Here is a 288,358-nt window from a genome sequence, read left to right as displayed (position 1 = left end):
CCTATTAGATTTTTTAAAGGTATTTGGTTGTCAAAAAAGAAAGCTTTGATGGCGTTACAAATGGATTGAGCATCACATTTTTCCACATCAATAAGAGCTACAAACTGGTCCTTAATACTGCCAGAAATGTTGTGAAAGTAACGTGCCACCAACACTAGGGCTTTTTTGTTGGCAACGTCTGTGGTTTCATCAACAATTAAAGAAAATTTGGTCTCTCGTAGTGCACTCACTATCCGCAGCTTTGCCTTTTTAGCAAGTTCCTTCGAGATGTCAGTTGCCTTGGTCCGACCACACTTTACGCCCTTCGCAATTTTTGAATCGGGGCAACAGATCCGCAGCAAATCCGGCAAGTAGTCCATCAGCAAAAAAGAAAGGTTGTGCATTACCAAAAACATAACAAGTGCGTACGTTCCTTTGTAAATGTGTCGATTTTCAGTTGGCTTTCCTTTTATTTTTATTGCGTAAAACTATACCACAGGGAATAAATTTCTTGAAGTTAAAACAAACCTGCATGTAGGTGAATAAATTAGCTATATTGCATTTGAGAACACAAATCTATATGATTTCTTTACTTACTTGTCCATTTCGCACAATTTATATTCGCACACTTTGAGACACAACAATCACCGCCAAATTTAAAAGCACGTGTGAAAGTTGTCATACCAATATACTTGTTTAGAGCTACCATACCATAACACCATGCGAGACACCCCAAAAAGATTCCCGATAGCCAAGGAACAATCGTAGGTTTGCTGGCTCGCAGCATTGCTGACGAAAGTCCATCGAGACCGGGCGACCTCACCTTCGCAAAGGAGGAGGATAGCCTAAATTATTTTATTGTCTGTAATTAGACCTGCAGGGAGTCTCAAAACTGGGAGACTAGGAAAGAGCTGTCAGTCACTGTTCTCCATATGTTCTCTGAGAGCACTTCGTCAAGAGTTTCAGCACTGCTCTCCGCACTCCATCGCCCGATTTGAGCAGACTAGGGCTAGATTTGTTGTCCAGGTCTGAGTAAAAGGTTCTCCTTTTAGATGAGCGGATCATCTTCTTGTAGGACTTCAGGAGAGACCTGTACTCGCCCCAGACATACACCTTGTCCGCCTTCTTAGCAAGTTGAAACATGTTAGTAAGCTCATCACGGAGCGATGAGAGATCTGGGTTCCACAATGGTGGCTTCGATCTTCTCGTCGGTCTTGACAGCCTACAGGATTGGCGAAACGCGGAATGTAGCCCTTCTGAGAGGACATTAACTGTTGTTTCTAGGTGGACCAAGAGACTTGGAAACGAGACTGGAGAATTTTACCCAATTCGTGTTACGGGAATTTCTGAATGGCTCAGCCGTATATACCCTGTTTAATGGAATGGTAATCTGGATGTAATCAAAGAAGGAGGGTCTATCCAGGACTCTCCACTCCTCTACATTAGTACACTCAGTCGCAATGGTTAAGTCCAGCACGGTACCTACATAGGTAGATTTCTCACCTCTGTTGGCTAGTCTCAGCTTATATTTGGACGTTGACGTACTAACGGCAGTACCATCAAGTGGCCCAGCGATACCAAGCACGGGCTTGTTGACGCGCGGACAAAACAAAATAAATTTGTGAACAGCATGCATTAAACGAAAACCGCGAATAAATATTAAAAGACGCTGGACAGCTAATTAAATTAGATTAAAAATATGTTAGAATATATGTATAATAAGATAAATAACAATTAAATAAGCTAATAATAAGGTTTTAAGCAAAGGAATAGATTTACTAGAGCAAACTACGTTATTGAGATTATTATAGTTCACAAACAGAATACGGAAGGGATTATGGCAAGCAAAGTTAGTAGATCTACGGGAAATGAGAAGAGGAAGAAAATTCCTAGTGATCCTGACAGGAACTGCAAAACTAATTTGACTTAACAGCTCCAAAGAGTCTATTTTACCATTAATTAGTCTCTGTATCAAAACAGCACCTTGTATAGTTCTACGGTCAGAAAGAGAAGGAAGGTTTAGTAATAAAAGTCTACTGCGATACGGTGGTAATCTAATATTAGGATTCCAATTTAAACTACGAATAGCAAATAATAAGAATTGTTTCTGCACCGATTCAATCCTATCTTGATAAACCCTATACTGGGGATTCCAGACAAGAGATCCGTACTCAAGGATAGGACGAACCAGTGAGACGTACAAAGTCTTAGTGATGTAGGGATCATTGAACTCTTTCGACCAGCGTTTTATAAGTCCCAGAACACCCATGGCCCTATTTACAGCAGACAGAATATGTTTATCAAATTTTAGTTTTGCATCAAGCAGAACCCCTAAGTCATTCACACCTTCAATTCGCTCAAGAGGAGTATCATATAACATATAGTTATTTAACTGGGAAGAACCCCTACAAAAGGTCATAAACTTACACTTATTGCAGTTGAGATGTAACATATTTACTCTGCACCAAGATTCTAGACGATTAAGGTCACATTGTAACAGTGAGCTCGCAAGACTATCATTAAATGTCAGGCAAAGCTTAACGTCATCGGCGTACATAAGTACACGCGAATGCTCAATAACAGAAGGAAGATTTTTTATAAACAAAGTGAACAATAGAGGACCCAAATGACTGCCCTGGGGCACACCAGAAGTGACTTGGACAGTTTTAGATACAAAACCATTATAATAAACATTCTAATTTCTGTTAGAAAGGTATGAGGATATCCACTCAATTAGGCTATGAGGAAACCCTAAAACATTGAACACTAAGACGTGATGATTAATAGAGTCAAAAGCCGTACTAAAATCGGTGTAAATGACATCCGTTTGCATTTTTTTCTCGAATCCTTTAATTACAATAGAAGAGAACTCCAATAAGTTAGTAGAAGTGGATCTAGACTTCACAAACCCATGTTGGTAAGGTGAAATTATAGATTTACACAGATGTTGCAGTTGAGAAGTTATAATTTTTTCAAATGCTTTCGGAATCGCAGACAATTTAGATATACCGCGATAATTTTGAACTTTAGATTTGCTTCCTATTTTTAGGATAGGTATAATGAATGATTTTTTCCAGATTTTAGGAAAAAAAACATGAGGTAACGGATAATTCAAACAATTTAAAAAGCTACTACCAGCACAATACCTTAGCACACAACTAGGTACTTCATCCGGACCTGCCGAAAAAACAGGTTTTATAGCCAATAATTCCGTTAATATAGAGCTTTCAGTAATTAAAGGACCAAAAATACAATTAGATGAATTTAACTGATAAGGATAAGAAAAATAATTTTGAGAACTTGGGACAGAATATGTCGTTTGGAAAAAGTCCGCAAATAAATCGGCAACATCATGACCATTAGATACTGTCATATTCTCCAAAGACATAAATGCTGGTGGTGACGCAGATCTACGCTTCGAGTTAACGAAGTCGTTAAATCGCTTTGGATCACGCTGAAATTCTGCACCTACTCAAACAATTATTATAACACTCATTTTTATGAGTGCGAAAAGCAGTTTGAGCAACAGAATAGCGGAGAAAATCAAAAGAAGAACCAGTTCCCTTGAATTTTTTGTAAAGTCTCGACTTACGATTTTTTAAATTCGATAATTTCTGAGTAAACCATAAGGGTTTATCAGACAAATGTAGAATACTTGATGGAACGCAAGCTCAAATAGCGAGTTCAAAGTAGAATAAAAAAATTCAACCGCTATATCCAAGTTCGTAGACAAAGAAAGTTGGGACCAGTCAGTTTGAGATATAAGCAGAGCAAGTTTCTCAAAATCGGTTTTTCGAAAACAACGAAAAAGCTCACCACAACGTACACTCGATTCTGATGCAATAAATGGGAGCTCCAACTTAATTTCCAAAGTGGGATGGTAAGGGTCTTCAGGGGAAGATATAGGAGATATTCTCGATAGAGAACATGAATCTGGGTCTGTTTAAACCTGTTTAAACAATTTGGAATACCATTAATTTGAGACAATGATACCCCGAAGAGACTATCAATAAAAACATGGGATACAGAGGGGGAAAGTCCATTTAGATTCTTGGCGAAATGCCAGCAATATCGCGTTCACAGTCCCTACAGTGTTCACAAGTCCATCTCAATCCTGACTTGGCCGAAATCAAATCAACAATACGGCCGTTAAAGCCAGCACATTTTTCATGTGCAACGTTGTCGCATAACCAGCAACAAACAAAACCCATTTTGGCACCAGCCGGCACCCGGCATTTTTTGTTATAGCCTAATAAAGTATATATATTCTTGATCAGCACTGATAGCCATGTCCGTCTGTCTGTCTGTCCGTCTGTCCGTCTGTCCGTCTGTCCGTCCGTCCGTAACATATTGCTAAGAACAATGATAATTAAATCAATCAAGAAGTAAAAAATTCGAAAAATAAACAAAATAGGTAAGTTAATTGCAATCTGTACTTACAAAGAGCACAAAAACACAGAGAGTAAGCACAGGTCGAGCGAGACGCAAGATAAACGATAGCCAACTACAACACCAAGAGAGGGAGAGTTACTATTCTAAACTGCGTTGAGAGCACGATATTGAGAGCACAAAGCACAAGCACAGAGACTAAAGCGCGGGTTGAGCGAAACGCAAGATAGACGATAGCCAACAACAATACCAAGAGAGGGAGAGTTAACTATTGTAACAGTGTTGAGCGCAAAGAATAGCAAGTGAAAAAGAAGAGCGCGAATGTAAACAAAAATACAAAAACAAAGTGCAGCGGCAACGAAAACAGAATTGTTTTGCTAACAAAGCAAAGCAAAGTTTCACCACACAATTTGTTATATTTTCAGAAAAATTATAATAATATAATAAATACAAGAAAGCACACAGCGATTTAATGATATGTAGTTAAACATAAGTGAGAGAATTAAATTAATGTTATATGAATTGTAAATAAATATGAAATTCAATGAAAAATCACAAAGTTTAAGAGGGAAGAAAAAAATACGTCCGACTGCGACTGCGAGAGCGAGCGAATAGGATAAAATCAAGAACTGACTCACTCTTTTTCGTTTATGTGTGGACTTCCCCAAACGCTACTGTGGGCGTTGGCGTCCGTTCCGAGTATTAATTGTTTGTTGGAGGAGCAGACCATGTCCACCAATCTCCGCAGCTCTTCAGGTGGAGCCGGTACGTCGTGGGCCATGTAGCAGAATGCTAGCAGCATAACATACATATGCTTAAATTTGTATCTTTATTTGTGTTTTTGTTTTTTTTTTTATGTTTGTATTTCAAGAAGACTACGACGCCCCAGTGGCAGGGGCACATGGACAACCAGGAAACTAAATTTCAGCCAAGTGTATCTCCACTACGAATCTTGTAGTTTTATATTTTATTTACATTTTAGTGAAACATATTCAACACGGATAAATCTTATGTTATCTGCGCATTACATGAGGCTGGTACATTCGCGTCTATCACCACACACAACTAGGACGATTTAGAAACAATGAACATTAACAACCATTAGTCGACTTAGTTACATTCGTTTGTTAAACCCACTGAATTTTAAGGTTTCTAATATCTTCAACTATTTTGACCCACTATGTGATGTAGGAAATGACCATTTGGCTGGCTCTCTCTTAGGGTATCAAGTGCATTTCTGAGTATTGCAAATATACACATCAGAATGCAGTGTGCGTAAGATGCAATTTCGGATATTATCTTTGATGTCAAGTGGTCTATAAATGACCACTTATTTGGTGCTATATTTACAGGGATGGCAGTTCTCGATCTACTTACCAATGTCGGGACGTATAAATTGTAATTAGGCGACTTCAGCCCAGCGACCCTGTTGCCCGACGCTATCTACGGTTCTTGGACCAAAACTCTTCCTCCAGAGCGAGGAGTAGCTCCGCCGAAGTTGTTTTAGACTTATGGAGGTTGAGTTGCAGCACACTCTTTAGAGGATTGTAAACTCGCGGGGGGTCCGTCTGCAGATCCTCCCCCACCTCCTCTGTCTCGTCAGTCAGGCTGACATGCAGGGTGGCGTCGGTCATGCTCTCAAGACCAAGATCCGCCTCAACCTCACCTGACCAATATGTGTGTGAGTCCTTGTCTTTAGGATGGCGTTTTTTGAGGCGAAGCTACATGCTCCCTAAGACCCAAGCCATTTTTCCGTTCCGCCTATAAAGCAGATCCTCGGCGTCCTTATTGATCTGAATGATCACGTGCTGCCCACTACTGGGTAAAGGTTCATCAACCTTCAGCACGAACCAATCACTCGTCGGAATGGCCGAGTTCTGCTTCCTAAGCAGTTGAAGCGCTCGCTTGGTTCCCTCCCACAAGCCGTCCAGTTTGGGGACGGTCGCCTTCAACCAAATCAACGTTAGGTCGTCCTTGCATATTAGGATTTTGACGCCATTCATCCAGCCTGTGCCTTCAAAAGTAGGCATTGGGCTGTCTGGGGCACTCTCCATCCTAGCAAACAGTGCGTCGACCAGCTTGCTATGGGACAACCGATACCGCTCTGCAGACATTTTCCCGTTAGGGTCCCCTCTGTCAATGAGAGCAGCGGCTAGATGCCGCCTGGCGGATTCCGCAACCGTTGCTCTCTGTCTATGTCTGTTACTGTCTATGTTGTTGTTGGTGGAGCCAGGTGCTCGCAGGCTCTTGCTCACTGGAGCCCCTTGCTTGGGACTCTCAGCAGAGCGTTGGCGCTTGCTTGCCGTCGAATCCACCTTCGAGTTGGCAAAACCGGTCTGCACCTTATTATACCCGCTACCCATAGGGTAGAAGGGTATTATAACTTTGTGCCGGCAGGAAATGTATGTAACTGGTAGAAGGAGGCATCTCCGACCCTATAAGCCGAGACGATCTAGCCATGTCCGTCTGTCCGTCTGTGTGTCTATCGGTATGAACACCTAGATCTCAGAGACTACAAGAGATAGAGCTATAATTTTTTTCGACAGCATTTGTTATGTTTGCACGCAGATCAAGTTTGTTTCAAATTTTGCCACGCCCCATTCCGCCCCCGCAAATCAAAAAAATCGAACAAGCGTAATTTTAAAGATAGAGTTACGAATTTTGGTATATAGAAAATTGTCGAAGTTATTAAAGAAATACTTTTGTATTATCAAAAACGCCTACTTACTAGGGGTCTTAGTTGCTTTGGCTGACAATCTGGTATATTGAGCCGTCTATAGTATACTTTGAATGTGGTACTATATCGATATACCACATATACCATTTGGTATATTTTTAGTATTATTGCAGCGTTTTTGGTATATTTTGAGAATAATACCGCAAAATATATTTCTTTTATTCAAAATGGGCAGCGGGTATCTCACGCAGAGAGGATCTCTCTCCGTGCCCGCCGGTGGTAGCAGTCACGCTTTCCACTGACGTTTCGGCTGACATCCCAGCCCGAGTTGGTTTTTTAAAATGCTCCATCCGAGACATTTGGCTAATTTTGTTCTTGGGAGCCCCCCATACCGTTTTCAGTCTGACCGCCAGACACCTCGTACCATGGATTCTGCTTCTTATCTACAGACATGCTCGATTTATGTATCTAATAGAGAGAAAACATTTTTCTACCTGTCTTACCAAATAAGCAATCAAATCTAGCTGCGTTTGTGTATTGACATAATGAGTCGCGAGAATTTTGTTTGTGAACTGACGCTTACTTCTTTAACTTAAATAATTAATGAAAAACTTTTTTTTTAGTTTAGTATGCGAAGCACCACATGAGGATTTGACTCTCTCTCTTGGGTATCAAATGCATTTTTTATTTTTTGAAGTTACGAACAGTGCTGCCAGAATTGCCGGAGTAAAAGTTGCTAGATTTGAGAAAAAAAGTTGCTAAAAATTATTAAAAAACTTGCAAAAAAAATTGTTAAATCTTTTAAATGTTAGTTTTCATATATTGTATACATTTTTAATTGATTTAGGAATAAAATATTGAAATTAAAATAAACAGAATTTCGAATGTTCTTTTGTTAACACCTATTACAAAAATATGCGTGTACTTTTTATCTTAGTAAGTACTCATAAAGAAGTACATATGTATGTATGTATTTATGGCAACATTTTTCATGCTTATGTAGTCCATACCTGTTTTATACATATATAAACTTAATATTTAATTTATTTTATTTTTATTCAAAATATTTAAATTCCAAACTAACCTTATAAATGTTGATCATATACATTTGGCATCTTTATTGAATTTCAAAAAATAATAATAAAAAAACACCTGACACAGTGAACTTTCGAAATGCAGTTAACTTTTCAAGTCAGTGAACTCAAGTAGCTCACATAGTATAATCGAAGCATTAAGTTAAATACAAGTACCGATTTTATTGTGAACATTCGCATGGGAAGAGTTTTATGTTGTGCTAAGTGTTATACTGAATAATAAACTTAGGAATCTCTAATACACTAATACTATCACACATTCTGTCATTACATTAACCAATACAATATAACTTTAGCTTTAACTCTGGGAACACTGTAAATACCAAGCACTTATACATATTTTAATAAAGATCAGTTCTTAAGCACACATCATGAAAAGCACATGCTAACGCTCTCACTTATACACAACATATTGGCAACGAGGAGAAAATTCAAAGAAAACAAGTAAGAAAGCTACAGTCGAGTGTACTCGATGATGATGATTTTTGCCCCTCAATAAAATATAATTTCATGTTTTCTCTCATTGGGATGTAGCCTGCAACACTGCTGCTGATATGCCTTGCGCACAATTCCCTTCAATTCTGTGATTCCCCGAATTTCTCTCCAACATATATGTATGTATGTATGTATATATTATAATATCCTTCTACTCTATGGGTGGCGGCTATAAAAATGCTTGATAAATGCTAGTCTACAAACAATTTGTCTGATCGGTCACGTAGCAGCTGCCCACACTTTTACTCGCACTGTATTTTCTTCTGAGTTCTTTGCAATTGTGAGTCTAGCATATGAGTTGACGACTGGATAAAGCCTATGCTGTGATTATTGTTTAAAATTGTTAAAATTCGAATCAATAAATATTGATTTTGATTTGACTGAGCCAAGTCCCAAACTGACCGAGATATGATGCGGTCTTCGGTGACTCTCCAATCGAGGAGTTGCAATACACTTGTATTCAAAATGGTCTATTGCAAAATGAACACTAAAACCATGCTAAATGCTATTTAAAAGGCACAGACTTAACTTTGACCGTAGTAACCATGACAAAGTAAATATACTTTTTATCTTTTCATATTAGTAGTTGAATGAACGACATATTCACATTTTGGTAATAACACTTTCTTTAAGTGTAACCATGTATATAAACATACACCGCAGGTGAAGCTTTGGGAAAGCTGATTACTAATATAAATGTAAAATAATAATTATTAAAAAAATTATTTTATTGGATGTGTTGCAGAAAATGTTCCAGTAAGCAACGGGAAACTTCATAGAGACAATTAAATGTACATGCATATGTACATATGTACGTTTGTCTATGCGTGATGAAAAATAACTTGCAAATTTTATTTTAAGTTTACAGATTCGAGACATCTGAAGTTTTCTTAATTCTTATCTTACTCTCTGAAAAGAAATCCAAAGTATACAAACTCGTCTGATGCAGCGAATCAAGAATGTTGATACCTTTATAAGCTGGTTATGCATCTGCCTGCCTTTTATTTAAATTAAATTGTATATAAAATTATAACTATTGAATGGGACATTGTTGGGACTTGTCTAGATTATAACTATATTTTTTTCTGACAACTTTTCCAGAGCACATGAGCAGAGTTCTATTCTAGTTCTATCATCATAAACGATAAATCATCAATTCCCCTCTGGCTATACAAAAGCTTATTTTTTAAGTTTTACACCAATAAAAATGCGGCAAAAAAGAATACATGAGATAAACAAAAACCCGTTTTTTTTTTACCATGAGCAAACTGGGTGTAAAAATCGAGAAGAGGGGAAACTAAAGGGACGGCAAGCAAAGCGAATGTAATAAAGAAAACCAAGACCATCATATTTTTATTGCAAATGCAAATGCAAAAGGAACCTGGGACAACCCAACCCAACGTCATGCCCAATTCATTTGAAGCCCTTCTTGTCACATCTCTAACCATTGTCACTGGGGTAGCGTAAAGAAGTCTAAATATAGTCAATCACAGCAGGACGAATACCAAATGCCCTCAAAAATTGTGCAACGAATGTTATTGGCACAATTTCCAAAGTATTCATTTTCTCTATTATTAATACTTATAAATTAATAATAATTAATTAATAATTATATTATTTTTTGATCCCTTTAACACATAATTATTATTATTGTGAATATGACACATTGAAGAGTATCTATCCAAGCATCAATTTTTTATATTACACTTAGTAAGTGGTAATGTTGGGTGGCTGATAAAATGATTTGCGTACAAATTGGTTTGTTCGAAATTCAATTGAGATGTGGGAATACTCAGCGCCCTTTTGTTAACCAGGTTAACACGAAAAACAGTCCTGTGGAAAATATAAAGAAGCATCAGCGCCAGAGCCGGAAAAGCATTGAGGGGACTCGATTTACGTTTTCTAACTTTGAAATTTGACTGATTACGATTTGTGTTGAAGAAAATTCAAGATAATTATAATGCTTAGGCAGAAGTATTCACTATTACCATAAACATGTAAGTACTATATTTAGACTCAACCGATTACTTCAGGTGTTCTACAAAAATCAGAGCCAATAGCTGAGTTATTTTGAGCTTAGGTATGATTTACAAGTATTATAATATATCCTAATTAGAGAATTGTAATGAATTGGTTTTAATTCATAGCTTCAGGGAAATCATACAATTCGATATTTTCTGTTATCATGCAAAGCCGTTTTCTTAGCTATGCAATCTCACTGATTTTTAATTTAAATTATTTGCACGTTGTCATGGTAACGGACAGCACCATCAAGTGTCCTAACGACACCAAGCAACGGTTTGTTAAGGCAAGGACCCAAGATGTAGTACTTCCCGCTCATCCAACCCTACTAAAATAAACCAAATAAATATACCGAAAATAAATTTTAATATACATTAAAAGCTGTATTTAGTATATTATTAAATTTATAATTCCTGTTTAGTTTTTCAATCCATTCAAACCAATAGGTTAAAAGGATGGTTTATCTTTGTTCCTACGGGAAATCTGTATAACAGGCAGAAGGAGGTATCTCTGACCCCAAATAAAGTGTATATATTCTTGATCAACACAAAAAAAAGACAATATACCCATGGCCGTCTGTCCATAATTTTTAGGATGATACTTTTTATTACTAACGTACTAAAGTTAGTAGAATCAATTGACCCCGCGATTCACGCACAAGCTGGTTAACTCACGGACAATCGAAATAAATTTTTGAAACAGGACGCATTAATCGGAAACCACAAACAATTAAAAATAAAGTAGTAAAAAAAAACCTAAAAAAAAGTGTAAAATGGAAGAAACCAAATATACATACATATGTATAATATACATAAATAAGTAAATATCTAAATGGTACTGCAATATTACAGTTTTAACTTGAAGAATAGATTTACTAATGCCAACCCAAAAGACTATCCTGTTGCACATTAGCTATAAAAATTAAATTAGATTTAAAAAAAACAAGTAAGAAAGTTACAGTCGAGTGTGCTCGACTGTGAGATACCCGCTACCCATTTTTAATAAAGGCAAAATATTGCGGTATTATTTTCAAAATATACCGAAAATAATAATAATAAACCAAATGGTATGTTTGGTATATCGATATAGTACACCATTCAAAATATACCATAGATGGAACAATGTACCAGATTGTCGGCCAAAGCAACTAAGAGCCCTAGTAAGTAGGCGTTTTTGCCCATACAAAAGTATTTCTTTAATAACTTCCACAATTTTTATCTGGTCGCAACCAAATTTTCATAACTACTATAGTAATTATTGTATATACCGAATTTCGCAACTCTAGCTTTAAAATTATGCTTGTTATTCGATTTTTTTATTTGCGGGGGCGGAAGTGGGCGTGGCAAAAATTTGAAACAAACTTGATCTGCGTGCAAATATACAGCTGCAAATTTTGGTGTATACAATCATAAGTAAAGTATTTATGATTTCTGAAAATTTGATTGCGATCAAAATTGTGGAAGGTATTAAAGAAATACTTTTGTATAGGCAACACCGCCAACTTACTAGGGGTGCTTTGGTCGACAATCTGGTATATTGTGCCGTCTATGGTATATTTGGAATGTGGTACTATATCGATATAACAAATATACCGTTTGCTATATTTTTAGTATAAACATAACAAATGCTGTCGAAATATAGCTCCATCTCTTATAGTTTCTGAGATCCAGTGTTTCATACGGACAGACACACAGATGGACATGGCTAGATCGTCTCGGCTGTTGATGCTGATTAAGAATATATATACTTTATAGGGTCGGAGATGCCTCCTTCTACCTGTTACATACATTTCCTGCCAGCACAAAGTTATAATACCCTTCTACCCTATCGAATAACAAGCGTAATTTTAAAGCTATAGTTTTGGTATATATACAGTAGAATCCGGTTATAACGACGCCGCTTATAGCGTCCGTCCGGTTTTTGAGACGAAAATTCGATGACTTGGTGTGTCCCCATTCAAATTAAATTGATTAAAACATTAATTAGTTGCATTTTAAAAACCTATGGCAACCATAAAATAAACAAAATTTTTTTTTTCAACTTTTGGTTTGTAGGTGCTCCGGATATAACGACGGTCCCTTGAAAGTCGCTATAACCGGATTCTACTGTAATAATAACTATAGTAGTTATGACTCCTGAGAATTTGGTTGCGATCAGATAAAAATTGTCGAAGTTATATTATTAAAGAAATAATGTTGTATGGGCAAAAACGCCTACTTACTAGGTGTCTTAGTTGCTTTGGCTGACAATCTGGTATATTGTGCCGTCTATGGAATATTTTGAATGCGATACTGGCGGAGGTGGGCGTGGCAAAAATTTGAAACAAACTTGATCTGCGTGCAAACATAACAAATGCTGTCGAAAAAAAATTATAGCTCTATCTCTTATAGTCTCTGAGATCCAGTGTTTCATACGGACAGACACACAGACGGACATGGCCAGATCGTCTCGGCTGTTGACGCTGATCAAGAATATATATACTTTATAGGGTCGGAGATGCCTCGTTCTACCTGTTACATACATTTCCTGCCGGCACAAAGTTATAATCCCCTTCTACCCTATGGGTAGCGGGTATAATTAAATATAAAATATTTATTTAGTCTAAGGCCAACTAAAATTTATCAAACCCAATAAGGACTATTGAAAATATACAAACTTTTTGATTTTAGAGAATTGAAAAACAATTCAACTAAGTGTAGAACTTAAGCCTATTATTTGGAGCAGGAAAAATCTTGTCCGTCAAACTTTAATGATTTCGCAGTGGCGCATAACAAGTAAACCAAGGAACACCATTGAGTACAAGCACTAAGAATAGCATATCAGCGGTTCCAAGCCAAATATAATAGCTTGCACATATATGAAGCCGGCAGATTTGTGTACTTTCACTGGTTAGATGAGAGTAGAAGGGAGCGGGAAGGACTTGTGAAAAAGTTCTGGACGACTCTAGTAAAACTTCACACGCTCAGTGGACCTCGGTGAAACAGAATTTGAACTTTTAATTTGTTTCAAAGTAAATTTCAGACAAAACTTTAAGTCATATTAGAAGTTGGCCGTTTGCTTTGTGTTGGATTGCATTTCGTCTGTGCGCGACATATTATACACATGTGACTTGATGGAGCGTAAATGGGAGTAGCCGTGAAATAGACACACACACAAGCTTTATAATTTTGATAACAATTTTCCTGCATAGTTTTCCATTGCCACAAATGAAAGCAGTCCATGAAGCGTTAGTTGATGGTGTCTAGCCATGTCACTGCCTCAATCACATGACACGGCCGGAAAAGTTTTAATTAAATTTATGTACAAAAAAGTAAAATTTTGGTTGCTTTTACTGCGAAAAGTCAAGCAATCGTTTTTCAATTTATACGATATCTATATGTTCAACTGTTACAATTATTTGTAGTATTCGTCTTTATTAATACATTAGAAGCTGCAATGGCTTTTTAAACGTGAATATTCAATTGGATATTGTACCTTATAGTAGTGAAGCTATCACTCGCAATAATTTTTTAAGACTATTAATGAGCCTACCTAGTATTAGTATGTTTTTTATTATTTTTGTAGACTATTATTTTGGTATATTTTGAAAATAATACGGCAATATTTTGATTTTATTCAAAATAGGTAATGTAAAGGGTTGTTACTGTGCACGCATCGATATAGTACCGCATTCAAAATATACCATAGACGGCACAATATACCAGATTGTCAGCCAAAGCAACTCAGACCCCTAGTAAGTAGGCGTTTTTGCCCACACAAAAAAATTTCTTTAATAACTTCGACAATTTTTATCGGATCGCAACCAAATTTTCAGGAATCATAACTACTATAGTTATTACTGTATATAAAAAATTCGTAACTCTAGCTTCAAAATTACGCTTGTTATTCGATTTTATTGATTTGCAGGGGCGGAAGGGGGCGTGGCGAAAATTTGAAAGAAACTTGATCTGCGTGCAAACATAACAAATGCTTTCAAAAAAAATTATAGCTCTATCTCTTATAGTCTCTGAGATCTAGGTGTTCATACAGACAGACAGACAGACGGACAGACGGACATGGCTAGATCGTCTAGGCTGTTGACGCTGATCAAGAATATATATACTTTATAGGGTCGGAGATGCCTTCTTCTACCCGTCACATACATTTCCTGACGGCACAAAGTTATAATACCCGTCTACCCTATGGGTAGCGGGTATAAAAGCACAAATATTTTTATTTTCGATAGCATTTGTTATGTTTGCACGCAGATCAAGTTTGTTTCAAATTTTTGCCACGCCCACTTCCGCCCCCGCAAATCAATAAATCGAATAACAAGCGTAATTTTAAAGCTATAGTTTTGGTATATATACAGTAGAATCCGGTTATAACGACGCCGCTTATAGCGTCCGTCCTTGAGACGAAAATTCGATGACTTGGTGTGTCCCCATTCAAATTAAATTGATTAAAACATTAATTAGTTGCATTTTTTTTTTTCAACTTTTGGTTTGTAGGTGCTCCGGATACGGTCCCTTGAAAGTCGCTATAACTACTGTAATAATAACTATAGTAGTTATGATTCCTGAGAATTTGGTTGCGATCAGATAAAAATTGTCGAAGTTATTACAAAAACGCCTACTTGCTAGGTGTCTTAGTACAATCTGGTATATTGTGCCGTCTGGAATATTTTGAATGCGATACTGGCGGAGGTGGGCGTGGCATTTGAAAACTTGATCTGCGTGCAAACATAACAAATGCTGTCGAAAAAAAATTATAGCTCTATCTCTTATAGTCTCTGAGATCCAGTGTTTCATATGGACAGACACACAGACGGACATGGCCAGATCGTCGGCTGTTGACGCTGATCAAGAATATATATACTTTATAGGGTCGGAGATGCCTCGTTCTACCTGTTACATACATTTCCTGCCCCTTCTACCCTATGGGTAGCGGGTATAATTAAATATAAAATATTTATTTAGTCTAAGGCCAACTAAAATTTATCAAACCCAATAAAGACTATTGAAAATATACAAACTTTTTGATTTTAGAGAATTGAAAAACAATTCAACTAAGTGTAGAACTTAAGCTTGTTATGTTTGCACGCAGATCAAGTTTGTTTCAAATTTTTGCCACGCCCACTTCCGCCCCCGCAAATCAAAAAAATCGAATAACAAGTGTAATTTTAAAGCTAGAGCTACGAATTTTGGTATATACAATAACTACTGTAGTAGTTATGATTCCTGAAAATTTGGTTGCGATCAGATAAAAATTGTCGAAGTTATTAAGGAAATACTTTTGTATGGGAAAAACGCCTACTTACTAATGGTCTGAGTTGCTTTGGCCGACAATCTGGCACATTGTGCCGTTTATGGTATATTTTGAATGGTGTACTATATCGATATACCAAATATACCATTTGGTATATTTTTAGTATTTTTTTTTTAGTATTTTCGGTATATTTTGAAAATGATAGCGCAATATTTTGCCTTTATTAAAAATGGGTAGCGGGTATCTCACAGTCGAGCACACTCGACTGTAACTTTCTTACTTGTTTTTGCCATTCTTGAAACAAGAGTTTTTTTTTCTGTGTAGACAAACAGTCTTTCCAATTTCACGCAATCTACTCGTATGTATAAGGGTGTTCGATGCCATATTTAACCAAAATACGAATGCCTGTAAACGTAAAACATACATAACAGCTTTAACCCAAACAACTCTCGTTCTATCTTGTTCTTGTGGTAGGTTTTTTATGATATCCCATCGCAGATTGTAACTAAGGAAAGAGCTTGAGGCGCAACAAATTATAATGTACATAATGTTGATGCGTTTCAGACACAGACGCACATAACTACAGACTTATATATACCTAGATAACTGTAGTGTGCTGTAGCCATAGGCAATATGATGTTGTACCGTTGACCATGTCGTATACTTGATACTTAATAGCAAACTTTGCATAATATTCTTTTCGTTACTTTCGTTTGTGTTATCACTGGCAATTTAGCATCAGCATCGGGCAGAAGCAGCAGCAGCGAAAAAATGCAAAACGGCAAACGAACTGTAATCTGATTGCATTTGGCACCAGCACAAAGACACAGTATCGTGTGACAGAGAAAAAGAGGGGGTAAAATCTGTGTTGTGGGTGTCATGACCGGGAGTTTGCCAAAGGCTTTTTGCTTAATCAAACGTCGTTCTTTGTGTCAGCATGAAGTCAGTGAAACGCTTTATACCCTCTTGCTGTCAATGATGTGTTCCTTCTATCTACCAGCTAATATTCAATTACTTTTCACCTGACTATATTCTTTTCTTAGTGCGAAAAACAGTCTGTCTATCAAAATTGAAGGAATGACTGCTTCGCCAAGATTAAATATGATATTACAAATGAACTCAGCAGATTTAAATTGTAAGTATACAATATGTCGTATATAGTTAATTCTAATTCTAATTCTCAAAACTCAATTCTGTTTCCCGCTTTCTTGCAATCCCAAAAAAGTTCGTCTAAAAGTAAATCAAAATAAAATCGTTTGTTTTATTTTTTATATACCCTTCGTGTAACGCGAACATTGAACTAATTCCATTCAGATTTATTTAATTTAGTATGTAAATAAAATGTAAAATAAAATATATTTTGAATTTCGCAATTAAAAATAAATGATAATGTTCGCCCCATATGATGTGTGTATGTAGTCTATTAGGTAAGTAGTGGACGTCTATTCTGTGAATCTGTTCTTCCTTTTATCCGACGATTATTTGTGCGGACAATGCTTGAATAATATTTTGTATATTGACAATATTTTAACACTTTAGCCAAACAATAGAACCGTATTATAACTTCGCGCCTGCAGGAAATAAATGTAAGTGGCCCTAGGTGGCATCTCCGAAGCATAAATTATATATATTATTTATCAGCGGCAATAGCCATGTCCGTCTGCCTAATTGTTGGTAGGTAAACTTTTAATTGTTGCTCACAGATCAAGCTTGTTTTAGATTTATTCCCCGTCCGCAAATCGTAAAAGTAAAATAGCAATCGTAATTTTAAAGCTACAGTTTTTTAATTTTAAATAAAAAACAAGAAAGCTACAGTTGAGTGTGCTCGACTGTGAAATACCCGCTACCCATTTTGAATAAAAGCAAAATATTACGGTAATAAAATCAAAATATTAAAAATAAATATGCATGTATTTTCGATTGGGATTTGAACTCGAGCACCACCGACCGGATGGTTAGAAAAAAAGTGTGTACTTCGAGCGGGTTCGAACCCGGGCACCACAACTACCACAACAATAATATGCTTGCACTCTACCAATAGAGCTATCGCAGTGCCTCTTGCATACAGATACAAATATAGAGGTGAGCATGTATATACGTAAACGCATACATACAACTCATACATAGAAGGATCGCAACCAAATTTTCAGCAATCATAAATACAAATTTTGGTATATACAATGATAACTAGTATATACCAAAATTTTTTCTAGCTTTACAATTACGCTTGTTATTCGATTTTTTTGATTTGCGGGGCGGAAGTGGGCGTGGCAAAAATTTGAAACAAATTTGATCTGCGTGCAAACATAACAAATGCTGTCGAAATTATAGCTCTATCTCTTATAGTCTCTGAGATCTAGGTGTTCATACGGACAGACGGACATGGCTAGATCGTCTCGGCTGTTGACGCTGATGAAGAATATATATACTTTATAGGGTCGGAGATGCCTCCTTCTACCTGTTACATACATTTCCTGCCGGCACAAAGTTATAATACCCTTCTACCCTATGGGTAGCGGGTATAACAATCGTGTTATCGATCCAGTAGAAGGGCATTATAACTTTGTTCCTACATGAAATGTATATAACAAGCAGAAAAACCCATCTCCGTCCACATAAGTAGCGTATGTATTCTTGATCAGCGCACAATGAGCAATGTAGCGGAATAAAAGTCCAAATAAAATTATTCAATATTTGGTAAAATTTTGTTTTATTCCATTCACTAATCATACAATACTTAGATGCGTCATTTCATACAACCAAAATGTATGTTTAAAAACAGTATTATTGCGACCCCAGACGAGACGAGCGCTGCGATTCGAAGACCAGAGCCTCTTTTAATTAAATAAAAAAAAAAGAATATGTGTTGGGGCAAATTTAAAAAAGCAGCTGTTTATCCGAAGTTGAAGAACAAGAAATTAAGAAGAAATTGTAAAATGTTGTAAGCCGGCTTACAACAAAATTGAAAACTGGCATTTACAACAAAACATTTTTTGAAAAAAAAAAAAAATCAGAAATGGCTTGATATGCCACTGATATTACATAATGTAACGTCATCTATTGATATTGGCAGAGCAAGGAAGAATTTTGATCTGTGCCCGAAAGCCCAAGTCAAAATGTCGCTACCTTAGTTCAGGAATCGACTTGTGTTGTTGGTAGCAACAAGTAGCAGTTTGTACAAATCCGGAATACCCACTGCTTCAAAAATAGTGTGTACCTGTAAGGCTTTAAAGAGCGGAAATTATCGTCAAAGATTTAATGATTGTGAAATGAGTATGGTCGATCATCACCTATTTTCTGTCTGTCTTGTTCCTTTGCAAGTGCAGCTTGGAGTTAAAATTTTGTGGAAGAACGAGAGACCTTCATCAACTCGATATTGTCGGTCCATTAAGCTAATTTGCCAAAAGGAATCGTCTGAATTAATTCTTTCTGAGACTAAAAAATATAAATAGTCAAATATTAGCAATTGAACCAACAATAACCGATTCATAAAAAAATGTTCCATAAATGTAACATGACCATTTTGGAGGGAAAAACATTTAGTGTCCTGGCAGAAGCAGACTTTGTCGAGCATTAATAAAAAATATGAATGGTTTAGATTTGGTGAAAAGTTACGAGTTGATGCTAATTTTATCGACTTTCAATTAAATATTCAAACAATGGGAATACTGCGAGACGGTTTTTCAAAGAACCAGAATTAGTATAAAGAATTTCTGGAGTCAGCAAAGAGCTTATATATAAGTTCAATGTAATTCTTCGCGTACTGGCCAGTGGACATAAAATCGATTCGGAGACATTTCGCTCATATGCTATGAAAACGGCCGAAATGTTTGTTGAATTATACCCATGGTATTACATGCTCGCGTCCATTCACAAAATATTAATTCATGGTGCAGACGTCATAAACCATGTAGGGGTGCCTATTGGATTAATGCCTGAAGAGGCTCTTGAACCCAGGAATAAAGATTTTAGAAGAATACGACTGAACTACTCTACGAAAGCCAAAAGAGTTAATACGATGCAAGATGTTATGAATGGGTTATTTATTTATTCATCAGATCCATTAATAACTTCCTTATCTAAGCCATCACAGTTATTCAAAAAGTCAATTTAGATGAGGATGTTATCAAGCTGCTCGCTTTTCATAACAATACACTTAATATATATTTTTTTAATTTTTTAAATTATTTGTATTATTTTCGTATAATTTTTTATTGAATTTAAATTGTTAAAAATATATTTTTTGAAAGACTATAAAGTTATAATATTTTGTAACCGCTAACCATAGGGTAGAAGGGTATTATAACTTTGTGCTGGCAGGAAATGTATGTAAAAGGTAGAAGGAGGCATCTCTAAAGTATATATATATTCTTGATCAGCGTTAACAGCCGAGACGATCTAGCCATGTCCGTATGAACACCTAGATCTCAGAGACTATAAGAGATAGAGCTATAATTTTTTTTCGACAGCATTTGTTATTTTTGCACGCAGATCAAGTTTGTTTCAAATTTTTGCCACGTGTTGGAATACCCCTATTCCTATTCAGAAATACCATCTTAGTATATATACTTTTAAGGCTTATTGAATACGTTGCCTTCGGTCACACTGACCGATCTTCTTCCCGTTTGTTGTTCAAACGTCAAGGAGACAAGTTGTGTGGTGCTGGTGTTGCGGTACAATAAAAAGAAACTTAAAACATAAATTCCTTTGTGTAATTATTAGAACTATAAATCAAATATTACAACACCACGCGAATGAATGTGGTACTATATCGATACACCAAATATACTATTTGGTATATTTTTTTAGTATTTTTGCAGTATATTCGGTATATTTTGAAAAATACCGCAATATTTTGCTTTTATTCAAAATGGGTAGCGGGTATCTCACAGTCGAGCACACTCGACTGTAGCTTTCTCACTTGTTTTTTTTTTATAATGATTAACATATCAAAAACTGTTGAACTTAGATGTAAAAGTTTGTTATAAAATAAATGTTATTAACATAAGTCAAACAAATTGTATTCTAAAAAAGTTAATTTAACCCTGCAAAGATGATTTATGCTTTCCCTGAAGGAAATATAAATGCCTTTTGTCTTTTTTGCAAATAAAGATTTGAAACTTACATTAAAAAAAACAGTGGAACGGCAATCAGTTGTTTCACACAAGAAAAAGGGGATGCCACCTTTTAATCGATTTCATTCCGGAGAATTCAACAACTTTTTGTTTTACAATTTTAGCACCTAAGTAATTAAATTAAACAAATTTATTTTTAAAAACCTATTTTACAAATTTAATGCCATCCGTTTGTTACTGACTGTTTATCCTCCCTGGGGCCGCGCCGGCTGGCTCATCGGTACTCAGGTGGAGTTCCATCCCTGGCCCGCAGTCCGCACAATCGATAACTCCACCGATACAAAACAGCTGCTTTACGACAGAAGAAACGCATCACTGATAGAAAAATAAAACAGCTGCCGCGCAATTGAAAATTGCGCTAAACAAAAGGAAATACGAAAACAACTATAAATACACTCACTGATCCATTTTTCTGTATTTGAATAGGGCCCATTTGGACCCCGGCGTACCCATCCTGCCTGAGATGGCCACATCGGCGCCATCTCCCTTGCGTTGGCCACTACAACAGTGGCTGCTCCTCATCCGGCGTAGCGCTGTGGAATTCCCCCTCCCCTCTATGCTGAGAAGACTCACACAACCATGTTCAACGTATTACATATATATTCTTTAAGAAATTTCCTTAAATACTAATTAATTAATTTATTTTTTTATTTACAGATATTTATAGATAACAGACAAAGTACCAAATAACGAAGTAGGAACGGAGCGAAACAAGAAATAGCCACAACGGCGTAAAGGACAAATTCTATGCGTCGCGCATTCAGGAGATTGGTATGTTTTCATTTATCAATTTACATACGCATGTGCGTATGCTTTTATATAAGTATATTTATTTAAGTCGCTTATGTTAAACATCTACCTTGACCTGCCTAAGAGCTCTTGGGATTGGTTAAGGGGTGATATGGGGAGGTGATATAATGCATACATGTATGTGTAAATTCATAAAGGTAAATACATATATATATACCGTCGCGAATAATTTGGCGTTAGTTATGTATGTATTGTAATGTGTTTTGTCGTCCCTACTCTGTCATTTATTTACAAGAAAATAAATTTGAATTTACTTTAATTTGGAATTATAATTTTTGTCTTATTTTTTTCAATACTTCAATACGATTTGTGGATTTCTAATGTTGTGTAGTGTACATTATATTTATATATAATCTTCTTTTATTTTAAATTGTGATCCTCTGATTCTTCTTGCCGAAAGAGAGTACGCCAAAAATATTTAGTCGGCGGACAGGCCGGGCCTGGTGACACCGCAGCACGACTCACTCAGACAGGCTTCTCCTCCTGGCGCAGCATTTGCGGCGTCTTCTCGCCCACTATCCCACGGCGTCGATGCTGCTCCCGTCGTTAAAGCGCCGTGTGTCGTCTCGCGGCGACGGTTGTCCGCACTTATCCAGGACCAGGATTTTCGTGGTTGTTGTTGCTGCTGTTGCTCTTGTTGTTGCAGTTGATGTTACTGTTGTTGCTTTTTCACCGCCCACACACACTCGATTTCTTTCTTGTAACTTGTTTCGTTGCTTTACTGCTTCAACCATTAAACGAACGTATGTAAAGCAGGCAAACACACACCAACTCTTCGAACAGCCGTTTTCTATTTCTTTGGTGGACCGACTCCAACCTTGATCAAAATTCCACTCCGTGTCACAACTCCGAAAAGAAAAGACAGTCAAGATCGTCCAGCACGATCTTCCGGCCGACCGTCTCCAACCTCGATCGCAAAGCGACTCCTCGACTCAGCTAAATCCATATTTGTATTCCTTTTGCAAATAAGATCCGATTTGATGTAAAGAAAGGCACAAATTTTTTGTATACCGTAGCACGGCTGATAAGCTTACATTTATTGCAATTAAGATTTAACAAATATACTCATATATATCCACTAAGATTCAAGAAGATTAAAAAGTGAGCCCGCATGAACGTCAAGCAAAGCTTAACATCATCAGCACACAAAAGTAGACAGAAGGAAGATTATTTATAAACATATTGAACAATAGAGGACCCAAGTGACTACTCTAGGGCACACCAGAAGTAACTTGAACAGTTTTAGATACAAAGTCATTATAATAAACATACTGCATTCTATTCGAAAGATATGAGGAGATCCATTGAATCAAGTTATGATTAAGTTTATGCAGTAGGAGATTCTCAGAATTAAAATTCTCGAATTCTTTAATTATAATCGATGAGAAATCCAATAAATTAGTGAATGTGGACCTAGATTTCATAAAACCATACCGGTGGCCTGAAATTATAGATTTATATAGATGTTGCAGTTGAGAAATTATGATGTTTTCAAATGCTTTCGGAATCGAAGACAACTTAAAAATTTTGGATTTATTCCCTTACTTAAGGAAAAGAGATTTTTGAAAAAGAGAATAAATTAACGGACAATTTAAAAATTGGACTACATATGCTACCAGCATAATACCTTAGCACACAACTAGGCACTCCATCTGGACCTGCAAAAATAGAGCTTTCTCTAATTAAAAGACAAAAAATATCACTAGATGTTTATCTGATAAGTTTAAATTAATTATTTTAAAAACATGATGCTGAGAAAGTCGTCTGAAAAAAAGTCAGCATATAAATCTGCAATTTCCTTTCCTTTAAGAAAAAAATCACCTTTTGAATTCACTTTTTTTGTACTTTACGCTTAGTAGAAGTGTTACATATGGAGTTCCAAAAAAGGCACTAAAAGTGGGAAGGGCACAATATTCTAACTTTGTCTATCGATAGCATTTTGATATGTGGACCACACTGTTAGCTGGTTTCTGCCGTCACATCTGCCATCAACAACCTCCCCCTTGAGTTGCAAACGGTTTTATTGTCCACATGGACCGGACAGAACCCAACCCAATGTGGAATTCTGGGCCATTGGCAAACCGTTGGTGCTCGGCAGGATGCCAGGTTGAATGATGTGAGGATACACATCAGTGCCGAGCAACTTTGACACAATCGATAGCTGGAACCAGAGTTCATCGGCAAGCGTAATGCTGCGGAACCGTTCTAAGCTCTCGCTATCGACAAGTCGGAGAGGGGTGCGGCGGCAAAGTAGGGGATCCACTTGCAGCAGCACCTTTCGACGGATGTCACGAGTGAATGATCACCGTGCATACGCCCTCCGTACCAACGCGGGTGACGGATAGCCGATAGGCTGTTGCCAAAGTTGCGCTGATATGGCTGGTCGCAGTGCGCGGGTCGATCAGCGTTCGCATTTCGAAAGTATTGCACTTGGTGTCGATTAGGATGTTGGCTGTCGGCAGTATGCTCACAGCCTTATCCTGAAGCAGGGTTGTGAAGGACGTTGAAAACACCCCTTCAGTAAGGCCTGTCGATGGTGGGTAGGCGAGCGGGAGCGTAATCGTGCCAGAGTCAGGGCCCGAGTCGGTTCCGGCTGTTCGATGAGGCTTCGCTGACAATGACAAACAAAACAATGATTATTGTTGTAACCTCTTTGTAATTACCAATGGCACGTGGATGTTAGTAGGACAACACAGGACGTCGTATAACGACGAAATAGTAAATTATACGCCCGTCAGTCCTTCTGACGGAGAGGGATCAGGCTTGCGGTCTTCCATTGGGAGTAGGATCAGCTTAGCGACAGGTCTGCGGATTGGGTGGAAGGTTGTCTTCCTTCACAACGACCATATCACCGTTTATGCCGATCCTTTAGGTACTCATCCCTCCAACGGAAACAGAATCGTGGGTGGAGAGCCTTCAGTCGCTGCTGGGATGGAGGTGGCCGGTTGGTTGATTTCCGGTTCCAGCTTTGAACTTGGAGAGTAGAGTCGATAACTCTCGAATGTATATTAACACTCTTTACGTCGGCTTCCCATAACCCTCCCATATGTGGTCGCCCGGTGGGTTGAAGTGCCAGGATAAACTTTGGTGTCCATGTTTCCCGATGAGGCACTCTCTGGTCGCTTCCATGAAGTCGGTGGACATCACCTTGTCGGCTCCAACAAAGGTCTTGCCGTTGTCCGAGTGCATCTGCTGTGGGCACACGCGCCGTGCTACAAAACGGGAAAATGCAAGAATTTCTCCGTCGTGAGATCTGATGACGCAGACGTAACCCTTGGTGATGAGGCAGGCTCGGCCGGTGTAGTTCTTGTCTTCGAATGGTTCAGGGAAGTCAACTCCCGTGTGCGTAAAGGGTCTCAAGTAGGATGCCCTTTCCGTTGTCAGGTCCTCCAACTTATTGTATATCACACAAAGCTTCCAGGAACTGATTTGATTTAATTTCTTTTAGCATCGGAATCCAAAATCTGGAGTGGATGAGACGCATGACTATTTGGTTACATGTAAAAATTTTGAAATTAATCTGTCAAGCTGAATGTCTACTTGGATGGCAACTCTCGTCGAAAACGCAGAGGCAGTTGTCGGCACATTTGGCCGAGAGCCGCTCAGGATGACTGACTGAAGGATATCGGCGCCGATTAAAATGTCAATCAGTGCACTCGCCGTGCCGAGAAGTATGTTCATTGCGTAAATGGCAAAGTAATTTTGCACATTTGCTGCCGATTAGTTCGGAGTGAAGTGTATATTGGTAGGTGTGGTTGAAGTGGAAGAAGAAGTACCATTATGGGCACTATCGCCCGATAAAGCAATTGTGTGCACTGGTACACTAGTTGGTGACCTTTTGCGAAACAGTTCAAACAGAGGCTTTTCTGTTTGATGTAGGTCATCCGATTATTGACCGATATTTGGAGAAATCGCGGATAGACCCGGACATGGTCAGGTTTCTCCTTCGAGCATAAGTCGCACGACTTGCCCTTCTGAGTGACCCGGGCCTCGAAAGAGTTAACTCTCTTCGAACTTTGCTGTGGACGAGATGACATAGGGATTGAGTTCTGTGAGCTAGAAGTCGGTTTCACGTCCTGAATCGCTTCGAGTGCTCTTCCATAACACTTGTTGAGGAAAGTGCTCAAGTCCTGCTATGCGGGAATTTTGGACTTGTCTACCAAAGATTGTTCCCACAGCGAGAGTGTGAGTTTGGAGCGCTTGGACAAGCATAGAAAAATTAGGATGTGAACAGACTGGATACGAAAATATCAGGGTGCTCAAGAGCGGTTAAGCACCGCTTAATAGTGCTCTGCAGCTCCTTGATCGTCTGCTTCTTTGAATTAATGTGGAAGAGTTTCTCAACAGGCTTCAGCCTCGGGTTGTTGACATAGAGAGCAGTGAAAAGATCACGGAAGATCGGCCAACGCAAGTAATCCCATGGAAAACTTCAGTGTGAACTGGAGGGTGCCGGCAGCCAACGGAATACACAGGAGGCGCGAATGCGTCACTTCTAACTAACTCCAAAACTTGGGTAATTTGCCCCTTCGCCGCTCGTATACTGAATAACAGTGGTCGTACTTGGCCTTCATGGCCTCTATGCCTTTACTGTCGCCGTCTCGTTGCGGTGCATCAGCGCACGCGGCATATGCGTCCTCGACATTGTTGCAGAGAACTAGCAACCAGCCACGACGGATCTCGTACGTTTATACGTTGTCGTCCTCGACTGCAGGTCCTCTAACCCGACTCTCAAATTGAACTCATCTGTCAGAGCCGGTGACTTAACTGTTGAGTGCCATAATGGTTTCTGGTTAGTTTCGCTTGGTTGCCTGACTATGTATAGTAGTTGGAGGTTTCGGAACGTCGTTGTGGCGCGTGGCAAGTCATCTCGACAACGAAGGATTTTTAGCTACGGACGATTCCCTTTAATACGGAGTTCAGCTGAAGGAGTTCTCTTTTTCTTGTCGTATTTGGACCCAGAAAGAGCGGACGACAGACGACGATCTGGATCGGTTGGGAGCTCTAGTGAGAGCTTGGAGTCTTTATCACCCTTTTGGCTTTCGGACATGATATGCTTCGGTAATCACTTCATAGTCTTTTTGTGCCAGAGACTCACAGCAAATCAAGTAGCCGATAAGCAAAGCACAAATAAAAGTGTAAATTCACCTATGCCACAGGATAGTGAACAAGGCCTCCAGAAAGCAGACGTTAATATAAATTAATAAAACGTTAAGTTTGTTATTTAAAAAAAAGCGATTGCTTTATTCAGCTACAAAAATAGAACTAACTTATAACAATTCTAAGTCTTAAAATTAATGCTCGCTGACGCTACCGCTGCTGCCGTCGCTGCTGACGAACCCGCGTTGGCGCTGGTTGCGCAAGTGTCCCACGATGGATATTATGCTGACACAGGGCATGTGGCACTCGCTGCTGCTTGCGATCCCGCGTTGCGCAAGTGTCCCACGATCGATGTTATGCTGACCCAGAGCATGTGGCGGATGTTCTGCAGACTTGGTAGAGCTTGCAGAATTAGCTGGGTGCATTTCAGGTGTCGATGCACTTAGCCACCTTCTGATGTGTCAACATTGTTGTTAAGTCCTCCCCCTTTAAGCGCGGACGTCCTCGGACGCAATGTAGAAGCGTTTTCGCGTTCCATTGCTTGGAGTTTCGACTTTCTGTGCTTCTGTGGCCTTCTGTAATTCTGGGGCGGATTTCAGCTTCCATACCCATATGGCCATTATGGTGAATGTTATCACTAAGATACCAAAAAGTCCGAAACTGATGGAGTTTGCCTTGAAGCTCTCAGTTCTTAGCGTATCCAGTTTCCGAGTGTTATTGATGTTGATTTTTTCAGCATTTGTAGCGAAAGAACCTCTTCTGTTAACATCTTTTCGGCCATTAATTGCAAAAGTGGGGGGGTTGCTTCTGCGTATTTTGCTTCTATTGACTCGTACTTGTCTTCGTTGATGTAGACTGTAGAGTTTTGGAACTGTATTAGATAAGTTCCTTCTAGCTCCATTTCTTCTTTGTCGATTTTAGTGTTGCCGTTAAAGCTGTTGAGAAGGATGGTGCCGGTCACTATCTCCCGATGACTTGGGATGTGTTGATTGTTAATGGCTTTGCAGTGTGGTTTTCTGTTCTGAAGTAGCGGTGCTATGCAGGAGTCGTTACTAAGATTAATAACATTATTTTTATTACAAATTGTCTTATCGCTAAATGTTTCACATTCTTGTATTATAGCGTAAATAGTTTTGTTACAAATTATTATGTTTTCGTATTTTATGTCATTTATTACATTGTTTTGCTTAACTGCTTTAATTATCATAGAGTTACATGGTCGTGTTCCTACTTGGGGATTAGAAGTTGAAGTTTGTATTTTAAAATTGATACACAATTTTCTATAGTGTTTTAATATTGCGTTTGTTACGCGACTCATTTCGTTTATTCCTGCGGTTAATTTTTTATTGATTATTACCTGTCTATTGTTGTTTTCTAATTGTTCACTTAATTTTGCTATTAGAGTTTCATAATCACTTCTGTCCGGTGTACCGGCCAGCCATTTCCATGCTGTTCCTAAAGCATCGATGGATCTAATCTTTCGTTTGCTCGGTCTTAACCTACGTAACTCATTTTTAAATATATTTAATTCGTATTCTAAGTATGGATATAATTGGTGTGAATAGCTAACGTTCTTTAATGACTCTTCTAGTTTTGAGGTCATTTCTTCGTATTCTTTTATGTCAAAAACATGGATTATTTTAAATGTGCTTTCCTGGATTGCGGCGATTCCTGTTTTTATCGGGATTAGCTGTGAGTGTGAGTAATCTAATACGGTTGCCAATCCGTAGCATAATGGAAAAAAAACCTGTGGACAAAATTACGTTTTTATATTATTTTGATGGACAATTCTTCCTGATTGAGTTTCTACTGTTGTATTGTTGTCTTTTGCTACAATTTTTTTTCGATATCTAGGGGTTATCTTGGACCCTAGTCTTTTGTCAATTTTAAAGAAAATTGTTTCGCCTTTTTTGGTGACCTTTTGCGAAACAGTTCAAACAGAGGCTTTTCTGTTTGATGTAGGTCATCCGATTATTGACCGATATTTGGAGAAATCGCGGATAGACCCGGACATGGTCAGGTTTCTCCTTCGAGCATAAGTCGCACGACTTGCCCTTCTGAGTGACCCGGGCCTCGAAAGAGTTAACTCTCTTCGAACTTTGCTGTGGACGAGATGACATAGGGATTGAGTTCTGTGAGCTAGAAGTCGGTTTCACGTCCTGAATCGCTTCGAGTGCTCTTCGATAACACTTGTTGAGGAAAGTGCTCAAGTCCTGCTATGCGGGAATTTTGGACTTGTCTACCAAAGATTGTTCCCACAGCGAGAGTGTGAGTTTGGAGCGCTTGGACAAGCATAGAAAAATTAGGATGTGAACAGACTGGATACGAAAATATCAGGGTGCTCAAGAGCGGTTAAGCACCGCTTAATAGTGCTCTGCAGCTCCTTGATCGTCTGCTTCTTTGAATTAATGTGGAAGAGTTTCTCAACAGGCTTCAGCCTCGGGTTGTTGACATAGAGAGCAGTGAAAAGATCACGGAAGATCGGCCAACGCAAGTAATCCCCATGGAAAACTTCAGTGTGAACTGGAGGGTGCCGGCAGCCAACGGAGTACACAGGAGGCGCGAATGCGTCACTTCTAACTAACTCCAAAACTTGGGTAATTTGCCCCTTCGCCGCTCGTATACTGAATAACAGTGGTCGTACTTGGCCTTCATGGCCTCTATGCCTTTACTGTCGCCGTCTCGTTGCGGTGCATCAGCGCACGCGGCATATGCGTCCTCGACATTGTTGCAGAGAACTAGCAACCAGCCACGACGGATCTCGTACGTTTGTACGTTGTCGTCCTCGACTGCAGGTCCTCTAACCCGACTCTCAAATTGAACTCATCTGTCAGAGCCGGTGACTTAACTGTTGAGTGCCATAATGGTTTCTGGTTAGTTTCGCTTGGTTGCCTGACTATGTATAGTAGTTGGAGGTTTCGGAACGTCGTTGTGGCGCGTGGCAAGTCATCTCGACAACGAAGGATTTTTAGCTACGGACGATTCCCTTTAATACGGAGTTCAGCTGAAGGAGTTCTCTTTTTCTTGTCGTATTTGGACCCAGAAAGAGCGGACGACAGACGACGATCTGGATCGGTTGGGAGCTCTAGTGAGAGCTTGGAGTCTTTATCACCCTTTTGGCTTTCGGACATGATATGCTTCGGTAATCACTTCATAGTCTTTTTGTGCCAGAGACTCACAGCAAATCAAGTAGCCGATAAGCAAAGCACAAACAAAAGTGTAAATTCACCTATGCCACAGGATAGTGAACAAGGCCTCCAGAAAGCAGACGTTAATATAAATTAATAAAACGTTAAGTTTGTTATTTAAAAAAAAGCGATTGCTTTATTCAGCTACAAAAATAGAACTAACTTATAACAATTCTAAGTCTTAAAATTAATGCTCGCTGACGCTACCGCTGCTGCCGTCGCTGCTGACGAACCCGCGTTGGCGCTGGTTGCGCAAGTGTCCCACGATGGATATTATGCTGACACAGGGCATGTGGCACTCGCTGCTGCTTGCGATCCCGCGTTGCGCAAGTGTCCCACGATCGATGTTATGCTGACCCAGAGCATGTGGCGGATGTTCTGCAGACTTGGTAGAGCTTGCAGAATTAGCTGGGTGCATTTCAGGTGTCGATGCACTTAGCCACCTTCTGATGTGTCAACATTGTTGTTAAGTCCTCCCCTTTAAGCGCGGACGTCCTCGGACGCAATGTAGAAGCGTTTTCGCGTTCCATTGCTTGGAGTTTCGACTTTCTGTGCTTCTGTGGCCTTCTGTAATTCTGGGGCGGATTTCAGCTTCCATACCCATATGGCCATTATGGTGAATGTTATCACTAAGATACCAAAAAGTCCGAAACTGATGGAGTTTGCCTTGAAGCTCTCAGTTCTTAGCGTATCCAGTTTCCGAGTGTTATTGATGTTGATTTTTTCAGCATTTGTAGCGAAAGAACCTCTTCTGTTAACATCTTTTCGGCCATTAATTGCAAAAGTGGGGGGGTTGCTTCTGCGTATTTTGCTTCTATTGACTCGTACTTGTCTTCGTTGATGTAGACTGTAGAGTTTTGGAACTGTATTAGATAAGTTCCTTCTAGCTCCATTTCTTCTTTGTCGATTTTAGTGTTGCCGTTAAAGCTGTTGAGAAGGATGGTGCCGGTCACTATCTCCTGATGACTTGGGATGTGTTGATTGTTAATGGCTTTGCAGTGTGGTTTTCTGTTCTGAAGTAGCGGTGCTATGCAGGAGTCGTTACTAAGATTAATAACATTATTTTTATTACAAATTGTCTTATCGCTAAATGTTTCACATTCTTGTATTATAGCGTAAATAGTTTTGTTACAAATTATTATGTTTTCGTATTTTATGTCATTTATTACATTGTTTTGCTTAACTGCTTTAATTATCATAGAGTTACATGGTCGTGTTCCTACTTGGGGATTAGAAGTTGAAGTTTGTATTTTAAAATTGATACACAATTTTCTATAGTGTTTTAATATTGCGTTTGTTACGCGACTCATTTCGTTTATTCCTGCGGTTAATTTTTTATTGATTATTACCTGTCTATTGTTGTTTTCTAATTGTTCACTTAATTTTGCTATTAGAGTTTCATAATCACTTCTGTCCGGTGTACCGGCCAGCCATTTCCATGCTGTTCCTAAAGCATCGATGGATCTAATCTTTCGTTTGCTCGGTCTTAACCTACGTAACTCATTTTTAAATATATTTAATTCGTATTCTAAGTATGGATATAATTGGTGTGAATAGCTAACGTTCTTTAATGACTCTTCTAGTTTTGAGGTCATTTCTTCGTATTCTTTTATGTCAAAAACATGGATTATTTTAAATGTGCTTTCCTGGATTGCGGCGATTCCTGTTTTTATCGGGATTAGCTGTGAGTGTGAGTAATCTAATACGGTTGCCAATCCGTAGCATAATGGAAAAAAAACCTGTGGACAAAATTACGTTTTTATATTATTTTGATGGACAATTCTTCCTGATTGAGTTTCTACTGTTGTATTGTTGTCTTTTGCTACAATTTTTTTTCGATATCTAGGGGTTATCTTGGACCCTAGTCTTTTGTCAATTTTAAAGAAAATTGTTTCGCCTTTTTCATATTTTCTTATAGGGATTCTTTTCTGATTGTGATAGGAGATATCTTCTTCCTGTTTTTTGCTGATGTTATTACTAATCTGATTTCTTAAGCGTTCGAGTTCTATAGGGTTTGAATTAAATTGATTGCCAAAAAATATTTCTATAGGTTTCTTTTTAGTAGTTGAGTGGATTGAGTGGTTGTATTCTTTTACCGTTTTAAAGATCAAGTCCTCAAAAGTGGCTGTAGACTCGTCTCGCTTAAGACACCTCAAGATTTCGGTCATTGTTGAATGAAATCTTTCTATTTGACCGTTGCTTGTGGAAGCATACGGTGGGGTTGTGAAGACTTCTACTTTAAGTTGTTCCTTTAATAAGAACTTGATTGATGCTGCGTTTACAGCTTTTTCGTTGTCCATGACGACTAACTTTGGCATGCCAAATGCCATCATTACCTCCCGTAGGGGCGTTTTTAGATCTTCAGCAGCTCTTGATTTTACTATTTTAATCTGAGCATATTTTGAAAATTTATCTATGACAGTAGGTACTAAAGTTTTCTGTGTAGTGTATAAATCTATATGAATAATTTTTCCAGGGTATGTAGGTATTGGAGTTGGTTGGACTTCCCCATGTTGAGGATGCCTATCATACTTAGAAAGTTTTCAAGTTTCGCATTGCTTGGCAATAGCCATTACTTCTTTGTTAAACCAGGGAAAAAAATTTTCTGAGAATTTGGATTTTGTTTTCAGTTGGGTTTCCATGAGCTCGAACATGCTCTTTGACGATGATCTCATTCTGGGCAGATTCTAAAGAAATATCCTATACTTGTTTGTGGTTTGTGTGTATCTTACTTTATAACTACTGAAATGAAAGGGGTAAATATTTTGAATTTTTCCCATTATTCTTTCAGAAGTAAGCAAACCGTTTACAATCTTTGTGTCAAGTCTCTCTTTTAAGATTTTTATCAGGTCTTCTTCAGAGTACTCTCTTTTCTTTACTGTATGCCGATGATACTGTGGAAATGGTAATTCAAATTCATAAGATTCCTTATCTAAAGTCAGTGATAATAATTGGTTTTTGAATACGTCAATTGGAATGTTTGCGCAAGGTATAAGATTGTACCATGAACTCTCGTCGCTATGAATTGTGGCTGTGGTGCTATTTATCTGAGCACCTGGAGGATTTCTAGATAGGGCATCTGCCTCTACGTTAGAGGTTCCTAGTTTGTATCTGAGTTCGTGATTGTACTCTTCGGGGTAGCTTTTCCACCTTTTGAGTTTACCATTATGATTCTTGTTGCTTAATGCAAAAGTTAATGGTTGTTGATCAGTGAAGATTATAACTTTAGAAGTACCGTAAAGGTACATGCGTAGACTTTGGAGAGCCCATACTATGGCCAACATTTCTTTTTCATTCGTGGCATAGTTCTCTTCAGTGCTTGTTAGTGTACGCGAAATAAAAGTGATCGGTCTGCCCTTCTGCTCTAGTACTGCGCCTATTGCGTCATTTGAAGCATCTGTTGTGAGCTGAAATTCTTTCGTGAAATCTGGGTATGCAAGAATTACATCTTGCGAAACTAAAGTATTCTTAATTTTTTCGAATGCGTTTTTACAATTCTGGTCGAAGACTATGTTTACTTTATGAGAGATATTTTTTGAAGAACGACCATTAACTCCTCTGAGTAGGGTTGTGAGTGGCTTTGCTAATTTGGCATAGTCGCGAATAAAACGTCTGTAATAACTTGATAGCCCTAGAAAGGATCTCAAATCCTTTAAGGTCTTTGGTACCGGAAAATTATTAATAGCCTTGACTTTTTCTTTGTTTGTTTTTACCCTGTTATTAGCAATAGTAAAGCCGAGGAAATCAACTTCGTTTCTGAAAAATTCACACTTATCGATTTGTACTTTCATATTTGCTTTGGCTAAAGTGGAGAATACTTTATCGAGATCTTGGGTGAGTTCATCTTCAGATTTGCTAAAACTTAATATATCATCGATATAGACATAGCATCTCGTTGCGATATGTTCTCGTAAGATGTCATCGAGAGCTCTTTAAAAAATAGATGGGGAGTTCTTTAAGCCAAACGGCAGTCTGGTGAATTTGAACTTTCCACCGTTTACTGAAAACGCTGTCTTCTCTATATCCTTCGCATTAAGCGGGATCTGGTGAAACCGCTTTTCAGATCGAGCACTGTAAAATATTTATTTCTACCCAATTGGGCAATGATTTTGCCAATCTCTGGAATTGGGTATCGATCCGATATTGTTATAGCATTGAGTTTTCTATAATCTATAACAAGTCTATATTTCTTTTCACCAGATGAACCTGCTTTTTTTGGTACTATCCATATTGGGGCATTATAAGGTGACTGTGAAGGTCTTATTATGCCATCATCGAGCAACTGATTGATTTGTTTCTCGACTTCTGGTCTTAGAGAGGCTGGGTATGGATAATGTCTGCTATGCAGCTCATAGATAAGGTAGATCTGTATTTGTTCTGATTTGTCCTTGTACCGGGGTGGTGTACGTTAATTTTTCGTCGGGTTCTGAAAATAATTCAATATGTTTTTTTACTATTTGATAGAGTATGTCATTTTGACATACTGTCATGTGTTCTGTTCGGATTTTAATGTGATTTACTGTCTGGGTTGGCAATTGCTTTATCTTTACTTTATAGTTACCTTTTATAACAAGAATATCATTCTTTACGTCGATCACCGAATCCAGTTTTTTTAGTGTATCATTACCCAAGATAAGAGTGGGTAATAAGAAGAATTTAATTGGGTGATCAGAACAATTGAATAAACTGAGGTGAGTGTGGTGGGTAATATTAGTTTGCTTTCCAACAGAATTTGCAAAAAATGGCTTTTCGTTAAGTTTCGGATTCTGAATTAAATTTGACTGAATATAGTTTTGGTTGAAACCGGTGTCAATTAAAAATTTTAAAATTTCCCCGTCCCTCCCACAATTGAAGTAAGGCAACGAAGAACTATTGAGTCTAAAAAATGGATATCGGAAGTATCGACTGTCTCTAAAACGTGGCCCTCATTGGTCTGATCGTCTTCTTCATTTGAATTAATTGATCCATTCTGTTCCCAAGCTTCGTAGTAATCTTGTTCGGATTGTTGTGCTTCTTCAGAATAAGGAGACGGATACTCTTTATACGCTAATTGTTCGGCTTCTTCTGTGGATACATGGAATTGCCTTGAGAGGCTGGTTTGCTTGTGAAAGCGGCGGTGGTCTTTTTCCCGCAAAGTTATTACGATTCATGGCTGGCAAAAATTCTTCTGCTGAACCCTCCCCGAGGGTGCTGGCTGGGTAGGATCTGTAGTACCTCATTGTCAACGGGTAGCAGATCTCTACTATACGTCGATATTTCAGGAACTGCAGATCCTAGCTGAGGACTCTGTTCCTTATTTTTCGGGCATCTGTCTGAAGATAAGTAGCAGAATCCATGGTACGAGGTGTCTGGCGGTCAGACTGAAAACGCTATGGGGGGCTCCCAAGAACAAAATTAGCCGAAAATGGTCTCAGAATGGACTCTTTAAACAATTCAACCCGGGCTGGGATGTCAGCCCAAACGTCGGTGGAACGCGTGACTGCTACCACCGGCGGGCACGGGGGGGAGAGATCCTCTCTGCGTATCGCCAGCGGTCACACCTCTGAGGCGGCGGGAGCAGGCCGTTTCAGTTGTAACAACACTGCCACCAAAAATTCAAGGTTGGTGCGCGCGGATGCTGTGGTCTTAACCGACACGGACCAAAAGAGCGCTGCGCCAACTTCTACGGTGGAGGGGGAACGTCTTCCTCTTCAGTCACCCCTGCCTATCGCCAGCACCTCCAAGGTTGCGCAGCGGGGCACGGGGGGCTGAAGGAGAAGGCCAAAAATAAGGCGGCGACCCGTATTCACGCAAGGCTTAGTGGCGTAGCTAACCTGCCCGTCAAGGATAAGGAGAGGCTTGCCTGGGCCAACACGTGGATGCGGGAAAACCAACTTAGCCCCCTTCCAAAAGACACTGCCAACAACAAGGTGGAGTCCATGGCAAGCAACCGCCAACGGTCCGCTGAGAGTCCCAAGCAAGGGGCCCCAGTGAGCAAGAGGCTGCGAGCACCTGGCTCCACCAACACGGACTCGAACAATATAAGACAGAGAGCAACGGTTGCTGAAACTGCCAGGCGGCATCTCGCCGTTGCTCTCATAGACAGAGGGGACCCTAACGGGAAAATGTGTGCAGAGCGATGGCGGTTGACCCATAGTAAGCTGGTCGACGCACTGTTTGTCAGGATGGACAATGTCCCAGACAGCCCAATGCCTACATTCGAAGGCACTGGCTGGATGAATGGTGTCAAGATCCTGACATGCAAGGACGACCCAACGTTGCAGTGGCTGCAAGCGACCGTACCCAAACTGGACGGACTGTGGGAGGGGGCCAAGCTGGACGTGGTGAACAGGAATAATATTCCGTCCATGCCGAAGGCGAAAGTCCTTTTCCCAATAGTTGTTCAGGGAGAGCGGGCGCTTCAGCTGCTTAAAAAGCAGAACCCGGCCATACCGACGAGTGATTGGTCCGTGCTGAAGGTTGATGAACCTTTACCCAGTGGTGGGCAGCACGTGATCATTCAGATCAACAAGGAGGCCGAGGATCTGCTATACAAGCGCAATGGGAAGATGGCGTGGGGCTTAGGGAGCGTGTACCTTCGCCTCAAAAAACGTCATCCCATCGACCAGGACACACACACGCTGAGGTCAAGGGAGGTTGAGGCAGATCTCGGTCTTGAGAGCGTCACCGACGCCACCCAGCACCTCAGCTTGACTGATAAGACGGAGGAGGTGGGGGAGGAACTGTCCATGCAGACGGGCCCCCCGCGAGTTTGCTAACCTCTAATGAGTGTGCTGCAACTCAACCTGCATAAATCCAAAACGGCTTCGGCGGAGCTACTCCTTGCCCTGGAGGAAGTGTCCGCCTACACGGCTTTGGTCCAAGAACCGTGGATAGCGTCGGGCAACACGGTGGCTGGGCTGAAGTCGCCTAACTATGATTTGTACGTTGTAAAGAATGGGCTAAGAGCTCATCTACTACCTAATTATAGCAATGACGATCTTACCGTGGTGTTGCTGGAGAGCCATGAAGGATGTTTGCTGCTGGCATCCTGCTATATGGCCCACGACAAGCCGGCTCCACCTGACGAGCTGCGGAGGCTGGTGGACATGGTCTGCTCCTCCAATAAGCATATTATAATCGGAACGGACGCCAACGCCCACCATAGCGTCTGGGGAAGTCCCGACATCAACGACAGGGGTGAGTCAGTTCTTGATTTTATCCTTAACCATAAGCTTAGACTAGCCAACAGAGGTGAGGTATCTACCTATGTAGGTCCCACCTCTAGTAATGTGCTGGACTTAACGATTACGACTGAATGTACCAATGTAGAAGAGTGGAGGGTCCTGGATAGACCCTCCTTCTCGGATCACAAGTACATTTAATTCACCATTCCTTTTAACAGGGTACCTGCGGCTCAGCCCTTCAGAAATCCCCGTAACACGAACTGGCGAAATTCTCTAGCCTTATTTCCAAGTCTCTTGGTCCGCCGGGTAACATCAACTCGGTACAGGACCTAGAAACTACTGTCAATGTCCTCTCAGCAGGACTACTTTCCGCGTTTCGCAAATCCTGTAGGCTCTCAAGACCGACGAGAAGATCGAAGCCAGCCTGGTGGAACCCAGATCTCTCATCGCTACGTGGGGAGCTTACTAGCATGTTTCAACTTGCTAAGAAGGCGGATAACGAATATGTCTGGGACGAGTATAGGTCTCTCCTGAAGATGAAGATGATCCGATCATCCAAAAGGTCTTCATGGAGAACCTTTTGCTCGGACCTGGATAATATCAAAGACACCTCCAGACTGAGGAAGCTGCTGTCCAAGCAGGCTTCCAGTCCTAGTCTGCTCAAGTCGGGCGATGGAGTGTGGACGGAGAGCAGTGCTGAAATTCTTGAAGCACTGCTCTCAACTCATTTCCCGGGATGTATTGGAATGGAGAACAATGACTGGCAGCTCTTTCCTAGTCTCCCAGTTATGAGACCCCCTGCCGGTCTAATTACAGATAACAAAATAATTTGGGCTATCGACTCCTTTGCGAAGGTCAGGTCGCCCGGTCTCGATGGACTTTCGCCAGCAATGCTGCAAGCCAGCAAGCTCACGATTGTTCCGTGGCTATCGGGTATCTATTCAGCGTGCCTCGCATGGGGTCATATCCCCACTCTTTGGAGGACCTCGAAAGTCATTTTCCTGCCCAAGGCGGGCAAATGCAGTCATGTGGTCCCAAATGACTTCCGGCCTATCAGCCTAACCTCTTTCCTGCTAAAAACATTGGAAAAGCTACTTGATTTGCACATCAGAAAAAACTCAATGCATCTGTTGTCCTCAAATCAGCATGCGTACACAAAGGGCAAGTCCATTGAGACTGCTCTATGCTCTAGTAGCCTCCATCGAAAAAGCAGACCACTATAAAGAATATGCCTTGGGTGCATTTCTTGACATTTCAGGCGCCTTCAATAACGTCACCACTGACGCTATTATGAAGGGCCTTACCTCAGTTAACACGGCACTAGCAATCCACAGGTGGGTTAACCGCCTTCTTTGTGACAGGCGGGTGGTGGCTACGTGGGGCGATGCGGCCATTACAAAGGTAGTGCGAGGTGCCACTCCCCAGGGTGGGGTTCTCTCGCCTCTCCTTTGGAATTTGGTCGTAAATAGCCTACTTTTAAAATTTACTAGACGGGCCCCCAAGTTAATTGCCTATGCTGACGACATAAGCATTTTGATAACTGGGAAATGCCCAACCACCCTTAGTTCCGTAATAGAACTTACTTTGCGGGAAGTTAAAGCATGGGCCGAATCAGCCGGGCTCAGCATTAACGCGGACAAAACGGACCTTATCCTCTTCACGAAGAGGTATAAGGTACCTGCGTGGTCCCCCCCCAAAAATAGGCTGCACTTTGTTAAAGCCGAGCCTAGCAGTAAAATACCTAGGTGTGGTCCTGGACAGCAATCTGTCATGGAAGCTCAATGTGTTAGAAATGGTGAAGAAGGAGCCTTGTACATGGCGAAAAAATGCTTAGTTGCACTTGGGGCCTCTCTCCTAATCTAATGCGGTGGATCTCAGTTGTTCGCCCTATCCTCACCTACGGTGTTCTAGTGTGGTGGCAGGCCACGGAAAAAAGGACGTACCTATCCATCATGGAAAGGCCACAGCGTCAAGCGCTACTGTGTACCACAGGCGCTCTCAGGTCGACGCCAACTAAAGCCCTCGAGGTAATAGCTGGTGTCGAACCATTAAACCTATACGCGCAATCCATAGCCGCAAAATCGTCCCTACGGATTGCCGCAACTGGCAATCTGGGTCTGCTAGGCTATGGTCACAGCGCCATTGGTAGGGAGATTAGTGGAGACTTGGACTATACTATCCCCCTTACCAGTACTGACCATATTAAAACAATATTCTTGGAACCGGAGTGCTGGCGGGAAGGGTTATGCCCTCAACCTCTTCACCGACGGGTCGAAGATGGATGATGGTGTCGGAGCGGCCGTATACTGCCCAGACCCGGTCTCCAAACAATCCTATAAACTCCCAGACCATTGCAGCATCTTCCAGGCGGAAGTTTTTGCCATTGGCAAGGCTGCCGAATTGGCTCGGGGTTTACAGCGTAATCACACCTCTATTAACATCTTTGTTGACAGCCAGGCTGCAATAAGATCAATGCACTCTGATGTGGTCAAGTCCAAAGTTGTCCTGGACAGCAGAAGAGCAATAGAGTCGCTGAACGCATCTGCGGTCGTGCGTATCTATTGGATCCCAAGCCACCAGGGCATCGATAGCAACGAGATCGCAGACACTCTCGCCAAAGAGGGAGTGGGGCTCGATGTCGGTAACATGTGCAATGTTCCGATATCCCTGCGAACTCTAGGCAGCGAAATTGAGGCGCGCTCTAGACTTCAGTGGGACGCGAGCTGGCGTAATGCCAACTCGTGCAAAACTGCAAGGGTGATGTGTGCCTCCACTAACAAAAACTTAACCAAATTCGTCATGCAGCTTTCAAGGAAAGACTGCAGGCTAATGCTAGGCATTTTAACTGGCCACTGTCTGTCAGCTGTCCATGCTGTAGAGCTGGGCATCACGAACAGTGATCAGTGCAGGAAATGCAACGAACCCGGGGTTAAGGAAACACTTGAGCATCTTCTCTGTTAATGCCCAGCGTTATCCCGACTCCGGTTGAAATACCTTAATTCACCGTGCCACAACGATCTTTGGGACGTTTCACGGCTACCTCCTAGGATGCTGCTGGCTTTTGCCAAAAAGGCATCCATACTGCGCGATTTCTGAGACGTATGTAGATAAGCTACCGGTACAGCTACGGACCTCCACTGGTCTATACTTTGCCCCGTACAGGGGCAGCCGGTCCTACCTAAACCTATTACGATTCATATAATTTATGCGATTCGACCTAATGGATGGATCTACGTCCATTGGTACTGGCTTAGGCTCTGGCTTTGGTCCAGTTGGACGAGGAGGTGGAATCGTATTGGTGACTTGAAGCGGGCGTTGTGTCTGGTAAGGCCCTTGTCCCATTTGTGGTTGTTGCCTATATGTCTGATATAAATGTGGTGGAGTAGGGTTACTTATGGTGGGTTTACCACTTGGATGGTAATAAAGTCTAGGATCAAAGATCTTCCAATTGTTTTGATTGTTATTGGATATTTTGTGGCTAGTTGGTAAAGATTGTCTCGGTGGTAGACTTGGTGGTGTTTGTCTAGATCTAGGTGCGTACATATTTCTATGCTCTTGGTTTTCGAGTAAAGTACAGAGATGTAAAGCATGGCTTAAATCTTTTGGTTCCCTAATACCAAGATGTCTTGGTAAATCTCCATTGAGACCTCTCACAAAGATGTCTAGAGCTTTTCCGCGATACACACTTGTTAATGCTCTTATTGCTTCCGGAGATTCCTCCGTTGCTCCGATCTGGTTTAAGATCAGTGACAAATTGCGATAAATTGGCTGGTAAAATTCGTGTATGGTCAAATATCCCTGCTTCAATGAGGACATCTGATACTCAAGAGTCTTCAAGTCTCTTTTGCCTGCATAATGTGCTGTAAGGCACTTCGAAATTGCCTTCCATTTTAGTGGGGTATTATAGGATTCAAGGACAGTTTCGGCTTCGCCAACTACCTTGGTTCGGATGGCCAGAGTAAGATCTGTGTGAAATTTCTTGCCCCTCGAACATGCCTATTATTTGATCAACATTCTTTTTGAACGTTGCTCTTTCTCCTGAAAACTCTTTGATTAGTTTACAAACGTCTGGGACTTTGTCTTGGTCATGACCTGCTACAGGACTCACATAAGGTATGTCACTAAAGTGATCATGGCCATGAGTTGTTGACTCTGATGGGAGTGATTCTTTGATCAGTGCGAGTATAACTTCTCTTAATTCTGGACTAACTACCGGAGTGCTGGTTCCTGATCGGGAACTACCGGCTAAATCGAGGTTATTCATGGCTGTTGTTAAAGAATCAGGCATTATCTATTGAATAAGGTTTCTCAATTCGGACTAAACACTGGTTGTCGGGAGCAGCAGACAGCGCATGTTAATGCAATGCTGTGACAGCGTCAGCCAGCAGCGCTGCATCTGCTGGCAGCGCTGTATGCTCTCTGTTAGCGACCGCTTGCTGTTCGATCGGCTAATTGTTTGTTACTCTTGTTTGACTCTTTAATTGTAAATTGCTTGTAATCGTGTCGGTGGCGAAGCTTGGTACCTACTCAAGTCACAGCCAAACAAATCTAAAGTGGTGGTTACATATACGAACATATGTGCCATTTAATAAACAATTGAACTTGAAATTCGAGTGTTTTATTTATTAACAATTGACGTGCAAATAAAGCTACTAAAAAAGCTTAGTGGCTCAACATTTGGAGGTCCCAGCGAGATACATATTCTCGCTTAGTGTTGAGAATGCAATTGATTTTGCATAAATAATTGTTGAAAATAACTAAACATAAATAAAAATAATAACAACAATTAGTGAAACATTTAAAGTGCAAAGTGCTCGAGAGTGCGAAGAAATATATATATACATATGTGCATATATATATACATATATTTAACAAGCGGAGCATTTCTATTCTTGCATTCGCACCCTCTCCGCTCTCCGTCGCTTGTCTCTGCTCTCCGCTACTCCGCTGTCGCAGCTGCGTGCATTGCCCTTTAATCTTGCTGCTCTCTCTTATGCTCTCGGGTTGTGTGATTTAAATCAGCTAATCAACTGATTAATTTTGAACTGCTGCTGTGCGTAAGCAACTCGCGCGCGTTTGTGATCGCGGTTTTGACGCGTTTTCCGTGCTGCGCTTCACTTTGAGCTACTTAAGCAAACCGCGCGCGTTTGTAATCGCGGTTTGACGCGTTTTTCTTGCTGCGCTGCACAGTAAATTTGACATACAAAGTGAGCAATTGCCAGTTAGCAAAGTGCGGTTAACTGCTGACAATGGAAAACTCGATAAACGAGCAAGCGACTACTGTCGAAAATCGCGCGCGGTTTTTCAAGCGGAAGGTTTTATCGCTTTATGATAGCCTTGTGAGACTCGATGCGTCACTTTCTGAAGTTAAGCTAGCTGCGTTTAATTCATCTGAATTAGCAGTACGGTTGGAGCTATTAGAACGTGCTCAAGCTTCATTTGACTTAGCTCAGAATGCGCTAGAGGAGATCGACTATAATGAGATCGGTAGTGAAACGCGGGACAATTTCGATGAGCGTTTTCTTGAAGTGAAATCGCGTGTTCGAGCGCAATTTGACAGTCGTGAACGCCAATTGATTCGGTCGTCCACATTGCGGCGTGATGAGACAATCGATCCTTCGGCTAATGGCCTCAGTGCCCGCGCTAACAGACGTCGTCTTCCCGAGCTCAAACTTCCCACGTTCGGTGGAGGCTACACGGAATACGCGAGTTTTTGGTCAATGTTCGAGTCTGTCATTGACAAGGATAATGAACTGGATGATGTTGAGAAGTTCCAGCATCTATTATCGTGTTTAACTGGTCCAGCGTTGGATGCAGTTAGATCGTTGGAGATATCAATTATCGTGTGGCTCTGGACATTTTGGATAATCGGTTTAACAACAACCGACTTGTGTTCCAGTCGCACATTAAGGATCTTTTGGGTACCAAGAAGGTGGAGACAGGAGCATCCGTGGCCACTAAACTTCGTGAGTTTAGCGATAAGGTAAATGTTCACATGGCGGCATTAAGGACTCTGGGCCGTCCAGAGGATATTGCAAATAGCATTATTATTTACGTGCTGCTGCAAAAGCTGGATGTGGAAACCCAGGCTGCGTGGGAGGATAGCAGGGCATTGGACAATCCTGCCGCCGATAAAGTGCCGACTGCTACTGAGTTTTTCACGTTTCTGGACGAAAGATGTCGGAAGCTGGAAAGTCTACAGTACGCTATGGTCATTCACTCAGCAGGCTCACAGTTGGGAAGGAACTTTAGCCATAACGGCAGCAGGAAGGCGTTTGTGGCCCAAGCTAGCTCCAGCAGAGCAAATGTTTGTGTGTTTTGTGACGCGCCTGGTCACGGCATATATTCCTGCCCCATCTTCGCAAATTTGTCTCCCTTCTTGAGGCCGAAAGAAGTGAAGAAGCTCGCTCTCTGCTTTAACTGTCTAAAGAAAGGACACCAAACTCGATCCTGCACATCTGGCGCTTGCCGTAACTGTGGTGAACGGCATCATTCGTTGTTGCATTTCGAGACGTCGCAACGAGTCTCGTCAGCTGATTCGTCTGCCGCTTTGCAGCCTCAAGCTTCTACGTCTCTTGCTGCCCAATCTCGTTGTTCTGATGCTGCACTCTTGGGTACTGTTGGTGTTTTGCTTAAGAGTCGTGCTGGGTCGTTCATTCATTGTCGTGCTCTGTTGGATTCTGGTTCGCAAATCCACATGATGACGTCCCATTTAGCCCAACAGTTGCAATTAAAACGGACGCGATCAGATGCTATGGTTTCTGGCCTTGGGGACACCGACGTTTCTGTTGAAGGATGCACAGTCAATGTTTGTATGCGTTCTTGCAACTCCGACTATTCGGTCAGTCTTCAAGCTGTTGTGACGTCAACAATTACTAACAGCCATCCGAATTTTGACATTGACATCGACGGTTGGGCGATTCCATCTAACATTCCGTTAGCTGATCCAGCCTTCAATCGTCCGCAGCGCGTGGACCTGCTGATTGGTGCAAGTCTATTATACGGCTTGTTATGTGACGGACAGATTGACCTTGGAGATGGATTGCCTATCCTTCAAAAGACCCGCCTTGGTTGGATCGTTGCTGGTGGTGGAGATAGCAGACAGCATTGATGGCAGCGGAAAAGATTTCTGATGATAGTGACGAACAGCAGCAATGCCAACGGATGGGACTCGCCAGTGTTGTGCAGTGCATGTCCAAGCAGATGGACAAGTTGAGCTGTCAGGAGAAGTCACAGACAACGCTCGCCGAGACAAATGCCGTGCTGCAGCAGATGCAGCGCAGTTACGAAGAGCTGCAACAGCAGTTGCACGACAGGGATGTGGAATGGACGCAGCGTCAGCAGGAGTTGGAGCATCATTTGCGTCACAAGCAGGATCAGCTGAATGCCGCCGAGCAGCAAGTGCTGCAGCTGCAGACACGCATTCGCGATCAGGAAGCGCTGGAGCGGATAAAGGAGCTAGGCAAGGAGCTGCAATCGCTGCGCACCAGCACCGAGATGAAGGAGCGTGATCTGCGCGATCGTCTGGCGTTGTTCCAGGATGAGGTCAGCGCGATGCGCACTTCGTCACAGCGTCGCAGTCCCAGCAACCACGGCAATAGCAATGGCAACCACAGCAACAGTCTCAACGATAGCAGCGGTGAGCTGTGCCGTCTGACCAACGATATGGAGAGTTTGCGCTGTGTGCTGAAGCTGAAACAGGCCGAGATCCCGACGCTGTCCAAGCAGAACGCAGAGCTGCAGCGTGAGAACGACGAGCAACGCAGTTTGAGCAATCGTGTCACTCTGTTGCACCATCTGTATCGCTCTGTTAATCGCTTCGTTCTCAATTACGATGAGCTTCGCCCGTTGATTTGCCAAATAGCGGCAATACTTAATAATCGTTCGTTGCTATCAGTTTCAGAGAATCCTGACGATTTTGATGCGCTAACTTCCGCTCATCTACTGTTTGGTGGTCCTTCAACCGTGATTCTTGAGCCCGACCTAACTATGCTGGACTACAATCGGTTGGATGGTTGGCAGCGTGTCACTCAGCTGCAGCAGGTCTTTTGGACTAGATGGCGGGAGGAGTATCTGACTCTTCTCCAGAAAAGATCCAAGTGGCGCACTCCTGATCGTCGTCTCCAAGTCAACGACTTGGTCTTGGTGAAGGACGAAAATTTGCCTCCTCTTCGGTGGCCGCTAGCCCGTGTCATGGCGCTCATCCCTGGCAAGGACGACGAGTGTCGAGTTGCCGAGTTAAAGACGACGTGTGGCAGCACCCGGAGAACCATAAACAAACTCTGTCCACTGCCCCTGAAAGATGATGTTGAAAGATAGGCTTTCAACGGCGGGAGTATGTCGGGAGCAGCAGACAGCGCATGTTAATGCAATGCTGTGACAGCGTCTGCCAGCAGCGCTGCATCTGCTGGCAGCGCTGTATGCTCTCTGTTAGCGACCGCTTGCTGTTCGATCGGCTAATTGTTTGTTACTCTTGTTTGACTCTTTAATTGTAAATTGCTTGTAATCGTGTCGGTGGCGAAGCTTGGTACCTACTCAAGTCACAGCCAAACAAATCTAAAGTGGTGGTTACATATACGAACATATGTGCCATTTAATAAACAATTGAACTTAAAATTCGCGTGTTTTATTTATTAACAATTGACGTGCAAATAAAGCTACTAAAAAAGCTTAGTGGCTCAACATTTGGAGGCCTCCAGTAGCAAAGGACAACAAGTGGTCATAAAAGGCATCGAACCAGATGTTAACACTACTGAAGTAGAACATGCACTAAAAGATAAAGGTTTCAACGTAAAAACCGTTATAAATATCCGCAATAGAAACAAGCAACCGCAACCTCTCTTCAAAGTGGAACTCGTCCCTGACTCCAAGGACCTCAAGAAAAACGAAGTACATCCCATCTACAAACTTCAGTTCTTACTGCACCGCAGAATTACAGTCGCCGCACAAACGTAATGGCCCGGTCCAGTGCGCAAATTGCCAAGAATACGGACACACTAAATCTTACTGCACACTCCGCTCTGTATGCGTAGCTTGCGGAGGACTGCATACATCTGCTGAATGTAAAGCACAAAAGGACCCAACCACTAAAAAATGTAGTATCTGTGGAGGAAACCACACCGCAAACTACAGAGGCTGTCCAGTATACAAGGAGCTAAAAAGTCGTATCAACCATAAAGTCTTAACAACGCGATCCCACAACGCACCATTAATACCCTCCAAACTCACGCCTGAAGTTTTCTTTTCGTCAGCAGCCAGGTCATCACTCGGTAGTTCCAACGTAACAAAAAACGTAAGCTTTGCAAGCGTTATAAAATCGAATCAGGCGAGCCCTGCTTGCAATGACCAATCACCACCTACAGTCCCTTACCAACCCGTAGAGCACAAAGAACATAAAATGGAAACGATAATACTCAGACTGCAACAAAGCATGGAGGAATTCATTGCTTTTATGCGAACAACCATGGAAAGTCTGATGACAAATCAAAATATTTTGATTCAGATGCTCCAAAACACACTATCAAAATAATCAATGGCTCCCCTACGCATTGCACTGTGGAATGCCAACGGCGTTCCACGGCACAAAATTGAGTTAGCACAATTCATGAATGATAATGAAATCGACGTAATGCTACTAGCAGAAACCCACCTTACCAACAAATACAATTTCCAAATCCGAGGGTATTTGTTCTACAGTACAAATCATCCTGATGGAAAGGCCTATGGAGGCACTGGAATACTGATTAAAAACCGCATTAAACACCATTTCCACAATGCGTTTGCAACTAGCTATCTGCAAGCCACATCTATCATTATACAGTTGGATTGTCACAATATAACACTAGCCGCGGTATACTGTCCTCCTCGCTTTACGATATCCGAAGCCCAATTTATTGATTACCTCAACTCGCTAGGCAACTACTTTATAGCAGCAGGAGACTATAACGCTAAGCACACGCACTGGGGATCTCGCCTCGTGTCCCCCAGAAGGAAGACAGCTCTATCAAGCAATTATAAAACCTAGCAACAAGCTTGACTGCGTTTCCCCCGGTTCACCAACTCACTGGCCTAGTGATCCAAGAAAATTGCCAGACTTGATTGACTTCGCAGTTACAAAAAACATCCCACGTAATCTGATTAGCGCCTGCTCTCTACCGGATCTATCATCAGACCACTCGCCTGTACTCTTTGGCCTAAACCAACAGCCAGTTAGTAATGACAACCCCGTCATGCTAACCTCTAACAGCACAAACTGGCTCAAATTCAAAAAATACATAAGTTCACACATTGAACTTACACCACGGCTAACCGACGAAGATGACATCAACAGAACCGTAAACAATATCGAGACAGTTTTGGCTTCAGCGGCTCGAATCGCAACACCACGTAGGCAAAATATAACACATAACACCAAGCACACGAATGCAGAAATAGAGCAGTTAGTTCTGGCAAAGCGTCGCTCCCGGCGCGAATGGCAATTATCTCGATCGCCATCTGCAAAACAACAGTTAAAAGAAGCTTCACGTCGACTCACCCAGGCTCTACGACAAGAAGAAGACAGATCCATACGGCGCTATATAGAGCAACTATCTCCAACCAGCTCAAAATTTCCACTTTGGAAAGCTCACTCAACACTGAGCGCACCAACAGTAACGGTTACGCCAATACGGACCCCTGCAGGTTGCTGGGCCCGAAGCGACAAAGACCGAGCCGACACATTCGCTGCCCACCTTCAAAATGTTTTCCAGCCAAATCCAGTAAGAAACCTGCCTAATATACGTTTACAAACAGAAGTAGACTTTCCTATTGCCGAACCAATTGTATTCCGAGTATGTGAAGTCATAAAAATTATAAAACAGCAGCTACAACCACGAAAATCTCCGGGCTGCGATCTAATAACTCCAAAAATGCTTATTGAACTCCCACTGTGCTGTTGGTACTATATGCCAACTCTTCAACACGATGACAAGAATCAACTGCTTCCCGAATAGGTGAAAAAAGTCAATCATCATAATGATACCAAAGCCAGGAAAAGACCACACAATCACCTCCTCATACAGACCAATAAGCCTACTTTAGTGTCTATCAAAACTCTTTGAGAAATGCCATCTAACTCGTATCATACCATACTTAAGAAGACACAATATTATCCCAGCACATCAATTCGGTTTTCGCGAAAAACATGGAACTATCGAACAGGTGAACCGCATAACATCAGAAATTCGAACAGCATTCGAGAATAGGGAGTACTGCACTGCGGTATTTTTGGACGTCTCTCAAGCATTCGACAGAGTATGGTTTGACGGCCTAATGCACAAAATCAAAATAATGCTCCCTAATAGCACACATAAACTCTTGAAGTCATATCTTTACAACAGGATATTTGTAGTGAGATGCAATACCGACATGTCAGCTGAACATTATATCGAAGCTGGTGTTCCTCAAGGCAGCGTTCTCGGGCCGACTTTATACCTACTCTACACTTCTGATATCCCTACGAGTAGACAACTGACTATGTCTACGTTTGCCGACGACACCGCGATTCTTAGCCGATCTAAATCTCCACAACAAGCTTCAGCGCAACTTGCGACCCATCTGGACGCTGTAGAGAAATGGCTCTCAGACTGGCGTATAAAAGTAAATGAGCTAAAATGTAAACACGTAACTTTTACCTTAAATAGACGAAATTGCCCCAACCTTACACTTAACAACACCGTGCTTCCTCAATCAGATGAAGTAATGCATCTTGGCGTACATCTCGACAGACGGCTAACCTGGCGCACGCACATTGAAGCTAAACGAACTGTAGTATTTTTAAAATTTAAACACATTTTGTTAGTCTCGTAAGAGAAGATTCAAAATATAAAACAAACAGTAAAATAAAAAAAAATGCCCATGACTTTAAAATATAGTTACGATACAAAAGTCTTTTGGAATTATTTTTATGAGTAATTCCCCTAATACAATAAGCATTTTTGGTATTTTTTCCGAATGCTGCTGCGAGTGCTTAGCGACTTAAATTAGTGATAGATATTGACAAGTATTAAAATTCTTAAAAATAATTGAGACAATGTTTGAAAATTGTGAGATGATTATTTCAAAAGGAAATGAGGAAATTAATATTTCAGTACATATTTTTATGGAAACCAAATAAAAACCTTTCTATATAAAGAAGTGTAGGGTTAAATATAATTTGGAATGTATGAGGTTTTTATTTAATTTCTGTTTCTGGTAAAAAGACGCACAAGTGGGGCTAGTTTGGAACTATATTTTATTTTTGGCTTTACGTTGGAGATAATCTATAAATCATTTGGTCTTGTCTTTGGATTAACTTCTGATATTGTTTTGCATTTAATTTCAAACATTTCTGTTAATAAAATATTAAAGTAGTCTTTTATAGCTTGATCTCATGTTGCTGGTATGATAATTAATATGATACGCTAATTAAATAATTATATTGCCAAATCATACACCACTTTTAAGAAAAAAACGTGGCTAAAATGCATCGTCCGCTTTTGTAGAAAGGTATAATAGAAACATGAGTGGTGTTGATTTATCAGATATGTTACATAAATTATACAAAATTCATTAAATTTTTACTTTCCAAATTCATTGATTGGTCTGTTAGAGCGAAGCTCACTATCTTCTTCAAAAGGTATAGAATCACCGAAAATGTCACTACCTTGTCATTACTAAATTGGTTACTGGGTTCACTGAGTTCCAAAGGTGGTGTACTGCAGGATTTCTTCGTAAGGACCAAGGGACTTAGAGTATAAAAAATCAAAATAAACGTTACTTGGGGCTCCTATTAATTATTTATTTCGTTAACTGCTTGGACTGTTGGTTGTAGATACATGCAGATACATCGACGAATACATACAAACGAAAGCATAGCTAGCAGGCGTTTTTAAAAACTTCCACAATTTTTATCTGATCGCAACCAAATTTTCACGAATGACAATTACTATAGTTGTTAGTGTATATACCAAAATTCTGCTCTACCTTCAAAATGGCTTGTTATTCGATTTATTTTGATTTGCAGGGGCGGGAGTGGGCTTGCCAAAATTTGAAACAATCTTAATCTGCGTGCAAACATAACGAATGCTGTCGAAAAAATTATAGCTCTATCTCTTATAGTCTCTGAGATCCAGTCTTTCATACGGACAAACGGACATGGCTAGAGTGTCTCGGCTGTTGACGCTTATCAAGAATATAGGGTCAGAGATGCCTTCTTCTACCTGTTACATATATTTCCTGCCGGCACAAAGTTATAATACCCTTCTATTCTATGGATAGTGGGTATAAAAAAACAAGTGCTGTCGAAAATTAATTTATAGCTGTATTTTTAATAGTCTCATACTTTATATACGGACAGGCTGTCAGTCAAACGGAGATGGGTTTATCATCTGTGCTCTTCACATTGATCAAGAGAGATATTGCAGATCTACTCTTTGAGTAATACCAATTGGGCAAAAGAAAGTGAAAAAAACCAATAGGTGAGCCATATACATTCAAATTTTTGTACATCGTTGACTAAAGATTTTGTAAAATTTAATAATTCCTTAGTAAACCATTAAGGTTTAGCAAATCTAAGTGGAACAAGAACTGCATGGGAGTTTAAGGCAAAATACAAATCTTCATCTGATATATACTATACATATTTCAACACTAAAATAATTACGACCAAAAACAACAATTATTAGACTCCGAAACCTTAGATGGGTATCTTCAGAAGAGGAAAATGGAGACGTTCTCGATGGGTCAATAGCAAAAAACAGATCAGGTGGTCTTCCCAGACAATTTGGTGTATCATTAATCTGGGACAATGATACACACGAAACACATATAAAAACATTAATTAGCGAGGGACGCAATCCAATATTAAAATAACCACGGTTAGCAGATCACGATCAAAATTCTTACTTTTTATTATAGAAAACAAAGCTGGAGGAATATACGAAAAGAAGATAAAACAAGTAAGAAAGTTACAGTCGAGTGTGCTCGACTGTGAGATACCCGCTACCCATTTTTAATAAAAGCAAAATATTGCGGTATTACTTTCAAAATATCCCGAAAATACTAAAAAAAAAAAAAACTAAAAATATACCAAATGGAATGTTTGGTATATCGATACAGTACACCATTCAAAATATACCATAGACGGCACAATGTACCGGATTGTCGGTCAAAGCAACTAAGAGCCCTAGTAAGGCGTTTTTGCCCATACAAAAGTATTTCTTTAATAACTTCCACAATTTTTATCTGATCGCAACCAAATTTTCAGGAATCATAACTACTACTATATACGCAAATGAGGATGACCAAGAAGATATTGAAAAATCTTTTAAACACAAATTAACATAATAAATTGTTTTTATTTTTACATTTCTTCGCTTTTTTGATACATTTGTTTTTTGCTTTTTATTGAATTTATTTTCTCATTTTTTTAAGCTTTTTTCTCCATCAAAAACGGCTTTTTTTGCTGGTCAAAAGTTGGCAGCAGTGTTGCCCGGTTTTGAGCACCCGTATAAGCTAGATTTTAGAAAAAAAAGTTAGAATAAGCCAAGTATAAAAAAATAATATAATGCAGAAAAGTAAGCTACATCTAAATGAGAGAAAACATGAAACCTTAATATATTTTTATGTGGGTGGCAAAAATCTTTGGGGCTATATTTATGATTAGGTCTTTAAATTTCCATAAGAAATCATAGTTTTTTATATGTGTGAACAAAAATCTTATTAAATGTCTTATTACTGCCCATTGCTAACATGTGCTTCTTCGATGCGGCGAAAAATTTGTTTATACATACATACATATGTTTATATCTTTTTTGGCATTTTAACAAACGCTTTATTTCACAACTTCAAGCAATTCGTGGTAACACTTCAGCCAACTTATCGATCTTCGATGACACTATTAATTAGAAATAAAATTACGTTCATATGAAATGCAGATAACAATCGGCAAAAAAAGAACAAGTTCCGATATTTGTATGGATATTTTTCTTACAAAACAAACCGTTCATGTCGCAAATATATTTAAAACTAGATGAATTTTAAAATAAGCTATATTTCAAGCTATAAGATAGATGCAAATTTTACAACCTTTTCCATTTATTTTACAGGCACTTCACTTCGCAATTCGTATCTGTATCGGTAAGCTCGCAGATCACTTAGTTCAGCTGTAATAGTGGTCTTACAATAGTTGCAATAAACCCTCTGTAGGTCTGTGTCATCCTTATGAATCCACGCCTTGAACTCATCACTTTTAAGCCAGACATCGCGGCATTTGTTTATATTCTTTCGGCATTTCACAACTTGCTAAGATTTTACGAGCACTTTTTATTAGAGATCGAAGCACTAAGCGAGTGATGACATTAGCATATATCGAGATACACCACCACATTTCGTAAAGCTGCCACTTTTTCATATATTGTACTTAAGTGTTAACGAATCAAAAAAAAATTCGGGAAAAAGACAACTGAATTTCTAAAACAGCCAGAATTTCCGCTTGTCACAATTCAAGCAATTCACACATTTTCCCCGTGTTAGCCTTAAAAAAAAGCCCGTTTTGACGGGAAAAAATCCAAATGGGCAGCACTGCCCTAGAGCCTCTTCGGCTCATTTCAAAATTCGATGTTCGAACCATGATACAATCATGATACAATAACACAAGGTAGTTCCGTCGCGCGCTTATTCGATCGGTTTCAGTCTGTTAAGGTTCAGTGCGCTACAGCTGGAATACTATCGATGGTCGCGCTTCGATGTTTTCAAAGCAAAAATTCGATAATATCGATAGTATAGACATATTTACTTCATTTTTTCCCATACATAGGTTTTTTGTTTTTTAAGCTATATACATAATAAAAAAGAGAAAAAAAGGTCAAAATTATTCTATCTTATCATTAACATAAATTATAAGGTAACTTCAACAGAGATCACAAAAAATTCAGGTCATTTTTGATATAAAATTAAAAAACAACAAAATTATTGTATCCAGGAAATTTTCTGCAAAAATAACAAAATGTCCACATTATTAGCTCTCTTATTAGCTCTACGATTATTTATAACGAGTCCAGCCTTGCTGAACATACGTTCCGACTCAGTCGAGGTTGCGGCACTAATTTTTTTAAATTAGATTCATTATGCTGAAATAAAAGAAATGTTATTTATGTTTTTCCTTATGTTTAGAGAAAACTGGAACACTTATTCTAGGGGATCTACATTTTCTTCACAGTGCTTTAAATTAAAGTACTGTCTGAGATCGATAATCGCATCTGCTCTTTTCGAGGTTGGTAATTCACTAATATTTTTTTGAAGAAATGTGAATAGGGTTTGGCGGTTTTGAGAAGGTGGTGGTGGCTCTGCTGCATGGGGTAGCAGCTACAACCACGAAAATCTCCGGGCTGCGATCTAATAACTCCAAAAATGCTTATTGAACTCCCACTGTGCTGTTGGTACTATGTGCCAACTCTTCAACGCGATGACAAGAATCGGCTGCTTCCCGAATAGGTGGAAAAAGTCAATCATCTTAATGATACCAAAGCCAGGAAAAGACCACACGATCACCTCCTCATACAGACCAATAAGCCTACTTCGTGTCTATCAAAACTCTTTGAGAAATGCCATCTAACTCGTATCATACCATACTTAAGAAGACACAATATTATCCCAGCACATCAATTCGGTTTTCGCGAAAAACATGGAACTATCGAACAGGTGAACCGCATAACATCAGAAATTCGAACAGCATTCGAGAATAGGGAGTACTGCACTGCGGTATTTTTGGACGTCTCTCAAGCATTCGACAGAGTATGGTTTGACGGCCTAATGCACAAAATCAAAATAATGCTCCCTAATAGCACACATAAACTCTTGAAGTCATATCTTTACAACAGGATATTTGTAGTGAGATGCAATACCGACATGTCAGCTGAACATTATATCGAAGCTGGTGTTCCTCAAGGCAGCGTTCTCGGGCCGACTTTATACCTACTCTACACTTCTGATATCCCTACGAGTAGACAACTGACTATGTCTACGTTTGCCGACGACACCGCGATTCTTAGCCGATCTAAATCTCCACAACAAGCTTCAGCGCAACTTGCGACCCATCTGGACGCTGTAGAGAAATGGCTCTCAGACTGGCGTATAAAAGTAAATGAGCTAAAATGTAAACACGTAACTTTTACCTTAAATAGACGAAATTGCCCCAACCTTACACTTAACAACACCGTGCTTCCTCAATCAGATGAAGTAATGCATCTTGGCGTACATCTCGACAGACGGCTAACCTGGCGCACGCACATTGAAGCTAAACGAACTCACCTAAGGCTGAAGGCAAGCAGTCTGCATTGGCTTATAAACTCCCGCTCACCCCTTAGTCTGGATTACCAGGTCCTACTCTACAACTCCGTTTTGAAACCAATCTGGACTTATGGCTCTCAGTTGTGGGGGAGCGCCAGCAACAGCAACGTAGAAATCGTGCAGAGAGCCCAAGCAAAGATCCTGAGAACTATCACCGGGGCACCGTGGTACGTTCGGAGTGAAAACATTCAGCGAGACTTGAATATACTTCCCGTCCGAGATGAAATAGCACAACACATGGAAAACTACTACATCAAGCTGTCGAACCATCCAAATCACCTCGCTAGAGCACTAACATTAGTATGCAGCCGTTCCCGCTTTCGTCGTAACGACCGTCCCATCCAGCGACAATTACTAGGACCGCCTACCACAAATACAGTTTAAGAAACTGTTAGAATACTGTAGTATTTTTAAAATTTAAACACATTTTGTTAGTCTCGTAAGAGAAGATTCAAAATATAAAACAAACAGTAAAATAAAAAAAAATGCCCATGACTTTAAAATATAGTTACGATACAAAAGTCTTTTGGAATTATTTTTATGAGTAATTCCCCTAATACAATAAGCATTTTTGGTATTTTTTCCGAATGCTGCTGCGAGTGCTTAGCGACTTAAATTAGTGATAGATATTGACAAGTATTACAATTCTTAAAAATAAGTGAGACAATGTTAAAAGTATAAAGTTGTGTTTGAAAATTGTGAGATGATTATTTCAAAAGGAAATGAGGAAATTAATATTTCAGTACATATTTTTATGGAAACCAAATAAAAACCTTTCTATATAAAGAAGTGTAGGGTTAAATATAATTTGGAATGTATGAGGTTTTTATTTAATTTCTGTTTCTGGTAAAAAGACGCACAAGTGGGGCTTGAGAAGGCGTTTGGAACTATATTTTATTTTTGGCTTTACGTTGGAGATAATCTATAAATCATTTGGTCTTGTCTTTGGATTAACTTCTGATATTGTTTTGCATTTAATTTCAAACATTTCTGTAAATAAAATATTAAAGTAATCTTTTATAGCTTGATCTCATGTTGCTGGTATGATAATTAATATGATACGCTAATTAAATAATTATATTGCCAAATCATACACCACTTTTCTTTAATAACTTCCACAATTTTTATCTGATCGCAACCAAATTTTCAGGAATCATAACTACTACTATATACGCAAATGAAGATGACCAAGAAGATATTGAAAAATCTTTTAAACACAAATTAACATAATAAATTGTTTTTATTTTTACATTTCTTCGCTTTTTTGATACATTTGTTTTTAGCTTTTTATTGAATTTATTTTCTCATTTTTTTAAGCTTTTTTCTCCATCAAAAACGGCTTTTTTTTGCTGGTCAAAAGTTGGCAGCAGTGTTGCCCGGTTTTGAGCACCCGTATAAGCTAGATTTTAGAAAAAAAAGTTAGAATAAGCCAAGTATAAAAATATAATATAATGCAGAAAAGTAAGCTACATCTAAATGAGAGAAAACATGAAACCTTAATATATTTTTATGTGGGTGGCATCTTTGGGGCTATATTTATGATTAGGTCTTTAAATTTCCATAAGAAAAAAACACAATGTGATGGATTTATCATAGTTTTTTGTATGTGTGAACAAAAATCTTATTAAATGTCTTATTACTGCCCATTGCTAACATGTGCTTCTTCGATGCGGCGAAAAATTTGTTTATACATACATACATATGTTTATATCTTTTTTGGCATTTTAACAAACGCTTTATTTCACAACTTCAAGCAATTCGTGGTAACACTTCAGCCAACTTATCGATCTTCGATGACACTATTAATTAGAAATAAAATTACGTTCATATGAAATGCAGATAACAATCGGCAAAAAAAGAACAAGTTCCGATATTTGTATGGATATTTTTCTTACAAAACAAACCGTTCATGTCGCAAATATATTTAAAACTAGATGAATTTTAAAATAAGCTATATTTCAAGCTATAAGATAGATGCAAATTTTACAACCTTTTCCATTTATTTTACAGGCACTTCACTTCGCAATTCGTATCTGTATCGGTAAGCTCGCAGATCACTTAGTTCAGCTGTAATAGTGGTCTTACAATAGTTGCAATAAACCCTCTGTAGGTCTGTGTCATCCTTATGAATCCACGCCTTGAACTCATCACTTTTAAGCCAGACATCGCGGCATTTGTTTATATTCTATCGGCATTTCACAACTTGCTAAGATTTTACGAGCACTTTTTATTAGAGATCGAAGCACTAAGCGAGTGATGACATTAGCATATATCGAGATACACCACCACATTTCGTAAAGCTGCCACTTTTTCATATATTGTACTTAAGTGTTAACGAATCAAAAAAAAATTCGGGAAAAAGACAACTGAATTTTTAAAACAGCCAGAATTTCCGCTTGTCACAATTCAAGCAATTCACACATTTTCCCCGTGTTAGCCTTAAAAAAAAGCCCGTTTTGACGGGAAAAAATCCAAATGGGCAGCACTGCCCTAGAGCCTCTTCGGCTCATTTCAAAATTCGATGTTCGAACCATGATACAATCATGATACAATAACACAAGGTAGTTCCGTCGCGCGCTTATTCGATCGGTTTCAGTCTGTTAAGGTTCAGTGCGCTACAGCTGGAATACTATCGATGGTCGCGCTTCGATGTTTTCAAAGCAAAAATTCGATAGTATCGATAGTATAGACATATTTACTTCATTTTTTCCCATACATAGGTTTTTTGTTTTTTAAGCTATATACATAATAAAAAAGAGAAAAAAAGGTCAAAATTATTCTATCTTATCATTAACATAAATTAAGGTAACTTCAACAGAGATCACAAAAAATTCAGGTCATTTTTGATATAAAATTAAAAAACAACAAAATTATTGTATCCAGGAAATTTTCTGCAAAAATAACAAAATGTCCAGGTTTTCGCGAAAAACATGGAACTATCGAACAGGTGAACCGCATAACATCAGAAATTCGAACAGCATTCGAGAATAGGGAGTACTGCACTGCGGTATTTTTGGACGTCTCTCAAGCATTCGACAGAGTATGGTTTGACGGCCTAATGCACAAAATCAAAATAATGCTCCCTAATAGCACACATAAACTCTTGAAGTCATATCTTTACAACAGGATATTTGTAGTGAGATGCAATACCGACATGTCAGCTGAACATTATATCGAAGCTGGTGTTCCTCAAGGCAGCGTTCTCGGGCCGACTTTATACCTACTCTACACTTCTGATATCCCTACGAGTAGACAACTGACTATGTCTACGTTTGCCGACGACACCGCGATTCTTAGCCGATCTAAATCTCCACAACAAGCTTCAGCGCAACTTGCGACCCATCTGGACGCTGTAGAGAAATGGCTCTCAGACTGGCGTATAAAAGTAAATGAGCTAAAATGTAAACACGTAACTTTTACCTTAAATAGACGAAATTGCCCCAACCTTACACTTAACAACACCGTGCTTCCTCAATCAGATGAAGTAATGCATCTTGGCGTACATCTCGACAGACGGCTAACCTGGCGCACGCACATTGAAGCTAAACGAACTCACCTAAGGCTGAAGGCAAACAGTCTGCATTGGCTTATAAACTCCCGCTCACCCCTTAGTCTGGATTACCAGGTCCTACTCTACAACTCCGTTTTGAAACCAATCTGGACTTATGGCTCTCAGTTGTGGGGGAGCGCCAGCAACAGCAACGTAGAAATCGTGCAGAGAGCCCAAGCAAAGATCCTGAGAACTATCACCGGGGCACCGTGGTACGTTCGGAGTGAAAACATTCAGCGAGACTTGAATATACTTCCCGTCCGAGATGAAATAGCACAACACATGGAAAACTACTACATCAAGCTGTCGAACCATCCAAATCACCTCGCTAGAGCACTAACATTAGTATGCAGCCGTTCCCGCTTTCGTCGTAACGACCGTCCCATCCAGCGACAATTACTAGGACCGCCTACCACAAATACAGTTTAAGAAACTGTTAGAATACTGTAGTATTTTTAAAATTTAAACACATTTTGTTAGTCTCGTAAGAGAAGATTCAAAATATAAAACAAACAGTAAAATAAAAAAAAATGCCCATGACTTTAAAATATAGTTACGATACAAAAGTCTTTTGGAATTATTTTTATGAGTAATTCCCCTAATACAATAAGCATTTTTGGTATTTTTTCCGAATGCTGCTGCGAGTGCTTAGCGACTTAAATTAGTGATAGATATTGACAAGTATTACAATTCTTAAAAATAAGTGAGACAATGTTAAAAGTATAAAGTTGTGTTTGAAAATTGTGAGATGATTATTTCAAAAGGAAATGAGGAAATTAATATTTCAGTACATATTTTTATGGAAACCAAATAAAAACCTTTCTATATAAAGAAGTGTAGGGTTAAATATAATTTGGAATGTATGAGGTTTTTATTTAATTTCTGTTTCTGGTAAAAAGACGCACAAGTGGGGCTTGAGAAGGTGTTTGGAACTATATTTTATTTTTGGCTTTACGTTGGAGATAATCTATAAATCATTTGGTCTTGTCTTTGGATTAACTTCTGATATTGTTTTGCATTTAATTTCAAACATTTCTGTAAATAAAATATTAAAGTAATCTTTTATAGCTTGATCTCATGTTGCTGGTATGATAATTAATATGATACGCTAATTAAATAATTATATTGCCAAATCATACACCACTTTTCTTTAATAACTTCCACAATTTTTATCTGATCGCAACCAAATTTTCAGGAATCATAACTACTACTATATACGCAAATGAGGATGACCAAGAAGATATTGAAAAATCTTTTAAACACAAATTAACATAATAAATTGTTTTTATTTTTACATTTCTTCGCTTTTTTGATACATTTGTTTTTAGCTTTTTATTGAATTTATTTTCTCATTTTTTTAAGCTTTTTTCTCCATCAAAAACGGCTTTTTTTGCTGGTCAAAAGTTGGCAGCAGTGTTGCCCGGTTTTGAGCACCCGTATAAGCTAGATTTTAGAAAAAAAAGTTAGAATAAGCCAAGTATAAAAATATAATATAATGCAGAAAAGTAAGCTACATCTAAATGAGAGAAAACATGAAACCTTAATATATTTTTATGTGGGTGGCATCTTTGGGGCTATATTTATGATTAGGTCTTTAAATTTCCATAAGAAAAAAACACAATGTGATGGATTTATCATAGTTTTTTGTATGTGTGAACAAAAATCTTATTAAATGTCTTATTACTGCCCATTGCTAACATGTGCTTCTTCGATGCGGCGAAAAATTTGTTTATACATACATACATATGTTTATATCTTTTTTGGCATTTTAACAAACGCTTTATTTCACAACTTCAAGCAATTCGTGGTAACACTTCAGCCAACTTATCGATCTTCGATGACACTATTAATTAGAAATAAAATTACGTTCATATGAAATGCAGATAACAATCGGCAAAAAAAGAACAAGTTCCGATATTCGTATGGATATTTTTCTTACAAAACAAACCGTTCATGTCGCAAATATATTTAAAACTAGATGAATTTTAAAATAAGCTATATTTCAAGCTATAAGATAGATGCAAATTTTACAACCTTTTCCATTTATTTTACAGGCACTTCACTTCGCAATTCGTATCTGTATCGGTAAGCTCGCAGATCACTTAGTTCAGCTGTAATAGTGGTCTTACAATAGTTGCAATAAACCCTCTGTAGGTCTGTGTCATCCTTATGAATCCACGCCTTGAACTCATCACTTTTAAGCCAGACATCGCGGCATTTTTTTATATTCTATCGGCATTTCACAACTTGCTAAGATTTTACGAGCACTTTTTATTAGAGATCGAAGCACTAAGCGAGTGATGACATTAGCATATATCGAGATACACCACCACATTTCGTAAAGCTGCCACTTTTTCATATATTGTACTTAAGTGTTAACGAATCAAAAAAAAATTCGGGAAAAAGACAACTGAATTTTTAAAACAGCCAGAATTTCCGCTTGTCACAATTCAAGCAATTCACACATTTTCCCCGTGTTAGCCTTAAAAAAAAGCCCGTTTTGACGGGAAAAAATCCAAATGGGCAGCACTGCCCTAGAGCCTCTTCGGCTCATTTCAAAATTCGATGTTCGAACCATGATACAATCATGATACAATAACACAAGGTAGTTCCGTCGCGCGCTTATTCGATCGGTTTCAGTCTGTTAAGGTTCAGTGCGCTACAGCTGGAATACTATCGATGGTCGCGCTTCGATGTTTTCAAAGCAAAAATTCGATAGTATCGATAGTATAGACATATTTACTTCATTTTTCCCATACATAGGTTTTTTGTTTTTTAAGCTATATACATAATAAAAAAGAGAAAAAAAGGTCAAAATTATTCTATCTTATCATTAACATAAATTAAGGTAACTTCAACAGAGATCACAAAAAATTCAGGTCATTTTTGATATAAAATTAAAAAACAACAAAATTATTGTATCCAGGAAATTTTCTGCAAAAATAACAAAATGTCCACATTATTAGCTCTCTTATTAGCTCTGCGATTATTTATAACGAGTCCAGCCTTGCTGAACATACGTTCCGACTCAGTCGAGGTTGCGGGAACACATAGAAATTTCGGCACTAATTTTTTTAAATTAGATTCATTATGCTGAAATAAAAGAAATGTTATTTATGTTTTTCCTTATGTTTAGAGAAAACTGGAACACTTATTCTAGGGGATCTACATTTTCTTCACAGTGCTTTAAATTAAAGTACTGTCTGAGATCGATAATCGCATCTGCTCTTTTCGAGGTTGGTAATTCACTAATATTTTTTTGAAGAAATGTGAATAGGGTTTGGCGGTTTTGAGAAGGTGGTGGTGGCTCTGCTGCATGGGGTAGCAGCTACAACCACGAAAATCTCCGGGCTGCGATCTAATAACTCCAAAAATGCTTATTGAACTCCCACTGTGCTGTTGGTACTATATGCCAACTCTTCAACGCGATGACAAGAATCGGCTGCTTCCCGAATAGGTCGAAAAAGTCAATCATCATAATGATACCAAAGCCAGGAAAAGACCACACGATCACCTCCTCATACAGACCAATAAGCCTACTTTCGTGTCTATCAAAACTCTTTGAGAAATGCCTTCTAACTCGTATCATACCATACTTAAGAAGACACAATATTATCCCAGCACATCAATTCGGTTTTCGCGAAAAACATGGAACTATCGAACAGGTGAACCGCATAACATCAGAAATTCGAACAGCATTCGAGAATAGGGAGTACTGCACTGCGGTATTTTTGGACGTCTCTCAAGCATTCGACAGAGTATGGTTTGACGGCCTAATGCACAAAATCAAAATAATGCTCCCTAATAGCACACATAAACTCTTGAAGTCATATCTTTACAACAGGATATTTGTAGTGAGATGCAATACCGACATGTCAGCTGAACATTATATCGAAGCTGGTGTTCCTCAAGGCAGCGTTCTCGGGCCGACTTTATACCTACTCTACACTTCTGATATCCCTACGAGTAGACAACTGACTATGTCTACGTTTGCCGACGACACCGCGATTCTTAGCCGATCTAAATCTCCACAACAAGCTTCAGCGCAACTTGCGACCCATCTGGACGCTGTAGAGAAATGGCTCTCAGACTGGCGTATAAAAGTAAATGAGCTAAAATGTAAACACGTAACTTTTACCTTAAATAGACGAAATTGCCCCAACCTTACACTTAACAACACCGTGCTTCCTCAATCAGATGAAGTAATGCATCTTGGCGTACATCTCGACAGACGTCTAACCTGGCGCACGCACATTGAAGCTAAACGAACTCACCTAAGGCTGAAGGCAAACAGTCTGCATTGGCTTATAAACTCCCGCTCACCCCTTAGTCTGGATTACCAGGTCCTACTCTACAACTCCGTTTTGAAACCAATCTGGACTTATGGCTCTCAGTTGTGGGGGAGCGCCAGCAACAGCAACGTAGAAATCGTGCAGAGAGCCCAAGCAAAGATCCTGAGAACTATCACCGGGGCACCGTGGTACGTTCGGAGTGAAAACATTCAGCGAGACTTGAATATACTTCCCGTCCGAGATGAAATAGCACAACACATGGAAAACTACTACATCAAGCTGTCGAACCATCCAAATCACCTCGCTAGAGCACTAACATTAGTATGCAGCCGTTCCCGCTTTCGTCGTAACGACCGTCCCATCCAGCGACAATTACTAGGACCGCCTACCACAAATACAGTTTAAGAAACTGTTAGAATACTGTAGTATTTTTAAAATTTAAACACATTTTGTTAGTCTCGTAAGAGAAGATTCAAAATATAAAACAAACAGTAAAATAAAAAAAAATGCCCATGACTTTAAAATATAGTTACGATACAAAAGTCTTTTGGAATTATTTTTATGAGTAATTCCCCTAATACAATAAGCATTTTTGGTATTTTTTCCGAATGCTGCTGCGAGTGCTTAGCGACTTAAATTAGTGATAGATATTGACAAGTATTACAATTCTTAAAAATAAGTGAGACAATGTTAAAAGTATAAAGTTGTGTTTGAAAATTGTGAGATGATTATTTCAAAAGGAAATGAGGAAATTAATATTTCAGTACATATTTTTATGGAAACCAAATAAAAACCTTTCTATATAAAGAAGTGTAGGGTTAAATATAATTTGGAATGTATGAGGTTTTTATTTAATTTCTGTTTCTGGTAAAAAGACGCACAAGTGGGGCTTGAGAAGGTGTTTGGAACTATATTTTATTTTTGGCTTTACGTTGGAGATAATCTATAAATCATTTGGTCTTGTCTTTGGATTAACTTCTGATATTGTTTTGCATTTAATTTCAAACATTTCTGTTAATAAAATATTAAAGTAATCTTTTATAGCTTGATCTCATGTTGCTGGTATGATAATTAATATGATACGCTAATTAAATAATTATATTGCCAAATCATACACCACTTTTAAGAAAAAAACGTGGTTAAAATTCATCGTCCGCTTTTGTAGAAAGGTATAATAGAAACATGAGTGGTGTTGATTTATCAGATATGTTACATAAATTATACAAAATTCATTAAATTTTTACTTTCTAAATTCATTGATTGGTCTGTTAGAGCGAAGCTCACTATCTTCTTCAAAAGGTATAGAATCACCGAAAATGTCACTACCTTGTCATTACTAAATTGGTTACTGGGTTCACTGAGTTCCAAAGGTGGTGTACTGCAGGATTTCTTCGTAAGGACCAAGGGACTTAGAGTATAAAAAATCAAAATAAACGTTACTTGGGGCTCCTATTAATTATTTATTTCGTTAACTGCTTGGACTGTTGGTTGTAGATACATGCAGATACATCGACGAATACATACAACCGAAAGCATAGCTAGCAGGCGTTTTTAAAAACTTCCACAATTTTTATCTGATCGCAACCAAATTTTCACGAATGACAATTACTATAGTTGTTAGTGTATATACCAAAATTCTGCTCTACCTTCAAAATGGCTTGTTATTCGATTTATTTTGATTTGCAGGGGCGGGAGTGGGCTTGCCAAAATTTGAAACAATCTTAATCTGCGTGCAAACATAACGAATGCTGTCGAAAAAATTATAGCTCTATCTCTTATAGTCTCTGAGATCCAGTCTTTCATACGGACAAACGGACATGGCTAGAGTGTCTCGGCTGTTGACGCTTATCAAGAATATAGGGTTAGAGATGCCTTCTTCTACCTGTTACATATATTTCCTGCCGGCACAAAGTTATAATACCCTTCTATTCTATGGATAGTGGGTATAAAAAAACAAGTGCTGTCGAAAATTAATTTATAGCTGTATTTTTAATAGTCTCATACTTTTTATACGGACAGGCTGTCAGTCAAACGGAGATGGGTTTATCATCTGTGCTCTTCACATTGATCAAGTGTTAATATGTATATATACTGTATTCGGAGATATTGCAGATCTACTCTTTGAGTAATACCAATTGGGCAAAAGAAAGTGAAAAAACCAATAGGTGAGCCATATACATTCAAATTTTTGTACATCGTTGACTAAAGATTTTGTAAAATTTAATAATTCCTTAGTAAACCATTAAGGTTTAGCAAATCTAAGTGGAACAAGAACTGCATGGGAGTTTAAGGCAAAATACAAATCTTCATCTGATATATACTATACATATTTCAACACTAAAATAATTACGACCAAAAACAACAATTATTATAACAATGGGTCAATAGCAAAAAACAGATCAGGTGGTCTTCCCAGACAATTTGGTGTATCATTAATCTGGGACAATGATACACACGAAACACATATAAAAACATTAATTAGCGAGGGACGCAATCCAATATTAAAATAACCACGGTTAGCAGATCACGATCAAAATTCTTACTTTTAATTATAGAAAACAAAGCTGGAGGAATATACGAAAAGAAGATAAAACAAGTAAGAAAGTTACAGTCGAGTGTGCTCGACTGTGAGATACCCGCTACCCATTTTTAATAAAGGCAAAATATTGCGGTAATATTTTCAAAATATCCCGAAAATACTAAAAAAAAAAACTAAAAATATACCAAATGGAATGTTTGGTATATAGATATAGTACACCATTCAAAATATACCATAGACGGCACAATGTACCGGATTGTCGGTCAAAGCAACGAGCCCTAGTAAGGCGTTTTTGCCCATACAAAAGTATTTCTTTAATAACTTCCACAATTTTTATCTGATCGCAACCAAATTTTCAGGAATCATAACTACTACTATATACGCAAATGAGGATGACCAAGAAGATATTGAAAAATCTTTTAAACACAAATTAACATAATAAATTGTTTTTATTTTTACATTTCTTCGCTTTTTTGATACATTTGTTTTTAGCTTTTTATTGAATTTATTTTCTCATTTTTTTAAGCTTTTTTCTCCATCAAAAACGGCTTTTTTTGCTGGTCAAAAGTTGGCAGCAGTGTTGCCCGGTTTTGAGCACCCGTATAAGCTAGATTTTAGAAAAAAAAGTTAGAATAAGCCAAGTATAAAAATATAATATAATGCAGAAAAGTAAGCTACATCTAAATGAGAGAAAACATGAAACCTTAATATATTTTTATGTGGGTGGCATCTTTGGGGCTATATTTATGATTAGGTCTTTAAATTTCCATAAGAAAAAAACACAATGTGATGGATTTATCATAGTTTTTTGTATGTGTGAACAAAAATCTTATTAAATGTCTTATTACTGCCCATTGCTAACATGTGCTTCTTCGATGCGGCGAAAAATTTGTTTATACATACATACATATGTTTATATCTTTTTTGGCATTTTAACAAACGCTTTATTTCACAACTTCAAGCAATTCGTGGTAACACTTCAGCCAACTTATCGATCTTCGATGACACTATTAATTAGAAATAAAATTACGTTCATATGAAATGCAGATAACAATCGGCAAAAAAAGAACAAGTTCCGATATTTGTATGGATATTTTTCTTACAAAACAAACCGTTCATGTCGCAAATATATTTAAAACTAGATGAATTTTAAAATAAGCTATATTTCAAGCTATAAGATAGATGCAAATTTTACAACCTTTTCCATTTATTTTACAGGCACTTCACTTCGCAATTCGTATCTGTATCGGTAAGCTCGCAGATCACTTAGTTCAGCTGTAATAGTGGTCTTACAATAGTTGCAATAAACCCTCTGTAGGTCTGTGTCATCCTTATGAATCCACGCCTTGAACTCATCACTTTTAAGCCAGACATCGCGGCATTTGTTTATATTCTTTCGGCATTTCACAACTTGCTAAGATTTTACGAGCACTTTTTATTAGAGATCGAAGCACTAAGCGAGTGATGACATTAGCATATATCGAGATACACCACCACATTTCGTAAAGCAGCACTGCCCTAGAGCCTCTTCGGCTCATTTCAAAATTCGATGTTCGAACCATGATACAATCATGATACAATAACACAAGGTAGTTCCGTCGCGCGCTTATTCGATCGGTTTCAGTCTGTTAAGGTTCAGTGCGCTACAGCTGGAATACTATCGATGGTCGCGCTTCGATGTTTTCAAAGCAAAAATTCGATAGTATCGATAGTATAGACATATTTACTTCATTTTTTCCCATACATAGGTTTTTTGTTTTTTAAGCTATATACATAATAAAAAAGAGAAAAAAGATCAAAATTATTCTTATCATTATCTTATCATTAACATAAATTATAAGGTAACTTCAACAGAGATCACAAAAAATTCAGGTCATTTTTGATATAAAATTAAAAAACAACAAAATTATTGTATCCAGGAAATTTTCTGCAAAAATAACAAAATGTCCACATTATTAGCTCTCTTATTAGCTCTGCGATTATTTATAACGAGTCCAGCCTTGCTGAACATACGTTCCGACTCAGTCGAGGTTGCGGGAACACATAGAAATTTCGGCACTAATTTTTTTAAATTAGATTCATTATGCTGAAATAAAAGAAATGTTATTTATGTTTTTCCTTATGTTTAGAGAAAACTGGAACGCTTATTCTAGGGGATCTACATTTTCTTCACAGTGCTTTAAATTAAAGTACTGTCTGAGATCGGTAATCGCATCTGCTCTTTTCGAGGTTGGTAATTCACTAATATTTTTTTGAAGAAATGTGAATAGGGTTTGGCGGTTTTGAGAAGGTGGTGGTGGCTCTGCTGCATGGGGTACGGAATCGCAAGAGTTGTTAATGACGGTGACCTCATTTTCCAAAAACTTTTCGGCCTGTACAACGTTAAAAGGAAAACGGAAGCCTTGTTTTTTGAATCATGGGTCTAGCAATGTTCCGATTCGCGACAAAGAACGTTCTTCATACTTTGTCAGCCTGGTGACAATGCTGTCCATCAAAAATGTACAGGCTGCTAATCCCTCACTAGACTTAAGGCTCGGCTTTAAAGTGTCCAAAGTATGTAACAGACAACATGTTATGGGAATACATAACGAAACCGTCACTGTAGAATAAAAAGATACTTGCTTTGTTACAGTATCCAATGGAGCAAGTAACTGTACCAGGTCCGTTAGGATGTCCAATTCGTCTACAGTGAACGGTTGTGGAGCTTTTGATGTACTCAACAAAACTTTGCCGATTGCCTCATGGGTTTTTAAAATCCTTTCTATCATAAGGTAAGCACTGTTCCATCGAGTAGGAACTTCCTGCTTCAGACTATATTTCACGCTCCCATCCTGGTAGTCTTTCAGCTTTTTATACGCTATGGAACTGGATTTAAAATATGTAACTGTAGTTTTGCATTTGTTTAGGATAGGGACCAAACAGTCTAGCTTGAGACATCCTTGCACCACTAAATTTAATGTATGGGCAAAACATGGTAAATTTTTTTTTTGGATCATGGCGCTCGCATTGTCTGTAACTATTACCACAATTTTGGATGATATGTCCCACTTGTCAAAAACGGCTTGCAAACTGTCCTTAATATTATCTGTTATGTGGTTTGTTTCCGAGAGCAATTTATTTGTAGACAAAACGTCAGCTTGCAGCTTAAACTCGTATTTCATTACAAACCTATCAAGTTCAGCTTTTCTGTGGGAATTTAAATCATAGGATGTAGTTACAAAAGAATCTATTTTTTTTAAGTCGATGGCAAATCATCAGCGCCTAGGTCTTGTACACCTTATGCACTTTGCCGACTTACCATCATTTGATCTAGTAAAAAACTTCCACAATTTTGATTTCCCAACTCTGGATTTTTTCGGTCCGTTGTTCTCTTCGTCAGAGCTGTTTTCGGCTGATTTATTGATATCTACGCCTGTATACATAGATAAATAACAATTACGTAGTATATATGACCAAAAATTATTATAATTACCTTTTCTCTTGAGATTCACAAACTTGTCCATGTTTAGAGCCACCACCTCCTTTCAATTTAAGTTAAGCTAATATGTGCTTTTATTAGAAAAGATATAATATCCAATTTTTTAATTTCTCTTACCCAAATTCCGCAACCAAACCTCGTGTTTTATTGAAATGTCAGTGATGTGAAACATGCCCAGCACCATCGATAGTGTCAAAAAACTATCGATGGTGGTTCAGAAAGGCAAAAATTCGATATATCGATAGTGCCATCGATATTATCTCAGCTCTACAGTGCGTTCGCGCTTGTTGAAGGGAAAGGTTGTATGCAGACAATTTATTTCCTAAATATTAACCCTTGCGCAAGGCAAAAATGTCAGATCGCAATTATATTATATATATATAATTATGTTTTCGCGTAACGCGATGGTTAAAAAAAATAAAACTACGATTTTATTTTTAAATAACTTGTAAACGAACTTTATTGGTATTGCAAGATTAGCCGGCTACGAGTCTTGTCTGAGGAAAGTGTCTTTAAAAACTAACTTTACAATATGTTGAGTACGAACAAGAAACTTCTTATTGCGACTTAGAGCTAACATACTATACATATGTGTAATGTTTTGTGTATGTGTAAGTGTTTTAATGCTGAGTCCTCAAATTGCACCAGAAAATTTTAAGTGGCGTGAAGTGGATCTTTTTGTTTGACGTTAGTCGCCGCCGCGACGATTTTATGTTTAGAATATGATTTTTATTTGAATGCAATAGAACCTTTTTGTTTGCTACGATTGGTCGCTGTCGTGACAAGCTTGTGTTTTGAATATAATATAATCTTTATGTGAATGCAATAGGATATTTTGGAGATAGGGGAATAATTACGAGAATGTGTCACATACGAGAAATGAGTGTGGTGGTGGATATGTCACTATATATATGTATATATATATTATTATATCAAACAGATGAAAATTCCCAATATTGTTTTAAGCTATTTTAAATCAAAAGAAATATTTATGTTGGCGCATTTGATTTATATTAGTTTAAGAGCATGAAGTGTTGATGCCAGATGACTGCAGGTGCGACCACTCAGGCCAGCTGGCAGTGTGGTCGCGATCGAATGTTATTGATAGCGACAAAAAGCTGGTGACAAGGTCACACGCAGTCACACTGATCTGATTCCTCTTGATGCTGGTCACCCTGCCACTTTTAGTGCTTTTCTGCATTCCTACATATGTTTTTAAATTCTTGTGCACATGCAAAGTTTTTTCCAAGTTCGTGAATAAAAAGTAATTAATTAGTTACGAATTCTACCAAACTCAAAGTGCAAGTGTTTTTACTCATAAACTCGACGCCCCCCTATACATGAAGTATCAAATAAAGTTGTTAGAATTAGAGCGAAGCGAGAGCGAAATAAAGCTTTCGTTTTGCTCTCTGAGCGAATTCGCCTCGCTTCGCCACTCTAGTTAAATTAGGCTTAATGTAACTTAACATAGAATTATAAAGGCAGTTGAAATCAAGAACCCATCAGCGCGTCATCACTCTCTCCGTTTTCGTTTCGTTTTCGTATTGCCGCAACAACAATTAAGTCCATTACTTTGTTCGCGAGTAAAGCGGAAATTTAATAATTGCAAAAACTCTTGATAACTTTATCCGAACCGTCGTCGCATGCAGACGTGTATTTATTGTGCTCCGGGAAAAAATGTTCAATAAGATCATATAAGTGCAGTGACTGGTTTAAAAAATCTACAATAACGCGAAAAAACGCTCTTTGCGATGAAATCGCTAATGTTTATATTGATTGATTAATTCATTAATATAAATCATAACAATTAAAACTCTAATTAATCAATCTTGATTACAATGAGTCAAAACGACATTCGTGCACAACGTCACCGTGAGCAAGACGAGAGACGGCTCTCACAACAACGAAACAACGCGTACTTCTCTTTTAAAGCGACCGAATATAATGCAAGCTCTGATCAAGTGCGGTCAATTACCCCCAACTCGACCGAATTCTTAAACGTAGAGAGTAATAGAGCGCGCTCATGCTCTCCCTCGCTACCATCGATGTCTCTGCAGCCTAAGAGCGCAGTAACCAGCACCGCAATTTCGCTGACAACGTCAACCGTAACAACAACAACAACCGCAACTGTATCGACAGCGCGTTTAACGACATCATCAGCTAGCAGCGCAAACATTACTACGTCTGTCGCTGCGCTGCCCGAAAAAAAGAACAAAAACAATGAACCTATTAAGCCGGCTGTGCAGACTGGTATGGATCGCTACATTCAAATTAAAAGAAAGATGAGCCCTCTAAATTCTCAACGCAAAATAACCCGTGGCAATGCTAGCCTAGCTGCAATAGAAACGGACATAAACTCGAACCGATTCAAAATCTTGGCAGACGCCTATGAGGTTGAGGCGGCCGAATCTACTGAAGTCGAGAAAAGGAAGCCAAAGCCTCCGCCTATTTATATACGAAAAAAAAGTTCCAATGTTCTCGTTAACAAAATTATTGAGCTTATTGGCAAGGATAACTTCCACATAATACCGCTTGTAAAGGGCAACATTCACGAAACAAAAGTTCAAATGAAGTCTGAAGACAATTACAGAGTATTATCGAAATATCTTACCGATAATAAAAAGAACTTTTACACGTATCAGCTTAAAAGCAGCAAGGGCTTGCAAGTCGTACATAAGGGTATAGAATCTGAAGTAACGCCTGCAGAGATAACAAAGGCACTACAAGAGAAGGGATTTAGCGCAAAGACAGTCTTCAATATCCTTAACAGGGATAGAAAGCCGCAGCCACTCTTTAAGGTTGAGCTCGAGCCAGAAATTAAGCCTCTGAAGAAATACGAAGTGCACCCTATATACAATCTTCAGTTCCTGCTGCACCGCCGAATTACAGTTGAGGAACCGTACAAACGCAATGGTCCGGTACAATGTGCAAACTGCCAAGAATATGGCCATACAAGGTCATACTGTAAACTGCGCCCGGTGTGTGTAGTTTGTGGAGAGCTTCATGACTCCGCACACTGCCCAACTAGCAAAGATGACTCCAACTCGAAAAAGTGCGGCAACTGCGGTGGCAATCACACTGCTAACTATAGAGGTTGCCCAGTTTATAAGGATCGGAAAAGCCGCATTCATCGAAAAGGAATTACCGCCCGCACCCAAAATAAAACGTTGAAAGTCTCCAGATCAAACCCTGAAGTCTTCTTCTCGACTGCAGCCAGATCCTCACTAGGACCTAATACCTCTGACAAAAGTGTGACATACGCAAGCGCTTTAAAATCAGGACCGGCTATCCCTGCCTTAAAAAGTTAATTTCTGCAATCAGCATACCAAGAACCGAACATGGCTCAGCAACATCAATCGCCGGAGCAGCCAAAAAGCAACTTCGAAGCTATGATATGCAGCTTACAACAAAGCCTTACAGAATTTATGTCATTTATGCGCACAACTATGCAAGATTTAATGCGAAACCAAAATCTATTGATTCAAATGCTGGTTTCACAACAATCCAAATAATGACTCCCCTACGGATCTCTACATGGAACGCTAACGGCGTTTCACAGCATAAACTTGAGTTAGCTCAATTCCTACTCGACAATCAATTCGACGTAATGCTGCTTTCAGAAACACACCTTACAAACAAATACAATTTTCATCTACGAGGATATACTTTCTACGGAACAAATCATCCAGACGGTAAAGCACATGGTGGGACTGGAATTCTAATCAGAAGCCGTATTAAGCACTACTATCATAACAAATTTGCTAAAAACTACCTACAGGCCACATCTATAAATATAAAACTAAATACCGGCAACCAACTTACACTAGCCGCCGTATACTGCCCCCCTCGCTTCACTATAGCTTAAGATGAGTTTATGCAGTTTTTCAACTCACTAGGAGACCATTTCATAGCAGCAGGAGACTACAATGCCAAGCACACACACTGGGGATCTCGTTATCAACGCCAAGAACAAGCTCGACTATGTTTCTCCTGGCACACCAACATACTGGCCGGCAGACCCAAAGAAACTGCCCGATTTAATAGACTTTGCGATTACCAAAAACATTCCAAAAAATCTGATAAGCGCCGAATGCCTTTCGGATCTTTCATCTGACCACTCGCCTATACTGTTTATTCTACTCCGGCATCCAGGAACATTGGAACAATCACTAAAATTGACCTCACAGAAAACTAATTGGATTAAGTACAGAAAGTATATAAGCTCACACATTGAGCTAAGTCCCCATCTCAATAATGAAGCCGACGTAGTCAGCTTTGTTAATTCACTGGAGTCTGTACTTGTCTCTGCAGCCCAAGCTTCAACACCTCAAACCATAAATACACAAAGCAATCGAAAGAAGACAAATCTACAAATCGAACAGCTCGTCCTCGAAAAGCGACGCTTACATCGAGAGTGGCAATTCCACAGATCGCCATCTTCTAAGCAACGTTTAAGACATGGCTCACGTGAACTTACTAAAGCTCTACAGCAAGAAGAAGCATATGTCCAACGCCACTACATAGAGCAATTGTGTACTTCTAGTACGAAAAACTCACTATGGAGAGCTCACCCTACTCTGAGCTCACCGAAAGAAACCGTGATGCCTATTAGAAATCCCACAGGAGGCTGGGCGCGTTGCGATGCAGACAGAGCCAGCACGTTTGCCAACCACCTTAAAAATGTATTTCAACCAAATCCTGCCACGAGTGCGTTTACTCTGCCGACTTTACAAAACGAGCCTCAGCTTCAACGTGAGCCAATCGAATTTCGCCCAAATGAAATCGTTAGCATCATCAAAAATCAACTGAATCCGAAAAAATCCCCGGGATGCGACCTCATAACTCCCAAAATGATCATCGAGCTCCCATATTGCGCCGTTTGCACTATCACCCAGCTTTTCAACACCATCGCAAAACTTGGCTACTATCCAGAGAGATGGAAGAAGTCAATTATAATAATGATAGCAAAGCCGGGAAAAGACCACACAGTCCCCACGTCGTATAGACCTATAAGCCTAATTTCATGCTTATCTAAACTCTTTGAAAAATGCGTTTTGACTCGGATAAACACATACCTAAGACTCCAGGAAGGAATCCCGTCACACTAATTTGGGTATCGCGAAAAGCACGGAACAATTGAGCAGGTCAACCGGATAACATCAGAAATTCGGAACGCGTTCGAAAAACGAGAGTACTGTACTGCCATATTTTTAGATGTCTCTCAAGCATTTGACAGAGTCTGGCTAGAAGGTCTAATGTACAAGATCAAGACAATGCTCCCCAGCAACACCCATAAGCTTTTAGAGTCTTACCTTTACGACAGAAAATTTGTTGTGAGATGCAACTCTGCTATATCTGATGATTTCACTGTTGGAGCTGGAGTTCCTCAAGGTAGTGTGCTAGGGCCAACACTATACGTCCTCTACACAGCAGACATCCCGACAAGCACACGAATAACAACATCTACGTTTGCTGATGATACAGCTATTCTTAGCCGCTCAAAATGCCCGAGGCAAGCAACTGCGCAGCTAGCTCTTCATATAATCGATGTAGAAAAATGGCTATCAGATTGGCGAATTAGAGTGAACGAACAAAAATGCAAGCACGTTACATTCACCCTGAACAGGCAAAACTGTCCGCCGCTAACATTAAACAACACTCTACTCCCGCAAGCAAACGAAGTGACATATCTAGTAGTACACCTCGACAGAAGACTCACATGGCGCCGGCACATTGAAGCCAAAAGAACACACCTAAAGCTAAAAGCCAGCAGCCTTCATTGGCTTATCAACGCTCGGTCTCCCCTTAGCCTTGAATATAAAGTCCTGCTGTATAACTCGGTACTAAAACCTATATGGATGTACGGCTCCCAATTATGGGGGAGTGCCAGCAATAGTAATATTGACATAGTCCAGCGAGCTCAGTCGAAGATCTTGAGAACCATCACCGGGGCACCGTGGTACGTTCGCAACGAAAACATACAACGCGACTTAAACATCCTACCAGTCAAAGAAGTGATCGCAGAACAGAAGGAAAAGTACTTTAACAAGCTATTGTTGCACCCTAACCACCTGGCGAGAGGTCTAATAAGGTTGAGCAACCAATCACGTCTTCGTCGTAATGACTTACCTACCCAGCGACCGACTTAAGGGACGCGCGACCAGAATGCAGTTTTAACACACTGTTAGCTAAATTTTAATGTTAAGATTCGTAAACTTATTGTTAGTCTCAACATCTAGAGAAGATTCAATAAATAAAAGCAAAGTCCTCAAAAAAAAAACTCTTGTGATTTTTCATGGCGCCCCCGGGTGGACACTAATTGTTGTTGAACGCGAGTGATCAATAGAAAACAGAAAACAAAACAAATTCGCGCCGGTCGCTATTAAAAATATAATAAAATATAAACAAACAATTGACTGTGCCAGTGCTCTGATCTACTTGTGTTTGTGTCATCGGTGGATTTTTCTGCATCATCGCTGGAGGATACCCTGCACCTGCAGAAGACACAGAGGAAAGTGGCTGGGATCATTTTAGATCGCCAATTCCAGGTACTGTGCGAAAAATTGAAAGCAAACAACTGAATTGGTTGCCAAGTTGCAAAATTCTAGTGACGCTTTTAATTCTTGGCACATACGTACTAGTAGAGCATTTGTTTTTTGTTTTCTTAAGTGAAAGTGACTAGGGGAATTTTCTATTTCCATTGCATCGAACTTCTTCTCTTAGTTCGTTGCAATTTTCGCTTTCATCGCCCCTTTTGTCACCAGATTCGTAGCCGCTGTAAGTTGTGTGCTGTTGCTAAGCGCACATACATATATACATACATACATACCCGCAAGCCAACACTGCACCGCACTATAGGAAAAAAGTCAATTTTTTTGGCATAAAATCAAATTATTTTACAAATTATTTTTAAAAATAAAATATATTTTTTGAATTTACATACCCTAATTAGCCAAGAACCGTTATCTAAGATTTTTTACACTATAGTGTTAAGGAGCGAACAAAGTCAGCTGTTCGATTGACTTTGTAGTGTGCTTAAATTAGTGAAAAATCTTTGCAAACTTTCTCTGTTTTTTTTGTGGTGCAACAAATTGATTTATTATTTCTGATTATGGCAAATCGTAGCAAAGGTATTTATAAATGTATTTTAGATTACATGTTTTGATTATTATGACTTCTTGTCCAACTGTGAACTGTTTTATATGTATATCTTTTTAGCTTAAAACTAGCACAACGTTGCAAAAAGGTAAAAACGCAAAGTTATTACCAAATGTATCCTTAATATCGTAAAACTAATCATTTTTGCAACTTTTTGCACGTTTCTTCAAAAAAATTACTTATGTCCAGCAACTTATGAGCTCCCACACGCTGCACTTCTCGAAGTTTGGGAGAAAAACAGGCGCTCGGAAGATGCTCTAAGAAGCTACATACAAATACAACTTTACGGCGAGCAATTTGATGAAGCATTAAATCAGCAAATATCAACAAAAATTAAATGTTTCATTGGTTATATTAAAAAACATTTGCCAAAATGCTACCGTATTATGGACCAATTTAAGAAAAAACACTCTTTGTGGCTAGCCGGCAATGGTCCGATTCAAAAAGCAACAAAATCCGAAATTACACATTAATCTTAATAGTAAATATAACAAATTCCAAGTTTTTATCTTTAAAACTAGAGTTTATGCCAAAAAAATCGACTTTTTCCCACAGTGCACCGGTGCATTTCGGCTCCGTATTGTTGTTGCTTGCATTTTCGTTTTCGTTGCGCGCGCTTAGAAACAGCGCACATACACACACACATATGTACGTTAGCAAGCCAGCATCTGCACAGTGCATTGCGCTCTGTGGTCTGTGTTGTTGCTTGCACTTTTCGTTGTCGAGCGCTTTGCAGCGCTCAGAACTCGCTCCCCTTCGTTGGTTAAGTATATCAGTGCGATATATCGTTTGGTCCCTTATAATTGTCCGAGATAGCTTAGAGGTTGCTGACAATTAAAAAAAAAAATAATGATAATAATAAAAAATTAAGTAAAAATAAAAAATAATTCTAACTAAAAATTAAAAAAAAAAAATTTTTTTAATTTTCTTTTTTGTTGTTGTTGTTAGTAGCAACAAGATTTATTTTTATATTTTTTTCGTCTCCTTTAATAATTTAAACAAAAATGAATTCGAAAGAAACACTTGAAGGCTCTAGGAAGAAACTTGCTATTTGCGTGAAGAGCATTAGGAGAATTCATGATCAAATTCTCTATGACAGTATCGGTCGATTTGGCAGAGCTAGAGTGCAGGGCTTGAGATGTTGTCGTCGCACATTGAAAATGCTCTCAAATATCAAAGCAGAATTTACACATTTGACGAATATGGCGAATATCGGTGCAAATCTCTTCGCATATCTGCAAAGGCAAGGCTGAAGGCGATGGTGAAATCGTTGACCGATACTTCATCCGCCAATACATCGATTCAGACGATTGCCGCTCCTCGCACCCGTCTGCCTAAACTGTCATTGCCAAAGTTTAGCGGAAAGTATTCTGAATTTAAAAATTTCATAAGTTTGTTTGAGACTCTTGTTGACAATGACCATTCAATTCCGCACATTGAGAAATTCAATCATCTCATTTCATGTCTTTCTGGTGAGGCTCTTGGAACGGTGAGAGCGTTTCAAGTCACCGAGGACAACTATGAGAAGGCAATGGCGAGTTTGAAAAGAGTATATGACAATGATTGTCTGATATTTATGAAAATATAACCGCTCGTTTCAATTTGCAAAAGATTTCACAGCCCTCCGCTTCAGCGTTGCGAAACTTGATTGACACTGTCTCTGCGATATACGGATATTTGTTGTCGATAGGTGATGATAAGAAGATTGTAAATGCAATCCTTATTCACCTGGTTATGCACAAAGTTGATGCAATGACAAAGAAGAAATGGGATGAGCAGCTAGATTACACGAAGATTCCATTATGGAGTGAGTGTGAAACTGTGCTTAATCGTCGATATCAGCACTTGTCAGCTGAGAATTCGACAAAGTCCAATAGTCAAGCCGTTTCCGCTAAACAGCTTAATAAAAGCTCGTTTTCGTGTACGACGCTCAAAGATAAGATTGATCAAAAGACCCAAATATGCGTATATTGCAATTCCGAAGATCATTCCATAGTGAGTTGCTCGAAACAACTGCATTATGCATAAATTGTCTTCGGAAGGGTCACACTGACGCCAAATGTAAGCCAAAAAAGTGTCGTGTGTGCAGCCGTTCACATCATACGTTGCTGCACATATATTCTGCGACTACAAATAGTAGAGCGTTACCACCCCCGAGTGTTGATACTGATCGTCCATCCACTTCGCATGCGACCGTGTCGGATAAAGTGATCCTGGCCATAGCAGTCATCAAAATAAAGACGAAATCAGGCGATTTCGTCTTAGCCCGAGCTTTGCTGGACTCTGGATCACAAATTAATTTTGTGACTGAGGAACTAGCTCAGCGGCTGCATTTGCGAAGAGAAGACTCGTGCATCAGCTTGCTTGGCATTGGTGAATCCAATTCTCAAGTTAAGAAAAAGATACACACTGTGGTGAAGTCGCGAGTTGGCTGCAATGAGTACGCGATCGATTTATGGATCCTTAAATCAATCTCAGGTTATCAGCCAGATCACACTGTAAATGTCAGTGGCTGGAAGATACCTAATAATATTCAGCTAGCGGATCCCTATTTCTTCAAACCGCAGAAAATTGATCTTATCGGCGCTGAAACGTTCTTTGACCTATTGTCCGTTGGCCAAATCAAGTAAGGTCCAAAGACAAGCCTTGGGTGGATTGTCTCGGTGCGGTACACTCCTGGTGAAAAATCTCACCAGAAGATGACTGTCAATCTTAGCTATCAGGAAGAAAGTTTGAGCTCGATTGACAAGACCTTGCTGAAGTTTTGGACTGTCGAAAATGTGCGCTCTCCCTCCAAAGTCCTTTCCGCTGAATAACAAAGTTGTGAAGTAAGACTTCGAAGTAAGACTGCCGTTTAAATCAGATTCGCACCAGCTTGGGTGCTCATTTATAGATCGCACTTCGACACATAAGGCGTTGAATGACATGCTTATGGTCGGGACGACCATTCAAGAAGAGCTGTTTTCAACTCTGCTTTGTTTTCGATTGAATAAATATGCATTAACGGCCGACATCAAAAATATGTACCGCCAAGTTATGGTGCACGAGGCAGATCGAAACTATCAACTCATAGTGTATAGAAAAGACCCATCAGACTCGTTGAGATTTTTCAGATTAAATACTGTAACATATGGCACTGCGCCAGTGCCATTCTTGGCCTTACGGCGTTTGATCCAACTGAGCGAGACTGCGAAATCCGTGCACCCCATGGCAGCTGAGGTTATCAGGCAAGATTTCTACGTTGACGATATGTTGACTGCTACCGCATGCGTTGAGGACCTGAAGACAATTAAGTCTGAAGTGTCGCAGATACTGCTAGGAGCAGGTTTTGAACTTGCGAAGTGGTTCTCGAATGCTCCTAGGTTCTCCTCATCAGACAGTACACCAAAGCCGATACGATCCCCGAGATTGACGCAACCAAGACTCTAGATGTGATTTGGTTGCCAAATGAAGACGTGTTCCAATTCCGAATCGACGATTCATTCATGGGTCTTAAAGCGACAAAACGGAACATTCTCTCGGTGACATCGCGGTTATTCGATCCGCTTGGCCTATTGAGTCCCTTAATTATAAAAGCAAAGATACTGCTTCAAGAGCTCTGGCTTCAAAAGTTGGAGTGGGACGAATTCATAGCATTGAGTTTGGATACATCGTGGCAGCAATTGAAGTCAAATTTGACACAATTGTAAAACATAAAAGTGCAACGATATTTGTTCACAGAGCCTACGTCACCGATAGAGATACATGGCTTCGCCGACGCCTTAATAAGAGCGTATGGGGCGTGTATTCACGTTCGTACGCATACTGCAGAATGTTGTAAAGTATCATTACTAACCTCAAAATCAAAAGTAGCTCCCCTCAAGACTAAGACTTTTCCCAGACTTGAGTTGTGTGCAGCTCACCTTCTTGCAGAACTCTGCCACCGCATCCGAATTCTGATCCGATCACCAATTGAACGGACGGTTCTTTGGTCAGATTCGGAAGTCACTCTTCATTGGATCCGGTCACATCCTTCCACTCTCGCGACATTCGTGTCGAATCGAGTGGCCGAGATTGAAAAGTGGTTATCGAGAGGTTGCGATGTGACTGAACTGTGCGCGTCAATGTGGTTTAGTGGTCCGTCATTCTTGAAGGAACCACACGACGCATGGCCAGTTAACCACCATTTCGTCTCTGAAGAGACGTGCAATTTGGAAGTGCGCAAAACAGCTGTTGGACTGACAGCTATAGTGATAAAGTCAGATCAAGTGGACTCGATCGAAAGTTTTTCGTCGCACACAAGTGTGTTGAGAGTGTTCGCTTATGTGTTCCGCTTCATTCGAAGATGCAAAGACAAAGCAGTTCAATTTGAACTGGTTCCAACGGCATCAGAACTGAAAGAAGCATTCAGTAAAATAGTAGAAGTAATGCAGGATTTCGAATTCAGAAACGATATAGAAAGGATTCGTAAGAGTAGACGTGTGAGCACGAGTCTACAACGACTCAATCCTTTCGTACATGAGTATGAAGGATCTTGGTGTTCGTTTTCATTGTGCGAGTCGGGGGGTGACTGGTAAATTCTCTTATTTCGTATGATGCTAAGTTTCCACTCCTCTTGTCGAAGCGCTCACAATTTGCTCGCAGCTATGATTTATACGTCCCGACATTGGTAAGCAGATCGAGAACTGCCATCCTTGTAAAGAAGGGGCTAAAAGCTCATCTACTACCTAATTACAGCAACGACGATCTAACCGTGGTGGTGCTGGAGAGCCGTGAAGGATGTTTGCTGCTGGCATCCTGTTATATGGCCCACGACAAGCCGGCTCCACCTGACGAGCTGCGGAGGCTGGTGGACATGGTCTGCTCCTCCAATAAGCATATTATTATCGGAACGGACGCCAACGCCCACCATAGCGTCTGGGGAAGTCCCGACATCAACGACAGGGGTGAGTCAGTTCTTGATTTTATCCTTAACCATAAGCTTAGACTAGCCAACAGGGGTGAGGTATCTACCTATGTAGGTCCCACCTCCAGTAATGTGCTGGACTTAACGATTTCAACTGAGTGTACCAATGTTGAAGAGTGGAGGGTCCTGGACAGACCCTCCTTCTCGGACCATAAGTACATTCAATTTACCATTCCTTTTAACAGGGTACCTGCGGCTCAGCCGTTCAGAAATCCCCGTAACACGAACTGGGCGAAATTTTCTAGCCTTGTTTCCAAGTCTCTTGGTTCGCCGGGTAACATCAACTCGGTGCAGGACCTAGAAACTAATGTCAATGTCCTTTCTGCAGGACTACTTTCAGCGTTTCGCCAATCTTGTAGACTCTCAAGACCGACGAGAAGATTGAAGCCACCCTGGTGGAACCCAGATCTCTCATCGCTACGTGGAGAGCTTACTAGCATGTTTCAACTTGCTAAGAAGGCGGACAACGAATATGTCTGGGACGAGTATAGGTCTCTTCTGAAGTCGTACAAGAAGATGATCCGATCATCCAAAAGGTCTTCATGGAGAACCTTCTGCTCGGACCTGGATAACATCAAAGACACCTCCAGACTGAGGAAGCTGCTGTCCAAGCAGGCTTCCAGTCCTAGTCTGCTCAAGTCGGGCGATGGAGCGTGGACGGAGAGCAGTGCTGAAACTCTTGAAGCACTGCTCTCAACTCATTTCCCGGGATGTATTGGAATAGAGAATAGTGACTGGCAGCTCTTTCCTAGTCTCCCAGTTATGAGACTCCCTGCCAGTCTAATTACAGATAACAAAATAATTTGGGCTATCGACTCCTTTGCGAAGGTCAGGTCGCCCGGTCTCGATGGACTTTCGCCAGCAATGCTGCAAGCCAGCAAGCCCACGATTGTTCCGTGGTTATCGGGTATCTATTCGGCGTGCCTCGCATGGGGTCATATCCCCACTCTTTGGAGGACCTCGAAAGTCATTTTCCTGCCCAAGGCGGGCAAATGCAGTCATGTGGTCCCAAATGACTTTCGGCCTATCAGCCTAACCTCTTTCCTGCTAAAAACATTGGAAAAGCTACTTGATTTGCACATCAGAAGCAACTCAATGCATCTGTTGTCCCCAAATCAGCATGCGTATACAAAGGGCAAGTCCATTGAGACTGCTCTCCATGCTCTAGTAGCCTCCATAGAAAAAGCGGACCACTATAAAGAATATGCCTTGGGTGCATTTCTTGACATTTCAGGCGCCTTCAATAACGTCACCACTGATGCTATTATGAAGGGCCTTACCTCAATTAACACGGCACCAGCGATCCACAGATGGGTCAACCGCCTTCTTTGTGACAGGCGGGTGGTGGCTACGTGGGGCGATGCGGCCATTACAAAGGTAGTGCGAGGTGGCACTCCCCAGGGTGGGGTTCTCTCGCCTCTCCTTTGGAATTTGGTCGTAAATAGCCTACTTCTAAAATTTACTAGACGGGCCCCCAAGTTAATTGCCTATGCTGACGACATAAGCATTTTGATAACTGGGAAATGCCCAACCACCCTTAGTTCCGTAATGGAACTTACTTTGCGGGAAGTTAAAGCATGGGCCGAATCAGCCGGGCTCAGCATTAACGCGGATAAAACGGACCTTATCCTCTTCACGAAGAGGTATAAGGTACCTGCGTGGTCCCCCCCAAAAATAGGCTGCACTATGCTAAAGCCGAGCCTAGCAGTAAAATACCTAGGTGTGGTCCTGGACAGCAAACTGACATGGAAGCGCAATGTGTTAGAAAGGGTGAAGAAGGCCACCGGAGCCTTGTACATGGCGAAAAAGATGCTTAGTTGCACTTGGGGCCTCTCTCCTAATCTAATGCGGTGGATTTACATCTCAGTTGTTCGCCCTATCCTCACCTACGGTGTTCTAGTGTGGTGGCAGGCCACTGAAAAAAGGACGTACCTATCCATCTTGGAAAGGACACAGCGTCAAGCGCTACTGTGTATCACAGGCGCTCTCAGGTCGACGCCAACTAAAGCCCTCGAGGTTATAGCTGGTGTGGAACCATTACACCTATACGCGCAATCCATAGCCGCAAAATCGTCCCTACGGATTGCCGCAACTGGCAATTTGGGTCTGCTAGGCTATGGTCACAGCGCCATTGGTAGGGAGACTAGTAGAGACTTGGACTATACTATCCCCCTTACCAGTACTGACCATATTAACACTATATTCTTGGAACCGGAGTGCTGGCGGGAAGGGTTATGCATTCCCGAAGCCCTCAACCTCTTCACCGACGGTTCGAAGATGGATGATGGTGTCGGAGCGGCCGTATACTGCCCGGACCCGGTCTCCAAACAATCCTATAAACTCCCAGACCATTGCAGCATCTTCCAGGCGGAAGTTTTTGCCATTGGCAAGGCTGCCGAATTGGCTCGGGGTTTACAGCGTGATCACACCTCTATTAACATCTTTGTTGACAGCCAGGCTGCAATAAGATCAATGCACTCTGATGTGGTCAAGTCCAAAGTTGTCCTGGACAGCAGAAGAGCAATAGAGTCGCTGAACGCATCTGCGGTCGTGCGAATCTATTGGATCCCAAGCCACCAGGGCATCGATGGCAACGAGATCGCAGACACTCTCGCCAAAGAGGGAGTGGGGCTCGATGTTGGCAACATGTGCAATGTTCCGATATCCCTGCGAACTCTAGGCAGTGAAATTGAGGTGCGCTCTAGACTTCAGTGGGACGCGAGCTGGCGTAATGCCAACTCGTGCAAAACTGCAAGGCTGATGTGTGCCTCTACTAACAAAAACTTAACCAAATTCGTCATGCAGCTTTCAAGGAAAGACTGCAGGCTAATGCTAGGCATCTTAACTGGCCACTGTATGTCAGCTGTCCATGCTGTAAAGATGGGCATCACGAACAGTGATCAGTGCAGGAAATGCAACGAACCCGGGGTTAAGGAAACACTTGAGCATCTTCTCTGTAGATGCCCAGCGTTATCCCGACTCCGGTTGAAATACCTTAATTCGCCGTGCCACAACGATCTTCGGGACGTCTCACGGCTATCTCCTAGGATGCTGCTGGCTTTTGCCAAAAATGCATCCATACTGCGCGATTTCTGAGACGTAGATAAGCTACCGGTTCAGCTACGGACCTCCACTGGTCTATGCTTTGCCCCGTACTGGGGCAGCCGGTCCTACCTAACCTAACCTATGTGAGGTACCTTCACTTGACCAACTGTCACGCTGGCCCAAGAGCGCTCGTGAGCATTCTCAGAGAACGAATTTGGTTAGTCAATGCTCAAGAGCTTTGTCGTCAGACCGTACGATCATGCATCTGTTGCTTTAAATGCAAACCTCGGCTGCTTACGCAAATAATGGGAATTTGCCTGCTGATCGACTCCAAGCGCTCCGCCCATCTTCAATTTGTGGCGTAGATTTTTGTGGCCCAGTTAAGACTACCTATAGGATTCGCGGAAAGCCGCCGTACAAGTCGTACATAGCTTTGTTCGTCTGTTTTGCGTCAAAAGCGGTTCATTTAGAAATTGTATCCGATCTGTCAACTAATGCATTTCTAATGGCTTTCCAAAGGTTTGTTGGTCGAAGAGGATGCCCGAGCCGAGTCCATTGCGACAACGCGACGAACTTCGTCGGAGCAAGTCGCCATCTGGAGGAGTTAAGGAGGCGAGTCGAGGCCGAGGAGAACGCAGTTCGCGACTTCGCATCAAGAAGCGGATGTGAATTTGCGTTCATACCGCCGAGGGCTCCTCACTTCGGAGGACTATGGGAAGCAGGTGTGAAGTCTGCAAAGCACCTACTCCAACGGACGGTGGGCATCGCCCTGCTCCCGGCCGAGGAGCTGCAGACAGTGGTCGAGGCGGTGGTCAACTCCCGCCCGCTAGGAGCCGTAAGCCAGGACCCAAACGACGGCGAGGCACTAACCCCAGAGCACCTACTGGTGGGCGGCCCACTGGTGGCACCGGCAGCATCGCGGACCCCGGACCAGGACGGTCTGAGTTGCTTAAGGCGATGGCGAGCTGTCTCGTCGCTCAAGCGAGCGTTCTGGCAGCGCTGGTCCCGCGAGTATGTGCTGGGCCTGCAGGCACGGGCCAAGTGGGACCAGTTGCAGCCAAATCTGCAGCCGCCGATGCAGTGGATGGTGAGTCGAGTCGAGGCGGTGTATCCAGGAGCGGACGGGGCGGTGCGCGTCGCAGACGTGCGAACTAGTGCAATAGTATGAAGGCATAGCCGTTCATCGGGGCCGGTGACCATGATACAATAATAGAAGGAAGTCCCGTCGGCAAAAGCTTTCGTCAGTGCGTGTTCGTTTTTCGAGGCAAGAGGTTGTCTGCGGACGAATTTTTTCTTAAATTAACCCTTATACAAAACGACATTTTGCAATGTATGCCGTCGACACGGATAGAGTTACAACATTAGAGAAATAGATATATATAATATATTATAAATATATATTTATATTATAGAGGGACAGCTTTTGCTGGGACTAGCTTTTATAATTGTATCATGGTACCTCACACATTCAGTTCAACCTTGATCAGCGTCAACAGCCGTCTGTCAGTCTCACAGTGGGCGATTTGGTCTGGGGCATTTAATTCAAATTTTGAAATTTAAAAAACGTTGATATTTTTTCACAAGTCGACAACAGATGCTTTGATTAGATTTATCAAAGCGTTTTAAAAGCTCTACGATCAACTGATCATCAGCTGGGAACGAACAAACACACCATATGATTTTTCAAACAGCTCTACAAAATTCCTTTTTTGCGCGCATTTACTTCGAGTTCCTCGGGAATTAACAATTTTTATTGAATTTGTTAAAAGTTTGGCTTTTTATTATTTTCAAGGTATGTAATACAAAAAAAATCAATGTTTGTGACCGGTCTATAAATGTGTAGCTCATAAAACGTAGTGGTAATTCTGTGTATTAACAACGAGCCCGGATTAGCGTACACCTGTCTTTCGTGGAGTCGAACTTACTGGATTCAATTGGATTCAGTCTAACTTTCTTTTTTAGCCGAAAGTGTGAATCAGTGGCGTCCCAAATGTTTAATATGAACTGCTATTACCTGCTAGTCTTCAAACTATGATACTTTTTAGCACAGTGTCACTACCAACAAGTAAGAAAGCTAGTCGAGTACATTCGACTGTGAGATACCCGCTACCCATTTTGAATAAAAGAAATATATATATAAATATACCGAATATACCGCATTCAAAATATACCATAGACGGCAGAATATACCAGATTGTCAGCCAAAACTACTAAGACCCCTAGAAAGTTGGCGTTTTTGCTATACAAAAGTATTTCTTTAATAACTTCGACAATTTTTATCTGATCGCAACCAAATTTTCAGGAATTATAACTACTTTATAGGGTCGGAGATGCCTCATTTTACCTGTTACATACATTTCCTGTCTGCCAAAGTTATAATACTCTTCTACCCTTCATTTAGTATGGCACTCAGAAGTCATCCCATTTTTTCCCATCATCTCATTATTTTTTAGATAAAGTTTAAATATGAAATTTGTTAATTTAAGTTTAAAAAAGTAAAAGTAAAACAAAATTTTATATTTAATAAAATTTTTGTTTTTTATTAAAAAAAAAAAATAAAAAAATTTTTTTTTTTAACTTAAAAAATCTTTGACTTTTCTCTGACCAGTGAAAAAAAAACCTACTGAAGACATATATTTTAGTATAGAAGATATTAAATGCCGCTAGCGAGACCAAATCGACCAAAATCGAGACCAAAATTGGCGGTTGACACATAGCAAGCTGGTCGACGCACTGTTTGTCAGGATGGACAGTCCAATGCCTACTCTCGAAGGCACTGGCTGGATGAGTGGTGTCAAAATGCTGACATGCAAGGATGACCGAACATTGTTGTGGCTGCAAGCGACCGTACCCAAACTGGACGGACTACGGGAGGAGGCCAAGCTGGACGTAGTGGACAGGAATAATATTCAGTCCATGCCGAAGGCGAAGGTCCTGTTCCCTATAGCTGTGCAGGGCGAGCGGCTGCTTAAAAAGCAGAACCCGACCATTCCTACGAGTGATTGGTCCGTGCTGAAGGTTGATGAAACTTTACCAAGTGGTGGGCAGCTTGATCATTCAGATCAATAAGGAGGCCGCCATTCTTGTTACTACCTAATTTTAGCAATGACGATCTGACCGTGGTGGTGCTGTGATGGATGTTTGCTGCTAGCATCCTGCTACATGGCTCATGACGAACCTGCTCCACCAGAAGAGCTGTGGAGATTGGTGGACACGGTCTGCTCCTCCAAAAAACAACTTATAATCGGCACGGACGCCAACGCCCACCATAGCGTTTTGGGGAAGTCCCGATATCGGACGACCTTTTCTATGCTTTTATCCTATATACAATAAATTATTATATCTGTTTTTTCCGCCAATCGCGTACGTATGTATGCATGTGCGTTTTTTTTTTGAGTGCAAGTGCAAGTGCATAGCAGTGATAAGTGGCTTGCAGCCGCGCTTGCTCTCGCTCTCTCACCACACACACATATTCTTGTGCACTCGTTGAATTTTCCGCAAGCCGGTCGCGTTTTGGAGACGCTCCTTTCGATCGCTCGGGAAATCACCAAAATAAGTCGAAAAACCTAAAAAAAAAAGTGACTACGAGTGAGTTCGAGCTGCGCTCAATCCTTGTGTACTCACGGTCGGTCGGGGCACCTGCTGCTGGACGTCGGAGGCAGCCGTGTCACCAGGAGTCGCATTGGCAGAATTGACGGCAGCGAGGGAAATTGTTGTTGGTTCCAGTACAATTGACCACAACTACTGGCAAACAATAACAATCGTACACCCACGATCAGCTGACGACGAGGGCTGTGCTATCATCAGCTGCTCAGCCAGACTGGGCGTTCTGGCGTTGCCAGTCGGCCAAACTAAAGCCCAGCGCAGAGCTTAAAAAGCACAGCGCAAAGCTCAAAAAGTGCAAAAAATATCTGCATACTTTCAGGAGCTGATAATTAATATAAGCAATAAGCTCCGCTGAAAGAGTGCAGCTGCAGTGGCGCAGTGCATAGAGGCGCGGACTCTTCAGCGATCCACGGTTCGAATCCACCAAGATCGGAAAAAGTCCAACACTTAATTTATTAAGTGGCCTGGCCGAAAAGAGTGGGTCGGCGATGCAGCGCACACCACCACCACCACCAGCAGCAGCAGTTAACAGGAGGCCTAAGTTCCCGTGTGGCAGCAGCATAGAAGAAAACGCATGCCATAACCAAACGGGCGACAGCAGGAGCAGGAGCGAGGAACCAGCAAGCTCGTCGGCGGTCGCTGGGTCCGATCCCGACATGGTGGTCACACGCATCGTGCCTGTTGCTGGCCCAGCCAAACGAGAAGCGGCGGTCAGTCAAAGACCTTCTGGAGCGGATGGGCGCAGAACTGGACGGCCTCTCGGAGCAGTTCGCCTCTCAGAGGCACATTAACGAGAAAATGAGGAGCAAGCTCATGAGGCTGATGAAGCTGCAACGAGCGGCAGCGGAGCAACTATGCCACGAGCCAGCGGAAGATCCCGCCAACGCAGAAGTAGTACCAGCTCAGGCAGCTCCAAGCGAAGTTAAGTTGGCGACAACCGGGAGTAAGGCAGCGGCCACACCCAAAAGACCGCGAGACATAGAGAGCGGGCCGAGGAAAACTCCTCCCCCAAAGCGCAACAAAAATGTTCACAACCAGGTGCAAGGCGGCGAGTGGATAACCGTAGAGCCGAGGAGGAGCAACAGCAGCACCACCGGTCCTAAGAAGAAGGCCAACAAAATACGCCCGGACGCGCTGGTAGTGAGCGCGAAAGGCGAGATGAGCTACAGCGATGTGCTCTCTCTAGTCACGAGACGGCAGGACGGCAGACTCAAAGACGTATCAGACAGAGTAACAACTGCGCGCAGAACTGCCAAGGGCGATCTGCTGCTAGAACTTGGAGGAACAGGTCTGGACAACACAGACAAACTACGAGAGGAGATCGAGAAAGTGTTGGGAGACTGTGCAGAGGTGCGCACTCTGTCTCAACTCACGCAGCTGGTTGTCAGAGACCTGGACGAACTTGCAAGCAAAGAGGAGATTGTCAAAGCGATGGCGGAGCAAGTTGGCATGCCGGCAAATCTGTGCCAGGTAAAGAGCATAAGGCCTGCTTACGCCAACACTCAGGCGGCGACGGTCCTGGTGCCTCCAATCTGGGCCAAAAAAATTGGACAGCTGGGCAAGCTGAAAATCGGCTGGACGCGATGCAGAGTAGCCGAGCAGGAGCCGAGGACTCGGTGTTTTAAATGCTTGGACTTTGGGCACATTGCGAGCAAGTGCCAAAGCACGGTGGATAGAGCAAACAACTGCTTCAAATGTGGCGAGCAAAACCATAAAGCGGCGTCATGCAACAGACCAGCGAGATGCTTTCTTTGCGTAACCAAAGGCATCAGTGAGGTCAACCACGCAGCGGGTAGCAGACTCTGCCCTTCGGCAAATGGGCGAAGTACAAAACACACACTATGAAGATTATGCAGCTGAACCTGAACCATTGTGCAGCGGCTCAGGACCTCCTACTGGAGTCGGTCAGGGAGAATGAGGTGGATGTATGCGTTCTTAGTGAACCCTTCAGACCTGGTTTTGGAGCTGATTGGACGTGCGACCACACCGGCAAGGCGGCTATATGGGTTTGTGGCAGAAACCCACACCAGTTTGGCCACCAACAGGCTGACGGCGGCTTCGTCAGGGCGCTAGTGGGCAGTGTTTGGGTGTACAGCGTATACTTAGCCCCCAGCTTGTCAATTTCGGACTTTGCTAACACACTGGACAGATTAGCTGCGGACGTGAGAGACCACTCACCAGCATTCGTCGCAGGCGACTTCAACGCTTGGGCAGTCGATTGGGGAAGCATGGTCACCAACCAAAGAGGGCGATTGGTGGTCGAAGCCTTTGCTTCACTGGACCTAACTCTCCTCAATCAAGGCTCGAAATGGACATTTAGCAGGGCCGGTACCGGCTCAATTGTTGACTTAACATTTTGCAGCAGTTCGCTCGCTCATTTAGCGGAGTGGGGAGTCAGTGACTCCTATACAGGGAGCGACCATATGGCCATTTTTTGCAATATTGGAGCTCGGAGCCACAGGTGCATCTCTGCCGCACCTCGTTGGAGGAATTTCTCAGCCAGCAAGCTAAACATCGAGCGCTTTGCAAGCTCGCTGAGGGCTCCATGCCGAACGCATGGAAAAACGGTGTTTCCTGGCCCTGTGTGACACACTGGATGACGACCCATGGGGCAAGGCATACCAGATCGTTATAAAGAGAATCGGGGCACGGAGATCGCCACCACCACCGGATGATCTGTTGCGTGGGATTGTCATGGATTTGTTTCCCAGCGTGGAGAAAGACAACGCATGGCTGCCAGATACAGCATCCAACGATGGTCTGCCGCTGAAGTTGGTCACCAGCGAGGAGGTGTTAAAATGCGTTAGAAGCATGAAACAAACCGGAGCTCCAGGTCCGGATGGCATACCCGCAAGGGCACTAGTGCTCGCCTGCTCCCTCCATCCAGAAGCTTTTTCAGCAATGCTGAATAAGTGCCTGGAAGAAGCTGTAGTCCCGGATAGGTGGAAAACTCAAAAGCTGGTCCTAATTCCGAAGCCCGGGAAACCGCCTGGAAATTCATCCTCGTTTAGGCCTATCTGCCTCATCGACGTGGCGGGGAAACTGCTGGAGAAAGTGATCTGCACTCGCTTGGAGGAAGCTATATTGGTGAACGGAAACCTTTCCCCCAACCAATATGGATTCCGGAAGGCCAGGTCGACAGTAGATGCAATCGAGAAGGTAGTTGGCATTGCTTCCAATGCAATTGCTGGCACTCGCTGGAAAGGGGGCCAGAAGAAGTACTGTCTGATGGTGACATTGGACATCAGAAACGCCTTCAACTCGGCCCGGTGGAACTGCATCTTACGGGCGCTAGACGCATTCAAAGTCCCACGGCAGTTGCTAAAGATTATCAGGAGTTACTTCTCGTCGAGAGTACTTAAATATGATACCAGTGTTCGAACAGAAGAGTACATCGTGACTGGAGGCGTTCCTCAGGGGTCTGTGCTTGGCCCGCTATTGTGGAACGCGATGTACGACGGAATCCTTCGACTGGACCTGCCGACAGGAGCAAACCTAATTGGTTTCGCCGACGACATTGCGCTACTTGTGGTCGCTAAGGAGCTGGAGGTCGCCGAATCAAATTGCAACAGAGCTATCGATTGCATTGGGACTTGGCTGCTCTCCGTCGGACTGGAGTTGGCTCCCCAAAAAACGGAAGCAGTGCTGATCAGTAGCAGGAAGAAAGTGGAAACAGCGGTAGTCAAGGTCGGAGCCGCCCATATTACCTCCAAGCGTACACTTAAGTACCTGGGAGTGACGATCGACTCGAGGCTGAGTTTTCGGGAACACCTGCAGGAGGTTGGCCGTAAGGCTGCTGTCACCAACAGGGCGTTATCTCGCCTGATGCCCAACACCAGGGGCCCCAAACAGTATCGTCGAGCATTAATTTCGAGCGTAACAAGGTCCATAGCCCTTTATGCTGCTCCTATCTGGGCAGACGCCGTTATCAAAAGCTCGTACATCGGCGGTTTGGCGTCAACCTTCCGGCTGAGCGCAATCAGAGTCATAAGCGGTTTCAGGACCGTTTCCGACGAGGCTGCACATGTCATTGCCGGCATACCCCCCTTTGAGGAAATGGTCAGGGAGAGAGTAAGTGTCTTCCGGCAACTCCAGACTGGCTCCTTACCCAACGCCGAGAAAAGATCCATTAAACAAAGGGCACAGAGGGAATGCCTCGAAAGGTGGCAGACCCGGTGGAACGAGGCGTCCAAAGGGCGGTGGACTCACCGGCTTATCCCTCTCATTAAGGAATGGACGACAAGGAGTCACGGTCAGTTGAACTTTCACTTGACCCAGGTCATCAGTGGCCACGGCTGCTTCAGGAGCTACTTGTTCCGGTTCGGACACGACACAGCCGAAGAGTGCCCCGCCTGTTTCCCGACTGCGGTGGAGGACGCCGAGCACGTAATTTTCCAGTGCGGCAGATACGCAACCCTCAGACAAGAACTGGCAGATGCAATTGGTGAGAGGTTAACTGTGTCGACATTGGTTCCGCTGATGCTGGTATCGTCCACTAACTGGACACTGATCAGCCAATTTGTGGCTGCGGTCATGAACGAGCAAAGGAGGGCCGAGAAGGCAAGACAAAGAACGAGGGAGTAAGTGGCGCCGACGCCCTTGTGAAGCATTGCTTCGCGGCCGTCCCACAAGAGCCAGGCTCCGCTAACTCTGTTTTCTTCTTCCTTTTCTCTAGATATAATTTCCTATAACTCCACTCTGTAAACCTTTTCTAACCTATACTACGAATAAAAAAAAAAAAAAAAAAAATAAACTCGCTCTTGTCCGCATCGGCTTGCAGCCGCGCTTGCTCTTTGTTTTACATATAAACATACGTGCACTTCGCCTGCTTAGACGTTGGCAGCGCAGTGCAAGCACACATACATACATACGTACATACTGTTGTGCATGCTGTAACAGCGTGCATAAGTACTTCTGCGAGTGAAGTAACAGATTGGCAGGGCAGTGGTAGTCGCACTCGACATACCCTACCTTTTTTTTTTTGTTTTGATTTTTTTTCCGTCAAGTGATATATTCTGTGTGTGTATTTTAAGAGCAACTCTCAGCTCAATTGTTTTACCCCAGTGTTCCACATACACAGACATACACACACACATATACACACGATTATACTTCCATCAAGTATCAATATCCATATAATATAAATATATAATATACATAATTGTTATTGTGATAATTTATTTATTGTTTTTCCATACAGCACACTTTACCTACATTTGTGTTTTTTCCAGCATATTGTTTTTTTGGTATTTTTTCTGTGCACTTTTTTTGTTCTTGCCTTTTTCGACGAACATTTGGTTTGATTGTCGCGGGAATTTTCCCCCGCCGTCCCTTTGCTTTCGTTGTCTGTGTCCGCAATCCGTCCCATTTGGGTGTAAAATACCTCAGCACTGCCTGTGGTATTTTTTCTAGTTTTTTTTTTTTGGTATATTTTATTTACTAGTTGCTACGTTCTTTCCGTCTCGTCTCCACCATCTGGGTCATTTTCCTGCTAGAAAAAACCAAGTTCCATTTGGTATTTTTTTTTATATATTTTTTTGATTTTCTGGTTTTCAAAAGAATATAGTATACAGTCCGTGTCCGTGTCGGACTGTAAAAGCACCCAGTTACTTTCAAGGTAACTGTAAGGGAGGTCCCCGCACGGTCAGCTAGTGTTTCGCCCACTTCCGGTACCAAGCCTCTGATCCTCGTCACGAAACCTCCGTCTGATCCTAAGACCAAGGTTGCTTCCATCCCAATTCCTCGGCTGCCAATTGTTACTCGTTCGCAAAGAAAAATGGCACTCAATGTGGTAGACTCAGCATTGACGAAGTTCATCGCCGCGACTGATCGTATCAGTTACTTTGCGGCGCGAGTCAACAAGCCTTCTACTGACAGCCCATCCCTGTACACGTGCCAGGTCCGAAAGGACCAGATGCGTGCCTTGTGGGAAAAGGTCGCGAAGGAGTACGAGGCATGCTCCAGCGTCATGTCGGATGAGATAACGACAGACGAGTTGCCTACTATTCAGGCAAAGTATGATTACTGCTATCTTCTCTACGAGCAGTGCTCTGCTCAGTTAAGTGAACAGATAGCTGATGCATCCCAGACGCTCATTCCCCGTACACCCGTACAACCGCAAGCCGTGCAGTTCATGTCCACAGGGTGTCGCTTACCTCCGTGCGACACCGAAGTTTTCGAAGGCGATTACACTCGCTGGCCAACCTTCCGGGACTTAGTCACGGCTATTTATATCAGAAACCCGAGACTGTCGGAAGTTGAGAAACTTTTCCATCTCAACTCCAAGAGCAGCGGTGAAGGGTTTCAGTCGGCGTGGTCCAGCTTGACTGAGCGATTCGAGAACAAACGGATGCTCGTAAACAGTCAGCTGATCCTGTTCAATTTGCCCGCCATTGGGCAAGAGTCGGGTGCAGCCATTCAGGAGTTGCAGAGCACCATTCAAGGGTGCCTGACGGCCTTAGAGCACTCAAGGATCAACACAGAGAACTGGGATTGCATCCTGGTTTTCTTGTGTTCTTCGAGGCTCCCCAAGTTGACCCTTTCTCTTTGGGAACAGTCGATACAGAATAAGAGCGACATTCCAACGTGGGTTGACATGAACGCTTTCCTTCTAGAACGGTATCGCACCCTAGAAGCGATAGCGGAAGTGTCATCCAGCACGAGTGCTCCGACAGTTTCACGGGCCTCGCGCAAGGAGGCCCCCGTCGCCAAGCAGGGTAACTCCTTTGAGAGTAGGGTGACTTCGAAAACCCAGTCCTGCAAATTGTGTTCCCGGGAGAATCATCCGATTCGCTTGTGCCCTCGTTTCCTTCAGATGGGTATCAACGATAGGGTCAGCTGTATAAAGCAACAAAGCTATGTTTAAATTGTTTCGCACGAGGCCATATCCTGGCCGAGTGCACAAGTGCGCACAGCTGCTTTACTTGCAATGTCGTCATCATACACTCTTGCATCGAGTGAACCCGGCGCCGACAGTCACAACCCCCACTTCATCTCCAATACAGTCCACTTCCACCCAGTCAGCTAACGTCCAGTCATTCATGGCAGTTAACACACAAGGTGTTCTGCCGAGCACAGCTGTCATTCACGTATGCCATCTCGGCGTCCGCTATACAGCTCGGGCTCTGATCGATTCTGGATCAGAAGCCACCTTCCTTTCAGAGAAATTGTTCAAGCGCTTGAGGATGCCGTAGGCTGACTCAAGCTGTGGCAGCCCAGCCCCGAAAGTATTGCCAATTCTTAATTGGCTCCCCGGTCAAACCCGATTTGCAGATTGAGGCGTCGGCGTACGTCCTCCCCCAGTTAGCGGGGAATTTGCCCTCCTGTACAGTCCCAGCCGTTTAAAGAGAAACGACTCTCTGAAGGAACAATATGACTCCGTTATTCAAGAGTATCTGGATTTGGGTCATATGACTCAAGTCCCCCCATCCAGTTCCGGCAACTATTATTTGCCGCATCACGCTGTTCTCAAGCCCGACAGCACCACCACAAAGCTTCGCGTTGTATTCAACGCCTCCAGCCCGACTTCAAACGGGAAGAGTCTCAATGACATCCTCCACACTGGGCCGATCCTTCAATCTGACCTGACCATTCAAATCCTGAAATGGAGGTTTTTCCAATTCGTTTTCAACGCCGACATCACCAAGATGCATCGGCAAATCCTTGTGGATCCCAAACACACCCGGTTTCAAAGGTTGCTCTTCCGTACTCGAGACGAGAAGTTATGCGACTTTGAACTCAACACAGTCTTTGGAGTGAACTGTGCTCCGTACCTGGCTATCAACTTCCGAGTGATGTTCGCGATGTACGTTGATGACGTCCTAGCAGGAGTGCTGGGTTCCCTTTGCGTAAGTGGACCTGGAACTCGAAAGATATGCTGAAAAGAATCCCTGAGGCACACTTGCTCTGTGCAGACTTCCTCGAGATCGACGAAGCTAGTGTCGCAAAGACGCTAGGTATTCGATGGCGGGCCACGTCCGACGAGTTCTTTTTCGTTACCGCCGAGATGGTGTCCAAACCATCTTTCACCAAGAGAGAAGTGCTGTCGCAGATCGCCAAGTTGTTCGACCCCGCAGGTTGGCTTGCTCCCGTGGTCATTTGGGCCAAGATTTTCATGCAGGAAATCTGGAAGCAAGAAATCGGCTGGGACGACTGCTTACCGGCGGATCTCACAGAGCAGTGGACCAGTTTTTTGCAAAATTATTCGTCTTTGCAGGAGATCCGCATTCCCAGATGGACCAAGTACACTCCCGGCGCAAAAATCCAATTCCACGGTTTTTGCGACGCCTCTCAGAGCGTATGGAGCCGCTCTAAATGCACGGATGGAAACAGCTGGACAAGTGTCCGTGAGCCTCCTAGCAGCAAAGACTAGAGTTGCACTTATCAAGACGGTCTCTCTACCTCGTCTTGAGCTGTGCGGAGCTCTCCTGTTGGCAGAATTATCCGCCGCCCTCCTACCACATTTTCCCACACCCGACGCTGAGACGTACCTGTGAACAGATTCCACTATAGTTCTGGCATGGCTGGATAAGCCACCATGCAAGTGGACCACTTTCGTGGCTAACCGAGTGGCCAAGATTCACTCCGTGAATGGCACTTAGCAACATGTTCGTTCCGAACACAATCCAGCCGATCTGGCGAGCCGCAGTGTCTCGCCGCAAGAGCTTTTGGCCAGTCGCCTCTGGTGGCAGGGGCCTGAATGGCTGACGCACGCACCAGCTCGATACTGAATTGGAGTGTCGAGCCGTGAAGGTCCATGCAGCGCAAGTCCTGTGTGAGGACTTCCTCGACCGTTTCTCCAGGTTCGATCGGGCGCTCAGAGTGGTTGATTATGTGCGAAGGTTTGCCCAGCTTTGCCGCCATCCCAAGGTCTCGTTTCCAGAGACGCTCAGCTCTCAAGAGCTTGCAGAAGCTCAAGAGAAGCTGATTGTACAGGCTTAGAATCGGGTATACACGAAAGAGTATGCTTCTCTCCGGTCCCATAACCGTTTAAACGGGTCAAGCGGTATTCTAAGCTTGAATCCGTTCCTTGACAAGCAAGGGGTCCTGCGTTCCTGTGGATGCGTGAGAGCGTCCACCTCCTTATCTTACGACGAACGGCATTCACACCTCCTGGTTTCGTTTACGCATCAAGTCTCCCTCCACGGAGTCAACCAATTGGTGATGCGGCTGGTCCGAACCAAGTTCTGGATTCCCAAGCTAAGGAACTTGGTGAAGACAGTGCATGCAAGACCTGTGTAATACATCGCCGCAAGCTCCAGTCGCAGCTAATGGGCGAGTGCCTGGTGCCCCTCACATGGGGGGTCTCTGGGAAGCAGGCGTCAGGAGTTTCAAGACGCATTTCTACAAAACGGTTTCCTCCGTTAAATATACGTACGAGAAACTTTCCACCCTCTTGTCGAAGATCGAAGCGTGCCTCAGTTCGCGGCCTCTGTCTCCTATGTCAGAGGATGTGAGCGACTTGGTGGCACTTACTCCCGGTCATTTCCTGATCGGAGGTCCGCTACTCTCCATGGCGGAGCCAGAGTCCAGAGAGGATGTGGAGTCCATCCGCAATCGCTGGCAACGGCTCAAGGCTCTCCATCAGCATTTCTGTTTGCGATGGAAGAATGAGTATTTGAAGGAGTTGCATAAGCGGAATAAGTGGCAATCACCCTCACGCGACATCCAGATCGGTCACCCCCCACCGGGGTGGGTACTACTCCACTACTCCAGTGCAAGTGAGTGAGCATTCTCCCCACCGCTGCGGTCTGGCTAGACACGGGGAAGAAGGCCTTCGAGGCGCGAGTGCTCTTGGATCCGTGTTGTCCAGTAAGCCGCATCAGCGAGTCGATGGCAGCGGCCATGGGCCTCTCTATCACTCGCGTGGGCGCAGAAGGAGTTTGCACGGCGACGTTGCGCTCCAAGACGTCACCCATGAGCAGGGAGGTCGTTTTCAAAACGGATCCGCAGCTCCAAGCAACGACGCCCACCAGGACTGTCACACCAGCCGGGCCCAGTTTTTTTTAGCAATCTCGTGTTGGCTGACAAGGACTGGTTCCGCTCGGCATCGGTCTCTGCAGTCTTGGGGGCTGACGTGTACCCGGATGTAGTGCTGCCGGGTATCCTCCCGAGCCAAGGCGGACTGCCTATGGCACAGAACTCCACCCTGGGCTCGATTCTGTTAGGCACGTGCTACTGACCGTTTTTTTTTTGCAATCCCAATATTGCAAGGGGGGAGAATGTTGATGCGAGCGCATTGTAGGTGAGGGGCACACTTCCGTTCCGCCGACCGAAATGCACTCAAAGCTTTTTCGCTCACCAGCAATGCGCTCATGCGTAAGAATGCACTCAAGCTCCAGTGCTCTCAGCTTCTCTCTCCCACAACTCACCACCGCTGAGCGCGGCTTGGCGCAATAGATCGACGAAATGCCGTCGGTATTTTTTCTAAGCTCAGTTAGAAACCACGTCTCATCAACCACGGTCTAATTACCCCCCAACTCTGCGATATTGTACAATACCCCGAAAAGTTGAAAATATATTATTTATTAGTGAAAAACGCGAGTGTTTCATTTGCATCGGAAAAACTTTGGACTTTTCAGCGCCGCTACAAACACCAGTATTGACCACATAAACACGATATACATGGAACCGGACTGCTGGCGGAAAGGATTATGCATTCCCGAAGTCCTCAACCTCTTTACCGACGGGACGAAGATGGACGAAGGAGTCGGTGGGGCCGTATACTGCCCACACCCAGTTTCCAAACACTTCTATATACTCCCTGACCATTGCAGCATCTTCCAGGCGGAAGTCTTTGCCATTGGCAAGGCTGCAGAAGTGGCTCCGGGTTTACATCACAATCACAATCCGATTAATATCTTTGTTGACAGCCAGGCTGCAATAAGATCAATGCACTCTGATTTGGTCAAGTCCAAAGTTATCCAGGACAACTTTGAGCAATAGAGTCGCTGAATGCATCTGCGGTCGTGCGTATCTATTTGATCCCTATTGGATCCCCGCCCGGGCATCGATACAAACGAGATCGCAGACACTCTCCCCAAAGAGGGGGTTGGGCTCGACTTCGGTAACATGTGCAATGTTCCGATATCCCTGCGAACTCTAGGCAGAGAAATTGAAGTGCCCTCTAGACTTCAGTGGGATACGAGCTGGCGCAATAGCATCTCGTGCTAAACTGCAAGGCTGATGTGTGCTTCAATAAACAATAATTTATTCAAATTCGTCATGCAGCTTTCAAGAAAAAACTACAGGCTAATGCTAGGCATTTTAACTTGTCACTGTCTGTCGGCTGTCCATGCAGTGATCAGTACAGGAAATGCAACGAATCCAGAGTTCAGGAAACACTTTAGCATCTTCTCTGTAGATGCCCAGCGTTATCCCGACTTCGGTTGAATTACTTCACCTAGAATGCTGCCGGCTTTTGCCAAAAATGCATCCATACTGTGCAACTTCTGAGACGAAGATACACTCCACCGGTACAGCTTCGGGGCTCCACTGGTCTATGCTTTGCTCCGAACAGGGGCAGTCGGTCCTACCTATACCTATACCTATAGTCGACGCAGCATTTTACGATCCTTCGCAATCCGTAGCTGTATATTAAAATAAAAATGAATACAATATATCTTTTGCTCGAAATTAACACCTTACCTCATGCTTAGAATACTGTTAGTCGTGCTGAGGCCTATCGAATTCTTTAATTTGGATTTAATTAGGTTATCCTGGCTAAAAACCTTTTCTATTTCCGCGTTTGACCAGGGTAAACACAATATTTGGATGGCCACAGTTGCCAACTCAAATAAGTAAGAAAGCTACAGTCTAGTGTACTCGACTGTGAGATACCCGCTACCCATTTTGAATAAAAGAAATATATTTTGCGGTAATCAAAATATATCGAATATACTGCAAAAATACTAAAAATATACCAAATTGTATATTTGGTATATCGATATAATACCACATTTAACATATACCATAGACGGCACAATATACCAGATTGTCAAACAAAGCAACTAAGACCCCTAGTAAGTAGGCGTTTTTGTCCATACAAAAGTATTTCTTTAATAACTTTGACAATTTTTATCTGATCGCAACCAATTTTCACGAATCATAACTACTATAGTAATTATTGTACATACCAAAATTCGAAACTCTAGCTTTAGCTTTAATTACGCTTGTTATTCGATTTTTTTATTTACGTGGGCGGAAGTGGGCGTGGCAAAAATTTGAAACAAACTTAATCTGCGTGCAAACATAACAAATAATGTCGAAAAATTATAGCTCTATCTCCTATAGTCTCTGAGATCCAGTGTTTCATACCGACAGACGGACATGGCTAGATCATCTCGGCTGTTGACGCTGATCAAGAATATATATACTTTACAGGGTCGGAGATGCCTCGTTCTACCTGTTACATACATTTCATACCGGCACAAAGTTATAATACCCTTCTACCCTACGGGTAGCGGGTATAAAAATCTGTGGTTTTTACCAAAATCTTTAAAGAGTAGCACCTCAAACCAAATGTTGTTTGTGACGTTGATGTTGTTCCACTTGATCGAATTGTTTTCAATTGGCGTTCAATTTCAAAAATATTCTTACATTCCAAGAACTCTAAACTCTGGCACCGCGCACAATATCCTGGTCACATTGGGATGAAATGCCTTTATTTTGGCCATAAGCGTAATTTTAAAGCTAGAAAGTTGAAATTTTGAGAATTTGCTGCTTATATTATTTGTGAATTTCAAATTTTTTTATTTTATTTATTTTTGATTTTTTTTTTTAAGATTTTATTTTTTATTTATTTATTTTTTTTTGTAATCACCTCCAAATCATTTTCTGGAAAATCATTTGGAATTACCTAGTCAAAAGTAGCGTCAACATTGCGATTTGTATCCAGCAAAGCTTCTAGTAAGTCACCTCGACGAATAGCAAACTTGCTTGCATCTATTGAAATATTTAACCCCCCGCAAATTCCTGCAAATTATTTAAATGCTATCTAAATATCAGGGTTGCCAATGCAAATTTATACATTTTCCCAAAAATCGGGATAAAATTCCCCAAATTTGGGGACAAAAATCCGCTGATTCCCCACATAGGTTTTTTTAAATGAAACAATAAAAAGCTGAGTATAACTCATGTTAGTACTCTTAATTAATAAAAATAAAAACTCAAACAGTTAACATTCTTATTCTTTTCCATATTTTTGTGGATAGCATTTTATTTGACGGGTTGAACTTCACGCTGCCGCCTAGTTTTTTAATTCCTTCTCTTGCAGCCATAAATGATACAACAGTATGTTTATTCAGTCGATTACGGTTTTCAGTTTTCAAATTCTTAAGAACACTAAATTTGCACTCGATCAATGCATTTGAAAATGGCAGTATCAGCAACAAAGAAATAACAATTTTTATATTTGAAAACAGGTATTCTCCCGCAGCGTTTTTCAGACGAAACACTTTACCCCAGTAACATTCAGCATCAATGTTATTTTGAACTTCAAGCCCATGTTGACAAAAATCCAGCATTGCGTGAGCTCGCCATTCATCGTCTAATTTTTGTGCTGTCACAAATTTATAAAGGACAGGAATTCAAAAAATGTAAAAATCCCCGCATTTTCCCCACATAATGCCAATCCCCAATAAATCCCCAATCAACTTAAAATTCCCCGCACTTTGGGGAATTCCCCACAAATTGGCAACGCTGCTAAATATACACATAATAACTCATACTACCACGTAAGTTGTTATTTGAATCCTGTTGTATCTTGCTAGATATGCTCCACGAAACACAAATATTTTAAGGTTAGAATCGACAAAACTACTGCTTACGTATTTCATTAAAAACATGACAACACAAAAGCACATATATTTAAACACTTATACAAATATTTTCTACATACCATGCGAAACATTTTCCATTTTAAGGTATTTTAATTGGTCAAACTGTTTAAAAATACGGGAACACGAAAATTAAGAAACTTGACTAATCAGCAAGCTTGCACGCACCACGTCGCAAGAACAGTTGACTTTCAACGGCTGGTGCAAGACGAGGGCTGCACAATAAAATACCAATTAAATATTTTCGATGTCTAGGGACTTTTCTTAGCTTGAAATAATTGTAACATTATTGAGATATTAACACGAACTTTTTAGGTTTTGGCCAAAATAAAGGCATTTCATCCCAATGTGCTGGTGACGGAATACGCCACCACATTTTCTGGGTTTGTTAGTGACAAGCTGCCACTTTTTCATATTTTGTACTTAAATGTTAAATGTTAAAGCTATACGAATTGCATATGAAAAGCCAGAATTCCCGCTTTTTACAATTGCCGCTATTCACAAATTTTTCCCGCGTTAGCCTTCAAGAGTTAAAGCATCTATGTATTATATGGTTAGTGGTTCTATCATTATTTATAGATACTAAATTGTAAATGTATTTATTTAATGTATTTATTCATTATAATAAAATAATTACCAAAAAATGTAAGCGATAATTGTTTCTAAAAATTCATTTATTAAAGAAATGAAAAATAAACTCAAAAATATTTATACTTTTACAAACTTATATAAATATAAAAATTTGTTCTTTAATCATTAATGGTAAATAACAAATTACATAAAAAACATTTGGTTAAAATAATTCTACGTTTTGTTTTTATTTTTCTTGACATTATTATTATTCTTAGCTTATTATGCATAATCATATTAAACTAATATGTTCTCTGCTTATCTCCAGCAAAATCACAGATACAATTGTAATTTTGACTTTCCTTTCAGCATTATTAATATAAAATTACTGGTAATATTATTCACATGTATTATTATATGAAATTAACTTTCTCCTTCTTCCTATATAGATATAATTATTAATGGAGTTAATTCAACTAATTCTTTACAACAATAACCAACTTCAACTGGATAATTAAAAAAGGTCACATCAGTACCTTTAAATTCAATTTCGTTATATATACATAGTTCCAGTTATTCCATGTTTTAAAATATTTTAAAGTAACAGCATGGATGTATTCAAATCACTTGGCCAAAAAGTTGGTCTTCAGCTGCTGATACTCTAGAATTCGCGCAATGCCATATTCCTGCGTAACATGAAAAAAAAAAAAATAATTATGATAGCTAATAATTATCTATTAGATTACTGATTTATTTTAGTTAATTGTGAATGGGCATTAAAAGAAAAAAGAGTAGAAGGCCCCGACCCCATCTCGTGTATCTGAAAATTTCTCTGGGTCCCTGCAAGTTCTAAAATATGTCAAATTACATCATTCTCACTTTTGCAAGTTAAAGTTAAAGTAAGTTGACGGATGAAATAAAGGGATTTCGAGATTTGAAAATTTCTCAAACCATACCTTAGATGCCCCAAAACTTTTAAAGTTCTGTACTACATAAATTGGAAAATAAAAAAAACCTATGTTAGATTGATAATAAATTAAATACAGTTAAATTAATTAATTTGCTCTGACAATAACAACAGCAATACTTTTAGCTGTTTGAAAATAGGGCGATTGTCAGTAAATGTTTTGTTTACATTTACGCAGAATGCAAACCAAATAGTTTTTCATAATTTGATTATGCCTTTTAAGAGATTACTGGCAAGTGATAGCCTATGTAATTGAAAGTTAAGAAGAGAAAAATACGAAGCAAATTGTCTCAGACACATTGGATCCATTGGCTATTACTGATATCACAGAAGTATCATATGTATGTACATTGTACATGCATAGGTTTTCATATCCGCTACCCAGTGGTATTACTACTTTGTGTACACCATTCACAATATACCATAGACGCCTACTTACTAGGGCTCTTAGTTGCTTTGGCTGACAATCTGGTATATTCTGCCGTTTATGGTATTTTTTGAATGCGGTACTATATCGATATACCAAATATACCAGTTGGTACGTTTTTAGTATTTTTGTAGTATATTCGGTATATTTTGAGAATAATACCGCAAAATATATTGCTTTTATTTAAAATGGGTAGCGGGTATCTCACAGTCGAGTACACTCGACTGTAGCTTTCTTACTTGTTTTTTAATAACTTCCACAATTTTTATCTGATCGCAACCAGGAATCATAACTACTATAGTTATTATTATATATACCAAATTTTGCAACTCTAGCTTTAAAATTACGCTTGTTATTCGATTTTTTTGATTTGCGGAGGCGGAAGTGGGCGTGGCAAAAATTTGAAACAAACTTGATCTGCCTGTAAACATAACAAATGCTGTCGAAAATTATAGCTCTATCTCTTATAGTCTCTGAGATCTAGGTGTTCATACGGACAGACGGACAGACACACAGACGGACATAGCTAGATCGTCTCGGCTGTTGACGCTGATCAAGAATAAATACTTTATAGGGTCGGAGATGCCTCCTTCTACCTGTTACATACATTTCCTGTCGGCACAAAGTTATAATACCCTTCTACCCTATGGGTAGCGGGTATAAAAAGCTGTTAATGGGTTGTGGAGGAACTTATAACTTATAACTTATAACTTATAACTTATAACTTATAACTTATAACTTATAACTTATAACTTATAACTTATAACTTATAACTTATAACTTATAACTTATAACTTATAACTTATAACTTATAACTTATAACTTACTTAACTTATACTTATAACTTATAACTACTTATTACTTATTACTTATTACTTATTACTTATTTACTTATAACTTACTTATAACTTAACTTATACTTATTACTTATTACTTATTACTTATTACTTATTACTTATTACTTATTACTTATTACTTATTACTTATTACTTATTACTTATTACTTATTACTTATTACTTATTACTTATTACTTATTACTTATTACTTATTACTTATTGAATTAAATTATTATTACTTCAATTTTTCGTACGTTCGCGAACGCATGTTTTTGCCAATATTATGCAAATTAAAACTCGATAAGCTCCATAATTTACACTAACCAAAGAGCTAAACAAATGCTATCGAAAAACAAAAAAAAAAGTTTCAGAAAACATTTGTTTTTAATTTTATTTTTAATTTAACCCGTACGAACGAACGTTCGCGACCCATGGAAATTCCCATGTGCCTTCTTCTGACTGATACAAAAGCAAGAAAATCAATATCGTTATCGCTACCCCAGAGAAACCGGGCTCTGCAGAGACTCTGCGTTTCATTTAAAAAATTCAAAATTCGAACGCAGAGAAAAGTTTGTAAGAAATTAGACGCAATGCGATATTACTTTGTTATAATTGTCTTAATATTACCTTAAATTATCTGAAACTCACCCAATAACCGAATTGAATGGCAGAGGTCACATTCACCACGGACCAAAGGCTCCAGAACAAATGTGAGAGCATGGTAAAGAGTTGTATCTCTGTTTCGATCATATTAAGATCTGATGTTGTAGGTTCATATAGTTCATCCTCGTGAAATTTCCTCAGATAGGTGTAAATAAAATCACGACGTTGTGCAGCCGTAGAATATTGCTGCTGAATGTGATAAAAATATGGAAATTGGGGATTGGTATAGTCGAAGGTCCATTCAATGAAATGATTAGCCAAATCAAACCCTCTATAATTATAGGCGCAATATTCAAAGTCAATGATGATTAGATCCGGCTCGTGCTCGGATTTAATACTGGCTGAGTCGTCTGTAGTATCGAGCTCATCACAAGACGAGGGGCTGCCAAATGAATGAAGAAAAAGTTGATTAGGTATGTGTGGAAGTGTTCCGACTATAATTGTTAGTTTTAATTACTAATCTAATGCTGAGCTCAACTCACTTTTGCATTGACTCTAAATGGTTGTTTCCATCCGAACTATAACCCAGTGTTTCATTAAAATTAGATCTAATTTATTATAAATTTAATTTACATTATGCGATTTTGTTGTTAATATGCTAACCAACCTTAAAATACTAATTGATTCCAGAGGAGTCCGCGTATCGCGTGTTCTATTCGTTTCACGAAGTAATATGTTTCCCTCCTGTAGATCATTGTGACAGAAGACAACGGGATAGGCACCAGCATCAATCACCGATCGCAGCCATGCCATTTCCTTAACATAGTCAATAGTACCCATTAACTCGCGTTGCTTTTGAAGTACGGTCGAATTAGGCTTAGATTCAATCTTTCCTTTGATAATACTATCAACACTTGTCAGCCAACGGTTCATACAATTCCAGATCCAATCCGGTTCCTTCGACATAGGTATATTTAGACTATGAATTTCACCCATTTTTTCTGCTATCTTCATTGAAATCTCCGCATTACTCATTTCCATAGTTGTTAAGGAACGTGCCTATGTTGAGAAGAGTTTTTAGTATTAATAAATTTAATAATACCATTAGACATGCGATGCCATTTTTCCACCCAAAAACATAAAAGCAAGTAATAAAGTAAAATAAAAGATGAACCAAGCAAATACATATGTGGATGTCAAATCGGCTGTCCATAGACAAAAAAATTGCTTAACTACTTTTTCGCACTAAGCGGCAAGCGATTACATGAAAAAACAAGAGTAATTTAAAATCAATAAAAAGAGTGTAAGACATTTTCTCGTGAGGAAAAATGTCTTTAATTAAAACTGTGGAATTGCATAGCTGCATAATGAATTGAAAACTAAAAATATATTACAATCACGTTGCAATAATATTTGATTTGGATATTGTCGCCAAAGAAATAGGCAAAGAATGCGAGGCTGCCAAAAACGGTCACTCTAAATGCACATTCAAAACTTTGCTCATCCGTGACAGCGCTAAATAAAAATAATGATAAAATAATATAATAATAATAAATAATAATAGTGTTAATTATATAGCAACAAACTGCTTACAGCAGATTTGCAAAATATCGGTGAAAATGATTTAAGTGATGTGCAGCAAATCGTAATAAAAGATAGGCTTAATCAGTTTTTCGGATTGATTAACATTTTTTTGTTTCATTGTTTTAGAATTCAACAGAAAAACATTCGCAATGGCTGGCATCCTCGTTGAAAATTGAGTTTCTTAAGATGATGTTCCACACGAAAAGCCTGGTCGTAAACGCTCAATATTTATTGAGGCAAAACCAAGGTTAAAGGGAAAATTTGCATTTTCACTAGTCAATGAAACAGAAAATTCAGTGCCACTGTTGTAGCATACCGTTTTTATAATAATTTTAATTTCTGCTTAATGTGAGTATAAGGTATGCCCATCAAAACATAATGTGGTATCCAATATCTCCAACCTTGCATAAAGTACTTGTATATTGGCTCCAAATTATGGAAACCTCCGTACTTCCTCTAGGATCTCTCGGGGAAAATGCGTCAGAAGCGCGCAATAAATTGTACAAACGCGATAAGCCTTCTCATGCAATGAAAAATAGCCGCCTGAATACTACGTACATATATGTATCAGACGTGTTTAATAAAGCATTGGATTCCTCTGACCCACTACTTTCAACTATAAATTTAAATGAACGCCAAAGATTAAACTATAAAAAAGGCTACCAACAACAGGGGCATGTGTAGACCATAATGATAATCAGGTAAGAGAAAGCGTGGATAATGAATTATAAATTTTCGGCTGGATTCCCTGGAGTTGGAGTTAAAAACAAATTATTAACCATGGTATGGAGTCACAAATCATAATATTGGGCTCTAATTAATTTTTAATTTAATTTTGCATGGATCCAAATCAAATTTAAAATGCGAATTTGCTAAAAATATATTAATTTAATAAATTTAGTTTAATTTTATTAAATATATTACATTAAAATATTTTAAAACAAATTTTTAGAAAAAAAATCGAAAATTATAACCTCATGGTAAGGTGGGCGGGAAAGAAGGCGTGGTCCAATTAAAAAAAGAAGAAATCCGAAGTTCGATCTTTATTTTTTAGGTATATGTACAAAGTTTCATGTTTCTATCTTCAAAAATGGTAAAAATGCCGCAATTCGGGACTTTTTGCCCATAGTGCAATCGCTACCAAGTGGAGAAATCCACTTGAATAGGCCAGGTATGCCAACACTCTGCAAGTTTATCCGAATGTCACGCATTTCAGTAGATGGCTCACTAAATTTGCAAATTTTGTGTGCACAATAACTGGCTTCATGTAAATGCAGACCTACAGGAGCAACGTTGGATCAAGCATGGCTCAATATGCGATAGGCAACATAAAGTTGCAAATTGCAAGAAATTTCAGAAGGCCTCTTCATCGACTCTATAGCGACTTGTACAAGAGCATCGTCTATGTTTCTCGTGCCTGAGGGATGGCCACATGATCTGGTGGATGGCTGTCAAGGACGACATCACATATTGCTGCACGAGACGTGGAATTCCTCCAGGAGAACATCGCCACCAGTGAACGCAAACAAAAGTGAGAATGAGTCGCGGTCAGTGAACTCAAGCAGGAATACGGCTCGAAGGACAATCCCGAGAGCCCTCAAAAGGTCCACGGATCGGAATCCCAAAGCTGCAACGAATGCTCTTTCGTATACTACAAGCCACGCTATATGGAGTCGACTATCAAAGGGTAACGAAGGTTCATCCGTCTCGATGATCGATGACGAATTAAGGAGAGAGCTGAACCTAACTGGAGAGTGACGGTAGCTAAATATAAATTGGTTTGGAAGCAGATTACGTCTTCCTCTTTTGAATGGACTGGATCATGCTCATTTAGGATGGTGAATAGAGAGTAGACACTGCAAACGGGACCTATGCATCGGCCACCAAACTGGGGTGGCTATGGTATTTGCCAATAAGCCAGGAAACTGCGACTGGCGAAAGTTGGCGATGTATCGCTAAATTCGCTACTGGACAAGGGTCCACAACACTGCAATCCGTTACCAGCCATTCTCTATCACTTCAAAGAAGGAGATGTCGGAGTCTGCGCCGATATCAAGGAGTTGTTTCACCAGATCGTTATACGAGCACGGGATAGACGTGCACAACGATTTCTATGGCGTGATGGGGACGACCAGCTATCGATCTAACGTCGCATTTGAGATTGACACCTCCCGAAGCTGGATACGAGCTCAGCCAATTTGCATCCAGTTCGCAAGCCGTAGTGGACGCTTTGAGTAAATATGAATCAGCTAAAAGCGTACAATGGCGTGAAGCCAGCAACGATCGACTTTAAGTTCAACGTAAAATTCCACAAAGTTCCGAAATGCGTGATGACTGGCAAACGAACTTCGACAAAAAAGAAGTTTCTCCGCATGCTTATATCAACCTTCGATCCTTTGGGTTTCCTGTGCTGCATTAGGATTACCGCTAAATTGCTGTTGCGAGAAATTTGGCAAAGAGGGATTCACTGGAATGAATCTGTACCGGATGAACGCCTTTGAGAAGTAGCGTCAAGATATCGTTATCATGGAGCAATTTCGATGTCCACAATAATACTTTGGACCAGGAGAGGTGTGGGCACGCACTTAACTTAACTTATTATTTACATTATATCCGAATTTAAAACAAATAAGTCAAACTTGAATTTTCTCTTAACATTGTTAGTGGCCTTTGTCTATCTTGCGTCTCGCTCGACTCGAGCTTACTTACTAGAAATTTGCTGGTTTTAACATCCCAATTATTGATTTAATTGCATCTAAGTCACGGCTAAGGTGGACCTGTGAACATTGCACTGACGCGGCCGTTAAAAAGCTCTGGGATAGTTTTTGTCTTTGGATTATGGGTTTAAGAGTATGAAACTCTTGACTAAGTCTCCCAAGGCCAATACGTGTCTATCCATTGCTTCGAATGAGCTTTCTGTCGTTAAATATCAGCAGACTTGGAGATGGTTAAAAAATTTAATCTGCGCAAACCTCTGTCAAAAACATCAGTCCTTTAATTATTAAATAATCCCCATAAGCTTTTACTTTAGTTGTACATAATACATTAGTCGCGGTGCTTATTAAACAAATTTTTGTTTAAACACGGAGAAAAAAATCTATATTGAAAAAATGTGGACTTAAGATATTTTCGATCTTAAAAAGAACAAATTTGTTATAAAATTTTTAAGTTAAAACAGTCTTAAATCAAGATTTTTATGCTCACTTTGTATTTTAAGATTAAAAACATTTAATTTTAAGGTTAAAATCTTGATTCAAGATTGGAAAGATTACAAATTCTGCTTTGAAAACTTTTTGATCTTAAACGTTGGAATTTTCTTCCTTTAAAATTAGAATCTAATTTTTAGTGTTTTTGCCGTTATTCCAGTAAGTGAAACTAATGTTAAAAAAAGAACAACAGGCGTTTATGCCCAAACAAAAGTATTTTTTTAATAACTTCGACAATTTTTATCTGATCGCACCCACGGATCAGGAATCACAAAAATTATAGTTATTATTGTAGATACCAAAAAAACCGACTCTAGCTTTAAAATTACGCTTGTTACTCCATTTTTTGGTGGGGCATATTCTTGATCAGCGTCAACAGCCGAGACGATCTAGCCATCTAGCCTGTGTGTCTGTCCATCCGACCGTATGAAACCCTACATCTCAGAGACTATAAGCGATAGAGCTATAATTTTTTTTTGACAATTTGTTGTGTTTGCACGCAGATCAAATTTGTTTCAAATTTTTGACACGCCCACTTCCGCCCCCGCAAATCATAAAAGTCGAAGCAAGCGTAATTTTAAAGGTAGAGTTGCGTATATTTTGGTATATGCAATAATTACTATAGTAATTATGATTCTTGAAAATTTGGTTGCGATCAGATAAAAATTGTTATTGTTATTAAAGAAATATTTTTGTATGGGCAAAACGCCTACTTACTAGGGGTTTTAGTTGCTTTGGCTGACAATCTGGTATTTTCTCCCGTTAATTGTATATTTTGGTATATTTTTAGTATTTTGCAGTATATTCGGTATATTTTGAGAAAACTACCGCAAAATAGAATTCTATTATTTAAAAGGGGTAGCGGGTATCTCACAGTCGAGTACACTCGACTGTAGCTTTCTTACTTGTTTTTTGTTTCGTATTCTTGGTTCAATTTTAAGATTTTTTCATTCTTGAAACAAGCATATAATCTTGAATTGAGATTGTTTCATCTTCCTATTTGAGTCATAATCAATCTTATATTAAATCTAGAAAGTTTGATCTTGATTTAAGATTTTGCTTGGTTAAATTTTAAGATTTTTCCATTCTTTAAACAACAAAATATCAAGATTGGGCAATCTAGATTTTTTGTAGATTTTCGATCTTTATTTAAGAATAAACCTTCTTGGTTTAAATTTGATAAATAATCTAGATTCAATATTTTTTCTTGATTTAAGCATGTTTTTTCTTTCTGTGAAGGCTTGCTGCTTATTTATCTGATGATATTCGGGCTTATATTATGTCAAAATACCGAGCCAGTGTTTAGGTGGACAAATTTTATTTATCCTACGAACGGGAAATTTCTTCATCTAAAATAAGTGTTCCCGCTTAAAAATTTAGCTCAATTTACTGCAGAGTTTTGTCTTCAACACCTATTAATTAAATAATTTATTAAATATTCTAATTCTAAGCTTCCTATGTGTGTCAGTTTAAAAAACTAATATTATTTTCACATCATATTTTTGACAATAAAACCGGTATTTCCCGCAGGTCCAGATGGAGCGGTTGTGAGAAAAAGTATTGCGCTGGTAGTATATGTAAACCGCTTTTTAAATTTTTAAGCTGTCCGTTAATTTATGCCAAAAATCTGGAAAAATCATAGGGAATAAATCCAATGTTCAAAATTATCGTGGTTTTTCGCTGATAATTTCTGTGATTCCGAAATGCATAACTTCCAACTGCAACATCTATGACTGTCGCTTGTTGATATTCGCTGTGTAAAGAGGTACGCGCTTGACGAATAAAGCATCTTGCAAGAAAGATATCTAAAACAAATCTTCCCAACTTGTATTTATCTTTCACACAATTCTATTTTTATGAACCAGAGTCTGCTCACTCACAGTTTAGTAAAAAAGCTGCTTGACTGTGAGAGTATGATAAAAAATTAGCTAATACACCTAAAGAACTGCGTGCCAGTTTGGCCAAAGACCTTCAAAATTCAATTGGATTAGCTAACAGCGTTAGCCACCTACATTCAGTAACAACTATAAGTACTTGCATAACGAGTTCTGTAATATTTACTAGTACAAGCTATCAAACAAGATATGCAATGGCAGTGTCGAAGGCAACGCAAAGTGCTACGAGCGTATCAAGCTCTGCTGTTAATCTACTTTCACTAAAAGATTGCTCATTTCAAGCTCCGATGATGTCTCTTTCCAAGAAGCAAAAAAAAAAGAAAAAAAAGAAGAAGCTATCCAGCAAAGTAAATCTGAACATGAACTGCAGAAAAACACAACACCTAAACCTCCGGCCATATGTGTGCCGCATGTTAACAAAATGGCAAAAATGGAGCTACGCCATATGTCAAATTTTAAGGACTGTCAGGTCAGAATTAATCTGAACAAAAAACTAAAGCCACCGGCAAGATTACCAGTAAATGGACTGCGGAGCTGTTCCAAAGACAAGGTCCTACAGCACAATTTTCTCATATGCTGATTTGGTAAAATCAAAGGGTAAAGAACATATACCAGTAAAACCAGGCTTCTCTCGATTTCGCAATGCTGATGAAAACCTCAGGCAAAATGACATTGTGAAGAGCTTCGTCTTTTCCTTTGTGCCAACAAAATCGACATAATGCTAATAACTGAAACGCACATGCGTCATGGAAAAAAATATACCTACCTGATTACGACCAACATTACGCAAATCATCCCAGTGGTACCTCAAAGAGTGGCACTGCTGTGCTAAGTCGCTTGAGTATTTCACACTCCCAGACTGAGCTCATTTCATGGATAAAGTTACAAGCAGCTAGTGTAAATATCCTGACGAACCTTTACCTTCCTCCTAATGAACCTTGGAGTAAAGCCAACATTGATGAAGTGGTTGCAGGCGGAGATTTGAATGTCAAACATCAATGGTGGGGCAACCTAAGATCATGCACTCGAGCAAAGAGATTGCAGAACGCCATAACAAGCAGCACATACCAAATTTCTGCTACAGGAGACCCAATTTTCTACTCATACAATACACAGCTTACTCCCTTGACTTCTTCATATATATATAATGGAATCGCGACCAACAAGTTATCTGTTCAACTTTCACATGAGCCCTCGTCGGACCACTTACCAGTTATAGCAGATCTACATCAAATACGACAGGTCAAACAAAGGAAGCAATATATTCTCCCACATGGCTGTCGAACAGAGGACTTTGGAACAGATCTAGAGAACAAAATAAATCTGAACATGGAAATAAACAGTCCCGAAGATATAGACGATGCAATCTCTATTTTTATGCGTAATATATCCCTGGCTGCATCCTTTTTCGGTACCACAAACGTCATGCTCTCAAAGTCAGCATCGTCAAGCTCTGCTACCCCCAAATGTTGCCGCGCTCCTGAGCATGAAAAGAAGAGTAAGAACGGGAGATTTACGTGTCTACCATTTCTACAAAAGACTGTCTAATCGTGTTCAAAAAGCCCTTGCCAGAGCTAAGCAAGACAAGATAGACGGAATTCTAGACGAAGCCAGTCCGGATGTATCCGCAAATTACTCTCTTTAGAGACTTAAAAGTCGCCTGAAGAGGCAGGCAATTCCAAAAGCCCCAATTAAGAGCCCCACCGGTGGATGGTGCTTCTCCAGTTAAGAAAAGGATGAAATATTTGAAGACAGCTTTAAAAATAGATTTACGCCATTTAACTTTACAATCGAGGTTACACGAAGGACGATTGATCTGCAATTGGAGACCCCATTCCAAATGACGTTGCCTGAATAACCGGTTACGCTGCAAGAAGTAGAGCTTCTTATTAAAGCGCTGAAGGCCAAAAAATCCCCTGGCGAGGATCTTCTAGATAACAGAAAGTTGAAGCTTCTACCAAAAAAAGCACTGTTATTTATAGTGCTACTTCTAAACATCATACTTAGGCTGGGTCATTTCCCCAGCATCTGCAAGAATGCGCTAATTACTATGATACCGAAACCAGAGAAACAGCTTACTGAAGTCGATGGATACCGGCCAATCAGTCTTCTTCCAGCACTGGGAAAGATGACAGAAAGGGTTATTTTGAACCGCATCCTGGAACTTGAGTCGGTGGCACGACGAATTCCAAAGTGGCAGTTTGGTTTCCGAAGAAAATTTATGGCACTCTGGAACAAAACGTCCTATCAACGCAGGTGTCAATCAAGTAGAATACCTAAGTTATTGGGAGACTCATTTCTTCCTTAAGAGTATCATGTAGAGAAAAATTATTATTATGAGAGCAAGAGCAAGCAAGAGACTCTTGCTGTCTTCATTTATGTTTTCTGTTGAGCGCTTTTCGTTGAGCACTTTGTATTTCGCTCTTTCAATGAGCAGTGCGTAAAGATCGGAACGAGAAACGCTCGCACAATGAGAGTCAGCAAAAAACCGATTGACCGAAAAACTCAACGCAACATTCTTTCACATTTACTTTCGTTGTTGTTGCAATTAATATATGTATTTCGTCTGCAAAACAGACTCTTAACGATTTGCTTGCCTATGCGTGTGTATGTATACCAATAAATACGCAAAAGACTTTTTGCTTCACTGAACACGACAAAACGGTCTTGGAACAACCAGAACAAATCAGAATAGAAAACAAGTAAGAAAGCTACAGTCGAGTGTACTCGACTGTGAGATACCCGCTATCCATTTTGAATAAAAGCAATATATTTTGCGGTATATTTCTCAAAATATACCAAATATACTACAAAAATACTAAAAATATACCAAATGGTATATGTGATATATCGATATAGTACCGCATTCAAAATATACCATAGACGGCACAATATACCAGATTGTCGGCCAAAGCAAATTAGATCCCTAGTAAGTAGGCGTTTTTGCCCATACAAAAGTATTTCTTTAATAACTTCGACAATTTTTATCTGATCGCAACCAAATTTTCAGGAATCATAACTACTATAGTAATTATTGTATTTACCAAAACTCTAGCTTTAAAATTACGCATGTTATTCGCTTTTTTTTGATTTGCGGGGGCGGAAGGGGGCGTGGCAAAAATTTGAAACAAACTTGATCTGCGTGCAAATATAACAAATGTTGTCGAAAAAAAATTATTGCTCTATCTCTTATAGTCTCTGAGATCTAGATGTTCATACGGACGGACGGACAGACACACAGACGGACATGGCTACATCGTCTCGGTTGTTGACGCTGATCAAGAATATATATACTTTATAGGGTCGGATGCCTCCTTCTACCTGTTACATACATTTCCTGCCGGCACAAAGTTATAATACCCTTCTACCCTATGGGTAGCGGGTATAAAAAGGGTTTCGGTCTGAGCGCAAGCGATCTCGTTCAAGAACCCATAAATCGGTTGGTCTCTGAGTCTTTTCGAAAAGACAATTATTTGCAGACAACGAGAAACGGTCGACAGCTATTTGCGAGCTCTGGAAAAGAACCTTAAATAAGGTCATGAGCTTACATTTATTGCAATTTAGATTTAAAAAATTTATTGTGATACTGTGAATTATTGAACGATAAGCAAGAACGACAAGAGGACCCAAGCTACTATACTGGGGTACACCAAGTTTCTAAAATTTCAGTATTCCGTAAACAACGAGAACACCATGAATTAACGAAATTTGTTGAGTAGAATGGTAGGTTCTTTAGATCTCTAGATCTAAATCTAGTATTGAAATACTATATCATAAAAAAAAACCAATAACTATCAAAAGATCGCAAAGGTAGAGCATGCCAGAAATGTTATTATGGGAAAATAGCTAAATAAAAAGTGTCATTAAAAGCTGGTGGCCTATACAAATAAGAAATACAAATATTTAAGCTACTAAAGGAAAATTTATAACCAAGAATTAAAAAGGATGCGGTTAAAAAACCCGACAAAGATAGAAAGAGGCTTTAGAATAAATTATTGCTACTGTTAGGAAGTAAAATCGGAGACTGATTTTTCTTTTCAGCTACAAATTCTTTAAAACTGAAAACTCTTTGTTGGCGCAGTTGGTTATGTTAATTTAAGAGCATCAAAAATGAAGTTGTTAGAATTAGGGCGACGCGAGAGCGCAATAAAGCTTCATGTTGATCTCTGAGCAAGTTCGCCTCGCTTCGCTAGATTAGTTAAGTTATGCTTAATGTAAGTTAACATGAAATTATAAAAGCAGTTGAAAATCAGAAGTCTACAGCGCGTCATCATTTTCGCTTTCGTTTCGTTATCGTTTTTCGTTGCCCAACAACAATTAGGTTCATTTTTACTCTTGTTATTTTTTATGGTGGCCCCGGGTGGACTTTAATTGTTGTTGAACGCCAGTGACTTTTAAGATAAAAGACAAAACAAATTCGCGCCAGTCGCTACAATTTAAACGAAAAACTTAAATATTGTCTTTGTGCTGTGCCAGTGCTGTGCTGTGATTGTGTCTTCTCTGGAGGATCATCGCTGGAGGATACCCTGTATCTGCAGAATACTCACAGGAAAGTGGCTGGGATCATTACAGATCGCCAATTCCAGGTACTGCGCTAAATATTGAAATTAAACAACAGAATTGGCTGCCAATTTGCAAAATTCTAGTGACGCTTTAAATTCTTGGCACATACGTAATAGTAGAGCATTTGTACTTAAATTTTTAAATTTAAAATTAAATAGTGAACCGCCTAGGCAGAACATTTGTCACCGAGGGCAACTATGAGAAAGCAATGGCGAGTTTGAAAAGAGCATATGACAATGTCTGATATTTAATGAAAATATCGCAGATCTTTTCAATTTGCCAAAGATTTCGCAGCCCTCCGCATCAGCGTTGAGAAACTTGATTGACACTATAACTGCGATATACGGATCATTGTTGTCGATAGGCTATGATAAGATTGCAAATGCAAACCTTATTTACCTGGTCATGCACTAAGTTGATGCAGTGGCAAAAAAGAAGTGGGATGAGCAGTTAGATTACACGAAGATTCCATTACGGAGTGAGTGTGAAACTGCGCTTAATCGTCGGTATCAGTACTTGTCAGCTGAGAATTCGACCAAGTCAGATAGTCAACTTCGCATCAAAAAGCGGATGCGGATTTGCGTTCATACCGCCGAGGGCTCCTCACTTGGGAGGACTATGGGAGGCAGGTGCGAAGTCTGCAAAGCACCTACTCCAACGGACGGCAACGCTCTGCTCACGGCCGAGGAGCTGCAGACCTTGGCGGTCGAGGCGGTGCTCAACTCCCGCCTGCTAGGAGCCGTCAGTCAAGATCCAACCGACGGCGAGGCGGTTACCCAAGGGCACCTACTGGTGGGCGGCCCACTGGTGGCACCGGCAGCGTCCAGAAACCCGGATCAGGATGGTCTCAGCTGCTTAAGGCGATAGAAAGCTGAATCGTCGCTCAGGCGAGCGTTCTGGCAGCGATGGTCCCGGGAGTGTGTGCTGGACCTGCAGGCACCAGCCAAATAGGACCAGTCGCAGCCAAATCTGCAAGTCGGAGAGCTCGTCGTCGTAACCAGCCGCCGATGCAGTGGATGGTGGGACGAGTCGTGGCGGTGTATCCAAGGATGGACGGGTGGAATTTTCAAGCTGCCAATCCACAAACTGGCGGCTCTGCCAATTGTATGAAGCCACAGCCGTTCATAGGGGCCGGTGTTGGTACAGTTGGTTATGTTAATTTAAGAGCATCAAAAATTATGGCGAAGCGAGAGAGCAATAAAAAACATTCAAAATTCAAATTCAAAAAGGAAAGAAACAAAAATAAAATAGACACATTTGGGACACACTTGGACAATTGGCATAATCGTTTTTTTTTATAATTCACTGTCCTTAACAGAAAATGACAACCTCGAGCCTTTTTTATACTCTTCCAGAAAAGGAAGCACAGCTAATGTTCAGTATTATAGACGTATATTCAATTTTTATTTTTTTTAGTATGATATCATCGATTAATCAAATTAATTAGACAAATTTCTATAAGGTTTCGAATTAAAAATACTATAACCCTTCACACTTTTCCGTTCCATGATACTCCAAATATCGTTAAAAACGTGGCAATTAAACAACGACGTTTGATAGTGCTGTCATTGGGACAATACACAGACCAGTAAATTTTTGCGAATATGGACCATATGGAAACGAGAATAAATTTCCGAAGGAAATGCATATCGAAATCGAGTGTATTTCTAAGAAGCGAACTATCTGTAATAAATTTGGCTATACCTACCGGTATATATTGCTCAATGCGTCCTCCAGGAAAAATGCCGTAGAGCTTAGGTCCAAAGTTGCGTTCACTTAACAATGTAAATACAACCGATTCAGTAATCATACTTTCCAAAGCATGATCGCCATGAGTTTGTCCATAGATCCGCAGCAAAACCTGTCAACAAACATAAAATGTTATAATTGTTGTACATTGATGTAAAAGGTTGTAAATAATTCCGACCTACCTCCCGAGGTTCTTGCTTTGCGGTGTGTAAACGTTTTAAGAAAGTTGAATCCCCACAGTCACTATCAAAACGTCGTCGTTTATTTGCCGGGTTTGCCCTCTGAGCTGTATCGTCATCATCATCAGCATTAATATCGCCATCACCACCAGAAACAATGTCCAGAATTAAAGATTCTGGCGACTCCACAGCAACTTCTTTTGTCTCATTGGATTCAGTGTATATATTGTTATTCTTAGCAAATGGGATTGTAACTTTGACTTGGTTGCTAATGATATTATTACCTTGCTTATTTTTTTGCTCTTGCTCTATCTTTAACACTTCCTGCTGATCTAAGTCGTCTAAGTCTGGGAGACTTACATAATACAGAAAATTGGATAAACCGCCACTAAAAGGGTATCAAATCATATACTGTTATCCATATTGGCTCGTTCATTGACTCACCTAATCCGTTTTACCACGAGTTGCTCTGGGGTTGCCACCTTCCAGCGTCCGGTGAGATAGTCACGACAAATTCGAGAAAAGGCTTGTCGAATTTCTTCAAGTGTGGCCTAATCGAGACGATGATACCACGTTGAAAAAACAGAGAAAGCATAAAAAAGTGGGGAATGAAATTAAAATTTATTTTTCCCCTTTCCCACGATATAACGAAAAAAATTTTCAATTTAGTAAATTGATTACAAACGTAAGATGTTTTAAATTAAAAACAACACTATATTATATTATATTATAGTATTAGTACTTATTCTTATTTATAAATAATAATGTAATAATAACAATTATGTATCTCAGTTAAATAACATACCAATTAAAACAAGTATGGCAGCAACTTGTAATAAAAGCAAAACAGTGTGATTTTATTCAATAAATTTAACAAATTAATGCTGTTGCAAAATTAAGAATAGCACCACATATTTCTATTATTTTTTTATTAAATAAATAATGGTTAAGGTGGAAAACGGTAGATGGAGTCATTTCCAATCCTATAAAGTATATAGTCTGCCTAATTATGGTTTTTATAATTTATGAAAATTTGGTAGCCAACAGATACAAATTACAGAAAATATTTAATACTTTGGTATGGGCAAAAACGCCTACATACTATGAGTCTTACAGTGGGGGTTTTCCGGTTTTCACATTGACATTTCGTTTTCGTTTTAAAAACAAATTCAAAAAAATTGGTTCTCCCGTTTTCACTTGGGAAACTTTCTTTCGATTTGCAAAACGAGCAAGTTTGTCTTGCCGAAATGAAAAATAAATACTGTTTTCTATATAAAATCGGATATTATTTGAAAAAGAAAATTGAAGGCGACACCTATTTGCACGACTACTACGACTGCTGTTAGTACTGGTCTTACCTATTCAGTTGCTTCAACTTCGGCACAATATGTTTACCCTACTCCTTCTGTCATCAACGTTATAAGCTAAAACGCCCATCGCTAACTACGGAGATAGAAACTGTGTGCTTTTTTAAATGTCCGTGGACTCATTGCGCAGAAAGCTTTAAAATTTAAGAGTTACAAATCGTTTAAAAACCACGCCAGTATCTGCACGAAAGGAGTATATCTAATAATGGATTCCGTGACCCAAAACTTATGACTAAATTAATAACTCAAATTTAAATATCACATTTAAATATCACTATACTATCCCCCCCCCTTACCAGTACCGACCATATCAAAACAATATTCTTGGAACCGGACTGCTGGCGGGAAGAGTTATGCATTCCCGAAGCCCTCAACCTCTTCACCGACGGGTCGAAGATGGATGATGGTGTCGGAGCGGCCGTATACTGTCCAGACCCGGTCTCCAAACATTCCTATAAACTCACAGACTACTGCAGCATCTTCCAGGCGGAAGTTTTTGCCATTGGCAAGGCTGCCGAATTGGCTCGGGGTTTACAGCGCAATCATAACTCAATTAACATCTTTGTTGACAGCCAGGCTGCAATAAGATCAATATACTCTGATGTGGTCAAGTCCAAAGTTGTCTTGGACAGCAGAAGAGCAATAGAGTCGCTGAACGCATCTGCGGTCGTGCGTATCTATTGGATCCCAAGCCACCAGGGCATCGATGGCAACGAGATCGCAGACTCTCTCGCCAAAGAGGGAGTGGGGCTCGATGTCGGTAATATGTGCAATGTTCCGATCCTGCGAACTCTAGGCAGAGAAATTGAGGTGCGCTCTAGACTTCAGTGGGACGCGAGCTGGCGCAATGCCAACTCGTGCAAAACTGCACGGCTGATGTGTGCCTCTACTAACAAAAACTTAACCAATTTCGTCATGCAGCTTTCAAGGAAAGACTGCAGACTAATGCTAGGCATTTTAACTGGTCACTGTCCGTCGGCTGTCCATGCTGTAAAGCTGGGTATCACGAACAGTGATCAGTGCAGGAAATGCAACGAGCCCGGGGTTAAGGAAACACTCGAGCATCTTCTCTGTAGATGCCCAGCGTTATCCCGACTCCGGTTGAAATACCTTAATTCGCCGTGCCACAACGATCTTCGGGACGTTTCACGGCTACCTCCTAGGATGGTGCTGGCTTTTGCCAAAAATGCATCCATACTGCGCGATTTCTGAGACGTAGATAAGCTACCGGTACAGCTACGGACCTCCACTGGTCTATGCTTTGCCCCGTATAGGGGCAGCCGGTCCTACCTAAACCTAAACCTAAATATCACATTTCCTCAGCGTTGTTTTGCGTCTCGGATCAAAATGTTTACCTTCTAGGATAACATATTTCACCTATTTCGATAATTCATCCAGCAGCAACTGGCGAGGGGGAGCTGCACTCTTAGTAAATAATAACATTGTGCATTTTCAAAATGAAACAACCAACAGATGGAAGGTGCAAGGAGAGCGTTGTCCTTCGAGTCAACGTTGAAAATATAACGATAGCTTTATTTTATTTTGCTCGAAGCCATGCATGGTCAACAGCCAAAGTTAATAAAATGCTATCATCGTTGGACTCCAAATTTGTTACAGGAGGAGACTTCACCGCAGAAAATGAATGGTGAGAGCGCACTAGGTAGAGCAAATCATCCCTAGAAAGCTATTGGCATATGTCAAGTCCAGGCTATTGGAGCTTGTACGTTTTATTCTCAACTCTCAACTTACAACATCTTTAATGGGATAGCGAATAATAAGCTTTATTGGACCAGAGCCTCAACGAGATAAAAGCGATCATCGCAGAATCGAGCTGTCTTCTCAATCTTCAGCAATACTTAACATTAAGAGAAGAATCCGGAAGGAATACGTCAGGACTGGTGACGAAAGATGCTCGCAAAAGCTGAGATTGAAAAATTTGCCAACTTAGATTGGGCTGATTCGGCTGACGAGCAAAATCAAAAAGAAGAAGATCAAAATATGGACGACATTTTAGAAGAAACTTTGAAATATTTGGATAACATGGCTCAAAATGTGGAAGTTGGTTTGGTTGACCAATTTGTTAGAAGCAAAAATTATGGAGATTTAAATGAAAATGAAAGCGCTGTACAGGTGATTGAAAAAATTTATTTCAAAACTTTGAAGTGGGGGACTGCAGAGTTTATGAAAACCGGTACTTTTTGGAAAAGTGAATTATGCAGCTATACGGTGAAAATATCCATCGAATATTTAAGTACTTTCTTTGAACTGTGCCTGAAATAAAAATATATGTTGGCATACTTTACTACCTTGCAGTTGTGAAAATACTAGCTTATTGAATGGCGTTGGAAAATGCATTATCGAAGAACAGATTTGAAAAAATTCAACAGTTTTTCTATTTGGACGATAATTCTAAAATGCCTCAAAAGGAGGGAACACGTGAATATGAAAAGTTCTACAAGGTGCTTTAATGCCTTTAATGGACGCTATAAAAAATAAATCAATGAAATTTTGCTGAAGGAATTCCAAAGTGTAGATGACCAAGTGATTGAATATAAAGGTTACCTTTTACTTATGAATACATTTCTGAATAACACAATAGTACGTTATTTTCTTAGGTCAACATATTTTAAAGCAATATCTTCCAATGAAGCCTGTCTCACTAGTGGAGCTTCAAAATGTTTACGAGAGCTGGTGTATCTGAGATTATATACGATTTTACTATGTATATTGGAAAAGGAATGTGCAAGAATTATGGGTTGGCCATTTTATCAGATATCTTGCTATTTTTATTATCCAAATTTCCAGTAAACCTAAAACGATGACGAGGATCAAACGATTTCAAATATGAAGCAACGCAAAACTTTATTGCTTGTCATTGGTTTGATAATAAGAGCGTACAATTATTTTCAAATTATGCAGGAAAAAATCCTATGAGTAAATGCAACAGATGGTTCCGCAAAAAAAGAAGCATATAACTATGCCTCGTGCAGATATAGTTAAAAGTTACAACAAAATAAATTGGGGGTTTATCTTGCGGACATGCTTCTTAAACCCATCATCGTTCAAATAAATGGCACATGCGCATAGTATACTGGTGCATTATTTCAAGTTTAGTAAACAGTTGGATGTTGTACTGCAGATACATCACACATTCAGACACATTGGCACATCAATTTTCAATTGGATGTTGCTTCCGAGCTTTTAAACTCATGTCAAACTACAGTTATCGCCAAAAAGAGAGATCGTCCATCATCACTCCTTTAGACAATTAATTCACCCCCATAATCAAAAGCTCCATCATCATCAGCTCCATTATCACCAGCTCCTCTACGGGCTCTGAATGAAACTTCTATAAAAGAGATTATGTTGAAGACCCTACATTGGCCGGAATGGGGAACAAGAGGAAGATCCACGCTGTAAAGGCAGCAAATGCACTTATGCTTCAATCCCCAAAGCAATTATTTCGTATCCTATCATGCATAAAAATAAATAAACGGCATTACTAGTAGAGGGAAGTACCACAAGGTAGTGTCCTTGGTCACACACTGTACTCGATCTACACATACGATACGCTGATGACACTGTTGTCCTCACTAGGGGCCAATCTCTTAGCTGTGCAGATCTTCAACGACTTAATCGTATAACACAAAATAATTTGGTGTTCGAGTCTCATTAATCTCATGCGTCGAATCTCATTAACAAGATTTTTGAACATGCTTAATAGTCTTTCCGTCACTTCAATGTTGGGACGATATTCGACTTACTCTGCGGTTCAACAGAAACTGCCAAATAAAACTTTTCGAGTGGCTAACAACTATTCAGATTGAAGATAATTTAAAATACGTTGTAAGAACAGTTTAGAGAATTTGTTATACAGCAGAATTGAGTGCTTTATCTTCTGGAATGCCAATTGAAACACCCGTTAGAGGTGTTGAGTTCTTATTTTGATACTACAAACCGGAAGAAAACTCGGGTTACGCTACTACCAATAAATGAGTGTCACTCATTAATTTTATAGAATTTCACAATCATGTAACTACGATGCACAGTGGAACCTCTTTAAGTCTTTTGCGAAAACGTTTTTCTTTAGAACTAGCTTGTCGACAAATAGTAAGATGAATTTTTTTGTTAAATGAAAAATCTGTATTTATTCTTCTAAATCAAATTCATCTCCTTTAAAGTAATTTTTTGTTTTAAGTCCTCAAAGCATGCCAAATAGTTCCTTTCCGGTATAGCCATCAGCGCTTTCTTTCGCCACGGAGCCAAATCAGAAGAATATGATTGCGAAACGAAATGCGTTTAGTTTTTAAGTAGCAAAACGAGATTTAACTGTAGGTCCAAATGACCTTTGAAAATGCTTTTCACAGATCTTTCTGCTATTCCAATCATATCAGTAAAGTCTGTAAGAGTCAACCCATGATTTTTGAGTACTAAATTCTTCACTTCATTTGATGACTTCAAGCCTCATCCGTAGCGCTCCAAGTCATCAACACGTTCCATCTTTGATGTTTTTGTTCCACTTATAAACATTTTTTGCTACATGGTAAAATCACCAAAGACTTTCCGCAATATCTTCAACGTTTAGGCAGCCGAAATTTCTTTCCGCAAACAAAATTTGATGACAGTTCTCAGCTCAATTAAATCATACACTGTAAAAATAAAAAATGGACTCATGATAGTTTGGTAAACACAAACGTAAATATATTACTGATAGTGGCATTGCCATGCAAATTTCCCCAGATGTCATTAATAGTTCTATCAACTCAAGACGATTAAATTGAACTTTTATCCTTATACTACTACAGTAGTATGCAGGTATCGACGGGTTGGTTAGAATTGTCTTAATTAAAACGAATAATAACTACATAAAACGGCCAACGGTTGAGCTTTACCTATTACCGCCTCAAAAAAAAATGGGCGGTAATTAGCCGGTCCACTAAGTGCATATGTTGAATTTTTTTTTAACAAGTTAATTGATGGTATGTTAATAAAAGTGCATTTTATTTTAAATTTGCTTTTAATATTAAAAAAAATGTTGTTTTTGGTTTCACCCTAGTTTTAACGACTTTTCACTATTATTAAAACTGGGGTGAAACCAAAAACAACATTTTTTTTAATATTAAAAGCAAATTTAAAATAAAAATTGGTATGCACTTTTATTAACATACCATCAATTAACTTGTTAAAAAAAAAATTGGGCGAATCCGAAATCATATAATGAAACCACAGGCCCTGAAAGTTAAAAATTCGTAACCCTTAAAAGTGCGGCTTTTTTTTGTGGCGTTGACTGTAGATACATAGATAGATACTCCAAGTTGTTTTGCACGGCCTAAAACTGGAAACCATTCAATTTTGCAGGAGTCTGTTATGTTGGCTATGGCTATTTCACAAAAATAATTTTCTATTTTTTTAACTATTTTAAATAATTTGTAATATTTGATTATATTTATTTATTCAAAGTCGACAAAAAATTGTCGAATTTAAAACAATGCTCTAACAATTTTCTGAAATCATATATTGGCAATAGAGACATTGTTTGTGGCTATCGATACATACACACCACGTTTACCGCCCAGCGTGACCGAATTGTGTATTTTAAATACTAAAATATTATTTACCCCTTTGTAACTTTTGGGTACTTGGTATTTTCTCAACATTGTTTCACGATCACAATGCTATCGTCTATACATTGAAATTCACTGGTTTTTGAGTTTGTGAGGTCGTTTACGAAAAATTCTCAAAATATATAAACAAAATGATCACGATGCTTGGTTGGAGTATCCCCAATTTAAGAACGTATAATGTGTATTCATTGAATGCAGTTACATTCTAATTTATTAATTTTTTTTTTTTAACATCAGGATACCAGATAATTTTTAAATCTTGGAAAGAATATATTTGTTTGGAGTAGAAAATGTTAAAGACCAGGTAAGGCAGATATATTGAATATTTCGAAATTCTTTAACAAAAAATAGATCCTTTACTGAATCAGTGTGCTAATATTTACTTGAGTTGTCTCTCATTATTTTGGACCGAAGTTAATTTGTACAAAGACGCTGGAAGAAAAAATCCTTTTAACGATTTGGCTTCACTTTCTGTCTTGCTCCTAAGCTTATAATGGTCAAATGCAATGGTAGAACGAGTTGTTAGCCAGGTGAACCTGGTTAAGTCATCAATTTTTTCAGATATGGATTGCAACGAGCTGAAAAACGCTGTTTTCAGTACGAAGTCCCCCACACGATACAATAACGCAAGGTAGTCCCTTCGTCAAAAGCTGTCCGTTAACAATACAATACATAAGTGCGAGTGAGACGAGATCGGCTAGTGAGTGCGAAAGAATCGACAGCAGAGCTTTTTGATTAACTTTTAAACCTATGCATAGGGTTTAATTGTTCCATAGTATTAAAAAGAGTGGAAATGTTTTTTATACCCGCTACCCACAAGGTAGAAGGGTATTATAACTTTGTGCCGACAGGAAATGTAGAAGGAGGCATCTCCGACCCTATAAAGTATATATATTCTTGATCAGCGTCAACAGCCGAGACGATCTAGCCATGTCCGTCTGTGTGTCTGTCCGTATGAACACCTAGATCTCAGAGACTATAAGAGATAGAGCTATAATTTTTGTTCGACAGCATTTGTTATGTTTGCACGCAGATCAAATTTGTTTCAAATTTTTGCCACGCCCACTTCCGCCCCCGCAAATCAAAAAAATCGAAGCTAGAGTTACGAATTTTGGTATATACAATAATTACTATGGTAGTTATGATTCCTGAAAATTTGGTTGCGATCAGATAAAAATTGTGGAAGTTATTAAAGAAATACTTTTGTATGGGCAAAAACGCCTACTTACTAGGGGTCTGAGTTGCTTTGGCCGACAATCTGATACATTGTGCCGTCTATGGTATATTTGGAATGGTGTACTGTATCGATATACCAAACATATCATTTGGTATATTTTTAGTATTTTTTTAGTATTTTTGGTATATTTTGAAAATTATACCGCAATATTTTGCCTTTATTAAAAATGGGTAGCGGGTATGTCACAGTCGAGCACACTCGACTGTAACTTTCTTACTTGTTATAATTTAATTTTTAATAGTTTAGAATTTGACAGTAATCGTTGTTTTTGTTTGAACAAAAATATAAGATTTTGTTATTTAAAACTAACGACTATTTTAATTTACTATTTTTGAAGAAATCTAGCTATCTTTAGCTATTTGTTTTAGACTTCACTGCTATTAATGAACACTAAGAGTTGGCAACACTGATTGGGAGCTACATATATCTATGATTAGGTCTTTAAATTTCCATTGCGACAGTTTCCGAAAGAAAAAAATTGGTTATCTATTGTTTAGTTTGTGGAACATCCGATTGACATCCACATTTATTTTAGCATCGTTACCCTTTATTTATTTTGTGTATTTCTTTTCACAAGAAAATGCCTCCACACGCTATATTTTTATTGTTTTGAAATTTATCATACCTTTCCATGTAATCGCTTAGCCGATATTAATGCGAAACAAGTTAGAAAGTTACAGTCGAGTGTGCTGGACTGTGAGATACCCGCTACCCATTTTTAATAAAAGCAAAATATTGCGTTATTTTAAAAATATACCGAAAATACTACAAATATATCAAATGGTTTATTTGGTATATCGATATAGTACCACATTCACAATATACCATAGATGGCACAATGTACCAGATTGTCGGCCAAAGCAACTAAGACCCCTAGTAAGTACGCGTTTTTGCCCATATAAAAGTATTTCTTTAATAACTTCCACAATTTTTATCTGATCGCAACCAAATTTTCAGGAATCATAACTACTATGTTTATTATTGTATTCGCAGCTCTAGCTTTGAAATTACGTTTGGTGTTCGATTTTTTTGCTTTGCAGGGGCGGAAGTGGGCGTGTCAAAAATTTGAAACAAACTCGATCTGCGTGCAAACATAACAAATGCTGTCGAAAAAAGTCTCTGAGATCCAGTGTTCATACGGACGGACGGACAGACAGACGGTCATGGCAAGATCGGCTCGACTGTTGACGCTGATCAAGAATATATATACTTTATAGGGTCGGAGATGCCTCCTTCTACATTTCCTGTCGGCACAAAGTTATAATACCCTTCTACCCTGTGGGTAGCGGGTATAAAAAAAGTTAGCCTATTTCTTCGGCCGTGGAACATCCAGTTTGATAACCACATACACATTCCAGTATCGAAGTATCGATACCCTTTATTTATTTTGTGCTGAGAACTGCGGAACAAATGCCGCCGCGAACATTTTTTACCATGTTTTTTTTTATATGGAGATGCGGGCAAAAAATGCGATTTTCATCATCTGAGAGCAGCATTTAAAAACGAAATGCCGCCGCGCCATGTTTATGAAAAATTTGTTCTTTATAAAATTAAGCAGCAATAAGTCAACTTAATTCATTCGGGAGCAATGCTTAACTTTAAATCTCATTAATTAAATATTTAATTTTGGATAGAAAATTAGCTATACTCTTACTATTATTACTTTAAAAAACTGATTACGGTTTTTTCCCATCGAGGCTTTACCGTATTCATTTAAATTTGCTACACTCGAAAATAAACCAAAGTAAAGGTATCAACATATTAAATAGTTTTGACAATTTGGTTTATAAATATAAGGAATATATGTATGTATATCCACAATTGCGTTGCATTTGTAGCGAAACAGTAATTACAATTGTGGCGAAAGTAGTAGTAGCTAGCTCTATGGTCGTCTCTGAGAGAAAGAAAATTTACCGAAGTGTTGTAGCGGATATTAAGTTAAGTGGATGGTGATTGTGACACGTGTTAAAAGAAAAAATAATGTTGGTTGTACTCATAAGTTGAGGAAACTTATCAACAAAGAACGTCAAATAACAATGTATTTAGGTGGAGGGCAACTGCCGGTAGAGCGCGATAAGCGTTTTCTGAACGATTAACAAATATCAAGCGTGAAGCGACAGCCATAAAACAAACACAAGTAAAAAACATCGACCCCTTACGAACATTTCGTATGCCACATTCAAAAATTAACGAAATAACTAAATTTGCAATAACACAAGATTGTTTTTCTTACTCATGATGGCTAAAAATAGTAAACTCATGTAATTTAAAAGGAATGAGTTGGGATCATAATTTAAAAAACAATTATAAATTGTAATTATTATGACATAGTATGTACAAACATATGTACATATGCACACCTAAAAGGGATCGAACGTAACCGCAGATGAGTACGCTTGCCATATTTTTGTACGGTACTACAATAATTGTTATCACTAGCACATTGCAGCTGTCGGGCCAATAAGTATATATGTACATATGTAGATAATGTGAGTCAAAAAAAAAAAACAATGTAACCCAATTATTTACACAGGAAAATCATTATACTTCTTACCGATTGCAAATCATAAAACATATTTTGCATATAGTATTTTAACGATGAGTGTAGTTTCTATTTGTCTTAGTCCTCCTCATCAGCAAGTGTGAGAAATTGATGTACAGGAATAAGTTGATTAATATACTAAGATAAGAAATTAAATCACTTAATTGAGAAGAACATTAAGCCGCCAATAATCCTAAAGTTTAATATAATTAAACAAATTATATAAATGAAATGTTATAATTTTATTATATATATATATATTGTATATGTATGTATTTTCACTTTTGTTTTGATGTTAGACGGATTTTGCACACTACCGCTTCTACAACCACTCACTCACAAGTTTGAATACTTACTGTGATCGAACTTTAGTCTGACAATGTTAGATGGGATTGCCATTTGGCTTGCTCTCCCTTCTTCGTCTTATCACTCATTTTCAACTCGTCAACAAGCAGTCTTTATCATTTTCAAGTAATTATCGATACTTTAATCGATATTTCGACTTCTGTAAGCCGAACGGGTTTTATTATATCTTGTACAGTCCAATAAAGGCAATTCTATCCTTCATATGTATGTTATGTATAACATTTTGTGGTGAATCACCACTGGTGATAGATGCCCTAAAGCGGGCATATTAATGGTGCTGTTTTAATTCTAATTTAATATTTACACATTGCCTTCTCTACTCTCGACCCATTATAAAATCTGTATAGTAGTTTACGGAGTTAGGTTTTACATTTTCTAGCAAGTTCACAGCCATGAATATGTACATATGTATGTATGTGCAATGCACATTGTGCATATATGTACATACATATATAATTGAATGTCTGTCCATAAACATGTCACATCCCAACGAAAGTTATAACTATAATGTTTAGAATGTAAAAATACTATATACATACATAGAATATATTTAAGTACATATGTATGTATGTTTGTATGTACCTAAATTTGTACATACATATGTGCGCACACATGTGAGTTTATGGAGTGAGTGACCTTGGGGAAAGCCCCAAAAGTGGCTAGCATGTTTTTATATGTATAATGTGTACTAAGCTAAAAGCTTTGTAGTGAATTATCCAATAATAAGTGATTTAGAGGCTGGTTAATGAGCTTTTCTATGTGTTATTTGTATATTCATATATGTGTAGGAATGGGAATGAAACTAAATTAAAACTAAATTACACTAATGTACTTATCTTTTAAAAAAAAATTGAACTTTTAATAATATTAATTGTATTATTTATATTTTCTCAAATTTTCTGAAATGTTATTGTTATCTTAAAATGTAAAAAACAAAATTTTAAAGTTCAAACTTTTTTAAATAGAGTTTTAAAAAGTATTGCAAAAAGGAATTTGTAAATCATCAAAAATCAATGCGTTATTAGATTTTACTTCTATCAGTAAACTTGAAAGGGAATGAAAAAATTTAAATCGCATTAAAAAAAAACAAAATATACATATATTCTCGAATGGGAGTTGAACCCAGACCCACAACATGATGAGCTTGCAAACCACCAGCAGAGCCAACGCGGTCCTTGTGCAAGTGCCATTTAACTGCAAACATACATATATAACGCGAGCAATTGTTGTTGTCTTCATCTTCAAGACTTTCGTCGCGGCAAAACAAAATTGGCGTGCGCTAGCTGCTTGTTTGCGAGGCAACTGCACGTTGCAAAACTTCAAATGCATACACATACTGATATAGGCGAGCATGTAGATACATACACGCATACATAGAAACGAAAGCAGAGCGCAACGAAATACGCCCGTGCTCATCGCATTTGATCTGCGACTGAACTCAACGCTGCGCGCTGCGTTAGAACTTCGAATTTTCGAATGAGCCGAAGAGGCTCGGTGTTCGAATCGCAGCGCACGGCCCGACTGGGGTTGCAATAATACTGTTTTTGATGATACAAAAATTTGTATGGGCTGGAGCATCTATGTATTGTATGGTTAGTGGTAGAAGGGTATTACAACTTTGTGCCGGCAGGAAATGTATGGTAGAAGGAGGCATCTTCGACCCTCTAAAGTATATTCTTGATCAGCATCAACAACCGAGACGATCTAGCCATGTCCGTCTGTTTGTCTGTCCGTATGAAACACTGGATCTCAGAGACTATAAGAGATAGCTATAACAGCTATAATATATATATATATATTTGGACAGCATTTGCTATGTTTACACGCAGATCAAGTTTGTTTCAAATTTTTACCACGCCCACTTCCGCCCCCGCAAATCAAAAAAATCGTATAACAAGCGTAATTTCAAAGCTAGAGCTGCGAATACAATAATAACCATAGTAGTTATGATTACTGAAAACTTCGTTGCGATCAGATAAAAAATTTGGAAGTTATTAAAGAAATACTTTTGTATGGGGAAAACGCCTACTTACTAGGGGTCTTAGTTGCTTTGGCTGACAATCTGGCATATTGTGCCGTCTATGGTATATTTTGAATGTGGTACAATAGCGATATACCAAATATATCATTTGGTATATTTTTAGTACTTTTGTAATATTTTCGGTGTATTTTGAAAATAATACCGGAATATTTTGCTTTTATTCAAAATGGGTAGCGGGTATCTCACAGTCGAGCACACTCGACTGTAGCTTTCTTACTTGTTTGTTCGTTTCCCAGTTTCTGAACATTGCAGAACGTTTGTGCAATTTTAAATAAAGGCACAACATACTCCAATAGAATAATTTTATTTGGTTTCATTTGTTTTAAATTTATTTGCAATATTCTCGAATGCTTTAGGAATTTTGCAGCCTAATATTCCAGTATCCTTTAAAAGTCGAATGTAGAAGTTATGTCATCTAATTTTCAATAGATAAATCAAATAATCTAGTTTATGATTTGAGCTGCTGCCCTAATACTATTTTAACAGTCCACCTAAGCGCCAATTGTGATAATTTGTTAAATGGGGCGGGCGAACAATCTAAACAGATTAAATAAAACTCCAATGTCTCGTGAATTTTTGTATAAGAATTATGTATAGGTCGGTCCATCAAACAATTTAAAGCGCGATTTTTTAATTTTTACAATATATTTGCACTAACATAATTGCTGTGCTTGGAATGATTTTTCTTTTTTTATTAAATTTGCATTCCAATGTAAAATAGAAGAGGGCAGCTTTCTGTTAATTGTGACTTCTTAGGATTTATCGAGTTTCATACATAAAACCGTTGTTTATATTAATATTCATATTTAATATAGGATCATACATACAAATAAGAATGAAATCTTAAAAATGATAAAGTAGAATTCGTAATTTGGATTTTTTTCATTTACTTTTACAAGATTTGCAAGATAGCTGTTACATTTCTACTTTTATTATCATTATATTTGATGCCATTTGTTTACAGCTTGCTTATCATTTCGCACAAAACACATCTGTTGTTTCTTTTTTAAATGCATACTTTGATCTTTAAAGTTAAGTTTTTGTTTTTAAATGATAAAGGAATTTTTTGTTTTGTGTTAGTAGAGTCAGAGAGAATCGGTACATTTTTAAGACTACGCTCCTATGAAAGATTGCTGTTATAAGAGAACTATGCGCCGCACACCCATATGCATACATACACAAGTTTGCGTGTGTGTGTGAGAGCCCATTTTGTGTGAATTTTGTATGTTGATTGATGTGTATATGTAAATTGTATATTTAGTAACGCGCCGACTTTAGGCAGCCACCTCGCTGGCTTCGGTACCGTTTTGAACCTCATCCTTCGTGCTGGCGGCATCGTCCAATTTCGCTTTTTTTTCCGGTGTGGCAATGACCTCATCAGATTTGGCAGTAGTCTCATCGACCTTTCGTTTCACGGCTTCAGCGGCAGGCGTATTATCTAAGTTAGAATTTCAATGTTAATTAGCAGAGGTATTAAAACTTAAGAAGTTACACACCTTTCGAATCACCGTTGGCTACCTCTGTCTCATCGGCGCCATTCTCCACAACGGCTGGTGCTTCCTCGCTGACCGTTTTGGGTTCAGATGTCTTATCATCAGCAACTGGTTCCTCCGCAGCTACTGGTACTTCGGCCTTTTTTTCAGCTTCTACAGCATCTTCAGCAGCGGGAGCAGATTCGGCACTAGTCTCGGTCCCATTTTCCTTGGCACCGTCAGCGCTGCTACTTGAATCCTCTTCAGCAGCAGCACCATTTTCTGTAGTGGTGGACGTTTCAACTGCTGCTGCTGCATCTTCGACTGCAACGGCCTCTTTATCCGTTTTTACGTTGTCAACTTCGACGGCCACCTTCTCGACCACAGGGGTTTCGCTAATAAAAAAAAGTGAACGGATGAGTTTATTAATTTACAGATCGTATAAAATATGCAAATTAATCACAATACAATTACACGCAATTGACGTAAAAAATATTAAACGCAATTTAAATAATAGTAATTTCACTGACATGTGTTGGTCAAAATTTGTTGTGAAAATGTGGTATGTGTACAATTTCCCACTGTCCCCCAATCAACACCAAATCGTTAATTGCAGCCTTTAATAAATACTTTTATTGGCCGGACACATACTACCTATTTGACATTTGGTATAGTTTTCAAAGGTACAATTGTTTTGACGATTGAATGAACAAACTAAACAAATATTTTTAGTATTTTTGTGAGGTATCATGCAGATTATGGTATTAATAAACGCAGTCAGTTAACCAGTATTCTGCACTAAACTATTCACAATTACCAAAGTTATTTAGTTATTTATTAGATTTTATTAAAGATGGCGCACTCTTCATAATAAACTAAAATCAGAATAAAATAAAAAGTAAAGCACGCAGAAAAATCGCGACTTGTTAAAAATATAATGTGCAAACTGGTTTTTATATGCTATATATATAGACTATATTCATCTCCCTCATACGCATACCTCATCGTCGGATATGAGAGCCTTTCGTGTATAAGAGAATTACTTAAGAGAGCAAGAGAGAAATGAAGTGTAAAGCAAGCGGCAAAAAAAAAAAAAAATAATAACGACCAAAATGTATTCTGAGAAGTACCCACCACAATGTAATCAACCCCTTTCAACCAAGGTAACCTAAGCAAATGACAAAAGGATTTAATGCTAACAATAATGGTTATTCCTCTGCACACATCATGTACAATGCAATCCTCATGACAAGATTAATGATTATTTTGTGAAGTGCCAAATCGCCGGAAGAACGAATTTGAGCAATTATTATCTCGGATCGAATAACAATAACACCAATATTTGAACGTATTTAGAATTATAACAAAAATATATGAGACTACAGTCAACCTACTAAAGCAAACAAAGTAGAACGATAGCTAAAGCAGCAAGAAAAAGAGCGGCAAATTGGATACATAGATGTACACACGTATGCATGTGTGTACATACTTACATGTATATATTTGCTCACTCCGCTTTGTCCACACACCTAACATGTTATTTCAATGCCTTCACAACCGCTGCCTCAGTCATATCTACCAACCAGCTTTCTGCCGACGCTGTAGACAGTGTTTGCCGGCCGGAGTGTAAGCGAGAAAGAGTCATGACGCCGCGCCAAATTCAACGGCGTCATTTTTTGCGCGCACATTAAAGACGCATTGGAGTAAAAGAGACAACGATATGCATTGCCCAAGCATTTTACGTAGATAGACACAAAATTCAAAAAAAAAATTCCAAACTGATGAAGAAAAATTGTGTACGCACACCACACTAACAATGGCAATATACAATCTTAACGTATTAAATATACACATTAATATTAAGCAGTCTCATTTGCACACAAACTTAAAACCATTACTCACTTCTTTTTGTCAGCAACATCAGCCATTTTAATTCTCAAATTTGGTTTTCCCAGAGAACCGCGAAGAATATATTTGAAAATTATTCGCGTACGTGAACACAAAACTTAGATGCAATTAAAATCGGAAATGTTTAATAATACTCGCAAATTTAGTTATTATCGTGCAAATTTTTTTGCTGTTTGGTCTGCTTTTAAACTGAATGTATTATGGATTTTTGGTTGCCGATTTCAAAACGTCTACACAGTTCCACTGAAAATCGCCGAATGAGACAGATAGAGCAGTTGAGGTAACTTTATATAAGCTACACATTGTGATCAGTTATCGATATTCCGATATATCGATACAAATGTACATGTTGTCCCAAAAAATTTTTTCGATGGACAAATGTCTCATTTTATAATTAAACCATAAAATGTTTAAACAATACATATACATATAAGGAATACTTAGACATTGTACATACATACGTCTGAATCAAAACCTCTAGTTTTTCACATATGCATACATACATATGTACATGGGTAATATTATTGTTAATAAACGCTGTCTGCAAGTTACTTAAGAAAAACTTGAAAAAAAACCTTTGCGAAAATTGTTCAAACTAATAAGAGAGCATAAAAAAACAAAACAAAAAACATGATTTTAAAACAATTTTTTCATTCCTAAAACGTCTAGCTATCCGACGAATCGTTCCATAACCAACGTGTATGGTCAATCTTCAACAAATCTGATAGTGCAGTCGTTCTATTTTTTTTGTATCAAATTATTTAGGTAGTTTTATATAATGCAAAAAGCAAATAAATAGTCAATTAAAGAATAATAGATTGAATTTATTCCAACATATAGTTTTTGATTTTACACGGTGCCACATTTCATTATCGATTGATTTATTTTATTTTTTTCGATTGATATTCCATTTGTTTGAAGTCCATCTAAAAAGCATCAACCGTCAAAAATTATAGCGGCAGTTCAACATCTATGCTGTCTCAGGACGTCATAAATAAAGAGCATAAAAATTATCGATATTTGCGATAATGGACCTTAAATCAGCTGTTATTAGCGTATTTACACCAAGCGCATCTGCAAAAATTATGAAAAGTAAACACAAAATTCGCATCAGCTGCTTAAAGGTGCGAAACTCAAAAGAATATAAAAGGTAGTAGAAACAAAGTGGAAATTAAGGTTCAAAAAGGTATATGTTTGAATATAATTAACTTATATTCATATGCAACATTTTTCCGTTGTGCATTCTGAAGCGATAAAAATACCTCTACAACATTTTCTCATCTCTTTGTTTATTTTCATTTATATTTTAGTCTATATGTAGTTGATTTTTTTAATGCCAATTTTACGGAATGATTAGTTTACAGACTGTAAGTATTGTGAACTAAATTGTATTGTTTCTCTTGAGCTTTATATAAATCAATAAAAAAAAAATTAAAAATTATGTAAGGATGTACGCGTCAAAGGTATGCAAACTTTGCATCGTACCATATTTAGGACCTAGTGCATCTGTTGCGATTCTATGATGCAAAGTCCCAGTACACGAATAACTGTTTAGGAGTCAAAAACTAATCAAACTGATGTGGGAAGAAGAATTATAACATAGGCAGTATAATCAAATCAACATTCAAAAAGTATAGGATATTATTTATTTTTATATTTTATTAATTAATTGACTCTATTTATATCTGTTTTACATCATAAAAAGCAACTTGCCTTGCAAAGTTAATATTTCTATACAATGTCATATTAATAGTCTTGGTGATTTTATGCCCTATGCATTATCCGACGAAGTAAAAAAATGATATAATCGAAAAAATTCAAATGTATTTTGTAAATCGTCTCTACCGACTTCGATAATACATAAATTTGTATTGGAATTGAATACAATTCAAATACAATACAAATATATAGCTTAATTGTTTAAGTTTATTTTGTTCTTGCAATTACTACAAATATATTCATACTTTTTCCTAAAATTCAATATTTGTTGCTTCACACCACTGTGCTCGGATTACGAAACGGTTCCGATCTGTCTGGTTTTGGGCTGAATTCAGCTGCAAAATGAACTAGTTTTTTTTCTCGAATATCGCGAAAATGATGAGTGAAATGACGATAAAAAAAACTGAATTCTTTTGAACTCTCGCTTTAGTAATATTTGACATATTTATTTTATATGGAGCCCAGCAAAAATAAGGTGATTTTGTGTACGTGGGAAGACGTCTTTAATAAGAAAAAGATAAAAAAGTTTGCATTAAGATAAGTTACAAAATTCCTATTTTCCTTTGCCAAATTATCTATTAAGAAAAAAATCTACACTAAAAAGAATTTAATTATAGATATTTGCGGGATGCAGATCAAGAAATATTAAAATTTGAATAGCATCGAATATCAGCGACCGATAAAACCGTCACCACGAGTTATTGCCTAGGCTGACGTACTTTTGTTGAAATGAAAAAACAAGTTAAAAATACTTGTGTAATGAAACGGATGGCATTACTTTTGTTGAAGTTGAGTAAAAGTTGTTTATTAAAAATGTAATCTGTTTAATTTATTTAAATGCTAAAAGTGCATAAAAACAAGTAGTTGAAATGACCGGAATGAAGTCGGTTAAACAGGTGGCATCTCCTTTTTTGTGGGAAACAGCTGACTGCCGCTCCACTGTTTTTTTTTTAATTAAGTTACAAAACTTTATTTGTGAAAAGATAAAAGAGTAATATATGCAAGATGAATTCATCCTTATGCAATTTCAATCCGCGCAGGAAATTGAAAATACGAAGGGCATTTTTCCGCGTTGTTTACGTCCAAGAACACAAGTCAACTGTTTCAGCGGTAAGAAATTAAGCGTTCCTTTAGCAAAAACGACAACGAAAAGTAAAAACCGGAACACTTTTGTATAGGTAGCATTTTTTGCTTACTTTATTGTATCATGATAGATACAATTCGAAGAAGATTCGTGCTATGCTAAATTGCCATTTTTAGCTTTTAATTATTCAGAATGCAAGTGCTAAAGCACAACACACAACTAATAGAGTGATTTTAATCCATACCAAACACGATGATTTTAAAGAAAATAATGGAGAACGACAGCTCTGAAATTTGGCAATTTAAAAATATAGTTATGACCGTAAACAAATGTTACAAGATTAATTTTATATTTGCACACATTAACATAAATAATTTAAAGTTTCAGAACATTGTTAATAATCCATTGTTTTTATACCCGCTACCCATAGGGTAGAAGGGTATTATAACTTTGTGCCGGAAGGAAATGTATGTAACAGGTAGAACGAAGCATCTCCGACCCTATAATGTATATATATTCTTGATCAGCGTCAACAGCTGAGACGATCTAGCCATGTCCGTCTGTCAGCCCGTCCGTATGAAACACTGGATCTCAGAGACTATAAGAGATAGAGATCAAGTTTGTTTAAAATTTTTGCCACGCTCACTTCCGCCTCGAAAATCAAAAACAAATCAAATAACAAGCGTAATTTTACAGATAGAACTGCGAATTTTGGTGTTTACAATAATATCTATAGAATTTATGAGTCCTGAAAATTTGATTGCGATCAGATAAAAATTGTGGAAGGTATTAAAGAAATTCTTTTGTATTGGCAAAAATGCCTACTTACTGGGGGTCTGAGTTGCTTTATCCGACAATTTGGTATATTGTGCCGTTTATGGTATATTTTGAATGTTGTGCTATATCGATATATCAAATATACCAAATATATATGATATATTTTTAGTATTTTTGTAGTATTCTCGGTATATTTTGAAAATAATACTGCAATATTTTGCTTTTATTAAAAATGGGTAGCGGGTATCTCACAGTCGAGCACACTTGATTTCATACAAGTTTTATTTGTCACCTTAAAGTGAATTGTATATAGTGCGATCAGTTTTTAAGGCAACCGATTCATCCTAATAAGGGTGTACAAATAAACGTTTCAATTTCTCATTCTTGTTTGCAAGATGGGGACATCAGGAGAAAAAGTTTGGAAAGTTAATTACGAAAGATATTTGGGAACCGTTGATAAAAAGATTGGCAATTATAAGAAATCAGGGAGATTGCCTTAAAGACCTTGAAGAATATGAAAATGAGATGTGTGAAGAAAGTCAAACTAAACATTTCTAAAAGGAAGTGAAAATGAAGAAACCTTAAACAAAAAGGACCGAAAGGTCAGAACGTCTAGAGATCTCGACCTAAGAAGATATTCTGGCAACACTATTGTAAATTGATCTTATGCATGCCAATGTTATTTAGATTTGTGGTTACTTTTGTGCAAAAGTAAAATAAATTTTATTTTATTTGATTTGATTTTTTTTTCACTTTGAAGTGTAAGGTAAGGAAAATGGCAAATAAAGACAAAAGTTGTGAACTAAAACAGATGTTAAATGTGTCTATCTCAATAATTCGACCTGAATAGAAGTCTGATTGTAACGACCCTCACACTTTCTGGTAAAATATCATAAGTATATTGTTGTTCCTGCTGTTATCAAGCTGCACAGATGTAACGTTATCAGTCGAATACTAGACCGCATGCGCTCAAAAAGCTCAGTGCAAGGACGACTATATTAACAAAAAAATAGAAAATTACTTATAGAGAGAGCTTTTGAATGATTCTTATTGTTGGTGGTGCTGCTGTTGAAGGGCCAACTCTCCAAAATTTCAGCTTAACAGTCAAGATTATAGTGCGTCTTAGCTCAGTAGCTCGGCTGCAGCAGATACCAAAGCAGTTAAAGTTGTAAGACAATCAGATTTAAAGGTTGACGAAATTCAATTAACGGGAGTGCAACAGACAATATTTAAATAAATGGCTATTTCATAACATGCAAACCTTAGACCTATAAAAAAAGTTTTCCAGCTGTGTGCTTTGACTTAGTGTACATCCTGTCAAGCAAATTTCTCGCAGCTTTTTAAAATTTGCACAATTTTAAGGCTACGTTATATTCACAAATACATATATAACCTCACAATACATACACAACACATTTCAGTATGTATGAATGCACAATAGGGAAAGCATTTTACCAAAATCAACATTCCTTAAAAATCAAACAGAAATTAGCTACATTAATATTTTTCTAAGATATTTTGACATCATAAGGCAACAAAACGGCATATTATTTCATAACTATGTATACGTCTTTGAGATATTTGTGTACACACATATTTACATTGTATATTGTATGTGCAGGTACAGACCGTAATGTACAAAATCATAAAGCATTCTAACAAATTTGACGAATTAGACTTATTTGCTCAAACAATTTAAGCAAAAACAAATACATTTCTCTGTACATACATATGTATATATATATATATAGATGTGTACATATGAATATGTTAATGATGACAATAACAAACTGTTTTATTTATTACAGTAAAAAATAATAATTTCAATATTAACTTGTAGTTTAAGCCCCTGAAATATACATATGTACATATGCAAATTTATAGAAAAAACTCGTTCGGCTAGAGGAGCTTAGTAGGAATTAGAATCCCAAGACCCAACCTGTAGATGTACATGATGCATATGAGCATGTTTCTTTCTTATTTAAGGGGAGGTTATAGGGAAATTGCAAAATTAAATCGAATAATTATGCATAAACGTTTGTTGTAGAAAATTTTGCTGTCCATATGTATGTATCTACATAAATACATACTTACATACATATGTATGTACATAAATATGCAAATGCATCCTAACGTTGTCTTATTTACTTCGCATTTATCAAGGTATCTCCCTACTGTAGTTTCAACTTTAGTAAATATTAAGAAGCTGGACGCAAGACAGCTGGCTATGGATTCCTTTTAAACTGAAATTAATAATATAAAACTTTGAGCTGCTGAGAACTCTTAATATGCAGGAAGTCAAAGCTGCAGCAACTTCATCTGGCAATCTGGAAAATGGTCAGCTTACTGCATCTCCAACTTCCAACAAAGTTGAGCGCAAGAAGATTTCATCTCGCATTCGACAACCCCCCGAGGGAGATGTGGTTGCCGGTGGCATAGGAATCACTGGCGGTGGAGTTGTCATCCTACCACAACATGTACTCAACGAGCTGTACCACAATTACTCAATTAAACAGCGGCGCAGCGGACTAAAATGGTTTTTACTTGCCGCTGTACTATTTAATTTTTGGACAATTTGCATTCCTTGGGAGCAAGAATACGCAATAAGGAGTAAGTAGTCTAATTTTTCGACTTTCACTTTTTATTGAAGCCTATTTATGTACATATGTATGTCGCGCGTTTCCTTTCACGACCCTAAAGTAAAATTTGGTTGGCATTGGTTGGTTGGACATTATTGCAGTTGTGCCAGGTTATTAATTCTCTGAGAACATTCCACAGTGGTTGCGCCCGTAGGCCATAAATCGAAAAATCAACTTAAAAATAATAATTAGTCAAAATGTAAAGAATTTGTCTCAAAATTGTCCACATTTTGTCATTGCAAGCTAGTTTTTTCCGAAAATCTAACGGGACATTCTAAAAATAGAATGCAAAGTGTGAACACGTCTTCAATTTTGCTGCTGCAGCTGCGTTTAGTGAGCTTTTCGTCAAAACAAAAGTGAAGTTCGAAGTGGTTGGACGTTCGCAAAAATTCACCAAATTGAATTATTTAAAAAGGGTATTAAAGTTGAAGATATTTACTTTAACAAGTTCTTTTACTGAAATTAATTTGAATTATTTATTATTTGTTATTGTTAAATTTTAATTAATACTAATTTTCAGTGAATTGTGATCGTCATTTTCTCTGTTTAAGTAGATTTTTAGATATGTTGCCCCCTGATTCCCCCTTTATGAGTGATATCAGTGCATTTGCCAATGTTTTCAGGTAATAAAAGTGTTAAGTTCAGCTGCCGATTTTTGCCGATGTGTATATACTCATTAATAAACTCAAGCTATCTTACTGTTTTCAAGGTTAAATTTGCGACGCAATCTGCTGCTCCTTTTTTTGCCTTTGTGATGTTTTTTTATGTTTGTGGACAATTTTACATATCCTTTTTTTCGTTTATTTTTATAATATCATTTTTTATTGGCGCTTCTTATAACTACGAGCTTTTACGCATGTACATCTTTGATCTTTGGTGCACAGAAGAGGGCACAAATACAGAAAAAACTCGAAGAGTAATTAGTTTGGTAGAAGCAAGCAGAAAGATAATTAAAATACTCTTATACATATCTTGGATGCTAATAATCAAATTTTAGCACTGTAACTCCACCGGAAGTATTTTGGCGCACTATCGGCATATAAGCCATACTAAGGTTGTATGGGAGCTATAGGATATAGTATTCCGATCTAGACAATTTTTTTACTATATATACAAAATATTTTTTTAGATTTTTGGGGAAAATTTCATAGCGATATCTCTACGGGAAATATTTATGGCCGCGGCTCCATACAAGCCCAACCACAGTGCATTCGTGCTTCGTTTTCGTGACATTTGTGGCTAAGAGTTCCACTTAAGAACTATTGTTGATCCCAACTCTAATGACGCAATTGAAATTTATACTAAAATTAATAAAAAAAATGTTTTCTATAGATTTTTCTATACCACAGAACTGCCGTAGTATGTATATATGTATGTATGTATATAAATTGTACATTCGTTGGTGTGTTAAATTTATTTTGTTGTTTTTAACAGATTTCAATATAACTATTTTGTAGACAAACACTCATTTCCAAGGAATATAATGCAATGGTTCGATGTTTCCAATTTAGAATGGTATACAAATAAGTAAGAAAACTTCAGGCGAGTGTAGTGAACTGTAAGGACACAAAAAAGTGTCCAGAGCTAGGAGGTGCAATTAGGCCAATAATACCATTTTAAATTTCTGAATATTTATACCCGCCACCCATAGGGTAGAAGGGTATTATAACTTTGTGCCGGCAGGAAATGTATGTAACAGGTAGAACGAGGTATCTCCGACCCTATAAAGTATATATATTCTTGATCAGCGTAAACAGCCGAGGCGATCTAGCCATGTCCGTCTGTCCGTCCGTCTGTATGAAACACTGGATCTCAGAGACTATAAGAGATAGAGCTATAATTTTTTTTCGACAGCATTTGTTATGTTTGCACGCAGATCAAGTTTGTTTCAAATTTTTGCCACGCCCCCTTCCGCCCCCGCAAATCAAAAAAATCGAATGGCAGGCGTTATTTTAAAGTTAGAGCTGCGAATTTTGGTATATACAATAATTACTATAGTAGTTATGAAAATTTGGTTGCGATCAGATAAAAATTGTGGAAGGTATTAAAGAAATTCTTTTGTATTGGCAAAAACGCCTACTTACTGGGGGTCTGAGTTGCTTTATCCGACAATTTGGTATATTGTGCCGTTTATGGTATATTTTGAATGTTGTGCTATATCGATATACCAAATATACTATTTGGTATATATTTTTAGTATTTTGTAGTATTTTCGGTATATTTTGAAAATAATACTGCAATATTTTGCGTTTATTAAAAATGGGTAGCGGGTATCTCACAGTCGAGCACATTCGCCTTTCTTGTTGTTTTTTAATTTCCATCTTGATGCTTGTCCTTGCCTTGGGGATATGAATGGGGTATAATAGGTTGCTATTTTTTCCATGTGGAACTGCTGATTTGACATCCACATACATTCCAGAATCGAAGAAGTATTCTCTAACAATACTATAAATTCGAATTTCAATGGCACAACTAAAATATTGTTAAATAGACTTCCAGCATAATTTATATAGTGTATCTAGGATTGAAATAAATGGAGTGCGAGTTCCACAAATTTTAGAGTGACAGTTTTTAGCAACCATAGTGTGCTAAAACAATCGCCTATTAAATAAATGCAATTATTAAATGAAACAAATAAATTTTGCATATTTCTATAATAATATCCCAAGCAAATTCTATTGTAAATTGTTTGTTACATTTTTTATTTTTTAATTGTGTTGCGCGGAAAAAAGTGATTTAATTTATATATTATAGTAACCGCGATATAAGTCTCTCTCTCTCTCGTGGCTAATATTTCGGCGATTAACTTATGATTACAGTTCCCAATTATGCCATATTTAATTTACTTTACATTTTAAGGATTTATGATACTTAAAAAAAAAAAGATTGAAAGATTTGTGGGTGGGTGAGTGGTGAGTTCACTAGTAACAAATGTCTTACAACCATTACAAAAGACGTAGACTTTATTTGTTTAAGCATATTCTGATGTAAGAAATTGCCCTCATCTTTAACTAATGCGATAAAATGTCTAATTTGACTCCAATCTGCAGTGATTAATTGCACCATGTTAGTGGCATACTTAGCCCTAATAGCTCTAATGCATATTAGTCATCAGTCGGAAAAGCCAGCACTAAGAAGGTTCCATCATTCACTATTGACAATTATTCCACGAGCTCTGTGGTTCATCTCCATGTTACATTTTGCTTTCTATGTAATGCTGCAATCAAGCATTTCTCCGCGGTAAGTTAAGACATATATGTATGTGTATAAACCCTGTCTAGTTCTGCCGCTGATCTTAGTAATTGAACCTTTATTACAGAGATGTTCTTGGTTGGACTATTTTGATTAATTTTCTAATATACGTCACGTTGCCATTACCATTAATTTTCCTCGGGCTTGTCGTTGGATTTTGCACGTACTTCAATTGTCTAAGCCTTCCAGTGGGATTTTCCCGACCGGACCCGTTAATTTCGGATCAGGCTGCTGCAAATGCGGTTCTTATAGCCACAGCTGCGTTAATTGGCTTGTTGTACTACTTCATGGGTGAGGCCAAGCAGAAACGGGCATTCTTGGAAGCAAAAAAAAGCTTGGAGGTAAAAATGGTGATCGAAGAGCAATCGGCGGAGCAGGTGAACATTTAAAATGATAAAATACTTATATTTAGCAATTTAAAATTTTTCTGTATTCGCAAGGAACGCTTATTATTATCTGTGCTACCTAAGCATGTGGCGATTAAGATGCGTGAGGATCTTGGTTCATCCAGCTCTGAGGCTTTTAAAAAGATATACATGAGTCGGCATGAAAATGTTAGGTAAGTTGAATGTAGAATAATAATATTATTGTTATAATTTAAATATATTAATTTATTATACAACAATTATTTGTTTTCAAGACTAACATATTCGGTTGGTTTCGTGCCAAATTTGAGTTATTTAATGTTTTAACCTAATAAACAATTTTGCATTCCAAAAAATTCATTAGTATTTTAATGAATTATATTTTTATTCTCACTACCCATAAGGTAGAAGGATATTATAACTTTGTGCCAGTAGAAAATGTATGTAACATGCTGAAGGAGTCATCTCCCCATGAAGCATTCATATATATTTTTGATCGGTGTTAACATCTGGGACGATATCACACATTTCCTGTCAGCACAAAGGTTTAATGATCTTCGGCCCTATGTGTGGCGAATATAATGTATATTCCATGAAAATCTTGAACCTTACAAATTGTGTTCCAATAACTGAAACTTATAATTATTTACTTGAATATAAAGCTTTACAAATCAATTACAATAAAAAAATTTAAATAATTTTTTTTTTTAATTTTTTACCACTACTTTTGTAAGCAGCTACTTTAAGCTATCATCAAACTCAAAGCTAAAAAAAAAAACGTATAAATCTTTTCACATCTTATTTATCGAAAAACCAAATACCCTAAGAAAACTTTTAACTTAACAAAAAAGATATTTGTTGGCAAACTGAAAAGATTACTATTTTTAATAAAAAATTGATATCTATACACAAACATGTGGGATATAGTAACAAATTCGTGCTTTTATTTATTTTATGCTAGTATTTATTATTATTTCATTAGTTTTTGCTTAATGGAAGCAAAACATGTGTTGCTATGTGTAATATAAGGTTATACGTCTTTCTATTTTAATTGAAATACTCTTTACCGACCGAAAGTATACTCTATGCGGATATTGTCGGTTTTACTGCCATCTCATCAACATATAGCGCACAAGATCTTGTGAAAATGTTAAACGAACTTTTCGCGCGCTTCGATCGACTTGCTGAGGTAACGTGAGTGTGAAAGTCTTCAATATTTTCTCTTTTCTTTTTTGGTACTTGTTTTCTTAATTTCCGATTTTCCAACTTTCGGCTTGATTCCGTAAGAAGCAAAAAGATAATTATTAGAATATTTTAAAGTACACCTTAGACCGTCTTTTTGATTTTCTGTTTGATTTTCAAAGATTAATATGAGGAAACAAATATTTACACAATACTATTCATGTATAATATATATAATTAGCATCTAACAATATTTAATTTATCTACATATGGGCAATTGTCTGATGCCAAATGCGACATTTTATGCCAAGACTTAATTTTAGACAGAAAACAATTTCAAGCAATGATTTCAGAGAAACGTGATGAAAGATTTGAATGCAATTAATTTTAAAGGGGTTGGGTTCATTACTCTTTATAATACATTTTGTTTGACTTAAAAATATTAAATAGTTCTTTAGATTGAATTCACTTTTTCATGCGTCAATATAATTATTGTAAGTGAAAAGGGTCAAAAATGACTAGAAACGCTGCGCTTGCCTTGCAAACACTAACAATTTTTTTTTTGATTTTACTGTCTTTTTCTTATTTATATTGATCTAAAGTGGTATATCTCCACGTAAAATACAAATACAAATACAAAATAAAGTAATTGAAATTCTTCTGTATTTTAAAGGTCATGCTGGTTTCACACTATATAGTTTTATACAAAAAGGGTATCGTGTATCTTATAGTCGATAAAAATCTACAGTAGGCTTCTCTTTTGTTTTTAATTTAGGTTTGTGTCTATTGTTGCAGGTCCAGACTCTCAACTATTTTCCCTTAATTTTCTTATTTGTATTTTTCTTAATCAATGAATAAGTAAGTTTTCTAAAAAGTATTTGAATTTACACTATGCATAGACATCCGACTAGCCTCTCCTATTATTTCGCCTACAGAAGTATCAGCAATTACGCATAAAAATTCTCGGTGATTGTTATTATTGCATTAGTGGAGCTCCCAATGAAAGGCCGGATCATGCTGTGCTCTGTGTACACATGGGTCTATCAATGGTAAAAGCCATCAAGTAAGTTGTAGAAGTAAGTTGTATCAGAACCTACGTTCAGTTTAATGTTTAATTCAACAAAAATGTAATTTATACATTTAGGGCCAACTGATGCAATGTGCTATTAATAGTTTAATGATTATATTTATTGAGTTTGAATAACAGTATCCCTTCCCGTCTTAGATATGTTCAACAAAAAGCTAACTCACCTGTTGACATGCGGGTTGGGATACACACTGGAGCTGTACTTGCTGGAATCCTTGGTCAGCGACAATGGCAGTTCGATGTCTACTCCAAGGATGTTGAGCTAGCGAATAAAATGGAATCGAGTGGCAAAGCTGGGTGAGCACCAATTTTTAATCTATTGATAACTTTATCAGGGGCAAGTATAAATCATTTAATTAATCGTGAACTTTGAATCCTTTTCCTTCAGACGTGTGCATATTTCAGACAAGACCCTAACTTTTCTGAACGGAGAGTTTGAAGTAGAGCCCGCATTTGGTGAAAAACGCGAAGAGTTGCTTCGTATAGCAGGCCTAAAGACCTATTTTATCACAAAAGTGGTTAAGCCAGTAAGTTACTTTTTTTAATAATAACAAAAAAGTATAGCGTTTTTAAATATTTTTCACTTTGATAAACGCTTTGAGTGATTGAATTGTTCTTTTGAATTGCAATTTTTGTTGTTGTTAAATTTTGATAAAAAAATTGCTTATATAGCAATGTATTCGATGACGATTGTTTAGCAAATTGTTCATAATAAAGAAGACATTATAATTAAGGATTAAAACAAAGCTGTTGAGTAGAAGTGGAGTATATCAAATAACAAAATGAATATATGTAATATATTACAATCCAATTCAAATCAAATACATTTTTTTTTACCATAAAGAATCGTGTGGCCGTCTTTCTAAGTCTAATAATTTTACATGTATTTTGTTACTGTAGTTTTTATTCAGATATTCACATATATGTATATGTGGTATGTTAATATAAAGTATATCATTTAAGGATTACGTTCTAGTCGAGTATACATGTACGAGTATGGGAAAATCTCATTTCTTGTATCAGTGTTCATAATTTTAACTTTCTTCTGACCTAAAATTTACGAATCAATTATCGAATAACCCGAGTAATAAAAGGCGTTATAAATTTTTTTACCTCAATAATACTCAAAGTTATTGCAGTAAAAAATTAATAACGCCTTTTATTACTCGTGTTATGCGTCAAAAATCATTAATATTTTGTTGAGCACTAAAGCATAACTTTTGTTAGCTTTAAGAAGTGCATTATCATATACTCAATGAACTTTTCTACAGTTCGCTTCGCCATGCAACTTACATCCGGACCATGTTGATGCCAATCGCAGTCCAGTAGATTCAAATATTTCCAGTAATGACAATAATGATAACAACGAAAATTTCGCTGGTAATGACACCGACGCCACTTTAGATGATGAAGAACTTCTTGCCCAAAGTGCTGTAGCTAATGATCATGATGTGACCGCGAACAACGACGATGAAGAAGAACAAATCAAATTGCAGAACTTTAAACAGCGCTTGAAAGATGAGCTTGTCACACGCGATGGACATGAGTAAGTTAGCGTATGCATGAATGTGTTGATTATCGGCGACTATCCTTATAATGGTTTTTATAATATTATTTTAGAAATCTGACCAAGGATACAAATATTTTTCTACGCTTTAAGAATCCGCAACTGGAGCAAGCTTATGCTGTTTATCGGGAGCCATACAGCTCACTGCCATTGCTGGCAGCTTTGTTGGTGCAGTGCATCGATGTTCTTTATTCCTACTTGGTACTTCCGCGTTCCACCTTGCACTTCATCAACATTGCAGCTCCACTTGTGCCCATTGCCATGCTGGTAGCCGTTAGCATTGCTGAAAGCTTTAGCGGAATGCTGCCTAAGTTTTTTGTGGATATAAGTAAGCGATTCAATGACATTAGCTTCGTGCGCGAGCTGGCGGCAATAATTATAGCACTTACCATTGGACTTAGCAATGTCATAGACATGGTTAGTATTGTTCGGTGAAACATCAAACCTCAAATGCTTAAGCCAATTTTTATATTATTATTTCTTTATAGTTCTTCTTTGTCACCTTCGTGCGCACTGAGCACATCGTAAGTGAAAGCGAATTTAATGCTACGGCCGGCTTGGAGGAAATGCCTACTGTTGAGCATATTCTACCTGAATCGTTTGTTAAACAAATGCGTGAAGCGGTTCCAACAGACCCCATCTTATATCCGTCCTACTTGAGTAATTACAGTATCTTAATTCTCATAGCAATTGCCGTGATTGCTCAGCTCACACATTTGACTAAAATTGTACTCCTGCTATCTATTGCAGGTAAAATACATATATGCATATATAGTTATTTGGTTTATGCAAACTTCAATTTATTTTATTACTTTTGTAGCTTTGCATTGTTTTTTTAATGTTTGCATCATGCAGGACTTATATGCACTTGAAGATAGTTTAGCCCATCAGCCGTAAGTATATTATATTCACATATACATTAAAATCTCTTGGATAAAAGAGGCAACAATATAATTCACAAAGATTTTTCTGGCATATAACCAAAATCGTTTTTACAAAAAATGCATATAAGAAAAAAAACGTATGAAAGTTGTACAATACGATTTGATTTTCAGGACAATATCAACACGATATTGTGCATCTGGTTTGCTGCTCGTCGCCGCATTATCTCTCAGCTTTTTAGCGCGACATGTGAGTATATCAAAATCAATACATTCCGCAACTTCTATCATTCCTTTATTTTTATCAAATGTGAGCAAACGCAGTAGCAATTTTGAAATTTATAATCTCTATTCCATTAAATGTTAATTAGATCAGATATTTGTAAATTACGTTACGTTAAGTTAACTATATTTAATTTGGGAGCCAAAGACTATTGTTACTCATAAGCATCCTATAAAGTATATATATTCTTGATCAGCATCAATAGCCGAGAGGAATATAAGAGATAGAGCTATAATTTTTTTCGACAGCATTTGTTATGTTTGCACGCACATCAAGTTTGTTTCAAATTTTTGCGACGCCCACTTCCGCCCCACAAATTAACAAAAACGAGCGTAATTTTAAAGCTAGAGTCGCGAATTTTGGTACATACAATAAAAACTATTAGTCTTTATAATTCCTGAAATTTTGGTTGGTCAGATAAAAAATTTTCGAAGTTATTAAAAAAGAACTTTTGTATGCGAGTCGATGGCCTTAGTAGTTATGGCCTTATTTTAGTTATTATATTATTTTTGTATAATAATTAAATACGTAAAAAATACATTAATATACTTTTATATGAGGAGAAACACCTACTTAGTAGGGGTCTTAGTTGCTTTAGCTGACAATCTGGTATATCAATTATATAAATATTCCGAATTGTATGATAGGTTTTAATAATAATACCGTAATATTATGCCTTTATTCAACGTGTAGCGGGTATCTCTAAGTCGAGCATACTGAACTGTAGCTTTCTAACCTTGTTTTGTTTTTCTTCAATTTTATGAATTAGGATGTATGTAAACGCAATTAAAGTGATAATAATAAAAATTGTCACATTCAATCTGGCTAGTCCCTAATAATATTTAAATATCCTTCTAATTAGATGGACCACGAAGATCGGGTAATCTTTAAATGGAAAACCGAGGTAGCCGAACAAAAGGAAACAGCTAATGACATGCGTCAGCGAAATGAGGCATTAGTCTACAATGTACTCCCAGTACATGTGGCTGAGCACTTTATGAAGAACACTATGCGCTCCCACGATGATCTTTACTCGCAAAGCTATTCGGAGGTGGGCGTACTATTTGCCAGTATGCCCAACTTTTCGGGTATTTCTCTCATTTGAATTATAAATTTGTGACTTCATTACAATGGGAATTGTTTTCTTATAGATTTCTACTCAGAAGAAACAGTTAACAATCAAGGTCTTGAATGTCTCCGTTTTCTGAACGAAGTCATTTCGGACTTCGATGCAGTAAGCTTTCAAATAATTTTACAAGTAGATATGCGTATCTTAATGGACTGTCGACTTTCAGCTGCTGGAATTGCCCCAGTTTCAGGATATTATTAAAATCAAAACCATTGGGTCGACGTATATGGCCGCTAGTGGAATTAGTCTTCAACGCACTATACGAAATGATGCGATCATTACGGAGCGCTGGTCTCACTTAGCTGTGCTAGTGGAGTTTGCCCTGGAGCTAAAGCATGCACTGCAGGGCATTAATGAACAGTCCTTTAATCATTTTGTCTTAAAAATGGGCATCAATCATGGCCCTATTACGGCTGGTGTTATCGGTGCTCGAAAGCCACACTACGATATCTGGGGAAACACAGTGAATGTGGCATCCCGAATGGAGAGCACCGGTAAAGCTGGTGCTATTCAGGTCACCGAAGAGACTTGCGTTATTCTCGAACAATTCGGTTACACGTTCTTGCAGCGAGGACTGGTAGCGGTTAAAGGCAAGGGTCAGCTTATGACCTACTATTTGCAGGTGAGCCAATTTTTTACCACACATCATGTTTCATTATTATGAAGAACTTATACTATACATACATAATATTTGAAGGGTAAATCGGAATCCAGAACAGTAGAGCCTAAGGCAGCGCTTGAGCGGTACGAGTCCGAAACAACTCCAGAACGACAAGGGGTTGTTGGCCAGAAGTGTACCATAGACAAGGAGGTGGATATCAAGAAACCTCTGCTAGTGCTTAAGACACATGAAATCTCAATGGAAGGTACTACAGAATCTGGACTGGGAAACGGCACAATAGGTGAATCTCAATCATTGTTAGAATAAGTAAGAGCTTTATGCTTTTGATTCGAGATAACTCAATATTAATTCATGCGTGTGCGAATAGCAAAATTTTGACTGTGTAATTAAGTAAGAATCCATGAGTGTGCAAAGAGCAAGAGTTTGACTATGTATTTAGTAAAAGGGAATAATTCACTTTAAACTCAATCGTTATTCGTACTACGTTTAGTACCGGCATGAAAGTAATAATCGACTCTGATCGATCAGATACTTATACATCGATCCAGTATATGTTCACACATATAATCGCATACAAATAAATGTATACTAATAATAAACTCTTAAAAGTATTATTTTGTGCTTTAAGGAGCCGAAAGGTACATGACAGAAACTAAAAAAAATATGATCTACATTGAACCTGCAATATTGGTAACACCAGCTCAAGCTCTTGAAATCTGAGACCTATTACAAAATCACGTCACTTACAAAAATTGATTAGGGATTATGTGACACCAACAACATTCTGATTGTGTACATAAATGACATTTTGAACTGCAATAAACTTATTATTTGAATAGATTATACTTATGTGAAAATTTAACATTTATTAAAAATGGATTTGAAATTATTACATTAAATTCAGGCATCCGTAAATAGTAATAATTGAATACTACTATATTCATACATGTATGTAGGTATTTAATGATACGTCAAAAGTTGTAATCCTAGGGCATATTTTTTATAATAAGAGTTGCCACAGAAATCAAAACCAACTTTGTGAGATTTAAGGGGCCATAGCGCTATAATAAAGACGATTTTCAAATCTCCGTCACTTCCACAGAGATTTGCTTTATTGCAATAATATTAAACCTCTTAAATATATAAGGTAATACTGTTCCAGAAATGTCACATAAATTTCCGAGTTAATGGGAAAACATTTGATTCAAATTTTTAGTTTAACTCATAATTTGTGCTCATGCAATATCCATACAATTTGCCATTCGATGCTCCGTAAAAAATCGTCTGGTATAATTACATGAAGAAGTGTCGAGTTTATTGTGAACTTAAGAAAATTTTCATTACAAGATTTTATTAGTGAATATCTATGGTGAGAGCATTGAAGTTTACATTGCATTGAATTTTATTTTTGTTTAATACCATCATAAATGGGAAACACTGTCCACCCCTTTTTATCTTTCACGATAATGACAAGATGATTTAATATGTTGAATAAAAACGACATTAAGGTATTTTTCTGGGAAAATTTGAGACATTTTAAAAAAGATTAAATTTACTTACTTTAATTTATTTTACTTAAACGATCAGCACAAAAGTATGCAATTGTTTTTCGTATTCTAATAATTTTTATACAGTTCTGACAACTTTTCCCAATAAAAAAAGCATGTTGCATAATTAAAGGATTGTTTTTAGCAATATGACGACAAATTAAAAATATGCTTGCTTTGGCTATTTAAGCTTCCTCCATGTTTTTGCCATTTAATAAATAAAAATATATTATTTGATAGTTTATCATTAATTGCAATCATCAATTAAAAATGATTGTCTTAAATCACAGTTATCTAAGAGTTTTCCAAATTTCACCACTTTATATCCAAATTGCGAATTTTAAGTATGAAAAATCATTTCTATACAGCAGGTCATCATATATCGGTAAAGAATGTGTGCCAAAAATACTTGTTTGTTTTCACGATACTTAAATGTATATGTATATATAATATGTTATACATATATATGTTACCTTTTCCTTCAAAACCTATTCTTTAAGAAGTTTATCAATTGCCAGCAGAGTTGTCTGAACACTAACTTTTTTATCAGCAAACTCATGAGTCAAAATATCTAGAGATTTCTATGACACCGGTATTTATGTACATACATATGCTGCGTGTGTTGAAAGTCATTTTGAAATATTTTTTTACAAAGACATTTAATTCCTGAAATCTGTATTTTTAAAAAGTCCTTTGGTTGTTGGTTTACTAAGTACCTAATAAAATCGTAACAGAATTTAAGTATTACAATTATTGTTACAATTGGTTTAAACAGTGTTTTATTATTTCAATATATAAGCAAAAATATAATGTTAAATAATAATGTAAAATGTATTTATAATACGGACAAAAAATCAATAAACACACCTTGACAAAAATAACGGGATGAAAAATCTCTTTAAAATTTAAAAGCACTTACCAAATTAAAAATAAATTTTATGTCGCAACTAAACATAATTAATATAGTACATGTCCCACCACATAAAATGTAATCTACAAGCTCTAACAACAAGTTTCTAATATCTACATATGTATGTATGTATCTAATAAGTTTTGTGGATAGCATAATTCTACGTACATATGTATGTATGTATGTATGTGCATCAGTGGCGTGCACGGCTCACTTGGGTACAATTTTATCTGCCGCACACAATACAAACATTAGTTTGCTTCGACAACAAAGAACAACAGAAATTCACACTCAGAAGTACATATGTATGTACATATGTATATGGGAAGAACCAATAATTTGAGAACAACTTCAATTATTGTTTAAATTTTCTGTTTTTATTTAATTTGAAAACAGTTTTAAGCCGTGTAAAGTTATTTGTTCTCTTTTTAAGGTATTTCTCTCACACACACATCCAAAATTAATATGAGAATGTATTGGTGCCGTCCCGTCCACTTATTTTACACATTCATATGTACATATGTATGCATATATGTAGTGAATGTAAAACAGTAGCAGACAACCAAAAGTAACGAATCAAATTTAACACATACATACATACATACATACATACATAAGTATGTATAAGAAATTAAAGGTAACAGAAGTAGAAAATTTTACAAAACAAACATTTACTTACAAAAAAAATTGTTCTTACATATTAAGTAGTACATATGTACATGTGTGCGTATATTAGCCAAGTAGAATAATTTGCATGCTTGCTGGATAAATTCAACGAATTGATAGAAAAACAAATTACATATGCATGTACGTATGAAGTTACATGCATTATCTGTATAAAGTATTGAAAGCATATTTTGTAGAACTTTTGATAATTTTCAACTTGCGTTTTTAAATGGCTTCAAGCCTGACAATCAACGAAGAAAATAAAATTTTAAAGTATAAGCGATGATTGTTAAGTGAGAATCGTTTACGCCTAATATTTAATTTGGTCTCCTATTAAAAGATGTTTACTAAATAGTAAAAATAAACAAAAGAAAATAATTGTCACCGTGTGTTTAATGGTATATTTTAAGTTATTATTATTTGACGTAAAATTTTCTCTAATATGGGAAAAAGTATACATATATATAGAGTCCTTAATAAATTTAGATTTTACAAAAAGTAAAGAGTACTCATAAACAAATTATTTAAAATGGTCCTACAATAAGCAACGCGTAAGTAACGTTGTTATAATTGTGTAATCTGGTTCCAATCGACACTGTATGTACGGTTACCACTTTTGGTACAAATGTACCAAAACTAGTAAATTTTTTATGCGTTGGTACATTGGATCACTTTTTTTCATATTGGTACATTTTCAATATGCCTAGTCTAGTACTTAAATTTTTCATAAAATTTTATGTACACACATATTTTTCTTACAAATGGCTCTGTTCCACCAGACATCAATTGAGAAAATATATATGCGCCAATGTAAACAGTTATGTATATATTGTGAATCACAATTTGTGATTCAGCCAAATTTCTAAGCGAAGAAGAACTTTCCATAGTGAAAACCTTTGAAAATTTATATAATGCTGATCCTGATGATATAAAGAAAAAGATATTCGTAAATTTTGGACAGACATTGAAGGTAAAAAAAACGGTGTTGACGAACCGCTGTTCAGGAGCTTAATAAATTTCATAAACAACTTGCTTTCGTTGCTACACAGCTCTGGTGCTGCAGAGCGAAAGTTTTTTGAAAGGTTAACAAAATATAGTATTAAAAAATACCGAAAATAAAAATAGAAAAATTAAAAAAATTTGAGGTACATTTTTGCTAAAATTGGTGCATTTTTTCAAAATTTTGGTACACAAAATTTTTTTGGAATGGTAACCGTGACTGTATGTTAGATTTCTACCAAAGCCCAACGAATAAAAATGAGCCATATTCACTAAATTATTCAAGTAAGCCAAATACAAAAAGTAAAAAAAAAAACATGGTATCCTAAAGTTTAAGATGTGAGACAAATTTGTAGTTTTTTTGCTGGAATATGAATATAAGAACTATAGTTGTGTGTAGTAAAAATCGAGAAAAAATCGCACACTAAAATGTGAAAACAAATAAAATCATTAATGTATATTTACGCGAAGAATTAATTCACGGTAAATAAAAATAATATGTTCTTATAAAGGCGCGATTCTCAACCATAATAAATATCTTATTTTCAGAATCGAGAAATAATGGGAAGAGCGTTTTTACCAAACAAAGTTAAAACAGGATACATATGTACATATATCACACCATTTACATTTCGTTTTCTATATTCTGCCTAATACCACACCACATTTGCTTGAAAGTTTGTGCGTGAAAATGCAAGTAGGATCAAGAAGGAAGAAGAATATGGACGAACACTGAAATAAACAAGAGAAAATAATCAAATGCAATAACTGGGAATGGGAACTGAATGCAATGAATAAATATATTTCGTATATTTTAATGAAACAATAAATTTTCAGAACGAATTGGTCTGTTTGATCGCCCCGATTTTATTCTAAAAGCCTATTAAAATACTTTCTTATTTCTTTGTTTAAAGCTCTGATATCCCTGAAACTCCAAACTTCGGTACCAAACTTCCACCACCTCATGTAAAACTGCCAGGATTACGTGTACTTTAACTAACAAGTGACAAGTGTGTTATGCAAGCTAATACCTGACATTTTAATATTGTTATTTTTTTGCTCGATATGCTGCATTTAAAAATACTGCAACGTACCGAACGTTATAAAAATGAATTCAATTTAAAGTGTCAAAATTTTTAAATGCACTAGCTTTGATATGGCACTTCTTCCAAAACAAATTCTTCAATCATGCGATTTTATGACGTGTTTGACCCAAAACTGCATTATTCAACAGCTGTTTAGGAGGGAAAGGTAATGAACTCATGCAGTAAGAAGATGAATATCAAATTGTATAGATACAAATCAAACAAAAATTATAAATATATGTTTATATACTTTTTATTTATCAATTGCCTCTACCTATTTCCTTTTTCCATCTTACTAAGCAACTCGCTCTACAATGATCATACAAAGATGTCGAATTGATCGCCTTGGCGATTTTCTTATTATTCTGTCTATTTCTTTTTTATTTGTTCAATTTTTTTTTTTTTTTTTCTAAGAACTCCAAAGCTTAAATTTGTAAATGGAATAATCAGCTGATTTCGATTTCACTCTTTGTTCGATAAGTATACCAACATATTAGCCAAAATACTGCCACTTTTTTACTCATTGCCGCATGATCAATCATCAATGATGCTTCTCTATTAGCCGTCCCTCTCTTACACACAGCCACTTATGGAATGATGCCGACGAAGGCTCTATAGAGCAGCAAATAATACTAAAGTAAGTCATCAAAATCATCAAAAAAATTTAAGATTGAATAATAAAAATCATTAGTGAAATTTGCATAGCTGCATGATATGGTTTATGGTTATGGTTTTGTTTTGCTACATTAGGCCAAATTAAATCCCATCAGAAAAAAACATGTTTTTTACAAATACTTTATTTATAAATATGTATATTTTTTTACACGAATGTTCAAGGCCCACCTCAAACAAAGCTCACTACCCCACAATTTGATAAACACCCATGCAAGGCTATGAAAATTACTACATATTTTTCTATGTATCATTTACATTTTTTGATTCTTTAATTACTCTCTGATATATGTATGTAATTTAGATGTTAAAGTTTGTACACATTCTGAACAGCTGTTTTAATTCAGAGCGGTCACTTGTTGCTGTGTAAACAGACTTGATTAAATGAGAAAAAATGGTGTGGCCATGGAAAGGGTATAATTATTATCACATTTTTCATTTGAAAAAATTAGGTTTATTTTTTGTTATTTCACATACGATACATCTGATTTATATATGTATGTATGTACATATGTATGTATGCTATGTATGTTAACACAGCTACTAGGTTTTTCACATTTCATAGTTTTTCCGCAGGAAAAAAAGGGGCAACGGTAAATATTTAGTGTGGTTGCTCTAGGGCGAAATTAGTGCCCAAAATGTAAGCAAACCTTTACCAGTAAATGAAAATTGTCGAACAATTGAAGTAATGTTATTTATAAAAATTAGTAGTTCAATTTGCATAGCTTTGCACGCATTATTAGTATTATTATTTGTTGTGGTGAGTATTTTTTCGATTTCACCTCGATAAGATATCGACTTAAAAGATATACCGATATTTTCACATTTGTTTTTTTGTATGAGTTTTTATATCGGGCAATGTGATATTTTAAATATGTAAAAAAAAACCGAAAACGAACAATTTTTTTCTGGTGTGATAATAGAACATAATTCGATGCATAGTTTTGGTATTTTTTTTTTTTTTTTTAGTATATTTGCCAATTCAAGTTGAGGTCACGCTGAAGCAAAGTTATCTTGAAATGCACTGGCAACTCTGTCGCGTAACATAGGATTTCATTTTGGATAGTAAAAGAGTGGAAAAACTAAATTTTACGCATAATTAATTAGTTAATAGTATAATAAAAACAGCGCGTAAGTTTTATTCCCTTCGTTGCATTTCAGTTATCTACAGTTTTAGAGGCCATTATGGCGGCGGGTCAATCTTGAAGACGTTTGTCATTTGGCCAGGGACACTGCTGATTATGCTGTAAAGCATCGTACGAGGAACTACGCAACTTTTGATATATTATATTAATAATTACTTTGAAAAATTGCTGTTTATGGTGACCTATATTTTCATAATTTTGCTTACTGATATAATTTGTATACAACTCTATTACTAGTTATTTATAATGTTGACCTATCCACTTGCCCGACAATCCAAACAGCACACATAAACACGTCCATCCAACACCCTCACACCACACCACATTACCAGCAAATATGTCACTTAAACCAAAAATAGTGGAATTTGTTGATGTTTGGCCCCGCTTGCGGTGCATTGCCGAGTCAGTGATAACATTAAGCAAAGTTGAACGAGCCGTGTGGAACACGAGCTTTAGGTAAGTGCCTTCCGTTATTTTAAGAATGAATTGTAACGAAACTCCTTCAAAATTAATCAGAATTTAACTTACGAGAAACATTAAATGCAATGATCAATTATTACTTTTTAACCAAAAAGTGATTGATTTTTACATACGCGTGGAACAAATTGAGTTTGCCCCACTATTCTGCATGATTTGCCAAAAATGAGATTGTTCATATGTATATATTAAAAATAATTACTTATTACACGTACACACGCCATTGTTTATACACACTTGTGCGTTCAGTGACGTTTATACTCTATGCGTGGCACAGCCAGAACCGATGGCGGATCGACTCTACGGTGAGACGAAACACTTCTTAGAGTCTCATGTTCAGGATATGTTGGCCAAGAAAGTATTGGCCGAACATGATTCAGACAATGCCAATAATACCAGTAGCAAACCGGACCTGCTACAACGCTATTACACTACTTGGATGGAATATAGCCAGGGCATCAAGTATTTACATCAGTTATACATGTAAGTAGAGAATTTAATTAATTAATTACTTTTCACAGAAAATTCTTGCTTCTTATGCAGTTACTTAAACCAGCAACACATCAAAAAGCAAAAGATTACCGATACTGAATCATTCTATGGTAATCTGACCAGTGATGCAGCAGAGCAAATGGAAATTGGAGAACTTGGTTTAGACATTTGGCGATTATATATGGTTGAGTATTTGGCCCAGGAGCTTGTGCGTCACATACTCGAAGGAATAGCAGCTGATCGGGCCAGCAATGGTACCCTTGACTCCCATCGCGTTCAAATCATTAATGGAGTCATTCATAGTTTTGTTGAGGTGCAAGACTATAAAAAGACCGGGTCATTGAAACTATACCAAGATCTGTTCGAGGCCCCCATGCTGGAGGCTAGCGGTGCCTACTACACGAACGAAGCAAACAAGCTACTGCAAAGATGCAGTGTATCGCAATACATGCAAGAAGTTATTAAAATACTCGACTATGAAAGTAGACGGGCCCAAAAGTTTTTGCACGTAAGCTCGTTACCTAAACTACGCAAGCAGTGCGAGGAAAAGTTTATCAACGATCGACTTGGCTTTATCTATTCGGAGTGTCGTGATATGGTGTCCGAGGAACGGCGCCAGGATCTGCGTAATATGTATATTATTCTGAAACCCATACCTGATAATTTGAAGTCTGAACTAATACAAACGTTTCTGGAGCACATCAAGAACGAGGGTTTAGAAACAGTCTATGCTTTGAAGGGCGAGAACATACATATTGCCTTTGTTGAGAATATGCTAAAGGTGCATCATAAGTACCAGGAGTTAATAGCTGATGTTTTTGAGAATGACTCGCTATTCCTGAGCGCGTTAGATAAAGCTTGTGCCAGCGTCATCAATCGTCGTCCCACCGAACGACAACCGTGTCGTAGTGCTGAGTATGTGGCAAAATACTGTGATACTCTGTTGAAAAAATCGAAAACCTGCGAAGCTGAAATCGATCAGAAACTCACGAATAATATTACTATATTCAAATACATTGAGGATAAGGATGTCTATCAAAAGTTTTACAGCAGATTGTTGGCCAAGCGACTTATACATGAACAAAGTCAAAGCATGGATGCTGAGGAGGGGATGATTAATCGATTAAAGGTAAATGATATGGGAATACTTGTATGCCATAAATTAAAGAAATTACAATTTTAAATTATTTAAGCACAACTATTATTGTAAATTAAGATTTGACGGTTTTGATTCATTATGACAAGCAAAGAAATAATGCATTTACACCAAATTGAAAATTTCAGGAGTTTGCGAATTATTTTTGATACAATTATTTTAATTTACTAAAAAAAAATGTACAAGTGTTTTACTGTGATTTGTACCTTATACAGAATATTGAATTACTTTTAACATGAATGAGGAAAATGAAAACCATAATTCCTAGCAAATGATGCATTGAATTTACATCAGTATTAAATTTTCTTGTGGATTTTGAAATAAGTGGAAATATGCACACATAAATTCCTAATTTTGGCATTATTTCTGGAAACGCTTATATACCTTTCGAATTTTGCTAATAAGCATTAATATTGATTATGGCTATATTTGCAGCAAGCTTGTGGTTATGAGTTCACAAATAAGCTACACCGCATGTTTACTGATATTTCAGTCTCTACAGATCTGAACAACAAGTTCAACAATCATTTAAAGGATAAGGATATAGATCTCGGTAAGTCCATACATCTATTGAAATTGTTGTTTATTAACGATCTTTTCTTTTAAAAGGAATTAACTTGTCTATTAAAGTGCTTCAAGCTGGCGCTTGGCCCTTGGGCTCAACACAAGTCATTCCATTTGCTGTGCCACAGGAATTTGAAAAATCAATTAAAATGGTGTGTTAATAATACATTTTTACTTGTATGTATTTACCTTAACAATTTCATATTCCCCAGTTTGAAGATTATTATCACAACTTATTTAGCGGTCGTAAACTAACTTGGCTGCATCACATGTGTCATGGCGAATTAAAGCTAAGTCATGTGAAAAAATCGTATATTGTGACAATGCAAACGTACCAAATGGCAATAATATTGCTATTTGAGACCTGTGACGCTTTAAGTTGTCGTGAGATACAGAACACACTGCAGCTGAATGATGAAACATATCAGAAACATATGCAGCCAATGATCGAGTCTAAACTGCTGAACGCCAGCTCAGAGAATCTCTCAGGTGACACGCGGATCGAGTTGAACTTTGATTACACAAATAAACGAACAAAATTTAAGATAAGTTCGTCGCTACAAAAGGAAACTCCTCAAGAGGTAAATTTATGTTTCATTAATTGGGCAATGACTTTAAATTAACATATGTCTATTATTTTTTAGGTGGAACATACAATAAATTCTGTGGACGAGGATCGAAAACTTTTCTTACAAGCTGCCATCGTGCGAATTATGAAAGCCCGCAAAGTGTTAAAGCATAATGCACTGATACAGGAGGTTTGTGAATACATCAAAACCTAATATATTTTTTGGTTTTACATTTTTCTGTTTTGCAGGTTTTATCATTATCGAAAGTTAGTTTTACACCAAACATTGCGATGATAAAAAAATGCGTGGAATCATTAATTGATAAACAATATATAGAGCGTACGGCCAATTCTGGAGACGAGTATAGCTATATGGCTTAAACTGCTTTAAACGGACGACAGCTATTCAAACTCTTTAATAATTGAATTTAAAATAGAACTAACCACATAATTATATTACTTGTATAAAAATCTTCTCCAAGGCATATTTTGTTTATAGAAAAAAAATTCATGACACCATTACATAAACAAACTATCAACATCCAACAAAAATTGAGTATATTTATAAATTAACTTAAGCTTCAATGCGAAAGGCTTACCAGTTTTTTAATATACCTCTCATATAATTCTGCTTGTAAGTGCAAGTTTTAATATATTTCTTATTTCATTTTTAACCTTCGATGCTGTTAATTAGTTCATTAAACCTTAGACGTTAAAGTTGTCCAAAAACGCTTAAGCTATTAAAGAAAATTTTTTAATGATTTCCAGCAGTTTTCTTAATTATTTATTGTATATGTTTATTGAAATTGGTACATAAATAGTCAAAACGATACATACTAAACTGAAAATATTTGTTTATTTTGCTCGTCCCCCAAATTTATATACGATTTCGTAATCAGTTATTAATTGAATGAACCTTTTAAACAATTTGTGTAGTGAATTCAGAATACGGAAGTCTGATAATCCTAATAACGTGTTCGAATAATCAGAATAACTATTTCTGAAACTAGATGATATTATTCTTAATTTAAATTACCAATAAGGCCCACTTGCAAGCAGTTCATAGCACGGATAAGGCTCCTATGTAAATATGATCCCTTAATCCCAATGTAAGCATAGATACAGTTAAATATAATAGAGTTTAATGTATTTATACATATATCGTATCTTTGTTAATACTAAACATCTCAGAAACCTACAGTCGAGAGTGTGCATTTTCAATAAAAGCAAAAATGTTTGAAAAATGTATTTTCGTTAAATACATGTAGGGAGCTTTATTTTGTACATCGTCATATCCTTACATTTAAAATTAACCGATTAACAATTTACGTTTATTGTTAAAACCTATTAGCACCCGACAGCTGCAGTAGATTTTTGTAATATTCATAAAAAAATTTCTTAAATATTTTTTAAGCTTTTCATATATGATCGCAAAATTTTTTGGAATTATATTATAGTCATATCAATACCGGTCATATCAAAACCGGGCTGCGGGCGGGAAGGGCTATGCATTGTCGATGCCCTTAACCTCTTAACCGATGGGTCGGAGATGGTTGAAAGAGTCGGTGCGGCCGTATACTGCCCCAACCCGGTTTCCAAGCACTCTTACAAACTCACTGACCATTGCAGCATCTTCCAAGCGGAAGTCCTCGTCATTGGCAACTCTGCAGAAGTGGCTCGAGGTATACAATATAACTACAACTCCATTAACATCTTTTTTGACAGCCGGAGCTGCTATAAGATCTATGTTTTTCGATGCAATGTCCAAGGTTGTCCTGGAGAGCTTCTTCAGAGCAATAGAGTCGCTGAAAACATCTGCGATCGTGTACATCTCTCATCTCGATCCCAATGAGTTCGCAGACACCCTTGAAAAAGTGAGGGTAGGTGGCTCTATATCAGAAACATGTGTAATGTGTAATGTAATGTATGTTACTGAATGACTGAGACAAAGATACTAAGGTATGTATCCTGTACATCCGCGGACCTCTACTCGTCTACGCTCCGCCCCTCGAAGGGGCAGCCGGTCCTACCTACCTACTTACCTGACATGTCTAATAGGTTCTGATATCTAGGTGTTCATACGGAGAGATTATCAAACGTATGAATTAAGAATATATTTTTTTGTACTTATTATCTGACTAAAGACTAAGATTAAATTCTTTTGTAATATACATATAACGAAGAGGTTGTTGTCCATTTTTTTACTTCCTATAATTGCATGATTTATAGCCAAATTTGCAGCGCATCCTATAGTCAAATATGCATGCAGTATCTTTTGGCGATAACTTCTAGATTTCGGATAAATTATAGGTATATAATGTTTTTCTGAATTGAACGATTTGATACCATTTATAATGGTAAATTAATTGATTAACGATAAACGGGTAACTATTTACAGCTAACAATTATGTCATCAAAATTATTTATGTATAGACATATGGCGAATTTAAGATTTAGAATTTTTTTTAATTATCTTAAAAACTACGGCATTGTTATCTCTAACAATGGTAAAGTTTTGTTTGAAAATTTCGTATAAGCAATTAAAAATAAATGTATTAATAATGTTTTAGTCCAATAAATTTAGAAATTCAATTAGCTTCGGAACAGTAACACTTTTTGTATAGAAAAGGTTAAATATTAGTGAAGCCGAGCAAGTTCATGGAAAAACATCACCATATCGGCAGGTAAAATCTTTGAGTGGACACTAAAGGCACCTAATTAAGCTTATGGCCACGTTTACATCAGTTTTGACTTTGAATCGTGAGTTCAGCTCAATATGAGGTCTTAAACTTAACTACGGATATGAATCTGAATGGGTTTCTACACTTACTGAGCGTTGGTTTAATTGGAAGCGCAACGATGATCAGAAAAAGATTTTACGCTTGTGTGTTTTCGTAATCAATAAAGTGTCTCAGTTTTTTTTTGTATATTTAAGCTAGTATGGGAGAATGCGTTTATTCTAATTCCATTAGGTGTCACATGTCGACGTCCCCATTGAGTGTGAAGTGAGGTGAAATTGATCATAAAATGAGATGCTTCCATGAGCTTTTCCGTCCGGATAAACTTAATATTTGTAGTAGTCACGAATTTTTAAAATGTATTTGTTTGTACAAGACGTGCGATTATTGTTAAGGAATTGAGCAAGCATAAGTGTGTGACTTGGAGCCCCGTTGCCATTCTATATTTTTATAAGAAGTGGAGTCATAGTTTTTATACCCGCTACCCATAGGGTAGAAGGGTATTACAACTTTGTGCCGGCAGGAAATGTATGTAACAGGTAGAAGGAGGCATCTCCGACCCTATAAAGTATATATATTCTTGATCAGCGTCAACAGCTGAGACGATATAGTCATGTCCGTCTGTCCGTCCGTCCGTCCGTCCGTCTGTCCGTATGAAACACTGGATCTCAGAGACTATAAGATATAGAGCTATAATTTTTTTTCGACAGCATTTGTTATGTTTGCACGCAGATCAAGTTTGTTTCAAATTTTTACCACGCCCACTTCCGCCCCCGCAAATCAAAAAAATCAAATAAAAAGCGTAATTTTAAAGCTAGAGTTGCGAATTTTGATATATACAATTGATACAATTAATTACTATAGTAGTTATGATTCCTGAAAATTTGGTTGCGATCAGATAAAAATTGTGGAAGTTATTAAAGAAATACTTTTGTATGGGCAAAAACGCCTACTTACTAGGGGTCTGAGCTGCTTTGGCCGACAATATGGCACAATATGTGCCGTCTATGGTATATTTTGAATGGTGTACTATATCGATATACCAAACATACCATTTGGTATATTTTTAGTATTTTTTGTATTTTCGGTATATTTTGAAAATGATACCGCAATATTTTGCCTTTATTAAAAATGGGTAGCGGGTATCTCACAGTCGAGCACACTCGACTGTAACTTTCTTACTTGTTATTTATAAATTTTGTAAATACGATTAAAAAAAAATAAAGTTTGTACCCCGAGCGGGCTCGAGCCCGAGTACCCCGATTACCACAACACTCACATGCTTGCACTCTACCAATACACATTGGGCCAGCGAGCCGATTTTTCGACGAAAATTCAAATTCTTCATAGAAAGTAAACCTAATTTGAGAATAACATTTGAATAGTATATACTTTGACTAAAATGAATCATGTGCATGAATGTTTGATTGGATGCCGGCGAAACTAAAAAGCGCGATAAAAATTTTGTTTATTTGAGAGCGTGCCAAAATTTTTGTGACTTAAGCAGGCCATCCACGGGCGAGCATGTTCGCGAATATGTTGTGCTCGACGAAATTTTTCTCGTGGATGGTAGCGTTCGTCGTCAAATTTCGTGTTCGTCAAAATGTTCGCATGAGATTAAAATTATTCTATTTTGTCTGTGTTTGCACGAACATGTTCGCCAATGGATGGCAACGTTTGCACGAACATCAATCGCGCAATCGTTTTGTAGAGAGAGCACGTATTTGCGCAGCGCAAAATGAGCAAAAAATGTATGAAAGTATTCATTTTTTGTCTGCAAAATCAATTATTATATTATTATATTTCAATTATTATACGCCCAAGGCTCTGGGGAGAAAATTCCTGTTAAGAATTTCAGGTCTTCATAACTTTGGCCATTACTAAATTTAACAGTTTTTCATATATGTATGTCGTTATCCGTTGACATGTTGACTGCTTGAAAATTTGCGACAAATGATGTTCGCGAACATGTCGGCCCTAGTTGGTGGGCAAATGAAATACAAGTTGGCGAGCATATTCGCAAACATGCTCGTCTGTGGATGGCCTGCTTTAAGCAATTTTCACTAAAATTATGGAAAAGAAAGACAAAGGTATGTAGAATATTTGTATTAAAAAAGACTTTGTTCATGTTTGATAATGTATTCTTTGTGTGCGTTTATTATTGTTGTTCAAATGTAGAAAAAAGCTAACCTGCTAACCCGTCTGTTGTGGATTATAACAAATTTTGTTCCAACTTGTGTCTAAAAATAACTATGTGTCATTAAAGTGCAAAGAGTATATAATTTAATTTTATTAATCTTTTTTGCTACATTTTGCACCGATATGTTTAAATCCCACATGTTGTAGATGTGGTTGAGTTCGCCTATGAGCAACTGCTTGTTATCTATGTATATACAAAACAATCGTAGCGCATCTGCGGTTTCGAGTTTGATTTATGATGAACTGAAAGAATTCGACTTAAGCACGGAGAAAAAGGCGGAAATCAACACCAAAGTGAGAAGCTTTCACCTTTACATACATAAGAACTTGGCAAAATGTAACAGAAGTATGACCAGATTTAAGACAAAGCATACCGAATAGCTTCTGTCCAATATGGCTATAACAGTAAGTTCATTCTTGTCTTCAAATCCAAAGAGGTCAACATTAAGACCAGTTGGAAACCCACCCATTGAACATGTTAACGCTGATCCCCGTCAGAAGACAAAATTGCAATCCGATTTAGCTGTTAATCAGGGTCACAACACATCTCTTCTTGTGCATTTCGCCACAGTTTCGGCCGAAAAAACGAACGAGAAACATACAGCCCTTGTGTTGAAAAATACATTTTTTACTCCGAGTGACCCTAATAAGGCTAGAAACAATTTTTTTCTCAGAAAAATGACTAGGTTCGACTAACGGAGGATGAAACATATCTGCTTGAAAATTCATTGAGTACAACAACTTTCGCGAGCTCAGCATATCCCGATCTTGTGAACTCTTTCCTGCTTACAGCAAAGTCAGAGTAGCTAAGTCAATATGTAGACCTTTTGATATTAATGTAACCGAGTCAGTTGCTGAAGTCCGCTGCAGTCTTCTAGATCACACTAGGTGCCGTATAATTCAAATGTAAGAATATATATTTAAGTAGCTTGGCAATACTTGGCAATGGAAATACCAACGACGGCATACAGCAAGGAGGGCGTTTGCACAACCTAAGCTACTAGCTGAAATCCTAGGTCTTAATGAAATTCTCATTGCATATTTTAACAATATTTTAATTGCTATTTCTTGCCACCTAAAAAATATTGTCAGAAAACCATAACACTATATATGTCCTTGTTTCAATGGTTTCCAATGTCGGCAACAGTCCATAAAGTGTTAATTCACGGCTACCAAATAATAGAAGCATCAATCCTTCCATTAGGTGATCTCGGCGAGAACGCCTCAGAAGCCCGCATCAAATACTATAAGAGTGACTGGAGGTTACATGCTCGAAAGAATACACGGCAGAACAACATGGCAGACGTTTTTCACAGAGCAATGGATTCCTCAGATCCTCTTGGGTCGAGCATCTATCTAACAAAAAGATTGGGTCAGCAAAAGAAACTACCCCTACCAGCAGACGTAATCGAACTTTTGGAATCACCAAACTTGCTATATTCTTGTAACATGAATAATAATAACTATGTTCCCGATTTTGATGCTAGCAATAGTGATAGTGATTCCGATTCTGACTCTGAAAATCCGTTTTCAATAGAAATTAATGTAGATGACTGTTAGGAATATTTTTAAATGAAAAATGCTTATTTATAGTCATTCATCTCATATGGGCGGCTAGGAAGGCGTGGTCAGATCGGTCTAAAACTTATATATATTTTTATGTGCATCGACACTATCATATGTTCCAAATTTGAAGAACCTAGCTTTAAAACTTTAATTTTCGTCGAAAAATCGGCTCGCTGGCCCAATGTGCAATCGTACAATGTGTTGTTGGTATGTGTTTAGGATACTGTCAACAAATGTATCTGTGTTTCTGTGGAGTGTAACTTGTGAGTCTAGTCAGTCGAGGCAATTTTAAATTTAAAATAGTGGCTAACATTTTTGCCCGTTTTTGCCCAATTTACGACAATACTCAATGTTACAGTTGTATTTACATATTGTCATTAAACATTGCCAACAAGCTGCTGTAAGCAGTTTGTTTTGCAAAATATCGGTGAAAATGATTTAAGTGATGTGCAGCAAATCGTAATAAAAGATAGGCTTAATCAGTTTTTCGGATTGATTAACATTTTTTTGTTTCATTGTTTTAGAATTCAACAGAAAAACATTCGCAATGGCTGGCATCCTCGTTGAAAATTGAGTTTCTTAAGATGATGTTCCACACGAAAAGCCTGGTCGTAAACGTTTAATATTTATTGAGGCAAAACCAAGGTTAAAGTGCATTTTCACTAGTCAATAAAACAGAAAATTCAGTGCCACTGTTGTAGCATACCGTTTTTATAATAATTTTAATTTCTGCTTAATGTGAGTATAAGGTATGCCCCACCGACATAATGTAGGTACTTTACCATATGTACATATTATACGTTAAGACTTATGGGTGGTATCCAATATCTCCAACCTTGCATAAAGTACTTGTAAATTGGCTTCAAATTATGGAAACCTCCGTACTTCCTCTAGGAGCTCTCAGTGAAAATGCGTCAGAAGCGCGCAATAAATTGTACAAACGCGATAAGCCTTCTCATGCAATGAAAAATAGCCACCTGAATACTACGTACATATATGTATCAGTCGTGTTTAATAAAGCATTGGATTCCTCTGACCCACTGCTTTCAACTATAAATTTAAAGGAACGCCAAAGATTAAACTATAAAAAAGGCTACCAACTACAGGGGCATGTGTAGACCATAATGATAATCAGGTAGGAGAAAGCGTGGATAATGAATTATACATTTTCGGCTGGATTCCCTGGAGTTGGAGTTAAAAACAAATTATTAACTGGGCATCAAGGTATGGAGTCATAAAACTTAATATTGGGCTATAATTAATTTTTGATTTCATTTTGCAGGGATCCAAATCAATTTAAAAAGCGATTTCGCTAAAAATATATTAATTAAATACATTTAATGCACATTTATTATATGTTATATTAAACTATTTTAAAACTAATTTTTAGGAAAAAAATCGAAATTTTTAATCTTTTGGTAAGGTGGGCGGTAAGGAAGGCGTGGAAAAATAGATCCGAAATTCTATCTATACCATCTGACTGGAATCGATTGAATTTCGATTCATCAGACCAAATAACGATTTTGTTGACAAATGTGCATATAAAGAGTGACAGCACATTCCAACAAGATGGAGCTCCAAAACACACTTTCAAAATCTTCAAAGAATGGAGCGCAAAACAAGATTTTGAGTTAAAGGAGTGGTCAGTGATCTCAGTGATCTCAATCCTATCGAAAATTTATGGTGAAAAGATGACCGGGACTCAACAAATGGGTACCAACAAACCAGCACGAGATGTGACGAGTCCAGCAAGAATGGAGATCTATTCCAAAAGAAATAATACAAAATTTGATAGAAAGTATTCTAGATTGAATAAATATCGTAATTAGAAATAAGGGCATTTGGACTAAGTATTAAAATATAAGCGTTTGTTGAAAAATATTAAAATTGAGCATAACTGAGTACATGCGAGTTTATTTTGTTTTTTTTATTCTACCCGCTACCCATAGGGTAGAAGGGTATTATAACTTTGTGCCGGCAGGAAATGTATGTAACAGGTAGAAGGAGGCTTCTCCGACCTTATAAAGTATATTGTATATTATTCTTGATTAGCGTCAACAACCGAGACGATCTAGTCATGTCCGTCTGTCCATATGAAACACTGGATCTCCGAGACTATAAGAGATAGAGCTATAATTTTGTTACAGCATTTGTAAATTTTTGCCACCCCCACTTCTACCCCCGCAAATCAACAAAAATCGAATAGCAAATGTAATTTTAAAGATAGATGCCCGAATTTTGGAACATACAATAAAAACTATAGTACTAATTGTGATTCCTGAAACTTTGGTTGCTATCAGATAAAAATTGTCGAACTTATTAAAGAAATACTTTTGCATGGGTAAAAACGCCTACTTACAGGGGGTCTTAGTTGCTTTGGCTGACAATCTGATATGTTTTGCACTCCTTAGTATATACTGAGCGTAGTACCATATCAATATACAATATATATGTAATTTAGTATATTTTTAGTATTTTAGAAAAATACCGCAATATTTAGCTTTTACTCAAAATGGGTAGCGGGTATCTCACAGTCGAGCATACTCGACTGTAACTTTTTTACTTGTTTCTTAATTAGTTTACATTCATATATTTATTATAAGAATTTGTTAATAAATATAAAAAAAACAAATTTGGGTTCATTTGCTTTGTTTTTATGCGAGCCCAAAGTCAATAGTGGCAAACATGTACTCAGACTTGCACGCCACGTAGGTAGGTTACTTTGCAGCCTCGCAGACGATTTTCGCACGAAAAATTTTTTTAAACTGTTTTTATGGCGTTTCGAAAAAACTAAAGAATATAGAATCGGATATTTATATAAATAAAACAAACAATTTAAAGCTCCAACCAATCGAGAATTATAAATGTTTTGGGCAATTTGGAAATTGCAATTTTAGTTATGTACAATGTACATACATATATGTAGTAGAATAAATATTTCTTAAATAAAGCGCTGTTCTCAGATGAGTACAATTTTGAACGTGAGAAAAAGCAATATATGTATATTTTTCCCAAGTAGCGGTTGGTTACTTCAGGCAATAAGGAAATACGAATACAACAGGCAATAAGAAAATACGAATACAACACGCTCCCGTTTGCCGATGCAAACAATTTTACTTTCTGCCAAAAAAAAATGAAACACAAAAAAAAAGCTTGTATTGGTCACATTAGTCTCACAACATGATCACTTGATCGGTTTGTGCAACGGCATATTTGGCGTAAATGTAGAGAAACATCGATGTTTGACAACCATCAGTACCATCGATGTTTGGTAGGTCACTATTGATGTTTATAAATACAACCTTGCACTTGACGACGAAAAAAAGAATAAATGGTAAATAATTTAATCAATGCTTAAATTTTAGTTTCGCAGTTGGTGGTGTTGGTGAATGGCGTGGAGGTCGACAAGGATATGGAGGATTACCTGAAAAGTAAGAAATAATGATTTTAAAAGCCCACGTACATACTACAGTGGATTACAGCTTATTTCAAACAACTGACAACTTTAAATCTGTATAGTGGATAAACTAAAATAGATATTGAATTTATTTAAACGCAGGATTTCAGTTTAATGTTTTCTTTCGTATATTCTCGAAACTTCTTTTACTATAAAAAATTATTAAAAAAAAACAAAAAAGTAACGAAAGTATAATAATTTAAGTTTTTATTTTATTTTAAGAAAACTACAAATAATGTTCATGGAATTTGCAACTACTGCGGTCAGTAACGGATAGAAACACAACAAATCTGCTGGACCACCGTAAACAGCTGCATCCGGTTCGCTTAAAATCTGAAAAAAAACTAAATGTCAAAAGCGATGGAAATTTTTTTTTAATCAAAGCCGTTCTATGGGAATGATTCCATTTGAAAAAACAGACTTCCAAAGTCCTGAACATGATCGCTAAAGATATGTGTTGCAGATGAAGGTTTTACTGAATTCATAAATGAATTGGACTCACACTCTATGTTGTCTAGCAAAACCTATTTGCGTGATGTAGTTCTTATTGAATATGATTTGCTACCGCGCAATTTAAATTTTAGACAGTGTAAATTATGTTGGAATGACTACGGATCCTTGGACATCGAGAGCCAATGAAGATTATAACAATAAAATGCTATTTCATAACCGAAAACTCTATTTTACGTTCTCCGTCGCTCTCTACTTCTCAATTGTTAACACCCACAAATCATACGGCAAAAAATATTGCTGACACTACTAGATTAGTGTTAGATGACAAGGATGTTTCATTCATCATACTTGATCAAGATAATTTAAAACAAGAAGTCGTAAACTCCTACTTTCAAAGTACCAGGAATAGTTTTCCCAAAAAAACATTGTAGCTGCTGAAAAGTTGAAACAAGCTTAGAGCAAACGAAAAGCCACTTTGTTGAAAGAAAATAACACACTATATACACCGCAAATGAGCAAATGACCTATCAAAATTGTTATTACCTTTTGAAGAAGCTACTTTATCGGTTCCAAATGTTATCATTCCTAACATAACAGAGATTCGCCCAAAATTAAATGAATTCAAAATTGCGAACTCAATATGTATTGGTTGGAGCAATAATTAGCGACCGTTTTTTGCAAAGCTCCATGACAGCAACCAACACCATCAACAGAACGACCAGCAATCAAATTTTCTTTCATGCAGAGTAAAATTTGTAATAAAGTCCAATCGTGTCGTTCAGGTGGCATAATAGTAATAAGGCAGAATTTAGAAAAACTAATAATTCCGGATTACAGCGATCCACTGAACTATTGGGAGGTAAGATCTTAAAAATATTCACATCTATAAGTTAAATGACAATTATTCTTTTTCAGATGAAAACTGAGACCCCATTAAAGGAAATAACACAGAAGTTTTTCTGTATTCCAGCAAAACTGGACAAATAATTTACGACCACAGGACAAGGCTGAATTCGAATGTAGTAAATACTTTGCTCTTTATAAACAAAAACATGTACATTTAAGACTGAACAGTTGTTATTGTTTTCATAACTTTTTTCATTAAAAATGTCGATGTTTCACTAAAGGTTTTCTTTAAAATATCGAAAACACACATCAATGTTTCTTCATCTCTAATTTGGCGAGTCACAATTAAAGCTTCATAAATCCAAATACACCAACTTATTAATGAATGTACATGTTAATGTATATTGTTGATGAGTGTCAACAGCCGAGACAATATAGCCATTTCCGTCTATGTGAAAACTTCCGACCACTCAAATCGAAAATTTGGTTGATAAGAAATTTTAAGTTAAAATAAGTTTTAATTTTTAAATAATTTTATAATTTGATATGGGCAATGCAGAGTCTTAATGTCGGCTCTTTATTGATTCAAATGACAGTCTCGTATATTTTGTATGTTTAGTATATCAGCAATTCGGTTTATTATGTTTTGCTTTTATTCAAATGGGAGGGGTTATCCCATAATCTAGCTCACTCTGCTGTAGTTATCTTACTTGGACTATTGTTGATGTGCTGGTAGCTTCCCATTTGTGTTGTATTACTTTAAATGAAAATAAAAGTACCATTGCATAGAATTGTTTTATTTTTAGCTTTTATTTAGAATATAGTTTTTATTTTTCAGACTACTATTCTAAAAATATTTTCAATAATATTAGTACAAAAATTGTACATACAATCATTATAAATACCAACTTGCTTTGTAGCTAATATATTTGAAATCGATAATAATACTAATCAGATAGTTTTGCGGCCTTATGTTTATAAAATAATGCCAATTTGGTATTATTGCCTTATTCAAAGGATTAATAATAATTCGTATTACTAAATAATATTAATATTAAATGACTAGGGTACGTTTACAGTTTTACTTATTTAATTTGTGTTAGTCTGAGTTTAGAAAGATCGAAAGATGGATATTGCGCATAAAGGTTCTTATGGGCAATTTTTTTTTATTTTATTTGTATTTTGGGTAACTCGCACCACACTGAGACATAAACCACTAATGAATTGTACATAGAATGAATACAAAACGTTCATTTATATTATTAAAAACAATATTAATGTTTCAATAAAATTAAAGTATTGGCGCTTTTAGTTCCACCGAGATAAAAACTTAAATTATTGAAAATGAATACATATGTGTACATTACATGTACATGTACATTAAAAATTGTCCATTTAATTTAATGTAAATGATTAAACACTTCAGTAATAAAAATAAAAATAAAAAATATGGTGTGGGAAACGATGCTGCAATCTTTTTACCAGATTCTTGCATTTTTTTCAACAAAAAATCTGAAATTATGCTACTTACTTTAATAGACCCTAAATGTTTTATATTCTATGGTAATCAATAGAAATATATACATACATATTTCAAATAGAACCTACTACCTTTTGAAATAGCCAACATTTTTTATTTGATTCATAAGGTTGTCTACCAAAACACTACGACGAAATTTCGTAATGTACCGCTATGGCACACCAGTGTCTCTACGCCAAACATAAAGGCGACAAATGATTTTTGAAATGGGAAATATATCTTCAGTACTTCTGATTGATACAATTAAAAATACAGTCCGATTCGCGAGGACAACCTGAAAACTGACTTCCGCTTTTATTAACGAAACAGCATCCACTATTTGATTACTACTTTGAATTGGATCATTAATTAATTTAATTAATCAATTCATTTTTTTATACTGCTGCTTGATTCCCATCACATATGTATATGTATCATTTTATTCCATATAGTGAACATATTATTATTATCCACTTTCTTGGATTTGAGTTCACTTTTGCCAGAACTACTTACTGCTGGAGATAGTTCAGTTTTCCCGATATCTTAAGTTCTTAATTGTGTATGTAAGCATTTATATTAATTTTTCTTTTAAACATTTATTGAAATGTGGAGGGCGCTTGTGTATTCTAATTTTTGAAGTTATGAAATTACCGTCGTTTGGCATCGTAATAAAGTGATGCCTTGAAATCATTTTCCAAAGGGTGTATTGTATTTACAGCCAAACTTTAAATTTGCTGGATTTTGACTTTATGATATTGAACGAAAAAAAAAAAAAATTTTAAGTTGATCACAAAGCAACTAAGCTATTCATTGTATTATTTTAGACTGATTTCTTATAATTATCATAAAACTACATATAAAACTCACCTTTATCAGTTTAGGTCTTGTAGAGAAAATTGGTATAGGTTGTCTCGGCTGTTATTGTTTTTGGACACTATGATTTATGCAGCTTAACATATTACATGAATTTCGAGTGACTGGTGTAAAATGATAAACGGTACATGAAACACTAAACGGTTCAGTTACACTCTTGAAGACAGACTTTAGAGTTTATATATATATACATATATATATAAATTCAATATTGTGTAGTAATATTTTTCATTCAGCTCATTATGTTATTATTGTATTTTTTTGCTGTGATTCTTTTCGTTTCAAATGCATATATTTTTATTTATTACTAATGTTATTTAGTATGATGTGGGAATTAGTGGACTCTTGTCGTTTTCACATTTTTTCCTTTATTTCAGTCTTTACGATTCACGGCATTGTACATTTGAAATATTCAGTTTTACTCATAAAATGACCAATATACATATATATAATTTTTATTCATTCTGAAGATTTGGTTATCTTAAAGAGGCCAATAGCGTGACGAGTGTAAGAATAAGTCAAACGTGTAAATAAAGTCGATGAAGAGCTGATCAGATAATCTGCGATAAATAATCGAGTCTATCTAATATCCTTCGAAAAAGATATACATACATTCATTACCCATAATATACAAATGCATTCATAAAATCATAACCAACGAGCAATAATTGGTATTATAAATAACAGTTTAAGGTCGGTCTATTTCTCTCTCGCATTATTGGTCCAGTGATGCGGTTCTCGCACGCTTCCAAAGCGATTTGAACAAACCCTTTTTTTTTGCTTTGGGTGTGGTGCCGACATTGACGACTGCGGATGCGGTGTCCTTACGATTTTTGGTGTCTATTCGCGTTGAGACTAGAATAATTAGTATTAATAAAGAAGTTGACAAAAACAGAAAGTAGTAATTTCGGAAGTTAGTTAAGTTATATTCTGTTGAAGAAAAACTCAACTTGTGCAGTGATGTCGGTAGTACCTGAACCTAAGGAATTAATTCGATTCTTGCAATAAAAAACAAACCCTTCACAATAAAACCATATTTAACAAATATCTCAAATAAATTTAAATTCAAAATATACCACCGATTAAAATATACCAGGCTTTCATTCAAAGCATCAAACCCGTTTGCCATTTATGGAAAAAATTGCAATCGAGTCGTTGCTTTAACAAAAAGTATAGATAAAAGTATTTCTTAAATTAACGTGTACAATTATAATCAATACAAAATAATAGCAACCAAATTTTCAGGAATCATAAAGACTGTAGTCTTATGTACATATGTTCCAAAAATCATGACCTTCAAGCCAAAGCTTTCTATTCGTTTTTTTCCTATTTACAGGGTCGGAAATTGTTATGGCAAAAATATTTGCTCAGATCTTACGGACAGACAAACATAGCTATATCGTCTCGACTGATAAAGAATACGAGGGTTGCTATTTAAGTTTCTGGCCTAGGTCACTTCTAGCCATATTAGGACCAATTGGCTATTTCCCAAAAAAAGTTTGGACTTTTATCAATAAAAGCTCCATACAACTTGTTCATGTACGAGCACGTTTGATATCGATAAACGATTAATCAAAAACTTACCTCGGCAGAAAAATCGAATTAACTCGTGAACACTTTTGAGCAAAAATTTTTCACAACTTTCGACTTGGATTATTACGACACGAGTGCACCGATGAACTTAAATCTTTATAAGGCGATGAAGTGCCATCCTATAGCCCTGTGAAATACTGGTTTAATGGATTCTATCGTGGCCGATGCTCGCTAGAAGACGAAGGTTGTGAAGGTCGTCCAAAAACGGACGTTGGGCCAGAAAACATTGATGCCGTGCGTGAACTGATAATGCTAGATCGACATGTGACATATCGTGAGATAGAGGCATCCTTTGACATTTCTTCCACCAGAATACATTCGATATTGCATAAACACCTGGTCGTAAAAAAGGATTGTTCTCATTGGATCCCGCACAATTTAACGATTGCTCAAAAAAAGGCTTGTGTGGATTGGTTCAAAGAAATTTTGAAAAAATACATTCCCTGTGCTTCAAAAGACATTTATAAGATGGTCACAGGTGACGAATCATGGATCTATGGTTATGAGCCCAAAACAAAACAGCAATCGACCGTGTGGGTCTTTGAAGACGAGCCAAATCCAACGAACCTTGTTCGTGGAGGAAGCACTATTCAGCAAATGGTCGCCTGTTTCTTCGGTAAAACTGGTCATGTGGCGACTGTTTCGCTTGAGCAATGTAGGACGGTCAATTCTGAGTGGTACACCATAATTTGTAAGCCTGAACTCCTTGTAGAAATTCGAAAAACGAACAAGAAAAGATGGATCATTCCGCACCATGACAACGCGAACTCCCACACACCAGCTCAAACCCGCGCCTTTTTTTGCGGTCAAAACGTGGAATTCATGGGTCATCCGCCGTACAGCCCTGACTTGACTTCTTTTTATACCCGCACATCATCGAAAAAAGGCGTGGTCATTGATTTTCGATGTCAGAAGATGCTGTTAAAGTGTTCAAAAACCATGTTTTGGAGGTGCCTCAATCAGAGTGGAAAAAGTGCTTCGACAATTGATTTGAGGGCATTCAAAAGTATTTAAATCTTGCTGGAGAATACTGTGACAAACAATAAATCCATTTTTTTTTTATAAATATTCGCATTTTCATTATTAGGCCAGAAATATAAATAGCAACCCTCGTATACATATACTTTATGGGGTCGGAGGTTACACCTTTTGCCTGATACGTACATTCCCAGCATGCATAAAGTTTTAATAACCCGCTACTTAAACAGTAGAAGGGATAAATATTATAAAGTAGAATCCGGTTATAACGACTCCGCTTATAGTGTCCGACTGGTTATTACGACGAAAACTCCCTATACAAACTTATATGAAAGGGCCTCCGGTTAGAACGTCTCCGCTTTTAGCGACTAACCGCTTATACCGACGAAATTTTTCAGAATTCAACCGGATATTGCGACGAAAAAAAAAATCAGCGAAATAATGCCAAAAAATTTAAGCATCAAACGACGCTGTTAGAAATGTATGTATGTATTTAACAGTGATCTCTTGCTTGTGTTCGTAGGAGTGACAGGAAGGTTCTTATATTTTCACTACTCTCTGTTAATTTTAGCTGACGCCTTAGCTTATGCTAAGGATTATGCAGGTATACGATTTATTATGGAAAAACGATGATATTAAATGAAATTTATCAATTTTTTTTGTTTTTTTTTTTAAATTTAATTTGTTTTATCTTAAAACCCTATTACGAACATGGCAACCATAAAAAAAACAAAACAAAGATTTGTTTTGCTCCTTTCGGTTAGTGCGTCTTCCGGGTATAACGACGTAAAATCGTCGCTCCCTTGAAAATCGCTATAACCGGAATCTACTGTATTTTGTGTTTTAAAAACAGAAACTTGTGTTATAATGAAATTCGATTTATAATATAAATACATACATATAATCTCACCAGATTCAAATTCGTACGCATGCTTGCTATTGCTCTCATCCATTGCTTGTTCGCTATAGGCCTTGTGTTTCCGATCCTTGTTTTGCTCTAGAACCAATGTACACATAGTACAGATGCTTATAGTACATAATTATATTTTACTCACTCTTTTTTGTGATCAGCAAACTAGTAACACGTCGCAGTGCTTCACGAGGCGATTTATTTAAAAACGATGGTGTTAGATTTGGTGGTAGAGTAAGAGGCTTACGTGATTGTCCAGTGCCGGACATGCCTATCGGATTATCCCAGACACGAACTGAGGCCAAGCGATCAATATTTTCAGTAGAGGCAGGTCGCATGCTACGCTGTTTGGGGTACCAGCCTCTCGCAGGAGCTCCAGTCATGCGGAGCATTTCATTGGAGGCTAAAGCGTGGTTCATTGAACGTTGTCGACATATTTGGGATGTACCATATGATCCAGCTGATCCAACACAGGTTAAATTATATCAATATCACAAATTCTGTTCAACACTCACCTCCTATTCCCATAATGGAATTTCCCATACTAATGCTATTCGATGTGCTTGACCTTGGTGCCGTACGGGACCCGCTAGCAGGAGCAGGATCATTTTGTCGTCGATATGGAGTGCGTGGAATGTCACAGCTGTGCAAAAAATGTATATACCGTCGGGTACAAGATAGAGATGACAGGATTAACATATTGTAAGATATTGTATAGCTTTTAAAGTCAGTTTGAATGAAATGAATGAAGTCAGTCAAATGAGTGGCCTTTTTCGTCAATTAAAAATTGCATATGGGCATTTCTCAGGGTCGCGAACGTACGTTCGTACGAGATAAATTAAAAAAATAAAATCGAAAACAAACGTTTCCTGAAACTTTTTTTTTACTCTTCGATAGCATTTGTTTAGCTCTTTGGTTAGTATAAATTATGGGACTTATCGATTTTTAATTTTCATAATATTGTCAAAACACATGCGGTCGCGAACGTACGCAAAATGGAAGTCGACTTTGGCTTAATAAAGTAAAATGCAAAACTCTGCGAATTGAGACGGAATATTTTAAAGAAATAACTTTACTTTTAAAATAGAATCATGTAGCTTTCTATTAAGTCTACTCCCAAGAAAATATCTCCATTTATTTATTTTTAATTTAATTAAGTTCCGGTCGCGAACGTACGGTCGCGGTACGATTTTTCCATGTTGTATTATTTATTAAATTTTTATTTTTACCACAACTTTTTTTTATTAATAACTTCATATTTCATAAAAACAAACGGATTTAACTCAATTTAATGTGTCTAATAACATTTAAAAGCAAAAACAAGTAAGAAAGTTACAGTCGAGTGTGCTCGGTTGTGAGATACCCGCTACCCATTTTAATAAAGGCAAAATATTGCGGTATCATTTTCAAAATATACCGAAAATACTAAAAAATACTACAAAAATACCAAATGGTATATTTGGTATATCGATATAGTGCACCATTCAAAATATACCATAGACGGCACAATATACCAGATTGTCGGCCAAAGCAACTAAGACTCCTAGTAAGTAGGCGTTTTTGCCCATACAAAAGTATTTCTTTAATAACTTCCACAATTTTTATCTGATCGCAACCAAATTTTGAGGAATCATAACTACTACAGTAATTATTATATATATTAATTATTATTATATTATAATTCGTAGCTCTAGCTTTAAAATTACACTTGTTATTCGATTTTTTTGTTTTTCGGGGCGGAAGTGGGCGTGGCAAAAATTTGAAACAAACTTGATCTGCGTGCAAACATAACAAATGCTGTCGAAAAAAATTATAGCTCTATCTCTTATAGTCTCTGAGATCTAGGTGTTCATACGGACAGACGGACGGACACACAGACGGACAGACACACAGACGGACAGACGGACATGGCTAGATCGTCTCGGCTGTTGACGCTGATCAAGAATATATATACTTTATAGGGTCGGAGATGCCTCCTTCTGCCTGTTACATACATTTCCTGCCGGCACAAAGTTATAATACCCTTCTACCCTATGGGTAGCGGGTATAAAAAAGATTGGTTTGAGTAACCCCAACGATTTTTTATATTTAAAATATATATACCAAAATAACTTAACACGCGAAGTTTCATTCACCTGCTTGCACTTAATGCGAAGCAATTATAATAAAATGATGTTTTCGGTCGCGAACGTACGATTTGAACATAGATAAGAAGCAAAATAAAAATAAACAGTTAATTGAACATTTTTTCGCTCACTTTGCATTTTTTATCTTATTATTGGATTGCTATTAAGAGATTTGGTAGAGAAAGAGCAAACATATCATATGTTTTCTTTGTGAAATAATAAAACATAAAAATGCATACAGAAGGAGCTAAAAGTGAAAAAATTACATTTTTTCAGTTTGCAGGCAAATTTTTTTATAAAAACAACGGAGATATGCTACGGATCCATTGTATTATGAAAATTTGGATATTTCTTTATGACATTATACAAAAAAATACGATGAATGTGAAGATTTTTTTTTCGGTAGTGGTTTACCCTTTTTCAAGAAGGAAATCTACTTCTCTGCGTACAATGCTTTGATTTTGATTCAAAAATGTTGAATCACTATTTTTCATTTAAATTTATTTTTCCTTCATTAATTTATAGCAAATTGTATGTGAATTTATGTTTTTTTTTATATAATTATAAGTATTATAAATTAAAATATCCCATAACAAAACTATTTTAAAACAATATAGATAGATTTAAAGCCAGAAAAAATCCAAATCACCCTAAAAATTTTGAGCTGTATTGTTTTCAATCTATCCAATCCAATGTTTTCACCAATTATAGAACTAATCGTGTTCAAAAAGTTTTGCTAAATATTTTGTAAACTTTGAATGCAAATATCACTCCAGAAACATGGTCATATAAAAAGTGGACTGTTCTGACTGAGTGGTCTACCAAGGACTTAATATAATTATTTTAATATCTCTAATCTTTTGCTCAACAATTTTGTAAATGATATGAAGAGCTGTCAGATGTTACACGCAAGATATAGGATGGACTGATAGGTTTACAAGTTAAATAAGCTTACCCTCTGGAAAATATTGGCGTTTCAGGAAGACTGCATGATGTTTGCAAACGATGTTCCTCGCGAGGCGACTGTTTTAAGCTGCGTTTGGTACTATAGTTAATATACTTCCGTTGGTAAGAGCCCGTACCAGGGACAGACCCACCCTCGCACGAACTTGCTGTGCACATGGGTGGCTGAGAAAGTGACGGTGGCAGGTGACCTAAACCCGTTGGTGTGGTAATACCGCTGCCGCTGCTATAGCTAAATACCTTTGGTGATCTTTTGCGGTACTGTGAGTCAATGCTTCGCGATTTTAGCATATTGGCCGAACATTGGCCGGCTCGATGTGGTGGCACCGCTGGCGCTATCGAAAGTCCTGATAGTCCGGGTAATCCTTCAGGGAAGCCAGTGGATTGATGAGACGGTGCCGGTGGTTGTGGCAGCTCATCGTTGAAATGACGCACTGCGGTGACATTTTCATTACTGCGTCTCTTTTGGCTATTGCTATGCACCGTTGCTCCGCAAGCTGTGGCATGCACCTCGGCAACTGTGGTTCCACGAATGCCCGTTGCTGCCGAAGTCGTTGTTAGTACACACGCAGATCTCGTTAGATCTGTTGTTTTCGAAGGCTCTACTGGTGAGGGTGGAAGTGGCGCATCGTAATCGAATAAATCAGGATTTGAGCTGGGTGGCGATGGTGGCAGAGGCCCAAGACCTATACTTTGTGACAATAGCATCTCTTTACCGCTCTCTGATTTATGGACCCCTGGGCGAAATTCTAGTAGTCGTTTGGCATCCGACTGTGCAGCTGTTCCATTTATAGGTCCACTCTGACTTATTATTGGTAAATCGCCGCGCAGGAGAGCGCTTATGTTTTGCTCGATCTGCTTTAGTGGAGCGCAACCATAGCTAAAGTCTGATAGCTCTTCGTCCTCCTCTAAAGTAGGCGCAAGGTCTGTGTGAGGAGTTGTCGCGTTCGAGATACGTTGATCTACTTATTTAAATTAAAATTAAATGTTTTATGTTGATCTGAATATCTTCTCCCATATACACTTACCGTCGACATTGTAGGTGAATAAATCAAAGCCATTAAGACGTTCCTCATCGAACTCTCCACTACTTGGGGTGTGGTCCGGCATTGACTCGGCGCTGAGCCTTTTTTCGGTAAGCATTGCCGTTTTACTCTTCATGGGCTTGTTGCTCAAATGTTCTGTAGCCTCTGTAGCAATATCCAGGGATAGTGCTGCCCGGTGTGTTACGGGAATTTCTATACAACGTCGATTATGTGACGTAGTTGTATTGCACTCTTTATACATGAAGCTTGTATCGCAAGGTGTTTGCACCGGTGGCAATAAAGCAGATTCGCTTGGCTCGCTGTCACTATTGTAAAACTCGTTACTGATTGCTCCTGCGCTCTGAGATGGGCGTGGCGACTTTGGCATAATAAAAATATCAGCGGAATGAGAGGACTTTTTGGCAATAGATCGGCGAATGACAAAGGTACCCTTTCCTAACATACTCTCATTGGGGTTGAACAAATTTTTAAAATCGGGTTGGAGGTTCTCCTGCGGTTGTTGTGATAATAAGATAATAATAAGTGAGCATGCATTTAATTAGTAATGTAAAACGGTTTGTCGCACCTTTGGAAATAAATATAAGTTTTGTTTGGAAATGTAAATATAAAAATTTATAGGGGAAAATCTGAAATCGTTCTATAACCTTAGTATAAAACTCTGATTTGACCAAATAATGATGAGATTTTGTATTCACCTTATGGCCCAACTTTTTCGATGTACTTTTCTTATTGCTTTTAAATTGAATTTCCCAAGCGACACCATTTTGTTTGGCCGGTATTATTTCTGTAGAAATTGTGGACTCCTCCAGTGAGTCTTCAGAATAGTCGTCCTGGACTTGTTCATATTTTGAAGTAGCCATATTATTATTCGATGAAGCTGGAGAGGCCTCTCCACTTGAAGTGTGCTGAGACCCGGAAGTTGATGTAGAATGTGGGTTTGGTATATGACAAACTTTTTGTCTCTCAACAGAGATTAGTAGCCTATGGCCGCGTGCGCTTTCACCACTGGCTTTCGCAGATGGCCCTGGGTAAATAGTCACCGGATGCTCGTTTAAAATCGGCTCCGGCAATTTAGCTAGGTTGCCTCGTAGTACAGCGTTATGTACGGCACTGATGTCAATGCCGAGAGCATTCCTCTCCGCATTACAGCCGCCTACCTGAATGGAGGCTAATAATCTTGAAGAATTTTTTGACAAACTGATGTTAAAATTTGATGTTTTAGCATTGCAGCAGGGCAGACTTGAGTACTTGGAGTTGGTTGCTGGCGTTGAGTTAGAACTACGCACCTTGGGCTGAATGTGTAAATATAGATATATAGGTTCGTCATGTGTGCATCGGTATTGATGTTGGTAGGTACGTACCAGCGTTGTTTGTATAAGTCTAGGCGTGGATTCCCGACTTTTCGATGACTCTGATAATTTACTTATATTTTCAATTGTGCTGTCAACTTCGTTGAAACTGCCCTCGGGCACTGTATCTGTGCTTGGAGTTTGTGGCACATCCTCTGAATTTTTTTTTGACATGCTGCATAAAAAATGTGTCAGTTATTAGCAACTTAATACATCTGGAATTAGTTAAGATCTCTTCTTGGAAGTCATATTAAGTTCTTTCACTAATAATTTGATGAAAACCAATCTGTAACCGTCTTCTACCCGTTTGCGAATATCGTTAAAATACATTCAAATCTACGTATTTTAAGTCTGAGCGATTCAGTCAAGCAGCAACCGCTATGTCAATATTTAAACTGCTGATTGTACACATTTTCACATATTTTCTATATATTGCGGGTTTTTAAAAGGTGTTGGTTAACTTGGACTAAATACTCACTTTTTTCGACTGAGACTCATATAACCGTCGTCCTCTGACTGATTCTCCCCACTATTGCTATTCAAGGTAACCGGTTTTGTAGTTGCCTCATCGAACTCCGATATAATATCGTCAAGTACTTTAATAGGCTCAGGTATGTCGTCTATATAGATGGGATCCTGCGACCGCTGTCGTTGATCGCTTCAAATCGAATTAAAAACAAAAACATTTAATTAATCTTATTGTAAATTTTAGCTACATTTTGAGCGCCCTACATACTTTTGGAGATGTTCCCCGTGCGGCGATGACGTATCCAATAAATCTAGATCTGCGTGCTTGGACTTTGCATCGGGGAGCATCACAGATGGTTTTGCCTGTACCTGTGCCATTGTTGGTTTCATCTCCAATGTGTCAAGAGGATCACCTGCTTGACACGATTCTTCAGGTAATGTTGCCATCTTGTTGATCTTGATACTTATATTATAGCATTTCAAATTTTTGATCTTTTTGTTTGTTTTAATTATAAAATGACATCAATGTACAATATACAACCAAAGTAACTATACTTGCGTCAGGTCGGTTTCCAACTGAAAATGATTATTTGTTCGAATATTAAAAACAAACTATTTGATATAGATTTCCTAACTAATAACGCACATCATGGAAGTTCGAATTAGGATTAACTGCATTTATTGCATTATAAAGCTAAAAAAAAAAGTAAAATTATACTTCAGAATAAAAAAAAGATGGAGTAAATTATTCTCTAAAGAAAATATAAATGTAGACACATAAAACGTAGTCTTTTATATCATCAAAATTTAAATAAAATTCTAGACCTTGAAGATTCCCACACAAATGAAATTCTGAGAATGATTTATCTGCTTAACAATAGTATACATTTCTTTTTTTCTTATTTTGTACAATGTTTTTCATTCTAGAATGATGTTTAGTAACTTAATATAAAAATAAAATACAATATAGGTATTCTGATTTTGTTCCTCCAGCAAATACATGAAACAGGCAGAAGGAGTCAGCATCAACAGCTGAGCCAATATAGCCAAGTCCGTCTGTCTGTCCGATGGAAACTCTGTTAAAACTTTTTTCCGATAGTACTCGAAATTTTTAATTATACCTTTTTCAACGCCGCAGAGATTTTTTGTACAGACTTTAATACAGTCAATATGATTCCTGAAAATTTGTTTGTGATCAGACAAAAATTGCACAAGTTACTTAAGAAATAATTTTAAATAGCAATAAACGGTTGCTTTTGATCTTAGTTGCTTCCGTTGGTAATCTGGAATATTTTGTATTCTATGGTATATTTTGAATGTAATAGTATATCGATATATCATATTCTGAATTTAGTATATCTTAATGTTTTCCAGTGTATTATTTAGGTATTTTTTATAATTGATAACCCATTGTTTCACAATCAGGCACTTTCGCCAGGCACAAGTATAATACCCTTTTACCCTATTGGTATGGGCATAAAAATTAAAACTCTCATTTTGGTACTATGCAGTCGCGTGACGTATAACTAAAAAGTTGGAAAAATAAAGTTTTGGTTTGGAATGAAAATCATATTATACCATCGATCTGTCAACCGTATACTCAATTCATATACTAATTCCGCACCTCTATACTCACGGCCAATTTTAATTAATATTTAAACCATTTATTATATGATAATGAATTCCTTTTAACATAAAATATCAATGACTGCTTTCAAGATAATATATAAATACATTTTTTAGAAAAACTTAAAAAAATAAAATAATAAATCGGTCATCAGGTTAGCGTCACCTGCGTCAAATTAAGTTGTTGACCAATAATGAATCTTTTTAACACATTTTTTTATTAAAAAAATTGTAAATTATAATTAGTATTGCACTTTTGACTGAAATTATTTCCAAAATTTCGTTCGTAATTTCAATAAAAACAAAGCTGTGAGATATTATAATTTAAATTCGTCAAATTAATGTTCTAAAAAAATACTTAATTAATTTGGGAAATTAGTAAAACAAGTGCTGTCATAAAAATATACAACTCTATCTCTAACCTAATGGCGAGCCGTGTATGTATGTACATATGTATGTACTTTTACCTTGAATGTAATATTTTATCTATTTCGATATTTTTATGCCTTTATTTTTGAAGCAAAAATATTTGTAAAATCATTTTCACACAAATAAATCATTTAAAAAAAAAATTGGATCCAATAACATTATTAGGCGGCCCAATAGCCAAAAGTGTGAAACATTGACTTCAATATATATAAAGTATAGTATGTACATATGGCTAGATATGTATGTATAAAAATCAAAATTAAGTAATCCACCTGTGTATGTGGAGGAGGACTTTCACATTTCTATGCATTTCTTCTCAATTTAGGCCTTACTTTCCACGACTCATATTATCTACTTAGATAATGCATGTACATACATATGTACACATATGTATGTATGTACATATGTACACATATGTATGTATGTACATATGTACACATATGTATGTATGTACATATATATTAAGCTTGCAAGTCTCTCCTCCCCATTACTAATTGTCGATAAGCCATTCTCAAAGCGTACATATGTATGTACATGTAAAATTTAACACTATATACACATAAATCTATAGATATTTTGTCTATTACTTGATTGAATAAAGTTGCTTTCGTCGCCATAGGCCGTCATCTTAAGGGTTACGAATCGAAGTCTGCCATCGATTTTTCATAAACTATAACACACTCACACGCACACTTTTACTTACACAGCTACAAATGTACATTCTGAATTAATTTTTTGTTTTTAGTTTTTTTTTTTCCTAATTAATCGCGATATCTTATATGGAAATTTAGATAAGTACGTATGGAAATGCAAAAAGGTAAGTTCAAAATTATCTATTAGAAACGCTGCATACTTGACAGTTTGTAAGGATGAGAGAGACAACCAGTCAACCCACCAATGGTTCGACGACGTCAATGTTGGTGGTTGTGGCTTTTGATACGACAGAAACTGGCGGAGACTCCTGAGAACGAAACAATTCTATTTGCATCTTCAAATTGCTTATAGACATACGCAAATATACTTCTATGGCCAAACTTATGCATGCGTACGTTCACCGCAGCATAGCATCTCCAAGTATGAATATATACATATATGTATATGTACTCTGATATATACTCTGTATGTATATACATATGTTCACATTTCGCACGCCATTTTATACTTGTTTGAGTCATTTCGCAACATATTTGCAGTTCTCATTTGGTTAAAAACCGGCGACATACTCACACAAGTGTATGTACATACATACATATATACCAATTTATTAAAATTTACAAAAATGTTGGAGTGCGTTTTGATTGCTAAGCATCCAAACTTGTATCTGCCCGCTTTGAGCATCGAAACACAACTGAAGCAAAAAGAGCTAATCTTGGTGGATGAGACTGCGAAGTGAATTTAATGAAAGAGCAAATGTAAAGAGTTCAGCATGCATGCATTCCATATAGTCGATTTTGGAAATTTATAGAAAAAAAAATATTAGGTTTCATTAAGCATCGTATTAACTCAGACATTTCATAAGCTGTATAGCATATAATTATCGAGAAGAAAGTCTACAATAGCGCAACCAACCCATAAGACCATAAATATGTGCATACACATGTATGTGCTAAAATCGATGATATTACAAAAAAAAAAATTTTCATTTGAAAAATGACTGCAAAATAGCTTTATTAGATGATAAAAACGTCCTAAAATAGATGATCAAAATACAAAAAACAATTTTAAATTTAAAAAATTACTGCAAAATGCATTTATTGCACCATTGAAAATTTCTGTTAAGCGGATGTGTGTAAGAGAGGGCGGCTAATGAAGACGCGTTATTGATGAATGCTGACGGTGATTCTGAAAATGTGACCGTATTCTTTCTAATATTATGGTACGCTTTCGAAAAAAATGTTATTTTGATGGAAATCAGCTGATTATTCCACTTGCTAATTTCGGTGCCCTTAGATTATTTCAAAATTCTTTGCAATTCTTTAAGAAAAACCAAAGTTGAAAAAGGAAAGGAAATAGACAGAGGCATAAGAATATATTTAAAAAAAATGGCCAAGACGATCAATTTTACCACTTTGTATAGAAATATAATCTTTGCAGAGCAGTTTTCTTATTATACTGTAAAAGGGAAACAAGTCAATTAATGAATAAAAATAAAATTTATATATACTTAAACTTTTTAAATTCCCTCAGTGTCGCATTATTTATTAATTAATTAATTCATATTGTTCCTGCCTGAGTTTATTTACATTTTGACCTCTAAACAGCTGTTCGCGTTATATGACTTTCGTGTACAAATTTTCATCATAGAATCGCATCATTGAAGAAGATGCACTTAACAGAATATACAGGCATGCTCCGGTTTTCACTTTTGGTTTTCGTTTTCGTTTTGGGACCAAAACCGAGATTTTCGTTTTTAGGTGCTCCGGTTTTCGAACGTTTTTGGTCATCGTTTTGCTATCGGAACGTTTAATTTTTTACTGCTAAAACAGCTGACTTGTGTTTTGATTAAAAGAAAACAACGCGAAAAAATGTCTTTTGTATGTCCAATTTCGTGCGTGGATTGAACTCACATAAGGATTTTTTTATCCTGCATAGTTTATTTATGCTTCCCCTGAGTGAAATATATTTGCCTTTTGTGTTTTTTGCAAAGAAAGATTTGAAACTTTCTTTAAAAAAATCAGTTGAACGGCAATCAGATGTTTCTCACAAAAAATGGGGATGCCACCTTTTTAATGCATTTCATTCCGGTTATTCCAACAATTTTTTTTTATAAAATTTTAACAAAATTTTTTCGTTTTCGTTTTCAAAACGAAAACGAAAACGAAAGTGAAAAACGGAGCATACCTGTTAATTTTATTTATTTATTTCATAGTCGAACAGACTCGACTTCATCTTACTTGTTTTCTTACAAATAAAAAATACATTGCAGTATTAAAACTGTCAAGAATGATATTTAAGTGCTTGGTAAAATTGTAGGTAATATCGGAGGAAAATTCTAATTATGTACATATTTCGCCTGAAATATAATATTATTTTCCTATTGCAGTCATTGTGAATGACTGATACCATAATGAAGTTCAATCAATAAGAGAGCTTGGAACGATAGAAATAAAATAATACAATATATTGCATTATTTTCTTTATGAAAGTTTTAAAAGAGGTGTGCCGAAAGTTTTTATTCATTGAGCAGATGTTCCGAGGATTATTCAAATTTCCCCGGGACTGTTTAATCTGGTAGAAACCGTTTCTTAACTGCCACATTTTTGTAAGAAATTGAGTGAGAAACTCAAAAAAATGTACCCAAATTACGCCTTTGCCATAAAGGTGTCAATGCTTATATACGGACCGATTTTTGTACTTGAACGCAGCCGCTCGCCTTTTGTACAAGATGTGCCATTTAAGTTTCTGGCCTAGGTCACTTGTAGCCATATTAGGACGAATTGTCTAATTCTCAAAAAAAAGTTTGGACTTTTATCGATAAAAGCTTCATACAACTTCTTCATGTGTGACCATGTTTGATATCGATAAGCGATTAATCAAAAACTTACCTCAGCAGAAGAATCGAAATAACTCGTGAACACTTTCGAGCAATTTTTTACAACTTTCGACTTGGGTTATTACGACAAGAGTGCATCGATGAACTTAAATCTTTGTAAGGCGATGAAGTGCCATCATATAGCCCTGTGAAAAACTGGTTTAATGGATTCTATCGTGACCGATGCTCGCTGGAAGACGAAGGTCGTCCAAAAATAGACGTTGTGCCAGAAAACCATGATGCAAGATCGTCATGTGATATATCGTGAGATAGAGGCATCCTTTCACATTTCTTCCACCAGAATAATTCGATATTGGATGAACATCTGGTCGTAAAAAAGGTTTGTTCTCGTTGGATCCCGCACAATTTGAGAATTGCTCAAAAAAGCCTTGTGTGGATTGGTTCAAATAAATTTTGAAAAAATACATACACTAAGCAGAAAAAGTTTGCGTACAAACTTAACGCGCAACTTTGATGTTAAATAAAAATAGTTATATTCATGATATTGACTTAATTTTTTTTTTAAATTAACGACATATCTATTATGAAAAAATATAACCAGTCTTCAATTATTTCCATCAGCAACTTTTTCAATTAAAATCAAAAAATAAAAAATACACCTGTTTTCGAATCAGAAAAAGTCTGCGTACAAACTTAAATTAGTTTAAAAAAAGCCATTTATTGATAAAACATTACAAAAATTAGTACGAGGTAGGATAAATAGGAAGGTTTATTGTGCCAATCAAGCGTTTTGGCATTGATTAAACCAATTTTTGGTGAATTCTGGTGGTATTTCGATCCACTCATCCAAAATTGCTCCCGAGGGAGGAAACCGTTCGTCAAACTGGACCAAATAGGGAAATCTCAGCGGGAAATTGTCGAATTTGTTTTTAAAACGCATTCAATGATTAAAAAAGTCCAAAAAAATTGGAATCAAACCGGCACAGTTCAATCAAAGCCACATTCTGGTAGGCCTCCAAAGCTGACCGATCGAGAAGAGCGGGAGGTTTTGAAGTTGGTGAGGCGTAATCCTGGGTCAACTGCCGCAAAAATTGGTCAGGACATAAAGGAGAACTATAAGAAGGATTTACATGATAAAACAATCCGAAAAATTTCCAAAAAGTAGGACTTTCATGCCTGTGTTGCTCACGCTGCCACCACCGTACTTAACTGTTGGCGCAAGGTTATGCACATCAAGGGCTGTGCCAGGTTTGCGCCACTCAAATTTTTGCCCTTTTATGTCAAATTGCTCCAATAATTGAAAATAACTTTGTTCCAAAAGGCTAAAGGCTCTTGGATGAATTTTTTGCAAAATCAAAGCGCTTTGCTTTACTGACGGGTGATATGAGAATCTTCTTCCGCGCAACACAGGCAAACCTTATGTACCCCATAGTGCAATCTTTAAGCTTCACGGCGCGAGCTAGGAATTCATTTTAGACACATGGTTTCATGGTGAAATTTTCTTAGAATTCTTCGTAGATTCCGATTATGGGGGACGATTTTCATGATTTTTTGGACAGGAACAAATTGACCCGCCCTAGTATACATAGTCTTCCAAAAATGAAAATTGATAGAATAAATATTAACATATTAATGTCCAATCTGAACCTCTCCATTGTGAGAAACCTGCTACCGTTTTAAAAAAACTGCAAGCGCCATGCTCATTTGAGCTTGTATCAAATGATGCTCTCCCCATTTAACAGAATGTTACCTAACATACTTTCCGTTTACTTTAAACTAAACATTGTTTCTACAAAAAATCTATGTAACAGGCAAAAAGAAGTATTGTATTTGCGATCCCATATACTACATATATATATTCCTAATCAGTGACAACTTCTATAAAGATATACATACATAGCTACCCCGCAGAACTTGAGGTGTCGATTTGCCATGGGTAAATGCTTACCTCGCCGATCACTACATGTGTACTTACTAAAGTGACCCTATAGTAAACGAACGTCGAACCACCTAGTTATTAAATATATGCGTATTAAAGCATAAGTACAAAATAACGGCAAGCATCGCTTTCGTTTTTGTTATTTTGTGGAAAGGGCATACTAGAGGTGGGCCCGGGCACGCACGAAAACAAACTCTTTTTTGAGAGGCCCGGCCCGGCCGAACACGAAACATTTTCATCAAGGCCCGGGCCCGGCCCGGCACGAAACTTATTTACACATATAAGAAAACATTATTGCCATTATAATTAACGCAATCGAAAAGCTTCCACACTTCACTCCTGCCCTTTTCATTTTGTATAAATTTTACACATTCACTTTTTTTATTTACAGCGTCCTGAATTGTTTGTCGCGACATTTTTATTTTTCACATATTTGCTAATTTCACAATAAGCCGCCAATTTTGAATTAGTGGTGTGCAAACAAATAAAATATTGTATAAGCAAATTAATAGTAGCATCGATAAGCAATGCGACAAATGGCGGTTCTAATTCGATCAAATCAAAATTTTTTTCGGGCCTATTTCGGGTTTTTACGGGCCGGGCCTTTTTGCTAAGGCCCGGGCCCGCACGAAGCCCGTACGAATCTTAATTTTAAGGCCCGGGCCCGCCCGAACCCGCTCCGGGCCTGTGTAAGCCCGCGGGCCACGAAAAAAAGCCCGGCCCGTGCCCACCTCTAGGGCATACACAAGATTAAAGACAAAATTTCGATTACGTTTTCATCGCTGTTTACGCGTCTTTGTTTTATTTTGTGCTATTCTTTTGCTTAAACGCAGCTGTTTGCTGGCTGATGAAATTTTTGCAAGCATTTGAGTTCAGAAGTGCAAAGCGGATCCGCGGTCAATTATTAGGTGAGTTACTTAAAAAATAATATATGTATGTACATGTAAAAGAACGTCAAGCAGTTAGCATAGTTAGCACAGTGGAAAGCGAAAATGTGCCTAAAGAAGAGGAAGTGGAAATTATGACAGAAAATCTACGTTATGGAAATAATGACAGGGGAATGCGGTCCTAAAAAAAGTGTAAATTTCTTTGGTGTTATGATTGGTGAGTATTTTAAAAGATAATTATTTAATAATCATTATCCACTTCAATCTATTAAAACTTTTTAATCCTTTATTTCCAGATTCAATAACTGAGGACCAGTTGAGAAAGGCCTTGTAGCTCCAAAAAACAAACGATATTTTCAACTAAAGTTGCCTTAAAGTAATAAAAGTTTCCGACTTATTAATATAAGAAAAATTAAAATTAAATAAAAACTGTAATTGTAATTGTAAATGTTTTTAAATTTATAATGACCGACCCCTCCGTGGGGTCCGATGTAAGTACTTACTTCACCGACCCTTCCATGGGGTCCGATGTAAGCACTTATTTTACCGGCCGTTCCATGGGGTCCCATGTAAGTACTGACTTTACCGGTCGTTCCATGGGATCTAATGTAAGTACATTCTTTAAAGACCCTAATATGTTGCACTATTTCACTAGTTCGTGGGTAATCGAGGTGGTGGCGATTGTCCCTATTTGCGGACATTTCATACAAAAACGGAATTTAAAGAACGCATTGCTAGGTGCCACTTTGTAAGTAGTGGTAGTCTGCTGGTAAGTGCTTATTTCACCAGTAACGAACTAGCGCCCAGAACTGCAGGGTTAGATTTTCGCATAAGCGTAATTTAAATAATTATATTTGTTTTGGAACACGCAATAATAATACTTGCGAGTCTCTTCGATTTCTGAAAATTTGGTTGTGATCAAAAGCTACAAAGATGTGTTCTGAACTGTTGATACCCGTTACCAATTTTATATAAGTCAAATATCGCGTTATTATTCTTAAAATATTAATTAAATACATCGAAAATCAACTTTAATAATAACGAAGGCTATATTCGATATTTCAATATACTATTATTCAAAACATTCCATAAAGTAGTGCTAAAATTTGTATCTAAACGCAACCGAATTCAGGAATCATAAATGAACATTATTCTATGTACCCAAAATCGCAGCTCTAGCTTTAAAGTTGCGCTTGCTATTCGATGTTTATGATTTGCTGAAGTGTGTGTATAAAAAACAAAAAAATTAAAACTACCGTCAAGAGTGCTCGTGCTCGACTGTATAAATTCAAAACAGCGCGGCATTATTAAAATATACCAAATATTATACCTTTAAAATATTAAAACAATGTTGAATGATAAATTAACACAAGGGCTGAAAAGACCCGGGCCTAGCAAAGAAAACACTTTTTTTTGGTTCAAAATTATCTTTACTCATCAACAGCCAAATCTGGGAAATACGGTGCCACCGTAACGGTGGATGTGGGAGCCATTCGAAGTTTAATTCATGTAGTTTTGTCTTTGTCATTGAATCATCAACATGTTGTTAGTCAACAATGAGCAAACGCGGCACCCTCTTTGAAGAAAGCTTTCTCATAGCTCGTGCAATATGAAGCCAACTTGTTTCTTTTGATATCTTTACGATGTCAGCTAACTCACGTAAATAAAATTTTCGATCATTGAAAACGATTTTGTGGATTTTTTTTATGTTTTCTGTTGCGACCTCCTCATTTGTACATCCTCTGGGTTCTGCATCATCGGTGTCTACAACCGCGTTTGAAGTCAGCAAACCAATGTTTTGTTGTTGTTTCTGATTGAGCGGAGTTTGTTTGTTTGTGATCCATTTGAAAATAACAAAAGTAGCGTCACTCTTACCACAATAACTCAGAAACTAATGAAATTTTAACAGCTGTCTCTTGAAGGATAGTATTAACTGACTGCAATAAAACTAGCACCATCTATGTGTTAGGCCCCGGACTTTTCAGCCCATATGTTAGGTATATTTATGTAGTACTACATTAAAAATATACCATATAGTGCAAAAAACGTGATTGTCAGCGTTTTTGCCATTTAGAAGCATTTCTTTAATAACTTCGGTAACTTTTATATAGGGTTGTTGATAATATATCAAAATATCAATATATCGATAGTTTTTTTTATAAAAATAAATATTTATATCATGATATTTTTTCCCCTGATATATCGAATATCGCGATTTTTTTTTTTCGGAAGTTAAAAATCATTCTGCAACCTGCAACATTTGCAGTAAAATTGTCAAAACGAGCGGCAACTCGTCGAACTTACTGTCTCACCTTAAAAACAGGCATCGACATGTGTGTATTTCGCCGAAATTGTGCCGAGGGTTCACAATTTCGGGGAAATACACACATGCGTGTGTCTGTTTTCTGCTTTTTTTTTTATATATTTTTGATATTTCCTAATTGGTCACTTTGATTTGACCTAACTTCCTGTAAAGATGAGCGCGGCAAAATTTTTTTTTTTCGGAAGTTAAAAATCATTCTGCAACCTGCAACATTTGCAGTAAAATTGTCAAAACGAGCGGCAACTCGTCGAACTTACTGTCTCACCTTAAAAACAGGCATCGACATGTGTGTATTTCGCCGAAATTGTGCCGAGGGTTCACAATTTCGGGGAAATACACACATGCGTGTGTCTGTTTTTCTGGGGAATTCGTGTATTCCGTGTAAGAGATTTAATAGGCGAAATAAAATCAGGATTATATATGTTTTTATGCAGATGCATATGTTGATATACAAAAAAAATATAATTATGTATTTATTATACATATATATAATTTTGGAGTTAAATTTTGGTTAATAAAAAAAAATAAATATATAAAAATTAAATATCAAAAATACTCGATATATCGATATTTTTGGGTGATAAATATTTTTATCAATTTGATATATTTTTGAAAAACGATATATCACTGATACGATATTTTTTAAATATCATGCAACCCTACTTTTATATGATATCAACCAAATTTTCAGGAATCACAAAGGCTAAAGACTTATAGCCTTTTTCCACTGCAATGTTTTTTTTACGTTCCGAACAGACTTTTTTCTTATGGGTTTTTACATTGGGCGAACGTAACATCCGACCTGAACGGAAAAAGGCTATTACTAGTTGCGGGTGTGGGCGTGGCAAAACTTTGAAACGAACTTGATCTGCGTGCAAACATAACGAGTACTATCGAAAATTATATCTTATAGTCTAAGTTCTGTCTAGGACGGACAGATTGACATGACTATGTCGTTTCAGCTGTTGACGCTGATCGAGATATATATATGAATACTATATATATGTATATACTTTCAACTTTATACCAGGCAGCTTAGACTATTTAGCACAATTTTCATCTGTTTTAAGCTTCTTCCAAAGTTTTGTTAATATTTGCGTTGATTTTCAGATAGTTTGCGAAATTTTGTATATAAACCTTAATTACCATTTCACTTGATTTATTTAGTTTTTACTGTTTTACAAATCAATAATCATTAAAATTTCTTTAAATGTGTGTTTTAAAACGCTGCCAGCCAATTATTTTTTGATCATTCTCGTTATCTTGCTTTACCAACTGCAGCCCTTTGAACACCTAAACCCAGATAGGTTTATATTGTCGTGCTTACAACTTGTCCAAATACTGCGATAGGTCAGGCAGACCCTCCTTGAGACCCTTGCGCTTACGGGTATCTTGAACAATTTGATAGGGCTTGCTAGACGGCTCGCATGGATCACCAGGCAGCACTTGCCAATGGTCAAACACACACTGTGGGAAGGCCTGACCACCGGTGTTAGAACGTAGATCAGCAGTAAAGCCGAAGGACTCGTTGACAGGAAGATATGCCTTCACTACGAACATCGGCGTACCAACCACTTGATTCTCCTCGAAAACGTGACCACGACGTCGGTTTAACACGCCGTAAATGCCACCAACTGCGACTTCGGGGCACTGGATTTCGCATAGATAGACAGGCTCCATCAAGCGAGGTCCGGCGGTAATAGCAGCAGCATACAGACAACGACGTGTAGTTGGAATGATCTGGCCACCACCACGATGAATGGCATCAGCGTGGAGGGTAACATCATAGATGTTAAAGCGAACACCACGCAAATTCTCATCAGCCATAATACCTTCCTTAGAGGCCCACTGGAAGCCGGCAACCACAGAATCCTTGATTTCATTAAGGTACTGCACGGACTTGGTGCAGTCGAGAATGAAGTTGGGTCCAGTGCCATCGGGACCAAAGCACCAGATCTTACGGGCTTCAGTCACATCGTAGTCGTACTTCTCAGCTAAATATCGGGCACGGACCTTGAAGTCATCTTTGGAGCTAACGTCACCATTGTCAATATCTTCGGGCAGACCATCAGGCATGGGTAGAGCTTTCATGAGCAGACGGTTGTGCTTGTTGGGAGACTTTGACAAGCACATCTGGTTCGACTCTTCGGAGACGGTTTCACGGTAAGAGACCACAGGATCGGATTTCTTCAAGGGGATACATGCGTGATCTTCTTCTAGATCCTTAAGACAGATTTCCAAATGCAATTCACCGGCACCGGCAATGATGTGCTCGCCAGATTCCTCAATGATGCACTGTACCATAGGATCAGATTTGGCCAAACGTTTCAGACCCTCAACCAATTTGGGTAAGTCGGCTGGGTTCTTAGGCTCCACGGCCACGCGCACAACAGGTGAAACGGAGAACTTCATCACCTTGAATTTAAATTTTAAATAAAGCACAAATTATATGTAAAATCTGGCAAATTTTAAAAGAAATTACCTTCATGTTATGGGCATCTTTGAATGTAGTGATGGTACCAGTTTTAACCAAAAACTGATCGACTCCGACCAGCCCACAGATATTGCCAGAAGGCACATCTTCGATGGCTTCAACGTAACGACCCATCATTAGAATGGTACGTTGGATAGCCTTCTCATACAAATCTTCCTTTTTGCCGGGCGTGTAGTTGGGGCCCATGATGCGGCACTTCTGGCCAGTGGCGACTTTGCCGGAGAACACACGTCCGAAAGCGTAGAAACGTCCCTTATCTGAGGTCGGAACCATTTTTGAGATATACATCATAAGTGGACCATCGGGATCGCAGTTCTTGACAGCAACGGCAGCCTCATCGTCATGAGGTCCCTCGTACAGCATCTCCATACGGTACTTCTGAGCAACAACAGGTGATGGCAAATGAATTGCAATCATCTGAAGCAGAGCTTCTCCGGCTGGCAGCCAGGTGCGCATCACGGTTTTCAATAAAGCTTTACCGTCCTTGTCCTTATCTTCATGCTTAAGAGCAACGCCGATCTTCTCTAGCAGATTGTTTATTTCTTCCTTCTTGTAGTTCATAATAGCATCAAATACTTTGTAAATGGGATCCAAAATGTACATACAGAAGGAACGTTTGTTGTCCACTTCCTTTTGCTTCTGCCACTTCTTAGTTTTCGCATTGAAGAAGTTCTCTCCCCAAAGTCTATATAGAATTATATAATCGTTGTTAAATTGACATCTCAAATAAAAGATATTTTATTTTATTTTTAAGAGCATGCAACCGTTTGCTTTAAATGATTTAGTGAGAAACTACAGTGTACTCGCTCGTGTGATACCTGCTTACCCATTTTAAAATAAAGCTAGAGCACAAAAAAATATACGAAAATTCCTGCAGCAGCTTCATACGGTCTTAACTATATACAATTATTTCAGAAATTATAAATAAGTTTCAGTGACTCCATTAAATAATCGGACACCACTTTCACAAATCTAATATGCCTCACAACTAAAAAAAAAGTTTACAATATATTTGAAAACATAACATTCTAATTTCGTATTTTTTTTTTTTAGAAATACTAAAAAAAAAAAAAAAACTACTAGGAGCTCAAATATAATCAACACAGATCAAAGTCTAGTCTCTAAGAGTTTTGATTTTTTTTTTATAGAAAAATGCATGAAAATAACAAAAATTCTACGAGGCATTTGAAGTCAGCCCTAAAAAACGCCTTCTCGAAAAATTACTATTCCGATTTTCTTGCGAGACTAAACATGATCTGAATTTGTTGTTTCTTGTCGAAGGAGGGGATCTCCAAAATACTTTTGCAATTTACTGGGAATAGACAGAAAAAAAATGCGACAAAAGTACAACTTAAGTATTTCTATTATAAATATTGCTAAGAATTATAATATATAATATAAAGGCATAAAGCAAAAGCCGATGCAGTCTGTTTGCATGCAAGATTCACTAAAAAAGGTGGCTTTGGATTGGAAAATATAGTTTTAGATACTCCCCCTTCTGACTATTTTTTTATTATGTTTATAATTTTGCTATACATTAGAAATAGCATCTTACAAATTTGTCTAGTCGTTGTCTTGGCAATATACCGTTCGAGACATTTGGAAAGAGATCTCGGTATAGCGTTTCAACAGCGGCTGTTATTTAATCTGCTTTTATTGTTGGTGCACTTGTGGCGCCCTCATTACGCGCGATTCTTCAAAAATTTCCGGATTAGGAGCTAATTGAAAGAAGTCGTACGCTCAGCGCCACACGTTTTATGCTAAAAGCGAAGTTTTTATGGAAGCGATAGAATTAACTTACCGGTTCATTAGCTTGACAACATCGATCTTGAACTTCTCAGAGTACATCTCCGAGAACTGCTTGAGAGTGAAAGCCCAACCGTGAAGACCTGATCCAAAACCAACCGAGCCCTTTGAGGGATCCACGCGCACTTCACCCATTGGACCGCCATCGTCGTTGTAGGTGGCAATAATAACGTTTACATTCTCAACAATCCGCTGGAAAGTCTGATACAGCTCCTCAGCATCCAGTTGCAGCTCCAAAAGTGCACGATCCATTTTATTCATGAACAGAATAGGCTTAATACGCTCGGCAATTGCCTGACGCAGCACAGTCTCGGTTTGCACGCACACACCAGAGACACAGTCAACGACGACGAGAGCGCCATCGGTAACACGCAGAGCAGCTGTCACTTCGGATGAAAAATCAACGTGACCGGGCGAATCAATTAGATTGATCAAGAAACCCTTGCAGTCCTTCTCACGCTGATCAGCGTGGGTGATGAACACCAAATCCTTATCTTCCACCTCAAAGTACATGGAGATAGCACTAATGTATATGCCAAACATAAATGTAAGTCGGGAGTAATTTTTGCTTTCATTTTTTTTGACTAAACTCACGTTGACTTGATGGTGATGCAGCGCTCCTGTTCATCCTTACGAGTATCGGTGAAACGGGTCTCGCCAGCCTTTGCACCAGCAATAATACCAGCTTTGGACACCAACGAGTCAGTCAGGGTAGACTTACCATGATCAACGTGAGCAATTACGGACATGTTGCGAATATTACGCTTCTTGTCCATCAAGCCACGGATTTCGTCGACGGTGAAGTTGACCTGTAAACATTTTAGTAAAAAAGTTGAAACGCAAATCTAATAGTTACATATATATTAAAAAAGGGAGTGCGCACCACATATATCTAAGTATGAGCATAAGAGTGAAATTCATCTTTCAAACTATGGAATAAATTGAGGTTAAAGCAGGAAAAACCACTAAAAGAACACGTAGGGTGACTTTAAATTATTTCGCAAGTGTTGAAATATTGCAATCTCCAATGTAAATACATACATACATATGTATGTGCTGTGTGCAGTGTTGTTGCCATGATTTCGCATATGTTACACTGCATACGTCATTTATTCCTTTGTCTTGCCATTTATGTATTCAAGTACACACACACAAATGTTGGTAGCATACGTTTAGTTTTTACAAAATATAATGTAAATCCTTTATATTATGGTAAAAATTACTAAGAACTTAAATCACACATTTCATTTTACTGCAGTAGAAGGAATTATTTGAATTTATTTTCACCTACCATTTTGGATGTTTATTGATTTGCGTGGAACAACTTTAAAAAGTACTACACGCCTGCACTGGCGTTCGACAGGAAAGAACGAGAAACGTCGCATCTTTAGAGATGGCACAACGAGACGTTTTTGTATCGATACTATCGATACATTTTGCATCAATGATATATTTATATGTTTAATACTCAATTTATGATGAACTTCTATGATGCAAGTGCTTACACCACAACTGCAGTACACAAGCAGCTGTTTAGCGGTGAATAAGTGAACAAACTCAGGCAGAAAGGAGAATAACAAAGTCAATAGATACAAATCAACCGAAAATTTATCGTTTCGACTATTTTCTTTAAACATTTTCTTATGCCCCAGTGTATTTCCTTTGATTTTTATGTTATTTTTTTTTCTTAATTTTCTTTTCATTGTGCATTTTTTGTAGAAATGCAAAGCAATTCGAAAAAATTTTTTTTTTTGGGTCGCAATAGTGGTGTTGCAAAAGATATGTTTTGCTTAAAGTTTTGGAGTACTCATGTATTATATGGTCAGTGGCATTACCATCAACATATTTGTTATAAAATATATGTGAATTTGTATTTTTCACACTTTTCAGGCAAGAGATTAAAATGAGAATATCAGTCATGCTCCGGTATTCACTTTTCGTTTTCGTTTTGGGACCAAAACCGCGATTTTCGTTTTTGGGTGCTCCGGTCTTCACAAGTTTTTTGTCATCGTTTTGTTATCGGAGCGTTTCATTTTTTACAGGTGAAACAGCTGACTTGTGTATGGTCAGAAGGAAACAATGCGAAAAATGCCTTTTGTATGTCCAATTTCCTGCGTGGATAGAACAAACATAAGGATAATTTTATCCTGCATAGTTGATTTATGCTTCCCCTGAAAGAAATATATTTGCCTTTTGTCTTATTTGCAAATAAAGATTTGAAACTTTCTTAAAAATAAAAATTAGTTGAACGGCAATCAGCTGTTTCATACAAAAAAATGGGGATGCCACCTTTTTAATGGATTTCATTCCGGTGTTTTCAACAATTTTTTTTTTTTTAATATTTTAGCACTTAAGTAATTAAATTAAATAAATTAATTTTTAAAAACCATATTTTACACAACTGCAACAAATTTAATACCATCTGTTTAATTATACAAGTATTTTTAACTTGCTATTTCATTCCCCCAAAAGTTTGGCAGCTTATGACCGCTCACTAAAACGAAAATTGTTGTTGTCGACGGCAAATTTTATTTGCAAATTTGAGGTGGGATCAGAAATTAGTCGTTTTAAAAATAATTACAAGCCTAACTGATCTTCTGGCTGTCTTAACAGAACGACAATAAACCAATGAGTCAACTATTTTTTTCCTTTTTGCAAATAAGATTCGACTTAATGTTGTAGTGTGCAACGAAGCTGGTTCGCTGAAGGGAGCTGGTGTAAATGTAACGCTATGAAAGGCGTACGCGATCGCTACGGCTGTTGCCTGGTCGGATGGGTGTGGGCAAAAAAATCCTTTCCGCTACGTGCTTCTATAAATTAACTACATTAATTAAATATTCGCGTACCTTAGTTGTAGGGGGGAAACAGGGGAAGGGACATACAAGAGCAGTAAATAAAAGAGTTGGAAGAAAACTAGAGGAAAGACAAGTTAGGGATCTACCTTCGACTTGGAGTACTTCTCCTTTACGGTGCACTCATGATCATGATCCTACCATGATCCTGCAAAGCCAACGTAAAAATCAATTTAAATGGCAGGATCCCTCAGAGAAGCTCCTCCTCACTCAACTCTCCTCCTCCAAACGCTGCATGGTTTCAAATTTGAAAACGCAACCGAAATATTAAAGCTAAATTATATCTATTTCATAAATACTTAAAACTAAATAAATAAATTTGAGTAATATAAATAAATAGATAGATAGATATGGGCAAATCCCACATGTCGCACGCTACATTCGCACGATTTTAGCTAATGAAAATCAATTTTTTGGGGGTTTTTTAAAGATTTAACGTAAACTTTTGTTATGTGTTTAGAGTGAATTGAGAGTACTTTTCACTGAAGTCACTGTTTTGAAAATAATTAATATAAATTGTGACGTGTCGCACGCTACACAAAGTGGAAGTTAGTTTCAAAATTTTCATTTCAAACGCAATTTTTAGCGAATTCTACAAAATAAACCCTATGAAAGTTAATATCCTAAAGAAAGTTAAGAATATTAGAAGACAAAAACCGATCGTTTGGTCTTAATAATGTTTATAGATTTTTAGCAAAGGCGTAAACCCATTGTGTCGCACGCTACACTTTTTCCGCTGGCATTGACATAAGACAAAAATCTTTTTATTTAAACAAAACATTATTTATTATATTCATAAATGTGCTTAACAATTATTTCAGCGTGATTTACTTTTGATTTGTATGTGAGCCCAAGCAGAGGCAAAAAATTGTGAAGAATATAAAAGGTATTTAAAGGTGTGCGCAGAGCACAAATGTAAGTAAAACAAGTAAGAAAGTTACAGTTGAGTGTGCTCGACTGTGAGATACCCGCTACCCATTTTGAATAAAAGCAAAATATTGCGGTATTTTTTCAAAATATACCAAAAATGCAAAAAAAATACTAAAAATATACCAAATGGTATTTTTGTTATATCGATATAGTACCACATTCAAAATATACCATAGACGGCATAATATACCAGATTGTCGGCCAAAGCAACTAAGAGCCCTAGTAAGTAGGCGTTTTTGCCCATACAAAAGTATTTCTTTAATAACTTCCACAATTTTTATCTGATCGCAACCAAATTTTCAGGAATCATAACTACTATAGTAGTTATTATATATACCAAAATTCGCAACTCTAGCTTCAAAATTACGCTTGTTATTCGATTTTTTTGATTTGCGGGGGCGGAAGTGGGCGTGGCAAAAATTTGAAACAAACTTGATCTGCGTGCAATCATAACAAATGCTGTCGAAAAAAAATTATAGCTCTATCTCTTATAGTCTCTGAGATCCAGTGTTTCATACGGACAGACGGACAGACACACAGACATACAGACACACAGACACACAGACGGACAGACGGACATGGCTGGATCGTCTCGGCTGTTGACGCTGATCAAGAATATATATACTTTATAGGGTCGGAGATGCCTCCTTCTACCTGTTACATACATTTCCTGCCGGCACAAAGTTATAATACCCTTCTACCCTATGGGTAGCGGGTATAATTATGAAAATTGGGTTTGATTAAAAATTTGTGCATTTATAATGATCGAAATTTGCTTTAAATTCAATATCTACATTAATGTTCCATATAAAGAAAAATTACAAAATGTGAAATTTAAAAATTTGTCACTGGTGGACTGTTTCTGGGATTTGCCCATATGGAACGCTAATTTACTCATTGTTTTTATACAATATAAAACTATTTAATTATGAATCCATAACATAGTTTGACAATGGACCACCGGGAAATGCTCAGTCCCAAGAAACTTAAGGTTTCTCAGGTGCAGTGAAATTAAGATGCGAGAAAAACAAAAAAAAAACTTCTTTGGGACTATAAATCTTGCATTCAACAGTTTCAATGACAAAAAAGCTGTGTTTTGAACAATATGTGAAAAAGATATGTGTAAAAAGCTTACTGACATGAATCTCTAGAGACGAAAGATCTTTCACAGCCGGTGATATGTGTGTGTGTGTGTTGTTTTAATGTTGTTTCAGCTGTGGAGCAAAAATTTAAAGCCCTACAAAAGCTTTTTTACTAGAATGGTGATCTGAAATTTTGTGTCAGATTTTTTTGTAAACAAATATAAATACAATTTTAAAATCGAAAATCTTCACAGAAAACATAAGTGTTTGCGGGCAAAATATTTTTAGGACAAATTTATAGCGACTATTGAAGTTTATTACATCTGTTACGTAGTTGAATACCATGTATACATATGCAAATTCGCAAAACAGTTTTTCGGCTACCATATATTCATGTCCGCAAACAATACATCAACTGGTCAAAATAAAATAGGAAGACGCACTAATTAAATGACAGAAGGCCCAAAAAGAACCACGCCGATGTACATGAAATAACAAAAACATCCATAATCACGGACATCAGCTGCACCAAATCCTGGGACTTATGTACGAAGACTCTTATGCATTTGGTCGTTCGGCCAAATGCATCAATACAATAGTGGTAATGCTGGCGTTCTCCTTGTTATCCCTCTCCGAGACAACTTCCAGGAAAATTTAAGGTGGCGGCGGCGCAGTATCGCTGCAAATCGCTCCTCTTAATTTCTGCCAGATCGCAGAAATTGGCCTCTCGCTTGCAGCTATCAGCTGATCCGCTGCATGATACAATTATAGAAGGAGTCTCGTCGGCAAAAGCGCTCCCTCTATAATCATACCAATGAGTGCGAGAGAAAGGGTCTCAGCGTAGTAGTGTGAGCAAGACGACAATAAAATGTGCATTAACCCTTAGACGATGCAATTAATATTTACATATTTCGTAACTAATATTAATGTCTCCTTAACATATTTTAAAAATGTAAATTGTTTATGAACAATATTAATAATTGTTGATGCGAGCGCATTGTAGGTGAGTGGCACACTATCCGTTCCGCCGACCAAAAAACGATCGATGCTTTTCGCTGACCCGCAATGCGCTCACGCGTAAGAAAGCACTCAAGATCCGGTGCTCTCAACTTCTCTCTCTCCCACAACTCTCCACCGCAGAGCCGAGCTTTGCAAGGGCTCGGCGCTAGATCTGCAGAATGCCGTCGGTATTTTGCCTCTCCAGTATCGATCTACGTTTGTTCAATAGCGGTCACCCCCAATAACCCCCTCTGTACGTTTTATGGCTAACAACCCGACAAGTTTACAATATATATAATACAAAATATAAACGCGAGTGTTTTTATTTAATTTCGGGAAAAGGAAACTCTGGAACCTTCCCCACGGTCGTCCGGCCATTACCAAATATAAGATTTGGAAATTCCCTCATATTTTCCGGACGACCTTTTTCCATACTTTCCAATTGCCGTCTTAAATATCTTTACTCCAAGATATTTACTATTATTGATAATAAAATATTATTATATTTTGTTCCGCCAATCGCGTACGTATGTATGCATGTGTGTTTATTTTTTGTAAGTGCAAGTGCATATTAGTGAAAAGTGTAAATTATTAAGAGAGCTACTAAAGTGCAAATATTATATATTGTATATTCCATACATAGATAAACATACATACACACACATATATACACACATACATTATCCTATTTCACTACACAAATAATATAATTTATTTTTATTTTTTGTTTTTTTCCAATCCAACAGCAATTAAGAAACAATTGTCAATAAACCATATATATACTTTTTTGTTTTTTCCAGCTTCTTGCTCTCTGGTATTTTTTTGTACGATTGTTTTTTTTTTGTTGTTTCCTTTTTTCGACGAACATCTTTTGTTGTTGCGGGAAATTTCCCCCGCCCCCGACCTTTTGCGTTCTTCGTCTGTGTCCGCTATTTCCGTACCCATTTGGGTGTAAAATACCACAGCACTGTCTTTGGTATTTTTTCAGTATTTTTTCTTGTCTGTTTGCTACGTTCTTTCCGTATCTCTTTCACTATCTGGGTCGATTTCAGGCAAAAAAAACCAATTTCTATTTGGTAATTTTTTGGTATATTTTCTTGATTTTTCGCTCCTGAGAAATATTAGTATACAGTCCGTATCCTTGTCGGACTGTAAGAGCCCCCAGTTAGTTTTCATCCTCTTTGCGTAGCATGTCATCGAGCAAACCCGATAAAAGTAAAACTCGACTGTCCGTGCCCTCTACTAGCGCCGCTAGAACCTCGATAAACCCCCCTTTACCTAAATCCAAGAAGCAATCGGCTCTTCGTGCATGCAGCACTTCGCCGATTCATTTGCAATCGAAAAGGGAGGTCCCCGCACGGTCAGCTAGCGTTTCGCCTGCTTCTGGCACCAGGCTTGCAGTCCAATCCAAGCCGCTGATCTTGGTCACACAGCCTTCGTCCGATCCTAAGACCAAGGTTCCTTCCGTCCCGATCCCTCGCCTCCCAATTATCACTCGCTCTCAGGGAAGGATGACACTAAACAGAGTAGACACAGCGTTGACGAAATTCATCGCCGCGACTGATCGTATCAGTCACTTTGCGGCGCGAGTCAACGGCTGATAGCCCGTCCCTGTATACGTGCCAAGTCCGAAGGGACCAGATGCGTTCCTTATGGGAAAAGGTCGAGAAGGAGAATGAGGCTTGCTCTTGCGTCATGTCTGAGGAGATGACCACAGAAGAGCTTCCTACCGTTCAGGCCAAATACGAGTACTGCTATGCTGTCTACGAGCAGTGTGCAGCTCAGATAGGTGAGCAAATAGCCAACGCATCCCAGGGGCTCACCCCCTGTACACCCGTACAACCACAAGCCGTGCAATTCATGCCCACAGGGTGTCGATTACCTCCGTGCGACACCGAAGTTTTCGGAGGCGCTTACACTCGCTGGCCCACCTTCCGGGATTTATTCACGGCTCTCTATATACAGAACCCGAGACTGTCGGAAGTTGAGAAACTTTCCTATCTCAACTCCAAGACCAGCGGTGAAGCCCATGCCATTGTGTCAAAGTCTCCTTTGACCAATGAAGGGTTTCAGTCGGCGTGGTCCAGCTTGACTGAGCGATTCGAGAACAAACGGTTGCTCGTAAACAGTCAGCTGAGAATTTTGTTCAATTTGCCCGCCATTGGGCAAGAGTCGGGTGCAGCTATTCAGGAGTTGCAGAGCACCATTCAAGGGTGCCTGATAGCCTTAGAGCACTCGAGAATCGACACAGAGAATTGGGATTGCATCCTGGTTTTCTTGTGTTCTTCGAGGCTCCCCAAGTTGACCCTTTCTCTTTGGGAACAGTCAATCCAAAACAAGAGCGATATTCCAACGTGGGTTGACATGAACGCTTTTCTTCTAGAGCGGCATCGCACCCTAGAAGCGATAGCGGAGGTGTCATCCAGCACGAACGCTCCGACGGTTCCAAGAGCCTCACCCAAGGCCCCCGTCTCCAGGCAGGTCAACTCTTTTAAGAGTAGGGACACCATTAAGACCCAGACCTGCAATTTCTGTTCCCGGGAGAACCATCCGATTCGATTGTGCCCTCGATTTCTTCAGATGGATGTCAAGCAACAGAAGCTGTGCTTAAATTGTTTCGCACGAGGCCATGTCCAGGCCAAGTGCACAAGTGCGCACAACTGTTTTACGTGCAAGGGTCGTCATCATACACTCTTGCATCGAGTCAACCCGACGCCGACAGTCACTAATCCCTCTCCTAGTATACAGTCCACTCCTTCCCAGTCAGCTAATGAGCAATCTTTCCTGGCAGTTAACACACAAGGTGTTCTGCTGAGTACAGCTGTTGTACACATTTGCCATCACGGCGTTCGGCACACAGCACGGGCTCTGATCGATTATGGATCAGAGGCTACCTTCATTTCTGAACGATTGTTCAAGCGCTTGATGATGCCATACACATCTCTTCAAGCCCACTTCTTTGGGCAGACTCAAGTTGTAGCAGCCCAGCCCCGAAAGCATTGCCAATTCCTAATTGGCTGCCCGTTGCGACCAGTAAACTGCCCTCATGCTCTGTCCCACAAACCATCCTCGACAATCTGCCAAGCATCCCGCTGGCCGACCCCAAGTTCTATGAGAGTTCGCAGATAGACGTGGGGAAGGACTCGACTGTCCGTCGATCGAACTCCTACGATCGGTCCTGTGACAGGACCCCCATCCAAATCTATTTCAGTTTTTTCGGCTCTACTGTCCGTTAAACGAACCCCTAAGAATGGTCCTGTGATGGGACCCCACTCGAAACTCTCTTCGGCTCGACTGTCCGTCGAGTGTTCCTCTAAGCTCGATCCTTTGTTTGGCCCCCAATTAAAGTCTATTTCGACCTCTTCGGCTCGAATGTCCGAGCGCACCTCTAAGCTCAAGCTTTCATTAGGCCCCCACTCAAAATCCGTTTCGTCCCCTTCGGCTCGACTCTCCGTCGAACGAACCTATACGATTGGTCCAAATCTCAAGCCAGGGTTAAAGTGGATAAATTTAATTTCTCGTACGAACGGGAGATTTCATCTTTTAAAATAAGTGTTCCCGCTGAACAATTTAGCACGCAGTGCAGTAAAGAGTTTCGGCCGGAACACCTATTAGTTAAAGAATTTGTTGCTAAAAAGAAAAATCGGTCTCCGGTTTCTCTTTCTAGTAGTGGCAAGAATTCTATTTCAAAGCCTTCTTCTATGTCTGTCAGTTCAAAAAACTAACATCCTCTTTACTTCTTGGCTATCAGAATGTAAGAGGTATATTGCGTCAGAGTCTAGTGTAAGTTGTGGTGAGCGTTCTCGTTGTTTTTTGAGAAACTTGCCCTGCTTATATCTCAAACTGACTGGTCGCAACTTTCTTTGTCTACAAACTTGGATATAGTGGTTGAATTTTTTTATGCTACTTTGAACTCGCTCCTTGATGCTTGTGTTCCATCAAGAATTCCACTTTTGTCTGAATTATCGAATTTAAAAAATCGTAAGTCGAGACTTTACAAAAAATTCAAGGAAACTGACCCTATCTCTTGATTTTCTCTGCTATTCTGTTGTTCAAGCTGCTTTTCGCACTCATAACAATGAGTGTTATAATAATTATTTGAGTAGGTGCAGAATAAGATTAATAATAAGACGACTTCGTTAACTCGAAGCGTAGATCCGCGTCATAGCCATCATTTAGGTCTATGGAGAATATGACAGTATCTAATAGTCCTGTTTTTGGCGATTTATTTGCGGACTTTTCCAAACGACATATTCTGTTCCAAGTTTTCAAAATTTCTCTTCTTATCCTTATCAGTTAAATTCATCTAATTGTATTTTTGGTCCTTTAATTACTGAAAGCTCCATTTTAACGGAACTATTGGCTATAAAATCTGTTTTTTCGGCAGGTCCGGATGAAGTACCTAGTTGTGTGCTAAGGTATTGTGCTGGTAGTATCTGCAAACCTCTTTTTAAATTGTTTGAATTATCCGATAACTCATGTTTTTTTCCTAAAATCTGGAAAAAATCATACATTATACCTATCCTAAAAATAGGGAGCAAATCTAAAGTTCAAAATTATCGCGGTATATCTAAATTGTCTCCGATTCCGAAAGCATTTGAAAAAATTATAACTTCTCAACTGCAACATCTGTGTAAATCTATAATTTCACCTTACCAACATGTGTTTGTGAAGTCTAGATCCACTTCTACTAACTTATTGGAGTTCTCTTCTATTGTAATTAAAGGATTCGAGAAAAAAATGCAAACGGATGTCATTTACACCGATTTTAGTAAGGCTTTTGACTCTGTTAATCATCACCTCTTACTGTATAAGCTCAATGTTTTAGGGTTTCCTCATAGCCTAATTGAGTGGATATCCTCATACCTTTCCAACAGAAATTAGAATGTTGATTTTAATGGTTTTGTATCTAAAAGTGTCCAAGTCACTTCTGGTGTGCCCCAGGGCAGTCATTTGGGTCCTCTATTGTTCACTTTGTTCATAAATGATCTTCCTTCTGTTATTGAGCATTCCCGTGTACTTATGTACGCCGATGACGTTAAGCTTTGCCTGACATTTAATGATAGTCTTGCGAGCTCACTGTTACAATGTGACCTTAATCGTCTAGAATCTTGGTGCAGAGTAAATATGTTACATCTCAACTGCAATAAGTGTAAGTTTATGACCTTTTGTAGGGGTTCTTCCCAGTTAAATAACTATATGTTATATGATACTCCTCTTGAGCGAATTGAAGGTGTGAATGACTTAGGGGTTCTGCTTGATGCAAAACTAAAATTTGACAAACATATTCTGTCTGCTGTAAATAGGGCCAAGGGTGTTCTGGGATTTATAAAACGCTGGCCGAAAGAGTTCAACGATCCCTTCATTACAAAAACTTTGTACGTCTCACTGGTTCGTCCAATCCTTGAGTACGGATCTCTTGTCTGGAATCCCTCGTATAAGGTTTATCAAGATAGGATTGAGTCGGTGCAGAAACAATTCGTGTTATTTGCTTTTCGTAGTTTAAATTGGAATCCTAATATTTTATTACCACCTTATCGCAGTAGACTTTTATTACTAAACCTTCCTTCTCTTTCTGATCGTATAACTATGCAAGGTGCTGTTTTCATACAGAGACTAATTAATAGTGAAATAGACTCTTTGGAGCTGTTAAGTCAAATTAGTTTTGCAGTTCCTGTCAGGATCACTAGGAATTTTCTTCCTCTTCTCATTTCACGTAGAACTACTAAGTTTGCTTGCCATAATCCCTTCCGTATTCTATGTGTGAATTATAATAATCTTAGGCTGGCAAAAATCCTCTACTGAACCCTCCCCGAGGGTGCCGGCTGGGTAGGATCTGTATTACCTCATTGTCAACGGGTAGCAGATCTCTACTATACGTCGACGTTTCAGGTACTGCAGATCCTAGCTGAGGACTCTGCTCCTTATCTTACGAGCATCTGTCTGGAGATAAGAAGCAGAATCCATGATACGAGGTGACTGGCGGTCAGACTGAAAACGCTATGGGGGGCTCCCATGAACAAAATTAGCCAATATGTCTCGGATTGGAGCACATACAAAATTCAACCCGAGCTGGGATGTCAGCTCAAACGTCGGTGGAACGCGTGACTGCTACTAGAGGAGAGATCCTCTCTGCGTGTCACCAGCGGTCACACCTCTGATGCGATAGGAGCAGGCCTAATCAGTTGCAACAACACTGCCACAAACAAAAACTCGAGGTTGGTGCGCGCGGGTGCTGTGGTCTTAACCGACTCGGACCAAAAGAGCGCTGCATCAATCTCTACGGTGGAGAAGGAGCGTCTTCCTCTTCAGTCACCTTGGCCTATCGCCAGCACCTCCAAGGTTGCGCAGCGGGGCACGGAGGGCTGAAGGAGAAGGCCAAAAATAAGGCGACGACCCGCATACACGCTAGGCTCAGTGGCGTAGCTAACCTGTCCGTCAAGGATCAGGAGAGGCTTGCCTGGGCCATCACGTGGATGCGTGAAAACCAAATTAGCCCCCTTCCAAAAGACACTAAAGTGCAGACCGGTTTTACCGGCCCTGCCAACAAGAAGGTGGAGTCCATGGCAAACAAGCGCCAACGGTCCGCTGAGAGTCAAGCAAGGGGCCCCAGTGAGCAAGAGGCTGCGAGCACCTGGCTCCACCCAAACGGACCCGTACAGAACGAGACAGAGAGCAACGGTTGCTCAAACTGCCAGGCGGCATCTCGCCGTTGCTCTCATAGACAGAGGGGACCCTAACGGGAAAATGTCTGCAGAGCGGTGGCGGTTGACCCATAGTAAGCTGGTCGACGCACTATTTGTCAGGATGGAGAATGTCCCAGACAGTCCAATGCCTACTTTCGAAGGCACTGGCTGGATGAATGGTGTCAAGATCCTGACATGCAAGGACGACCCAATATTGCTGTGGGCTGAAAGCGACCGTATCCAAACTGGACGGACTGTGGGAGGGGGCCAAGCTAGACGTGGTGGACAGGAATAATATTCCGTCCTTGCCGAAGGCGAAAGTTCTGCTCCCCATAGTTGTGCATGGCGAGCGGGCGCTTCAGCTGCCTAAAAAGCAGAACCCGGCCATTCCGACGAGTGATTGGTCCGTGCTGATGGTTGATGAACCTTTACCCAGCGGTGGGCAGCACGTGATCATTCAGATCAATAAGGAGGCAGAGGATCTGCTATATAAACGCAATGGGAAGATGGCGTGGGGCTTAGGGAGCATGTACCTTCGCCTCAAAAAACGTCATCCCAACGACCAGGACTCACACAAGCTGAGGTCAGGGGAGGTTGAGGCGGATCTCAGTCTTGAGAGCGTGACCGACGCCACCCTGCACCTCAGCTTGACTGAGGAGACGGAGGAGGGGGGGAGGAACTGTGCATGCAGTCGGGCCCCCCGTCAGCATCCATAAGTCCAAAACGGCTTCGGCGGAGCTACTCCTTGCCCTGGAGGAAGTGTCCGCCTACGCGGCTTTGGTCCAAGAACCGTGGATAGCGTCGGGCAACACGGTGGCCGTACTTGTATATGCGTTGTAGTGGCACTTCTGTCGTTCCGCGTTTGTCCGTTATTAACACACTCCATGTATATGCAAACTCTTAATGTTATTTTATTCTAAATAACAATAAAGTTTGGACTTTTATCCATAAACGCGCGTACATACTCTACGTATATACAGTGTATATTATACACTCCATATATATGTATATACATATCCACTGCATACATATACACGGCATTAATACGTTATTTCCATTTATACATACATCACGACACATTTACATCCATCCATAACACATATATATGTATACATATATATATATATATACAACAGGAACTTGTAATCAATCGAGTGTAATAAAGATTCACGCTGCTGTTTGTGTTTTATTTAACAATTACCTCTACTCAACAGCGATATTTCCGTCGGTTTTCTGTCGGCCTTGTTCAGTCAGGCAACTACACGATCCGTCCAGGCTAAAATTAGCAAAACCCGTACGATGGCTCTCAACAATTTCGTCACCGTCTCTGACAGACTGGTGCAATTCGAGAGTCGGGTCAGAGGGCCTGCAGCCGAGGACGACAACGTACATACGTACGAGATCCGTCGTGACCGGCTGCAAGTCCTCTGGGACAATGTAGATGCGCTAATGCACTGCATCGAGACGACGACAACGAATGCATAGAGGCTATGGAGGCAAAATATGACCACTGCTACGCAGTGTATGAGCGGTGTCTCACCCGTGTGAAGGGGTAAATTACACAAGCTTCCGGTTCAATCAGGAGTGAAGCATTCCTCCTCCTGTATATTCCAGTGACTGCCGGCTCCCTCCAGTCGACACCGAAGTATTCCGTGGGGATTACTTGCGTTGGCCGACCTTCCGTAATCTTTTCACGGCCACCTACGTTAGCAATCCAAGGTTGACTCCTGTCGAGAAATTATTCCATCTGAATTCCAAAACTGCAGATGAGGCCAACGAGATCGTTGCCAAGTTTCCGCTCACGAACGATGGTTTCGCGACGGCTTGGAGTGCTCTATGTGAGCGCTTTGAAAATAAGCGTTTATTGATCACGAGCCAGCTCAAAATGCTCTTCTACGTGTCCACGGTTTCGCAAGAGTCGGGGGCAGCGATTAAGGAGCTGCATAGCATGATTCAGCGGTGCTTGACCGCTCTTGAGCACTCAGACATTTAAGTCTCTAGTCCTGTCGCCGACTGCATCCTAGTGTTCCTTTGTTCATCCAAACTCCCCAAGCTCACTCTCTCGTTATGGGAGCAATCTTTGGTGGACAAGTCCAAAATTCCCGCATGGCAGGACATGAGCACATTCCTCAACGAGCGTTATCGTACACTCGAGGCTATTGAGGAAGTGAGGCAAACTTTCAACTCGCATTACTCAACCGCTGGATCATCCCGTCCACAACAGAGTTCAAATCAAGTTAACTCTTTCAAGGCCCGAGTCACTCAGAAAGGGAAATCGTGTGACTTGTGCTCAAAAGAGAATCACCCTGTCCGGGTCTGTCCAAGCTCCCTTGAAATGTCGGTCAATGATCGGATGATCTACATCAAACAGAAGAGCCTCTGTTTGAATTGTTTTGCAAGAGGTCACCAACTACGAGAGTGTACTAGTGCGTTCAATTGCTTCACGTGCAAGCGGTGGCACAACACTCTTCTTCATTGGGGCGATAGTGTCCACAATGGTGCCCCCAAAGTCCAAAGGGTGTTATTTAACACTAAAGTCTTCCGATTTGAGTCGGCTTTGGCCTGACTGGTTCCAGTTGCTTGATGCACCTGCGAAATGAAATTGTTTTTGCGGGTTAACAAAAGGTAAATTTTCTCAAAAACAGCATAAAGGGTTTCAACTACATATCCTGCTTATAGCTGTATCTACGAAAGTATAATATGCGCTATGGCCGACAAGAAAGACAAAAAAAAGTTATGGTTATTAATCAGCAACATTGATTTTTTGTGCTCATTTTTTATGGGGCTGGAGCTGATGTTATTGTACTTTTCCCGAAATTTTTGATTTTTTGAGGGTATATTTATAAAACAATACTCTATAACTTGTCATAAGCCGATTTGGCCGACAACTCGTCAAAGCCGAGATATTGGCAAAAATGTTGCTACCCCAATTTTTCATTCACGGTTTTAGTGCATAAATACTGCATGAAATTTGACGAACATGGATTTAATAGAAAGTGTAAAATTACGAAAGTCGAAAAAATTATTTATTGTTGTTGGGAGCAAAAAGATAAGACACCTTGAAGGCTGCTGATGCACAAATTAAACACGTCTGTTTCGTTTGCTAGTTGCAAAAGGAGAGAGCGACAATTTATTGTTTGCGGTTATTCCGACAATAGTAGTTAGAAAACAAAGATGAGCGAAAGCTTATAATTAAACTGTAACAACTGTAGCAAAAGAAGAGCGCAATATTGAGACTAAAATGTAACTGCTCAGTTAGGCTGAGCAGGCTTACAGTGGGACAAGGCGCTTGATTTAACACCGGCCACCTTGGAATACCCGACGTGGGATTTCAAATTACTGGCAACCGTGCTAATTTGTGGATTGGGCGCTTGAATGTGCCAGTGCCCGTTCTAATTTCGGCCACCCGTATTTGGGCGTCTGTTCCTCGGGTTACGCCTGCGACCCTTCCAGTTATCCACCGCTGAGGTGGTGTGTTGTCCTCGTGAACCAGGACGAGGCATCCGACCTCCAAGCCGGGCTGTGGAGATTTCCATTTGGTGCGGATTTGGAGGTTGTGGATGTAGTCCTTCGACCACGCGAGCCAAAACCACTGTCTGAGCGTGGATAACATTTGCCACCTTCGCAAATACGTCAGCTCTTTGTTGGGCCTGTCTGGCACGGATCCTTGCGGCAGCAAACGTATGGCTTGCCCGATTAGAAGATGGCCCGGCGTTAGAGCCTCGCCATCGTTGGGATCGGAGCTGAGTGGAGTGAGAGGCCGCGAGTTGCGAATGGCCTCGACATCTGCCAGATGAGCTCTGACCTCGCTTTCCGCCAGTGACGCGTTGGCCATTTGCCGGACGAGAAGATGCTTTGCGGATTTCACCGCGGCCTCCCACAGCCCTCCGAAATGTGGGGCTCGAGGAGGGATGAAGTGCCATTCCATCCCCAGCTCCGACGCGAACAACTGCAGTTTCTCCTGCTGCTTCGAGAACTCCATCTGTAGCTCCTTGAGTAGGTTGTTTGTCCCGACGAAGTTGATGGCGTTGTCCGAATACATCCGAAGTGGAACGCCACGCCTTGCGATGAAGCTTTTTAGGGTTAATAAAAAACAGTTAGTGGACAAGTCAGCAACCAGTTCCAGATGAACAGCCTTTTATGCAAAACACACAAATACTGCTATATACATTTTTAAAGGAGGCCGTCCCCGAACTCGCAAGGAAACATTTATGGGTCCGCAAAAATCAACGCCACAAATACGAAATGGACGTGTAGCAATCAAGCGATCAGTTGTTAACTGCCCCATTACTTGTTCCATTAGTTTTGGCTTGTATCGAAAACAAAGAATGCAACCACGAACTATTTGTGTGCATTCTCTTCGAGCATTACTCAGCCAAATTCTTTGCCTTAAGAGCGAAATCATAGTTTTAACACCAGCATGACAGTTGGTCTGATGCAAGTCTCTTAAATACATTCTGACCAAGGGCGAATTCTTTGGCATTAAGATCGGAAACTTGGCATCGTCGTCAATCGGTGCATTTAATAGTCTGCCACCTATGCGGATCAACGAAAGAGATTTTCCTGGCTCAGAAATTTTCTGAATAAATGGAGCGAGAGATTGGACATTTGGTTGAACTAATTGATTTGCTTTTAGTTTTTTAAATTCCAAGTTGAATTCGGACCGCTGAACTAATTCAAATAACTTTAACGAGGCAAAATACAACTCCTGTTTACTAAGTGCTGAAGAACAATTTTTTGTTTTTGTTTCACTCGAACCAACCTTTTGTACGAAGAGAAGCGAGCCAGTATAGATGACAGAAAATCAGGATTGGTAGTTAAACAAACCTGAGCTGATTTTTTTGTTTCACTGTTTTTCAAATCGGTTGACAATGAAAAATGAGGATTCTTAGGCCACTCACACTGCTCTTCCATTAAAAATAGTGGGCCTTCTAACCATATCGAGTCGACTAATTCATCGATGTCACAACCACGAGAACAAATATCGGCAGGGTTTGACGCAGAAGGCACATGTCTCCATGTAACATCTTGTGTGAGGTCTTGTATACTGGATACACGGTTTGAAACGAATGTTGCTAGCGAAGAAGGCGACATTCTAATCCAATGAAGTGTGATTTCTGAATCTGTCCAAAAATGCACACTCTCGATTCTGCATTTGCCAAGCATTGGCTTCACGTACGACCAGAACTGCGCCAGTAAATACGCTGCACACAACTCAAGTCTTGGGATCGACTTGGTTTTTAAAGGCGCAACTTTTGCTTTTGATGAAAGCAATTTACATTTCACTTTTCCATTCTGATTAGCTCGTATATATAAACAGCAGCCATAAGCGTGGCTGGAAGCGTCTGCAAATCCATGAATTTGGATATTGGCTTTGCTGGAATTGGTGTATCGTGGAATGGATACTTTGTCAAGGTTTAGTAGATTTTCTTTAAATCTCTCCCATCTTGTATGCATTTGCATAGGGATAGTTTCGTCCCATGCCAGATGATTTTGCCAGAGCTCTTGCAGTAAGATTCTGTCTTTAATACTGATGGGGCTCAGCAAGCCAAGTGGGTCGAACATACGAGCTGTCACAGACAAAACGTTGCGTTTTGTTGGGCTAAGATCGGTGAAGCTGGAATCCAAATGATATCGAAATATATCAGATTTTGGCAATGTTTTGGTCGAATCTGTGTCGTTGAAACTGAGAACTTTATCAGTTTCATTCCCATTGATTAAAGTAGGGTGGTTGGAGTACCATTTGGCCAATTGAAGACCACCGGAGCTTAGGATATCTGTCACATGGACACAAATCTCCTGCCGTAAGGGCAAACCGACTAAGTCGAAAGCGAATTAGCGACGAGAAGAGTTCCCTCTGTATAGTTGGCCCCACCATTAGAATATCATTCAATGAATAATTAGAAGTCGTTTTGCACGAAGCATCGAAAACAACTCGAAGTTTGGTGGTGGCACTATCAGGCCTTAGGACGCACTAATGTGGTATAAAATAGTGTGGTCCTGGTGGAAAATCAACGGGAGATATATGACCAAGTTCTATATATTCTTTCATGAAACTGACATACATTTCCTTTAATGTTGCGTTTCTTGAAACCTTGCGTTCAAGAGAAAGAAACCTACGTTTTGCCGTTTCGAAGGACGAACCAAGTATTTTTGGGTCTGTTTTAAACGGAAGACTAACTTCTAATCGCCCTGTCGATAGAGTTGACACACGGTCAACAAAGTCCTGTTCGCAGGCTCTTAACTCTGACGAATATTTAGCGACGTTCGATAAATCTGGAACTTTTTCTAAGTCCCATAGCCTTTCTACCAGCGAGTCAAGTTTTATATCTTCCGACGAGTATGTTGTTGCACCACATAATGGGTTCTGACTCGGAATACCTTTGCAACGCCCTGACACAATCCACCCTAGCAGAGTTTTTTGTAACAGAGGGCCACTGTCGTTCAATTTAATTTGGCCTGTGCACAAAAGGTCGAAAAAGGAATCGGCTCCTAATAGAAAGTCGATTCTCTGCGGCTTGTAAAAGTAAGGATCAGCCAGTTCCACGTTAGCCGGTATTTGTAACTGCCTAACTGGAATCAAGCTGTCTGGCTGCTGGTTCGAAATTGATTTCAGCACCCAAAAATCGGCGTCAAACTGATGTTTGTTAACACGAGATGATATCGTTGTTGACACTTCATGTCGGGCTACCAAGTTTGACGTTCCTATGGCCGTAACTGTCAGACACTTGTTGGCTCGCGACAACCTTAGAGCTTGGGCAAATTCTTCAGTCATGAAATTGACCTGAGACCCAGAGTCCAACAAAGCCCTCGCCAACTGGAATTGACTGAATCTATCGCGAAGCGACCTATCAGAATCTACAAGACTTTCGAAAAGGCTTATGAACTGCTTGTATTCTGAGTGCTTACCATTGAACTTTGGTAAGTTCATTTTGGGCAAGTGAGACCAATACGATGCTGGCTGAGCCACTCGGTCCAAATCGGGCTCCTTCAAATTAATCAGATACAACGACCTTGTCTTAATGCATAATTCTTCTAAGGAAGCACGGCTAGAATTATCCGGGTCAATGCAATCAATTTCAGATTGCAACTCCATGGCATCTGCAATGTATTTATTTAGTATATCCAAACGACATTGGATCTCAATTTTGTTGATAGAACCTGTTTCATTTAACACTGTTAACTACGCCTCTCAATACTTTCTTCTATCTTTGATAATCTAGAAAATAACAGAGTTAATTTTGCACTATGGCAATTTTCAATTACGGTTTCATTTAATTCAGTTTTTCCCTTTTCTTTCGACATTGCGACTTGGTGTATGTTGCTGGGTATTGCAAGTTAAGCAAAGGGAAAACACACTCTACTAGTAAGAGAAACACCAATGCAAGAACTCAAGAGAATGTTTCTAATGTCAAACTCAACAGTGAGCGTAGCTTCAATGTTAGTTTAAGCGGCGCCGAACAAGCAAAGCAAGAGCGCAAACGATCAAACACAGCGAGAGCGAAGATGATCGAACAAAGCGAGAGCGGAACTTATTTAAGCAAGCGAGAACGAAGGTTACCAAATAAAGAGAGCGGAAAATAACTGAAATTATGCGCGGGTGCTATTATTGTAACTCAATGTTGCGAGTGGTGGTTAGAATGTTTTGGCACTTGGATTTCACTTATGTGTGTTGCATCAATTGTTCACTACAATTCAATAATCAGTGTCAGGCAACTGGACTCTTGTTTAATACAAGATATAACAGTCTGAACTGGGAAACAATCACAATGAATGTCACCAGGTCCAAAGTTATTAACAAACTTTTCCAGTTGTTGACACTGTTACCTGTTCATCAGAAGAGATGTTGACTTCTGATTGATCCATAAATCCAAAGGCCAGCAACGAAACAACGCAGACGAATGTGTTTGTAATTATACGCACTCAGCTGCCAACTATGTAGGTGTGAAATTAATTAAACTTATCAATTGCAATAATTGAATGTACTATATGTTTAATTAACAAATCAACAAAGTGTTTTTTTGTAGTCCCTGCTCGGGCGCCATGTAAAATTACGAAAGTCACAAAAATAATTTATTGTTGGGAGCAAAAAGATAAGACACCTTGAAGGCTGCTGATGCGCAAATTAAACACGTTTCGTTTGCTAGTTGCAAAAGGAGAGAGCGACAATTTATTGTTTGCCGGTTATTCCGACAATGGTAGTTAGAGAACAAAGATGAACGAAAGCTTATAACTAAAGTGTAACAACTGTAGCAAAAGAAGAGCGCAAGATTGAGACTAAAATGTAACTGCTCAGTTAGGCTGAGCAGGCTTACAGTGGGACAAGGCGCTCGATTTAACAGAAAGATAATTTAATTTTCTATTGTTTTGCACTTAAACTTTTTTAATTTAAGTTTAAATATCACATAAAAAGACGAAAATAAAAAGTTTTTTTTAGCCGATTTTTTTTATCGATATGTGACGCTAAAGTTGACGCGCATCAAAGCTGATTGTTTTTAAATTTATAATAGTTTTTTGTACGTGTGAACAATAATCTTATTAAATATCTAATTATTGCCCATTGTAACATGTGCTCCTTCGATTCGCTAAAAATTTGTTTATACATAGGTACATATATCACTTTCGGCAATTTAACAAACGTTTTATTTAATTTCACAACTCCAAATGATTGGTGGTAACACTTTAGCCAACTTATCGATCTTTGATGACACTATCGATTATAAATAAATTCACGATCATATGAAATGCACATAGCCATCGGCAAAAAAAAAACAAGCTCTTACAAATCAAACCGTTGATGTCGCAAATACATTTAAAGCTTGAATTTGTTAGATGAATTTTAAAATAAGCTATATTTCAAGCTATAAGCTAGATGAAAATTTTGCAAGCATTTCATGTTTCAAGTATGCTACAACTAGCTTATAATAATAGCCCATTTCCACTACACCCAAAACCTCGGTTTTCTTTGGTTTTTTCACGTTCAGGCCGAATGTTACGTTCGCCCCATGTAAAAATCCATAAGAAAAAAGTCGGTTTTTCTACGTTCGCGAGCTACGTAGAAATAGCGAACGCACTTTTTGGGTAATTAGGGGCTGTCCATATATTACGTAATCACGTTTTCTGCGATTTTTGACCCCCTCCCCCCCCTGGTAATCAAAAGTAATCAATTGATGAACACCCTCCCCCCCTAACAATGATTACGTAATCACAAAAAAAAGAAAAATATGAAAATTTTTTCTTTTAATCGGTATTTTCAAAAGAAGATTCCAGCCAATCTTTAATATTTTTATTATTGGAAGTTGTCTTGTCAAAATCTCTTTATATCCGCAGGTATCATCTTCGTCGTCTACATAGCCCTCGTCAAGCCATTCGAGGTCTTCACATCCTTCGTATGACTGAATTACTATATGCCTATAGGCATTCTCCCTATCGCCGTCCAGCCACACGGTAAAGGGGTTTCTTTGATTTCCAATCGAAGCTTACAGCTACATTTATATGAAATATTGCATTCGGTACTTATCGATTACTCTTAATCGGCGCTAAACTAATTTTTGAATAAATACATTTAACAACAAAATTTTTATAAAATGATTACGTAATCATTGTCCAAGACCCCTCCCTCCCCATGTAATCAAACATAATCATTTCCTTGACCCCCTCCCACCCCCTAAGTGATTACGTAATATATGGACAGCCCCTTACGCAATATTTTGATCGATATGACAACGAAAAAGAGCTCACCACTAAACAAACAGCTGACATTTAAGTGCGCCAAGGTAGGAAAATAAATATTTTATTTTGCTTTTTAAGCAAATTTTTTATATTTTAGATATGCCGAAAAACTCGAAAGCCGTCAATATCGTGGAGTGGCATTCACGAGGCTATGATGTTCGACTTATGGGAGGAGAAATGTAGTGCCTTTTTTGGCCAATCCACAAGGGTGCCAAACTCCTCCCAATTAATTCGAAAATTATTTTCAAAAAATGATTCGTTGTTTTCAGGAACACCGCGTTCCCTAAAGCACCCATGCCGTTGCTTAAAAGTAAATGTATTTATGTAAATATTACATTGCTGCCAGCAAATCTACTTATGTACATAGCCCTAAACTGATGGCGATTTCTTTACTATTGGCAATGGCCTATACTCTATACTCCGTTAATTTTCCACTTCGTCAAAATCCTCATAAAAATCCTGCAATTTAAGAAAATTTTCCATTTTAAAATGCGCGTGCTGTTTTTTGAATTGTTCGTCAACTCGTGTTTACATTTGAAAAGCTGACATTACAGAGCGGCCATATTGAAAAATTTACCGTTGCCCATATTTTTCGGTTTGTGCCAATGGAAACCCCGAAACGGGACTTTAAAAAACGTAAAAAAACCGAGTGATGTGGAAATAGGCTATAAAAGCTATACTGACAAAACTAACAGTTCCCCGATAATTATCGATTGAACCGATTGAGTACTCGATTGTTCTCTATCTATATATTTACATCGACTGTTATACTTTACTTTTATACTTTTAGACCAAGTGCATATGCTTTAATGATGCAGTTCTATGATGCATTAAAAACTGCATCATAGATCAGCTGTATATTTTTTTTTTATTTATTTAACTAACGTACTAACGACGTACTAACGGCAGTACCATCAAGTGGCCCAGCGATACCAAGCAAAGGCTTCTTGACGCGCGGACAAAACAAAATAAATTTGTGAACAGCATGCAGTAATCGAAAACCGCGAGTAAATAGTAAAACACGCTGGACTTCTAATTAAATTAACTTAATAATATGTTAGGATATATGTATAAGAAGATGAAAAAGAAGTAAGTGGCATTATGGCAAGCAAAGTTAGTAGTTCTACGTGAAATGAGAAGAGAAAGAAAATTCCTGACCGGAACTGCAAAACTAATTTGACTTAACAGCTCCAAAGAGTCTATTTCACTATTAATTAGTCTCTGTATGAAAACAGCACCTTGCATAGTTCTACGGTCAGAAAGAGAAGGAAGGTTTAGTAATAAAATTCTAATGCGATAAGGTGGTAATCTAATATTAGGATTCCAATTTAAACTACGAAGAGCAAATAACAAGAATTGTTTCTGCACCGACTCAATCCTATCTTGATAAACCCTATACTGGGGATTCCAGACAAAAGATCCGTACTCAATGATAGGATGAACCAGTGAGACGTACAAAGTTTTGGTAATGAAGGGATCGTTGAACTCTTTCGACCAGCGTTTTATAAATCCCAGATCACTCATGTCCCTATTTACAGCAGACAAAATATGTTTATCAAATTTTAGTTTTGCATCAAGCAGAATCCCCAAGTCATTCACAACTTCAATTCGCTCTAGAGGAGTATCATTTAAAACATAGTTATTTACATGTGAATAACCCCTACAGAAGGTATAAGGGTGAAAGAGTAAACAAACTCAGGCAGGAAGAAAAAAAATAACAAAAGCAATAGAAGCAAATCTACCGAAAGGCGGAGGGCATTAAAAAAGTATGAGTATACATAAATTCTAATTACTATACCATAATAAATCACTCGCTCTGCAACGATTATAATCCTGTACAAAGTGTTTAATTGAAAGTATTGTCGATTTTCGTTGTGCCTATTTACTTTTTATCAACATTTTTAGTTATGTTTTTAAGAATTGCAAACAAAGTTTAACAGGCATTCTCCGGTATTCACTTTTGGTTTTCTTTTTCGTTTTGGGACCAAAACCGAGATATTCGTTTTTAGGTGCTCCGGGTTTCACTTGTTTTTGGTCATCGTTTTGCTATCGGAACGTTTCATTATTTACTGCTGAAACAGCTGACTTATGCTTTGGTCAAAAGCAAACAACGCGAAAAAATGTCTTTTGTATGTGGATAGAACTCACATAAGGATATTTTTATTGTGCATAGTTGATTTATGCTTACCCTGAATGAAATATATTTGCCTTTTGTCTTTTTTGGTAAGAAAGATTTCCAACTTTCTTTAAAAAATCAGTTGAACGGCAATCAGCTGTTTCCCACAAAAAAAAAGGGGATGCCACCTTTTTAATGGATTTCATTCCGGTGATTTCAACAATTTTTTTTATACAATTTTAGCACATACGTAATAAAATTAAATAAATTAATTTTTAAAAAACATATTTTACCCAACTTCAACAAATTTAATGTCATCCGTTTTTCGTTCGTTTTGAAAACAAAAACGAAAAAATTGGTGCACTCCCGTTTTCACTTTCACAAGATTCCTTCGAATTGCAAAACGATAAAATTTGTCTTGCTGAAATGAAAAGTAAATGCCTTTTTCTATATTAAATTGGATCTTATGTGCAAAAGGAAAAAATAGTTGACTCATTATTGTCGTTCTTTTAAAACCGCCAGAAGATTAATTAAGCTTATAATTATTTTTAAAACGACTAATTTCTGACCCTACCTCAAATTTGGAAATAAAATTTTGCCGTCGGCAACAACAATTTTCGTTTTGATGAGCGACCGATAAATCTGACACCATGAATTATCGACTAGGCTGCCATACTTTTGGTGGAATGAAAAAGCAAGTTAAAAATACTTGTATAATCAAACGGATGGCGACAAAACGAAAAACGAGCACCTAAAAACGAAAATCTCGGTTTTGGTCCCAAAACAAAAACGAAAACCAAAAGTGAAACCGGAGCATTCCTGTATATAATTTTTATTTATTATTTCTTAATTAACTCTGCTTATTTAGATTTTACATTATAATAACAAACTCGCTCTGCAACAATCATATTTCTATACAAACTGGCATGCTCCGGCATTAACTTTTCGATTCCGGTTTAAAAACGAAGACAAAAAGATTGGTGCTCCCGTTTTCACTTTCGCGAGATTCTTTCGAATTACAAAACGAAAAATTTTGTTTTGCCGACATGAAAAGAAGAGGCCTTTTTCTACATTAAATCGAATCTTATTTGCAAAAGGAAAAAAAAAATAGTTGACTCATTCCAAAAGAAAAAAAAATAGTTCACTCATTGGTTTATTGTCGTTCTGTTAAGACCGCCAGAAGATCAATTAGGCTTGTAAATATTTTTAAAACAAATTTAGAATTTTTGACCCCACCTCAAATTTGGAAATAAAATTTTGCCGTCGGCAAGAACAATTTTCGTTTTGGTGAGCAACCGATAAGTCCGACACCATGAGATATCGCCTAAGATGCTTTTGGTGGAATGAAAAAGCAAGCTAAAAATACTTGTATAATGAAACGGATGGCATTAAATTTTTTTGAAGTTGGGTAAAATATGTTTTATAAAAATTTATTTATTTAATTTAATTACTTAAGTGCTAAGATTTTATAAAAAAAAATTGTTGAAATGACCGGAATGAAGTCCATTAAAAAGGTGGCATCCCCATTTTTTGTGGGAAACAGCTGATTGTCGTTCCACTGATTTTTTTTATGTAAGTTTCAAATCTTTCTTATCAAAAAAGACAAATGGTAAATATATTTTATTCATCTATGCAGGATAAAATTATTCTTATGTGAGTTATAGCAACGCAGGAAATTGGACCTACGAAAGGCATTTTTTCGCGTTGTATACTTCTGACCAAAACACAAGTCAGCTGTTTCATCAGTAAAAAATGAAACGTTCCAATAGCAAAACGATGACCAAAAACTTGTTAAAACCGGAGCACCTAAAAACGAAAATCTCGGTTTTGTTCCCAAAACGAAAACGAAAAGTGAATACCGGAGCATGTCTGATAGTGGCCAAATTGATCGTATTGGCGATTTTCTTTAAACATCTTATTATGCCTCCGTCTATTCCTTTTCATTGTTTTTACATTGCTTTCATTTTGTATAGGAATTGCAAAGCAATTTAAAATATTTTTAAAGCGACAAAATATACAAGTGGAATAATCAGCTGGCTTTCATCGAAATCGCACTTTTTCGATAATTATTAACATTTTCAAAATCATTGTCGAATCACCAATAATTCGGCTTCTTTTGCCGTAACCCTCTTATGCGCATCCATCGGATATTTTCAATAATGCAACCCAGAAATTCTAAAGATAAGGTCTTTATAATTTTTAGTGCATGATGGCGTCTCACTCCAAAATTATTATTTGTAATATTGATCTAATAAAAAGCTACTGATTACTACTGATATTACTCTAGTGTCAATAATAGTTAAAAATAAAAGTTATGCCCTTAAAATTATAAAGAAAAATTCATAATTGTTTATATGTTACGAACAATTATCTTTCAAATACTCTTTAAGTCAACGATTTCTTATTTGGATGTATTTAATTCATATATATGAGCATCTTATACTTGCATTCTTCTTTAAACGTGGAAGTATTATGAGTGGAAACAGTTCGTCATTATTTGTTATTTAAGGTTGCCATTTCGAGTATAACAGAATAATAAATTACTTGCAAGATATGTTCGAGTGTTGTTAGTTAACGAACAAATAAACATTGCAAGCTATTTGTAAGTCTGAAATTAAATATCTAAAATGTTTTTTATGGGTGTCTGTACAGTGGCCTAAAACAATATACATATGTAATAACTTATTGTTAAAAAAAACTTTCGTAATTTTACAAGAGACCGATAAAAACGCGTCTGTTTAATTAACAGAATGCAAGTGTATTTGTATGTATGTATGTGAAACCTCATCAAAGTCTGATTCATAACAATAAATGACAGAAGTAATCGAATTCTCAAGTGTTATGGTCATTGCCTGGAAATGTAATTTGAATGGAGTTTATTGAAATGGAAACAAAATTGCAAACCCAATAAATATTAACAAAATTGAATGTAACTACAACAATACAAAAATCAACGAAAAAACAATAATATTTTCTCCTAGATTACGTAGTGTGAACATGAGTCCTAGGAATGTGCCTTTGTGTATGTATGAATAAAGATGTATGTTTTGTGATGTGGGCTAAGTTAACTACGGTGTAGAATTATTCCTTACTCAAAGAAAATGTTTGGATTTATTAATTATGGTTATTTATATACATATATACATATGTATGTATGTTTAAGACCAATCCGGAATTTGTTTATCTATTTTCTAATGTGAGTTGAGTAATGATAGATTAATCTTGTACATACATACATACATATTTGCGAACAATGCACATAAGTTGTACGAATATTAAAAGGACAATGAAATTTAAATTAATATTAATATTTAACATCCAAAGCGACTGTCATAAAAATGAGGAATGTATTAGACAGGAGGAATAACTCCCTTTAAATTTTATTTTCAAGTTCAGGTCTATGTTCATGTGTGTATATTTTTAGATGTGCCTCGAATATTTTAATTAGTAGAATTCGATTTTTATGTTTTTGCCTCTTCAACTGTTGCTTTGAATCTCAAAAATATGCATCTGTACATGTAAATGTATCAGCATACACAAATCTCAATATGTAAGACATTTAAATGTGTGTCATGGTTTTTGTTGTATTTTTTTATGAGGATATATAGGATACGCTTAAAAACGTATAGCCAAAAATGTTACATAAACCAAAATGAGCATTTTCTATATATGTATGTACATACATATGTACATATACATGCATGTATGCAAATATATATACATATGAACATCCATGTATGTACTTATATTGTATACCTGCAAGGATTCGTCATTTTGCGAATCGTATAATTTCTCATCGGTAAAATGAAAAATATAACAAGATTATTATTAAAGTTAAGGAAAATCAGAAAAAACGTTTGAGTAATCGTGAAACGTGGACCACATTCTGAATCAAATAAAGAAGTTATTGTTGTTTTGTTTGGTTTACATAAAATAGGTGAAATATACATACATATGCATATTGATGATAAATATATTATTAAATAATATATGTCAGTCTACTTACATATATATGTAAATGCATTTTATCATTTATTTTTATAAGCAAATATTAGCAATAAGTTGAAGAGATTTCTTAGTAAAAGAGTTTTCTTAGTAATTTTGTTATGGCATACATTGTTTCTCAAAAATTCCAAGATTGAGTAAATTTATAAATACATGTTACCAAACATACCCCCTTTGAAAGATTTTATCAAATTTAAAGAAAAGTGTGGATTTTTAAATTAAGCTACCTCTATAATTATCGTGTTAAAAAATGACTTGTGGCCGTGCTTTCATTTACCTTACATGTTTGTTTACTATCATATTGTAGTCACTATGCTGACACACAATCGCAATAGTCCACATGTTTTTGCATGTCGACCAACAATTACACAAATAAATTGTAAATAGGAATTGTACAGAAATTAATTTTTCTTTAATTAATTTACAAGATTTCAATACATTCAGTGTTTTTTTTAATTATTCTCAATTCGGATACAAAAAAGTGGTAACACTTTAAATCAGGGACAATTTAAAAGAATTAAATCGAACATTTTGGATTGATACGTATTTTACTTAAAAGTAAAGTTTATTCTGTTCTATTTTAAGACGAATCACTGACAATACTGTGTCACACGCGTTTGTTTATTATATTATTATTTGTTTTCGATATATTCAGTTGGTATACCGATATCTTATTCCCATTGCTTTGATTGTACATATTTATAGTTTGAGAAAATAATTTTTTTTTAAAGATGCTCTATTACTCTTTTTTAATCAATCGTCAAAAAATTCGTGTCGCGTTTTTTGCGCTTACCCACACGCTGATATGGTTTTAAACAGCTTTTTATTCCCGGTACCCATAGGGTAGAAAGGTATTATAACTTTGTGCCGGTAGGAAATGTATGTAACAGGTAGAAGGAGGCATCTCCGACCCTATATATTCTTGATCAGCTTCAACAGCCGAGACGATCTAGCCATGTCCCTCTGTCCGTGTGTGTGTGTCTGTCCGCCTGTCCGTATGAACACCTAGATCTCAGAGACTATAAGAGATAGAGCGACAGTTTACAGCCGCTGTTGTGTACATGGTTGGGAGCTCCATCCGGCGAGGAACATCACTCATTTTTGGACAATTCAAAAGAAACCGACTGTACAGATATGGAGCAATAAATTTGTTGGATACAAAAGAAGTAACAATAAAAAACTATTTAAAAAGATTGAAAATTTCCTGATCAAAGTTTGGTTTTGAACTTTATCGGGTGTTCCAGTCGTATATACATATATTGGGTTGCCCAAAAAGTAATTGCGGATTTTGCATATAGTCGGCGTTTATAATTTTTTTAACTGCTTGTGACTCTGTAATTGCATTATTTCTTTTGCCCGTTATCAGCTGTCACTATTAGCTTGCTTTAGAAAAAAAGTTTGCGTAATTTTGTTTACATTTGTTTGATTGGCGCCCTTTTTAATATGGAGTCCACAAAAGAGCATTTTCGTCATATTTTACTTTATTATTTCCGTAAAGGAAAAAGCGCAGAGCCAGTTGCTAAAAAGTTACGTGATGTGTATGGTGATAAACCCTTAAAAGAAAGACAGTGTCAAAATTGGTTTCGCAAATTCCGTTCTGGAGATTTTTCACTTAAGGATGAGCCATGGGATTGGAAGGGTGTGGTATATTTTGAGCTGCTTCCAAGGAACCAAACGATTAATTCGGATGTTTACTGTCAACAACTGGACAAATTGAATGCAGCCATCAACGAGAAGCGGCCAGAATTGATCAATCGTAAAGGTTTCATTTTCCATCATGACAACGCCAGACCACACACATCTTTGATGACCCGGCAAAAACTGGGACAGCTTGGCTGGGAAGTTTTGATGCATCCACCATATAGCGCTGACCTTGCACCATCAGACTACCATTTATTTCGATCTTTGCAGAACTCCTTAAATGGTAAAACTCTCGGCAATGATGAGGCTATAAAATCGCACTTGGTTCAGTTTTTTGCATATAAAGGCCAGAAGTTCTATGAGCGTGGAATACAAAATTTGCCGGGAAGATGGCAAAAGGTTATCGAACAAAATGGAAATTATATATTTGATTAAAGTTCATTCTAAGTTTGATTAAAAATTCATGTACTTTCTTTTAAAAAATCCGCAATTACTTTTTGGGCAACCCAATATAATATGAAGACATAGGAATATAAGAAACTTATATATTTGCTTTGCTTCTTTTTGTCTGATGAACGGAATTCTTTCAAGTGTTTTGAAGTAGGGTTTTCAATGCACTACATCTCATATGGGACTCTGCTTGATGTCTGTATCTAAATATGTTGCTGTTAACAGAGCTTCACTCTGGAACTTTTATCTAATCTTGCGTCATTTAGCTTGCCATTTACTTTTTGGGTAAATGTATTTATTATTCGTTCAAATAATAAGTAAACCATTTATGTACACAAATCTCCTTCATTTCATTCGAGAAGTATTCTCTTCTATTGCATTATTTCCAATTAGAAAAAAGATATGATCAATGAATTACCAAAACATCAATCTGTTATGCCTCATACTCACGGTTGCCATTCCAAAAAAAATTTTTGTACCAAAACTTTGAAAAAATATACCAATTTTAGCAAAAATGTACCACAAATTTTTTTCGGTACAAATTTTCAAAGGTTTTCATTAGAGGTACTATGGAAAGTTCTTCGCTTAGAAATTTGGCTGGAGTTATTGACTCTAAAAATTTGACATCTTCTTTCGAAGTCAAATCTCATTTTTATTTGTGAAATCAGCTCAATATAAGATTCACGAATATTTTCTTTAATTTTATACTTTTCAAATTCACTAAGATTTTCGCTATCAATATGCTGCTGCGCAAATTGTGATTCACAATATACATATATATATATATATATAAACATCGCGAATCGACTGTATGCGATATTGTCCAGTGTTAGTCATGGTTTAATTTCTAACTAATACAAAATTTGTGTTTGGTAGAACAGAGCCATTTGTTAAAATAATATAAAATTTTATGAAAAATTTAAATACTAGACCAGGCATATTGAAATTGTACCAATTTGAAAAAAAAGTGATCCAATGTATCAACGCATGAAAAATGTACCAGTTTCGGTACATTTGTACCAAAAGTGGCAACCGTGCTCATACTCAGAATGTTATCTCTTAACAGCTCTTGTGGGTATAACAGCTGAAAAATCAACTATTAAATCCAAAAGCACGAGCGCTAAGTTTGCATATTTTTTGCAGTGAACTTTGTAATTTATTTATTTGTATATAAAACAAGTAAGAAAGCGACAGCATTACAATTACGCATGTTATTCGAGTTTTGTCAATTTGTAGGGCCGGAAGTGGGCGTGGAAACAATTTGTAACAAACTTGATTTGATATTATAACCCATAAGGTAGAAGGGTATTATACTATAACTTCGTACCGGCAAGAAATGTGTCTAACAGGCACAGGAGGCATTTCCGACCTCATGAAGTATATTTATTCTTGATCATCGTCAATAGCCGAGACGATATAGACATGTCCATCTGATCGTAACAAGTGTTATTTTACAGCTAGAGTGAAATTTTTGGCACATACAATAATATCTACAGTCATTATTATTCGTGAAAGTTTGGCTGCGATCAGATAAAAAAAGTTGAAGATATTAAAGAAAAACTTTTGTGCGGGGAAAACGTCTTCTTTCTAGGGATCTTAGCTGCTTTGGCTGACAATATGGTATATTTTGCACTCTATGGTATATCGTGCATATAGTACTATATCAATATACCAAACATACTATTCGGTATATATATATTTTTTTTTGTATATTTACGGTACATTATTTTGGTATATTAGGCAAATTCCGCACTGTTTTGCTTTTATTCATTATACCCGCTACCCATAGGTTAGAAGGGTATTATAACTTTGTGCCGGCAGGAAATGTATGTAACAGGTAGAACGAGGCATCTCCGACCCTATAAAGTATATATATTCTTGATCAGCGTCAACAGCCGAGACGATCTAGCCATGTCCGTCTGTCCGTATGAACACCTAGATCTCAGAGACTACGAGAGATAGAGCTATAATTTTTTTCGACAGCATTTGTTATGTTTGCACGCAGATCATGTTTGTTTCAAATTTTTGCCACGCCCACTTCCGCCCCCGCAAATCAATAAATTCGAATAACAAGCGTAATTTTAAAGCTATAGTATATATACAATAATTACTATAGTAGTTATGATTCCTGAAAATAGAAATACTTTTGTATGGGCAAAAACGCCTACTTACTAGGGGTCTCAGTTGCTTTGGCTGACAGTCTGGTATATTGTGCCTGCTATGGTATATTTTGAATGCGGTACCATATCGATATACCAAATATACCATTTGGTATATTTTTAGTATTGGAGCATATTCGGTATATTTTGAGAAAAATTCCGCAAAATATATATTTTATTAAAAATGGGTAGCGGGTATCTCACAGTCGAGTACACTCGACTGTAGCTTTCTTCCTTGTTAGTTATTTTGGTGAAAGTGTGAAAATATGTAGTTTATTTCCAACTAATTTTTATCGTTGAACAACGTACTATTATGATTCTTATTTATTATTTTAAAATTATTATTAATAATATTTTATTAATAAAATAAAAATAAAACAAAACACTGACGAGCTTCATTTTGCATTTATAGGTTGCTACACATTAAATTAGAGACAAAATCGCATAGAATATAGAATATATATAGAAGACAAGAATATATATAGAAGAAAAAAACCAATTGTCATCGAATTTACCTAAAAATAAAATAAAACGCTGCTTCAGTTTGAAAAAAAAAATTAATTAATTAAGCCCAAGAAACCTCTGAATCTAAAAGCGTGAGCCTAGTGGACGCTGGACAATCGCCTAAGCAATAGATAACATTTTTACGACGCCAAGCAAGATCATAAAGTATCAGGAAGAAATTAATGACGTTACTTGGGCCTAGCGCCCCTGGTATGGCCTTTATGATGAAAAAAAAAAAATATAGGTTTAATGTGGAAGTGAATCTTCAAGATTTGGTAGAGGTAGCACTCGTTAACGAGGTACTCTTTGCTAAGATACGATTATTGGATGGCGGCTCATTTCAAGAGTATAGTAGCCGGTAAATATATTGAAGTCTCGATTTCCCTTTTAAATATAAAACCTTGATCGTTTCATTTCGACATAAGCGAGGAAGTGCGCAATCATCGGGTGGAATGGAATCGTAATTTTGAGTTCCCATGTAAAATGAGCGCGAATGCTTCTACCGGCGTGTTGGATCCTTGTCATTTGCGTATTTCAATACGAAAGGAAATGAAAGGAGGTCGAAGTTATTATAAGCTAGGTTTTATTGATCTAAACCTTGCCGAATATGCTGGTGCTGGCCTAACTTCACGACGCTTTCTTCTTGAAGGCTATGATTCGCGTCATCGTTTGGATAACTCTATGTTAAGAGTTGGCATAAAAATGCATATGTTGAGCGGTGATATTCTCTTTAAAGCGTAAGTAATGTAATTGGTTTAAGCAATTGACAATTCAACTGTTGTTTTTTTTATGTAGCCCGACGTCTAGTCTGAAGAGCAAGCAGTGTAAACCGGCATCTGCGGACGATGATGCGTGCAGTGGGCTGCAAATGCCAACAGCTGCGGTCTTACCCAATATTGCCAGTAGCGGTGGAGGTGCTATTATTCCTTTGGGGGGCGTTTCCAGTACGATTTCATCACCTGGCACTCGTCCCGTGTCTGTTGCCAAGGATGATGGTATGTTTTACATATTACTCAATGTACATATCTAAAACCTATGAATTTTATTTTTCATACAGATCAAGAAGTTCATATAGCACCTATTATAGCAGACTCGGGATTATCCGAGTCCTCTGAATCCGCAATTACTCTAACCTCGGATAATCTACTACAACATGTAATAGCTTCTTCCAGTGCGGCAACACCAGTCATAGTACCCCCTCAACCTGCCTTGTGCACCATTGGAAGCAATAATAATGGGACCACACTCCCTTTGAATGTTAGTGGAGTCGGTAGCAGTGGGAGTGGCGGAATTGGAGTAGTTAATACAGGTGCTGTCACGGAAATGGGTCATTCCAGAAATTCTAGTAATACTAGTCAAGTGAGAATTAATATTAAAAATTAAAAGTAGATATGTGCATATAGTATCAACTTTTTTTCAGATGTCGAAAGGTTCGGGTTATAGTAGTTTTTCTCATAGTCAGCATTCACGCCAGAGTTCCGAGGGTGACTCGAACCATGCTAGGTAAGTAAATAAAAAAAAAAAAACATGTATGTTTTCAGTTCTAATAAGTCAGTATAAAAACGGACAACTTTATTTTAAATAGTCTTGAATAATTAGATAAGACATTATATTTTATACAATTTTAGTGTATAAAAAAATAGGTCACAATAAAAGAAGAGTGATTCTAATTATTTGATCGAAAGAGAGGTGGGACTAGCATGTTTAACCAACAAAAACGTTTCACAATTTTGGCCCATTAATTTGAAATAGTTCATGAAATGACTTTTGTGTTCGAATTATTAATTTCAACTGATGCCTTCATCTAATTTTCGTGCCAAAGCTATATCAATGCAAGAACACTAGTAATTAAATACACTACTTACACATACACAACTATTATTCTTTTTTTAAACAATCTCTTATACGTTTTGAAATCAATGTTGCCATTATAATATAATTCTTATTCCATTACTGCGACCCTTAAAAGAAAGATCCACACAATGATAAATTCTTGGTTAACAATTTGAAACAAATATCGTTTAATTTTCAATCAAATGTTTGCAAAAAAGCAATATAAAAAATTGTGAAAATATTTTTAACATTGATTCAGATTATTGGGTTTTGGGTGGTACTCTTTGTCAACATTTGAAGACTGTCGTCAAATAGCTAAATAATGGAAAAACTATTCTATTGTTTTTTTGGGCCAGACAAATTGTATACGTGAGATCCGAAATTTTTGAAATTTTGTTAGTACTTCGTATTTCTTTTTTTTTATTCAATCTTTTGGGTTTTCGGCTATTAACCGTTCGGTCAATTTGCTTTCGCAAGTGCTTGTTGGCAAAAGTCGACGCAAAATTTCTAATTCATGGCATATTATTACTTTATTTTTAAAATTTTGCAAAGAATTATTCGAGATCTTTATTAATCGTTCGTACACCCCTGTTGACTAAATAAAAAGTAACTAGCCAATAGAGATGCTATACTTCAATGTGATAAAACTTTAAAATGTGTTAAATAAAATCAATGATTTAATTGAAATTCATCTGATAAAAATCGATGCATGTTTTTCGTGTTTAAAATTCAAACATTAGAAAAAAACTTTGTAATCTTGCACCGTTTCGCTCATTTCATAGATCATCGGATTTCGAATGGCTCAGATTCGAAAGATACCTGTTTTATGAGATCACATATGACTAGGCTATGCTTGCTTTGCAAGTCTTCAAAAAACCAAATAAGTACAAAAAATTAAAACAAAATTCTTTTTCCTCCTTGAGTTTGTTTAATTTTGCATCCTTAAACAGGATCCGTCTTTGGTGTAAGCACTTGTATCATAGAATCGTATCAGTTAAGCTGATGTGATTGATCAATATAGGATATAAGTATGTAGTTATTTCATTCTAAGTTAAAATAAACATTTTTTATATTATAAGGTGTTGATATTCGGTGTGTCTAAAAAAGGGCGATGGTGACGGGAGAATATACCAACCTCCATTTCGAATAATAATCATTATTTCAAATCATTTTAAAATATTTAAATGTGGTATATTCATATTTTCAGTATTTTAATGTGGTTTATTCATATTTTCACTATTATTATTTAGAAGCTTTTCATATTCGACTTACAAGATTAAAAACAATTAAGAAAGCTACAGTCGAGTGTGCTCGACTGTGGGATACCCGCTACGCATTTTGAATAAAAACAAAATATTGCGGTAAAATATACCGAAAAATACTAAATACAAAAATATACCAAATAATATATTTGGCATATCGATATAGTACCACATTGAAAATATACCATAGACTTCCACAATTTTTATTTGATCCAAATTTTCAGGAATCATAATTAAAAATCGCAGCTCTAGATTTAAAATTATGCTTGTTATTCGATTTTATTGATTTGCAGGGGCGGAAGTGGGCGTGGTAAAATTTTAAAACAAACTTGATCTGCTTGCAAACATAACAAATGCTGTCGAAAAAATTACAGCTCTATCTCTTAAAATCTCTGAGAGATCCAGTATTTCATACGGACGGACAGACGGACAGACAATTTTTATGGGGACATTGAATAATGTAGTACCGTTTGAAGTTATGTATGTAATAAAATTAATTCTTCAAGCATCAACTTTTTTGATGAATTCATACATTTATGTAGCATCTTGAATTGTGATATTAAATTTAATAATTTAAAAAATGTGAAGAAAGTAATTTAGGTAAAAAGTAGTGACCAGAAAATAATCGAGAAATTTTAACATATTTCAGGAAAATCCCATATAACCTTAGGTATTTGCTCTAAGACAAAAGTGTCAATAAAAGTTTAAAATATATTTAAATAGTTAACATATTTTAGTTTCTTATTTCATAGCACATATGACATTCAGAATAATACAGTAACGAATCCAATGTGCTATTAATTATACACGTGGTCCTGCGCAGCTATTTGGCTTTAATTGTTTTAATACTAGACACATCGGATAGGCTTCGAAGATATAATAAGCGATATTCTCTCTGCTTCTGGCTGTGCAACAGCTGCCTCAGATGTCTTCAGAATACGCGTTACAATGTGAGTTGCCTAGTCATAGACTGCTTCGAAACTTGGTTCATTCACACGTACATATGTATTTCTGTTTGTTTTGCGACTATTTGTTTAAGCTCAGCTCATTGTATGCATAGTATAGATATGGTTTAGTAACCACAACATCACTTTCTAATGATGCAAAAAAGTCGTCATTTCTATATAAAGATCCACATCCAAATGTTATTTATTAAGGGCAGTATCTCCACACATACGAATTTCCCAGCCCAATCAGAAATGTCAATATAAAACTTTAACTTACTAGCAAGCAAAGGGTAATTATATCTGGAAAAATATTTTTCCAGATATAATTACCTTTTGCTTGGATACACATTTATCAGCACTGTTTCGAAATGATGTAAGCCTCTATTGACAGCTATTATTCTGATTCATAAGTCCATAGGTTAAACATTGCACATACTAATGTACATAGCTAAGTTGCAGTGTATAATTATATATTGGTGGGGAGTTCAATATCTGTCCAGCGAGTTATTATTAACAGTTGCATTAAATTTGACCTCTTTTTTCTGGCCTAAGCCCATTTTATAAAAGTTGGAAGATTGAAATAATTTTAGGTGCAATGTATTCATAATAAATCAAGTTTCAATGTTGCATACCAGAATTTTCAATAGATGGCGCCACTGAGAAAATAACAGCTGATAAACAGAGCTTATGAAAATGGCAACCTAATATTAACTTTTTCATACAATTTTGAAGTTGTGGATAGTGATAATCTGAACAATATTCGTTAAATGTTTGGAATTAGGTTGAATTAGGAGAGTATTTATTATGTGTTTGAATGTTCCAAATTTTAACTCTCTTAAGAAAGAGTATATCCATGTAATTTATTTTGTAATTCAGGTAATTTAATATAATATAATATAATTTAATATGGTTTTACTTATTTAATGAAAGACTAAAATGCGTTGATACTACTTATTGCTGCATGAAAAAAATATTTGGTTTAGCCGAGTGTCATAATTCATAATAGAGCGATTACCTCACTTAATTAAGTCAAAATTTCAGGAACTTGTCTGCATTACGAATAAGTTTAATTTACTATTGTTATCAACACCTCCCTAGCAACTTCTATTTAAAGAAATAGCGAACGACTATCAAAACATTTTGGCTTATGTTAAAAAATTGCCTTAAATAAATTGTACATATATTTTTATTTTTATATTAAGAAGGGTAGGTTTTACGACCTTAATTTTGTAAATTTCTATAGACTATGGTTGTCTTAACTAAATACCAAAAAGCGAATTTAATTATGCTTCGTTCGATATTAATTTTGGCCAGAAAAAGTGGTCAAATTTCCTATAGTGTAATGCCTTTATTAATAGTAAAGAAAGAATAAAAAAGTCATATATTCATTTTAAAAATTTCGAATTCATTTATAAGCAAGAAAGTTTTGGTCAAGTGTGCTCGAGTGCGAGATACCCGCTACCCATTTTTAATAAAAGCTAAACAAAATTAATGTATCAAATTGATATTAAATGTTAAATTAAATTAAAAATTTTACCATACTTAAAGCAGTTCCAACTTTTGCTGTATACAATTATTTTCAAAATAACTTTTACAATTGTTATCTGACTACATCATAATATTATATAAAGAGGAATCATGAAGTTTGTAGTTATGATTGTAAGTAGCGGCAAGAAAAAAACTACCATCGAGTGTGCTCGAATGTGAGATACCCGCTAACCATTTTGAATAAAACCAAAAAGTGGTATTCATAAAAAATATACACCAAAATTCTTTTTTTATGTTTCGTTGAAGTACTACAAAATATACTAGATTGTCAGCCAAAGTAGCTTAGACCTCATTGCAAGGGGTGTAATTTGCGACCCAAAAGTTTTGACTAAATAACTTCTACAATTTTTATCTGATCACAACCAATTTTTTAGGAATCATAAATACAATATTTATTCTTTTTGATACCAAAAATATAGACTATATACCGACTATACTTGTTTGTCGCTTTGCAAGAGCGGGAGTGGTCCTGGCAGAAATTTTAAACAAAAGTGATCTGAGTGCAAACATTACAAGTGCTTTCTCCCTCTCTTATAGTCTCTTGATTAAATTAAAAATTTTTCTTTTGTATTTATTGGTTGCGCGACGTTTTTTTTTTACATGTGATTGAAAATACTGAAAACAGCTGGAGTTGTATAATAGAACTCACATGGGGTACTCGTATTTGGTGCTCAACATGTTAGAGCATGACAATTCACACAAGAAGCGTCTAACTTTTACGGTTTCTTTTTATACCCGCTACCCATAGGGTAGAAGGGTATTATAACTTTGTGCCGGCAGGATCAAGTTTGTTTCAAATTTTTACCACGCCCACTTCCGCCCCCGCAAATCAAAAAAATCGAATAACAAGCGTAATTTAAAAGCTAGAGTTTTTTTTGGATATATAATAATAACTACAGTAGTTATGATTCCTTGCTTTCCTTCCTTTGGTTGCGATCAGATAAAAATTGTGGAAGTTATTAAAGAAATACTTTTGTATGGGCAAAAACGCCTACTTTTAGTTGCTTTGGCCGACAATCTGGTACATTGTGCCGTCTATGGTATATTTTGAATGGTGTCCTGTATCGATATACCAAACATACCATTTAGTATATTTTTAGTATTTTTAGCATTTTCGGTATATTTTAAAAATAATACCGCAATATTTTGCCCTTATTAAAAAATGGGTAGCGGGTATCTCACAGTCGAGCACACTCGACTGTAACTTTCTTACTTGTTAAAAGTAAGACCAGCAATGTTGTCCACTCTTTTACAAGTTTATGAAATATATGCTGTACCTCTGCTGACTTTTACTGGACACGTAGACAAATTTTTTAGGTTAGGTTAGGTAGGACCGGCTGCCCCTGTACGGGGCAAAGCATAGACCAGTGCAGGTTCGTAGCTGTTCCGGTAGCTTATCTCAGAAATCGCGCAGTATGGATGCATTTTTGGCAAAAGTCAGCAGCATCCTAGGAGGTAGCCGTGAAACGTCCCGAAGATCGTTGTGGCACGGCGAATTAAGGTATTTCAACCGGAGTCGGGATAACGCTGGGCATCTACAGAGAAGATGCTCAAGTGTTTCCTTAACCCCGGGTTCGTTGCATTTCCTGCACTGATCACTGTTCGTGATGCCCAGCTTTACAGCATGGACAGCTGACAGACAGTGACTAGTTAAAATGCCTAGCATTAGCCTGCAGTCTTTCCTTGAAAGCTGCATGACGAATTTGGTTAAGTTTTTGTTAGTAGAGGCACACATCAGCCTTGCAGTTTTGCACGAGTTGGCATTACGCCAGCTCGCGTCCCACTGAAGTCTAGAGCGCACCTCAATTTCACTGCCTAGAGTTCGCAGGGATATCGGAACATTGCACATGTTGCCGACATCGAGCCCGACTCCCTCTTTGGCGAGAGTGTCTGCGATCTCGTTGCCATCGATGCCCTGGTGGCTTGGGATCCAATAGATACGCACGACCGCAGATGCGTTCAGCGACTCTATTGCTCTTCTGCTGTCCAGGACAACTTTGGACTTGACCACATCAGAGTGCATTGATCTTATTGCAGCCTGGCTGTCAACAAAGATGTTAATAGAGGTGTGATTACGCTGTAAACCCCGAGCCAATTCGGCAGCCTTGCCAATGGCAAAAACTTCCGCCTGGAAGATGCTGCAATGGTCTTGGAGTTTATAGGATTGTTTGGAGACCGGGTCTGGGCAGTATACGGCCGCTCCGACACCATCATCCATCTTCGACCCGTCGGTGAAGAGGTTGAGGGCTTCGGGAATGCATAACCCTTCCCGCCAGCACTCCGGTTCCAAGAATATTGTGTTAATATGGTCAGTACTGGTAAGGGGGATAGAATAGTCCAAGTCTCTACTAGTCTCCCTACCAATGGCGCTGTGACCATAGCCTAGCAGACCCAGATTGCCAGTTGCGGACGATTTTACGGCTATGGATTGCGCGTATAGGTTTAATGGTTCGACACCAGCTATTACCTCGAGGGCTTTAGTTGGCGTCGACCTGAGAGCGCCTGTGATACACAGTAGCGCTTGACGCTGTGTCCTTTCCATGATGGATAGGTACGTCCTTTTTTCCGTGGCCTGCCACCACACTATAACACCGTAGGTGAGGATAGGGCGAACAACTGAGATGTATATCCACCGCATTAGATTAGGAGATAGGCCCCAAGTGCAGGTAAGCATCTTTTTCGCCATGTACAAGGCTCCGGTGGCCTTCTTCACCCTTTCTAACACATTGAGCTTCCATGACAGTTTGCTGTCCAGGACCACACCTAGGTATTTTACTGCTAGGCTCGGCTTTAGCATAGTGCAGCCTATTTTTGGGGGGGACCACGCAGGTACCTTATAACTCTTCGTTAAGAGGATAAGGTCCGTTTTGTCCGCGTTAATGCTGAGCCCGGCTGATTCGGCCCATGCTTTAACTTCCCGCAAAGTAAGTTCCATTACGGAACTAAGGGTGGTTGGGCATTTCCCAGTTATCAAAATGCTTATGTCGTCAGCATAGGCAATTAACTTGGGGGCCCGTCTAGTAAATTTTAGAAGTAGGCTATTTACGACCAAATTCCAAAGGAGAGGCGAGAGAACCCCACCCTTGGGAGTGCCACCTCGCACTACCTTTGTAATGGCCGCATCGCCCCACGTAGCCACCACCCGCCTGTCACAAAGAAGGCGGTTGACCCACTTGTGGATCGCTGGTGCCTTGTTAACTGAGGTAAGGCCCTTCATAATAGCGTCAGTGGTGACGTTATTGAAGGCGCCTGAAATGTCAAGAATTCCTTATAGTGGTCTGCTTTTTCGATGGAGGCTACTAGAGCATGGAGAGCTGTCTCAATAGACTTGCCCTTTGTGTACGCATGCTGATTTGGGGACAACAGATGCATTGAGTTGCTTCTGATGTGCAAATCAAGTAGCTTTTCCAATGTTTTTAGCAGGAAAGAGGTTAGGCTGATAGGCCGGAAGTCATTTGGAACCACATGACTGCATTTACCCGCCTTGGGCAGGAAAATGGCTTTCGAGGTCCTCCAAAGAGTGGGGATATGACCCCATGCGAGGCACGCCGAATAGATACCCGATAGCCACGGAACAATCGTGGGCTTGCTGGCTTGCAGCATTGCTGGCGAAAGTCCATCGAGACCGGGCGACCTGACCTTCGCAAAGGAGTCGATAGCCAAAATTATTTTGTTATCTGTTATTAGACCGGCAGGGGGTCTCATAACTGGGAGACTAGGAAAGAGCTGCCAGTCACCGTTCTCTATTCCAATACATCCCGGGAAATGAGTTGAGAGAAGTGCTTCAAGAGTTTCGGCACTGCTCTCCGTCCACGCTCCATCGCCCGACTTGAGCAGACTAGGACTGGAAGCCTGCTTGGACAGCAGCTTCCTCAGTCTGGAGGTGTCTTTGATATTATCCAGGTCCGAGCAAAAGGTTCTCCATGAAGACCTTTTGGATGATCGGATCATCTTCTTGTACGACTTCAGGAGAGACCTATACTCGTCCCAGACATATTCGTTATCCGCCTTCTTAGCAAGTTGAAACATGCTAGTAAGCTCCCCACGTAGCGATGAGAGATCTGGGTTCCACCAGGGTGGCTTCGATCTTCTCGTCGGTCTAGAGAGCCTACAAGATTGGCGAAACGCTGAAAGTAGTCCTGCTGAGAGGACATTGACAGTAGTTTCTAGGTCCTGTACCGAGTTGATGTTACCCGGCGGACCAAGAGACTTGGAAACAAGGCTAGAGAATTTCGCCCAGTTCGTGTTACGGGGATTTCTGAACGGCTGAGCCGCAGGTACCCTGTTAAAAGGAATGGTAAATTGAATGTACTTATGATCCGAGAAGGATGGTCTTTCCAGGACCCTCCACTCTTCTACATTGGTACACTCAGTTGCAATCGTTAAGTCCAGCACATTACTAGAGGTGGGACCTACATAGGTAGATACCTCACCTCTGTTGGCTAGTCTAAGCTTATGGTTAAGGATAAAATAAAAAACTGACTCACCCCTGTCGTTAATCTCGGGACTTCCCCAGACGCTATGGTTGGCGTTGGCGTCCGTTCCGATGATAAGGTGTTTTTTGGAGGAGCAGACCATGTCCACCAGCCTCCGCAGCTCGTTAGGTGGAGCCGGCATGTCGTGGGCCATGTAGCAGGATGCCAGCAGCAAACATCCATCACGGCTCTCCAGCACCACCACGGTAAGATCGTCATTGCTGTAATTAGGTAGTAGATGAGCTTTTAGCCCCTTCTTTACAAGGATGGGAGTTCTCGATCTACTTACCAATGTCGGGACGTACAAATCATAGTTAGGCGACTTCAGCCCAGCCACCGTGTTGCCCGACGCTATCCACGGTTCTTGGACCAAAGCCGCGTAGGCGGACACTTCCTCCAGGGCAAGGAGTAGCTTCGCCGAAGCCGTTTTGGATTTATGGAGGTTGAGTTGCAGCACACTCCTTTGAGGTTAGCAAACTCGCGGGGGGGCCCGTCTGCATGGACAGTTCCTCCCCCACCTCCTCCGTCTTGTCAGTCAAGCTGAGGTGCTGGGTGGCGTCGGTCACGCTCTCAAGACCGAGATCTGCCTCAACCTCCCCTGACCTCAGCGTGTGTGTGTCCTGGTCGTTGGGATGACGTTTTTTGAGGCGAACGTACACGCTCCCTAAGCCCCACGCCATCTTCCCATTGCGCTTGTATAGCAGATCCTCGGCCTCCTTATTGATCTGAATGATCACGTGCTGCCCACCACTGGGTAAAGGTTCATCAACCTTCAGCACGGACCAATCACTCGTCGGTATGGCCGGATTCTGCTTTTTAAGCAGCTGAAGCGCCCGCTCTCCCTGAACAACTATTGGGAAAAGGACTTTCGCCTTCGGCATGGACGGAATATTATTCCTGTCCACCACGTCCAGCTTGGCCCCCTCCCACAGTCCGTCCAGTTTGGGTACGGTCGCTTGCAGCCACTGCAATGTTGGGTCGTCCTTGCATGTCAGGATCTTGACACCATTCATCCAGCCAGTGGCTTCGAATGTAGGCATTGGACTGTCTGGGACATTCCATCCTGACAAACAGTGCGTCGACCAGCTCTGCAGCTCTGCAACCGCCACCGCTCTGCAGACATTTTCCCGTTAGGGTCCCCTCTGTCTATGAGAGCAACGGCAGCCTCTTGCTCCCTGGGGCCCCTTGCTTGGGACTCTCAGCGGACCGTTGGCGCTTGCTTGCCATGGACTCCACCTTATTGTTGGCAGGGCCGGTAGAACCGGTCTGCACTTTAGTGTCTTTTGGAAGGGGGCTAAGTTGGTTTTCCCGCATCCACGTGTTGGCCCAGGCAAGCCTCTCCTGGTCCTTGACGGACAGGTTAGCTACGCCACTAAGCCTTGCGTGAATACGGGTCGCCGCCTTATTTTTGGCCTTCTCCTTCAGCCCCCCCGTGCCTCGCTGCGCAACCTTGGAGTTGCTGGTGATAGGCAGGGGTGACTGAAGAGGAAGACGTTCCCCCTCCACCGTAGAAATTGGCGCAGCGCTCTTTTGGTCCGTGTCGGTTAAGATCACAGCACCCGCGCGCACCAACCTCGAATTTTTGGTGGCTGTGTTGTTACAACTGATACGGCCTGCTCCCGCCGCCTCAGAGGTGTGACCGCTGGCGACACGCAGAGAGAATCTCTCCCCCCCGGGCCCGCCGGTGTTAGCAGTCACGCGTTCCACCGACGTTTGGGCTGACATCCCAGCCCGGGTTGAATTGTTTAATGAGTCCATTCTGAGACCATTTTTGGCTAATTTTTTCTTGGAAGCCCCCATAGCGTTTTCAGTCTGACCGCCAGACACCTCGTACCATGGATTCTGCTACTTATCTTCAGACAGATGCCCGAAAGATAAGGAACAGAGTCCTCAGCTAGGATCTGCAGTTCCTGAAATATCGACGTATAGTAGAGATCTGCTACCCGTTGACAATGAGGTAATACAGATCCTACCCAGCCAGCACCCTCGGGGAGGGTTCAGCAGAGGATTTTTGCCAGCCAGACAAATTTTTTACTACACCTTTTTTTTAATCCTTCCTCCTTATTCAATATGCATCTGTAATTAACTTTCCCTCAACGGCTTCGGAGTCTAGATTATATGTATAATAAAATCATTGCCAAACTAATGTCCTTCGGAGTAGTAAACCATGTCCATGATTAACATAATTTTTTTTAAGGTGATATGTATACCACCAGATTAGGCCACGGTTAACACAGAAATCTTGTTATTATTAAAATCGTTTTTTCCGTTTCGTAATACTTCGGTTAATATTAACCAAATTTACAGTAAAATGCAAATTGTTTTAATCGAGCATTATTTCTGAAAATAGTTCAACTTTTGGACTTAACCGCACTATGGTCATCTAGTCAACTCGCTCAAATTTATGTCTAATTTGTCTTTTCAAATGTGTTTTTGAAATTGGCAGCCGCTACACTTTCTTTTTAAATATTAATTATTCTCATGCAAAAAATTATAAAGTACGCATTCGATTTGCATTAGGAATTCAAAATGTCATTATGTTGTCGTTTTTGGTTGTCTTGTTTTACATTCTCTCTAACTATAGTCTGCAACCGCGTGGTGGATCGTACGAGGCAATTCCGGTTTTCGCGGGTTGTGTTTTGTTTGTTTGGTAGTCGTTAGGTGTGGAGGTGTGTTATTTAGCCGGTTGCCGTAGGACCAGAGATCGGCAGACATATCTCCTCACTGAGGAGGAAGTGCTCTACTCAAACAGTTTATTTTTCCATTGTGTATCTGCGGAAAGTCGAAGAGCCTTAATTGATCGATGTGTTTGTGCACCGTGAAATGGAGTCACTTGTGACAAGCACTCACGTAAAGCGCATGCAAGTAATGAGAACTATCGTCGCAGTAGTTTTACCTTTTCCAGCGAACGAGCAATCAGCAAAGGAATTTATATATTTTTATATATTGATAAATGTATATACATATATATAATAGTACTTTATTTATATCAATATGTAACTATGTACACTGACGAGCAAAACTGTAACACGAGTTCGTTGTTGCAACTTCAAAGGTCTGTAACTTTTTTTCTAATGGACGGATTTTAAAAATCGTAGTCTTGTTTTATTGGTTATATCATTTACTATTATTAAGCAAAATTTAAAGCAATTTGTTATCAGTAAAAGAAAATGTGTAAAAAAAGTCAAATGTTACAGTTTTGCACTCTGGTTATTTTTTTAACAAATATTTTTATTAATGATTTTTTAATAATGAGTCCACATCCCTTGGACTTTTCCAACTCTTCTATGCGATCGGGCATACTTTGGGTATACCGTTGTACCATTTCCGGGGGAATAGCATACCATACATCCTGTGTCCGTTCCCACAACTCCTTCATTCCACTTGGAGGAACTGCATATTTCGCCAGCTGCGATTTTACGTGACTCCACAAGTTTTCAATCGGATTCATATCGGGAGATTGTGGTGGCCACTTCATAAATTAAAATTTCTGTTTTGAAATCCAATTTTTAACTAATATGGACGTGTGCTTCGGATCGTTGTCTTGGTGAAAGACGCATTTTTCGACAGAAAGACCCATATTCCCAATAACTTTCGGAAGATTTTCTTGCAATATTGCTAGATATTGCTCCTTTCGCATAATTCCATCGATTAGCACCAAGAGACCAACTCCATTTGAGTGAATGCACCCCCAAACCATATGGAACCGCCACCGTGCTTGCCGGTTTGTCGCACATTCCTTGGTGACTGGATCGTAGGATCTCTAGTCCAATACCAGGAGCGTCCATCTGACTCAAACCGATTAATTTTGGTTTCATCCGACCATATAACCTTGGAAACAAAAATATTTTGGAATTTTTTGCTTTTTTAGACACTGGTAGCAATGACTTACAGTATCCCAATCCGCTAATGTCCAATTTGTGTATGTTGCGGCAAAGTTCTGACGCAGCATTAGTGTCTTTTTGTAAGAATTGATTTTTTTTTCATTTCTTTAGCTTTTAGACCCAATTTGTTGAGGCTACGGCTAACTGTCCAAGCACTGGCACTCAAATTAAGCATTGACGCCGCTTTTATTGGTGTGAGATCAGGATTGCCTGTTAGCAAGTTAGCGACGTGGCGTGTGTCACGTTCACTCAAAACTCTGGGTCGGCCTCCTGGATTTATTGGAAAGTTTCCTAAACCGTATTTTTTTAGTCGCTGCACAGTCATATGGCTAACACCGAATTTTTTAGCCACTTTTCGAACAGATTCACCAGCTTCTAGTAAATCAATCTTATTTTTTTCACTAGCCATTACAAATTCAATTACCATTAGGCTTTAAAATATCAAAACTCAGCGAGTAAAATGTAAACAAATAAACATTAACGGTTAACTTAGATTTAGAGTTAAAAACCAAAGTTTTGCCATTGTGAGTGCAAAACTGTAACATTTGACTTTTTTACAGTTTGGCGTGTCATTTTCTTTTACTGATAACAAATGGCTTTAAATTTCGCTTAATAATAGTAAATGATATAACCAATAAAACAAGACTAAGATTTTTAAAATCCGTCCATTAGAAAAAAAGTTACAGACCTTTGAAGTTGCAACAACGAACTCGTGTTACAGTTTTGCTCGTCAGTGTATATATTATCAATATATAAAAATATATAAATTCATCATATATATGTATATATACATAAAACTGGCTCTCGTTATTCAAAAACTCGTTTATTAACTAAAACTATATATGTATATACATACTAAATACTAAATGTATACTAAACTATATATATATATATGTATATATATATATATATATATATATAATTTTATAATGCGCAATTTTTTACTTTCTTTTATAAAGCTAGTTGCTAGCTAGATCTGCTTTAATCGAAAATATGCTTATACATACATAACATTATTAACATTCGAGACGATTTAGCCATGTTCGTCTGTCCGTTTTGGTCTAACAAAAATCTTAGAATTTATTGAAAAAACAACTACCCACACATGCTCAAAGGCCTATCTAATATTCTTTACAAAAATACAAATCATACTTAATTCTCTAATTTTTGAAAATCTTTTGCCTAAAAGTTATTTTTTGATTTCATCGGAATGGCATACTACATATATTAACTTTTAATGTCATTTAAATAATTAATTTATGGGTTATGTATATAAGAATATATAAATATTTGTATCTGTGATTCAAATGCATATGCACCATATCTATAAAAGTGATCGACAAAAATAGAAATTAACCCGTAATTTAAGCTATTTGATATTACTCTTACGTATATTTTTTAATTTTATACATTTTATTTTATTTTATATTTGTTCTAATTTGCTTAATCCTCTTTGTTTCTTTTATTACCAATATTTTGTTTATATGAAACATAACTAATTATTCGGATAAATGGTCATCTAACCAAATACCAACATGTAATAAATTATTAATATAAACTAAACCAAAATTCAAATAATCAATTGACGGACGTTGTAATAAAAATTGAGTGGCTTTAGAAAATCCGGTTTTCTGCTTAATAGACTAAATTACAGAACTCTAAATGCTATGCAATTGAATATACCAACTAAACGACACCAGAATGAGATAGAAATGGCACATAGTCAGGAGCTAGGATTGGCACTTGCGCATGAGCATGAATTAATTCCTTCAGTTATGCAATCAACCAGTAAACCTCAGCCGCATAAATTAAATGTTAGCCTAACGACACATATTGAATATGAGAACGATGATATTTATCTTACGCTTAATGAAAAGATGAATGACAGTCAGAATCATTCGAGCGTTGAGGACTTCAGCACGCGCATCGCCGAGTTACCCCTGCCAATTTTGCAACAACCAAGTATTACCCACAGCGTGTCTCCTTTAAACATAACCCAGTATTATGATAATGGGGATACGAGCGAATCAGATGAATGTCCCAATGAAGATTTCGGCGATAACGATTCCGGTTTGGAAGAGAATTATCACACGCCACGTGTGGCTAAAATTAAATCCATGGAAAATTTATCCATACTGGAAATGGAGTTTCATAAGGCTTCATTGGAACTGGACCGCAATTCACCGCGCCGACTGAAGCAACTATATGAACATGCTCAACTACCTAAAATGAAGTCGCTAAACAATCTTTGCTTTGATAATGATTCCGAAAAGTTATCACGCCATGAGTTTCAAAGCATAAAGGAAAAATTATATTTGCATCCATCGAGTTCTCCCACATATCTTCATATGTATTATAATAGCAAACTGCGTAACAATTGCATAACATCAGATGGATCATCGAGCAAATTATACGTCAAGAATTCGCAGACACATCTAAAACAAGCTAAGATAGGCAATGCTAAGTTTATTGGTCAAGGGAGTATCAGTGAGAATGCGCAAATGTCATCCCATTCTATACACAAGATACTTTCTATGGGCACCATTCCTGATGCTCTTAGTGAACGTGTTGAATTTGATCAGTTTCTGACACCTACTGCAGAACGCAGGCCTAGCTTAAATCGTCGAATACATTCTGCTGATAGGTCGGCCTTGGCTAGCAGCTACGTAAATCGTATGCTCACGTTTAATATTATCGATTCGCCAACTGACTTCACGGATTCCGATACACTAATGTCACATACACCATACGAACTTGCTTACCGCAGCAGACTCCACAGTGATCCGTCGTCCACACTGTTGGTCACGCAGGAGTCTTACATGGTCAAACCACGTTCTACGAGTGCTGTAAACGATCTTATGAGGTGCGTCGCGCTCAATAATAAATTAATTTTTTAAACGTTAAATGCTTATTATTTCGTGCCTACAGACTGTCATTTAAAGCGCTTAAAGTTCTTAATTCGTTATCATTTAAGTATATGTAACCACGTCTCTCATTTTGCTATCGCAATGAATTTTGTTGTTATTTATTTATACTATTTAGATAATTAAATGTTTTATTAATAATTTTAATTTTTATGGAAATAGTGAATACGATTACGGACTTATAAATACTTCTAGCTAGCGAAAAATTTCCATTTAACTAAATCGCTTTTTTGCGCTGAACTCCATGTTAATCAATTAAGTGAGCTAATAACAGCAATACAGTGTGGCATTATTCTTTTATTAAAGTACCGAAAAATATTAAAATATACCGAAGGCTATTTACACCTTCAATGTAAGTAAATAGTGAAAATATACTAGATTGTCAACCAAAGCAACTAAAACTCGTCACAAGAAGCCGTTTCTTGTCATATAAAAATATTTTTTAAAACTGCTGCCACGTTTTTTGCAGTCGGGTGGGTTCTAATTTGTATGGTAGATAATCTCATATACAGTAGATTCCGGTTATAGCGACTTTCAAGGGACCGGCGATTTTACGTCGTTATACACGGAAGACGTCGTTATAAAGAAAGGAGCAAAACAAATTTTTGTTTTGTTTTTTTTTTTATGGTTGCCATTTTGGTAACAGGTTTTTAGGATAAAACAAATTAATTTTTAAACAAAACAAAACAAATATTAAAGCTACAGACGAGTGTACTCGACTTTGAATAAAAGCAATATATTTTGCGGTATTCTCAAAATATACCAAATATACTGCCAAAATACTAAAAATATACCAAATGGTATATGTGGTATATCGATATAGTACCGCATTCAAAATATACCATAGACGGCTCAATATGCCAAATTGTCAGCCAAAGCAACTAAGACCCCTAGTAAGTAGGCGTTTTTGCCCATACAAAAGTATTTCTTAAAAACTTCGACAATTTTTATCTGATCGCAACCAAATTTTCAGGAATCATAACTACTATAGTAATTTTTGTATATATACTCTAGCTTTAAAATTACGCTTGTTATTCGAATTTATTGATTTGCGGGGGCGGAAGTGGGCGTGGCAAAAATTTGAAACAAACTTGATCTGCGTGCAAACATAACAAATGCTGTTACAGCTCTATCTCTCGTAGTCTCAGATCTAGGTGTTCATACGAACAGACGGACAGACGGACATGGCTAGATCGTCTCGGCTGTTGACGCTGATCAAGAATATATATATTTTATAGGGTCGAAGATGCCACCTTCTACCTGTTACATACATTTCCTGCCGGCACAAAGTTATAATACACTTCTACCCTATGGGTAGCGGGTATAATAATACCTTCGGCACAAGCAAGAGTGCCGAACACTGATAAATGCATATATTTCTAACAGCGTCGTTTTATACTTAAATTTGTTGGCATTATTTCGCTGAATTTTTTTTTTCGTCGCAATATCCGGTTGAATTCTGAAAAATTTCGTCGGTATAAGCGGTTTGTCTCTAAAAGTGGAGACGTACTAAGCGGAGGCTCTTTCATATAAGTTTGTATGGGGACCAAAAAGGTCATCGAGTTTTCGTCGCAATAACCGGACGGACTCTATAAGCGGAGTCGTTATAACCGGATTCTACTGTATTTGAATCTCTACGTAGTATACAAAAAATATGACATATGGTATATTTTATATTTATTTTGGTATATTAATTATTAATTATATTAATTTTATAATTTTTTGAGATTATTTATTTTTAACAATAATACTTCATTCGTATTGTTTTGCTTTTATTGAGGTAGCGGGTATCTCACAGTTGAGCCCACTTGGCTAACTTTCTTACTTGTTAAATTTATGTTAGTTTCCTGAAAAATAATCATATCATGTCATTGAATATTCATTACGTTTAAGATATGTAGTCTATATATGTTGTTGTCGAGTTGCCATTTTTCATAAACAAAATTCTACATTATTTTCTTGATAAGTATAAACAGGTGTATTGATGGTACCTCTAGCCTATAGGACATAATATATTATCCGATATTACACTTGGTGGGGTGAAAAAAAACTTGACTGTCAGTAAAACCTAGTGGACCATTTAAATTTAGCACATTAAATACATTTTATGTAATTGGCCATGTTTCAATTTTCTTATTCATTAAATATTACTTTTTATACCCGCTACCCATAGGGTAGAAGGGTATTATAACTTTGTGCCGGCAGGAAATGTATGTAACAGGTAGAAGGAGACATCTCCGACCCTATAAAGTATATATATTCTTGATCAGCGTCAACAGCCGAGACGATCTAGCCATGTCCATCTGTCCGTCTGTGTGTCTGTCCGTATGATCACCTAGATCTCAGAGATTATAAGATATAGAGCTATAATCTTTTTCGACAGCATTTGTTATGTTTGCACGCAGATCAAGTTTGTTTAAAATTTTTGCCACGCCCACTTCCGCCCTCGCAAATCAAAAAATCGAATAACAAGCGTAATTTAAAAGCTATAAAAATTTTGGAAGTTATTAAGAAATACTTTTGTATGGCAAACCGCCTACTTACTAGGGGTCTGAGTTGCTTTGGGTGACAATCTGGTATAATGTGCCGTCTAAGGTATATTTTGAATGCGGTACTACACTGATATACCACATATACCATTTGGTATATTTTTAGTATTTTTGCAGCATATTTGGTCTATTTTGAGAATAATACCGCAAAATATATTTCTTTTATTTAAAATGGGTAGCGGGTATCTCACAGTCGAGTACACTCGACTGTAGCTTTCTTACTTGTTTCATCTTAAGGACGTTACATTAGGCCACCTATGTTACTGAGTTAGACCCTACACCAAATGGGTGGATAGCTCATAGATTCTTAATAAGCAGCATAGTCGTTATAATCATTTTAGTTATGTGGAAGTTATTATATTACTATTTTGTCATTGAACTAAATAATAATTTTGACAATTAAAACAATAAAGTTTGTTGTTAATAAGCTATTATTGTAGTAAAAAATGAAGTTTATCAACTGCCAAGCCTGTCCATATGTGCATTTAGGTCTCGGTAACTATTAGTGATTGTGTTATTTTTTTTGACAATTGTTTTTATTTTTACAGATCAAGCTTAGATTTACCTATACTACTACATTTAAAATATACCAGATTGTCAGGTAAACCAATTAACTCCCGACAGCAGCAGCCGGTTCGATTTGATTTGATTTTATCTGCGAGCAATAATAAGTATTATCAAAATAATTTGTAGTTGTACCTCTTATGCCTCGGTATTCACTTTTTCGTTTTCGTTTTGGGACCAAAACCGGGATTTTCGTTTTTAGGTGCTTTGGTTTTTGGTCATCGTTTTGCTATCGGAACGTTTCATAATTTACTGCTGAAACAGCTAACTTGTGTTTTGGTCAAAAGTAAACAACGCGAAAAAACAACAAATTTCAACAATTTTTTTTATATAGTTTTAGCACATAAGTAATTAAATAAAATAAATTAATTTTTAAAAAACATATTTTACCCAACTTCAAAAAATTTGTCGCCATCCGTTTGATTATACAAGTATTTTTAACTTGATTTTTAATTCCATCAAAAGTATGGCAGCTTAGGTGATAATTCATGCTGTCGAACTTATCGGTCGCTCACCGAAACAAAAATTGTTGTTGCCGACGGCAAAATTTTATTTCCAAATTTGAGGTGGGGTCTTTTTAAAAGTAATTACAAACCTAATTGATATTCTAGCGGTCTTTAAAGAACGACAATAAACCAACGAGTCAACTACTTTTTTTCCTTTTGCAAATAAGATCCGATTTTATATAGAAAAAGGCATTTACTTTTCATTTGGGCACGACAAATTTTCTCGTTTTGCAAATCCAAAGAATCTTGTGAAAGTGAAAACGGGAGCACCCTATTTTTCGTTTTCAAAAGAAAAACCAAATGTGAATACCGGAGCATGCCTGATAGTCTCTGAATTCAAAGTGTTTATACGGGTCGGAGAGTTCTCTTCTGTAAGTTGTATACATTTTTTGTTGGCACACGAAAAGATATAGAATTTAGACGGTAATTCTATACCCCCTATAGGTAGTGATTATATAACATCCTCATTTCTGCTCAGAGGTTAATCCTAATCAGTCGATTTTAAATTAAATCAATTTCTACATGCAAATAAGTTCTAATAGAAATGAAGGACTGGATTAAAAAATAAAACTTTTTTATAACAATTCAATACTAAAACAAAAAATATATTATTTCCTGATGAATAATATTATTTGAATATAATTAAGTAGAGAGAGAATAATTTACTTGAAATATATTTGATTCAATATTTATTATGTATATTTTGCAATTATTCTTCGACTTTTTCTTCCAACGATGAAATTAAAAATCCTCTTTAAACAATAAATATATGTATAAATTAATACAAAATAAATAAAAACAAACAACATAACAGAAGCTTCAGCGGAGTTCCGCGTCGTTTCTTCGATTGTAGTGGCAGCAGCAGTGGTACTTGTAATATTAACAACAGTAATCGGCAGCAATCAACAACAGCATCTGCTATAGCCGCAACACATGTTTTGGTCTCTAGCTCTTCACCATATGGAACATTAGCAAGTACACATTCAAATCACTCTGCCTCCTCGTCAAACGGTAGCAACAGCAGCAGCAGTGGGGCTCCCATCACATTCCAATGTAATACGAGCAACTGCAACGATATATACGATGTTTCACCGCCTCAGCAACAAGCCCTCATTGATTCACCCAATGGTTATGGTAGTATTCACAGGCTAGGAAGTGTTATATCAGGAGATATTCTAAGTTCATTGGCGACTAGCCCAACTGATGCTTCCAGTATGCGATCGAATCCTTCAGCTGCCTCGTTATTGCTCTCAACTTCAGCTGCTGCTGCAGAGGCGTCGGCTTTAACTTCTGCCACAACAAGTTCTTTTTGTGGTGCAACGCTTTCACCATTAGCCACTACACAAATAATACGCAGGCCCAGTGTTACAATTATGTGGGTTTTTTTGACAGCATTTTTTGTTTGAATAATTTCGTTTTGTAGCAAAAATTGTACTTGTATTTGTACTATATATCACTATTTAATATTTTGATGTTGACATATGTATGCATATTATGTATACATGTGTTATCATTTATTTGCTTTAAGTTGACTGCATATAAAATAGACTTGAACAAAAAAAAAATATAATCACCAATTTGAAGTATCATTTAAAATATTTATAATTTACTGTTTAATAATATTTATCCATGAAGTATAATTTTTAAATATGATTTTAGTGTGCGATCTGTTTCCCTATATAAATAATTTTCCATTTATCTTTTATGATAGTATAATATCAGTGAGTTGAGCGGCATATCCATATAAGTACAATTAAGCAATTGATAACAAATGCATTTTGCAAACATTAACATTTAAGGGCGTATATAAAATATATTTTTGAATAAACCAAAATCTGTTTACTGCAAGTTAATTGCCAAAGCTCCAACACGAGTGTGTAGTTCGTTTTCAAATCAATTTGCTTAACTAAAAGAATTATGAAACCCCTTTCAATGGAAATTTGAAAATAGTTTTCTAAGATACGAGGGCTGTCTGATAAATAACCGACCTAACCATGATGCACGCGACTTTTTGAATTTTTTTTTTTTTATTTTTCTACATAGTCTCCTTGTAACACCACACACTTCTCCCAGCGATGCTCCCATCTCTGCAACCCTTCCAAATAGAGCGCTGGAAATGTTCATGCGCGCACGTTTGTGGTCTAGCGTAAGCAAACGCGGCACCCAAATCTTGGTTTAACATGTGTCAAACACGTTCTTTTGACATCTTCATAATCTCAGCTATTTCCCTAACTTTAATCCGGCGGTCGTCTAGTACCAATTGATGAACTTTAGCGATGTTATCGTTAGTGGTTACAGTTTTTGGACGCCCAGGACGTTTATCATCTTCAAAGCTCCTGCGACCACGTTTAAATTCAGCCCAAAATTTTACGCTGGTAAACGATAGAGAGTCCAACTCATCTTTGATTTGTGAAGGCGTATTGCCTTTCAAAAATAAAAATTTAATTACAGCTCGATATTCAATTCTTTCCATTTTGGGGAAATCACCGAAATAGACTCACAAAAACGACTGTCAACAGATAATTGCGCAAGATAAATTTCTGAAATTTTGGCGAGTAGCTATTATAATATGCACAATTTGAAGTAGAAACTTTTTTTTTCAGATGTGCCGCTAGCTTCACGTTGAGGTCGGTTATTTATCAGACAGCCCTCGTATTAACCATGTTGTTACAGTGAACACATAAACTTCGCACAATTTAAAATTTTCGATTTTTCATTCATGCAATGATCACCAAATTATTCTATTTTATCATTTTGCCAATGTAATGAGCAGGAATAAGCAAAGAACATTAAAACAATGAAGCCTCAAAACAGTGACCTAAATAATTATAAGGTTTTTAATTTATGATTTTTAATGTATAGCATACACATTAAGTTTCATATCATGGCATGATAATGTTAATAGTCGTTTTTAAGGCTTTTATGTCCATGTTTTTAATTGCACCTGATTGTTTTAATGCTTATACTATAAAGATAATTTTTTGTTACAAGTCTAAGCAAATTGTACACACATAGTTCTTGAGTAAAATATGACAATCGTTATATCATTTTAACATTCATACAATATTTTAATTTCGATCCGACAGGAATCCTAGCTCTGGTTCGTTAGTAATAAGTGAAACTGGATCTCTCGACCGCACGAAAAACAGTGGTGAGAAACGTAAGAAGGGCACTCTGGATGATAAGCCTCGAGTTTCGGATCGAGTAGAAGAGACACGCGTCAATCCTAACTCATTAATAGATGAAATTTTGAAAGACACCAAGCTTGACCAGCTACCTGAGTCTGCAGAAAGTATTTATCGATGCAGTTAAGTATATTCAAATACATCAATTAATAGTTCTTCGTTGTAGCGTCTGGCCTGCAGCTGTATATTGCTCGAGATGGTACTGCTTCACTGGGCGGTCATGAAGTAAAATCAAGTGTGCGATCGGGGGCTTTCAAGCAGGTTGTCATGCAGGACCGAAGATAGTTGAGTTAATTTGTGAAAAAATTCACTTCAGAACCACAACAAAATCCAAATAATATATAAACTGTAATTATGTTGAATTAATACATATAGAAATAATTTATATGTGTATGTACATTTACATTTTAAGAAATTTCCACAAAAGTACATAAGTATGAGCGTAATGACGTCATTATTATCTAACTAGTTAAATTTATAAACAATGTATAAAATGTAAGTGTAACAATCGAACCGCATAAACTACTATATACAAATGTTAATAATTAGCGCACTTTTCGTTATGCATGCTTTTTACGAATAAATCGTATGAAAAAAAGATTGAATTTCTGGAAAGGTGGGCTGGGCCGAAGTCAATTATTCGAAACCAATATTCTTGTAGTTTGCATATTGGAATATTTTAACATACTTCCGTATTAAAAAAAAAAAAAATGGAACCAAATCCTTGTTCTTTTTGACAACAAAAAAAAAAACCAAACATCATGTTACAAATTTATTTATCACTAAAATTCTTACTTCTAAACAAAAAAATGTAATAAAATAGGTACAATTAAATAAAAATGATTAAATCAATTTATGTTTATCAACGGAAGTAAATTATATAACAAAAACTTGGTTTGCATTGAAACAAAATTGAAATCGCCAAATTTCATTAATTAAGTTCACTATTTTGGAAGAATACGCCAAAATTGTCTTTGAAATATGTCAATCTGCAATGGTTAGGATTGTATGGATTATTTTTCGTTGTGATATCGTTATAAAATTTCTACAAATTTAGAAAAATAATTTACGTTTAAGTTAAATTTTGTTAACGATAATTACACTTATATGAAGATAAGGGTAATCATACTCACAGTACAGCTATTAGTGTAAATTGATTTTATATATTCCATAATAATTGAAAAAATGGGGGTAGTTTGAAAAATCATATATTATAAAAAAAAATAAATAAAAATAATATAAAATAAATAAATAAAAAATAATATTAATAAAAATAAACTGAAAAAATAAAAATTAAAATTTTTTACATAAAAATCATCTAAATGGAATAATTTAATAATTTTGAATTAGTTTTTCTTATCAGAGAAGGTAGTTTTCCTTATCCAGTAATAAAGGGGTCTATAATAAGGTAGGTAGGGAGGTAGAAACGGCTAACAGGGGCGAAGCATAGGACAGTTGAGGTCCGCAGCTGTACCGGTATAAGGTTAGTGTTATGCTTCTGCAGTTTTAGTTGTACTATTTATAATACGTTAGTTGAGGTGCCACCGCTCAAACAGATTTTTGTTTCAAGTATTGCTCCTAAAACGACATCTGATGATGTTCGGGTTTACATTAAGTCCAAATCTAGAGAGAGTGTTAAGGTGGACAAATTTCCTTTTTTAAAATAAGTGTTTTAGCTAAAAAATGTAGCAAGATTTGCTGGAAGGAGCTTTGACCTGAACGCATATTTGTAAATCAAAGAATGTGTTGCTAAGAAAAAAATCGGCCTCCGGTTTCACTTCCTCTTTACTGCTTCACAGCAGTTTGTTGGCAGTTGTTGTTGCTCAAAAAATCAAGCAACGTTGAATAACAAGACGTAAATACAACTGCAACATTAAGTTTTGCCGTAAATCGGGCAAAAGCGGGCAAAAATGTTAACCACTATTTGATTGTTAACAGTTTGGTTAATAACATTCAGCTTTAATATTTCGTCGACCGGCCTAGACGCATTAGTTACACTCCACAGAAACACAAATACATTTGTTACCAGGACCTAAAAATATACCAACAACTCATTGCACGATTGGACAATATATCACATCTACTAAAAATTTAGTGCCAATAATTAATATTACATACCTTGACGATTAAATTCCATATTCAAGCTTTTTTGTTTGATTTAATATTTGAATATAAAATTGACAGAGGGTCCAGACCATAGTCTTTAAATATGGGCGAATAACAAATTACCAACGAAGTCTAAAATTTTTTAAAAATATCTTTCAGTATTCGAATTCAAAAAATAAAGTCAATTTAATGATATCATACACAAAAAAAAATGTAAAAATGCCGCACTTTGCGACTTTTTGCCCATAGTCCAACTTTTCCCTTCAACAAGCGCGAGCGCACTGAACGTTAACGGACTGAAACCGAACGAAAAGGCACACAATGTTATTGTATCATGCTCAGGCCTTTCTTGCAGTTGCCAATTCGGCACCCGATCATTTTAGATACTTGGCTTATAGACACTTGTATCTTGCCGGTGGTTGTTCTTCGTGCACCCGATCATTTTTGACACTCGGCTCGTAGGCACTTGTGTCTTGCCGGTGGTTGTTCTTCGTGCAGACGATCATTTTGGCTTGTGTCTTATGAGGGTCTGCTCAAATTATGAAAAACACTCGAGTATTTGCTCAGACACCCAAGTTTTTTTCTCAGACACCCAAGTGTTTGATCAGACACCCGAGAGTCTGAGCAAATACTCGGGTGTTTTTCCCCTACCCCTATTGATGCTTGTGTGTCACGGCTCGCGGTTATATTTTATAACTTTGACTTTTTTGAATGACTTTTGGGTGTTTTACTTTGACAAATGATCAAACAAAATATTAGGTGTTTTTTCCTGAAATTTATGGATATTGGATAAATATGCAAAATATCCTTTTGTAATTATGTAAGCATTTACAAGATTGAGAGTAAGATGTAACTGCTCAGTTAGGCTGAGCAGGCTTACAGTGGGACAAGGCGCTTGATTTAACAATAGTGTTATAGGTTATACAGGTAATCAAATTTCGGATTTTCTGGTTATTGATGACTGTTAAAAACCAAAAACTCATAAAATAGGTAAATTACACTTAATTAAACTGATTAGGTGTATTTTTACTTGTTTTTGTTTCTTTCCAATATATACAAATTCTTTAAAATTTAATTTTTATTAATTATATAAGTCATCAAATAAATACACTAGATAAAGCCAACAAAATAGTTTTCGAATTTAAATTTTCTAGAAATAATATGAGTGCAAGAAGAGCGCACCAGCAATAACAATACAAAAAGCCGACGGCAGTTCTTGCATCTCAACAAACATACATACAAATATACATATGTATGTACATACATACATTTTTTTCCAACGCAACACTGAGCCACACTAACGACTGCATACAAGTTAAATTTTTGTTTTAAAATAAGTGAGAAAGCTACAGTCGAGTGTGCTCGACTGTGAGATATCCGCTACCCATTTTGAATAAAAGCAAAATAATGATAATCTCAAAATATTAAAATATTAATTTGAATCAAACTTGATCTGCGTGCAAACATAACAAATGCTGTCGAAGAAATTATAGCTCTATCTCTTATAGTCTCTGAGATCCAGTGTTTCATTCGGACAGACGGACATGGCTAGATCGTCTCGGCTATTGATACTGATCAAGAATATTTATACTTTATAGGGTCGGAGATGGCTCCTTCTACCTGTTGGCTCCGATTGGAACCATTCTTTGTTGAAATCAAAATAGAGAATAAAAACTACTTCTGAAGATAGCCCTACATAAACCTGTGAGTTTCAGCAGCGGCGTTTACTGCGCTGCTTCTGTTTGGCGAATTGGGTGTGGCTCTCGATGTTCTTAGAATAGCTTGCACCGGCATGTGGCGGATGTGTTGGGCAACTTTGTTTTAGTCTTGGAATATTGGACTTGCGGGATTTACAGTTAGTAATGTTAATGTTAATTCTTCCCCCTCTAATTCGTGCTTGTCCTCAAGCCATCTTTTTTTATATTTTTTTTAAAGTATGGGCTGTTGTTGAATTGAGGTAGTGGGGTTTTCTGTAAATCCTCTTGCTTGCGAAGTGATAAATCGAATGTTTCTGACGGAGCTGGTCGGCTTGGTGTTGGTCCAAGCTGAAGAGTAATGGTTTTCTTCCACCGGCTGCAAGCGTGAAGTCCTAACGCTGTTCAAGATTGTGCTGTTGACCATGGGTTGCGTCTGTATATTTATTTATTTGGACGTTGACGTACTAACGGCAGTACCATCAAGTGGCCCAGCGATACCAAGCACGGGCTTGTTGCGCGCGGACAAAACAAAATAAATTTGTAAACAGCATGCATTAAACGAAAACCGCGAACAAATATTAAAAGACGCTGGACAGCTAATTAAATTAGATTAAAAATATGTTAGAATAAATGTATAATAAAATAAATAACAATTAAATACTCGATAAATAAGCTAATAATAAGGTTTTAAGCAAAGGAATAGATTTACTAGAGCAAACTATGTTATTGAGATTATTATAGTTCACCCACAGAATACGGAAGGGATTATGGCAAGCAAAGTTAGTAGATCTACGTGAAATGAGAAGTGGAAGAAAATTCCTAGTGATCCTGACAGGAACTGCAAAACTAATTTGACTTAACAGCTCCAAAGAGTCTATTTCACCATTAATTAGTCTCTGTATAAAAACAGCACCTTGCATAGTTCTGCGGTCAGAAAGAGAAGGAAGGTTTAGTAATGAGAGTCTACTGCGATATGGTGGTAATCGAATATTAGGATTCCAATTTAAACTACGAAGAGCAAATAATAAGAATTGTTTCTGCACCTATTTACAGCAGACAGAATATGTTTATCGAATTTTAGTTTTGCATCAAGCAGAACCCCTAAGTCATTCACACCTTCAATTCGCTCAAGAGGAGTATCATATAACACATAGTTATTTAACTGAGAAGAACCCCTACAAAAGGTCATAAACTTACACTTATTGCAGTTGAGATGTAACATATTTACTCTGCACCAAGATTCTAGACGATTAAGGTCACATTGTAACAGTGAGCTCGCAAGACTATCATTAAATGTCAGGCAAAGTTTAACGTCATCGGCGTACATAAGTACACGGGAATGCACAATAACAGAAGGAAGAACATTTATGAACAAAGTGAACAATAGAGGACCCAAATGACTGCCCTGTGGCACACCAGAAGTGACTTGAACACATTTAGATACAAAACCATTATAATAAACATTCTGAATTCTGTTGGAAAGGTATGAGGATATCCACTCAATTAGGCTATGAGGAAACCCTAAAACATTAAGCTTATACAGTAAAAGGTGATGATTAACAGAGTCAAAAGCCTTACTAAAATCGGTGTAAATGACATCCGTTTGCATTTTATTCTCGAATCCTTTAATTACAATAGAAGAGAACTCCAATAAGTTAGTAGAAGTGGATCTAGACTTCACAAACCCATGTTGGTAAGGTGAAATTATAGATTTACACAGATGTTGCAGTTGAGAAGTTATAATTTTTTCAAATGCTTTCGGAATCGCAGACAATTTAGAAATACCGCGATAATTTTGAACTTTAGATTTGCTCCCTTTTTTTAGGATAAGTGTAATGTATGATTTTTTCCAGATTTTAGGAAAAGAACATGAGTTAACGGATAATTCAAACAATTTAAAAAGCGGTTTACAGATACTACCAGCACAATACCTTAGCACACAACTAGGTACTCCATCCAGACCTGCCGAAAAAACAGGTTTTATAGCCAATAGTTCCGTTAAAATTGAGCTTTCAGTAATTAAAGGACCAAAAATACAATTAGATGAATTTAACTGATAAGGATAAGAAAAGGAATTTTGAGAACTTGGGACAGAATATGTCGTTTGGAAAAAGTCCGCAAATAAATCGGCAACATCATGACCATTAGATACAGTCATATTCTCCAAAGACATATATGCTGGTGATGACGCGGATCTACGCTTCGAGTTAACGAAGTCGTAATATCGCTTTGGATCACGCTGAAATCTTATTCTGCACCTACTCAAATAATTATTATAACACTCATTGTTATGAGTGCGAAAAGCAGCTTGAGCAACAGAATAGCGGAGAAAATCAAAAGAAGAGCCAGTTCCCTTGAATTTTTTGTAAAATCTCGACTTACGATTTTTTAAATTCGATAATTTCTTATCAGACAAATGTGGAATACTTGATGGAACACAAGCATCAAATAGCGAGTTTAAAGTAGAATAGAAAAATTCAACCGCTTGGTACCAGTCAGTTTGAGATATAAGCAGAGCAAGTTTCTCAAAATCGGTTTTTTCTCGATAGAGAACATGAATCTGGGTCTAAAACCAAAATAAGGTCTAGAGACCTGTTTAAGCAATTTGGAATACCGTTAATCTGAGACAATGATACCCCGAAGAGACTATCAATAAAAACATGGGATACAGAGGGGCAAAGTCCACTTAGATTCTCGGCGGAATGCCATGACACCCCAGCAATATTAAAATCACCAAGTACTATAAAGTGATCACGATTAGAAAGCATGTTAGAAATGTTATTAATAATAGAAAAATTAGCTAAATATAAAGCATCATCTGAAGCAGGGGGGATATATGAGCAAGAAATAAAAATGTTAAAACTACCAAAGGATAATCTAACAGCCACTAGCTCAATATCAGAAGTGTGCTCAATTAACTCTGAATTTAATTGAGCATCTACTGCAATTAAAACCCCACCACCGCGACGTACCTTGCGGTCACGTCTGTATACGGAAAATCTACTAGAAAAGATTTCCGTATCAAGGATGTAATTTTTTAACCAAGTTTCAGTAAAGGCAATGACATTGAAAGGGAAATTTACACTATTTAAATATAAGTCAGTAAGTTTACTACAAATACCTCTTACATTCTGATAGCCAAGAAATAAAGAGGATGTTAGTTTTTTGAACTGACAGACATAGAAGAAGGCTTTGAAATCGAATTCTTGCCACTACTAGGAAGAGAAATCGGAGACCGATTTTTCTTTTTCGCAACAAATTCTTTAACTAATAGGTGTTCCGGCCAAAACTCCTTACTGCACATCATGCTAAATTGTTCAGCCGGAACACTTATTTTAAAAGACGAAATCTCCCGTTCATACGAGAAATTAAATTTATCTACTTTAACCCTGGCTTGAGATTTGGACTTAATATAAGCCCGAACATCATCAGATGCCGTATCAGGGGAAAGCCTTGAAACGAAAATCTGCTTAAGAGGCACTGCAACTAAAGTGTTGCGGACAACTGAGGAGCTGAGGCGATTCTTCTATCGTTACAGCACTAACGATCTCAACAGAGGATGGTGATGGTTGAATTTCTTCAACCGTCTCCATCTCAGTCGACAACAAAATCGAAGCCGGAGCAGGAGACTCCAATCTTAATGACGTAATGTCATGATCTGGAACATCCAGAGCTACCGAAGGTTGAGGGGACGGAGAACTAAACGACATTAATTCCCCAGCAGGTGGTACAGATAAGCTTGGAACATCAACTGGGACAGAAAGCTCGATTGGGGTAATCGACAGACGCGTATTGGCCTTTTTACGCTTCGGAGACTCGGTCAAGAGTGTCATACTCTTAAACCCAGAATCCAAAGCAGAAAAGCTATCGGAGAGTTTTTTAAAGCCCGCCAATATATCTTTAAAACCAGTTCGCGTCTGCCGTATAAACCCAGCAATATCGCGTTCAGAGTCCCTACAATGTTCACAAGTCCATCTCAATCCAGACTTGGCCGAAATTAAATCCACTATACGGCCGTTAAAGCCAGCACATTTTTCATGTGCAACGTTGTCGCATAACCATCAACAAACAAAACCCATTTTGGCACCAACTGGCACCCGGCATTTCTTGTTATAGCAGACTAACATATTGCTAAAACAAAGATTATTAAACCAATTAAAAAATTAAAAAACAAAAAAAAAAATAAATAAATAAATCAAAATAGGTAAATTATTTGCAAACTAATATGATCTGTACTTACGAAGAGCACAAAACACAGAGAGTATGCACAGGTCGAGCGAGACGCAAGATAGACGATAGCCAACAACAACATCAAGAGAGGGAGAGTTAACTATTGTAACAGCGTTGAGCGCAAAGAATAGCAAGTGAAAAAGAAGAGCGCGAAAGTAAACAAAAATACAAAAACAAAGTGCAGCGGCAACGAAAACAGAATTGTTTTGCTAACAAAGCAAAGCAAAGTTTGACCACACAATTTGTTGTTATATTTTCAGAAAAATGATAATAATTTACTAAATACACGAAAGCACACAGCGATTTAACGATCTGTAGTTAAACACAAGTGAGAGAGTAAAATTAATGTTATATTAATTGTAAATAAATATGAAATTTAATGAAAATCACAAATTTAAGAGGGAAGAAAAAAAACACGTCCGACTGCGAATGCGAGAGCGAGCGAATATGATTGCAACTTGTTGGTTTTATTAAGATGGAGCGCTTCCACTGCCTCTAGGGATACGATCCTAAGACGTTCCGTTTCCTCTGGTGTTTTTTGTGAGCGCTTTAGGTTGCATAATGACTGCATATTGTTGAATAGCGCTTTGATATGCATGGAATCGTTGATTAGGTGGATTAGGAATGTACCTTCTAGATGGTTTCCAGTTCCATTTCAGAACAAATTGCCGTTGAAGAGAATTGAGGAGAATTAGGCCCTTGTCGATTTACTCTATCTCCGGAATGTGAAACGCGTTGCTGAAACTACACAATGCTCTCTCTCTCTTTTTACTAATTTCGGAATACAATGTGTTTGACTTATATCGATGACATTCTTTTTATCATTATACAAAAATATTTGACTTATGTCTAAGTGTACAATTACGTTATTTTTGACTATTGACTATTTAGTTTAGTTTAGTTTTATTATGAAGGATTGATATTTCGGAGAATTCCATTATCTCTTCGATTGACAATGGTGGCATGTTGTCTTTTCAAAATATATCTCCTATTTCTGTTAGTTCATTATCATTTAGTAAAAGAGTATTTGCTATGTTTAATTTGGCCCACTGAGTGACATACTTGATGTTTACTCTTTCCTTCTTTATTAATCGGATCTCATTGTGAAGTCTAATGGCTACCTCGTTACTGGGAGAACTACTTCTTTGTATTGAATTCGTTAGGGAGTTCGATATAGACGGAAATTTGTTAATTCTCTGCTCTAGTTGTGTGTTAACTATAACCTACTGATTATTATTTCTGATAAGATAATTGAGATTTTCCTTTTCTCGGATTTGGCTCAGGTCTATTACATGTACTAATTTTGTCGTGGATGTCTGTAACTTTTTGGGCGTTCGTTTAGTTTGTAATGTCCATCGTAGCTTCGGTTACTGTCCATAATACCTTGTAAATATTATGATTTGATGTTAGTTTTATGTACGATTCTTCCAGATTTTGTTATCCTCCTTAATAAATTCTTTCTTGAATCTTGGGAAAAGCTTAGAACCTAAACGAGTGTTTATTTTTTGTAAGTTTTTATACCCGCTACCCATAGGGTAGAAGGGTATTATAACTTTGTGCCGGCAGGAAATGTATGTAACAGGTAGAAGGAGGCATCTCCGACCCTATAAAGTATATATATTCTTGATCAGCGTCAACAGCCGAGTCGATCTAGCCATGTCCGTCTGTCCGTCTGTGTGTCTGTCCGTCCGTCCGTATGAACACCTAGATCTCAGAGACTATAAGAGATAGAGCTATAATTTTCGACAGCATTTGTTATGTTTGCACGCAGATCAAGTTTGTTTCAAATTTTTGCCACGCCCACCTTCGCCCCCGCAAATCAAAATCGAATAACAAGCGTAATTGTAAAGCTAGAATTGCGAATTGGTATATATAATAACTACTATAGTAGTTATGATTCCTGAAAATTTGGTTGCGATCAGATAAAAATTGTCGAAGTTATTAAAGAAATACTTTTGTATGGGCAAAACGCCTACTTACTAGGGGTCTAATTTGCTTTGGCCGACAATCTGGTATATTGTGCCGTCTATGGTATATTTTGAATGCGGTACTATATCGATATACCAAATATACCATTTGGTATATTTTTTAATATTTTTTAGTATATTTGGTATATTTTTTATAATAATACCCCAAAATATATTTTTAGTATTTTTGTAGTATAATTGGTATGTTTTGAGAATAATACCGCAAAATATATTGCTTTTATTCAAAATGGGTAGCGGGTATCTCACAGTCGAGCATACTCGACTGTAGCTTTCTTACTTGTTTTTGTGTTATTTTGAGTTTGTCAATGTTGTCTTGTCTGGCCTGTTCGTACTGATCTGGGTTTGTCGTGACTATCCTTCCGAAGAATTCCTCTAATGGTCGCGTTTTGGTTGTGGAGTGGAAAGAGTAGTTATATTCGTATATAACTCTATCTAAGAGTTTTTCAAAGGATCAATGGAGATTTTCTTTCTGTAAGCATCTTATCACTTCGGAAAGTGTTGTATGGAATCTTTCTAGTTGTCCGTTAACTGTACTCAAGCATGAATTTTATGGACCTTGAATTGAGAGATTTCTCATTGTGTATTACAACGAACTTAGGAACTCCATAGTAGAAAATAATGTCCCTAAGTGGTGTTCGAGTGTCTTCTATTGCTTTAGAATTGATTGTGCGTGCCTATGCTAATTTGGAGAATTTATCTATTACTGTGAGGACTAAATGGCCTTTGGTTGAGTAAATGTCGATGTGAATAATGTGAGCGGGGTATTCTGGTACTGGAGTTGTTTTCAATTCCGGGTTAGAGGGATGTCTGTCATATATAGATTCTTTACAAATTTTGCATTGCTTTACTATGTTTCTTATTTTTTGTTTCATTCTGGGGAAGTAGAATTCTTGTGCTAACTGAATTTTAATTTTCTCAATAGTGCGGTGTGCTCAATTATTGATTTTAAGGATTTCCTCCTCTTCCCTAGATTCGTTGGTGAGGTCTTCCGTCATTGATTGAGAGAATCGGGTTTTATAATTTTTGAAGTATTTAGGATATAATAGTTGTATTTTCCCCATTATATCCTCAGTTGTTTGGATGCAATTATAACCGAAGGGTTGAGGTACTTTTTAAGAGTTTCTACTTATTCTTTTTCATTGGGGAATGGTATAGAGAATATATAGTAAATAAATATTTGGCTTGAGCTTTCCGTACTATGTTGACTTGAGGCTGTGTAATGGGTTTGAACTGTTTGTATTCTCGAGAGTGCGTCAGCTACGACGTTCTCTTTTCCTGGTTTGTTAAATATATCGTAATCATATTCTTTTAAGTAAGATTTCTGAAAAATCATAAGAGTTTTTGTAATATATTTTATTTTCCGCTTTATCGCGAACGAATTGATATGGACCTAATTATTGTTTGGCAAAACGAAAAACGAAAACGACGCGCGACGTAACTTCTGATATCGAACTGCTTTTATAAAATCATGTTAAGTTACATTAAGCCTAACTTACCTAAGAGGCTGTCCATATATTACGTTATCACGTTTTCTACGATTTTTGACCCCCTCCCCCCCCTGGTAATCAAAACTAATCATGTGATGAACACTCGCCCCCCAAACAATGATTACGTAATCACAAAAAAAGAAAAATATGAAAATTTGTTCTTTTAATCTGTATTTTCAAAAGGAGATTCTAGCCAATCTTTAATAATTTTTATTATTGGAAGTTGGCTTGTCAAAATCTCTTTATATCCGCAGGTATCATCTTCGTCTTCGTCGTCTACATAGTCCTTGTCAAGCCATTCGAGGTCTTCACATCCTTCGTATGACTGAATTACTATGCATTCTCCCTATCGCCGTCCAGCCACACGGTAAAGGGATTTCTTTGATTTCCAATCGAAGCTTACAGCTACATTTTTATGAATTACTGCAACCAATTTTTGAATAAATACTTTTAACAACAAAATTTTTATAAAATGATTACGTAATCATTGTCCAAGACCCCTCCCTCCCCTTGTAATCAAAAATAATCATTTCCTTGACCCCCTCCCACCCCCTAAGTGATTACGTAATATATGGACAGCCCCTAAAGTGGTGAAGCGAAGCGAATTCGCTCAGAGAGCAACATGAAAGCTTTATTACGCTATCACTTCGCCCTAATTCTAACAACTTAATTTTGATGCTCTTAAATTAACTTAGCCAACTGCGTCAACACCGTCCCCTATGAACGGCTGTGCCTTCATTTAACTGGCAGAGGCGCCAGTTTGTGTATTGGCCGCTTAAAAACTCCTCCCGCGCTAGTTCCCACAACTGCGACGTGCACCGCCCCATCCTTACCTGAGTACACCGCCACGACTCGGCCCACCATCCACTGCATCGGCACCTGGTTCTCTTCTGCGACGACGACGAGCTCTCCGACTTGAAGATTTGGCTGCGACTGGTCCATTGCTGTCAGAACGCTGGCTTGAGCGACGACACAGCTCGCCATCGCCTTAAGCAGCTCAGACGCTTCTGGTCCGGGTCCGCGGCGCTGCCGGTGCCACCAGTGGGCCGCCCACCAGTAGGCGCCCTGGGGTTAATGCCTTGCCGTCGTTCGGATCCTGGCTGACGGCTACTAGCGGCCGGGAGTTGAGCACCGCCTCGACCGCCACGTTCACGGTCTGCAGCTCCTCGGCCGTGAGCAGAGCCGTACCCCACCGTCTGTTGGAGTAGGTGCTTTGCAGACTTCACACTTGCCTCGAATAGTCATCCGAAGCATTAAAAACAATGGATGCATGATCGGACTGTCTTACGACAGAGCTCTTGAGCATTGCTAACCAAAGTCGTTCTCTAAGAAAGCTCACGAGCACTCTTGGGCCAGTGTGACAGTTGGGCAAGTGAACGTACCTCACATAGCTACGAGCAAATTGTGAGCGCTTCCACAAGAGGAGTGTAAACTTAGCATCATACGAGATAGGAGCATTTACCAGTCGCCCTCCAAACGAACAACAAGATCCTTCATACTCATGTATGAAAGGATTGAGTCATTGTAAGCTCGAGCTCACTCGTGCACTTCTACGAACCTTATCTATATCGATAGAATATATATATTCGATTTTATTGAATGCTTCTTTTAATTCTGATGCCGTTGGAACTAGTTAAAATTGAACTATTTTGTTTTTACATCTTCGAATGAAGCCGAACATATAAGCGAGCACTGTTAACAAACTTGATCTTTCACTAGATCTGACTTTCCAACTATAGTTTCAGAGACGAAATGGTGGTTATCTGGCCACGCGTCGTGTGGTTCCTTCAAGAATGTCGGACCACTGACGCGCACATTTCAGTCACATCGCAACTTCTCGATACAATGTCTGCGGGGTTCTTCTGTGACCGGATCCAATGAAGAGTGACTTCCGAATCTGACCAAAGAACCGTCCGTTCAATTGGATCAGCCTTCGGATGCGGTGGCAGAGTTCTGCAAGACGGTGAGCTGGACACAACTCAAGTCTAGGAAGGGTCCTAGTCTTGAGGGGCGCTACTTTTAATTTGGAGGTTAGTAATGATGTTTTACAACCTTCGGCAGTATGCGTGCGAATTGAGGCGTCCGCGAAGCCATATATATCGATCGGTGACGAAGGCTCTGTTAACAAATATCGTGGCACTTTTATGTTTTGCAATTGGGTCAAATTTGACTTTCATTTCTGCCTCGATGTATCTAAACTCAATGGTATGGATTCGTCCGACTCCAACTTTTGAAACCAGAGCTCTTGAAGCTTTGGTGTACTGTCTAATGCGGAGAACCTAGGAGCATTTGAGAACCACTTCGCAAGTTCAAAACCTGCTCCTAGCAGTATCTGCGACACTTCAGACTTAATTGTCTTCAGGTCCTCGACGCATGCCGCACCAGTCAACACATTGTCAAAGTAGAAATCTTGCCTGATAACCTCAGCTGCCAGGGGTGCAAGGATTTCGCAATCTCGCTCAGCCGTATTGCGCTGGCGCAGCGCCAGTTTACGGTATTTAATCTCAATAATCTCAACGAGTCAGATGGGTCTTTTCTCTACACTGATATTTTCGATCTCGTGCATTATAACTTGGTGGTACATCTCTTTGATATCAGCCGTTAAATCATATTTATGCAATCGAAAACGAAGCAAAGTCGAAAACAGCTCTTCTTGAAAGGTCGGTCCAACCATAAGAATGTCATTCAACGCCTTATGTGTCGAAGTGTAACACGAAGCATCAAATAAGACCCTCAGTTTTGTTGAAGTGCTTTGGGGCCGTAATACATATTAGGAAGGATGTTACTCACTTCGGACATGTGGCCCATCTCTAGGTATTCCTCCATTAATTCTAACTTCGCTTCAACTCGGAATCTCGAGTGAAGCGTTTTTTGAGCGACAAAAACCGCCGTTTAGCAACTTCAAATGAGCACCCAAGCTGGTGCGAATCTGATTTTAACGACAGCGTTACTTCGGATTGACCAGACGGTAATCTTTTCACATTATTCGTGAAATGATCTTCACAACTTTGTTGTTCAGTGGAAAGGACTTTGGAGAGAGAGCGCACATCTTCAACAGCCCAAAGCTCCAGCAAGGTCTTGTCAATCGAGCTCAAACTTTCTTACTGATAGCTCAGATTGAGAGTCATCTGATGGTGAGATTCTTCACCTGGACTGTACCGCCTTAGACAATCCACTCAAGGTTTGTCTTTCGGAGGATTGGACACTCTGGACCTTGCTTGATTTGGCCAATGGATAATAGGTCAAAGAATGTTTCAGCGCCGATAAGAATATTAATTTTCTGCGGTTTGAGGTTTCAGGTATCTTCCATTCACAGTGTGATTTGGCTGATATCCTGAGATCGATTTGAGGATCCATAAATCGATCGCGTACTCATTACAGCCAACTCGCGACTTCACCACAGTGTGTATCTTTTTCTTACTTGGGAATTGGATTCACCTATGCCAAGCAAGCTGATGCACGAGTCTTCTCTACGCAAATGCAGTGCCTCAGACACAAAATTAATTTGTGGCTCAAAATCCAATAAAATTAGGGATAAGACGAAATCACTTGAATTCGTCTTTATTTTTATGACTGCTGCCAGGATCACTTTATCCGACACGGTCGCATGCATTGCATGCGAAGTAGATGGACGATCAGGCTCAACAGCGGAGGGACTTGGGGGTGGTAACGCTTTTCTATTTGTAGTCGCAGAATATATGTGCAGCAACGTATGATGTGAACGGCTGCACACACGACAATTGTTTGCCTTACATTTGGCAACAGTGTGACCCTTCCGAAGACAGTTTATGCATATTGCATTTGTTTTTGCGAAATCAAATCTGCCAAGGCAGCAAACATAGAGCAAGTTACGATGGAATGATCTTCGGAACTGCAATACAAGCAAATTTGGGTCTTTTGATCAATCTTATCTTTAACAGCCGTACACGAAAACGAGCTTTTAGACTTCGTCGAAATATCAGCTGACAAGTGGTGATATCCACGATTAAGCACAGTTTCACACTCACTCCATAATGGAATCTTCGTGTCATCTAACTGCTCATTCCACTTCTTTTTTGTCACTGCATCAACTTTGCATCATACAGATTGCATTTTCAATCTTCTTATCATCAACAATGATCCGTATATCGCAGAGACAGTGTCAATCAAGTTTCTCAACGCTGAAGCGGAGGGCTGCGAAGTCTTTGGCAAATTGAAAAGAACTGCGAAATTTTCATTAAATATCAGACAATCATTGTCATACTCTTTTAAAACTTGCTATTGCTTTCTCATAGTTGTCCTCGGTGACTGACAATTTGGATTTTTTCCCATCGAAACTGGCTTTTTATACCCGCTACCCATAGGGTTGAAGAGTATTATAACTTTGTGCCGGCAGGAAATTTATGTAATAGAAGGAGGCATCTCCGACCCTATAAAGTAAAGATCAGCATCAACAGCCGAGACGATCTAGCCAATTCCGTCTGTCCGTCTGTGTGGCGTATCGATTGTTTTTCTCGAAATATACTAATGTCATCACTCGCTTAGTGTTTCCATTTCAATTTGATCAAGTGGGCTAACATCAGCAAAAATTTAAAGATTCTGGTGAAAACCGCATATTTTTTGAGTTGGCAACTGTGGCCATCCAAATATTGTGTTTGTCCTGGTCATTCGCGGAAATAGCCAGGTTAACCTAATTAAATCCAAATTAAGGAATGCATTCTAAGCATGAGGTAAAGTGTTAATTTCAAGCAAAAGATATACTCTATTCGTTTTTATTGTAATATAGAGAAACGGATTGCGAAGGATGGGAAAATGCTGCGTCGACTATGAAGTGCATGTAAAATATCTGCAGATGATAGGCACTAATATGTCATAGGCAAATGAGACAGACTAAGAATCTAGCTATAAAATAATGGAAATCTTTATGTTTTAAACAAAAATTAACTTATTAAATTATTTTTTTTTGGATTTTTTTCTTTTTTTTTATACATTTATTTTTCTTTTAAACAAAAATGAACTTTATAAATTGTTATATTTATAGACATTTTTCTCCTTTTTTTTATACATTTGTTTTTAGCTTTTTTTTTCCTTTTAAGCTTTTTTCTCAATGTTTTCCGTCAAAAACAGCTTTTTTGCTGGTCAAAAGTTGGCAGAATTGGTGACTTGAAGCGCTCTTACCGTTCCAAAAGTCTCACCAGAGAGACATTCAATGAGATGTGCTTCCGTAGTGGCGCAGATATGTAGTTGCAATTTCCCTTGTTCCCGTAGTAAATAAAAACACTCGCGTTTTTTCACTAATAATTGATATATTTTTGACTTTCGGGGTATTAATGATAAATCGCACAGAGTTGGGGGTGATTATAGACCGTGATTCAAGATAAGTGGTTTGACACTGACCTAGCAAAATGCCGACGGCACTTCACCGAACTAGTGCCGATCCGCGCTCTGCGGTGGAGAGTTGTGGGAGAGAGAAGCTGAGAGCTCTGGAGCTTGAGTACTTTCTTACGCGTGAGCGCATTGCGTGTGAGCGAAAAGCATTGAGTGCTTTACGGTCGGCGGAGCGGAGGTGCCACTCACCTACAATGCGCTTGCATCAACATTCTCCCCCCTTGCAATATTGGGATTGCAAAAACGATCAGTAGCACGTGCCTGACAGAATCCAGCCCAGGGTTGAGTTCTGTGCCATAGGCAGTCCGCCTTGAATGGGTAGGATACCCGGCAGCACTACATCCGGGTACACGTCAGCCCCCAAGACTGCAGAGACCGATGCCGAGACAGCCAACACAAGGTTGCTGAAAAAACTGGGCCCGGCTGGTGTGACAGTCCTGGTGGGCGTCGTTGTTTGAAGCTGCGGATCCGTTTTGAGGACGACCTCTCTGCTCATGGGTGACGTCTTGGAGCGCAAAGTCGCCGTGCAAACTCCTTCTGCGCCCACGCGAGTGATCGAGAGGCCCATGGCCGCTGCCATCGACTCGCTGATGCGGCTTACTGGACAGCACGGATCCAAGAGTACTCGCGCTTCGAAGGCCGTCTTCTCCGTGTTTAGCCAGACCGCCGCGGCAGGGAGAATACTCACTCCCTTGCACTGGAGTAGCGCCGTCAACGTCATGGCAGGGCTAGGCACGGGCCTGGTGTGTGGGGCAGTGGGCCGGTTAATCCGGGATGAGACTGATGGTCCTCCTCTTAAGGGTGCCGGTTGGTTGCGTAGGCCCCTCGGTTGTCGCTGCTTGGAATGCAGCTCCCGAATGTGCAGCATGGTGTGGTGGTCCTCGCCACAATACCTGCACCGTCCACCGCTGCGGCAAGTGCCCCTGAGTGCTGATGACCCAAGCAGTTGAAACAGTACTTATTGACAAGTACTGCCCGGAGCCGCTTCTCTGGCGTCAGCTGGGCAAAACGCGGACGCTTGGAGGCGGAGGGGCACGCTGGTGAAAAGAGCCTTCTCAAGCACACCTCGTCGGAGAAGGAGCAGGACGAGCTTCTGGAGGACGCCATGGTGAACTGTTATGGGATGAAAAAGAAGAACAAGAAAAAAAAAAGAAAAACAAATGGAAGAGAAAATAAAAAGAAACAATGGATTAAATGAAATATGGCGCGGTATGAGTTGCATAAGCCCGATGAGAAACCACAGGATAGTGGATGGCAGTAGAGAAAAGATTGGGAGATTCAGATCGTGGGTCCCGTTGGAAGGAGGACCAGCTTTGCAACTGGTCGGTGGAAAACACCACGACACGTCTGGATGTCCACCACGCGGACCCTTTTATCTGCGCCCGGGCAAGTGGTCAGCACACGCCCAAGGCGCCATTCTTGTGGTGGGATCTTCTCCTCTCTGATGATCACCATGTCACCGATCTGGAGGTCGCGTGAGGGTGACTGCGACTTATTCCGCTTATGCAACTCCTTCAAATACTCATTCTTCCATTGCACACAGAAATGCTGATGGAGAGCCTTGAGCCGTTGCCAGCGTTGCGGATGGACTCCACATCCTCCCTGGACTCTGGCTCCGCCATGGAGAGTAGCGGACGCCTGATCAGGAAATGACCGGGAGTAAGAGCCACCAAGTCGCTCACATCCTCTGACATAGGAGACAGAGGCCGCGAATTGAGGCACGCTTCGATCTTCGCCAGGAGGGTCGAAAGTTCATCGTACGTATATTTAACGGAGGAAACCGTTTTGTAGAAATGCGTCTTGAAACTCTTGACGCCTGCTTCCCAGAGACCCCCATGTGAGGGGCACCAGGTGGGTTGAAATGCCATGCAAGATCTTGATGGCTGTGCGTGGTGAGGATCAGATTGCGGGTGCTCTCCACAAGATCTTTGGACAGAATTGAGGAGGCTCCGACGAACGTTTTCCCGTTGTCAGAGTACATGTGAAGAGGGCACCCACGCCGTGCCACGAATCGGGAAAAAGCTTCCAAGAACTTCTCCGCTGTCAGATCCGTGGTCGTCCACTCCGGTGTTAGTAAATGATCGCGAAAAGGTCGAGCGAGCAATTGGGAGATCGCCCTTGCGACGATGTATCACACAGGTCTTGCATGCTCCAATTACTGTCTTCACCAAGTTCCTTAGCTTGGGAATCCAGAACTTGGTTCGGACCAGCCGCATCACCAATTGGTTGCCTCCATGAAGAGAGACTTGATGCGTGAACGAGACCAGGAGGCGTGAAAACACGCAGTTGAACGGGAGTATTACTGGATGCCGTTCGTCGTAAGATAATGAGGTGGATGCTCTTACGCGTCCACAGGAACGTAGGACCCCTTGCTTGTCAAGGAACGGATTCAAGCTCAGAATATCACTTGACCCGTTTAAACGGTTATGTGACCGGAAGGAAGCACACTCTTTCGTGTATACCTGATTCTGAGCCTATCAGCTTCTCCTGAGCTTCTGCAAGCTCTTGAGAGTTGAGCGTCTCTGGAAACGAGACCTTGGGATGGCGGCAACGCTAGGCAAACCGCCGCACATACGCAAACACTCTGAGCGCTCGATTGAAGCTGGAGAAACTTTCGAGGAAGTCCTCACACAGGACTTGCGGTTCAATTCAGTACCGAGCCCAATGACTGGTAAAGGCCACTGCGCTGGTGAGTGCGTTAGCCATTTAGGCCCCTGCCACCAAAGGCGACTGGTCAATAGCTCTTGCGGCGAGACGCCGCGGTTCGCCAGATCGGCTGGATTATGTTTGGAACGAACATGTTGCCAAGTGCCGTTCACCGAGTGAACCTTGGCCACTCGGTTAGCCACGAAAGTGGTCCACTTTCATGGCTGCTTATCCAGCCACGCCAGAACTATAGTGGAATCTGTCCACAGGTACGTCTCAGCGTCGGGTGAGGGAAAGTGTGGTAGGAGGGCGGCGAATAACTCTGCCAACAGGAGAGCTCCGCACAGGTCAAGACGAGGTAGAGAGACCGTCTTGATAGGTGCAACTCTAGTCTTTGCCGCTAGAAGGCTCACGAACACTTGCCCGGCCGTTTCCACTCGTGCATATAGAGCGGCTCCATACGCGCTATAAGAGGCGTCACAAAAACCGTGGAATTGGATTTTTGCGGGTGCGAACTTGGTCCACCTGGGAATGTGGATGTCTTGCAAGGACGAATAATTTTGCAAAAAACTGGTCCACTGTTCTGAGAGATTCGCTGGCAAGCAGTCATCCCAGCCGATTTCTTGCTTCCAGATTTCCTGCATGAAACTCTTGGCCGAAATGACCACGGGAGCAAGCCAACCCGCTGGGTCGAACAACTTGGCAATCTGCGACAGCACTTCTCTATTGGTGAAAGATAGTTTGGACACCATCTCGGCGGTGACGAAAAAGAACTCGTCGGACGTGGCCCGCCATTTAATACCTAGCTTCGTCGATCTCGAGGAATAGCCAAGTAAGGAGCACAGTTCACTCCAAAGGTGACTGTGTTGAGTTCAAAGTCGCACAACTTTTCGTATATCGGAAGAGCAACCTTTGAAACCGGGTGTGTTTGGAGTCTACAAGGACTTGCCGATACATCTTGGTGATGTCGGCATTGAAAACGAATTGTAAAAACCTCCATTTCAGGATTTGAATGGTTAGGTCAGATTGAAGGATCAGCCCAGTGTGGAGGATGTCGTTCAGACTCTTCCCGTTTGAAGTCGGGCTGGAGGCGTTGAATACAACGCGAAGCTTTGTGGTGGTGCTGTCGGGCTTGAGAACAGCGTGATGTGGAAATTAATAGTTGCCGGAACTAGATGGGGGGACTTGAGTCATATGACCCAAATCCAGATACATCTGAATAACGGAGTCATATTGTTCCTTCAGAGAGTCGTTTCTCTTTAAACGGCTCTCGTTTCTCAGGAACTGAGCGAGAGCCGTAGCCCTCGAGTGACCCAGGTCAACGTGACCAGTATCGCGAAATGGGAGCGTGATCATATAGCGACCAGTTGAGGTTCGCACGGTCGTGGCGTTGAAATTAGCCTCACAGACAAGGTCGGACTCTTTCTCAGGGCTAGCCGGAAGGTCCTCCACCTCCCAAAATTTGGAGAGGAGTTCTTTCAATGGCGGAGTTCGCTCGACGGACAGTCGATCCGAAAAGGATGAAATGGACTTAGAAGTGGATCCCGACACAGGGCCAGTCAGGATCCACGCGAAAATGGTCTCTTGATCAAGGAGGGTCCCACAAATGTTAGGGTAAGCGCAGCCGAGCAGAATGGACGGGAGGATATCAGCGCCTAGCACATCAATCTGCGAACTCTCAAAGAATTTGGGGTCCGCCAACTGGATGCTTGGCAGATTATCGAGGAATGTTTGTGAGAGGGCAGATTCCCCGCTAACTGGGGAAGGACGTACGCTGACGCCTCAATCTGCAAATCTGGTCTGACAGGGGAGCCAATTAAGAATTGACAGTACTTGCGGGGCTGGGCTGCCACAGCTTGAGTCAGCGCAGAGACGTGGGCTTGCACGGATGTATATGGCATCCTCAAGCGTTTGAACAATCTCTCTGAAAGGAAGGTGGCCTCTGATCCGGAATCGATCAGAGCCCGAGCTTTATAGCGGACGCCGAGATGGCATACGTTAATAACAGCTGTGCTCAGCAGAACATCTTGTGTGTTTACTGCCAGGAATGATTGGACGTTAGCTGACTGGGAAGGAGTGGACTGTATCGGAGATGCAGTGGGGGTGGTGACTGTCGGCGCCGGGTTCACTCGATGCAAGATATATGATGACGACCCTTGCAAGTAAAGCAATTGTGCGCACTTGTGCACAACACAAGCACAGCTTTTTTGCTTAATGTAGTTAACTCTATCGTTGATACCCATCTGAAGAAAGCGAGGGCACGATGATTCTCCCGGGAACACAATTTGCGGGACTAGGTTTTCGAAGTCACCCTACTCTCAAAGGAGTTGACCTGCTTGGAGTCGGGAGCCTCCTTGCGTGACGCTCGTGAAATCGTCGGAGCGTTCGTGCTGGATGACACTTCCGCTATTGCTTCTAGGGTGCGATACCGTTCTAGAAGGAACCACGTTGGAATGTCGCTCTTATTCTGTATCGACTGTTCCCAAAGAGAAAGGGTCAACTTGGGGAGCCTCGAAGAACACAAGAAAACCAGGATGCAATCCCAATTCTCTGTGTTGATTTTCGAGTGCCTTAAGGCTGTCAGGCACCCTTGAATGGTGCTGTGCAGCTCCTGAATAGCTGCACCCGTCTCAGCTGACTGTTTACGAGCAACCGTTTGTTCTCGAATCGCTCAGTCAAGCTGGACCACGCCGACTGAAACCCTTTATTGGTCAAAGGAGGCTTTGACACAATGGCATGGGCTTCACCGCTAATCTTGGAGTTGAGATGGAAAAGTTTCTCAACTTCCGACAGATATACATATAGCATTAATCGTACTTGGCCTGAATAGTAGGCAACTCTTCTGTCGTCTTCTCCTCCGACATGACGCACAAGGCACGCATCTGGTGCCTTCGGACTTGACACGTGTACAGGGATGGGCTGTCAGCAGAAGGATTGTTGACTCGCGCCGCAAAGTGACTGATACGATCAGTCGCGGTGATGAACTTTGTCAACGCTGTATCTACTGCATTGATTGTCATCTTTCCTTGCGAGCGAGTGACAATTGGCAGCCGAGGGATTGGGACGGAAGAAACCTTGGTCTTAGGATCAGACGGAGGTTGCGTAACTAGGATCAGAGGCTTGGTACCGGAAGTGGGCGAAACGCTAGCTGACCGTGCGGGGACCTCCCTTTTCGGTTGCGAATGAACCGGCGATGTGCTGGGTGCACGAAGAGCCGACTCCTTCTTGGACCTAGGCAAAGGGGGGCTAGCAGAAGTTCTAGCGGTGCTAGTAGAGGGCACGGACAATTTAGCTTTACTCTTATCGGGTTTGCCGATGACATGCTACGCATTAAGGATGAGAAAGTAACTGGGCGCTCTTACAGTCCGACAAGGATACGGACTGTATACTATATTTTCTCGAAACCAGAATATCAAAAAAATATATAAAAAAAATACCAAATGGAACTTGGTTTTTTTTTCAGGAAAACGACCCAGATAGTAGAAACGAGACGGAAAGAAGCAACCAATAAATAAAAAATACCAAAAATACTAGAAAAAATACCAAAGACAGTGCTGAGGTATTTTACACCCAAATGGGTACGGATAATAGCGGACACAGACGACGAAAGCAAAAGGACGGGCGGGGAAATTTCCCGCGACAATAAAAAAAATGTTCGTCGAAAAAAGCAAAACAAAAAAAAAAACAGTGCACTGAAAAATTTCAAAAAACAAGATGCTGGAAAAAACAAAAATGTATGTAAATGTGCTGGATTGGAAAAACAATAAATAAATTATCACAATATTATTTATATTATATATTTATATTTTATGGATGTATAATAGCGTGTATATGTGTGTGTATGCCTGTGTATGTGGAACACTGGCTGGAGTAAAGCCCATACACAGACAATTGAGCTGAGAGTTGCTCTTAAAATACACACACAGAATATATCACTTGGCGAAAAAAAAAACAAAAAAGGGTATGTCAAGTGCGAAGTACTTATGCACGCTGTTACAGCATGCACAACAGTATGTACATATGTATGTATGTATACTTGCACTCCGCTGCGAACAAAAGAGAGTGCACAAAATATGTGTGTATGTATGTATGTCGGCGATTATCGCGACATACAAACGTACAACGGACGAGAATTAAAGCAAAACGAAATGCTGATACACACAGCTTGGATTTGAATTATTTAATTTGAATGGAATATACAATATATAATATTTGCACACACATGCATACGCGATTGGCGGAAAAAACAAATATAATAATTTTTTATTATATTTATTTTTATTATGATTATACATATATAATATAAAAAGCACAGAAAATGTCGTCCGAAGCAAAAATAGAAAGGAACTCGGCAAAAGATATTGGATTCTTTTGCACAATATGGCGGAAAACCAAAGGGCGGACTACCGTGGAAGAAATGATAGGAAAGAAGAAAAAACTTTTGTGGTACTTATCTGAGGAGTATGCTGGAGTAACGATGTTGAAATTTTCCGGCTCGAAGGACCAATGTTTCCGTAGTGGCGCAGACACATACATATGTAGTTGCAATTTCCCTTGTTCCCGTAGTAAATAAAAACACTCGCGTTTTTCACTAATAATTGATATATTTTTGACTTTCGGGGTATTAATGAGAAATCGCACAGAGTTGGGGGGTGATTATAGACCGTGGTTTAAGACTGACCTAGCAAAATGCCGACGGCGTTTCACCGATCTAGTGCCGAGCCGTGCTCTGCGGTGGAGAGTTGTGGGAGAGAGAAGCTGAGAGCACTGGAGCTTGAGTGCTTTCTTACGCGTTAGCGCATTGCGTGTGAGCGAAAAGCATTGAGTGCTTTTCGGTCGGCGGAGCGGAGGTGTGCCACTCACCAACAATGCGCTTGCATCAACAAGATGATTAAACTTTTCAATGCGCGAAATGGAATGGTCCATGTCAAACAATCTAATAACATTTTTAAACTAGGAATACTTTCCGCTGAACTTTGGCAATGACAGCTTAGGCAGACAGGTACGAGGAGTGGCAATCCGCTGAATCTATGTATTGGCCGATGAAGTATCGGTCAACGATTTCACTACCGCCTTCAGCCTTCCCTTTGCAGAAATGCAAATCTCTTCTAACTCGCACCGATATTCGTCAAATGTCTCTATCCTGTTTGATATTTGAGAGCATTTTCAATATGCGAAGACAACATTTCAAGCCTGCACTCTAACTCTGTCAAATCTCGACCGATAGTCTCATCGAGAATTTGATCATGAATCCTGCTAATGCTCTTCACGCAAATAGCAAGTTAGAGCCTTCAAGAGTTTCTTTCGAATTAAATAAAATAAGAGAATATAAACGACAAAACAAAATAAAATCTAGTTGCTACGAAACAACAAAAAACAAGTAAGAAAGCTACAGTCGAGTGTACTCGACTGTGAGATACCCGCTACCCATTTTAAATAAAAGCAATATATTTTGCGGTTTTATTCTGAAAATATACCAAATATACTGCAAAAATACTAAAAATATACCAGATGGTATATTTAGTATATCGGTATAGTACCGCATTCAAAATATACCATAGACGGCACAATATACCAGATTGTCGGCCAAAGCAACTAACAGCCCTAGTAAGTTGTCGTTTTTTCCCATACAAAAGTATTTCTTTAATACCTTCCACAATTTTTATCTGATCGCAATTAAATTTTCAGGAATCATAACTACTATAGTAGTTATTGTATTTACCAAAATTCGCAACTTTAGCTTTAAAATCACACTTGTTATTCGATTTTTTTTGGTTTGCCGGGGGGGAAGTGGGCATGGCAAAAATTTGAAACAAACTTGATCTGCGTACAAACATAACCAATGCTGTCGAAAAAATTATAGCTCTATCTCTTATAGTCTCTGAGATCCAGTGTTTCATACGGACAGACACACAGACGGACAGACGGACATGGCTAGATCGTCTCGGCTGTTGACGCTGATCAAGAATATATATACTTTATAGGGTCGGAGATACCTCGTTCTACCTGTTACATACATTTCCTGCCGGCACAAAGTTATAATACCCTTCTACCCTATGGGTGGCTGTATAAAAACTATAAAAAAAAATTTATATTTTTTTATTTTATTAAATTTTTTTTATTATTACTTTTTTTTTACTTTTAATTGTCCTACCAACCACTAAGCTATCTCGGACAATTATAAGGGAGTACACGATTCGAGAGAGCAAACGAGATATCGCACTGATGTATTCAAACAACGAATGTAGGGGAGCGAGCTTTGAGCACCGCAAAGCTGTTGCTAAGCGCGCGAGAACGAAAAGTGCAAGCAACAACACAGACTACAGAGCGTAATGTACTGTGCGGATGCTGGCTTGCTAGAGTATGTGTGTGTGTATGTGCGCTGTTTCTAAGCGCGCGAAACTCTACTATTACGTATGTGCCATGAATTGAAAGCGTCATTAGAATTTTGCAACTTGCAACTTTGCTTTCAATTTTTCGCACAGTACCTGGAATTGGCGATCTGTAAAATGATCCCAGCCACTTTCTTCTGTGTATTGCTGCAGATGTAGGGTATCCTCCAGCGATGATGCAGGAACACAAACATTGCACAGCACTGCACAGTAGATCCGTCAGAGGCCAAAAATCAAAAAATGTGATGGCGTATTATTTAAACAAAATGTAAAGAAATTATCTCTAAATGTCTAAATTTCTCTTTGGCATACCGGATTTTACTGAAAATCTAACGGTACTTTCTAAAAATAGCTTCGCAATCGTTAATTTTGGCAACGCAGCTGTGCTCAGGAAGTTATTTCTCTAGTTCAAATCGCCCTTTAAAGAGATCACACGTTAGCTGGAGTGCTCCGAATTGAGTTATTTAACATGAATTTTGAAATTGAACGTATGTTTTTTACTTTGAATCTAGATATTAATAGTTAACTTTCCTGTCAAAGTTTTTTCGTAAAAATAATTTGATCGAATATCCCTTTTTTGTGTATTTTGTGAAAGTCTATTTTATGTTTATTTAAACTTTTAGTTATGTTCCAAGAAAATCCAGAACTTGGTTTGTATGTCATTGTGTTTGTGTTATCTTTTAAGATGTGAAATGTTTTAAAATTAGCTGCAGAAACTTGCAGATGTGTGTTTACTTGTAAAAAGATCAAAGCAGATAAAAGCGAGTCTTTGCCTATTGTGCTGTTGCTTTGTCTTCGTCTTTCGTGGTTTATGTTTTTGCAAAACTATTAATTTATAATTTCCTATTATAATCCGTTTTAAATCATATTTGATTTTGGTAGGTACTTGGCAAAAAAGTGTGTTTCCACGTCTCTATATTTTTAATATGGGGTGCGCAGGTAATGAAACCAACGCAGAACATTTTTTTTGATAATATGTATAATTATAAAAAATATCTTCCATTCTTTCTTAATATATTACTTTTATGTATATAAAAAATAAAATCTTAATAAATTACATTAAATAAATGTTTTTTTTTTTTATTTTGTATCGATTGTTCCTATGGGATCTATAGCCGTTCGATATGGGCAAATCCCACGTGTCGCACGCTACATTCGCACGATTTTAGCTGATGAAAATCAATTTTTTGGGGGGTTTTTTTTAAAGATTTACCGTAAACTTTTGTTATGTGTTTAGAGTGAATTGAGAGTACTTTCGGAGGGTATAAGATTCAATTTCACTGGAGTCACTGTTTTGAAAATAATTAATAAAATTGTGACGTGTCGCACGCTACACAAAGTGGAAGTTAGTTTCAAAATTTTCATTTCAAACGCAATTTTTAGCGAATTCTGTAAAATAAACCCTATGAAAGTTAATATCCTAAAGAACGTAAAGAATATTAGAAGACAAAAAGCGATCGTTTGGTCTTAATAATGTTCATATATTTTTAGCAAAGCCGTAAACCCATTGTGTCGCACGCAACACTTTTTCCGCTGGCATTAACATAAGACAAAAATCTTTTTATTTAAACTAAACATTATTTATTATATTCATAAATGTGCTTAACAATTATTTCAACGTAATTTACTTTTGATTAGTATGTGAGCCCAAGCAGAGGCAAAAAATTGTGAAGAATACAAAAGGTATTTGAAGGTGTGCGCAGAGCACGAATGTAAGTAAAATTATGAAAATTATAATAAAAATTGGGTTTGATAAAAATTTTTGCATTTATAATGATCGAAATTTCTTTTTTGCTTTAAATTCTTAAAATTCGATATCTACTTTAATGTTCCATATAAAGAAACATTACAAAATGTGAAATTTAAAAATTGGTCGCTGGTGGACTGTTTCTGGGATTTGCCCATATGTCCAATTTTTGTTTGTTTAGACAAATTTTCTTTATATTTGTTATAAATTTCAGAACGCTATGGCCATTATTAGTATTTTTGGCCGCTCTTTCATACAAGCGGATCCACTGTGCACTGGCACAAGTCAATTTTTGTTTTGATTTGTTAAATTAAAGCGACTGGCGCGAATTTGTTTTTTCTAACCGCTACCCATAGGGAAGAAGGGTATTATAACTTTGTGCCGGCAGGAAATGTATGTAACAGGTAGAAGGAGGCATCTCCGACCCTATAAAGTATATATATTCTTGATCAGCATCAACAGCCGATCTAGCCATGTCCGTCTGTGTGTCTGTCCGTTTGTCCGTATGAACACCTAGATCTCAGAGACTATAAGAGATAGAGCTATAATACTGTTATGTTTGCACGCAGATCAAGTTTGTTTCAAATTTTTGCCACGCCGACTTCCGGACCCGCAAATCAATAAAATCGAATAACAAGCACACTCGACTGTAACTTTCTTACTTGTTAAAGATAAATGCAGTGCAGTGGGGAAGTCTGCTGCCTAATAGCCGAGGCATGTCGCCTTGTAGTCCTCGAATGAAAATGTCTAACGCCTTGTCTCTGTGTAATTTTGTCAGTATTACTTCTCCGTTTCTGTCAATGTCCATGCTACCTGTTTTATTCAAGATAAGGGACACGTGTCTGTAGACATCTTTGTGGAAATCTTCCACTGATTGATTCGGACCTTGTACTAATGTACACATGTTATATTGTAGGGTGCACATGGCATCCCAGTTAAGCGGTACCTTATATGCTTTCAATGCTTGCTCTGCACCTTTCGTTATCTTGTCTCGGATTAGTAGTTGGAATATCAAGTTTTCATACAAAATTAATTTCTGTGCAAAGGAAATGCATTAATTTTAAGTAGGTATGGTAATAAAAATGCAATTAAATTAGAGTCACCTGTCATTAATGTGAATTGTGTGGGGTAATAAAAATGAAATAATTAGGATGTGAGAACGTCATGTGTGGGATAATAAAAATTAAATAAATTGGGATCGATAATGGATTTGTGTGACGAATCGTACGTGTCTCGAGACGGGGCGATGAGGGATCGGGATCGACATATGATTCGTTGATCGTGGTCGAAAACGAGACACGAACATGTGCTATGAAAACGTGATACGTTCATATCATTAACGAACGTAGTGTACATTGACAATCGTGGGCGTAAACGCCCACCTCGAAAACGTAGTTGGGGATCGGGATACGCCTCGTAGCACGTGTTGGAAAAACGTGTTATCAAAACGTTAGAGAAAACTCGTCAGGAAGCGTCGTAGGGTCCTTTTGCATTGACAATCGGATGCGCAACACCACATCCAAGACGATCGAATACATGAACGTGAACACGAAAGCACGTTACAAAACGAAAGGACGGAAACGTGATCAAATGTGTTCGGAAGCCGTCACTACATTTAAAATGATCGAAGGCGCCACGCTCACTTATCTCATCAATTCGAATGTAATCGAAATCGGAACGGAAGAAGACACACGTGATGAACGTTAAAAAAAGGATGGGAACGTGACGGAATGAAGACGAAAGCACAAAACCATTTCCAAGACGTTTTCAAAAATCAACAACCATATCACCACCAAACAAACAAGTAGTTTTGCATCCAAATGTGTTGTCCCTACACTAGAAAATCTGAAAGGAAATCCGAATATTGCTGTAAAAAATTCCATTTCCCTTAAAGATATAGAATTCTTTTTTTTATTGTTCTGTATGTAACATAATTTTATTTCCAAATACATTGTTTAAAATCGATTCTCCAAATTAACATACATTTTTATAATTTTTTTTATTTTTGTGAGCGAATAGTATAGAAATGACAGGCACATGTATCGACTCCATTCTCCACATCGTTATGAGCCCAACAGCAGGATGTGAAATGTTGTCCTTCGACATTAGAAACCAACGGACCATCACATATTCTATTATTAAAATATTTCAATGATTCTGATAATATTCCATGTGTTCGGGAAAAATGTTATCCTTAAACATTTTCATAAAATTATTTATTACTGTTATAAGTTGTTGTGTTGCAATATGAGATGTGGAGTTGGTTTTGTTTTCAGACAATAACATTTTTAAATTTCTTTCGATCCGTTGACGGGTACTCGTAATGATTTCCAAAAGGTAAATGAAGAAATATTTTGAGAAATCATTAGACGATACGTTGAACTAATCCGGTCAGTGGGGTTATTCAACTAGACGATCGTGAATGAGAAGGCAATATACCTTTGTATTCAACTCACTTGGTACACTTAGTTCAGTCGAAATTTTAACATAAATTGGCCCTGATTTGACCGATTCGTTTTGATATGAAAGATCAACAACAACAATAGGAGCCTTTGCACGAGGCTCCCGGTTGTAGTAACTCGATTTTAATTGAATTTCACATTTAAATCTTTATAGATGGACTTCAGAATTTAAATACACTTTTGCATTTCTCAAATTGTTTGTAATTAGATATCCAATTAATGTAAACGCAATGACTGCAACCCGTGTACGTTCTCTATTTGCAGCTAGCTTAACGTTCCATACATGATGAGTCCCCTGTACCAACGAGGGATTTATATAACAATCCCAGCTGCGAAATGAAAGTGGAAGTGTAGCTCCACTTTTGACTATATTGAACATTTTAATTTTAGTAGTGTCGCTTGGAGCAATGTGGGGTACTTTCCAACTAATGTTCTGCATATAAATTTTATGTGAAACAACATTATTTTTAGCTAAACAACATCCGTATTTTTAGCTAGCAAGAGAATGAGTTCATGTTTAATATAACGTTTTTATGATCTTCAGCGAATCCCATTAGCATTTTTAGTGGTATTGAAAAGCTGAAATGTGATCCGGAAGTTATACTCTCTCCTCCACTCCACCTGGCATTACTATAAAGTAGATACTCCAATAGAAAGAAAGTTTTTCAGAGTAGATGTGATTCCAGTAAACCGTGTTTTCTCCAGTTCGCATCCGTTCAATTCATATCTTATTTCATCCAAAGCACTGGAGCTTGAGTGCTTTCTTACGCGTGAGCGCATTGCTGGTGAGCGAAAAGCTTTGAGTGCTTTTCGGTCGGCGGAGCGGAGGTGTGCCACTCACCTACAATGCGCTCGCATCAACATTCTCCCCCCCTTACAATATTGGGATTGCAAGAACGGTCAGTAGCACGTGCCTTACAGAATCCAGCCCAGGGTGGATTTCTGTGCCATAGGCAGTCCGCCTTGGCTGGGGGATACCCGGCAGCACTATATCCGGGTACACGTCAGCCCCCAAGACTGCAGAGACCGATGCCGAGTCAGCCAACACAAGGTTGCTGAAAAAACTGGGCCCGGCTGGTGTGACAGTCCTGGTGGGTGTCGTTGTTTGGAGCTGCGGATCCGTTTTGAGGACGACCTCCCTGCTCATGGGTGACGTCTTAAAGCGCAACGTCGCCGGGCAAACTCCTTCTGCGCCCACGCGAGTGATCGAAAGGCCTATGGCCGCTGCCATCGACTCGCTGATGGGGCTTTCTGGACAGCACGGATCCAAGAGCACTCGCGCTTCAGAGGCCGTCTTTCCCGTGTCTAGCCAGACCGCCGCGGCAGGGAGAATGCTCACTCCCTTGCACTGGAGTAGTGCCGTCAATGTCATGGCGGGGCTAGGCACGGGCCTGGTATGTGGGGCAGTGGGCTGGTTAGTCCGGGCTGAGCCTGATGACCCTCCTCTGGAGGGTGCCGGTTGGTCGCGTTGGCCCCTCGGTTGTCGCGCCAACCGCTGCTTGGAATGCAGCTCCCGCATGTGCAGCATGGTGTGGTGGTCCTTGTCACAATGCCTGCACCTTCTACCGCTGCGGCAAGTGCCACTGAGTGCTGATGACCCAAGCAGTTGAAACAGTACTTATTGACAAGTACTGCCCGGAGCCGCTTCTCTGGCGTCAGCTGGGCAAACCGCGGACACTTGCGCAGTGCGTGGACACCGCGGCACACCCTACAGCGGAACGAGTTTGTGCCGGGAGACACATACCCACCCCGCTGGGGGTGACGAGGCACGGAAACCCCACGCGGAGTAACCGGTGCCATTGGTACAGGAGAGGGACCCTTTTATCTGCGCCCGGGCAAGTGGTCAGCACACGCCCAAGGCGCCATTCTTGTGGTGGGATATTCTCCTCTCTGATGATCACCATGTCACCGATCTGGAGGTCGCGTGAGGGTGACTGCCACTTATTCCGCTTATGCAACTCCTTCAAATACTCATTCTTCCATTGCACACAGAAATGCTGATGGAGAGCCTTGAGCCGTTGCCAGCGTTGCGGATGGACTCCACATCCTCCCTGGACTCTGGCTCCGCCATGGAGAGTAGCGGACGCCTGATCAGGAAATGACCGGGAGTAAGAGCCACCAAGTCGCTCACATCCTCTGACATAGGAGACAGAGGCCGCGAATTGAGGCACGCTTCGATCTTCGCCAGGAGGGTCGAAAGTTC

The 288,358-nt window shown here is 38.3% G+C and overlaps 9 protein-coding genes and 4 long non-coding RNA genes across 40 annotated transcripts; 7 read left to right on the top strand and 6 right to left on the bottom strand.

Moving 5' to 3' along the window:
- Window positions 1-30,617: 30,617 nt before the first annotated feature.
- On the bottom strand, window positions 30,618-35,352 carry LOC127565066 (uncharacterized). The gene is made up of 3 exons (XM_052002114.1): window positions 35,348-35,352; window positions 34,695-34,819; window positions 30,618-31,160 (listed from the first exon to the last, which is right to left on the bottom strand). Exons 1-3 carry the CDS (start codon window positions 35,350-35,352, stop codon window positions 30,817-30,819), a joined length of 474 nt encoding a protein of 157 aa, XP_051858074.1. The 3' UTR covers window positions 30,618-30,816.
- A 14,825-nt stretch (window positions 35,353-50,177) lies between these two features.
- LOC127565062 (uncharacterized) lies at window positions 50,178-65,188 on the top strand. 6 transcript variants are annotated; one of them, XR_007954471.1, is made up of 3 exons: window positions 50,178-50,598; window positions 64,505-64,673; window positions 64,744-65,188. It is a non-coding gene; the product is annotated as an uncharacterized LOC127565062 (long non-coding RNA). The 6 variants fall into 6 exon arrangements; XR_007954470.1 differs by having other exon boundaries at window positions 50,182-50,594; XR_007954474.1 differs by having other exon boundaries at window positions 50,184-50,516; window positions 64,528-64,673.
- Window positions 65,189-75,531: 10,343 nt separating this feature from the next.
- LOC127565061 (uncharacterized) lies at window positions 75,532-75,972 on the top strand. The gene is made up of 3 exons (XR_007954466.1): window positions 75,532-75,655; window positions 75,744-75,771; window positions 75,873-75,972. It is a non-coding gene; the product is annotated as an uncharacterized LOC127565061 (long non-coding RNA).
- Window positions 75,973-101,902: 25,930 nt separating this feature from the next.
- Window positions 101,903-128,839, bottom strand: LOC117577404 (choline/ethanolamine kinase). Of its 3 annotated transcripts, none has more exons than XM_052002110.1 (9): window positions 128,821-128,839; window positions 128,477-128,602; window positions 118,139-118,245; window positions 117,698-118,082; window positions 117,475-117,627; window positions 105,186-105,577; window positions 105,061-105,126; window positions 104,564-104,960; window positions 101,903-102,370 (listed from the first exon to the last, which is right to left on the bottom strand). In XM_052002110.1, the coding sequence occupies exons 2-9, from the start codon at window positions 128,504-128,506 to the stop codon at window positions 102,308-102,310; spliced, it is 1,593 nt and encodes a 530-aa protein (XP_051858070.1). In that variant the 5' UTR covers window positions 128,507-128,602; window positions 128,821-128,839; the 3' UTR covers window positions 101,903-102,307. The 3 variants fall into 3 exon arrangements, with proteins under 3 accessions (XP_051858070.1, XP_034118209.1, XP_051858071.1); XM_034262318.2 differs by lacking the exon at window positions 128,821-128,839 and having other exon boundaries at window positions 117,698-117,891; window positions 117,979-118,082; window positions 128,477-128,660; XM_052002111.1 differs by lacking the exons at window positions 105,061-105,126; window positions 128,821-128,839 and having other exon boundaries at window positions 128,477-128,659.
- Window positions 128,840-131,437: 2,598 nt separating this feature from the next.
- LOC117577403 (uncharacterized) lies at window positions 131,438-134,513 on the bottom strand. The gene is made up of 3 exons (XM_034262317.2): window positions 134,246-134,513; window positions 132,368-132,738; window positions 131,438-132,309 (listed from the first exon to the last, which is right to left on the bottom strand). Exons 1-3 carry the CDS (start codon window positions 134,269-134,271, stop codon window positions 132,146-132,148), a joined length of 561 nt encoding a protein of 186 aa, XP_034118208.1. The 5' UTR covers window positions 134,272-134,513; the 3' UTR covers window positions 131,438-132,145.
- A 4,398-nt stretch (window positions 134,514-138,911) lies between these two features.
- Window positions 138,912-152,616, top strand: LOC117577402 (adenylate cyclase type 3). 4 transcript variants are annotated; one of them, XM_034262314.2, is made up of 18 exons: window positions 138,912-138,999; window positions 139,995-140,441; window positions 143,521-143,710; window positions 143,790-144,099; window positions 144,163-144,281; window positions 145,165-145,276; window positions 146,205-146,332; window positions 146,495-146,653; window positions 146,745-146,883; window positions 147,628-147,902; window positions 147,977-148,340; window positions 148,412-148,673; window positions 148,744-148,816; window positions 148,979-149,054; window positions 149,950-150,175; window positions 150,239-150,321; window positions 150,383-150,838; window positions 150,914-152,616. In XM_034262314.2, the coding sequence occupies exons 2-18, from the start codon at window positions 140,120-140,122 to the stop codon at window positions 151,142-151,144; spliced, it is 3,525 nt and encodes a 1,174-aa protein (XP_034118205.1). In that variant the 5' UTR covers window positions 138,912-138,999; window positions 139,995-140,119; the 3' UTR covers window positions 151,145-152,616. The 4 variants fall into 4 exon arrangements, with proteins under 4 accessions (XP_034118205.1, XP_051858059.1, XP_034118207.1 ...); XM_052002099.1 differs by lacking the exons at window positions 145,165-145,276; window positions 146,205-146,332; XM_034262316.2 differs by lacking the exons at window positions 138,912-138,999; window positions 139,995-140,441; window positions 143,521-143,710; ... (1 more) ...; window positions 144,163-144,281; window positions 145,165-145,276 and adding an exon at window positions 145,902-146,127.
- Window position 152,617: 1 nt separating this feature from the next.
- On the top strand, window positions 152,618-156,117 carry LOC127565064 (uncharacterized). The gene is made up of 3 exons (XR_007954476.1): window positions 152,618-155,443; window positions 155,510-155,806; window positions 155,875-156,117. It is a non-coding gene; the product is annotated as an uncharacterized LOC127565064 (long non-coding RNA).
- Window positions 156,118-157,724: 1,607 nt separating this feature from the next.
- On the top strand, window positions 157,725-161,878 carry LOC117577419 (cullin-2). 2 transcript variants are annotated; one of them, XM_034262332.2, is made up of 9 exons: window positions 157,725-157,848; window positions 158,145-158,318; window positions 158,589-158,822; window positions 158,883-159,960; window positions 160,423-160,540; window positions 160,597-160,703; window positions 160,764-161,132; window positions 161,196-161,309; window positions 161,369-161,878. In XM_034262332.2, the coding sequence occupies exons 2-9, from the start codon at window positions 158,200-158,202 to the stop codon at window positions 161,498-161,500; spliced, it is 2,271 nt and encodes a 756-aa protein (XP_034118223.1). In that variant the 5' UTR covers window positions 157,725-157,848; window positions 158,145-158,199; the 3' UTR covers window positions 161,501-161,878. The 2 variants fall into 2 exon arrangements, with proteins under 2 accessions (XP_034118223.1, XP_034118224.1); XM_034262333.2 differs by having other exon boundaries at window positions 157,733-157,848; window positions 158,100-158,318.
- Window positions 161,879-162,612: 734 nt separating this feature from the next.
- Window positions 162,613-187,614, bottom strand: LOC117577417 (uncharacterized). Of its 9 annotated transcripts, none has more exons than XM_052002103.1 (11): window positions 187,486-187,614; window positions 184,472-184,779; window positions 184,214-184,393; window positions 183,748-183,910; window positions 183,082-183,678; window positions 182,369-182,876; window positions 181,333-182,302; window positions 178,767-178,894; window positions 178,397-178,711; window positions 178,240-178,338; window positions 175,119-175,625 (listed from the first exon to the last, which is right to left on the bottom strand). In XM_052002103.1, exons 2-11 carry the CDS (start codon window positions 184,648-184,650, stop codon window positions 175,486-175,488), a joined length of 3,279 nt encoding a protein of 1,092 aa, XP_051858063.1. In that variant the 5' UTR covers window positions 184,651-184,779; window positions 187,486-187,614; the 3' UTR covers window positions 175,119-175,485. The 9 variants fall into 9 exon arrangements, with proteins under 9 accessions (XP_051858069.1, XP_051858068.1, XP_051858066.1 ...); XM_052002102.1 differs by having other exon boundaries at window positions 186,962-187,611; XM_052002101.1 differs by having other exon boundaries at window positions 187,112-187,611.
- Window positions 187,615-189,798: 2,184 nt separating this feature from the next.
- Window positions 189,799-193,059, top strand: LOC117577423 (uncharacterized). 3 transcript variants are annotated; one of them, XR_007954468.1, is made up of 3 exons: window positions 189,799-190,130; window positions 192,524-192,794; window positions 192,874-193,059. It is a non-coding gene; the product is annotated as an uncharacterized LOC117577423 (long non-coding RNA). The 3 variants fall into 3 exon arrangements; XR_007954467.1 differs by having other exon boundaries at window positions 192,082-192,794; XR_004573172.2 differs by having other exon boundaries at window positions 189,799-192,598; window positions 192,653-192,794; window positions 192,874-193,057.
- A 2,983-nt stretch (window positions 193,060-196,042) lies between these two features.
- On the bottom strand, window positions 196,043-200,630 carry LOC117577418 (eukaryotic translation elongation factor 2). The gene is made up of 5 exons (XM_034262331.2): window positions 200,492-200,630; window positions 199,795-200,009; window positions 199,196-199,723; window positions 197,383-198,079; window positions 196,043-197,315 (listed from the first exon to the last, which is right to left on the bottom strand). The coding sequence occupies exons 1-5, from the start codon at window positions 200,492-200,494 to the stop codon at window positions 196,224-196,226; spliced, it is 2,535 nt and encodes an 844-aa protein (XP_034118222.1). The 5' UTR covers window positions 200,495-200,630; the 3' UTR covers window positions 196,043-196,223.
- A 14,248-nt stretch (window positions 200,631-214,878) lies between these two features.
- Window positions 214,879-223,973, bottom strand: LOC117577421 (uncharacterized). Its single transcript, XM_052002226.1, has 2 exons — window positions 223,891-223,973; window positions 214,879-215,822 (listed from the first exon to the last, which is right to left on the bottom strand). Exon 2 carries the CDS (start codon window positions 215,789-215,791, stop codon window positions 215,081-215,083), a length of 711 nt encoding a protein of 236 aa, XP_051858186.1. The 5' UTR covers window positions 215,792-215,822; window positions 223,891-223,973; the 3' UTR covers window positions 214,879-215,080.
- A 2,121-nt stretch (window positions 223,974-226,094) lies between these two features.
- Window positions 226,095-256,418, top strand: LOC117577400 (protein FAM102B). 7 transcript variants are annotated; one of them, XM_034262308.2, is made up of 9 exons: window positions 226,095-226,199; window positions 232,265-232,714; window positions 232,782-233,093; window positions 233,152-233,351; window positions 233,414-233,715; window positions 233,777-233,859; window positions 247,924-249,168; window positions 255,935-256,140; window positions 256,200-256,418. In XM_034262308.2, the coding sequence occupies exons 2-9, from the start codon at window positions 232,539-232,541 to the stop codon at window positions 256,316-256,318; spliced, it is 2,643 nt and encodes an 880-aa protein (XP_034118199.2). In that variant the 5' UTR covers window positions 226,095-226,199; window positions 232,265-232,538; the 3' UTR covers window positions 256,319-256,418. The 7 variants fall into 7 exon arrangements, with proteins under 7 accessions (XP_034118199.2, XP_051858801.1, XP_034118200.2 ...); XM_052002841.1 differs by lacking the exon at window positions 226,095-226,199 and adding an exon at window positions 226,397-226,619 and having other exon boundaries at window positions 256,187-256,418; XM_034262309.2 differs by lacking the exon at window positions 226,095-226,199 and adding an exon at window positions 226,399-226,526.
- The last annotated feature ends 31,940 nt before the right edge of the window (window positions 256,419-288,358 follow it).

This window comes from Drosophila albomicans, chromosome 2L (assembly GCF_009650485.2).
Source record: "Drosophila albomicans strain 15112-1751.03 chromosome 2L, ASM965048v2, whole genome shotgun sequence".
NCBI classification, from domain to species: Eukaryota; Metazoa; Arthropoda; class Insecta; order Diptera; family Drosophilidae; genus Drosophila; species Drosophila albomicans.
The sequence above is the reverse complement of the archived record's forward strand: the minus strand, read 5'-3'. Positions and strand labels throughout refer to the sequence as shown.

Bases quoted from the DNA above. Each gene is read 5' to 3' on its own strand.
- LOC117577400 (XM_034262308.2), top strand. From the start codon at position 232,539: ATGACGTTACTTGGGCCTAGCGCCCCTGGTATGGCCTTTATGATGAAA. The intron at 233,352-233,413 runs GTATGTTTTACA...TTTTTCATACAG, and splicing joins GTCTGTTGCCAAGGATGATG to ATCAAGAAGTTCATATAGCA. The intron at 256,141-256,199 runs GTATTTATCGAT...TCTTCGTTGTAG, and splicing joins GCTACCTGAGTCTGCAGAAA to CGTCTGGCCTGCAGCTGTAT.
- LOC117577417 (XM_052002103.1), bottom strand. From the start codon at position 184,650: ATGGCAACATTACCTGAAGAATCGTGTCAAGCAGGTGATCCTCTTGAC. The intron at 183,911-184,213 runs GTGAGTATTTAG...TTTTTTATGCAG, and splicing joins ATGAGTCTCAGTCGAAAAAA to CATGTCAAAAAAAAATTCAG. The intron at 175,626-178,239 runs GTATGTATTTAT...TAATTATTCTAG, and splicing joins TGAATCTGGTGAGATTATAT to TCTCAACGCGAATAGACACC.
- LOC117577418 (XM_034262331.2), bottom strand. The intron at 199,724-199,794 runs GTGAGTTTAGTC...CATATACATTAG, and splicing joins TGCATCACCATCAAGTCAAC to TGCTATCTCCATGTACTTTG. The intron at 197,316-197,382 runs GTAATTTCTTTT...TTTAAATTCAAG, and splicing joins AAGATGCCCATAACATGAAG to GTGATGAAGTTCTCCGTTTC.
- LOC117577403 (XM_034262317.2), bottom strand. From the start codon at position 134,271: ATGGCTGATGTTGCTGACAAAAAGAA. The intron at 132,739-134,245 runs GTGAGTAATGGT...TTTTTTTATTAG, and splicing joins GATGTTGCTGACAAAAAGAA to CGAAACCCCTGTGGTCGAGA. The intron at 132,310-132,367 runs GTGTGTAACTTC...ATTCTAACTTAG, and splicing joins AGCCAACGGTGATTCGAAAG to ATAATACGCCTGCCGCTGAA.
- LOC117577404 (XM_052002110.1), bottom strand. From the start codon at position 128,506: ATGCAAAATATGTTTTATGATTTGCAATCG. The intron at 117,628-117,697 runs GTAGGTCGGAAT...GTTTGTTGACAG, and splicing joins CAAAGCAAGAACCTCGGGAG to GTTTTGCTGCGGATCTATGG. The intron at 102,371-104,563 runs GTGAGTTTCAGA...CATGTTACGCAG, and splicing joins CCATTCAATTCGGTTATTGG to GAATATGGCATTGCGCGAAT.
- LOC117577402 (XM_034262314.2), top strand. From the start codon at position 140,120: ATGCAGGAAGTCAAAGCTGCAGCAACTTCATCTGGCAATCTGGAAAAT. The intron at 150,176-150,238 runs GTATTTCTCTCA...GTTTTCTTATAG, and splicing joins CAGTATGCCCAACTTTTCGG to ATTTCTACTCAGAAGAAACA. The intron at 150,839-150,913 runs GTGAGCCAATTT...TAATATTTGAAG, and splicing joins TTATGACCTACTATTTGCAG to GGTAAATCGGAATCCAGAAC.
- LOC127565066 (XM_052002114.1), bottom strand. The intron at 31,161-34,694 runs GTAACTATAAAG...ACTCCTGCATAG, and splicing joins TGATATTCTTGTTATAAAAG to CACCGCTACTTCAGAACAGA.
- LOC117577421 (XM_052002226.1), bottom strand. From the start codon at position 215,791: ATGTATTCGGACAACGCCATCAACTTCGTCGGGACAAACAACCTACTC.
- LOC117577419 (XM_034262332.2), top strand. From the start codon at position 158,200: ATGTCACTTAAACCAAAAATAGTGGAATTTGTTGATGTTTGGCCCCGC. The intron at 159,961-160,422 runs GTAAATGATATG...CTATATTTGCAG, and splicing joins GGATGATTAATCGATTAAAG to CAAGCTTGTGGTTATGAGTT. The intron at 161,133-161,195 runs GTAAATTTATGT...ATTATTTTTTAG, and splicing joins AAAAGGAAACTCCTCAAGAG to GTGGAACATACAATAAATTC.